We start from the raw sequence: 280,655 nt of genomic DNA, 5'->3' as shown, positions 1-280,655 counted from the left end.
CAACTAAGAAAATTTTTTTTGAGATTCAGAAATGTGAATGACTTGGTTGTGGTCACTAGTTTATTGGTGCACTGTTATGATCTTGAAATCACAAAGATATTGGGGGAGGGAAGAATAAAAAAATGTTCAAGAGACTTTGTCTGAATGAGAGCACTTAATGCCATTAATTTGTCATGTGACCTTGGACAAGTCCTTTCTCATCTCTGAGAAGATGTTATATTAGCTGACCTCAAGCTTACTTTCCAGAATAAAAATTCTATGGATTCTAGCCTAACACAGTGGCACACATCTTATAATCCCAGCGACTCAGGATAGCAATACCCTGTCTTGAAAAAAAAAAAAAAAGCTGTTAGTAATTTAGCCCAGGGGTTGGAGATTTAGCTTAGTGGCAGAGTGCACTTGAAGTCCTGAGTTCAGTCCTGGGGGGCAGGGGGTAATTTAGCCTAGTTTTTAATTTGTTTATTTTGGGGGAGTACCAGGAATTGAACTCAGGGGCACTCAACCACTAAGCCATACCTGCAGCCCTATTTTGTATTTTATTTAGAGACAGGGTCTCACTGACTTGCTTAACGCCTCATTTTTGCTGAGGTAGGCTTTTTGAACACACCATCCTCCTAACCCAACCTCCTGAGCCACTGGGATTACAAGCATGTACCACTATACCCACTTATTTGAGTTTTGCTTGATCCTTATGCTTATGATCATTTGTTTTTTAATGTGGTTTATAGTTTGTACTTATTTTTTGTTTTTATAGAGAGAAGGACTTTCTAAATTCAACAAGATCTATGAATTTGACTATCATCTCTATGGACAGGTAGGTGCTAAATATTTTTGTCATAAAGCTGAGGTATGTTTCAAGTCCATGTGCCATTTTGGTGTATATTCTTTGGGTTTTCAGCCATGGCTATACTATACATCCTCCCTAATTGCTTATGTTTTAATCAGTGAAGAAGAATTAGCCTGACCATATGTAAAATATGTCACCGTCTTAAGAATAATTTTTTTAGCTGAATGCAGTGGCACATACCTATAATCCTAGCTACTTGGGAGACTGAGGCGAGAGGATTACAAATATGAGGCTAGCCTTAGCAGTTTAGCAAGACCCTATTTCAAAATAAAAAATGAAAAAGGATAGGGATGTAGTTCAGTGGTAGAGTGCCCCTGGGTTCAATCCCTACTACTACATCATATGTGTGTGTGTGTTTCTTTTAAGGGTGTGGTAGTGCATACTTGTAATCCCAGCTACTCAGGAGGCTGAGATGGAAGGGCAGCCTGGGTAGTTCAGTGAAACCCTGTCTCAAAACAGAATGAAAAACAAAGGGCTGGAGATGTAGCTCAGTGTTCAGAGTCCTGGGTTCAATCCCCAGTACCACCAAAAAAAGAATTAAATTTTGTTACCTAAGGGTTCATGGTTAAAGGTGATATTTTATAACTTATAAGAAAGTTGCTTTAATAGCATATGGTCCCTTCTCATCTGTTTTATAAGAAGCTAATAAACGAGGAGTTTTTGTTTTTTTGTTTGTGTATATGTAGTAACTAAGGATTGAACCCAGGGCCTCATGCATGTTAGGCAAGCACCCTGCCACTAAGTAACAAAACTTTAAATGATACATAAGGTGTTGTGATACTACAATTAGAGTGGTGATTATCTTACTATAGTTTTTGATTTGAAGAGTTATTGTATATGTTTGTTTCTTCCCAGTCAACTGTTTTTTAGTTTGGGATTTGGGGGCTGTGTTTTGTTTTGTTTGCAGTGCTGGGGATTGAACCCAGGGCCTTGTACATGCTAGGCAAGCCCTCTACCACTGAGCTACACCCCCAGCCCTGCCAGTCAATGTGTTTTTTTTTTTTTTTTTTTTTTTGCTTTTGTTTTGTTTGTGTTTTCTTTAATAGAAGTTTTTTCTTTTGACTTGAACTGTATGGCAAAATGTAAGTAACAAAAAGATTAATTTGAATTTTGTTATCATTCAGAGTGTTACCATGGTGATGACTTCAGTTTCTGGGCATTTACTGGCTCATGATTTCCAGATGCAGTTTCGAAAATGGTCAGTATAATTTCTAGGGGAAGCACTTTCTGATTATTACAGTAAATTGTAAAAAAAAAAAAAAAAAAAACAGGAATTTTGAGGTATGTTGATGTTACTGTGTAATTTATCATACTAAAGTGACCTGGAATTATCTGATTCAGGGTAAATATCTTTAGAATAAATAACCACTCTTAGGTGTTCCCCCAAAACAGACCCTCTCATGCAGTCATTGGACTGCATTTATCCTGTTGCACATATGCATGAAAGGGTTCCAAAATATCTTATCAGCTCATCTTTGTGGAAGAGTGAACAGTGGTCTGTGCAGAGAAATAGCTTTGCATTTAACTCTAGGCCTCCCCCCCCCCCCCCCCAAGATGGAGTCTTGCTATGTTTCCCAAAATGGTCTCAAACTCTTGGGCTCAAGTGATTCTCTTACCTTAGCCTCCCAAGTAGCTAAATTATAGTACATACCACCATGCCATGCTTCTCTGAGCCATTTTGGGGATCCACCAGTGATCCCATTGGAGTGGTACATTCTTATGAGAGTAGAGGACTCTACCGTTAGTGCTAAGGTAAGACTCCTTGTGCTTTTGTTTGTTTTCCAGGCAGAGCTGCAACCCCCTAGTCCTCTTTGAAGCTGAAATTGAAAAGTACTGCCCAGAGAATTTTATAGACATCAAGGTAGGGACTTTTAGAAGACATGTGGCAAAAAAGTTGGAACTACCACAAGTGGATTGCACAGTCATTTCTGTTTTTTTTTTTTTTTTTTTTTTTTTAGTTGTTGATGGACCTTTATTTTATTTATTTATATGCAGTGTGAAAAATAGAACCCAGGGCCTCACACATGCTAGGCAAGCACTGTACCACTGAGCCACAACTCCAGCCCCCATTTCTGTATTAATGCATTTGAATTTGGATGTAAGGTTTTGCTCCAAACTCCATATCATGATTTAAAAAGTTATTTATTTCCACCCATTGTATAAATGAAGCCTTTTTAACTAAGCACCCAAAGGATGAAGTAAGCTTTTTATGAATAGTAGGTGTTTAGAGTAAGTTTTGTTGAATTGTTAATTCCAGTGTTAGTTCCAGCCCTAGAATAGACTAAAGAGGCTACAAAGTATAAGTCATTTGGCAGTGATTGTCAGTTCAGGGCTGTAGGTAGTTCACCACTAACTGAGAAACCTTAGATGAAAATCAAGTTAATTTTTCTTAACCAGCATATAATTAGAACCACTAGAGGTAGAAGTGTGCATTAGAGCTAAGTTGTAGGTGTTATTGTATTTAGTGAAGTTCAACTAAACCCTTGGTTTTCTAGAAACTCATTTATGAGTCTGGAGGATAGTACTGGTGAACATCATCAGTAGCTTTGGTATGAGCAGTTTTCTGTGACCACTCATAAAGGGTGGCACACTCCCAAGAACAGCACTGATCCTCAGTCAGTTCTCTTTAAGTATCAAGTAACTGCTCTAGATTCTGCTCTTACTGCTCTTTCCCCCTGTTAACTTTAGAAAACTCTAGAACGAGAAACGCGGCAGTGTCAGGCCTTAGTGATCTGGACTGACTGTGACAGAGAAGGTGAAAACATTGGGTTTGAGATTATCCATGTGTGCAAGGCTGGTAAGTCTGCTGCTATTGAGGTTCTCTGCTGGGGGGCTCCCAAATAGAGAATTCTTCTATATCTCCATACAAGTGGGCCATATTCTTTTACATATATTTTCTCCTCGCAAAGCAGTGGGAATTACACCAGCTGTGTTCCTTGAGCAAGTCACTGAATCTTCAGCTTCCTCATATTCAGTGTCAGGGCAATCTGACATGCTTCCTAGGACTGCTGTAAGAATGAGTCAGCAAATAGTGTATTGTATTCCTTTTGTGTGTGTGTGTGTGTGTGTGTGTACCGGGGATTGAACTCAGGGGTACTTGACCACTGAGCCACATCCCAGCCCTATTATATTTTATTTAGAGACAGGATCTCACTGAGTTGTTTAGGACCTCACTTTTGCTGAGGCTGGCTTTTTTAACTCACGAACCTCCTGCCTCAGCTTCTAAGGTTCTAGGATTACAGGCTGTATTTCTTAAAATTGTATATTGAATTTGTGCCAAAAAATGCATTTACCATAACTAAAGAATAAAGAAATCCTAAAAACATTCTGCTTTTTTAATCTCCCATATTCTTTGTACAATGCCTGAGTATTCATTGTTGGATTAGAATGTGGCTCAATGGTAGAGCACTTGTCTACTGTATGGTATTCCATTCCCTGCATATGAATGAATAAATGGATGAATGTTGGCATGAATTTGAATGGCTGTAACAGAGTTAATATTTCCACTTAGAGGAAGTGTTGAGCAACTCATTTTCATTCTGTGGCTCAGAGGTTGAGGTTGCTACTTTCCCTAAGAGATTTGTGTCAAAAGCTCTGATGGAGCAGGGCGCTGTGGCACATGCCTATATAATCCCAGTAACTTTGGAGGCTGAGGCAGGAAGATCACTAGTTCAAAGCCAGCCTCAGCAGATTAGTGAGGCATTTAGCAATTCAGCAAGACCCTATCTCTAAATAAAATATTAAAAAGGGCTGGGGATGTGGCTAAGTGGTTAAGGGCCCCTGGGTTCAATCCCTAATACCAAAAAAAAAAAAAAGCTCTGATGGCTTCTGAAAATTTAAATACATTAACTTTCAAGGGAAAAAGTATATTTCCTATGTTCTTTTCTGAAGGGACATGAAATTCCCCCCACAGGACCCTTTGATTGACAGTGTTTTTCTTTTCTCTACAGACCTAAAGAGCAAGTAAAAATAAAGTCTTAAAAGCCCCACCTAGAGGGCTGGGGATGTGGCTCAAGCGGTAGCGCGCTCGCCTGGCGTGCATGCGGCCCGGGTTCCATCCTCAGCACCACATACAAACAAAGATGTTGTGTCCGCCAAATACTAAAAAATAAATATTAAAAAAAAGAAAAAGAAAAAAAAAAGCCCCACCTAGAGAATTTTAGTTAAAATTGACCGTGCTCTTTTTTCTGGCAGTACTCCAGTTACAGGTTATAATGATGTTTCCCTTTTCTGTTCGGGAGGGGGCAGGGATTGAACCCAGGTGCATTTAACCACTGAACCACATCCCCAACCCTTTGGGACAGGGTCTCACTAAGTTGCTGAGGCTGACTTTGAACTCCCAATCCTCCTGCCTCAGCCTCCGAAGTCACTGGGGTGATAGGCCTGCCCAACCACACCTACCTAGCATGTTTCCCTCTTTGAATTTGAATTCCCTCTTACTAATTTAAACTAATATGTGAAGTGGACTACTTACAACTTCTTGAACAGGTTTGCCTTTCAAGAAGGTGGTTTAGGAAAAGTGAGCCCTTTGCAATGAGTGCAGTGTAATTTGATTTTGACCTTGGTGACCCTTGTGTTGTACAGTGAAGCCTGGTCTACAAGTGTTGAGAGCCCGTTTTTCTGAGATCACACCACGTGCTGTCAGGACAGCCTGTGAAAACCTGACTGAGCCTGATCAAAGAGTCAGTGATGCTGTGGATGTGAGGCAGGAGCTGGACCTAAGGATCGGTGAGGAGCCATGGACTCTTCCATGTTGAGGCACGCTAGTATTGGGTCATAGATCCAAAATTATCTCATCATCCATCACTTCCTCTTTCATCCCATCTGCTCTCACTGTCCAGGAGCTGCCTTCACTAGATTCCAGACCCTGCGGCTTCAGAAGATTTTTCCTGAGGTGCTGGCAGAGCAGCTCATTAGCTATGGCAGCTGCCAGTTCCCGACACTGGGGTTCGTGGTAGAAAGGTTCAAAGCCATTCAGGCTTTTGTGCCAGAAATCTTCCACAGGATTAAAGGTAAAGTTGGGGGGTTATTGTTTATATATGAAACCTACAAGCCCAGGAATAACAAGAAAGTGCTAATAACATTAATTAAGTGGGAGGGTTTGTTTTTTAAGCCTTGCTGCCCTTCACCTTGCCCCATTACAGTATTCAGAATCCACTGGTTTCCTTAGTTATCCATAACTCTTCCTTATTTATTTTATTTTATTTTTTAGTTAATTTTTTTATTAATATATGACAGCAGAATGCATTACAATTCTTATTACACATATAGAGCACAATTTTTTATATCTCTGGCTGTATACAATGAATATTCACATCAATTCATGTCTTCATACATGTACTTTGGATAACAATATCCATCACATTCCACCATCATTTCTAACCCCTTGGCCCCTCCCTTGCCCTCCCACCCCTCTGCCCTATCTAGAGTTCATCTATTCTTCCCATGCTCCCCCTCCAAACTCCACTATGAGTCAGCCTCCTTATATCAGAGAAACATTCAGCGTTTGGTTTTTTAGAGATCGGCTAACTTCAGTTAGCATTATCTTCTCTAACTCCATCCATTTACCTGCAAATGCCATTATTTTATTCTCTTTTATTGCCGAGTAATATTCCATTGTGTATAAATGCCACATTTTTTAATCCATTCATCTATTGAAGGGCATCTAGGGTGGTTCCACAGTTTAGCTATTGTGAATTGCAGAACTCTTCCCTATTTTATCTTCCTTTGATTTGTACTGTGATACACCTTTTTCTGTCTGTCATATCATGTGCTTTCTCTGAGACAGCCTTTCTATTTGTCTTCCAAATAGTAACTCATGATCACAAAGATGGTACCGTAGAATTCAACTGGAAAAGACATCGTCTGTTTAATCACACAGCTTGTCTTGTCCTCTATCAATTATGTATGGAGGTAAGGAGTCCCACGAGAGTTTAATGATCTAAGAAACATTCTGCACACTTCCTCAGCCATACCCTCCTGTTGGCAGCAGTGAACCTGTTCCATTCTTCCCCTGAATTGTATTGGCTTTAAGTTCGCATCTCCGGGCATCATCACTTTTTGGAAGCCAGCAAGACCAGAACCCCAGGAAATAGCACTAAAAATGTACAAGGGGAATATCTGCAGAACTTTTAGATAAAATTAGAAATTTTGAGGGCCGGGCACCGTAGTACATGCCTATAATCCCAGCTGCTCGGGAGGCTGAGACAAGAGGATTGCAGGTTTAAAGCCAACCTTAGCAAAAGCAAGGCGCTAAGCAACTCAGTGAGACCCTGTTTCTAAATAAAATACAAAAAAAATAGTGCTGGGGATGTGGCTCAGTGGTTGAGTGCCCCTGAGTTCAATTCCCAGTACCAAAAAAAAAAAAAATTAGCAATTTTGAGATGTATACAACTAAAATCCCTCCCTGACACATATGGTTGGCAGGGACTATTCTAGATGAAGTGATCTTGAAAGGCCTCTCTAAGAAGTGACATTTGAACAGGAAAAATGTGTCTCATAGGAAAAGGAACACTTGCAAAGTATCACAACCAACTCATGTCTCATGCCAGTCATGATAGAACTGAGACCCCAGTTTCACTTTCCTGCTCCTCAGAAGTATTGTCCACTATGCGATGTCACTTCCCATAGGTCAGCACCTCTTTGCACAGTTTAACCCACAGCCTGCACACAGTGATGCCTAAGTGAAATGCAGATATGTCTATGTTTAATAATTTGTGGTATGCTTCTGGCAGGTTTATTAATACTTTGATAAAAGGAATGATAACTATTAAGCACTTGAATGTACCACTTCATTAAATGTTATTTTGCTCAATCCTAATAATATTGTGAAAATAGTTATGTCATCCCAGTTTTACAGAGAAGGAAGCTAGAGAAATTGAAGTGAGTTGCTCATGGACACACTAGAGTTATTGAATGGCAGAGCACTAGCCATTAGATTGGATCCCAGTATGTCTGTTGCACCTTCATAAAATGTTCTGCAGAAATACTTGACATGTGGTATACTTTGAGCCCCTTAAAAAGAGCAGCTGTCCCCAGTCTATTGGGAGGAAGAAACTTGGTTTGTGATATATAAATATCTTCATTAGCAAATCACTTCAGCTGAGTTCCTTATATTCTTTTATATTCTGTTGGAAATGTGAATTTGGTTTTTCATTTTATTGCTTCTATTGTCTGGTTTTTCCTATTTCTAATTCTATATTATCCTGAATTTTTTAAAAAAGTAATATTATGCATAGGTAGGTATAAAACTGAACTTGGGAGATGAATAGACTGGTATTTTGTCATCTTTGAAGGCTTGTAAAATTGCTGTTCAGAATCTTGGTTTGAGTAGGAAGTGGATAATGGTGTCCACCACACTGTCAAATATGATTGACATTAAATGGGGGCGTCTCTTAAGCTGTGGCTGAGCCCTCTGCTGGCAGTCACTATGATCTGGAATGGTAGGAAGGGGCTGTCACAAACAGGCTGCAGGTGACACACCTCTAGGTTAATGTGGTCTTTGTTCTCCTGGCTTTCTAGGATCCCCTGGCAACTGTGGTGGAGATCAGGTCTAAGCCAAAGAGCAAGTGGAGGCCTCAAGCATTGGACACTGTGGTATGTTACAGACAGACTATTCTAGGCACTGGAGAACAGTCATTTTATATTGTTGGGACAGATTCTGCATGGGCAGTGGAAGGAAGATCACTTGGGGAAGGCATGGGCTTTCTTCACCTGGACTTTTTGTTTTTAAAGTTAATAAATACAGTATAACTCCATTATATGAGTTTGGAGAAACAGAAAGAAAATGACAAATGACCCATAATCTTGCCATCCTTATGTAGTCAGTGACATAATTTTGATGTCTTCTCTTGTTGTGGTGGTTTTTAACACTAGGGATTGAACCAGGGGTGATTAAACACTGAGCCACATACCCAGCCACTTTTTATTTTTTATTTTGAGATAGGGCCTCACTGAATTGCTGAGGCTGGCTTTGAACTTGTGATCCTCCTGCCTCAACCTCCAGAGCCACTGGGATTACAGGTGTGCCCCACCATACCCTGCTCTTCTTATTCTTTATGTGTATATTTTTATAGCGTTATAATGGAGTAGCTTGTTTTGGGGTTTTGTTTATTTTTCCACACAAGACAAGCATTTGCTAGGCAAGCACTCTACCACTGAGCTATACTCAGTGTGTGCGTGTGTTTTTTTTTTTTTTTTTAATTTTTTAATTGTTGGTTGTTCAAAACATTACAAATTTCTTGATATATCATATTTCACACTTTGATTCAAGTGGGTTATGAACTCCCATTTTTACCCCATATACAGATTGCAGAATCACATCAGTTACACATCCATTGATTTACATATTGCCATACTAGTGTCTGTTGTGTTCTGCTGCCTTTCCTATCCTCTACTATCCCCCCTCCCCTCCCCTCCCCTCTTCTCTCTCTACCCCCTCTACTGTCATTCATTTCTCCCCCTTGTATTATTTTTCCCTTTCCCCTCACTTCCTCTTGTATGTACTTTTGTATAACCCTGAGGGTCTCCTTCCATTTCCATGCAATTTCCCTTCTCTCTCCCTTTCCCTCCCACCTCTCATCCCTATTTAATGTTAATCTTCTTCTCCTGCTCTTCGTCCCTACTCTGTTCTTAGTTACTCTCCTTATATCAAAGAAGACATTTGGCATTTGTTTTTTAGGGATTGGCTAGCTTCACTTAGCATAATCTGCTCTAATGCCATCCATTTCCCTGCAAATTCTATGATTTTGTCATTTTTTAATGCAGAGTAATACTCCATTGTGTATAAATGCCACAATTTTTTTATCCATTCGTCTATTGAAGGGCATCTAGGTTGGTTCCACAGTCTTGCTATTGTGAATTGTGCTGCTATGAACATCGATGTCGCAGTGTCCCTGTAGCATGCTCTTTTTAGGTCTTTAGGGAATAGACCAAGAAGGGGAATAGCTGGGTCAAATGGTGGCTCCATTCCCAGCTTTCCAAGAAATCTCCATACTGCTTTCCAAATTGGCTGCACCAATTTGCAGTCCCACCAGCAATGTACAAGTGTACCCTTTTCCCCACATCCTCGCCAGCACTTATTGTTGTTTGACTTCCTAATGGCTGCCAATCTTACTGGAGTGAGATGGTATCTTAGGGTGGTTTTGATTTGCATTTCTCTGACTGCTAGAGATGGTGAGCATTTTTTCATGTACTCAGTGTGTGTTTTATTCCTGGCTGTTTATATGTGCTTTGACTTATCAGCAGCATTGTCAGGGTATCACATAGGGAAAAGAACAGCTGGTTATTCCCAAGGAGGCATTAAAGGATGCTTTTTATCCTCCAGGGCAATTTCCTGGGACTCAAATGGTAGTTTCTTTTTTTTTTAAAGAGAGAAAGTTGTTTTTTTGTTGTTGTTGTTGTTGTTTTGTTTTAAGAGAGAGAGAGAATTTTTTAATATTTATTTTTAAGTTTTCGGCTGACACAACATCTTTGTTTGTATGTGGTGCTGAGGATCGAACCTGGGCCGCACGCATGCCAGGCGAGCGCACTACCGCTTGAGCCACATCCCCAGCCCCTCAAATGGTAGTTTCCAAAGTATGATTCTCAGACTGCTATACATTAGCATCAGTTTGTTAGACTGTTGGTTAAAAATGCAGATTTCGGCCTCTATCACAGCCTACTTTTATCACATTTCCTGGTGGTTAGACCTTTGAATCTTCTACCTCCCCTGGAAAGTCTTATGATCACACATCAGAGAACTACTAGCTGGGATCTGCCTGGAAGTCTCAGAAATCTTCTTTGGGCACAGTCTTTCCCTCTCAGCATGATGGCAATAGCTGGAGTTGCAGGAGCCAGACCTGCCTAAAGATGAAACATGCAGTCTGGCAGGTCCTGACACACATTATACCTTAACGTGCCTATTGACCCTCTTAACAGGAGCTGGAGAAGCTGGCTTCTCGCAAGTTGAAAATAAATGCTAAGGAAACCATGAGGATTGCTGAAAAGCTCTACACTCAAGGGTAAATATTCTGTATTTGACAATAGAATTTGGTGCATCTTTATCAACATGGAATATTTTAGAAATATAGCTTATAACATACTGTTTAGATGTCACTCTGACAGAAAAAGCATTTTAATATAAGAACCAAAAAATAAATTGAAATCCCTTTTTGTTTTGGTCAGACTGACCAGCCCTAAGAGGTCAGTGAAGTCCCCCAGGCCATAAGGCTGTTGCAGAGTCCTGGGCCTTTATCCTGCCTTATGTTGTCCCTTTCGAGTCTCCTTTGGCTTCTCAAAATGATTCAGCAAGAAAGATTACTGCTTTTCCACCCTGAATGGGGATCCCACCTCTGACCTTTGTTCAGCATAGGTCACCTAAGTGCTCTCCAGTTGAACTGGCTATATTAGATCAGTGATTGCAGGTGTGTTCTGGGACTTGGAGTTGTTACAGACCATTGAAGAGTTTAGCAATTTCTTTTTCATTTGTTTACTTTTCTTTTAGGTACATCAGCTATCCCCGAACAGAAACAAATATTTTCCCCAAAGACCTAAACTTGATGGCACTGGTGGAACAGCAGACCCCAGATCCACACTGGGGGGCCTTTGCCCAGAGCATTCTCGAGCGGGGTGGCCCCACCCCACGCAACGGAAACAAGTCTGATCAAGCTCACCCTCCCATCCATCCCACCAAGTACACCAGCAACTTACAGGTTTGTTTCCCTGAGTGTGCAACCTACTGAAACTCAGAGACAGGTGCTGAGGATCAAAGTATGATTCAAATTTGTTCTCCAGGCTCTGACTTTGGAAAATAAGTGATGTTGAACTATCTATTTCATTTCAAAAAAGAGAAGGCAGTGTTAGACACAGTCTTGTTCCTGGCTTTCACAAAAGACCACCCCCCACCCCACTAGCCCCCCCATGGTAGGCTCCATTCTCCGTCAGCTCTGTTGCTTTTTCACTAGTCCCTCATATGGACGCATATATGGCAACCTACCTTCCCCCATGCCCTGGCATAGCCTCCATACCCCTACTAGTCTCCTGACCTTGCTGGTCCCTTATTACCTAGAAAAAGCCTTAACCATCTTCCAAGACTGGACCTGTTTTCACAGCCTTTCAGAACCTTTCCTACCACTGCTTACTGCAGTCTCTCCAACATTTCACACTCACCTCTCTCTGCTCAGCCATTCAGTGATTCAGTCATTTCCTCAGCTGGGGAGTAATCACTATGTAGGCAACAACTATGAAGGATTATTTGGCATCTGCCACTAAGTAAACTTTGTTTTTTTTCATTCTTTGTTTTGGCCGTACTGGGGGTTAAAACCAGGACCTCATGCCTACCAGGCAAATGCTCTGCTGCTGAGCTCCTTCCCCTCTCCTTTTATTTTACATTTTGAGACAGGGTCTTGCTAAGCTACCCAGTCTGGTCTTGAACTTATAATCCCCCTGCCTCAGCCTCCTGAGTTGCTAGTATATACATGTGCACCACCATACCTGGCTGGTCTTTTTTCTTTCTTTCTTTTTTTTTTAAATATGTTTTTAGTTGTTGATGGACTTTATTGTCTTTATTTTTATGTGGTGCTAAAGATCGAGCCCAGTGCCTCATGCATGCTAAGCAAGCACGCTACCACTGAGCCACAACCCCAGTCCCTCTTTCTTTTAATATTTATTTTTTGGTTGTAGTTGAACAGTACCTTTATTTTATTTATTTATTTATTTATTTATTTATTTATTTATTTATATGTGGTGCTGAGGATTGAGCCCAGGGACTCACACGTGCTGGACGAGCGCTCTACCACTGAGCCACAACCCCAACCCCTACCTGTTCTTTTTTTAATAATACATATTCTTTCCAATTTAAAAAGTACCTTTGCAAGGCCCTGAGTATAATCCCTAGCACCACAAAATAAAAGTACCACATGTTTATTTTAGACACTTTAGCAAACACAGAAGATAAGAAAGAAGAAAAGAATTATCTGTAATCCTGCCCTCTACTTAGAACCTGATTTTTCAGCACCTGATTATATTATAATATAATAATAAAAGTATAATCTCGTATAGCTTTATAAAAACTTCTTAGGGGCTGGGGTTGTAGCTCAGTTGGTAGAGTGCTTGCCTAGCACACATGAGGCACTGGATTTGATCCTCAGCACCACATAAAAATAATAAAATTAAAGGTATTGTGTCCATCTACTACAAAAATATTTTTAAAAAATTTCAGTACTATATTATGAGCATTCCTCATATGCAACAGTATTTAAAGTGTAACATATAAGCTGGTCATGGTGGCACACACCGTAATCTATCTACTGAGAAGACAGGCAGGAGGATTGAAAGTTTGAAGTCAACCTGGGCAATTTAGGGAGACCCTGACTCGAAATAAAATGAAAATGGCTGGGTCCAGGCACAATGGCACACACCTATAATCTCAGCTATTCAGGAGGCTGAGGCTGGAGGAACATATGTTGAGAGGCCAATCTCAGGAACTTAGCAAGGCCCTTAGCAACTTACGTGAGACCCTATCTCAAATAAAGGGCTGGGGATGTGGCTCTGTGGTTTCACACCTTGGGCTCAGTCCCCAGTACAAAAAAATAAAACACTGGAGATGTAGTAAGTGGTAGAGTACTTGCCTAGAATTTGCAAGGCTCTAGGTTCAATACCCAGAATAAGTATAGGTAGGTAGATAGATGTAGATAGATAGGTATTACACAAATGACCCATAATTTATTTTGCCAAATCTGTATGTAAGATTTAAGTTCCCAGGCTCACGGTTGTAGCTCAGTGGCAGAGCGCTTGCCTCGCACATGTGAAGCACTGGATTCAATCCTCAGCACAACTTAAAAATAAATAAATAAAATAAAGGTATTATGTTCATCTACGACTAAAAATATATATATTTTTTTTTTTTTAAAGATTTTAAGTTTTGGGGCTGGGGATGTGGCTCAAGCGGTAGCACGCTTGCCTGGCAAGCGTGGGGCCCGGGTTCGATCCTCAGCACCACATACAAACAAAGATGTTGTGTCCGCCGAAAACTAAAAATAAATAAATACATATTTAAAAAAAAAAAAAAAGATTTTAAGTTTTTAACTTTTTGATATTTATACATAAATATTTGTGTGGATCTCAATTATTTCCTTATGAATGAATGAATGAATTTTGGGGGGCAGGTACAAAATATTGAACCCAGGGGTGCTTTACCACTGATTTATATCTTCACAGCCCCCTATTTAAATTTTATTTTGAGACAGGGTCTCACTGAGTTACTGAGGCTGGCATGAATTTGAGATCTTCCTTCCTTAGCCCCCAAGTCACTATGTGTACCACCATGCCTGATTCCTCTGAATGAATTCTTAGAAGGTGAATTGTTACATATAAATACAAATATCTCATGAGTATTTGTATGTAACCTGAGATTTAGCCTCACTAAACCCTTGCTTACCTGACTGATGCAAATTCACCCCAACAAACCATTGCTTGAAAGGAAGCATGAAGCTGGCCTCGAGCAGTCAACTGTAGTGTTACTCTGTGATTCTTATCTTCAGGGAAACCCTTATTTCCTAGGCTTTTGTCTTATTTTTGTTTCTGTTGAATCTACATCAGAAATCCCCATCCTGGGCCTGGGGAAATAATGACTACCCTTGCTTGCCTTTTGCCTGACAGGGTTGTGAGGTTTATCAGCCAAAAACCATCAGCTCCCCAAGGACCTGCGTAGCCTCACATTGGTGTAGGGCCTGAAGAGCGTATGGCTGTCAGTGGCATAAACCAGGTTGAAATTATTGATGATGATGCTATCCTTGAGGTACTGGTTCTCGAGAGATTCTTCTTTTTCTTCAGGGAGATGAACGGCGACTATATGAGTTCATCGTCCGTCATTTTCTAGCCTGCTGTTCCCAAGATGCTCAGGGGCAAGAGACTACTGTGGAGATTGACATTGCTCAGGAACGCTTTGTGGCCCATGGTCTCATGATTCTGGCCCGAAACTACCTGGACGTGTATCCCTATGATCACTGGAGTGACAAGGTGATAAGGAGGTGGGCTCCAGGGAGAGGGAGGACAGTCAAACTACAGACCTATGCTGGTTGATAGAGCAGGACCAGACTGAGTATGTGTGATCTGATCTCTGTGCCTGCTGCTCTTCTAGCTCCTCCCTGTCTATGAGCAAGGCTCTCGCTTCCAGCCCAGCACTGTGGAAATGGTGGATGGGGAGACCAGCCCACCACAACTGCTCACTGAGGCTGACCTCATCGCCCTCATGGAGAAGCATGGCATTGGTCAGTAACTCACCTGGGGATCTTGTAGCTCTCAGGCACTTACTGTATATGCGGCTCCAAGTCTACTCTCAGCACAGGTGCTACCTCTATATCCCCATTTAATAGTTAAAGCTAGGCCTAGAGAGGTTAAGAATGTACTAAGGTCACCAAATTCCACAGCCAATGTGCTTTTAATGAATTTTAGTTTAGTTTGATTGTTTTGCAGTGCTAGAATTAGAACCCACAGCCTCTTGCATACTAGGCAAGGGCTCTACTAGAGACACATCCCTATCCTTCAGCCATTGCTTTTAAAAACCCTACACTGCACCACATGTGTAGTGATCTAGATGTTTCCCATGGCTCAAGGCTGATCAGGGAGCACCATTAGCCTACGTGGGGATTTGGAGTTTTTTTGGTTAAGAACAACAAATAAGTTATCAACAATTAAAATGATAAGTTCATCCTCAAAATCTGTATCTTCACTCTTTGAAATATCAGACCTGGCAGCCATCACCCTGAAACTAGTGTGAGTGGCAGGCACTAGAGACACAAAGAAAATTAAAACCTAATCTTTCCCTTTTAAGAATTCAGTGTGGGGCTGGGTTGTGGCTCAGTGGTAGAGCACTTGCCTGTCATGTGTAAGCACCACATATAAATAAAAAAAATAAAATTAAAATATCCATTGACAATTAAAAAATGTTAAAAAAAAAAAAAACAGTCTACCAGAAAATAAACCAAATCCAGCAAAATGTGACAGGTTCTACAGGAGCAGGCAGGGAAAGGGGGCTAGCATTTGAGCTGGATCAGAAAACCACATAGTGACACTTCCTCATTAATGAAGGCAAATCCAGCCTAGGCAAAGCCTGAGGAAGGACAGGAAAACACATGCCAGCTATGGCTGGGAGTGTGTAAGGTGAGAGGTTGGAGGAGATGAGAATGAAGAATGATTTGAGCCAATTTTGCTAGGCCCTGTGTGCCCAGCTGAGGGTCTTAGATTTTAGCACATGGTGAGCAGCTAAGATTTCTAAATAAGGGAACCACATAGACTCAAGTTCTTAGCAAATAATTTTAAGAGGTTTATTGAGACATAATTTATATATTATATAATTTGTCCATTTAAAATGTACAGTTCAGTGCTGGGGGTGTAGCTCAGTGATAGAATACTTACCTAGCATGTGTGAGGCCCTGGGTTTGATCCCCAGCACTGTAAATATAAAATGTGAAACTCGGTGTTTTAGTATATTCACAATGTAGTACAGCTATCACTACAGGTTAAAACATTTCATCTCCTCAAAAAAAACCCCATTTTCTTTAGCCGGTCGCTCCCTATTCTTCCTTCTAGCTCCCCTGATCCCTAGGCAATCCCTAATCTTTTTGACTCAATAAGTTTGCCCATTTTAGACCTTTCATGTAAGTGGAGTCATACAATGTGTGGCCTTTTGTAACAAACTTCTTTTATTTAGCATGATATCCTCAAGGTTCGTGTGTGTTGTAGCATGTCAGAACTTTTGTCTTTTTTATTACTCCATTGTATAGATAGACCGTATTTATCTGTCAATTGATAAGACACTTGGGTTCTTAAAACTGTTCTGCTGTTATGAACTATGTTACAGATAGTCACATTACAAGTTTTTGTGTAGACGTGTGTTTTCCATTTTCTTGGGTATACAACTAAGAGTGAGATTGCTGCACCACTTTTTGAGGAACCACCAAACTATTTTCTGAAATGGTTGCACCATTTTACATTCCCACCAGCAGTGCGTGAGGGTTCCAGTTTCTTCATATCCTTGCCAACACTTGCTATCTGTCTTTCTGATTATGCTGTAGTTAAGGAGTATGAAGTGGTATTTCACCGAGGTTTTATTATTTCCCTGTTAGCAGAGCTACTTTTTTGTTGGTTGATTGGTTGGTTCTGGGGATTGAACCCAGAGGCTTTACCACTGAGCTACATCACCAGCCCTTTTTGTTTCTGTTTTATTTTGAGACAGGGTATCACTATTGGGATCCTCTTGTCTCAGCCTCTTGAGTCACTGGGATTACAGGTGTTCGTGACCAGAGCTACATTTTAAAAGAGCCCTTTGGCCACAGCTTAGAATGGGTTGGGTAAAGGTTGGGGGAGAGACTAAAAATAGGGAGATGACACTGTTGCAGTATTATAGCCATGATCCTGACCCAGGAAGAGTAGAAATTAAAGGAGTAGTTGTAACAAGATGCAATAGCACATACCTGTAATCCCAATAGGAGACTCACAGGTTCAAAACAAACCTCAGCAACTTAGCAAGACCATTTAAAAATAAAACTTAAAAAGGGCTGGGGGTGTAACTCAGTGGTAGAGCACTTGACTAACATATGTGATGCCCTGGATCCAATCCTTAGTACCAAAATTAAAAAATTGTGAAGCTGGAGTTGGCAGCTTTGATGAATGATGGGGTGGAAGGGAGCAGGAGAGCAATGTTCCACTGTGATTTCTAGTGTAAGCCAGATATGAATGGAGCTATCTTACCTGCATAGGCCATCCATGTATATAATGGATCCCAGGGTGATTGAGGTTCCCACAGACACTATGCAATTGTCTCTAATGTCTCTGAGTAACTGAAATGGCTTCCAGGTACTGATGCAACTCACGCAGAGCACATCGAGACCATCAAAGCTCGGATGTATGTTGGGCTCACCTCAGACAAGCGGTTTCTCCCAGGGCACCTGGGCATGGGACTTGTGGAAGGTAAGAGAGAAGGGAGCTTGCAGTGAGTAGGAAGGGGGACCACATTGCCCAAATCCCTGCGGTTGCCTGTCTTACAGGACCTCACAGAGTACTGCTGTTTCCCACAGGTTACGATTCTATGGGCTATGAAATGTCCAAGCCAGACCTCCGGGCCGAGCTGGAAGCTGATCTGAAGCTGATCTGTGAGGGAAAGAAGGACAAATTTGTGGTTCTAAGGCAGCAGGTGCAGAAATACAAGCAGGTTTTCATTGAAGCAGTGGCTAAGGCAAAGAAGTGAGTACAGACCCTGCCTTCCAGCCCAAAAGGTCCTATAGCTCCCAAGCCATGGCCATACCATCTACCTCTGAGAAGTGGAAGTTCATAGAGACAGTTCAGCAGAAACAAGATGATATAGTTACTCCTAACCCTTGCTTTTTGGCATGCTAACCACGGTTCATCTTCACCAGTGGCCTTTTCACCTACGGAAGAGTGGAAGTGACCATATAGGTTCTACCCCTTTCGTTTTCCTCCTCTGGGTTTAGTTTATTCCTTTCTATAGAGTTTTGTCAGTATAGAAACAATTATTCTGGACTGTTGGTTTAGAAATGCCATTATCTTGATATTAAATTTTTTGAGGGGAGGGGAATACTGGGGATTGAACCCACGGGTACTTTACCACTGAGCCACATCCCCAGCCCCCCACCTTCTTCTTCTTCTTCTTCTTCTTCCTCTTCCTCTTCCTCTTCCTCTTCCTCTTCCTCTTCCTCTTCTTCTTCTTTTTTTTTTGATACAGGGTCTAATTAAGTTACTGAGACTGGCTTCAAACATGTGATCCTCCTGCCTCAGCCTCCTGAGTTGCTGGGATTATAGGCATGCATCACTGCACCCAGCTTGATGTTAAATCTTGAATTAGGTAGCACCATCTTTCAAATCAGAAAATCCAAGAGCTAGTATATGACCCATTTTTTTCCTGTGGAGCATTTGAAGGTAGCCACTCAGTAAACAGCATGTTTGTTTTGTTAGAAATAACATGTTTTCGAGCCAGGAACAGTGGCACACGCCTATAATCCCAGCCACATTAGAGGCTGAGATGGGAGGATCTTGAGTTCAAAGCCAGCCTTAGCAAAAGTGAGGTGCCAAGCAACTTAGTGAGACCCTATCTCTAAATAAAATACAAAATAGGGCTGGGGATGTGGCTCAGTGGACAAGTGCCCCTGAGTTCAATTCCTGGTACAAAAAAACAGAATTAAGGGGATGGGGATATAGCATAGTGGGCAGAGTGCTTGCCTCCCATGCACAAGGCCTTGGATTTAATCCCCAGCACCAAAAAAACAAAAACAACAACAAAAAAAGAATTAACATGTTTTCAAAACAAAAAAGAAATAACATGTTTCTACCTTTGATAATATAATTTATATAAAATATATATAATATGTAATTATATACAGTACATAACTATTAATATATAATTGTGTGTGTATGTATATATATATACTTAAAATTTTGTTTTTTAAAATCTCCAAAATGATGTGTCTTTGTTTGCTAATCAGATGAGTGATGGGAGGGTGTGTATTGATGAGCTACAAGATGGAGGCTGGTTGTCAGGGGAACCAAATGTTGGAGAATTGGAACTTTGAGCTCCACCCCACCATATATACATTTGCAGAAAAGAGAAAAGGGGTTGAGGGTTGAGTTGATCACCAGTGGCAAATGATTTATCAATCTTGCCTAAGTAAGGAAACCTCCATAAAAACATAGAAGCAGAGCTGGGGTCATAGTTCATTTATTGAGTGTTTGCCTACTATGCTTCAGGTCCTGGGTTTGAACCCCAATACCACAAAACATACATGCACACACATGGGCCTCCAAGAGCTTACAGTAGCTAAATGTGGGAGAGGATGGCGTACCTAGAGAAAGTATAGATGCTCTGCCCCCTTCCCACATGCCTTACCCTATGCATCTCTTCCAAATGGCTATTCATCTGAGTTCTGTAAGCTGACGTAAAAATTAAACTTGAGGAGTGGGTCATGGGAAGCCCAGTTTATAGCCAGTTGGTCAGAAGCATAGTTCACAACCTGGAATTTGCAGCTGGCATCTCAAGTTGGGACAGTCCTGGGGACTGAGCCATCAACCTTTAGAGTCTGACACTAACTCCGAGGAGATAGTGCCAGAATTGAATTCAATTAGAGGATGCCCAGTGGTGTCTGCTGGACAATGGTGTATGTGGGAAATACTACTACCACACGCCTTTTGCATGTATTGTAGGCAATGACAATTTTGGAATTTTTTTTAATCCTTCATATCACTCTCATACCAGTTTTGAAAAGAGATGCACAAATTAGCATTAATTGCAGACATATATTTCTGGTGTTTGTGTTTGGACTCAGTATAGTTTTTTTCATGTGTCTGCTGAGATCTCATGAGCCAGGCCAGTGGAGAGCTCAGTCCCCTCTCTGCCTGCTACTCAGGCCTGTGGTCCTGGCCAGCTGGTTCTAGGCTCATATATGTTCTTTAATTAATTTGTTTTTTTATAATTTTTATTTTTTAGTTGTAGATGGACACAATATCTTCATTTTATTTTATTTATTTATTTTGGTGGTGTTAAGGATTGAACCCAGTGCCTCACGTATGCGAGGCAAGCGCTCAACCACTAAGCTACAACCCCAGCCCCTCACATATATATGTTTTTGACATATAAGAGTGTTGTAAGTTTCTTTGCATTGATTGATGGCCACTGTATGTGTTTGCCTTTTCTTCAGATTGGATGAGGCCTTGTCCCAATACTTTGGGGAAGGGGCAGAAGTGGCCCAGCAAGAAGAGATCTACCCAGCCATGCCAGAGCCCATCCAGAAGTGCCCACAGTGCAACAGGGACATGGTCCTCAAGACCAAGAAGAGTGGCGGGTTAGTGCCAACTTTTGCTTTCACCTCTGCTTACACAGCACCTGCTGTGTTAGCCCCCTAGTACCGAAAGGCCCTGTCAGTTCATGTCCTTGTTATTATTTAAAGACAGACCTGTTATTGGCAGTCTCTGGGCAAGGTGTTATAGCTAGCAGGATAGCAGGGTGTGATGTGGGATGTGAAGTACTGTAGGAAGTCAGAGTAGTTGGTCCCTATAAATAAGACATTATTTACCCAAAGTCTGGCAAATGGTGGAACATGAGCTTCAGATCCAGATGGGTCTCAGTTCAAGTCTCACTTCTGTCACATATAATCTGTGTAACCCAAAACAAGTTATTTGACTGCCTTGATTCCTAATTTGTTTTTCCATAAAATAAGAACAATAATACCTGTTTAACAAAGCTGAGTTATTGTGAGGATTTGAAAAGAGTGAAGACATGTTATCCAATACATGGTAGATGCTGAACAAATAGTTTCTCTTGTGTAGTTGTTGTTTTGTTTTGTTTTAGTTTGTAGATGGACATCATACCTTATTTTTATTTATTTTTTTATGTGGTGCTGAGGCTTGAACCTAGTGCCTCACACATGCCCTACCACTGAGCCACAACCCCAGCTCTCTTCTTGCCTAATTTTAGTTCTGAATTGGGCCTAAAACCTCAGCTCCCTTTTTATTTCAATGTAGTTGATCAGAGTGGGTTCAGTTGCCCAGTCTGGCCCATTTTCCCAAGCCTGCAGCTGGCCATTGCAGGAAGTTCATGGTGAAAGAAGTGAAAAACAGGCAGTCATGCTTTGCCCTGCACCGTCCCTCTGCCTGATGTGATACAGGGTGCTTTGCAGACATCATCTCATTGAGTCTTCATAAAGGCCCACAAAACAGATGTTTTAAAGAGTACAAACTCTAGAACTTCAGCCAGCTGAGGGGCTGGTTCTAAGTAGGGTAGCTATAGTGAGTAGTAAAGGCAGAATTTGATCCTAGTTCCCCACTTCCTTTCTTCACTCTGCCCTGCTCACCTGGGTCTGTAGCACTGTGTGAATGAGGAAGGTGGTTTCCCCTGACCCTTCCCAGCCCAGCAGCCAGAGACCTGGCTAGCCTAATGACAAGAAGGGCACCCTGGCTCTCAGCAGCCAGATGCCTGTGGCCAGAGCCAGAAGTGGGTGGCAGGGCTTGTGTGTCCACAAACACAGAGGTCAGTGCCACTCAAGGTTTAACCAGCACCTGAGCATAGAGTTTAGTGCTTGATAAATCCTACTGGTAGTTTTTTCTTTGCCACCAGTAGGTAGTTGGATTCATAATCATTAAAATATAAAGGAAAAGAATTTTTACCAGGATTCTTTCTTTATTTTTATGTGCTGCTGAGGATCAAACCCAGTGCCTCACACATACCAGGCAAGTGCTCTACCACTGAGCCACAACACCAGCCACCCCCCCAGCATTCTTGGTGGAATGCTTGTCAGAATCACCAGGGAAGTCTGGAGATTATCTCAACATTTTATCCTATAATTCCCATTTCTGAGTTTGTGAATTTTTCATTTAAATAACTGGTTTTCTGCTGGTCACATCCAGACACACTCTAAGGAATTGAGTAAATCACATGCATGGTGCTGAGTCAGACCCTCAATTTCATGACTGGAAGGTATCAAGAAATGTCCAGGAAAAATAAGCTGTATAGTTTTGGAGAGAAAAGGCTCTTTCCTGAGACAGGTGGGTTACCAGGCCTAGCTCCCACTCACTCCATGTGTGTCCCTGGTCAGGTTTCCAGATCATCCCGAGTCTCCATTTACTCACAGGCAAACTGAGGTGCTCAGAACACCATTTTGGATTGTCATGAGGAAGAAACAAGAATGTGGGACTGCCCAGCACAGGGCATTTGGTATACAGTGTGACCTTGGTTAGTGGTAGATTTTTAAATAGAAAGCAGAGTCAATAATAGCTGCTTCATGTTTTAGGGACAAAGGCAGGCTTGATTTTCTAAACCATTTCATGTCAGTGACTCTGCATTCACTTAAATGTCCTTCAGAAAAATGAAGTGTTGCGAGCCAGCCATGGTCTGTGTATGTGAGCTGTGAGCATTTGAGCACATGAGGGGACTGGACTGACATTGCTACTCTGACTGGGCTGTGCGATATATGTGTCCTTTTTGCTCACTCTGCCTTTGATCCCACACAGCACCTGAGATGGGTGTGGCTTTCCAAGATGTCAGTCAAATCTGCTGACTGCAAGACATTACCAAGCAACCCCCTGAAACCCAATCCCTTGCCTTATTTGGGTTGAATCTTCTCGAATGTCTTTCCCCCCAATAAATGAGATGGTTTGAAGTGTGCTCTCTCTCTCTCTTGCCTGCCTCTTTTGCCTCCCTTGTGGGAGCTGGGGCAGAAGAGACGTCACTGAACCATAAGAAAAAGGTACTTTCAGTGTCGGTGTGATTATTTAGTGCCAGCCCGATTCACCTGGAGTGACCCTGACTGATTTAATTGTGTTGTGGCAGTGAAGGTCCTCTTAAATCAACTGAAGAAGAGTTTCCTTGTAGATGGTGACAGCTCACGTACACCTTCTGTATTCCTGTGGTTTGACCCTAGCCATCATTTCTCCACAGGTTCTACCTCAGCTGCACGGGTTTCCCAGAGTGTCGATCAGCTATATGGTTTCCTGACTCTGTGCTAGAGGCTAGCAGAGACGGGAGTGTATGTTCAGTTTGTCAGCCACCCCCTGTGTACAGGTAAGTCAGATGCCTCTCAAGGAGTGTGCACAGGACTACCTTTCCCTTCCTCCTGTGGGAACCCAAATGGAAGCATCCAGGGAATGCTTGCCCAGGCATTGCTGTGCTTCAGCTGTGCTCAGCAGCAGCCCAGGCAGTCAGACTATGAATGTGATAAAACCCTAGGTCTGCTGGGTTTGATGGAAGCCTGGTCTATGGACAAGCCTTTCCCTTATCCTTCAGCAACCACAGAGGCACCTTTCCAGACATCACTGTGGCATTGGGTCCAGGAAATTATTCACATGTTAAATGAGGTATCTAGGCTCCTTCACAAAGCCCAGAGCCCTAGTGCAGACAGTGTTTATCAAACCTGTTGGCCAATGGACCCCTCACACTCTAGGAGCTCATTAAGGAGCCCAGAAAGCTTTTGTTGTGGGTAATGTTTTCAACATATACCATATTTGAAATTAAAATGGAGAAATCTTTTGAAATACAGCAAATGCATTTCTTACTAACATAAATTTTAAAAGTGATTTTAGGATAAAATACCTCCTTTCCAAAGCAGAAATGGAATAATAATACTAATGAAGAGAATTCTTTGCATTTTTGCAAGACTAGATTCCCATCTCTGCCACAACAGCCACAGTTAAATTATTGCATGTGTTGTCACATCTGAAAAACCTTAGTGGGCACACATGGAAGAATGGGAGCAAATTATACACAACTTCTTAGCATTATTATTGTTTCACCTCACCTTGAAATGGTAAACCCTTAGGGGCCCTGGAACCATACTTTGAGAACCACTGGTGTAGAGAAATGGAACCTTTCAGAGGTGTCTTTACACTTGATGATTAACTGAGGGTCTTTGGTTTCATCTGCACTATTTCCCACTCTGCACTCCTGTGAAGACTGAAGGTGACTTGTGCCTTCCATGGGCTTCTGGGGGCATGAGAGGTGGTGATAGAAGGCCTGTGGCCAGAGTACCCTCTGTGGATCAAGGGGAAGATGCTAGCACCTGGGTATCAATGTTTTTTTCTCATCTCTGGCATCAATAGGTTGAAGTTAAAGTTCAAGCGTGGCAGTCTTCCCCCAACCATGCCCCTTGAGTTTGTTGGCTGTATTGGTGGATGTGATGAAACCCTAAAGGAGATCATGGGCCTGAGATTTTCACGGGGGCCCCCCAGAGCTAGCCAGCCTGCCAGCCAGCCCTCTGGCTACCTGCAGGCAAGCCAGTCCCTGAACAGGATGGACGCCAGCCAGCACAGCCAGCCGCAGCCTCCTGCCAGCAGACAGACTATAACCTCAAAGGCTCTAATCCAGACTCTCCCACCACCTGCAGCAACAGGTGAAAACAACTCCATTACCTGCAACTGCGGCCAAGAAGCTGTGCTGCTCACTGTCCGAAAGGAGGGCCCCAATCGAGGCCGGCAGTTCTATAAATGCAGCAGCAACAGCTGCAACTTCTTCCTGTGGGCTGACAGCAGCCATGTTGGAGAAGGAGAGGCTCCTACCTCTAGTTCAAGGCCCCCAGGCAGCTCACTGGGACGCCCACCAGGCTCACTGGGTGGGTTCAGCAGACCCGGCAGTGGCAGTGGCAGTGACACTGGCAGTGGCGGCAATGGCAACACATCCTGCCTATGCAACCAGCCTGCTGTCACACGGACTGTGCAAAAGGATGGACCCAACAAAGGACGCCAGTTCCATACATGTGCCAAGCCAAGAGAACAGCAATGTGGCTTCTTTCAGTGGACTGATGAGAATGTGGCCCCAGGGGAGGCAGGTAAGGCATGCAGGTTTCTGCTTGGGTTTCCACAGTGGTCTCCACTTCAGAGACAGAAGAATCAGGGCAGTGTAGTGGCGGGATCCATAGGGGGTGCCCAGCTACCTTGCCCCATCACTTGCAGCAAGGTGATGAACCACAGTCTGCATTCCAAATTAAAGGTAGCTCAAATTGGATAGCTCACTGTGCCCGGCACTGTGGTGAATATACTTTCTGCAGGAGGCCTCTTTCAGTTTCAGCAGCAAACATTATGATGTCAGTTTGACCAATGAGGAAAGTGAGGCCCAGACCAATAAAGTAGTTTTTTTCACTTCACACTGTAACAGCCCAAGATAGGAATGTAAGCCCATTCTCCTTATAGCAAGATCATTAGCATCAGCCTCATTTCTTCAGATGAGCATATTAACCCTGGTGATGTCTGGGAACCTACCCAGGATCATGCAGCTTATACCAGCATCCCAGAAAATGGGTATCATGAGATCTGACGCCCAGGTATTGGATCATAGTGGATGGTGTATGTGAGGGCATTTCGAATAGTAACTGCCACTCTTAATTATCTATCTGAGAATGACCCAAAGGCCAAATGGGAGCTTTGGAGTTGTACAGATCTGGTTTCCAAATCCACAATGACTAAGCCACTCCACCACAGGTTCCTTTATAAGATGGCCCAGGTCTACTTTCATAGAGTTCCTGGTTGATAAAGGAGTGGAATTGAATTCAGACTATCATGTCACCATATCAGGAAGAATCCAGGAGGCAGGGTAAAAAGCAGAGGACTTGGAGTCACTCACAACTGGCGTTTGAGGGGCTTGGAGACAGCCATCCTATTTCCAAACTCATATTGAAGTAACTACGAAGAGATGGCCTTGCACACATTTCAGACTTGGGCAGGGCCACAGAAAGTGACATCTGACCTGCAGGTAAGGTAGGGAGTAGGCTGCTGGTCATAGGCTCCTTTCCCATTGTTTGCCTGGGTTTCTGTCTCTGTAAAAAGGGCCTAACGAAAGTGACACTCGTGCCCTCTTATTAGAACAGTGAGCACTCCCCCCACTCCACCACAGTGCTAGGTTGGAACCCAGGGCTTTAGATAGGCAAGGCAAGTGTTTTACCAGGGAGCTATACCCCAGCTTCTGAATTTAGGGTTCTAGAGAGAGGTATCAGGAAATGTAAAGCAACATCATATCTTTTTTTTTTTTCTTAATATTTTTCAGTTGTAGATGGACACAGTACCTTTATGTATCTATCTTTATGTGGTGCTGAGGATCGAACCCAGGGGCTCACACATGCTAGGCAAACGCTGTACTACTGAGCTACAGCCCCAGCCCGATAATGTCATATCTTAACATTATGGAGCTGTTCTTCATAGAGCATGGGGAGTCTGACCCATGGAGTGTACCTATGTAAAAATTGGGATAACCCCAACCCAATGCTTGCTCTCTATTTCTTGCCACTTCAGAGTGTCTGTTCTAAATACAGCCTTCCATTAACTCTTCCCACAGGGACTTTTGCAGCACTACCCTGGCCAAGAGGCAGAGGAAGAACGCAGGGATCAGAAGCTAGGAGCAGAAGACCCCGAGCTGGCTCCTCAGACACAGGGTCCACGGCAAAGAGACCCCGGAAATGCAGTCTTTGCCATCAGCCAGGACACACCCGGCCTTTCTGTCCTCAGAACAGATGAGGGCAGGACAGGGTAAGAGAGCAACTTTCTCAGACTAGGGACCAGGTTAACTAGAATAGTTAACTGTTCACAGTCCTTGAAACAGGAGTGATGGGTTTTAGAATTGGGTTTTATGTGAAGAAGCAAAAGGTCAGACCACTCAAGAAGACTGGCTCTGCTAGACCATAGGCCTCTACCCAGAACTCAGGAATGCACACAGCCATTGTGAAGAAGTCAGGCAGCTGTCCCAGGACCCCCAAGAACTGTCACTGCTAGCAAAGGGTGGCGAAGCTGGCAGCAGAGGACATAACCGATGACATCTGTGTGTTCCCCACTATGGCTTACTGTGCTGCAGAGCTGCCTTTGCCTGAGTGAGGAGCTGCACTCCTGACTCGAGCCCTGGCCAATTGGACAGGGCTTCTGTCTGCAGCCATTCCAGAAAGGAGGTTGTAATGCCAGGAAGTGGCCCTCCTACTACCATTATTTCTCCAGAAGCTTCATTTCTGCTTCACCTAGAATTCAGGATACCATGGCTCATGTGCCTTAATAAAGAATTCAACCCCACTTACTCTGACTGCTGACAGTACAGCAGAGTATCTGGTAACAGTCCTAAGAGTGACAGCACAAGCACCATCCGGTGCCAGAAACAGCTCTCCACCTGCCACTGCCCCTGGTGGCCATCAACCAGCCCAGCCTTTCCTCCCTACCACTATGTGGTAAGAACTGACCCCAACTTCTGCCCCCCCCCCCCCCCCGAACTTTGTCCCTTGGAGCAGAGGTACCAACCCAAGATTCAGAGCACTAATTTTCCATTTTCCACACTTGCCAGGAATGGCCTTATTCCTTGTTGGCCACCACAAACACTCATGAATGATACATAGCCAAATTGGCTCTGACTTTGTCTTTTTGTACCAGGGATTGAACCCAGGGTTGCTTAACCACTGAGCCACATCTCCAGCCCTTTTTGTATTTTATTTAGAGACAGGGTCTCAGTTGCTTAAGGCCTCAGCCTCCCAAGCCACTGGGATTACAGGTGTGTGCCACCATGCCTGGCTTGGCTCTGGGTATAGTTTAGAAGAGAAGCAGAAATGGGGTGTGAGTTACCCAGTCAGTGAAGAAACTGATATTCTTCTCAGGACTTGGGACTTCTGGCTTTGCACCCTGGCTGGGCATTAGGGTCAAGGGTTTCTACAAATGCAGGTTTCTGACCTTGTTTTCTAGAGCATCTCAGCCTGTAGGTATGGGTTGTGGCCTGTGTTTGTGGTTATTTTTTCTACCCCAGACTCTGGCAACCACCCACCTTACTGATTATCTCTGTGGGTTTACCAATTCTAATGTTCCATATAAATAGAGTAATAAGTATGACCTGCATCTGACTTCTTTCACTTGGCATAATGTTTTGTGGTTTATCCATATTGTAACATGGATCAGTACCTTTTTTTTTATGGTTGACTATATTAGTCCTCATGGATAAGGGGACTGAAAGTTTGAGTAGTACCAAATCTTATATACATATACTATGTGGAATTTTTTGTTGTTGTTTTTTTGTGGTGCTGCGGATTAAACCCAGGGCCTTGTGCATGTGAGACACGCACTCTACCAACTGAGCTATAGCCCCAGCCCAGCTATTTGGGTTTCACTTTTGTGGTATTGGGGATGGAACCCATGGTCTTGTATATGTTAGGCAGGTGCTATACCTCTGAGTTACAAACCCAGCCCTATACTTTGTTTTTTCATATGAATACATAGCTACAATAAAGTTTGTAAGTTAGACACAGTAATATTCAAAAAAATTTATTGAGCTGGGCACAGTGGCACATACCTCTAATCCCAGTGGCTCTGGAGGTTGAGGCAGGAAGATCACAAGTTCAAAGCCACCCTCAGCAACTTAGTGAGACCCTGTCTCAAAATAAATAATAAGCTGGGGATGTGGCTCAGTAGTTAAGCACCTCTGAGTTCAATCCCTGGAACAAAAAATAATAACAACATTGAGATGGGGGTATGAAGTGGCATCTTATTGCACTTACGATTTGCATTTCGCCAGTGGAATTGACCATCCTTCCATGTGTTTACTGGCCATTGTATATATTCTTTGGAGAATTTTTGTTTTTGTATAGTACTGGAAGTAGAACCCAGAATTTTATACATGCTAGGCAAGCATTCTACCACCAAGCTACATCCCCATTTTTCCCCTTTGGAGAAATACTAGAAGGTCCTGTTTTGGAAAAACCCAGTGTATGAGAACCAGCCACCAAAAGCAGAAGGTGCTGAAAGACCACAGACAAAGGCTGACAAATCCAGGCTTGCACAAAGTATAATTTATTAGGAACTTAGGAAAAAAGCAGGATATATGGCAGCAGCAAAACCCCAAAGCAGAAAGAAGCAGGGGACATTATATACCTGGGTTTTTCAAAAACAACATATCCACCATCAATTAAGAAACAATCCCAGTATCAGTGGCCAGTATGCCACACTCAGTAACTGTGTCCCATAGGGTTTGAGATGAATGCCAAGGTCATTTGGTACGCAAAATGATGGTTATGACCAAGATCGTAACCGTGTAATCTTGTCAAGATAATTCCTTATAAGTCCTTTACCACATTGGGTGGCTGGGGCCTTTCACATGCCGGGCAAAAAATGTTCTGCTGAGCTATGCCTCCAGCCCTATTTGTCTACTCAGATCCTGGCTCCTCTCATCTGTGATGGGGTGTTCTTGTTCAACATGAGGTTCTTTGGTGGAGTATTACAGTTGGGCCCAATCACAGTGAAAACTTAACAATAAATCCTGTTAAGGAGTTTCCATGTCTCAGTGGCACGCTCAGAGTAGCAGTCTTCAGTGCAACCAGAAACTTGTCCTGTCCCCTTCCCCTCCAGGAGGATTGAAAGATTCTTTTTTCTGTTTGAAATATTCTTATACTTGTACTGAACATTATTTCCTATTTGCATTTTATATAACAAAGATCAAGGAGAAGAAAATGACCTCCTCACTGGGCCCCACCAAGAAAAGTGAGGCAGCAGAAATGTGGGAGGTTGAAATCACTGTGTGTGAAACCCTTCCTGATGGCAATAGCCAGGAAGGGTTTCACACACAGTGGTTTCAACCTCCCATTTTTCTACTGGGCAGCTTCTTCTGTCCCTTTATGGAGGGAAATCTTGGCTCCCACAGGTTAAGTCCCTTCCCCCTGCCAAGCAGCTGATATTGCCTTAAAACTTAGTCTCTGACCTCATGTCTCCATCTCAGAGCTCCAACAGCTTACATGATTGGTTTCCTGCCATCTCCTGGAGAAGAGGAAGCCTGACTCTATACACAGCCTTTGGTGACCCACCCCACAGACAGCTGAGAAAATAAGGGCAAACAAACCCCACAAGTGTAGTGATCAAAGCAATTACCTATCCCTGGTATGCACTGATCTTGGAGCAGCTGGAATTAAAAATAAGTGGTGCCCAGCAGGACTGGGGCCTGTAACTTTGCCAGGTAAAGACCATACTGTCCTCTGCAGTAAATTCACCTGCCATTCCTCTCATGTCTGTTGTAGCCAAATTCAAATGCTCAGGTTCTACTGTACTGTACTGTTTAGCAGCCAGGTTTCCTGGACTAGAATCTTGCTCACCACTTCCTGTTAGCCATTCATATCAGGGGCAGACTGCACCCACCCTTACCTCAGACGCCAGTGTCTATGCTAGGAGGTGGTGTTCCATCTCGCGTGCACTAGACCTGAAAAGTTCCTTCCAAAATCCGTGCAAGCCAGGGAGTCTGTGTTTCTGGCCTTCCTGCTAACTGGGCTCTTGTTCTCTCCAGATGAGCAGTGCAGAGAGGATCTACAGTAGGTCACCAAAGTCCTGAGTGTTGCCATTCAGTACATGCTGGGCCTTAGCTTCCTCAACAAATTAATTTTTTTGTCTGCATTTTTCAGATTACAAAGGAAAAGTATAGTCAAAAAAATGGAAATGGTACAAACATGTACCAGTCTGAAGGCTCCTGTGTTTGTTTTTTGTTGTTTTTTATTTGGCAGAGTGGGTACTGGGAATCAAACCTAGGGATTCATGCACACTAGGAAAGCGCTCTACAACTGAGCTGTATCCCCACCCTGAAGGTCTTGTTTTACAAATAAACAGGTAAAAAGTGTGGTGCAGCTCCCTCTTGACTCCCAGGCTGGCACCCCTTCCTGGAGAAGATGCACATCTGCCCTGGAGCTCCTTCAGGCTTGGGGGGCAACAAATCTCAGAGACAAGCTCAAGGCCAGCTAAGTCTCCAGGTGAAAGCTGGGTTGAAAGCAAGGCCTGTTTGGACACCTCTAAATCACCCCCCTTCTCACCCCATACCCCGACCCCAGCCAGCCTTTTTTATTTTAAGACAGGGTCTTGCTAAATTGCCAACGTTGGCCTTGAACTTGCGATCCTTCTGCCTTAGCCTTCTGGGTAGTTGGGATTACAGGTATGCATTTTATATAACAAAGATCAAGGAGAAGAAAATGGACACAGCTCAAAATTTTTAAAAGACTGGGGTGTGATTCAGTGGTAAAGTGCTTAGGTGGCATGCACAAGACTTTGGGTTCCATCCCTGGTACTGCAAAAAATAAAATCCCTGGTTTAGCCTTTGGTATGTTCCCCAAAGGTTCACGTGTTGAAGGCCTGGCCCCCAATGCAGTGATGTTGAGACATGGGGCATTTGGGAAGTGATGGGATCATGAGGGCTCTGTCCTTGTGGGATTGAGGCAGGAGGATCACGAGTTTGAGGTCAGCCTGGGCGGCTTAGTGAGATCCCTCTGAAAATGAAAAGGGCTGAAGTATAGCTCAGTGGTAGAGCACCTGGGTTCAATCCCCATTATTTATAAATAAATGAACCAAGTAAACAAATTAACTGAGCTCACTTCACAGACAGCTCCCTCTAGCCTTCTCCAGAGCCCAGGGTGATCTTATGACCCAGTGAACTCACCAGGCAGCTGGGAAGGCTCTCTGCTTCAGTTTAGTGACATTAGTGGAAAGAAGGAAACCCCGCAAGGCCCAACAAGCTCCCCTGCTGGGGCAGTTTACCTTGTGTCAGGTAGAAGATGAGCACTGCCCATCTCAGCTAGTCCTCACAGCTGCCCAGGAAGTAGATCATAGAGGAGAGGATGGGGGCATAGGCTCTGCCCTCAAGCTGCTTCCTTGCTAACCCTCCACCACCAGTGAAACTGCTCAAGACTAGAGTGCAGCTCCCAAACCAAGCAACTTGAATAAACCTCGGCTGAGGCAGTCTCCCACCACCCAGAGGCAGACACTACCATCCTATGTCCTACACCATCCCATGTCACAGCTGGAAGGGGAGGCTCTCCACAGGAAATAGAACTTCACAGGAAGGACATCAGGATGTGACTGGCATCTGAAGGAAAGTGTCCAGGCCTCATTTGTCATCTGGTAACAGAGGAACCAAGCCTCACGTTAGCTCCTGAGGGACACTGAGATGCCTGGCTTGACAGCTGCTTGACCCCACATTTTGGGGACTTCAGGAAAGGCAAGGGAGGTGGAGCAAACAGTTCTCTCAAGACTGATGGGCATGCAGCAGCCCCACTGATCCAGGAAAGCAGAGGAACACCAGAGGGCTCAGCAGCTCAGCCTTAGGGGAAGAAATGAGCCCTGACTAGTTGGTTCCTATTAAAAAGCAAGACTGAGCACCAAGGCACACTGAGTATTCTCCCTCCACAGGACCCATATGGGCTGAATATGTGGTGGCAACTTGTATCCTGAAATCCTCCCTGGGATGTGATGGCATTAGTGGGGCCTTTGGGAGGTGACTAGGTCATGAGGGAACAGCAATGTGATTGGACTTAATGTCCTTATAGAGACCTTAAAGCTATCTCATCTTTCTGCCATGTGAAGACACATCTAGAAGGTGATATCTGTGAACCAGGATATGGGCCCTCACTACACACAAAAATCTGTGGTGTTCTGATCTCAGGTTTTCCAGCCTCCAAAATGAGAAATAGATTTCTGTTATTCATAAACCATCTATACAGTCTACGATAGTTTGTTATTGCAACCAAAAAGGACTAAAACACTTTTTTTTTTTTTTTTTTGGTACTGGGGATTTAACCCAGGGGTGCTTAACCACTGAGCCACATCATCAGCCCTTTTTTATTTTTGATGAGATAGGGTATCACTGGGTTCTGAGGTTGGCCTTGAACTTGTGATCCTCCTGCCTTAGCCTCCCAATCACTACCCAGTAATCCTACAGTAAGGTGTACACCGCCATGCCCAGCAAGACACTACTTTTGAAAACAAATTCTTTCACCTCCAAGTTGATTTCAAGTCCTCTTGCCAAGCTGCCAGGATAAGCCACCAGACTTAAGAGATCTGAACAGCCACCCATGAAAGTGCTAGACCCCTTTCCCAGCAAGGATCGCACACATATGAGAATTTTTTCCTTTTATTCTTGCTCACTTTCTTCAAGGCAGAGGTTTGCTTCAGCCCAAAGGATACCAAAGACAGGAGGGGCGCCTGGGAGGGGAGGCAGTTTCCCTCTTCCAGCCCCTACTACCTTGGCCAGGCTACAAGGTCAGAATCCGCTGAGAGTTCATTTTGGCACACTGAAGAGGCCAAGTCAGCACATGGGCCTCTGGGAAGGGCGTGTCCTCTGCTTTCCAGTGGCGCCCAGGAGCAGCTATTGAGGCACAACCTTGGCCTTGGGCCTCTACTGCCTTAGGAGAAAACTCACCTAGCTGGAGGGTATCAAATGGGCAGCATCTCACTCTAGAGCTGGAGAATTCAACAACAACAACAAAAAAAAAAAACAGAAGACAGCAGGAAAACACCAACCTTCAAGAGCCAAAGGCTGGCCTCTACCCAGGTTCAGTAGTGCATGCCTGTCATCCCACAGCTGGGAAGGCTGAGGCAGGAGAACCCCAAGTTCAAAGCCAGCCTCAGTAACTTATCAGGGCCTTAAGCAACTTAGCAAGACCCTGTGTCAAAAAATAAAAAGGGCTGGGGATGTGGCTCAGTGGTTAAGCGCCTCTGGATTCAATTCCTGGTACCAAAAAATAAAAACAAAACGCTGGCCTCTGGAATACCAGGTACTCCAGCACCCAGGGAGGAAACAAACACATGATACTTAGATGCCTCCAGGATGCCTGGCACGGGCGCCTGAAAAAAGTACTAAATTTCTGTCTTGGCAGAAAAATGGAACTGGTTGGGATGGAGAAGACACATTCTCAGTGGATTTGCTGCTGGTGATATGGTCTGACCCCAAGGTCCTAGGTCACCCCAAAGGTCTGAGGGACACCTAAGTGAGTGGTTGCAGCCCAGTCACACTCAGGTGACAGTTACCTAAGCTCTCTGGGCTCAGTGATCCCAGGGACCATAGCCCAGGCATATGCCCATCCTGTGGGCCTAGGTAGTGTACTCTCCTGTGTTCTGGCTAAAAGCAAACAAACAAACAAAAAAAAAAACCAGCAATTTCCTGGGAGTGAGATGGGTACAGATCACCAATATCAGAAAACATGCTGGCTGCCCGGTCCCCACCCATCTAAAGCAGCCCCTCAGGTACCTGTAGACCACTGTAGAGTGCATAACCAATGCTATCAATCTCCTCCTCCCGCAAACTACCTAAGAGGTTCACGCTGGGGTTGAAGTGGCAGGGCAGGCTGGCCTGCTCCAGGCTGCTGATGAGCAACTCCAGGGCCTGCAGAAAGCGCTCCCCCAGGGCCTCCTCGGCCCAGTCCACTTCCTCTTCCCCCAGACGAAGAACCACCTGGGTCAGGTGGCTCCGGCCCAGTTGCCCCAGGGCTGGATGGCCACGGCACACACCACACAGTAGCAGCAGCAGCCTCCGGCGAGTGCCAGTATCCTGATCATCCAGGGCCTGCAACCTGGCAGCCTCTGCTGGATACAGGTCCTGAAGCCAAAGATTCCCAGCCAGGCCCTCCAGGGGCCAGGCCAGGAGGAGGTGGTTGTCAGAATGGGCCCCCGTGACTGCCACAAGCACAGCCACAGTGAGCTCCAGGCGCTCATGCTGCACCTCCAGCAGCAGCTCCTCCGAGGCCACACTGGGCCGGATCAGGCATCCGAGCAGGCTACCAATGGCTGGCCAGTTGACGGAGGCAACCAGGGCCTTGCGGAGCAACTCCAGCAGGACACGGGAGGAGAGGTAGCCACCTACCAGGAAGCGGTCCCAGGGGCTGCTCCCGCGGGGGTGAAACTCAAGCTGAGTCCTGCGCACTGCCCAGCAGCGAGGGTCCCTGGCCACAGTGTCCACGCCAGGTACCAGAAGCCACAGGCCCGGCTCCAGCAGCAGTGGTGTCAGCAGGCGCACATGTTCAGCAGCCCCTGCCTGCAGCCCATCATAGAGCGGACCACCAGGCACAAGTGGCCCAAAGGGCAGTTCCGGGAACTTGTTCCGCAAGTAGGCCTGTAGCTCCAGGGCAATGTCACCGGCCAGCTGTTTGGCCAAAGCCACATGAGCTGCTGGGATAACCACATGTTCCCGCTCAAATGCCAGCAACTTCTCCTGGAACGTCAGACACAGTGGTACTGGGGAGCCGAGTTGAGGTGGCTTCTGAAGCTCAGTATCTGTGGGACCTTCTGCAGAGTGAAGGGACCAGGGGAACATGTAAGAACCCCGCCACAATAAGTTAAAAGAATTCTACCTCATTATTGGCTGTGTGACAGCCCTGGGCCTTGTTCCTCACCTGTAATGGCCACCTGAGAAAGTACCAGGTCTAGGTCCTCAAGACTGTGAATACTCGATGACAAAGTTGCCCTGGCCCAGAATCCCAACACCCTGGCCCTACAGCTAAAAAAAACTCCATGCAGAGTGAGGAAGACAGGTCCTGCCCCTCTTGAGCCTCGGTTTCCTCATCTGAGGCTCCCCACATCACAGTAGCATGGTAGCATACTCAGGAAGGAATGAGGACAAAAAACTTGATGCCAAGCAGGAGGATCAAGAGTTCAAAGCCAGCCTCAGCAAAAGCGAGGTGCTGAGCAACTCAGTGAGACCCTGTCTCTAAATAGAATATAAAATAGGGGAGGGGATGTGGCTCAGTGGTCAAGTACCCCCCCCCCCCAAAAAAAATCTACAACGGTATGATCAGGGAGTCATTCAGTGGTGTGTATTTGCCTACCAAGTGCAAGGACCCAGGTTTGATCTCCAGCATCGCAAAACATAACACAAAACAACAACAACAAAAAAAAAAGACCCACAAAACTAAGATCCCCATTAAACATCAGAAGCCATAGCCTAGAAAGGAACAGGAATTTGCATAGGACTGCAAAGTCACTCAGGGGAACAGCCTGGGCTGCATCTCCCAAAGGTGACCACCAAAGGGAAATTCACCCACATCAGAAGGGAAGGGGTGCATGCAGCTCACCTGGGGCAGAGGGCAAGGGGGCTGGGAGCGACACAGGCTGGCTGAGGGAAGCAGGTGGAGGCCGGGGCTGTTGGTGCGGTGTGGCCTTGAGCAGGTTTAGTTCCTTCCAGCTGTCCCCCTTAGCATCATCTTCATCCCTAGGGCTAGTGGCCCTGTCAATGAGCTGTAGGCAGAGTGACACAAAGCAGAAGTCTAGGGAGTCATGGCAAAGCTTGGGGTTGCCCTGGATTCCAATGTCAGCCTTAGGGAGTGCCACTGCCCCTCCTGGGGCCTGAAGCACTGTGTGACCCCAGCCCTGTCATCCTCCTCTGGAAGTCTCAGGTAGTCCCACCCAGCCAGGCCTTACCCGCTTCACTGCCAGGGTAGCAATGCCCAGCACAGCAGCCCCGCCCACACCCAGCACCAGGCGGGCATTGGCCAGGAGGAAGTCCACAGCGCTGCCCAGGGCCTCGTCGCCACGATGCTTTCCCCGCTTCTGGGAGAACTCTGCCATGATCTGCCTGCAAGAGAGGCATGGGGCAGTTGAGGCTGGAGCCACCTGTGGATGGGTACGTGCAAGTCAGGTCTGAAGGATCCACCCTTAGGCAGTAAGAAAGAGACACAGATCCCAAATAGAGGGGCAAGTGCTTTGGGGTAACAGTGTCAAGCCCACAAGGGAGCCATAGTGCCCTGGGAGAGAGGATTCTCTGGGACTTGGGACAGTGTTGCAGGTGGAGGGACCAAGCAGTAGAGAAGGTGAGCCAGGGCCTGTTTGCTTACCAGTGAACTGGCACAGGCAGCGGTGAAGTGAGCAGCCGGAAGTGAGCAGCTCTGAAGTGTGTGATCAGGTAGGGCCAGGCACTTGAGAAGCAGAAGTAGAACTCTCTCAAGGACCAGTCCACCAAGTCATGAGGTCACAGCCTACTGGGGCACCAAGGACTTCTGACCTCCCTGATGGACTTTGGGTGCTTGTGGCCCAGCTGCCAGGTGACAAGATGCCTGGAATGGCTGAAGCCTGAAGCACTGTGTGACTCAGCCCTGGACACCTGCCCACTTACCCCACACTATAAATAAGACCCAGCTCTGGGGCCCGGTGAGGTCACAGGGTAACCAGGTGACCCACCACGACCCCACAGCCCGTTTCTATTTCCCCATTCAAGCCATGGGAATCAACACTGCCACCCACAGCAGGACCAGTAATTCACTCTGCAAACTGTAAAAGCATTTTAACTCCAACACTTATCTAAACTGGGACTCAGACTGCAGGGTCGCACAGGCCCCTGCCGGAAGCCTTCCAATTCGGGGAAGTAGGGGAGGGCGCGGGGAGTTAAAAATAACCCACTCTGTGCAGCCAGGCCCTGGATGCCGCCAGTCCTCCGGGTTGGCCAAACCCTCCAGTCCTGGGCCAGGGCTGAGCAGGTCACGTAGCTGCCCACAGTTGGGCCTGTTATGGCCCCATTCAAAAGTGAGGTCGCTGAGGTCCTGGAAACCAAGTGCTGCACCCAAAAACGGGAAGGGCAGAGCTCGAACTCAGACCTTGGGGCCCAAAGTCCTCCCTCCCTCCCTAGCCGTGACCGCGGGCCACGCCCCCGTTCAGTGTTTAGGACGCGCGCCACGCCCGAAGCTGGAGGACCCCAGGGACCGCCCCATTACGCTCGGGGGGGTACCTGCGTCTCGGAGTCAGCGCACCCACCGGAGGACACAGCGGGTTCGCAGGGCCCTGATGGCCAGACCTGCCTGAGAATGGAAGGTGGAGGACCCGGGAACCGAACGCAGAGGCCCCGAGGCGGCCGCTGACCCCGGAGGCACGCAGACGAGCAGGCCTTCCCTCCAATCGGAGCCCCGGACTGCAGCGCGCACGTTCCAAAATACTGCGCGGCTCAGCCAATGACTGGCCAGCCACGCTCCCTCAGGGACGGGACTCTCCAGCGAAGTCCGGATTTAAAGATGCAGAGCAGCATTCCGAGCCCACCACGGGGTGGTTGTGTGTGTGACGGTCCTCCCGGGCAGACAGACCGCACCTCGCCTAAAGACCCACATTCTCCCACCTCGTTATTACCTATTGGGCCGCGGGGCACACAGTGTGGCGAAAGCGCCAACCCCTGCCCACTGCTCCGTGAGAGCTTCTGTGGGCTTTTCTTCCCCCAGGTCTGTTTTCTCTCCTGTAAAACCGGGATGTGAGACGCCACCACCCCCCTCAACGCCCTGTGAAGGACAGCTGTGCGTAGAACAGCTGTGGCTCACATACTGGGCACTTACTGTGTGCGGATTCGAAAGCCATAAACAGCATGGACCAGGAGGGACGCTGCTTTTTACAGAACACGAAGCAAACCAGTAAATAAGCAGAGGAGAAAGTGTTGACACTAAGCGGCGACAACGATAACCTGCCACGAGCACTGAGTGCCTGCTGTATGCGGAGAGCTACACGTGCATTTGCTTCTGGCAACAACTTTAGGAAACAGTCAACTGATGAGGAAATTGCGGCCAGAAGCAGAAGCCCGAGAACTCCGATGCCCTAGTACCACCTCTCTGTGAGGCCGAGCCCAACTGGGACCTTCCCGGGTCCGGAACCTCTCCCAGAGTCAAGGTCAACGTCCGCCCAGAGCGCTGCGACCGCAACTTGGAGGTTGTGCAAGCCTCCAACCCGAACGCAAGGAGGCCTCGCCAAGACCCGAGGAGACTGGGAGACTGAGGCCTCGGGGGAGCTAAAGCCACCCCACCCCCGCGCGGAGCGGGGCGGCTTGGGCGCGCAGACTCCCGGCGCGGCAGGGTTAAGGGGGCGGGGCCGGCGCTAGCCCAGCCCGCGGCTCTCGGGGCCGCCCCTGCTCCCTCCCGGCGCCCAGCAGAGAGGCGCCGCCATGGAGGCCACCGGGGTGCTGCCGTTCGTGCGCGGCGTGGACCTCAGCGGCAACGACTTCAAGGTGAGCCCAGCCCAGCCTCGTCGGGCGGCGGCCGAGCCTCCCCACGGGCCTTTTCTCGCGCGCGGGCCCCGCCGCTCTCCGCTTCCTGTCTCGCCGCCCAGGCCCGCGGCGGGGCGGGTGGGGCTCCGGCGGTCGCCCCGGTAGCGCCTGGCCCCGAGGACCCGCCCGGCGCTCGCCCCGGCGGACCGAGGCGCGGGCTCGGCGTCACGCTGGGGGGGCCCCGCTGGAGCTGCGACCCCGCGCGCTGTTCTCCGCCCTGGCGGGAGCGTGGCCTGACAGTCGGCGATCCCGGCTCCCGCCCCTCTGAGGTGACACGCCCGAGCCAGGCCCGGACTCTGCCGGCCAGCCGAGCTGCCAGGGCTGCCCAGGGGCGGGTGTGGAGCCAGCTCTTCGCCACCCTCCCCGCCACCGTCATCCTGTGTGGTCTTGGGCAAGTCACTTCCCCTCTCAGTGCCTGGGTTTTCTCATCTGATCATGGGGCTTAAAAGTAGCCGTTTGGACCTCTGGACGGGGCTTGATCTATTGGTACCGAGAGCTTCAGGCAGCTGGGAGAGGTACTGGGCGATGTAGTCCGAACTGACAGGCCCCAGGCGCCCGCAAGCCAATTGGTGGGGAAGGGAGGCGGTTCTAGGCTGTCAAGAAAGAGGCGGAAGGTGTCAGGGCCAGAGGGGAGGCAGAGAAGAAGGTGACGGCAGAGCTGTTCAGAATGCTGGTGCTCCAGGAGTGATGGGCAGTTACCGCCTGGGACTGGGGAGGAGGCAGGCAGGCTCTTCCTGCCATTACCTGAATGTGCACACACCTTTGACCCCATGCATAGGTGGCCACATCACTTTTCTCTGACCCATCCCTACTGTCCTTACCTGGGGTCTCCACGTGTCTCCTGTGGACTGGGAGAATCTGAGTCACCAGCCAAGAATGTGGCTGCAGGGGGAAGGGACCCAGCAGCCAAAGGTACTAAAGGCATAAGCCACCCAGACTCTGTGCACAAAGGGCAGGAGCTGATGAGGTGGGCATTGGAATATGGCGAGTGACTGAACACATGAGGTGATCCTGTGCAGGGCGGGGAGATGGACCCTCAGCTGCAGTGTCGGTTTGGACCTTGCCAGGAATGGGTCCTGTGCTGATGGCAGGGTGGGAGCATAGTGGGGACTTCACAGAGGCTCAGGAAAACTCCCCCTCCAGGCAGTCAATGAGAGCCCGGAAAAGGAATGCGAGCAGAGCTGACTACAAAGTGGAATGCTGGACATCACCCCAGACAAGACAGTCTTGTCCAGCCTTCCTGGGGCTCAGAGTTCAGCAGGAGAGGCAGGCCGAAATTTTGTCTTTTCTTAGTTTAATTTTATGGGTGAAAAAATTGATGCAGAGTGAAAAATGACTTGTCCAGGGTTTCACAGCTGGTGGGCGGGCTCTGTTGCTCCCTGAAGACTTCCATGGGCAGTGGAAGCCACAAAATGTGGTGGAACATAGGCACGCACCCCTTTCCCAGGCCATCCTCACCGCGAAATCCATCCTCCCCACACACAGGGTGGCTACTTCCCTGAGAATGTCAAGGCCATGACCAGCCTGCGATGGCTGAAGTTGAACCGCACAGGCCTCTGCTACCTGCCAGAAGAGCTGGCTGCCCTACAGAAGCTGGTAAGGGGCCTTGGGCAGGCAGGGAGGTATTTTGGGGCTGGGGCTGGGCCAGGTGGGCTAAGCCTATGGAACTGACAAAGACATAGAGGAAGGACATGCAGAGCTGTGAGCAAAGCTGGCAGAGAGGGAGTGAGCCCTCCGTCCCAGAAGGTGAACAGGAAGAGGCCTTGTCTATAAGGGGAGGGAGGCTGCAGAAATGGATTGGCTCGTGGTGGCTTCTCCTGAATGGTGCAGAGCTGTGGAGACAGACAGGAACTCTACATCCCCTACCCACCCTGCTGAGCCTTTCCTCCCCTGTCCTGGCCTAGGAGCACTTGTCCGTGAGCCACAACAACCTGACTACTCTTCATGGGGAGCTGTCCAGCCTGCCTTCACTGCGGGTGAGTACTGGCCAGGAGGCCTTCAGGCTGGGGTTAGGGACCCAGAGTCTGGCCAGAAGCTGGTAGAGTGCCCCTGAGTTTAATCACCAGTGCTAGGAAGAAAAAGGGGCAGGGGGGATTGTTTGATCAGAAAATGTTTCCTTCTAGGCATGGTGGTGCATGCCTGTAATCTAGTGATTCAGGAGGCCGAGACAGGAGGATTACAAGTTCAAGACCAGCCTCAGCAACTTAGCAAGGCCCTAAGCAACTTAATGAGACCCTGTCTCAAAAAAACTAAAAAGGGCTGGGATGAAGTTCAGTGGTAAAGCGCCCCTGATTTAGATCCCCAGTACAAAAAGAAAAGAAAGGAAAGTTTTTCTGAAGGCCCCAGAGGATCGGACTTTTAGGTTTAAATAGGATTTCACCAGGAGGCTAGGAAAAGCCCATCAGTTGGAGGAACTGTGTGAACAAAGACCAGAGGTAGGAGAACACTCAGGCCTACCCTCTGGTGGGCTTCCCAAGAAGGCATCCGTCCTGACCGCTCTGCTCCTCCTGGGTATGGAAACCAGGAATCAGACTCTCACCATTTCTCCCTAGGCCATTGTAGCTCGAGCCAATAGCCTGAAGAATTCCGGAGTCCCTGATGACATCTTCAAGTTGGATGACCTCTCAGTCCTGGTCAGTAGTTACCCACCTGTCTGGCCCCTAGGCTGGCCCAACCCCCAACCATTTAGTCACCACTCATGACCACAGTCCTTGTGGGGCCATCATTATCTAATTTTACAGATAAGGAAACTGAGGCCTTGCCTGAGGTCACTGGTGGAGTCAGATCCCTAACCCTCACACCCTTCCTGCCAGGATCCTACTGTTTCTCTTTGTCCCTGAGCCACTTCCCCACCATCCACTCCCTGCTTAGTGTCCTGCCTGATCTCTGAGAATGGCAGAGGCTTGGCAGGGTGGGAACACCCCTGACCTGGGCATTGTCCCTTCTGCCCAGGACTTGAGCTACAATCAGCTGACGGAGTGCCCTCGGGAGCTAGAGAATGCCAAGAACATGCTGGTGCTCAACCTCAGCCATAACAGGTGCTGACGAGGTGTAGTCAGAGTGTCTGGGGGACTGGGGCTGCGCTCTGGAACTAACTCAGGCAGCCCTGCCTCTCTCCCGCCCACCGCAGTATCGACACCATCCCCAACCAGCTCTTCATCAACCTCACGGACCTGCTGTACCTGGACCTTAGTGAGAATCGTCTGGAGAGCCTGCCACCCCAGATGCGCCGCCTGGTGCACCTGCAGACACTGGTGCTCAATGGGAACCCATTGCTGCATGCACAGCTCCGGTGGGCACCTGCACCAGTCATACCCCCACTCCCAGGAGCCCCGGCCCTACACCCTGTGTAGGCTGGCACCCTCAAGCTGGGCCTGTCCTTCCCGAGCGTCCTGATCCACCTCTTGGTCTTGTCTTTCTGTCTGCCTCACCACACAGCTGCCATTGGCCTTGTGCCTGTCCCTCCAATCCCCCATCACCACCAAAACCCCCTGTGTGGGCCCTTCCCCTGTCCCTGACATTTCATGTTTCCCTGGCAGGCAGCTCCCAGCCATGACTGCCCTGCAGACCCTGCACTTGCGGAACACACAGCGCACCCAGAGCAACCTCCCCACCAGCCTGGAGGGCCTGAGCCATCTTGCAGGTTGGCACTTCCCTGGGCATCCCTCTCCACTCCCTTTCTTCCTGATGAATTATGTGGGTTCAGCCTGCTCCTCCAGCCATAGCCCACAGTTAGGGTTTGTGTGTGTGTGTGTGTGTGTGTGTGTATGTGTGTGTGTGTATGTGGTGCTGGGGTAGAACCCAGGGTCCCATGCACTCAAGGCAGTGCCCCACCGATGAGCTACCCTCCCCCAGCCGATACATTGTTTCTGTCTTTATCATGAGACTATTAATGGCATCAAATCATGAGCACTGAATTATGCCTAGACCTACCCCACGTGGAGTTTCTCCAAAAGAGCTGGCATTTATAATAGGGCTGGCAGTGCCCAGTGCCTGCTGTGGGGGCCCTGACTCGTGTTCCTCCTCACACTCTAGATGTGGACCTGTCATGCAATGACCTGACCCGGGTGCCCGAGTGCCTGTACACTCTCCCCAGCCTACGCCGCCTCAACCTCAGCAGCAACCAGATCACAGAGCTGTCCCTGTGCATTGACCAGTGGGTACACGTGGAGACCTTGAATCTGTCCCGCAACCAGCTCACGTCACTGCCCGTGAGTCCTGGACCTTGGCCGGTGGGGTGGAGGGAGGCTGCTGGGCTCAGCCCTGACCACCCACCTCTGCTCCGCTCCCCCACAGTCAGCCATCTGCAAGCTGACCAAGCTGAAGAAGTTGTATCTCAACTCCAACAAGCTGGACTTCGATGGGCTACCCTCGGGCATTGGCAAGCTGACTGGCCTGGAGGAGTTCATGGCTGCCAACAACAACCTAGAGCTGATTCCCGAAAGCCTCTGCAGGTGCTGGGGCAGGGCTGGGCAGGAGGGGCCCTCAGCACAGAGAGTCCTGGAATCATAGCCAGAACCAGCCCGGTTGTCTTTGTGAGTCACATGAAATGAAGATGGGTCAGTTTGCCTCTGTGGCTGAAGACCCTGTGGTCCCATGCTAGCCATTCCCAATTTGGGTTCCCCAGAGGACCCCTTGGGAAGATGCTCTTAGGGTGGAGGCCAGAAGGGTTCCAGTGCCAGGTGAATTTGGGACTCAGTGCTGCTTCCATCCCCTCCTGGAGGTCACAGTGCCCACTAGTGGGGTCTCCTGGCTCTGAGAAGTTCTTCAGGCAAAGGATGGAGGACAGCCCTCCAGTTCCTCTGGCCCTCCCTGCTGCCCCTCCCTCCTTGTCATTTCCCTGAGGTCCCCCACTGGCCCTGTCCTTACAGGTGCCCAAAGCTGAGAAAACTCATCCTGAACAAGAACCGCCTGGTGACGCTCCCAGAGGCCATCCACTTCCTGACGGAGATTGAGGTCGGGCCAGGCTGGGCCAGTGCTGGGGCTGGGGGGGTGGTCCTCAGAAGAGACGGCGCTAGTGGGTTTGCCCTGGGGGGGAGGCCTCCTGGTGGGGGAAGGTGAGCCCCCTCATTCCTAGGGCCCTCCACAGCCAGCCACAGAGGCAGCCAGGATGGACGCCCTGGTCCTGGCCCCTGCAGACAAGAAGCAGAAGCCCGGCTCTGTGTGGCTGGGAGGGGGACCTGGACCAGCGCCAGCTCTGCTCCTCCCGGCTGCAGGTCCTGGATGTGCGGGACAACCCCAGCCTGGTCATGCCACCTAAGCCTGCTGACCCCGCTGCTGAGTGGTACAACATCGATTTCTCGCTGCAAAATCAGCTGCGGCTGGCAGGTGCCTCCCCTGCCACAGTGGCTGCCGCGGCAGCTGGTAAGTAGGGAACATGGGGCTTGGGAGCCAGGATGCCTTTCTGGACATGGAGGATGGGGTTGGATGCCCAAGGGGCAGGTCCCCGTAGGGCTCAGCTGCACACCCTTTCCCCAAGCTGGGAGCGGGCCCAAGGACCCCCTGGCTCGCAAGATGCGGCTGCGGAGGCGAAAGGACTCGGCCCAGGACGACCAGGCCAAGCAGGTGCTGAAGGGCATGTCAGATGTGGCCCAGGAGAAGAACAAGAAACAGGAGGTGAGCGGAGACGGGACAGGCACACCACGCCTTGCTACCAAGGCAGGGGCATGGCTCCTGAGAGACCAAAACAGACACCTAGAGATGAGATGGGAGACATGAGGGTCACTGAAAAGTGCTTATGAGGAAGATCCAGTGGTGACGGGCTTGACAGGGGCTTCTCCAGAAAGTCCAGGGCAGCTGGCTGGACAGTGCGCTTCCATTTCCCACAGTGCCTCAGGTGCTTCACCTGAAAACAGCTTCTCCGTCCCCTGCTGCACTCTGTCCAGTGGCGGCTGGACGAGCACATCCCTCTCACAGTCCCCTGATCCACACCAGTTACTGCAGAGGAGGGGTTATAGGTCAGGGTACAAAGCAGCATCCGCTTACCTTGCTTGTCCTAGTGTATGACCAGCACACCAGGGAACTCGGCACGTGTGTGAGAAAGCAGCTCTCCGCAAATAACACTGACTTATCCTAGTTAGTTCCCAGCGTATGTGAGAAGAGTCATTGTCCTTCAAGATGACATTTATCTGGACTTTGCAGCCTAGACTCACTCTCATCGATGCCTTAACTTGGCTGGGTTCTCAAGAATAGAGGGGCACTTTAGGGACATGGTATTTAACTGTCCTCCTCTTCTCCAAGAATGACACAGGACCCTGGGCAGATGGAATGTCCCGCGCAAAGGCCCTGGGGTGGGTAACAAGTAGTGGCTTTGCAGAGTCAAGCCATGTACTCTGACTGTGCCCCCAGGAGAGTGTGGACGCTAGGGCCCCCGGAGGGAAGGTGCGGCGCTGGGACCAGGGCCTGGAGAAGCCACGCCTCGACTACTCAGAGTTCTTCACGGAGGATGTGGGCCAGCTGCCAGGCTTGACCATCTGGCAGATTGAGAACTTTGTGCCGGTGCTGGTGGAGGAAGCCTTCCATGGCAAGTTCTATGAGGCCGACTGCTACATTGTACTCAAGGTGAGGCTGACCCCCTGGGGTCCATGTGGCCTCCAGTCTCCTAATCACAGTCTCCACCTGCACCTAGGTCCTGTGAGAGCTGGAGGTGGGCAGGCCAGGTGCAGGCAGGGTGGTGGAGGGAAGCCAGGCTGGGCCCCAGGAAGCTCATGGCTAGTGCCTTGGCTCGCAGACCTTTCTGGACGACAGCGGCTCCCTGAACTGGGAGATCTACTACTGGATCGGCGGGGAGGCCACACTGGACAAGAAGGCCTGCTCTGCCATCCACGCCGTCAACCTGCGCAACTACCTGGGTGCTGAGTGCCGCACCGTGAGGGAGGAAATGGGCGACGAGAGCGAGGAGTTCCTGCAGGTACCAGCCAGGTGGGGGCGGGAATCTGGGGTGCCGAGGGAGCTGGCCCAGAGGCAGGCAGGGGGCACTGCTGGAGTGGGGCAGGGAGATGAAGCCAAAGACGCTGGGCTTGAGGGTCCCCAGGGAGCTGGAGGCAGAGGCAAGACGGAGGTCTGGGGAGACCAAAGGCCGCCAGAACCTGGGTTGGTGGAAGTGGGGTGGGGTCAGTGGTTGAGGGGAGGATGGCAGGCAGGGTGGAGGCTGTGAGGCCAATAGGCCGACACAGGGGTGGGAACCAGGTCCAAGGATTTGGGCCAAGAGAGGTGGGAGCTGTTGGGGGACAGGACCACAGGCTGGGTGCCAGGGAAGCGGGGCCAAGCCCAGCCTGGAATACAACACAGAGCCAGGTCAGCAAGGTACCCCACCAGGGTCACCAGCTGGTTGTCCGTAGACACTCCACATCTTGAGATCTTACCCAAGTTCACTGAGGTTTGCACTCCTCTGTGAACCACCTGTGCACACCCCTCGACATGTTGCCCCCACCTTTACAACACGGGTGGACACATTCATGTCATTGGGTCCCTATGCCCCAGTATGTGTGTGTTTATGAGCAAAGACTGTTTTTGCTCCTTAACATCATCAGGGATTGGTAGCACCTGAGTCACTGCACCCAGCCTGGCAGGGCGTCTGGTTGGGGGAGGGGACAACCTGGTGAAGAACCCATGGCCTCACACACACACAGGTGTTTGACAACGACATCTCCTACATTGAGGGTGGAACAGCCAGTGGCTTCTACACTGTGGAGGACACACACTATGTCACCAGGTGAGGGGGTGGGAGTGTGGCACTGGCCTGCACTCTGCCAGGAAGGGTTGTATGGGAATGTGTTAGGAGTAAATCGGCCCCTTGGTCCACACTGAGCCACTCTTGTCCTGGTCCTCAGGATGTACCGTGTGTATGGGAAAAAGAACATCAAGTTGGAGCCTGTCCCCCTCAAGGGAGCCTCCCTGGATCCAAGGTGAGACCCCATGATATGAGGTAGAGGTGTTTGACCATCAGCCTCCTCTCTGCCTACGGGGTGCAGGTTTGGACCTCCTGAAAGAGGGGGCCCTCTAGCAGCACCCTTTTAACGCCTGTCCCACAGAGCTTGGCAGAAGGGCCCGTGAGGCCCTCTGAGAAAGGGGAGCTTACAGCCCATAATGATGGATTGTTTCTGGTGGAATCTGGGGTGTGGGACAGTCATTGTCCCCATGCCCCATCATAGCTCCTCCTTTCAAGGTTTGTGTTCCTGCTGGACCGAGGGCTGGACATCTATGTGTGGCGGGGGGCCCAGGCCACACTGAGTAACACCACCAAGGCCAGGTATGAGGGTATGGTATTGTGATTTTGTGCAAAGGAAAAGTATCATCTAAGAAGGGGTGTGGTCTCACTGAGAGCTTTGCATCTTGTTCTCAGGCTCTTTGCAGAGAAAATTAACAAGAATGAGCGGAAAGGGAAGGCAGAGATCACTCTGCTGGTGCAGGGCGAGGAATCCCCAGAATTCTGGGAGGCTGTGGGTGGGGAGCCCTCTGAGATCAAGAAGCATGTGCCTGACAACTTCTGGCCACCCCAGCCCAAGCTGTACAAGGTAAACCATGGTGTTGGGGTATGGGGTTAACCTGATTTCACTAGCCAGCTGGGGTCTGGGGACAGGCTAGCAGCACTGTGGTGGCTGTGGAATTTGGCCAGAGGAGGGTGCCCCCTCTGGAGTCTGGCTCTAAGAACAACAGCAGGCATGTTACTAAAGGAACTTGGGCCTGGAGGGGGAGACATAGAGCCTGGTACCAGGCTACCAACTTTAATTTTGTATGTGACAGGAAACTGGGGATGTCTTGTGAGCAGGAAAGAGTCAAGAAAATTAGCAACAGTAAGGATCTGGAGAGGGCAGACAAGGAAAGCACCATTTTAAAAGCCTTGCCTTGCCGGAGTTGGGCACAGTGGCACACACCTGTGATCCCAGCAATTTGGGAGGCTGAAACAGGGGGATTGTAAGTTCAAAGCCAGCCTGGGGATTTAGTAAGACCCTGTTTCAAAATAAAAAATTAAAATTAGAGAAAGGTTTGGGGAGGTAGTTCAAAAATAATAATTGGGGCTGGGGCTCAGTAGAAGAGCACTTGCCTAACATGTCTGAGGCACTGAGTTCAGTTTTCAGCACCACATATAAATAAGTGAATAAAGTAAAGGCCCATCAACATCTAAAAAAATCTTTTTAAATTATAATAATAATAAATTTTTAAAAATAGAAATAAAAGCCCTTCCACTGGCTGGGGATATAGCTCAGTAGTGAAGTACCTGGCAAGACCTGGTTTCCATCCCCAGTACCAAAAATAAATAAATAAATAAAAGCCCTTCCATAGAGTACCCTTAAAAAGACTTTGGGGTAGAAAAGGAAAAAACAGATCTCAAGATGAACGGATGTGGCTTGAGCAAAGGAGGCTGGACTCCAAATCAGAAGGCTGTTGTGGGTGGGGCTGATGTCCCGGACCCAGTCTTTGCCGTGCCCATCTCTTCCTCCTGCCAGGTGGGCCTGGGCCTGGGCTACCTGGAGCTGCCGCAGATCAACTACAAGCTCTCCGTGGAACATAAGAAGCGGCCCAAAGTGGAGCTGATGCCTGGGATGCGGCTGGTGAGGTGCACAGAACCGGGTACGGGGCTGGGATCTCTTCCAGGTGGCAAGTATTTACCTCCAGCCTCTGATCTCCAGCTGCAGAGCCTGCTGGACACGCGCTGTGTGTACATCCTGGACTGTTGGTCCGACGTGTTCATCTGGCTTGGCCGCAAGTCCCCACGCCTAGTGCGTGCTGCTGCGCTCAAGCTGGGCCAGGAACTGTGTGGGATGCTGCACCGACCACGCCACGCCACGGTCAGCCGCAGCCTCGAGGGTACCGAGGCGCAGGTGTGCTCCGGGATCCAGAGGCCAGCTTCCCTCTATCTGCATACCCCAGGGTCCCCTGGCCCCTCTGTGGTTGGTTGCTCTGCTAACCTGCAGAACGGGTCCAAACCTTTCTGTGGAACCACCTCTTCTACAAACTGCCCCTCCTAGTTCTGTTTCTTAGACTCCACCTCCCCAGGCCCACCCCACGTTCTCCCCTGACCCCAGCCCTTGGGCCCCAACCTTCGAACCCTAAGATTAACTCTGCTGGACCTCTCCCCGCTGCTCTCCCTTAGGTGTTCAAGGCCAAGTTCAAGAACTGGGACGACGTGTTGACAGTGGACTACACGCGCAACGCGGAGGCTGTCCTCCAGGGCCCCGGGCTCTCTGGGAAGGTGAAGCGTGATGCGGAGAAGAAAGACCAGATGAAGGCGGACCTCACCGCGCTCTTCCTGCCAAGGCAGCCGCCAATGGCATTGGCCGAGGTGGGTGGGGTCTGGGTGCTGGGCGGGGCCGAGGTAGGGCCAGGGAGGGGCCAAGTGAGTTAGGCCCATGGGGGCACGTACTGCCACCTGCAGGCGGAACAGCTCATGGAGGAATGGAACGAGGACCTTGATGGCATGGAGGGCTTCGTGCTGGAGGGCAAGAAATTTGCACGGCTGCCTGAGGAGGAGTTCGGCCACTTCTACACGCAGGACTGCTACGTTTTCCTCTGCAGGTGCCACCAAAGCACGCCTCCCTCTCGTCTTCCTCTGGGATTGGGGGTTCCAGCTCCTGTTCACTAACCTCTAACCCCACAGGTACTGGGTACCCGTGGAGTACGAGGAGGAGGAGAAGGAAGGCAAGGAGGATGGAAAGGCCGGGGCAGAGGGCAAAGAAGGCGAGGACGCAGCGGTGGAGGCCGAGGAGAAGCAGCCCGAGGAGGACTTCCAGTGCATCGTGTACTTCTGGCAGGGTCGGGAAGCCTCCAACATGGGCTGGCTCACCTTCACCTTCAGTCTGCAGAAGAAGTTTGAGAGCCTCTTCCCTGGCAAGCTGGAGGTACACCCAGCTGTACTCGGGGCTGTGTTCCCATGACCTTGGAAGCAAGGGGAGTGGGACCCAGTCCAAGGGAGGCTTGGGATCCAGGGGCAGGTGGGATCTAGGGGGCTGCTCCTGATTCTTCCACATCCTCAGGTGGTACGAATGACGCAGCAGCAGGAGAACCCCAAGTTCCTGTCCCATTTCAAGAGAAAGTTTATCATCCACCGGGGCAAGAGAAAGGTGGCCCAGGGCACCCTGCAACCAAGCCTCTACCAGATCCGGACCAACGGCAGTGCCCTCTGCACCCGGTGCCTGATGGGGTGGGCAGTGGTTGGCAGGAGTCGGGGAGCAAACCCTGTCTCTTTACTGACACCCCTCCTCACCCAGGTGCATCCAGATCAACACTGACTCCAGCCTCCTCAACTCAGAGTTCTGCTTCATCCTCAAGGTGGGGTGTGGGTGTGAGCCAGGACCACAGAGCAAGATGGCAGATGGGGTGTTGGTCATGACCCAAAGCCCCTGTACACTCCACAGGTTCCCTTTGAGAGTGAGGACAACCAAGGCATTGTGTATGCTTGGGTGGGAAGGGCATCAGACCCCGATGAAGCCAAACTGGCAGAAGACATTCTGAACACCATGTTTGACACCTCCTACAGCAAACAGGTGAGGTGGGGGTAGGTGGGCAGGTGAGCCAGAGCATGTGAGCTTTGGGCTGAACTGACCCTCCCACAGGTCATCAACGAAGGCGAGGAACCTGAGAACTTCTTTTGGGTCGGAATAGGGGCACAGAAGCCCTATGACGATGACGCTGAGTACATGAAGCACACACGGCTCTTCCGGTAGGGCCCTGTCCACTCCCCCAGCTTCCTTCTTCGTCCTGACCCTGTTGCATGTGACCTTGGCCTCATTTTGACCCCTAGGTGCTCCAATGAGAAGGGCTACTTTGCAGTGACTGAGAAATGCTCTGACTTTTGTCAAGATGACCTGGCAGATGATGACATCATGTTGCTAGACAATGGCCAAGAGGTGAGACACCACCCCCATCTCACTGACCCTGCCTGTTAGAGGAGGAGCCCCTCCATTTGGAAATAGGAATTACAGAATCACAAGAGGCACATTCCCACTCACCTGTGTGACCACCTTGCCTGTTGTCCCTGCCAGGTCTACATGTGGGTAGGGACCCAGACAAGCCAAGTGGAGATTAAACTGAGTCTGAAGGCCTGCCAGGTGAGTGGGGACAGATGCACAAGGCAGGTCTTGGGGTCTGGGAAGACTTCCTGTAGCCACTGTTCTCCTTCCTTTCCAGGTGTACATCCAGCACATGAGCTCCAAAGAGCACGAGCGGCCCCGCCACCTGCGCCTGGTCCGCAAGGGCAACGAGCAGCATGCCTTTACCCGCTGTTTCCATGCCTGGAGCACCTTTCGCCAGCCCCTGGCCTAAGCAGTGGCTTTTAGGCCTCAGGCCCTTGACAAGAGGTGCCTCCATCCACCACCTGCTCACTGAAAGTGTGCACAGGTGACAGCCCTACTTTATTACTCACCAGTGTCCCAGCACCCAGCAGCACTCAGCCCCAGGCCACACCATTGGCAGAGTGGGGGATGTTCTAGGAACCAGCTGTCAGGCTCAGTGTGAAGCCTGCCCCATCCCCACCCCGGGCCAGGGATACGGCAGATGCTGTTGCCCTTTAAGAGATATTAAATGCTTTTATTTTCAATATTAAAAAATCAGTATTTTTAATATTAAAACAGCGCTAACTTTAAAAAAAATGATAAGGAAAAAAAAAAAAAAACCCCAAGGTACAATCTACAGGGAAGCCCATCCTAACTAGCCTCCAAACACACACACACCCTGACTGGGCCTCAGCTCTGAGTGCCAGTCTCTCTCTCTCTCTCTCTCTCACACACACACACACACACAGAGGCTGGGACAGGGTAGCCCAGGAGCAAGTACCAAAATAGTTTTAGAAAGGACTGTCCAGCCCAGCCCAGGCATTAGAAAAATACTCTTTGCAAAGGGGAAAGGATGGTGCAAGGAGGGGGAAGTGGTCCAGCCGCCCCACCCACCTGCTGTGTCCCTGTCCCCACGTCAGCAGCTCTAGGGCAGCCAACTGCTTTTAAGATGTTTCAGACATCCTGGGCCCAGAGATTCCAGGCTGCCCGGTGCCTTCACTTTGGGCTGTGGCAGCTCCAGGGCCCAGCATTGTCGGGGACAGGACAGCAAGTCCCACTGGGCCAACAGGTTAGCAAGTAGAGTCTATATTATGAGGCTTGGGATCCAGGACCCCAGCTTCAGAGCAGAGTAGGCAGTGGCTGGGACAGTGCTGGCCTTTCTGAATCTGAAGGCCTGCCAGGTGAGTGGGGACAGATGGACAGGGCAGGTCTTGGGGTCTGGGAAGACCTCCTGTGGCCACTGTTCTCCTTCCTTCCCAGGTGTACATCCTGTACAGGAGCAACAGAGGGGGCTCTGGGGGCAGACGGCCTGCCCAAGGCAGCCCAGCAGTTGGACCAGGTTACATAGGTGCCCCTACTCAGCCTCCTGACTAGGACAGCAGGAAGGGTCCTTTAATGACAGTCTGAGGTGGACTTGCTGAGGCGCTAGCTGGATATCCAAGTGCTGGCCACATGTGACCTGCTCAAGCCAGGATGGGGTACTGCTGACCCCAGGACCAAAGAGAGAATAGGCAGCGTCTGTGCCCAGTGCTGCAGGGTGGACAGGGGCACTAGGGACTAAGTAGGTCACACAGATCTAGGGGCCTGAGGTAAGCAGAGGCAAGCGAGACCTTTCGCTGGGCCCAGGGTTTTGGGCTGATCCAGCAAGACTCACCCTTGGACCCTGGTGACTTCCTGGGAGAAGGGCTGGCCAAACAGGCCCCAAATCCCTACCATTGCACCTCCTAGTGGTTAGTCCTGGTCCTGCTCCAGACACGCTCAGGACCTCTAAGGGCCAACAACTGGGCCTCTAACTATGAAGACAGTGCTGGTGTATGGCTCCTGAACTGGTGGGACATCCTGTGAGAGGCGACCAGGCTCCGGGAGCCCCGTCACTGCAGGGGCTGCCATGGAGCCCACTGCAAGCCCAGGACAGGGACCCCCAGAAGGTTGCACTGCTGACTGGTGAGAAACAGGTGGGCCTGGGCCCTGCCCTGCCGCGCCTCATTTGATCAGGATGGTGCAGGTGGGGGCCTCATCTTCTGTCAGGTTCCTCAGGTTCCTTTCTGATTCCTCAGAGCTGGGAAGGGTGATGATCAGAAGGGTCAGGGCTAGAGGAGCCTTTGTGGCCCTAAGAAAGGGGCTGGAGAGATAGGGAGCTGGCCTCACCCCAGAAAATCCTTCACATCCTCCACTGTGACATCCCCTGTTGTGTCCAGAGTGGTGTCGGCACTGGTGGCTGAGTCGATGGACATGGGTGAGAGAGTGGCCTCAGGTGGCTCTGGGGTGTCTGCGGGAGGAAGTAATCAGCCCCTGCCAGGACCTCTCTACACCCTCTCCACAGGGAACAGACTCTTAATGCAGCCTACAGGGGATGTCACCTCGACAGGCACACACCCACCCAGCCCTGCCCAGCTTCCAGCCCTGGGTCAGCTGTCCCCTCCCGCAGAAGCCTGCCTACAGACAGCACCACCCTTCTCTAGGAGTGATGGGTCCCCTTTCATGCCCCACTCACCAGCTCCCTTGTGGGCAGGATCAGGACTTCCATCACGACTCTGTGGAGCCAGGATGATGCTTGGGTTCCCATTAGCCTGGCTCAGCTTGGGTGACTCTTGGACCCTAGGGCACAGATGGGGTCGTGATATGGACCACGGCAATGCTGCATACCTGCCTTCCTGCCCGAGCCTGAGGCATTACACCAGCCAGGACAGTTCCCAGGGTTGGGTGAGACCTGGCCCTGTCTAGAGGCCCCCTGCCAGGGGCTGCCTCCCCACTTACCTAGCCTGGGTGGCATCACGGGGCCAGCTGATGTCCAGAGAGCAAAGTGGCTCTGTGATATTGCGGGCACTCAGGGAGAAGCGTTCAAATTCTGATGGTGAGATCAGGTAAAAGCCTGTGTGGCAGGAGAGAGGAGGGAGTGCGCTTAGGAGCCGTGATGAGTCCCAGCCTTCTACGGGTTCCCTGCTCCAGTCTGTGTTGGCAGGCCTTCATGCTGACCATTCCCAGGTAGCCCCCTGGCCCCACTCAGGTCCCTTTTCTTCCTGGCCACTCTGGCTCACCTTGGCCATGGCGCGTGAAGACACATGAGGCAATGCCGCTGATGTCCTCCTTCCGGATGCAGGAGTACTGCACCTGGGGCCGCAGGCCAGGCACCGAAAACACGTGCACATCACCCAGGTTTGTGAGGCAGGCCAGGCAGGTCTCGGCATAGTCCTCACAGGCCACACTGGCAAATGTGGCCAGAGCCACCTTGCGTACACGACAGCCCTCGTGGGCTGTCAGCTTGAACTTCGTCTTGGCACTCACCTTAGGCAGTGTGAACACCTGGTGGCAGATGGTCAGTGAGCAGGGCCTGGCCCAGTCCTCAGACCCCTTACTCACTCATGGTTGCAGACCACCAGCCCCCAGCTCACCCCAAAGGCCTCAGGTGGCCATACTGCCACCCTGCTTAGCCAGCCACCCTCTCCTCCTGCAGACTCAACCTGGGCTTCACTGTGTCCAGAAACCTCTGGCCTCCTTTACTGGCTACATCAACCACATCGACTCCTAAAGCTCTGTCTGGTATCCCTACCAAATCATAAACCCCTGGGACTGGACTCAAGGGGTCCCCACCATGCCTAGAGCCTTGTGGTGAGCAGGTCGTGGGGGGAGCTCAGCAGGTTTGGGCATCAAGATTCCACAGGGGCTGGCTGGGGGCACTGTGATGGGGCAGGATTTGGAAGGTCTCAGCAGGCAGAGGATGGAGGTAGGGATGGGGCTCTAGAGGAGAGTCTCCACAGCCCCAGCAGCTCACCTTGAACTGTTCCTCAGAGGCGATGAGCACAGCATGCCCACCCTGCATATCAGGCGCCTGTGCCAGGTCCCGAGAGGCCTCGTAGGGCTCAGGCAGTGGGCGACCACGCCCATCCAGCACAGCGATGGCCACCACAGGTGCCCGATGCATCAGCTGCACCTCCTTGCCCAGCACAGCCTCCACTGCCCGCTCAGGCCGCTTCTCACCACCTGCCACAGCTGCTGGCACCTCCAGCGCATAAGCAAACACGGAGCCCGAGTTCGTGCCTGCCCACATGGTGGGCCCATGGTGGGCTGCTGCAGGGCACAGACACAGTGAGGAAGGCACTCCCTGCAGGTCCTTCCCCACCTCTCCTGCACCGCCTGTCCCTTACCTCCCCAGGTAACCTCAACCTAACCTACTGCATGGCCTGAGAGGCCAGCTCTGCAGCTGGCTCAAGTCTCAGCCTGGGATGTAGCCCTTGTGCAGAGGCACAAGCTATTTAAGAGCACCCGCATGAGGATTTCAGTGGCCCCCAAACTATACCCTGATCTTGCCAACCCTTCCTGCTGTACCCTCCTTCCTGTCACTCATGCCCCAAGCCCCACAAGCCATCTCCCCCTACTACCCATCACTGATTCTGTCCACACACTAGTTATCAGGCTCACCCTGCAGTGCACACTGGCCCTCCTCATCCCTATGTAGCTTGTTCCCCACATGGTGACCAAAGGGTGCCTTTACCAAAGAACCCTGGGCCTGGGAAGAAATGAACCAGGGCTCTTACCCAGGACCCCATCCCCCCTGCCATGTGTGAACTGAGTGGAGAATCAGAGCCACACAAGGCCATATTCCCAGGGCAGGCATGGACATCTGCCACTCTGCATCCTTGAGAACCGAGGCACCAGAGCAACAGCCACTGGGAGCCCAGCCCCAGGTGAAAAGTCCCAGCAATGAAGCATGTCAGCTGCAAGACAGGAGCCCAGAGCAGGACGTGGAACAGTGAAACCCCAAGGCTGTATCAGCCACGTCCAATGGGAAACCTACTGGACAAAGATCCTCCAAAATTAAATGATATCAGAAAGAGGAGACCCAACCTGAACACGAACTGAGACTTGGGAATAGCCTGGGTTCCAAGGGACATGAATGGGCAGGAGGGTTGTGCCTGAGTTTCTGTTTAAAAACTTCAGCAAGATTCAACAGCAGTGTGGGGTAGCATAAAACAAGTACACACCTGCTGATGGTGGGTGAGGTGCATGGGATGACATTTTCGTGTCATCCCATTTTGGGGGGATGTACTTCCATTTTTGTGTTTGAAATTTACCATTATACATTGTAAAGATCAAAGAACAAACCAATATACCCAGGACCTTACAGGGGCTCCAAGCCACCCAGACAAAGCCATGTCCTCAGCACACTGGCATGGTGGCCAATACAGAGCAATCTTAGCCTCTCCCTTCTCTGCCCTCACTCAACTCACCCTAGCCCTGTGGCTCTGTGGCTCCTACCCACAGCCGTAGGCCCTTGGCACCAGCCTGTCCCTTACTGGATCTCAGACCTTGGGCTCCCTTTTCTTTTTTTTTCTTCCCAACACTGGGGACTGAACCAAGGGGCCCTCTACCACTGAGCTGCATCCCCAGTCCTTTTTAAATTTTGAGACAAGGTCTCACAAAGTTGCCCAGGCTGGCCTCCAACTTGCAATCCCGCTCCTCCTCCTCACTTGCTAGGATGAGAGGTGCTGGCTGCTTCTTTTTTTGGGCCAGGGAGGGGTGTACTGGGGATTGAACTCAGGGGCCTCAACCACTGAGCCATATTCCCAGTCCTTTTTTATATTTTATTTAGAGACAGGGTCTTGATGAGTTGCTTAGGTCCTCACTAAATTGCTGAGGCTGGCTTTGAATTCACAGTCCTCCTGCCTCAGCCTCCTAATCTGCTGGGATTACAGGTGTGCACCACCACTCCCAGCAGTTACCTTTCTTGCTCAAGTCTGCGGGGTCTGCCCAGATCACTAGCAATACCTCACCATCAGCCCCAGCTGGCAGGTGGGGCTGTATGGTAGCCAGGGTGTCCCCATCACCAGTGCAGCCCCACACAGTGGATGTTCAGTGATACTCTCCGATGTCCTGGAAGGCCTGGTCCCACTGCTTCCCCCCACCCGTTTCCTAGATAAACAACTGAAGCCAGCCTCTCCAATCCCCGACCCGGCACTGGCCTCACCATCTCGAAGGAATGTGTCAGCAAAGTAGAGGCAGCGCACGACACCAGAGAGGGAATCATCAGCAGAGCGGGGCTCGATGCGGCGCTGCACGGGTGTCATCTCAACATCATGGGGACAGGCCTGTTCAGCCAGCTGTGCATTGGCCTCCTGCAACTAGAAGGAGCAGGGGCTCCTGAACGTGGTCTCCCTGATTCCCAGCTGCTCTCATTCTGCTTGCCTGACATTGATCATCACCCATCCACCACATTTCTAGCCCACTCCATTCATGCAGGGGGCTGAGCAGGGAGCACAGTGAGTGCAGGAACCCTGGGGCTCTGGGCCAGAGGACAGCTCCCAGGCAGCCCACCCCACTCACCTTGCTGTTGGCATTAGCCACACGCTTCTTGCCTGAGACGCGGCTCTTGCGGATACGCCGGAAAGACTGGCGCAGTGACTTCTTAAGGGACTTCACCCGGGACAGTGGCCCCTCCATGGCCAGGGAGTCATTGGGATGAAGAGTACACCTGGGGACAGATAGGAGCCAGTCATGCAAGGAGCAGCCATTCCTGCTGGCCCCAAGGCCAGCACTGCAAACCCCAGCTCAGGAGGTCAAAGCCCCTCTGGCACTGCCTTGTGGTCCCAACAGCTGCTGGTGCTTAGGGTGTCCCTCAGAGCTGCCAGTGATTTCTCACAAGGCCACAGAGGTTCCCAGGACTTTTAAAACCAGCCTGCTTTGGCCATACCAAACTTCAGAAAGGAAGACTCAGACCCAGATCCCATCTCACTGGGACTCCAGCCGCCCGTCCACCTGACCTCCCCACACACCTGGCCAGCACTGGGCTCTTGCACTGGTAGTCAAAGAGGCCAAAGCCGTGGCTGGTGCCAAAGGCTACAAGGCTCCATTCGGCGTGGAGTGTGACGGCGGTGACAGCAGCAGGTGGCAGGCACTGTACTAGCACACGGGGCTGGAAGCCAGCAGGCCAAGGCAGTGGCCCTGTACGTGGGCTCAGCCGCTCGTGGCCCTTCCACGTGAAGCCTTCTCGATCCTGGAGGAGGTCTACACTGGCCACACTAACTGCCTGCTCTGTCGGCACATCGCTGAGCTCGAGCACCAGCACCTAAGCCCCAGCCAGGGCAGGGAGGAATCAGTACAGAGCAGGGTGCCCCTGGCCCCACCCCAGCCAAAGGTGCTAACCACCAAGCAACATCCCAGCCCTTTTTAAAAAAAAATTTTTTTTGACAGGGTCTCACTAGGTTGCTGAGGTTGACTTCGAACTTACAATGCTCCTGCCTCAGCCTCCTGAGTAGCTGGGATTACAGGTGTGCACCACCAAACCCAGCAGGATAAGTACTCTTTGAATGCTTCCTGTACACCAAAGCCCTCACTGAGCATCAAGGAACATAGTGGACACCAAAACTAACTGATGCCTTTTTTTTTTTTTTTTTTTAGAATTTTTAATATTTATTTTTTAGTTTTCAGCGGACACAACATCTTTGTTTGTTTGTGCTGAGGATCGAACCCGGGCTGCACGCATGCCAGGCGAGCACGCTACCGCTTGAGCCACATCCCCAGCCCCTGATACCTTACCTCACAGACAGATAATTCAATCTTACCTGAGCCTATCTTTCACTTAGCAATAAGCACACATTAAGCACCTTCTGTATACTGTGCAAATACTAAGGATATGGCACTGACCAAGTCCCACTGGTCTGTCTCTCTTAGAATGAAGTGCCCTCCCTTTTCCCCAAGTCTCTGTCTCATGGCAATAAGCTCATACTGAGTATCTTCTGTATACTGTGTAAGTGCCAGAGGCATAGATAGCATTGCCTGAGATCCACTAGTCCTCGCGCTCCCAGAGTTCATTTGACTCTCACATTCCTGCTCCCGGACCTAAACCTCCATGGTTTCCCTGCCAGAGCCTCACTCAAGGCACCCAGTGACAGACCCCACTTGGTACCTGTCCTCATTCCAGCCAGCCCCAGGTAGGCCCCATTCCCACCCACTACCAGACTCTTCATTTCAGGCCCACCTCTTCTAGGAAGCTCCCCTGTCATGCCCAACTTGGGGACATCAGCCTTACCTGGCCTGCAGTGCCAGCCACCACCATCTGAGCTGTGTACTTGCAGAGCGCAACCTTCTGCACACCAAGCCGGGGATCATCACTGTAGGGGTCAAAGCAGCCCACCTGAGGGGACAGGAGGGAATGAAGACACTGGGCAGAGCCAGGACAGGCTCCATGAGGGGAGGAGTCTCACCTTGCGGAAGGGTGGCCAGTCGTCCTCAGCAGCCTGGCCCAGGCTGTCGGTATGTTCACAGTCTGTCTGGAAGAGGCCAGCTGTGCTCAGCTTGTAGAGCGGCCGCAGCGCCACACCAGATGCATCCCAGAACCGCACAGTGCCATCCTCGTGGCTAAAGGGAGGGCAGATGTCAGGACCATCCCTGGGAGGCCTGCACACCCCTTCTTCCATGAGTCCATCAGCTATTCACTGAGCACCTACTGCATATACCAAATACAGGTTGAAAGCATGGGACACACATTAAGCTTCTATCAGATAAGGCAAACAGGTACTTGGTACATGTAGGCCAAGCTACTTCTATCACATGCACCTGGGGCTTTGAACAGGGTGGGAAGGTGTGGTAACGATGACCATGAAGACCAGGAGATGGCGGAGGGCAAAATGCAAGAATAGAAGACTAGGTCAATTCTTTCCCATTGGAGTTACCCAGCAATCAGAAAGGACACAGTGACCAGGAGCCAGGCAGTCACAGAACAGAGTACAGGGAAGCCCAGGAGAGACCAGCTGAGGCCCAAGGTAGCCATATAAGCAGAACAGCAGTAAGACTGGGGAGGCAAGAAGGAAGCAGGCAGGGGCTGGGGGAGGAGCAGACAAATCTAGGGCACCGCTTCAGGACACGCTGTAGAGCCCAAGTGAGGTCCCTGGGCAGTAGGGGAGCCCAGAGTCAGGGCATGACGTGTGTGTAGACAGGGCTGGAGCCCGAAAAACACAGTAAATTCTTAAGCTATGGAAGGCTTGCTGCTGTCGGAGGTTGGAGGGTTCCACCACAGGCAGGAAGAAAGGGCAGGACAGGAAGTAAGGCCTGAGTCACCAGGCACGTCAGTGCCCGCCAGGCCCAGGTCAGGCTCTGCAGCACCTGCCTTGGGCAACTTGGCGTGGGCCAGCCCAGATTTTCCGGTCCCAAGGCAGGCAGGCCAGGTGGGTGGAGCCTTGGGGTTTGCTGGAGCTGAGTTCCAGGCCAAAGGCAGAGCAGGGTGGAGCCCTGAGCCAGGATCTAGGGAGGCTTCATCCAATCCACCCCAGGCAAGGGGGGACAACCTGGGCCTGCTACAGCCAGCACTGAGTCACCTGGCATCTCAGTTCCTGCAGGATCTGGGATGGGCAAGGGGCATGCCAGGCCTGGTGGATACAGGATTTTGCTCAATGCACATCCCTAACACCTACCCAGTCAGCAGCAGCCCTCGCTGTGATGGCTCCTGGGCCAGGTTCCGGCCCCCAGTAATGGGCCAGCTCTAGGAAAGGACAGTAAAGATGTGAACACAAGGTCAAGACCAAAGACACCTCCCCCTCCCCCTGGGCATACAATTCAGTATTTCCCCACATCCCCACCTTCAGGCCTGAGCCCAGCATTCCAACAGGAACACACTCCCTCCATAACACCTCACCCACAGGACACCTGGGCACCCACCGAGGCACTGGAGATGAGCTGGGGGCTCTGCTGCTCGCCAGCACTCACGATGCGGGCCCACAGCTTGGCAGGGACATTAGCAACATGGGCAGAGCAGGTGATGGCCGATGAGTGCAACGGGGCCAGGTAAGGGGCAGGCACAGATGGCCAGCCAGGTGTCTGTAGGTCAAGCACCACCAGTTCCTCTTCCAGAAGCACAGCCAGAGCCTGTGGGTCGTCGAATTCTGTGGGATGGAGCAGGGTGAGCTCAGTCACAGGCAGTGTTTGGCGGGGTTGGGAAAGGTAGGGCACACACCATCCTCAGGCCGTGTGCTATGCACTGTGAAGAAGTCAATGATGCGGGAGGTGAAGTCCAACGTCACCAGCGTCTCAGCTCGCAGCACACTCACACAGTGGCGGTCACCATAGCTGGCGCGGGGCATACCACCACTGAAGATGATGAAGTGGCCCCTGCAAGGAAGGTCATGTGAACTAGAGGCCTTGGAACACACACTGCACAACCCAGCAAGGGCTTCACCTGTTGACCCAGAGCCCACCCTTCCCCCAAGCCAGGTGCAACCCCCCCACCCACATACTCCCTCACATACCCCGATTCACAGTTCCGCCACAGAATCTTGTTGATGGCCTTGCAGGGAAAGGGGCCTGGGGAGTTGGGACAGCGTCAGACCTCCCATTCCTGGTCTACCTTGAAGCTTCCTCCTGCCTCTCCCCAGGGGAAAGCAACATCACCCCAACCATCCCCCCAAGGGGTCTCCCTTTGCAGACCTGGCTGGTTATTGCCCCCCACCAAGGCCAAGTGGCCCTCTAGATGCCACCCTCTGCCTCAGGCCTCCCCAGCACTCACCATAGGGAATGGTGGCTACGGAGGGCTGCAGAGTTGGGGAGCCGCTAGTGTCCATGGGCCAGATGGCATAGCTGCCATCACTGTGCGAACTGATGATGGTACCACTGTTGCGCCCCCAACAAAGACTCTCCAACTGCTGTAATGGAGGCAGACAGGCATGAGCCTGTGGGTGTGTGCATGGGCCCAGACTAACAGAGGGCAAGCCTCACCCCTACCTGGTTCCCCAGGAAGACGTGGTCAACACACTGTGCAGCCTGGTTCCAGATGACCAGCAGGCCCCGGCTGTAGCCAATAAGAATCTTGGTGGGGTCCCGGAGGTGTCCCTGGAGTGACTCCACAGGGCCCAGAGCCTTTCCACAGCGGTAGTCGTCTGGCACACTACAGAAGGAGCCCCAGTGAATTGGGAGAAGTTTCCAGTCAGAGTGGGTGCTGGGCAGCCTGCCTATGGCTCACCTGCGCAGAACCTCATCTGGGCTGAGGGTCTGCCTCTCAAGCAGTGCCAGGGTAGTGACATCCAGGAAGTAGATGCTACCTCCCTCAGTGCCCAGAGCTGCCGTGTTGCCAGCAGCCATCAGCAGAACCACTGTGATACGGGTGAGGCTGGACGGGGTGCTGCAGAGGACATGGGTAAGAGAGTGAGCCCAACCATTTGCTGAAGAGGATGTGGAGAGGGATGGGACTTACTGCCAGTCCTACCCAGTCCCTATGCGCTCACCAGGGCCTTCTTACAGAGCAGGATGGCACCTCGGGAAGGCGACACTGCAGTGTAATTAGCCTGCTCAATTATTCATCAGGCAAGGAGAGGGATAAAAATAGGTTTCCCAAGTCTCTGAGAACTCCTGGCTCCTCCCACCACTAGGAAGCAAACTCAGGCACGGGGGCACCGCCCCAATGATGACCAGGAGCTCCAGCTCCAGGACTAACACAGCCATCCTGATCCCCACCCAGAAATCCTTTTACCAGCTCTCTGGATGCCTCCTGACTTTGGAGGAGCGCCAAATGGCCCTTACCTGCAGAGGCGAGGGCTGCCCAAAAACCAGCCCGTGGGTCAGGAATCCCCCACTCTAGCCACTATGGGCAGGGACGGGGAGGGAGAGGGCCAGGCCCATTGTGTTATATCTGGAGCATCCTGCCAACACCTACTATACCTGTGGGACCCTCCTGTCCCCAATCCTGTTTGTTCACCCATGCACACAATGGCTTACCCCCTACTCCCAACTCAAGGGGTCAGGGGACCTCTGCTTGTCTGAAACCCTGTTCCAAGCCCCAGAAACCCCCAATACCACAGGGAGTGCAGTGTCACACCACAGGCCCATGAAGTTTGGCATATAACACGTTATCTCCTAGGGCTCATGGCCACCAAAGATTCCCAGTCAGTAGCACAAACCCTGCCTGCTTGCCTCAAACCCCACCAGAACCTCCCATCTAATTTGAGAAGTCCAGAGCACAACTTAGCCAAGCAGGGTCCTCCCAGGGCCAGACTCAAACATACCCCCCCACCCCAAAGAACAGCCCTACTGGCATGCCCGTCTCTCCACACCTTGACACAGTTAGCCCTCAGGCCTCCCTAGGATATTCCCCTGCTCAGGGGTCCTCCAGTACCTGGCACCATCAAAGCCAGGCCGGCTGGGCAGCTGGAAACTGAGTGCCTCCTCCAGGTGGGCACAGCCATTATGATGGATGATTTCCCAGAGATGCAGACTGCTGTCATCTAGCAGGGTTAGGAGGCGGCCCTGCGGGGTGCAAGCAGAGACCAAAATTGGGTTGGCCTGGAGAAATGGGAGGGCATGGGAACCACAAGGAGCTGGCTGATAGGGAGCAGAAGCTCACCTGACCAGGCAGGAAGTGCATCTGAGTGACAGTGGCCGCATCCCGGTGCAGGCCCGTGAATTCCACACCGGGTGCACCATAGCTGAGGGTGACTGGTCAAGGACAGAATCATGCAGGCACAGGCCAGAAAACCTTATGCACAAGCAGCCTTCCCCAGGATAATTTTCATGGGTTTTGCCCAAGACCTACCTACCGGAGGTTCCAAGACCCAGTGAGGCCCCCTTCCTTGAAGAAGCTTCAATCCTGCATTCCCAAGGTTTTCCTAGGCTCAGAGTACAGGCTCCATGCAGTTGCTGCAAGTCAGTATTGCTTTGGGGTCTTAATTTCCTCATCTGTAAAAATGGGCTAATGGCACCTTTCAGGGCAGCTGCAAATCAAGTGAGAATAAAATCTCGCCAAGCATGCTTGGTCCAGACCTGGCACACAGGTGGGGTTCTGCTCTATTTCAACCTCAAATATTTGTATGTGCCTATGAAGGCCGAGAGCCTGGTGGGTTGGGATCTTGCAGGCCAGAGACACAAGGTCAGGCCCAAACAGGGAAGCCCAGAGCAGAGTCCAGGCTGCCTTTTACCACAGCTTCAGGCCCATCGCCAGTTCTGGGCAAAGAAATCCACTTCCCTCCAGGGCAAGTGGCCAACAACCCCCACTGCACAAGAGCAGAGACCCCAGACTGCCCATTTTACAGATGAGCACATGGACACACGTGAAATGCTTGAAATGCCCCATGTCAGTGCCTAGAGTCCCAATAACTCTAGGGTTGATGGTGGGTGGATGGCAAGGCCTGAGAGGGCTCAAGAGAGAGGGTTTAGGGAGGGGTCAGCAGTGTTGCCCCAGTGACAAGGCAGGAGCCGTTGCCTGGAGCTTGAGCTGGGATTCTCTGCAGGAGCCTGGCTGGGACAGAGAAGAGGACAAAAGAGGGAGCAAGAGCAGCTGGGCGGGAAGCAGGGTCGCCAAGGAGATGGAGACTGCCCTGCAGGGGGAGGGGCAGCTTCTAAGACCACAGTTGGCCCTCTCCAGCCTCAGTTTCCTAACCCCAGGAAACTCCAGGCTATGGTGATTTAGAAGGAGGGAAGCAAAGGAGAACCCCTGGGCCTGGCCTCCTCTGAAGCTCATGTCCTCATCTGTATTTCAGGTTCACTGTGACCATGAGGAGCCAACACACAAGAGATCAGCCACAGGAGAGAGAGCTCCAGAGCTAACAGCAAAGCCTATACAGGTGCTATGAGATATGGTGAAAGCCCTTGGGACACAGAAAAAGAGACTGCAGGGGCACACATGTGAGAGTTACACACCCACAAGAGGAGTGGGCAGTAGGCAAAGGCCCTTGAGAAAGCAGGGGGCATCTCAGCCCAGCCACACTCCATAGAGCCAGCAAATAGCTCATAAAGGCCCAGATACTTCCCTACTTGGCCAGTGTTCCCAGCCCTGGGGTGAGGAGACCCCCCCACACCCTCCCGCTTCTAGGCACCGGCTTATTTTCTGCTGACCAATGTCTACCATCAGGGTACTGAGACCCAGAGCACCACCTACAGGGGGGCAGTCACTGGCACCCTCACGAAGCAGCCGCTGGCCAGACTTATACTGCAGTTTCCTGAAGAGCAGTTGGGGTGGGATTCTGTAGGGCAGGCAAGGAGGCAGTCAGCTGCCTGCCACTACCCCCCCACCCTGGCCTGCAGGGAAAATGCCCGCTTTGTACAGCTCACATGGCCCATTGTGCACCCGCCAGGATCCAGGTGGGGGCCGTGCTATGCTCACCATGCCCAGCCTGGCACTGCCCCTGCCCTCTTGGCTGAACACACATCTTCGAATTCAAATACACGTGTGCACCCACTCAACAGACCCCCTCCCCAGCCCATCCACCACCTTCAATGCGATCATGGCCCAGACTCCTGCTCCGTTCTCCCCAGTCACAGTTGCTGGGATGATGGCAGGGTCGCCTAGGAAACTGGCTGGCTCAAAAGCAGCAAGGGACAGCTGTGGCCACTGCAAACCAACCCCTCCCATCGCCATACACTCAGTCTACCAGCAAAAGTACACCGCAGTCTCCAGGAAGAGTTGTCCCAGGCCTGTCAGGCATACAGACAGTACCAACCTGCTCCAAGATCCCAGAACCCACTGGGGCCTCCACAAAGTACCTGCCAAGGCTGGAACCCCAGTCACAGGGAAACGCATGCAGGTGGTCCTGAACAGGCCCTGAACACCACAGTTGCAAAGGATACATTTTGACAGCTCCAGACCTGGTGCCAATTGCCATAATGCGAAGTTCAGGGTCGAAGGCCAGGGCGCTGGGCTGGTTGGGGAAGCCATGCTCCACAGTCTGTAGGGAAGAAGAGGGCTGCTGGGGTGTACACACCCTGAAGCCCACCCCAAGGCAGCTTCCAGGCTCTGCTGCTGCTACACGGGGATCAAGAGCCTGTTCCTCCTACTTTCTGTACCTCCAGTACACAGGAAAGTGGCTGAGTCCCCAGGCTCTACCATGACCTTGCTGTATGCGTGGCACATGTAGGCCCCCCCTTTGCCAAGCCCCTGTTCCCCTCAATGCCCATGTTGACACACTGTGCACAAGATTCTAGCAACAGAGAACAAGGCTCAAAGAAGCACAGGAATTAAAAAGATCCCATCTGCCCCATGGGGATTCTGCACCCCTTCTTAGAGGCACAAACTGAAGCTGGTGAAGTGTTGTACTGCCAGGGGTCACATATGAAGTCCGTGGCACTCCCCAAAAAAACAGATCCTACATGGTGGTCAGAGGTCAAATTCAACACCCAGGACATCTAGGCAAAGGCTTCTCACTCCCTCCAAACTCAGGGAGACTGAGGCCCTGTCAGCTTTCTGTCCAAATCCTGAGGGTGTCACCCCACATTCCCACCTGGAAACAGCCAGGCAACATGAGTACCAGTCCCATCAATGCTGGGGAGGACTTTAAGGCAACTTGTATACTGTCCCAGTGTTAATGGTACTGCTAGCCACCCAGTGCTCAGCTCCCTGTAGGGCCAATCCCAACACAGTGCAGCCCCTTCCCCACCCACCAGGCTCCCATGCATGTTCTTTCCTTTGGCCAAGCTATGCTTCTCTCCATTTGCCTACCCCAACCGCAAGAGCCCTCACTCATCCCCCAAAGCCTAGCTGGGAGGGCCTCCCCAGGAAACCAGCACACCTGGGCCCTAGCCCCATTCTGAATACCACTCTGGGATGCCCAATGTGGGCCACCACCTCAGGAAGACACACATTCCTAAGACACCCCATTCCTAGCCTGCCTGTCACCCTAGCCTCAGCCCATCCAGGAGGGAACTGAGCCCTCTAGGCAGCTGGCTTGGCTACAGCCTGGCTATCAGCTGTCATAATACTCACCAAGCCCATTTCCCAATGGCACTGGAAACGGCGAGCCCACCCAAAGGCTAAGTTGCCCATTTGATTAGAGAGTCCTCTGGCATGCCCTTGCTGGACCTGATCTTTGTCTAGCCAGTCCCAGGTTACAGCCTAGCATTCAGCAGTCAGGTACATACGATATCTGCACCAAAAATTCCCACAGTCTTGAGTTTCCTCGTTTAAGAAGAGAGGAGACTAGGTCACTTGTCTATCATCTTCATCCTTCAAACCCCACGTGCAATCCATTCCTGAGCTCCGTTAGCTCAGCTTCAACACGCACACAGAGGTCACCCTTCCCACATTCTACAGCCCCTATCTGCCCCAGGCCTCAGACCACACCTGCCTGGACTAGCACTCACTGCAGTCTGTTCCCCACCCCCACAAAGAAGCCAGAAAATGCCTGTGAAAATCATCTCCTTGTCCCTCCTCTGCACAAGACCTTCCAGGGGTTCCCAGCTCACCCAAAGTCAAAGTCAAGTCCTCATCACCTCATTCCCCTCTGTAAGCTTCTCCCAGCTACCTGACTCCTGGTCCAATACCCTTTTGCTTTCCTCCAGTTCACTAGGTTCGTTCCTACCTGAGTCTTTGCATCTACTGTCCCTCAGCCCTGAACAGGCTTCATACAGCCCTCCCATGACAGGCTCCTTCCCATCACTCAGAGGCCTCCCTAAATGTCCATGGCTGCAGAAGCATCCTGGTCCACACTCCCCACAGTCTCCCCCTGCTTTATTTTACCACAGCACTGGTCATGGTATGAACTATTACCTACTTAACTTTTTTCTTTTGGTTTTTCTTTCCAGTGAGTGCATGAGCCCCAAGTGAAAAGACATTTGTCTCTTTTGGTCTCCACTGTGTTCCCAACAAAAAGGAGTAGGGACCCAGTATTAAACCGACATGAAACACCATTCCACAGTCAACTTGTGAGTTGGGCCGGGATCTGAACCCAAGACCCAGAGTCCAAAGTTCATGTTCATCCAAACTAACCAGCTCCCCCAAACTCACAAATCTGGGGCCTGTTCCCTTATGGATCACCTATCACCCCCTTTGGTAATCATACCCCTTCCCTAAGACCACTCCCTCCCACCACTGCTCCCCACTTAGAATAAGGGTTTCACCTCACCTCCTGAAACCCTAGGGCTAACTAGTGTGAGCTGAGTCTGAGTCTCACTCTATCAGTCTCAGGTTCTTATTGCACACCCCAATTTACCAACTGCGAGAGTGACATTTAGCTCAGTGCCTATCCCCCCTTTCCTGGAAGGTCTATTATCCTCCCACCCTCACAGTCACCCCAGCACAGGAGAGAAGGGGTGGGATCTGGGGGCCCCTAAGCACCAGTCTCTCTCCCCTCTTCGATCACTGATAGGTCTCAGTCACCAAGTCTGAGGATCCTGGGCAGCCCCATCACCACTACCTAGGATCTCAGCAAGCCCTAAGACATCCCAGAGCTTCCAGGGTGACAAATCTCCTGGTGGCAAGTCTCTTCCAGGCAACCCTGGGAACCTGGCCTGGCTCAGGATCATAGCAGCCCCTCCAAAACCCCTTCCCCTAAGGCTAAAGCCCAATCTTACTATGGAGGAAATCAAGGGAAACAAAGTGGCCCAGCTTGCTCTGTGACTTCAGACAAGTCCTCACTTCCCCACTGAATCCCAATTTTCACCCTCAGTGTGTGATGGAGACAACAAATCTAATTCCAAACAGCAGAGAGAAGGCTTTATGGTAAAACTGAGGTACAAACCACCCCCAACCACCCAGGAGGAATTAGCAAGAGGCAGGCTGGGGCCTCACCCTATTTACCTCCTATCAGTGTAGGGGTGTCAGGAGATTGAGGACTTTCCCAGGGCCCCTTCCATCCCACCCAGAGAAAGAAAGACCAGTCCTCCACTTTCCCTCCCAAGTTCTACCAAGTGACAGGATAGCCCATGTGGCATAGGGAGCCAGAACCCACTGCCAGTGAACCCATTTCATAGCTGATAAGACCAAGGCACCACAATTTTAAGTGCAGTTGGGTACACAGTCCAGCACGTCATCCGGACTCACTCAGCCCCGGGTAAGGCAGAGCAGAGCCTCAGGAGGTGGGGGAAGGGAGGGGAAGGCTCCGAAGGGATTTCCCAGCCCCACCCCCCACTTCGGCCTCCACCCCTCACCTCTCCTGCTGGCCCGGGTGCGAAAGCAAAACAAAACCCGGCCCTGGCTTGTCCAAGGGCCAAGCAGGGAACATCAAAAGAGAGAGAGAGAAAGAGAGAGAGATAGAGAGGATTAGAAGTACAGTGAGAGATTCAGAGACTTCCACAGAGACGGAGAGCGGCATTCAGGGAGAGACAGGCAAAGACTCAGAGACGCAGAGAGAGAAGGAAGGAAAGGAGACGACGAAAGATACAGGGAAAGAGAAGAGGGACAGAGGGTCAGAGGCAGAGACGCCTCCTCCCCCAACACACAGGCACAGACTGAGGGCGACGGTCACAGACGGAGATGGAGGGTCAGGGACCTACAGAGATGCGAAGAGTGGCACTGAGACAGAAAGACCCGGAGACCTGCACAGCCAGAGCCGTGCAGGGCCAGGGCCGGTGAGGCCCACGGAGAGCTGAAGAGACGGCACCAAAGTCGCCGAGACCCAGACCCACGCGAGTCCGAGCGCGAAGGCGAGGACGCGAGGAACAGGGCCCGCCGAGGGGCTCCGGGCCCGGCCCCGCCGCGCGCCAGTCGGCCGCCCCTTCCCCCCGGGCCCGACGTGGCTCCGGCCCCCGGCCCCCGGCCCGGGCCCCCGACCCGCCCCCTCCCGCTCCGGCCCGGCCGCCACAGCACCTTGTGGAAGGCGAAGAGTTCCTGCTTGAGCTTTTCGCGCTGCGGATCGGCGCCTTGCCGCCGGAACCGAAACTTCATCATCTTGCGCCCGGCTGCCGGCGCCGCGCCCGCCGCCGCCACCCGCAGGATGCGCCGCGCAGCCCCGCCGGTCCTGAGGTACGGGCGGGGCGCCAGGCGGCCGGGGCGCGGGCGCGCGGGGCGGGCCTGCACGGGGTTGGGGGGGGGGGTCGCCGGACAAGAAGGACGTCCAGCTCGACCAATGAACGCTCCAATCGTGCCATCCGCCCCGCCCCTGCCGGCCAGACAATGGGGGAGAACTGGGCCCCCGGGCTCGGCCAGGCTCGCGAAGGGACACTCGTCGCGCATGCGCCTTCGCGTAGGGCCTGCTGGGACTTGTAGTCCGGTAGCCGGGTCTCTAGCGTGGGCGACCCGGGATGCAGTTTGGAGGGGTCCGGTGCCTGTTCCTGGGCTTGGAGGAAGCTCTATCCAACGAACGAGCAACGTGCACCTTCACATAATGGGACAACCCTGCCCCGAGAGCCAGGTGAGCTCTGACTGGAACAGCTCTTTAGCCCCCGTGAGCCCGTACACATCAATGCCACTGGCCGGATGATTGCCAAGTTTACATTTTTTCAGTTTCGCGGAGCACTACTTTATTCCCCAGTGAATCAGAGCACCTCACAGTACCATGCTTTTGCCTTGGCTGTGTGATCAGTCCGGAATTCCTTCCTCAGCCTCTGGGGAACTCCTATCCATCCTTCAGGACCCAATGCAAAAGGCTCCCTTGGCACAAACACAAGGGATTCTTATGAGTGGCATCAGCTAAAGAAAGAGACAAGAACCCGGCAAGAGGTGGCGTTCAGGAGTGTCCTGAGATTGGATCTGGGTTTTTCTGAGATGGAGGGAGGTCCTTCCCTCCAAAGGGAATCGGGTTTGAATAAAACTGAAGACCTCCCCACTCTCAGACTATCCCCATCCACCTAGGCCTCCTTTTTTTTCCCATCTGGACAATGGCCTCCAGGCATAACCTTACAGGCTGAGAATGAGCTGCCCCGGGGCTGTGCTGAGATAGGTCCCAGAATTTTAGTAGGTGGGGCAGGTGGGCGAGGCCCCAACCTCCGAGCTGGGAGGAAGGGGAGGGGCTGACCTCTGACCCTGAGGCTGTTGCCAAGCAACAGGGACCTGGCTGCCCACCTCCACTCACACTTAGCATTGCTCAGCCCATTTTGGAAATTGGGACCGGGAGAGGGAGCTGGAAAGAAACAAAGTTGATACCAACAAAGCTTTCAGGTGCCTACTGTGTGGTAGGCCCTGCTCAGAATCCTTTCCTGGGGCCTGGGGATGTAGTTCAGTGGGACAGTGCTTGCCTAGCATGCTGGGGGCCCTGGGTTCCATCCTCAGCACCAGAGGTGGGGGGGACCCGTTTCCTGGTTTCCACTAATTTAATGTTCTTTAACAATTATATGAAATAAGAAAATGATACCATCCCAATTTCACAGATGAGGAAGCTGAGACAGATGGGCCAAGGCAAGGGGTCTCTAGTTGTGGACAGAGCTGGCTGGATTGAAGAAAATCAGACTGCTTCTGGCCAATGCCCACGACGCCTTGCCCAACTCAGAGGCCTGGATTCTGGCCCCTGCCCTGCTACTGGGCCTCCCCAGTGTACCAGAGCACCTCACACCACCATGCTTTTGCCTTGGCTGTATGGTGTGTCTGGAATTCCTTCCTCAGCCTCTGAGGAACTCGTATTCATCCTTCAGGACCCAATGCAAAAGGCTCCTCTGGCACAAACACAAATGACATCAGCCTTTAAAACACTCTTTCTTACGAGCGTTACAAAGTTAATTCATCACCATCATCTAGAAGGTATGCCATCTGGAGCAGGTTACAGTTAGGCACTTTTTGCCTCAGTTTCCCCCAAAATGCTGCTAATCCTAGTATTTACCTCGAGGTGTTGTTGTGAAGATTAAATGAATTAATACTTGTCAAATCCTTAGAACATGCGAGGCAAATAGGAGGAACCATGTATGTGGTAACTGTTTTCATGGTGACTGTTAATTGTTTGATCCCCTTTTTCTACTCTAGTCCAGTCTTGACCCTTCCTTTGGCTCCATTTTGAAGTGGAATTTGGGCTAGATATGGTGGTATATAACCTGTAATCCCAGCAACTCAGGAGGCAGAGGCTGGAGGATCATAAGGCCAGCCTGAGCAACTTAGTGAGACTCTGTCTCAAAATTAAAAGGGCTGGGAATGTAGCTCAGTGGTAGAATACCCCCAGGTTCAATCCCCAATACTGGGGAGTGGGGGACGAATCCCCCTTCTTGTCAACAGTGCAGATTCTAGGTCCCCCAAATGTGAATACCAGTGGAGTGGAGCCTTAGAATCTGGATTTTTAAACTGACCCCTTTTTTAGGTAACTCTGAAGCGATCTTGGCCCCAACCTGATCATATTAAGGGGCAAGGAGTTAAGTAGGTATACTGAGATAAAAACGGGTAAATTGAGCTAGACAGGTGGCCCAGCCTGCCTATACAGCTGGGCAGGGCTCAGGGATGGCATAGGGCAGGAAAAGGCTGGGGCATGAATATCTGTACCCTCACCCAGGGGAGCCCAGGCCCATTACTACAGAAGCCTAAGGGGATAGGGACAGGTATCTAGGACAAGTCAGCTCCTTGCTCAGGGGAGCCCAGGCAAGTACCTGAATACAGGGTCCTCCTCCATCTAACATGCTTCCATGCCTCTCTTGGGAATACAAGAGGTAGGAGGGTGCCCAGATCCATGAGAAGGGACAGTTGACCCCTGCTCCAGCTTCTTCAGCCAGGCAAGGGGCTACAGCCTTCTCCGCATTTCTTAAGTACGGTGACGGCCCTCCCATGCCATCCCAGGACTTCAGCCCAGCTCTGGGATGGGACCTAGGTCTCATTTCAATTCCCAAGACATCTCTTATAAGCTGGGTAACTTTAGCTGAGCCACTAATCCTCTCTGAGCCTCATTTTTTCTCATCTATAAAATGTAGTAAGGACTAAATGAGGTAATTGAAAACAAGATGTGAACACAGACCTGGGCAAGGTCTGTACCTTGTGAGCCAGCTGGTTTTAGAACTCTCAATCCGTGGATAGACTGACTTCACCCCTTCTTAAACATACCTGGTGGATTCTTGCCTCAGGATCTTTGCATTGGCCTTGAACATTCTATTCCCAGGCCTCCACTTAACCAAACTCCTCAAAACCTTCTTGGTTTTGATAAATGACACCTCTCTGATCTATCTTTGATTTAAAAAGGCAGATTTAGCCAGGCCCAGGAGCACGCACTTGTAGTCCCATTTACTTGGAAGGCTACGTCGGGAGGATCCCTGGAGTTCAGGAATTGAAGGTCAGCCTGGGCAACAAAATGAGACTACCATCTCAAAAATATTGAGCCAGGCCTGGTGGTATTGGCATGCATATGTAATCTCTGCAACTCAGGAGGATGAGGCCAGAGTATTGAAAGTTTGAGGCCAGCCTCGGTAACTTAGTAAGACCCTGTCTTAAAAAAATAAGGGGAGTTTAATGTTAATCTTTTCCTCCTGCTCTTCCTCCCTCTATGATATGTCAAGAGCTTTGTAATGTTTTGAACAACCAATAAAAAAAAAAAAAAATAAGGGGAGGGGCTGAGGTTGTAGCTCAGCGGTAGAGCGCTCACCTAGCACGGTGCAAGGCGCTGGGTTCGATCCTCAGCACCACATAAAAATAAAAACAAATAAAAATAAAGGTATTGTGTTCGAACTACAACTAAAAAAAAAATTTTTTTTTAAAATACAAGGGGATATAGCTCAGTTGGTAAAGTGCTGCCTTGCTTGCACAAGGTCCTGGGTTCAGTCCCCAGCACCACAGAAACAAAATAAATAAATAAAAAGGGCTGGATGTGTATGTAGCTCATACCACTGAGCACCCCTGGGTTCAATCCCAGTACTGGAAAGCAAACAAATAAATAGTAAATGTAAAAACAGAGCTAGGGGGCTGGGGTTGTAGCTCAGTGGTAGCGCGCTTGCCTTGCATGCACGAGACCCTGGGTTCGAGCCTCAGCACCACATAAAAAGAAATAAATAAAAATAAAGATATTGTGTCCATCTGCAACTAAAAAAAAGTATTAAAAAAAAAAACAAAACAGGGCTATGAATATAGCTCAGTGGTAAGCACACCTGGGTTCAATCCCCAGTACCACAAAATAAATAAATAAAAAGGGAAAACAGGGCTTAGTGGTAAAGCGCCCTTGGGTTCAATCCCAATACCCCAGTACTATAACCAAAAAAAAGAAAGCAATGGCAGGCCCACTCCTAAGGCCCTCCCCTGCTGGCTTCCCACTCACCATCTATTTGGCGTCTTTGTGTGTTTGTCTCCCCTTGCCTGAGAATGAGCTCCCTGAAGATTGGGTTTGATTTGGTTGGGTTTGACAGTGCTGGGATCTTACCAGGGCCCTCAGGTGCATGCTAGGCAAGCCCTCAAATACTGGGGTGTGGGTGGGGTTTTGTTTTGGTTTTATAAGGGGCGGGGGGGGGGCGGGGGATTACATTTAGGAGCACTTTACACCTGAGCTGCATCTCCAGCCCATCCCCCACCCCGCCGCCTTTTTGTTTTTTTAGTTGTAGATGGAGACAATACCTTTATGTGTTATTTATTTATTTTTATGTGGTGCTGAGGATCGAACCCAGTGCCTCATGTGTGCGAGGCAAGTGCCCTACCACTGAACGACAGCCCCAGCCCCTCAGCCCTTTTTATTTTTATTTTGAGACAGGGATTTCATAATTGCTGATGCTGCCCTTAAACTCGCGATGCTCCTGCCTTCGCCTCCCAAGTATCTGGAATCCCCAAAAACAGATTTTTTTTTTTTAAGATCTGAAATAGATGCTGTGGCATGTGCCTTTGTCCCAGCTGCTTGGGAGGCCAAGGCAGGAGGATTACTTGAGCCCAGGAGTTCCAGGACAACCTGGTGTGACCACTCAAAAACAAAATAACCTGAAGCAAATATGACAGCACGTTAACGTGAACTTCTCTATTATTTTAATTCTTTTTCGGTGTATTTGAAATACGTCACTACAAAATGCAGAACAGGCTGGAGTTGTAGCTCAGTGGTGGAGCATGTGCCTGGCGTGTGTGATGGTTCCATTCCAGCAGCGCGCGCGCACGCGCACACACACACACACACACACACAGTAATACACAAACAACAATCACAGTTTAGGAATCAAATCCAGAGGAAGTGGTGGTTAATAGGATGTGGGTGGGCAGGTAGATATCTAGGGGTGTCTGTGACCCAGGCTGGCATGCACTGAGTGTGTCCTCAGAGGCAGGGGCCCCAGAAAATGCTGTGTGCCTCATCTCCTTCAATCCTTGTAGGTACAAGGACAACCCCACTTTATAGACAGCAGTTGGAAGCTGAGGGTAGAGAAGTAGTTTGGACTAAGGTCGTTTGGTTACTTCCCTGCAGAGGAAAGGGGAAGAGAAGGGGTGATTCCAGGGAGTATCAAGGGGGGGAATCCCAAGCGGCAGCAGAGCAGGGGCTGGGAGGGAGTGGAAGACTTCTCTGGCTGGAGGAGGCAGGCCTGCCTTTCAGGAGCTGGCTCAGGTCCCAGCCCAGGCCAGTGACCCTGCTGAGCCGCCCAAACCACACACACAGCTTCTTCCTGGTGGCTGGGGGTGGGGGGGTGGGACACTGTAGGCCCAAGGATTCCTGGAGTGGAGTCACAGGCTGGAGAGTGGGGCAGGGCCTGAAGAGGCAGGAGAGAGATGAGAGAGAAGGGGAGTCAAAGGGCTGACCTGCTGGCTGGCCAGCCCAAGCCAGGGGCAGGAGTGAGTAGCTTGTTTTGTGGGGTATGCAGAAGGAAGCTGGCCTCAGGCCCAGATGAGAGGGAGCAGTAGATTCTAGTATTTCTCAATCCAGAGGGTGAACAGTGTTCTGTACCCCAGTGAGAGAAAGACCAGATGGTAGGTGGGGTATGGAGACAGCCCCAGTCTGAAACAGGCTCTGGGATGGGTCCTGACCAAAGTTGCAGATAGACAACACATGGCTACAAAGCCCCTTCTCCTCAGGCGGGGCTGGTGACCTGACACTGGCCCTTAGCCGGAATCCTGGGCTACAGGCTTTGGGGACTTGGGGACACCTGCCTCAGAAGCTCCAGGGGCTTGGCCACAGGCCTATTGGAAGGAAGGAAGGCTCTGTTTTTTTCCTTTCTGTGACCCTCCTCTTTTTTTTTTTTTTTTTCTTCCTTTTTTTGTACTGGGGATGTAACCTAGGGCTTCCTGCATGTTAGGACATGGCTCTGAACCACATCCATAGCCCTGTTTATTTAAAATTTTTATTTTGAGGGGCTGGGGATGTGGCTCAAGTGGTAGAGCACTCGCCTAGTATGCGTGAGGCACTGGGTTCGATCTTCAGTACCACATAAAAATAAAATAAAGATATTGTGACCACCTAAAACTAAAAAAAATAATAATAAAATTTTTATTTTGAAACAGGGTTTTACTAAGTTGTCTGGGAGGGCCTTGAACTTGCCATTCTCCTGCCACAGCCTCTCAAATAGCTGGGGTTACAGGTGTGCTCCACTTCAACCAACCGTGGCCCCAAGTTCTAATGTTGTCTCCCTCTGCCACTTCACTTTTCTGGGCCTCAGTTTTCTCATCTGTAAAAAGGGGGATAATATTGAATGCTACCATTTATTAACCCTAAATACTTGGTCCGTGCCAGACACTGTCGTCGTTTCTTCAGTCCTGTCCCCATTTTATTCAGGAAGAAACTGAAGGTTAAGTCCTTTGCCCGAGTCACACAGCTAGTAGACTCCAAATTTGATTCGTCCTAAGTGAGGTCTTAGAGGTTGTGGTAAGAATTCAATGAGACAATAAGTAAAAGGGCCTCATGCCCAGTGAGGAAAGGGAAAGGGTGGAAGTGAGGTCCCAGTCTCCAAGCCTGACGTGGAAACGTTGGGACCACACAGTGCCCTCTCGCTGTTGAAGGAAGCCAGTGGTCTAGGGAAGGCCAGGAATATCTGTGAGGAGGGCCAGCAAAGGTAGCTTCCAGCAGAGCTTCCTGACGCAGAGGCCACTGACTGGCATGTGAAAGGTGCATAAGGGTTCCCCAAGGAGCTGGGGCCAAGAGAGATGTGTGAGACCCAGGCTGGGAGCTCAGCTGCCCACAGCTCTGCCCCGGGTCTGGGGGTTACCTGATGTTTGGGCCTCTGCTTGCCCCTCAGGTTTCAGTGCCCCACACACACACACCTAGCCTGAGGACCCTGGATGAGCAGGGCAGAAGCAGCAGGGAACCCGAGTTCTTGCCTCTGGATAACGTGTAGCAGGTTCGGGGGACTTAGGTTCCCCATCTAGACCAAAAGATAGTCAGTCATCCCTTGGCCTTCACAGTGAGGCCCCCATGGCTCAGGCTTTGCTGCCACGCTGTGGGCACAAGGGGAACTGCAGCAATGAGCACCTGATACCTAGCAGGGGAAACCCCAACTCTGACATAGTCCAAAGACTTCAACACACCTCCACCACACAGACCTGAGGACCCAACTCCCATATTCCACACCTTAGTCCCTTACCAATGCAGTGGCTTTTGTATTGATTGTGACTGTCCTCAACACAGCAGCCTGAGAGATCCTAAGTCTGCATATCATCCCTTCTCTGTTCAGAAGCCCAGTGGTATGCTGGCGCTATTTGCAAGACTCAATTGGCAAATTTTTGTTGAGCCAGGTGCTATGGCACACACCTGTAATCCCAACTACTTGGGAGCCTGAGGCAGGAAGATCCCAAGTTTGAAGCCAGCCTGGGCAACTCAACAAGCTCAATCTCACAATAATGTGGTTCAGTGGTACAGCAACCCTGAGTTCAATCCCCAATTTAAAAAAAAAAAAAAAAAATGTGTGAGTCAGCTGTTAAATGGTCATTATTGAAAACTAGGGGCTGGGGACATAGCTCAGCAGCAGTGAAATTGCTGGGCATGTGCCAGGCTCCAAGTTCAATCCTCAGCAGGAGCAGGGAGGGAAAAATTAGATGATATAAAATTGAAATTATATTAAAAATTAAGGAGCCAGATATAGTGGCACAGGCCTATAATCCTAGCTTCTCAAAAGGCTGAGGCAAGTTTGCCTCACAAGTTTGAGGCAATCTCAGAATGAAAAATTTAAAGGCTCATAGTATAATACCCCCAGGTCAATCCTTAGTTCTGTAAAATAAAACAAAAACTTACAGAATTAATATTTCAAATCAAATATTTCCTACTGATTTTATATTTACTATTATCTATGCTGTATTTATTATTTTTTGCAGTGCTTGGGATTGAACCAAGGGCCTCATGCACACCTGGAAAGCACTCTCCCACTGACTACCCACCCACCCCCACTAGCCCTAAGTCTTATTTATTTATATACTTATTTTTCATAATGGGGAGAGAACCCAAGGAGCTATATCCCTGGTCCTTTTTTTTTTTTTTTTTTGGTAAATTTGAGACAGAGTCTTGCTAAATTGCTCAGACTGGCCTTGAACTTGCAATTCTTCTGGTCCAAGAGTCACTAGGATTACAGGTGTGTGCCACTATGTCCAACTCTATCAGCTTTTTAATTTTTGCAGTCTGGTAATTGAACCCAGCAGCATTTTACCACTGAGCTACATCCCAGCTATTTATTTATTTATTTAGGTACCAGGGATTGAACCCAGGGGCACTTAAACACTGAGCCACATCCCCAGCCCCCTTTTTATATTTTATGTAGAGACAGGGTCTCACTGAGTTGCTTAGGGCCTTGCTAAGTTGCTGAGGCTGGCCTTGAACTCAAGATCCTCCTGCCTCAGCCTCTGAAACTGCTGAGATTACAAATGTGTGCCATCATGCCCTGCCCAGTCCTTTATTTTTAACTTTGAATTAGGGTCTCACTAAGTTGCCCAGGATGGACTCTAAGTTGTGATTCTTCTGCCTTAGCCTTTCAAGTTGCTAAGATTATAGGTTGTGCCACTCCACCCAATTCTACTTCTTTAGTGTTTTCGTTTTTTTATTTGCAATAAGCAGAGATAGAAAAATACCTATGCTGCCAGGCATGGTGGTGCACACCTATAATCCCAGTTTCTTGGGAAGTTGAGGCAGGAGGACTGCAAGTTTGAGGCCAGCCTCAGCACCTTTAGTGAGACCCTGTCTCAAAATAAAAAATAAAGGGCTGGGTTGTGGCTCAGCGGTAGAGCCCTTGCCTAGCACATGCGCAGCGCTGTGTGTAGTCCTCAGCACCACATAAAAATAAATAAAATAAAGGTATTGTGTCCAATCACAACTAAAACAAAATTTTTTAAAATAAATAAATAATAAAAAGGGACTGAGGGTGTAGCTCAGTAGTTACATACTCCTGGGTTCAATCCCCAGTACCAAAACAAAAGAAAAATGTCTATGCTTTTTAATTATATCCATTTTGTCTGTGTGCTGCAAACGATGTGTAACAGTGTGCTACTGCACAGCTCTTCACAATTCTGTGTTCAGGGACCTTATGTTGAAACCAGCCAAGATGAGGATATTTACACCATGGAAACGAAAACACCACAAATTAGGTTTGATTCATTGTTGATTTTCTAGACCAGTGCCATCAAATAGAAATGTAATGCAAGCCACATATAATTAAAATTTCCAGGGGTTGGTGGTGTATGTAGCTCAGTGGTAGAGTGCAAGCATGCATGAGGCCCATGAGGCCCTAGGCTCCATTTGCAGCACCACCAAAAAAAGAAAAAGAAATCAAAACAGAAACAAAAACAGGTGAAATTAATTTAAATAGTATATTTTATTTAACCCAGTATGTTCAAAATAGTATCATTTCAACATGTAACCAATATAAAGTTATCAGTGATATATTTTACATTGTTTTTCATCCTAACTTCAAATTCTGGTGTTTATTTTACACTTAAAGCACATCTCAATTCAAACTAGCCACATTTCAAGTGCTTGATAAAGAGTCCAGTGGCTACCATATTGGACAGCACAAATCTAGTTTTGAGAAAGCCATGGAAAAAATATTGATGATTTAGATTAAATTTGAAAGTAGTGCTGAGATTGAGATTCCAATCCAACTAGCATAATTTCTTGAGGAACTAGTAGGTCATATATCAGCTTTTATGATAATCAATTCATGAGGAAAAGAGCAACGTGGTAAGCACAGTGGCCACCAAAGCTATCAGGTTATCATCCCTGGAACCTGTAAATGTTACCTCATGAAGAAAAAGGGTGAGTGGGGAGGCTGAGACAGGAGAATCCCAAGTTTGAGGCCAGCCTCAGCAACTTAGGGAGACCCTGTCTAAAAAAAACAAAACCAAAAGGGTTCGGGGTTCAATACCCAGTACCACCAAAAAGAAAAGAAAAAGAAAGGGTGAGGGGCTGAGGGTATAGAATTCAGTATAGCTCAGTATAGAACACTTATGTGCACAAGGACCTGGATTCCATCCCCAACACCATAAAAAGAAAAAGTCTTTGAGGATGTGATTAAAAAGATTATTTTGGTACCCTTCTATCCAATCAAAAACATCCCTAGTAAAAGGGGCAGAGAGATGTGGCACACAGTAGATGCCATGTGACCAGAGAGGCAGAGCAACAAGTTGCAACTACAAATGAAGGAATGCTTACAGCCACCAGCAGTTTAAGGGACAGGTTTCCCACTAGAGCCTCTTAAGTCAAGGTGTGGACAGGGCTCAAGGACAAGTGATTCTGGATTTCTGACCTCCAAAAGTGAGAATAAATTTGTTCTTGTAAGCCACCAAATTTGCGATAGTTTTGGCAGCCATAAAAAAAAACAAACACAAGCAGATAAGCTGCATCTTCCTCATATTGTGGTTGAATTATAAGCATAGGCAGATGATTAACACCGGAATTCAGCAAAAGAGCCTAAAAACTTTTGTGAAACAACTGGCTATATGGAATTTACAACAAAATACTGTGTATTTACAATTTATGTGCTACACTTCTGTTTATGCTACCCTTACATATGTATGTGACATTATGTCCCAGGTCTGTCATGTGTCCAACACTGTGCTCAGCACAGTTGAGTCAATATTTCTGAATAACATGACCTTGGGTCAGTCCTTGACCGCCTTGAATCTGTTTCCCTCTCCTTACAAAAGGGTTAGAGGAATGGGATGGGTCCTACGTGGATAGGGCTGATGTCCCTGCTGTTGGAAAAATTATGTGAGACCAGGCTGGGGGTGGGGACTGAGGGAGGCTAAGCACCCTGCCTGGTGCCCCAGGAGGTGGAGAGAACTGGATTCAGGGTCAGCTGTCAGGCTCAGGGTAACTGCTCAGGACGATCACCTCACAGATGGAGCCCACAGGGCTACCATGCAGGTAGTGACTAAAGCCAGAGAGGCAGTAGGAACTCTGGTGGTCAGAACCCCTTACGTTCCTCAGTCTTGCAGGGGGAAGGGCTTCTTTTCCTAGGGGTGAGGAAAGCTCTGACTGAGGCCCCCATCCCCTGTTAGGGGCTTAAGCATGGATAGGGAAAAACGACTCTTGTCACATGCAGTCTGGATGGCTGGTAGGTCACTTCTCTCTGGGTTCCCATATATCCTCTCCAGGGCACCCAGGATCCTAAGTCCAGCTCAGTGCTGCCCCTGTAGGTCCATCTGGCCAGGACCACACAGAGGCCCTGGTCCCAATTTTCAAACCAAACCCTGGCCAGCCACTTGCACCGTCTATAGACTCTCTTCTAAATGGGCAGTTAAGTGGCTTGTCCAGGTTCCCACAGCAGGAATTTGGCCAAGCAGACTGGCTCTGAGCACTTAACTGTGTGATATAGACTCCAGACTGAAGCTCTTGGCCAGGCCCTGGGAGTTAGGTCAGGGATTCAGATGGACTAAAGCCTCTGGGCCCCAGCCTTACCCCACCAAAAAAATACCTCCTTCATGCCTGTATCCTATGTACTCCCATACTCTTGAGAGCAACTGAAAGCAGAGACCAGGAGAGTTTTGCTCACGGTTGGGGTTCTAGTGAGGACTTGTCTGGTGTAGTGGGAACTCAGTCTTTACTGAGCAAGACCACTTTCATATCCTCTACAAAAGCCAGCTTCTCCCTGCCTTGGTTCAGGCTGTTTCCCCCTCACTGGCATGTAGTCCTTCCACTACCACATGCAGAGAGAAGGTGCGGCCCCTGCATACCTACACCCCATAGTTATGAAGGCCATCCTCCTTGGAGTAGGCAGAGGACAGACAAGGCCACCTACAGCCTTCAGGAGGCCTGGTGTCAACAACTGGCTGACTTCTCTGGGGCTCTGATAGGCCATGAGCTCCACTTCCCCAACCTCTGTTTAAAGTTAAGAAAATAAAGGGATTAAGGAGGCACCAAAGGCAAGCTTTCTCTTACGACATCATCAGACAATTGTTTCAAAATATATTAGATTTGGTTTTTATTGTAGAGCACACATATCAGGGCAAAGTGCTGCACACACAACTACAAATCATTTTTTTGGGAAAAAAGCTGTAAAAAAAATAAAACTGCAACTGCTTTAGTTACGCAGTCCTGACTTGAGGAATCCACGCTGGCAAAGGAGTTCTGGCCCCTGAGAGGGGCTTCTTGATGGTGGCTGCCCACATTTCTGAGGCCCCAGGCCTGGACCTCTATACATAAAGCCCCCTGGAGTTGTGGTGGCCCAGTTGCCGGGAGGGCCTCTGCTTTTGGCAGGCCCAAGTCCTGGCCTGGCTGGCAAGAAGACATTCCTAATGAATTTAGATCAGCAAAACCTTGCAGCCTTCCAGAATCTGAGTGGGTAGAAAGCGCCAAAGACTTCACTTTTTTTTTCTTCCTTTTATTGTTTTTTTTTGTTTTTTGTTTTTTAAGAAGCCCCTTCCCCAGCTCCCATGCCCCTGAAGCAGAGAAGGCACCAACCCAGTCTGCAGGCCTGAGCTCTGGCCTTGGATGCACACTGTAGGTGAATCGAGGGAGTGGGCACCTTCCTAGAGGGATGACATGGAGAGGAGGCCCAGGGTGGCCAATGGAGGAGAAAGGAAAGCCAAGAGACCAAAGGAAAAATAAAAACTCAAAAAAGAAAACAAAAACCCTACCACACACCACAATGATTTCCCATACCCCAAATGCTAGACTTGGAAGGACACCAGTCCCTCTAGCTAGAAACAATTCCTAAAACTGACCCAACATGGCAAGTCTAACTTTCCATATAATCCCACGCAAATGCTTGAAAGGAGCAACCCAACAAAGAGGCAGGCATACTCTTGGCAAGAGACCTCAGGACCACTGTACTAGCCTCTGAGAAAAGTGTGGAGGAAACCTGGAGGGCTCGGCAATAGCCTTAGGGTGACAGGGGCTGGCAATGTTTGAGCTCCGCCCCCAGCCAACCTGAACCACTCTGCTGAGGGAGGAAGAAAGGGTGTTTATAGGAGCTTCCAGAGCCTGGACAGCAAGTGAGGGTGGAGCAGCAGCCCCCCCACAGAGCTGGCAAGGCTCTAAGAGACCTCAACCAAGTGTGGACATCAGTGGAGGAAAAGGGTGGGCAAGAGACTGAACTTTGTTCAGAGCACTGCAAAGATTTATATTTAAAGCAAAAATGAGAATTTCTTAACCATAACATTTTGTTGCTTTTAAATAAACCCAGCCTAACTCAGCCCCACTTGAAGATAACTGCCCCCCCCCCCACACCTCTACTGGCTACTCCAGCGTGAGTCTCTGTCTCCTACAGACACCAACAACCTTTTCATCCAGGAGGAAAGCCAAGAACATGAAAACCCAAGTCTTGGCCAATTCTGTTTTTCAGCCTTAACGGGCAACAAACCAAGGGAAAAAAATATATATATATATATAAGATCAAAAACAAAAAATGAAACCCTCAAAACAAAAGGAGGGGCAGCTACATGAGGATCAGCCAGAGTTCCCAGGAGGGCGGTGGACAGGCTTCAGTGCCTCCGCATCTTCACCTTTCGGGCGGGGCTGCCTGTCGCCTCTGAGCAGTCCTCTGAGGACTCATAGGACTTGCGCCAGTAGTTCTCAGAGCTGAAGCTGCCCCTCCGCCGGTGGGTGGGCATCAGCACTGAGCGCCGGTTCTCTTCCTTGTCCATCTCCAGGATCCGTGGCCTGCAAAGAAAAGAGGGAGGGCTATTATCTGAGAGGCTAGCAGGACGGGGGTCTGGCCTCATCACCTCTGTGCCTGGTTCTCTGTCCTTAGGTTGGGGCCCTCCAATTCAGTGGTTCTCAGTGAAGGGTATTTCTGGCAGAATCACTGGTACTGGTGGTTCCTGGTCATTAAGTGTCAGTGGTCACACCTCATCTTTGGGCTATCTCCCAGTCACCCTGTGGGATCTGCTGGGCAGGAGGAAGCCTTCCCTGTCCACTCTACTTCCCAACTCTTCCTGCTGCCTGTCCCTACAACACCACCTTCTCTGTTCACTAGTTCCTTAACCCACCAAATTCTTTTCTGCCTCACAACATTAGCTCACACGGTTGTTCTTGCCTAGAATGCCCTTCCTACATAGCTCCCCCATTCTGGTCTTATCTTAAACAGTATCCCATCAGAAACCCTAACTCTTCTCAAATAGATCCTTGGTTCACTTCTACATGCCAAAATTCCCTAACACCTAAATATAAACCCACAAGGGTGTGTGTCCAGGTGGGACTGAACAATGAGGTCATGGGAAGAACATAACATACTTGCATTTGTCAGAGTCTCTGCCCAATCCCTTCCCTCTGAGGGTATAGGCAGCTGGCCAGGAGTTAGGCAGAAATACTACCCATGCTACTCTCCCAGAGAAACCAGACATATGGCTTTGAAAGGTCGGGCAATCTCAGGCTCCTAACCAGCCTACCCACCCTAGGCTTCTCCACCATCATAGCCTAGAGCTAGTCATGGGGTTGCTTTACTGGCCTTTGTTGAGGATCCTAGGCTGAGTACCTGTGGGCAGCGTCAGGGTCTGCCTTGCGGTGAGACCGCTTGGGTTTCAGAGGGGGGTCCCTGTTGTTTCCTGAAAGGCGATCTGAAGCATAGCTGGGTGGTAATGCAGAGCTGCTCAGGGACTTTGTTTCCAATCGGGGTGCATCTAATCTTGTCCTGCAAAGGAAACACACATGTCACAACTGGGTCTCTGATGAGGGCACATGCCTAGTCAGTCCAGTTCTTTCTCTTGCCAGGCCAAGTGGAGACCAGCTAGGCCTGTCTATAAGCCAGCAGTCTCTGCTCTGTGATTTAGTATCTTCATGGTCCAACTAAGGACTGGTGTAGCTGTCCTCCAACTGACTAACCTCAAGTTCAGGCCTAGGAGAAAAGAATGGGAACACTCCTGTTTGGAGACTTCCAATGACAGGGAACTGTTGTCCCAGAGGTTAAACCCTAGAGCTCTTTCTCAACTGCACAAAGCAACTCTACCTCCTCCTTCCATTTGGACCCAGAAGTGTTCAAGATGCATCCATTCTACCTGCTAAAAGACTGAGGTCCACTAGTGGGCACCACACACTCCAACAGGTGCCTTCATCCCTGCCTGAAATACTACTACAGAAAGGATCCCTGCTCCAGGCCTGTGAAGGGACTGGAGGGAAATGGAACCAGACTTAACTTTCTCACTGTAGCGACAGGGACACAGGCTGAGTGGCAAAGCTAAGGTGAGGGGGAGCCCAGGCCCATTTTATGATCATGAGTTTGGTTTTAGTGCTACCACAGCCACCTGGCAGCTTCTGCTCATCCCAGGATGCTAACCAAATAGAAAATAGAAGGCAATGTTCCCAACCAGCACTGAGTGCAAGTCTCAAGGAACATACTACCTAGTAAAGGCAAAATATGCAAGTACAGATGAAAAAGAGTAGGCATGGAAGAGCTGGGCAGAGATATGCTCAGGGCAGTGATCTGAGTCCTTTTATAAAGCCAGACCAGAAGGTAGCTGGCCTAGGAAATCTCCAAGAAGCCCGAAGGCTTCTTATGCCGTACAGAGAAGGCTGGAAAGTTAAGAAGACTGGAACAAGGGGTAGAAAAGGGGCCCCAGGTAGCCGAGGTGAGACTTAAGCCTAACAGGAGCCATTCTGAACCTGGGAAGGGATCACTCTCCTGAGGTTGGCAGAGGTGGCTCCTACCTCCCAGCTGGGAACCAACATTCTGATGCTCTCAGGCCCAAACTGATGGGCAGGTAGAAAGGCAGGCAGGGCAGCTACCTTTGTCCTTGGCTTTCACTTCACAGAACGAGAGGACAGAGGGGTCCAGCTCAATGACTGGCATACCAGTCTTAGCCTCCACTCTGGGAGGCTCCAGGTTCAGGGAACCAGGACCTAGTCCAAGAAAAAAGAAGACCCCATTCTGGTACTGCCCCTCAGAGTCCAGGTTAGTTATTATCCTTTGAGCCTTAGTTTCTCCACCTGAGCACAGGAAGGAGAAACAGGACTGCCTTTAAGTCTCTGTTCAGTTCTGAGGGCCTAGGAATTAGACAAGTAGCCTGGCTTCCTTCAAGGCTAGGTTCTTTGGGGAGTAGTGGTAGAATCACCTGAGCCCCAAGGCCCTTGCAGACCCCATACCCCTAAGCTGAGCGGTCCAGACTGTAGAGATCAGATGCGACACGAGCCACAAAGTTTGTGTTGGAGGGCTCCAAGAATCTACAGCCTTAGAAGAAAGTGCCTCCTCTGACGGTACAAGTGATAGAGAGCCTGTGTTCAGGGTGAGAAGGCCCCAGGTAGCTCCTAAAGCCTCCACAACACTCTAACGGAGCAGTCTAAAGTTACTTCCTCAGGGGAGTGTGTATGGCAAGAGCGGCCACCAAGATGAGAGCCTGTGCTCAGCTTGACCCAGGATATTCTGTGAAGTATCCTGCCACAAACTGAGGCCTGGCATGGGCCCCAGGCCTCCTGAGCTTCCTTCTTGGGGCAGCTTGTCTGGGCAGGCAAGGTGAGGGTGATGAACTCTTCCCATGGGTCTAGGACTGCTAGAGAGGCTGGGGAAAAAGGTAAGAGTCTGGACAGAGAAACCAGGAGCACCAGCTACTCCCTCTGCTTTCCTGGCTGCCTAAAAGAGGAGAATGCATTGTCCCCCAATTCCCCACAATGGGACAGCCTTACTGCCATTATGAGGCAGCTCCAAAGAAGGGATAATCAGAGCCAACCTTACCAGAAACCCATCCTTCTTTTTTTTTTTTTTTTGGATACCAGGGATTGAACCCAGAGGCACTCGGCCACTGATCCACATCCCCAGCCCTATTTTGTATTTTATTTAAAGACAGGGTCTGAGTTGCCTAATGCCTCACAGTTACTGAGGCTGGCTTTGAACTCCCACTCCTCCTATCTCAGCCTTCCCAGCTTCTGGGATTATAAGCAAGCGCCACCATGCCCAGCAGAAACACAGCTTTCTATATTCACTTCACTGTAGGGATAGTTGAGCTGAGACCAAAAGGGCTCTGGCACATATACTAGGAATGTTACAAGGTATCTCCTAACCGCTGCAGAAGCTCCTGTCCTTCCCCCACTTATGAAATGCCATCAAGCTGTAAGAAACCAGACCAGAGCTAGATCCCGAGCCCATTATAAAAAGTTTGAAGCAGTTTAACTTCAGAACATGCCCCTCATAAAAGGCAACCAACTCCTTTGAAGCAGGCAAGTCCCTTGGGATTTAACAGAGCGCCACGAAATTTGGAATCACAAGGTACTGCAAATTTTGAGCAATAAGTTTGAGTATAAAGACTGGACTTGGACCTCCTCAATAGGAATAAAGACCTGCTTTACAGAACTGATCCAGGTATGTGAGGTGAGGGTCAGCTTGCTGACCACTACATCCAAAGGGATCACTGCAGCATCAAGAGTGCATCAGCATGTGAGCTGAGGGGAAGAGAAAGATAAATTCTGTCCCAGGTGCTCCCCTCTTCCTTTAGCACTCATGTAAACCCCCATAGAAGCTACTGGGAGTGAGAAACAATGCTAAATCAGAGCAGATCACTGTCCTAAGTCACATAGCTACTACCTCACAATAACCTCCAAAGCACAGGTGGGCTCTTCCACTGCAGCAGAGCCGTGTGGGGGCATTGCCATCATTTCTGGGAGATGGGTATCATCATGCACCCAGACCACAATGACCCTGGTGGAAGGGTGGCTCCGTGGCTCAATAATGACTATTTTTCCCAACTTCTGGCTATACTTTTTACTAGGAAACCTGGCTTTCCAATGAGACGAGGAAGTGCAAAAGGTCTGTTTAGAAACCTGACCCCTACATAGGACCAAGTTCCAGCACCTTTAAGCATTAGACTCCCAAAGTCCAGCACCTTCATGTCTCCTGCAGTAGTCCCCACCCATTTTCTACTAACTTCCCTCCAAGATAATGCTTCTGATTACTATCCATTTATCAGTTGTGCTCTCTCCATAGAGCACTACTGATATATGCAGTGGTTTGCCATGGTCAGAAGAGCCTAAAAACATATGAGGGGTTATCACCTAAAAAGGGGACTCCAAACATATGGTCCAGGGCTCACAGTAAACATCTCCTATATAAAGGCCTACAACAGGAGACTCTCCAAATCATTCAGTCTGGTTATCACAATAGCATACCACACATACACACCCCCCTCAAGACCCCAGAAGCCAGGAGGGCTCCATGGGTGCCAGCCACACAATAGGACCAGCATCAAAGGTACCTAGAAATCCCCCCAGCTCAAGTCTGGTAAGGTATCTGTTTTCCTCCAAGACCCCAGGAGTCCAGAAACCAAGTCTGCTTTTCCCACCCGTGCCACGCAACTCCATATCTCTGGGTTCCCTCCACTCCATGTGCCTCTGCTCAAACTATATACCTTCACTCAGCACATCCTTTCTCATGCCTTACCGTCATGATCAGAAGGGAGGTTTAGTGGGGAAGGAGGTAGAAGTCCATCTAGCATTTGTAAATTTAGCACTGAGAATGTAGGGCTTAGGTAAGAACACATCTGGAGAGAAAGTAGCTAAGCCAGGCGTCTAAGCTCATCACCTCTCTGATGGTCTGCCTCTATATTCCCCTGCATGTTACAGACATGGGCAGGATGCCAAATGGGCAAGGTATATATATCTAGATACACACTGGTCCAGGAAACAAATGTGAGCTAAACTTTGCCACAGAATATAAGAGTCATGGAGAGGAGCAATATCATTCCCTGAAGGTGGCAGGGGTCTCTGTGGGGAAATGCCTCAGACCTGGCCAGGTTCAGGGAAACCAACAGCTGTCCACTCCTCCACATTCTGCTGAGGGACGAGCTTAGAGTATACCCTCCATACCCACTCTCTGCTCACCTACACCCCAGCCTCACATGCTGGCTGCTCTGCTTTGGTTATGTTGGGATGTCTTCTGAACCCTTGAATTCTTTGGCTCCAGTGGTCAAATAAGCCATTGAGTTCAGCCTCCTACAGTATATTACATGAATTGCTCTCCCCACAGCTCATGTGCTTTAATGGCCTCCCAGTGCCCTTCATATTTCTCTACGTGCATGCAGTCTTTTCTTACATCGTATGAAGCCCTCCACCCCAACCACCACTCTGCTCCAGAGTAATGGAGTGTCCCAGAGTTACTGGACTACAAGTCTTTGAGAAGCAACTCTTTTTTTTTTTTCTTTTTCTGGAACCCCCAACCTCATGCATGCTAGGCAAGTGCTCTACCACTGAGCCACATCTCCTATTCAAAGAACATCTTTTCTGACTGAACTACCTTTGCCCTTGAACACCTGTTCTTGGCCCTTCAACCACCTACAGGTATGCTCCTCTGGAAAGCCTTGACTAGTCTCTGGTGAGCAGTTCAATGTCTGCCTTCTCCCCAAGACAAACAGATAAAAGCCCATACTAATCATACTCCTAGCACTAGTGATCTGAAGCTGTCCAGCTTCAGATCACTTTGAGCTGAATCCTACTTGACCAAAAGCAAAGAAGAAAACTATTTACATTGTCTTGAGCCACTTCACTTGGTTAATGGGAAAGTGCCAACCTTGTAAAAATAAAGTTTTTTGTTTTTATTTTTGTGGCACTGGGAACCAAACCTAAGAATATTCTACCTCTAACCTTCATTCCCAACCGTTTTAAAAATCTTTTTTTTTTTTTTTTAAGCAGTACCAGGGACAGAACCCAGGGGCACTCTTAACACAGATCTGTACCCCTAGTCCTTTATTATAGGCAAATGCAACATAGTGTTGGGGCCTCCTAAAGATCACATAGAAGATCCTGAGAGCCCACAAGTCATCTCCTGAGAATCAGTGATCAAAAGCCTTCCATCTTCACTCCTGCATCTGAACTACTCCCCTTTATTCCCTACTTCCCTGCCTTCTAGCCTCTGAGCTTGTTTCTGCCTAGCCAGAAGTTTCTAGCTTAGGAGACAGATCTTACCAAGCCTGCCTTGACCCTCCCTTGACTGATGTGCTGTAACTTTTTGCCCATTTTGTTTATGGTGGGTTCCATAAGGAATACATTGTTTTCTACCAGTGCTCTGTTTTGTGTTATAATAGCAATGTAATCATAAGAACAACCAAGAGCACATTAAGTTTCCAAGGAAGCAATAAAGTTTCCTGTGGTGCCTAATTCAGGCAACTTGTGTACAATAGATACCTGATATTTCCAAGTCCAAAATCCTTGTTCAAAGATCATTTCAAGGAGCTCATTTCCTGTCTGATCCCTTTATAAATACAGTTCACACCTCTTACTCTCAGGATTAATGTATGGATCTTGGCAGCTAGCAAAATCCTCCAGGAGGAACACCCAAGTCATGCCAGGGAATCATGGAAACATTGGGACACCCTCTGGTCCCCCCCAAACTGCTTCACCCCAGAAGTTGATAAGCCTCTTGGCCACCTAGCCCATGCTTTAAAACTTTAACCACAGTAACAAAAAGGCCAGGTCCAGTTTACCTACTGATGGTACTAATGATTACACCAAGGAAAGATGCATGTTAGGCAGCTTGTCCTAGGTGAACTCGGAGACAGGAACATTCAGGGATGTTGACGGATACTAAAGACCTCAAAGAGCTGAATACCTGTAGTTGCTACCTTACCCTGCTCTCTGTAGATTCCCCTAGATACTTAAAACACTCTCAGTCAGCTATTCACTGAGAAGAGGCAAGAAAATGCTTCAACATTTGAGCTCCAGTTTATTAAATTCAAAGCATCTACTTTGATGAGACACTGGGAAAGAAGGGCAGGACCTGTGATGCTCCAATGTGCAAAACACCAAGGGAATACAAGACCTACCACCAGAAGATCCAGGTTACAGATCTCAACTCAGTGATTTACTGAATGTGAAACATCATAACACTAAACTGCAGGCTACAGATGTCACTCCTGGGGAAGCTCTCAAAAGGTCACTTTCAGCCTCCCAGGGAGATGACCCAACACCATCCATGTCAAAGGAGCAACGTTTTGTTTAACCAGAAAGCACTCAGTACCCACCCATATGACTCCTTCTATGAGGCCCTTAGAAAGACCTTGCCAGCTATGACCTGAGCTGGTGTCAGGGTCCCCAGACCCTCCCTCAGCAGTCTTTATTTTTTGCAGGGGCAGGGAGGCCATGGGGGACAGAGCTGCAGGTGATGGAACCCAGGGCCTCGCACATGCTAAGCATGCACTCTACCACTCTACCGAGCTATATGCCCATCACAACCTGTGCAATTTTTACCTGAACTCAGGAGAAGGCAGGACTAGCTCTCCACTCTCTGCCTGTCAGAAGCCAGGCTCAATGCACACTCTAGCCACAGGAACATGACCTCCCCAGAAGATGTCAAATCAGCCAGGTACCTCCAGACTACCTTGTGATGATTTCTGGGCAGTGCCTGGATGCCCAAGTGAAAATATTCTCCTTTTCAACTTGTCACAGCTGTCCTTTTCCAAGACAAGCCCCTGGAGCTACTCTGGAGCTGCTTCTCTCCACTTGAATCATTCTTCTCATACTGAAGGATTCCTCCTCTGGGCTGGGCCACATGCTAGGAACCAGATGAACAGGGATCTCCCTGCTCCCACAGAAAATGAATTTGGAAATTCACCATGCCAAATGTATGAGCTGACAGTCTAAACAGTTTATGCTGAGAGGGCTACAGTTGTATGTATGATGTTTCCTGCATGTCAACAACTGACCCTTGAAGGATGGTTAGGTTAATCAACTTTCATTGTCTCCATGTTGGTCATTTGGGGAGGTGGGAATGGATCATAAGATGAATATATTAGATCAGAAGGCACTGCCAACAGAAGCCACAATGCCACAGAACCCAGGAATAAGTCTATGGACTGTCCTGGGAGTTGCAAGTATCAATCCCCAGAAACTAGGCTACATGCTTGGATTTTATTCTACAAGCAGCAGAGACACCTGTACCTCTCCTTAGGCCTCTTGGTTGGTTCTCTACAGTTGGGCATTTCCACAGCTCAACTGCCTGGGAAAGCTGGGGATATCCTCCCACTTGTCTCCACCCTCTTCTCACCAAAGCCCAGTCCCTGGATAGCTCTTTGGCCTACTCAAGTCAAAAGGTCAAAGAACCTCAGTCACTCACAACAGCCATTCCCAATGTCAGACCACTTTGCCCAGCTGGCAAAGAGTTTCCAGGGGAGCTGATTAATAGTGCAGACCCTTAGCTGTGCTGAGAAGCATTTGACTCAGCTGTCCTAGCCAGCCAGATATGGAAGCCACCATTCAAGAAGAAGGAAGTATCTGGAAGACTGACAAGATTCTCCACAAAGATTTACCAAGGAGTCAGGTGCGGTGGTATATGCCTGTAATCCCAGCAACTCGGGAGGCTGAGGCAGGAGGATTGCAAGTTCAAAGACAGCCTCAGCAACTTAGCAAGGCCCTAAGCAACTCAGCAGGAAAAAAAAAAAATTCCCAGGAAAAGCTATTATGAGAGGTTGGGAGGGAACACCTGGGAGTTACTGCTCTGATTCTACATAACCCCAGGAGTTCCCTTCCAGGTTCATGGCCTGGGCAGGCCACCCATCCCTGCTGCAGGTAAAGCCCGAGAATGACAGAGAAGCTAAAAAGAAGGTGCTCTCTGGATTCTGGTTTGTGCTGGGAACCACAGGAAAACAAAATAGAAAGGTAATTTAAAAAACACTTTATTTGGGCTGTGGTTGTGGCTCAGTAGCAGAGTGCTTACCTCACACATGTGAGGTACTGGATTCAATCCTCAGCACCACATAAAAATAAACAAAATAAAGATATTAGGGGCTGGGGATGTGGCTCAAGTGGTAGCGTGCTCGCCTGGCATGCATGCGGCCTGGGTTCGATCCTCAGCACCACATACAATAAAGATGTTGTGTCTGCCAAAAACTAAAAAAAAAAAAGATAAAAACAAAAACAAAAAAAACCTCTGATCAATTTTGGGATTATTCTTAAGCTAGAGAAGAGAGGTTGCCAACCACCAAATCAACCCAAGTGTCTGAAGTTTCCAAATGTGCCTGGTGCTCTGCCTACACCACAGAACTATCCCACCTAGGTCTGGGTCATATCCACACTACTGACAATAATACAGAAGTCAAAGTTTCAGCTTGACAAAGTGACAGAGCCATGCTGATGACTCCTTTATCACCTTATTCTGGAGTTCTACAACCAAAAGACAGAATACCAAAGTTACTGACTGAAGTTAAAAAGATGGCAAACTCTTGGGCTAGGGTCATGGCTTAGTGGTAGAACATTTGCCTAGCACGTGTGAGGCACTGGGTTCCATCCTCAACACCATATAAAAATAAAAACAAAGGTGTTGTGTCCCTCTACAACTTAGAAAAAGATGGCAAACTCTTATAATCCCAGCAACTTGGGGCTGAGCACAAGCTTAAATCTGCCTCAGCAACTTAGGGAGACCCTAGATGTAGCACCCCTGGGCTCAGAAAGACAAACCAACAGTTTCCAGCAGCTGAAGCTGGAACAATTGAACATAAATACCCCGACTCTATGCTGATATAAACAAATGGATTTTTTTTTTTTTTTAAAGTGTGTGTGGGGGGGTGTTGGAATATAGTCAGATCTCCTATGCAGAAGAAATACAAATAACTCATGTGGCTACTTCTCTCCTGCCTCAAGAAGGTAAGGCTAAATCCTCACTTTTGGGGTTTTTGTTTTGTTTTTTGGTTCTGAGAATGAACCCACAGTCTAGCACATGCTAGGCAAGTGTTCTACCACTGAGCCACACCTTTAGCCCTTTTGTTTGTTGGTACTGGGAACTGAATCCAGGGACACTTTATCACTAAGCTACATTCCCAGCCCTTTTTGAGAAAGGGTCTCACTAAGTTGCTTAGAACCTTGCTAAATAGCTAAGGCTGGCCTCAAACTTGAGATCCTCCTGTTTCAGTCTCCCAAGCTGCTAAGATTATATGTATGCACCATCACACCCAGCATCTTGTTTTTAAGAGATCAATCTAGCCATGCTGCCCAGGTTGGCCTTGAATTCCTGAATTCAAGTGATGGGTCCTCCTGGGCTGGAATACTTGTGCACATCACAGTGCCTGGCCTCACTACTTCATGTAGACTGTACATGGACGGAGGAGAAGCAGTAATTTTTATAGTTGAAAAACTTACAAACATTGCAGATGACCAGATGTTCAAGATCAGCAGTGCCAAGTTATTTTAACAGAATATACCCTTAGCATATGGTAAAACTAGCACTTTATTTCTGTGGTCTTCCTCCCAGAAAACATAACCCTAGGCCAACCTTAAAAATCTGGGGGGAAAAAAAAAAAAAGACAAATACCAATTGAGGGATATTCTATAAAATGTTTTGGTTTAATCAATCAGTGTCATCAAAAATAAGGCCTAAATCAGGCCGGGCGCGTTGGCGCATGCCTGTAATCCCAGTGGCTTGGAAGGCTGAGACTAGGGGAATCATGAGTTCAAAGCCAGTCTCAGCAATGGCAAGGCACCAAGAAACTCAGTGAGACCCTGTCTCTAAATAAAATACAAAATAGGGCTGGGAATGTGGCCGAGTGCCCCCGAGTTCAGCCCCCAGTACCCCACCCTCCGCCAAAAAAAAAAAAAAAAAAATATCAGACACAATGGCACAAGCCTATAATCCCAGCTACTAGGGAAGCTGAGGATTCCAAGTTCAAGGCCAGCCTCAGCAACTTGGTGAGACCCTAAATAAAAAATAAAAAGGGCTGGGGATGCAGTTGAGTGGTAGAGTGCCTCTGGGCTCAATACCCAGTACCAAAAAAAGAATAAGACAAGTCTGAGAAAAGATCACAACCAAGAAGAGCTTAAGGTGATATGATAAATGTAATGTGGAAAATATCTTAGAACAGGGGGAAAAAAATAAGAAAAATCACTTGTTTATTTTCTTTTTCATAGTGCTGATCCAGGCCCTTGCACATGCTTAAGCAAACGATCTACTACTAAGCTACATCCCAACCACTAACAGTTTCTTGTTAATAACAAACATACCAAACAAATGTACTAAGGAGCTTGGTTTGTGGCTCAGGTGCTTGCCTAGCATATGTGAGGCACTAGGTTCAATCCTCAGCACAACATAAAATAAAGGTATTGTGTCCAACTAAAACAAATACAAACACACACACACACACACACACACACATTTTTGGTGGTGCTGGGGATTGAACCCAGGGCCTTGTGCATGCAAGGCAAGCACTCTACCAACTGAGCTAAGTCCCCAGCACCAAAACAAAAATATTTTTTAAAAATAGAAGAAATGGGATACAGGGTACTAAAAAACTGTGTAAAACCACAATTTTCTATAAATTTAAAACTGTTCTACAAAAATAAAGTTTATTTAAATTTTGAAGAAAAAAGTTAGCAGGCTTTCCACCTCCTGAACAAACCCAAGTCTACATAGTGGTCTTGCTCTGCTCACCGACTTTTATGGGAGTCTGGGCAATCCCTGATCTTCTCTGGAACTCCATTCAAAAGAAGGCTTTTCTTTCTCTGATCCAATGTTTGTGTGGCTGTGGCTGCTGACAAATCTGTCTGCTCACCACAAGGACCAAAAAAAAAAAAAAAAAAAGCTATAGCCAGACTTGGTTTTGCACACCTGGTCTTACACTCGGTAGGGAGGCTAAGGCAGGAGGATCTCAAGTTTGACGCCATCCTCAACAGCTTAGTAAGAGAGACCCTCAGAACTTAGGAAGATTCTGCCTAAAAATAAAAAAAGGGCTGGGGAACATAGCCCAGTGGTCAAGTGCCCCTGGGTTCATTACCCAGTATGAAAAGTGACAACAACAACCAAAAAAACCCTGGAGAGGCCAGGTTTACTAACTTTAATCAGTACATCCATCCCTGAATCCTCTTACCAGAGTGGAGACAGCTACAGCTATGAGCCAGTTGAATACTGCATTCGAACCTTACACTGTCTCCTTACTCCCTGCTCCTCCCAGAGTGAAAACCCAGACATTTTTTAAAGCAGGCTTCTAAAGTACAGTCCTAAAAATAATCACAGAGCACACATGTGACAAATCAGAACCAAAGAGGTGAGAGGAGGAGGTTGGGAGTGGGGTGGGGTTTGGAAAAGTGTTCCCCAAATCTTGTCTCAAGACTGTGCCCATAAATACTGGGCAGCATGTGATTTTTGTTCAGTCCTAAAGTCCAAACAAAGAACTTCATTTTCTGATGAAAAAGCAAAACAGCTTTTTCCTCACAGAATGCAAATAAAAAGTAAGAGATCAAAACAGATTTCTGCCCTCCCAGATTTCTGTTCCATGCCACTGGTGTAAGGATTTCTCAGGAAATCCAGACCTATATCTCCAGACAGGCCTACAGGTGGCACAGAAGACACCAAACATAGGGTACTTACTTCCTGAGGATGATGACCGCTCGGCGCTCCTTGATGTCCTGAGGCCTTATGCAGTGAGTGATTTCGTCAGCAGCATATCCACTGGAAAGAAACATAGAATAAGGAACCATGAAGAGTGGAAAACCAAAACACCTGGGAGACCAGAATACAGCTCATGTATTATGGCTGCCCCCTGCCTGTTATTTGCAAGGTTCAAAGATCTACATATGTGGAAGGGAAATACCACATTCCAGGAAGCTTTTGCTGAAAAACGACTCAAGGAAAAACCTGACTTGAGGCAAAGGACACCCATTGGCCTCTTAAGAGAGGCCAGGCAGGACTCTCCCTGCACAGGCCAGGAAATTTTTTTTTTTTTTTTTAAAGAGCCCATAAGGCTGGAGATGTAGCTCAGTGGTAGAACGTTTGCTTGGCCATGTATGAAGTCCTGGTTTCATTCCCAGCTCTGCAAAACTAAAATAAGTAAAGAACCTTCAAGAGAATGCACCTTTAGAGGCTCTAAAGAACTGGAGTGACTCAGGGAAGACCTCGATGAGGACACAAAGAGCTATCCCCTCCTTATTCTTCCTCCCTTTCCCTCACCCCACAGCACAATGAAGGAAGCCAACGCAGCTGCTGACACACTGAGTCACCAGGGAGAACTAGGACTGCCACATTCCAAAAGAGAATTTGTCTACTTGGAAAAAAGCTTTCAAAAGCCTCCTTTGGGGGGATCCACAATTTTGAAGACAGCTGTGTTTGGGATATTTTAAGAATTTCCATCACACTCAAATTTCTATTTATTTTCAACAAGTTATAAGATTTTAAAAACTGCTTACAGACCAATGAATGTGGGTAGATGACTGTCTTCTTTTCAGTTAGCATCTTTTCCCCTTTGAAATTCTAGCAACTCCAATTCCTAATCCTCTCATATGCTCTCACCAGGAGCATAGCAGCCAAGAGACACCCCAAACCCAAGTCTTCCAATGAGCTGTGGCAGATCTACCTAGACAAATACTCGCCCAACCATAGGCCTGGTGAGAAGTTTTGCAGTCTCAGGTTCTCCACCTGCTCAGGGAATTTCTGGCTGCCCTGGACCACAAACCTTCCTCAGGGTTGATCAGCTCCTTCTCAAGGGCAGCAATACAGACACAAGCTTAACTGTCAGAAATGTCACAGGCTTGGGAAGGATTCCTTGAAGTGACCAGGCTGGCCCAACTATGGATAAGAATTGGATGCAAGAACCAGTAAAAATAAAGTCAGGTTGATTCAGGCTCCGCCCCTACAAAGTATACCTCTTATCTGTACATCTGATTTGAGACAGTGCTGGTGGCAGAAGAAAATTTACTTGGAAAAAAAATTTTTAAATGTTTTTTTTATACCTTCATTTTTTAAAAAAATGTGATGCTGAGGATTGAACCCAGTGCCTCACGCATGCTAGAACCACAGCCACTAGAAAATATTATTTTCAAAAAACCTATGTTAAAGGGATAATTCTGAATTACTTCAGAAAAAGAACCTGCAGACTTTAACTAGAGCACTGATCAAAGAACCCTTTCTCAATAACTATTACTATGTCAGCCCACTGTTAAGAAGTGCACATCCAAAATTGTGGAACCCCCCAAAGGGGTTAGGGAGTTGAAGGGACATGGGTTCAAATCAGAACTTGTCATCTACTACCTACTTGACTTAGTTAAGTTACATACTGAATCTAAATCTCAGTTTCTTAATCTGTAGTAAGGAGAACAGTAGGTTCTTGGGCATTCATTGTTAAGCTTTATAATTTCATTGTCATTACAAAAAACTACAAAATTGTACTTACTTTCAGCACTGGGGATTGAACCCAGAGGCATTTTACCACTGAGCTACATTTTATATATTTTGAAATGGGAGTCTAACTAAATTGCCTAGGCTGGCCTCAAATGAGTAGCTGGGATTACTAGCATGCACTACCACCTGGTAAGACTAAAAAATTTTTAAGAGGCAGCCATCACCTTTTCCCTTCCAGGCAGAAGCACAGGGTTCTAGGTATCTAGGCTGATACCTCTGGGAGGGGGTGGTGAGAGGCCACACATTCAGGGTTTTGAGAATTAAGTTCCTAGGGCCCTACCATTTGCTAATCATTGCCCAAGGGTCCCTGGGGTGGGGGGCAGAGCCTTGGGGTCAGCATCTGCCAAGAAGATATGAGCTGGGATCACCTTGCAGAGATCTCTCTATAGGGAGAGACCTCCTAGGCCCTATTCCAAGGATAGGAGTTAAAGGTCTCATCCCACATTTTTATCACTCTCACAGTGGTGAAATCTGAGTTGTAAAATAGTTCCATATAATCTACACACAGCATTTCTCAGGAGTCCATAGGTACATTTCTAAGGCTTGAACCTGCAGTGCTAGCTACAAGCAATGTTCCCTGTTGTTAACAAGTTCTATTAATCTGTTTAACTTGGACTACAGACATGACCTAGGGCTCTAGCTTCTAATCTCTAACAAGGAACCACTACTCTTAATGTAATTCTGGAGCAAATCCAGATGTTTGTCAAAGCTTGATTGCCTCCATGCTTCCAGGCCCATCCTCTAAAGGCCTCTAGAACAAACAATAAGCTATGCCAGGCTCTTGCCCTGAGCCCAGGCCTCAGAACTAATGTGCTGATACAGGTCCCCTTGGCATGGACCCCACCTGGAGGGCTCATTAGCACTGGTCTTCTAGAACTTCCTGGCAACTGTTGACAATCCACTGACTATTCTTCAAAGTATTGGGCTCGAGTGGGAACTCAAAGTTCTGACCAAAAGAAGCTCTCCTGGCCAAACTTCAGCAGCAAGTGCCCAGCAGAGACCACAAGAGTATAATTTACTGCTAGGAACCTACTCGCTACAAGAGAAAATGTTTGAAAGTCCCAGTCTGCCAGCTTGAAACTTAATATGCCATGGATCCAGCCCTAACCTTGGCATGAAGAAAAGTTCCAGTGCCTCCTGCTCCTTTGTTTTTACAGGGAAATGAGAGAAGGAAATACCTTGTGCAGTCCAGCTTGCTTACTCCCTCCCCTAACTGGGCCCCGACCCCAGCAGCAATTAGTATGCAAGAAGTATCAAGAGTAATAAGGCCTAGCTAGGTGTGGTGGCACACCCCCATACACCCCCAGCAATTTGAGGCAGAGGCAAGAGGATCCAAGTTCAAGGTCATCCTCTGCAACTCAGTGAGACTTTCAGCAAAACTCTGTCTTAAAAAAAAAAAAAAAAAAAGCTATGGATATAGCTCAATGGAAAGCACCCCTTGATTCAATCCTTAGTATCCAAAACACAAAAGGGTAACAGGATCTATCTCTGTCACCTACTAGACCTTAGAGTGATTCTTAAGGAAGGTGACACATCTACCTTCTCTGGGAAGGTTTCCCTGAGCTCCCGCAAGCAGGGTTACTCCCAAAACCTCAACCACACCCTCCTAGGACTTTTTACTACATTTGGCCAATGGAGATTGTATCTTCCCTACAAGACAGAGCCTTCTAAGGCCTTATTCAACTCTGTACACAATGGACCAAAAATGAAATGCATACTAAGCCAAACTTTTCCTACCACTTTTGGAGTCTCAGTTCCTATATCTGTAAAATAGAGATGAGATGCAAGAATGAGGAATCTAAAAATCTATAACTATGCAGACCTCTGGTGACAGCTTTGGAGATCAAGTTGTTAAGGCACATTTCCAAGATGCCCACCATACCCTGTCTACTACATGCCCTCTCAGCCTACACCAGAACAGATTAGAGATGGAGGGACTGGTCAAGATCAGAGTCTAGAGACAGCCTCCCTCTGGCTGGGGCTACCTATCTTAGACAGCCCCACCACTGATAAGCTTCTCAGTCTTGTGAGCCTAGGTTTCTGGAGGAGAGCAGGTAGGAAACCTGGACACAGAAGCATAACTGTGAGCTCAGACTCAAGTTATTTACCAGATCTGAGTGTCCAGGAAGACACATGGCTTAACTTTCAGATAAGTCTGGGGACTTTTTGAATCCAGAGGGAAAAAGGTCAACCTGCTGTTTCCCAATTTGATAGGAACTGAACACAGAAGGCAGCTCATCTCCTGAGACACCTTTAGTTAAACTTCAAGTAATCAGTAGTGGGGACAGAAAAGTCAATCTTCTTTGGTGACTCTGGCATCACTGGCTCCACTTTGCAAAAGAAAACAGGCTCACAAAAGTTAAGTCATTTACCCGAAGTCAAACAGCTAAAGTGATAGTTTTGGAATTGCCACCAAGTTTGCCAAAAAACTTTTTGCTTTTGTTTTTGTTTGGGGTGTGTGGGGGGGGAGAGTTTAGGTAGCAAGCATAGAAAGAAAAAGGCCCATCTGTGTTTCCTGCTAACAAAGTCTAGTCTGTCCTGGGGTCCTTGCTGGCATCACCAAAGAACACATGCCCTGGAGAAGTCTGCAAAGATAAGCCTGTGCCCCCCAGAGAGCTAGCACAGTATCTCACTAAAGGCTATATGCCAAGTGCCAGTCCAAAATTGCCAGCCAGCCCTAAAAAAAATTTTTTTCCCAGCCCTAAAATTTTTATGGCTTATTTATTCTCTGCTTGGTCTAGGCTTCAACATTAGCTTCCTCTCCTTTGCTGCCCTCTGCCTGTGTGTGTGTATGTGTATATACACAACTGGGGATGGGACCCAGGGTGTTGCACATGCTAGGCAAAAGAGATCTACCACTGAAATGCATCCCCAGACCTTTTTTTTTTTTGAGACAGGTTTTACAACATTGCCCAGGCTGGCCTCAAAACTGCAATTGCAATTGCCTATCTCAGCCTGGGATGATATGTGTAAGTCACCATACATACCAATACTACCTGCCTTCTCATCAGGACCAGCAGCTGCAAGGATAGCCAATCCCAATGGCCAGGAGTCCATCTTGAGAACATACAGCCCTGACCTCATCTTACAGTTTCTCCCACTCCCATGGCAACAGAAGATTCCACATGAGATGTGGCCCAGGACCTATCTGCCCTACTTTCCCAACTATTTTAAGCCAGAAAGCTAAATTTTGCTTTCAACCAGCAGAACAAGATTAGCTCTTAGCCCAAAATGGACAGGGGTGCTCACTCTACCCAATACCAACTGTTAAGTGCAGGAGGCAAAGGCTAAGCTCAACAGTCCACCCCTGGCTGAGCAAAACAAGTCACTTCCAGACCCGTGGCCACAGCCTGGGTCTCTGGGCATGAAGCCACCACACAGAGATCATGCTGCTGTGAATAAAGGTAGAAGCATGTAAGCAATTAGTCTTGAGGTTATTATTCTAATTAATCCAAATGGACCTGTTTTAATCTGCCCCATTCACCTTACAGGAATAGGCAACAGAATACAGGATGAGTTATTTATTTAGATAAGAGAATAAAAAGTATGGCCACCCAGACCCCCCCCCCCCAATGAGGACACAAAAACAAAACAAAAAAAAACAATGGCCAGTTGGGTTTAGAAAGGAGTATAATAAAACACTTCCAAGAAGGGTCTGAGGTCTTCCTTTAAGTGCCCAGGTTTAAACACTGCTGAGTCAATGTCTGCCACACCAACATCCACATTGAACACTATTAAATATAAAAACTGCATTCCTGCCACGTTGTCTTGGACAATTACAAACACCATTGCAAATGACAACCGAAGTCTCAGGTGACAAATGCTTCAATCCCTCTGCATATGCAGAACACCTGTTTTGTCAGACCCTTCCTTCTGATCTGCAGCTTTACTGCATATCACTGCCTGGATTGAGACTCCTACCAGGAAGCGAGAGAAAGCACCATCTCTCTTACTAGCTTACATGCAAGATTTGATGAGGGCACTATAAACAGGCAGGTGTTCATCCATCTGCACACCAAGTAAGCTGAGTTTTAAATGAGTGGGTGGTAGATGATTCAAATAAGTGGGAGCATCCAAAATTTTAGGGCAGTGGCTTTCAACTGGAGATGAGTCTACTCCCCAACTCTCACCCTCAGGGAATCTAGTGGTATCTGAAGACATTTTTGGTAGTCATAAAAAGTGCTCTGGCGGGGCTGGAGTTATAGCTCAGCAGTACAGCACTCGCACCAGGTTCGATCCTCAGCACCACATACATAAAGACTTAATATTTACACACTTACACACACACACACACACACACAAAGTGCTACTGGCATCTAGCACAAGGAGGCCAGGTACACTGTATAACTTCTACAATACGTTGACAGCCCTCACAACAACGAATCAGCAAAGCTGGGCATAGTGGTGCTTGCCTATAATCCCAGGAACTGAGGAGGCTGAGGTAGGAGGATCTCTTGCTGGAGACAAGACTGGGCAAGTATGTGATATCTTGTCTCAGGAAAAAAGGGGGGCAGGTGAGGGTCCTGGGGGATGTAGAGCACCCCTGAATTCAATCCCCAGGGCCACTACCAAAAATAAAGAATTAACAAGCCCTGAATAGCAACAGTAGCACTGTTAAGAGGTTCACCAAGAGGCTGAGCTTCACCAAGGCATCAGCTACCAGTCTCTAATGAATTACATCTGCCTCACAGCAGCACCTACCCCTCCCCTTACCTATGGTCACACCCTGCTACTGCTGCCAAACCTTCTGCTGTTGTATGCTTCCCCAACCCTGTTTTGCGTGGCTAATTTGTAGTCCCCAAACTTCCCAAGTCTCAAAAACTTCCAAGTTGCAGCTTACTTACCCCCAAAACTTCCAACACTATGGAGCTTATAATAAGATGACCCACACTCCTGCAATTACCTGCCTGGGCTGTGACTATCACCTAGTCTGAGGTGTTCACCGAGTTTGGACTATTTGAAAGTTATGAGTCATGTTTCAGGATCCACCAAATTCCTAGCCCCTTCCTCACCAAGAAAGCAGAAGCTCATTAAATTGTTGTATATGAAAGTAAGCATCCATTCAAGTGTCCAAACTGTGCCAAAATCTGTACTTAACACCAAATCACCACATTTAATTCTAAAAGGCTTCAGAAGTTGGCATCATCCCCACTTTGTGGATAAGAAAGCCAGGTCTGAGACCGCCCACAAGATCCCAAAGCAAATGAGGAGAGTTGGATCCAAAGCCTGGGGCAGTACTTTTCAGGACGCGGCTGGCCCTCCCACACTAACTCTACAGCTAAGTCTGAATCCAGGAAGGGTTGGAAGAGATTGGAAAAGCTTTAAAACTTTACTAAAGAAAAGATGGAATTTTCCTGATGATGCAATCCGGTTGTGGATCACTAACAGACCTGCATATTAAGAATTTAAAACTTCCAAAAAAAAAAAGAAAAGAAAAAACCCTAAAATGTCTACTCTTCAATCCAGGAGTGTGCATTTGTTTGGGGGTTAAGTATCTCAAAGTCACAAAATGCCTTGGATCTCCTCATTAAGCAGTCAATTACTGATGGGCCTCCTGAAAACAACCCTAATGGTCTATGACTATGTAGAAAATTAATATCTCATTAAGAGACCAAGTAGTCTTTGTATGAGCTCTTTTAGCACTGAGAGCTCTTCCCAGAAATCAGAGCCCCAACCTGCCTTCTATAACAAGCCCCCAGGGAGGACCTAACCCTGGAAATCCCATCTTAAAAGGCATCCATCTGGAAACACCACCCAGGCCTGAGATGCTCAAAAGTCCAAAAGACAAGGAAACATCTGACAGCTAAGTGGTTCTCTAGGATCCAAAGTACTGCTTATGTTACCAATGCCTTCCCAGATTTTCCCATCAGGAGGTGCTTGGCATCTCAAGACTCTGCTGCCATCCTCAATAATCAAAGGAGGCTCAGCTGTTCAACTGAAATGACAGATGACCTGCTCTTTTGATATTAAGAGGGCTCCTGGGACCCTGCTTCTCCCCACAACTGTGGCCTATGGTGTCAACTGCACTTCAGAGGTTAAGCTGCTCACAACAAAATCCTAGTTTGTCCTGATCCTCTACCTGGTGGTAGTCAAGCTATAGACTAGAACTCCTAAGAGGTTTTGAAGATTACTGAAGTGCATTACTAGATTTACCTTTTCCAGGATTGGAAGGAGGTAGCTTCCAAATAATTCTCACTTCACATAGACAATAAAAGTGTTCTGGTAGACAATTTTCCCTGGGGCCAGGAAACCAAGTCAATTTTCAGTTTGTGAAATCTACTGCTCACAAACTATAAGGCTAAATACCTGGTCAAGAGCCCAGGTGTACTTTATAAGGTCCCAGTAACTGGCAGCACGTTCTTAACAAAGGACCAATGGGCTTATCCATAACTTAAGAGGAAAGAATTAAGAGTGTGGTGTATTTTATTTCTGGCCCAACCACTGAATTATTCGACTCCAGGGAAGTCATTCCCCCTCTAGGGAATGGAGAAACTCTGTCAATTAAATACTCTCAGGGGCCCTCTGCCTGTATTTTTCTGTTAAGGAATCCACTAATTTTTTTTTCCTTTAAGAAAACCAAGAACAACAGAGCAGGAATGACTTCGATAGTAACTTTTTTTTTTTTTTAAACACTGCTTTGGAAATGGAGATATGCTTAAAATCTCATAAGAAAAACAGAGTCCTAATATCTTAACCTTCTGGAAAGACATTGGACTAATTCTCAGTTAAGCCCGTGGTCACGTGAAAGCTAGCTACAGGTGCAGAATTCGACATTGGTTCCTGAGCCCTGTTTGCTCGCTACACAAACCCCTTCCCCTACTCCCTACAACCTACAAAATGAAGGATGGGTGAGAACCGTTTAAAGGACGGGCTCCTATTGGCCGCTGCATTCTGAACCCGGGTGGGTAGTTAAGGCAGCGGGTGCAAGGCCGCCCCCTCCTCCCAGGTGGGTTACCTGAGCACAGTCACGCTCCCCCTGCGCACTGGCAGGGAAAGCACAGGTTCTGACACCCGGATAGGCTTGAACTGGAACTTGCAGCCGAAGCACAGCGCGGAGTCGCTAAAGAAGGACACGGATACGATGGGGCGCTCAAAGATGTGGATAGGGTCCACGTGAGACACGATGCAGCCGCCGGGCTGGTAGTCGTTGATGACGGCGCTGTTAACGAAGCCTTCGGGGATGACGCGGTGCTCCACCAGCTTCTGTATCACCAGCTGGTGCACCCACTCGGGGATCTCGTCCACGTCGCCCGGCGGATAGAGGCGCTCCTGACCCGGCCCACGCTTCTGCAGCTGGGCGCCGTACGTGTATCCCTCGCCGAAGAAGTACTTGTTGCGCAGCGGGGCCCGGTCCACCGTGTGCTCGTTGTACAGGCCCTTCTCGGCGCGGGACACCACCTCATCGATGCGGGCCTCAATCTTGGCGCACTCATCCTGGCTGAAAAGGCGCATCTGGCGGATGCCGCTCTTCACCTTGCGCGCCTCCTCCTCCTTCTGCAGCTGCTGCTCCTCGTAGTCGCTGCGCTCCGGGTCAGAATCCTCTTGATATTTGCGCTTGGTCCCGGACATTGGGTAAGGCTCTGCGGCGGCGGCCGCGGCGGCCGCGGCGGCTACAGCAGCGGCGGCGGCGGCCGCGGCTTCCCGGCTGCCCGCCTTATAGTTGTCCCGGGACGTCATGGACTTGAGCTTCTCACGCAGGTCTGTGTAGCCGCTGGCGGCCGCCATGGCCCCCGCGACGCTACTCTAGGGTCCTCCGGGGCGGGCGGGGCGGCCAGGCATGGCTCTTGGGGGACGCGCCCCGGTGCCCCCGGAAGGAACGGGGTCCTCAGTGCCGGACCCCCATGCGTTGCCTCAGGATCCAGCGGGGGGCGTCTAGGGGCCAGGAGCGGGGTCGGAACTCAGTAGCGGCAGGTCATGCAGCGGTGGCGACAACGGGGCTTCCTCCTCCTCCACCTTCTCCACGTCCCGGGGGGCAAGGGCGCCAGAAGCGCCTCATGCCGCGGAGGGCTGCCGCGTAGGCTCGGCCCGACTCCCAGCCAGACCCTCAGACGCCCGGCCCGGCCCGCACTTTAAAGCTCTCCTCACGACGTCACGGGCCGCCGGCCCGACGTCCGCAAGCGCCGCTCCTTAGCGGGCTTCTCGGCGCGCACGCGCAGTATTGCCGGCCACCGCGGCTCCTCGCGCTAGGGGCATGCGCGTGCGTGCGGGCCCGGTCGGCGGAGGTGCTGGCGCAAGCGCACACAGGGGCCGCTCGTCGTCCGCCGCCCCTCCCCCACTCTGAAGGGCTTCGAGAGAGCACTCTCAAACAGCGACCTTCCTCCAGCCGCGCCGCCTCCCAGACCCACGGGCTCCCTCAGCTGGGGTGCGCTCACGCTGTCAACACTGTTGTTATGCCGCGTCATGGCATTGTCCGAACGTCCGTAGAGGCCTCAATCCCCAGCGCGCAATCAACGGAGAACCGCCACAACCTACACCGCCCCGTTACCGCCCCCTTTGGCGCTTCCACTTTTTTAATTGGGCCGCCGGCCACGCGCCGGGCGGGCCCAGACTGGAGTTTTCACTAGTCGGTTGGTAATCATGCCTGTCAATCAGAGAGTCTCCTTGGCTACTGCGTCCATCTCTTAATTAGCTGCGAGGAGGGCGGCGAGGACCCCTTAAAGGGCGATGGATGGCTAAATAAGTGCCTGAATTGAGACCTCACCGGAGCAAAGCTCTCAGGACCCCTAAGGAACTTCTGAAACAGGCGGCCGCTTCCCAAACTGCAGGACCGAGAACCTTGGGCTCCAGCTCTGAACCCAGACGGCCACGGCCGTAGAAGCTAGACGCGCATTGTCGAGGGCACCTCCCCCACCGCGGCCGCCGCTGCCCGGAGTGGACGTTCCCCGAGTCACGTCCCGGTGGTGGCGAGTGCATGCGCGGCGGGGACGCGCCCGGGTGGCGTCGCTCCTCTTTGGCACTGGCGATGCTGGGGGAGGGGAAACCCTCTTCCGCTGGGGGGCGGGAAACATCCAAGTGGACCTGTAGGCGAACTGAGGCTGAACTGTGGACGTTTACTAGACACAATTCGAAAGTTTGGAAGCCGAGGGCACGGGCTGTCCAGGCGAAGGCGTGGCCCTGCGATGATGGGCTGGGCGGCTCCAACAAATTGGGATTTCTGCTCGAAAACCTGCTGTGGCTCCCCAGGATAAGGTTCAGCCTCTTTGCTAGGCGCTTTCGGCCTGGCCTCCGCTGCCCTCTTTCCACACACTGGGCCACAGCCCTGCCCTTTCCCGGCCAGGTCTACAAACATACCCCGTCCCTCCTCCTGGCCTTTGCCCAGTCTGTTTAGGCCACCTGGAATGTCAGTTCCCTCCACCCGTGTCCTTCGTTTTGATTAAGGGAAACTCGATTCACCTCTGTCTGCCAGCCTTCTCTGATTCTGGTCTGCCAAATGAAGGTAGTGTTAGTACTTACCTCGCGAGTGTGAAATGAATCCACGTAATGAATCCAAGAAGCAGAGGGGAATTGCTGATCTTGAGGCAAGGCCTCAAAAGTTTTCCCAACTATAAACTGAGGGACCCATCAGCCTTGTTGGAAAATGGGGATGCTTGTGTAGTTACTTGGCAAGGCCAGGCCAGCAGGGCCTGTAGAAGGGGAAGCTGGGACCCTAGCCACCCTCCCTTCCAAGTAGCAGCAGCAGCCCAGGTGAAAGGGGAAATGGGGGGGGGGGGGGGGGCTGGGCTGGGGCTGAGGCTCAAGTGCTAGCAAGCGGGAGGCACTGGATTCGATCCTCAGCGCCACATTTAAAAAAATAAAATGAAGGTATTGTGTCCACCAAAAACTAAAATAAATATTTTTAAAAAAAAAGAAAGAAAGAAAGAAAAGAAAAAGAAAGGGGAAATGGGGCAGACAGGAATCCTAGGGTAAATCTGGCTCCTGCAGCCTAGTGGATGCAGGTAGTGATGGTATTGGTAGGAAGACAGCTGTAGGTCTTGAGAAAGTGGCCAAGGGCAAGGCCAGGTGGCTTGGACTCAGGACCCCCTCCTGCCTGAACCATTCGATGTGAACACCTGGGCAAAGCCCTCACCTATATGATGGGCAGTTGGTCTGGGAGGGTTGAGGTCCTTCAGAAGCCCACTGCCCTTGAATTTCTAAACTGCCTTTCATACCTGCTTGATGGGGAGCTTACCACCAGCCATTCCCAGAAAGCCTTCCTAGAGATTTCCCTCAGGGATCCCAGCCCTACTAAATGAGAATCGCCTCTTCTCTAGATTAAGACATTTCCTCCCATCCCAGAAGTCGCATCCAAAGTTGCCATTTGTTTCTTCTTGACTGTGCTCTTGAGCCAGGCCCCTCCTTTCTCTGAGCCTCTGTCAGGAACAGCATGGATTCTGGAGCTAGGATGGCTGGGTTTGAACCTTCCCTGAGCCACTTACGGCTTTGTGACTTTTCACCCCTCCTTATGAGTTTCCTCATGTACATCAGTGGTAATGATAATATCTGTCACACTGGAGTATTTTCAGGGTGAAATATGTTAGTATACATACAGGACCTGGCACATAGTTTTAAAAGCTACTTTTATTAAGTTTTTACTATGTCCACCCCTAGAGGGGCAGTTGCTGAATTTGCTACTATCATGGGATATTCATGAGAAAAGCTTGCTTACAAGGACATAAGAGGACTTAGGAAAATAAACTTTACATGAATAATTAAAAAAAAAAAAAAAAAAGGAAAGGAAACTATGTCCACTCCAGACATCCATTTGCATCCTGTTCTGGGCACTTAGAGCTGGGCATGATGGCACATGCCTGTAATTCCAGCGGCTCAGCAGGCTGAGGCGGGAGGATCATTGAGTTCAAAGCTAGCCTCAGCAACTCAGAGAGGCCCTAAGCAACTTGGTGAAACCCTGTCTCAAAATATAAGAAAGGGCTAAGGATGTGGCTCAGTGATTGAGGCCCCTGGGTTCAATCCAGTACCAAAAAATAATGATGACTACTTAGGAAGTACTTACCCTCAAGCTATTTGCTGGCACTTCCAGTTTATAAAGAAGGAAGCAGAGTCTTGGGCCAGGAATCCTGGGTTCTGGTCTCCTGTGCTGTGGATTTCCTCACATCAATCTGGAATTCCTATCTCTGTGTGTCTTGGCCCAGATAGCGAACCTAGTGGATGGGAGCACTTGGGGTTTGACTCTCCTATCACCAGGGCTCTTCTGGTACTCTGCCTTATGGGGATTGTGACCTTCTTGTGGGAGGGCGCGACTTTGCTGACGCCACCACAGATTCAGTAGAACAGCTATTACCACATGGAGCTTGTGCCTCAATGCACAGGGTCCTAAAATCCAAAACCCTGAGTCTAATTATCCAGTGCTGTGTAACAAACACCCCCGAATTTGCACCTCAATCATTTATTTAGCTCACAAAATTAAAGTCTGGACTTAGAAACTTAGCTCAAAAAAATAAAAAGGGCTGGGGATGCAGCTCAGTGGGAGAGCTCCAATTCTCAGATTAGCAAAACAAAAAGGTATACTCTGACCAGAGTTTAGCCAGGAGGATTTCCTCTCGGTTTCCACTCTCCTACTTCTGAGTAGCCTCTGTTGCACAGTGGCCCACTTATGTTCATAAACATAAAAGTTTGCTTCTGTTTTTGTTTTTTGCCACTTCATTCCTCCCAGAGCCTCATATTTTAGCTTGACTGGAGAAAGGTTTGAGGGCAAAAGTTATTAGTGATCCTACAACACTTTGAGAAATGGGGGAACAGAGAAGAAGTCTTGGGGCTGCTTCGCACTGGATCCCAGTACGTTCTGTTGTGGGGTCACCATACTGAGCAAACCCTAGGGCTGAGCGTAAAACCCAGAGGACAACCAGGTAAACCATTTGAAGGCCTAAGCCCTGCAACAGGGGTTAACTTGATTAATAGCATATTTTCTGGCTTCTTTCCTGTTTCCTTCATCTCAGCATCTGCTGCTGTGGAACACCAACCCCAGGCAGTGGTGCAAAGTGGAACAGTCCTGGGCATCTGTGTCAAGGGCTATTCTCTGATCCTCTGCATGCTGAGATGGTCCAGTTGGTCCCTCAGCCCTGCCAGCTGGACCTCCTCTGTTGCTCCCAAGTTATCACCTTCTTCGCACCCCTGCCACCTCCACCAGGATCCACGCCACAGAGCTTCCCAGACTCCCTTGCACCTGTAGCAGCCTCCTTCTCTGGTCTCCCTGCCTCCTCCAGTCATTCCCTGCCTAGAAGGTTTTTTTTGTTGTTGTTTTGTTTTTTTACTTTTACTTTACTGGAAATTGAATCCTGGGGTGTTCCACCACAGAGCTACACTCCCAGTCCTTATTTTTAAAATTTGAGATGGGATCTCACTAAGTTGCCCAGGCTGATCTCGAATTTGCAATCCTCCTTCCTGAGCCTCCAGAGTCAGAATTACATGTGTGCACCACCACACCTGGCTGGAAAATCTTTTTCAAAATACAATCTGGGCACCCCATTCTCCACTGGAAAACATTCCAGGGCTCCTCATGGGTCTTGGGATGAAATCCTAAATTCATAATACAGCCTGAAAGACTGTACCCAATCTACCCTGCCAGCTTCTTCAGTCTCAGGGTTTGGCACTAATAATGTCCATCATAGTGCCCCTGCATGAGCCAGTCCCTTCCCTCATCACCTGGCTAGCACCTACTCATAGGTCTTGTCCTGATTGTAGTTATTTTTACTAGGAGACATTTCTAATGCCTGGCATATGCCTGGTACACAGTAGGTACTTAATAATTAGTGAATGGCTGAATGAGCAAATTTATCCTTTTTCTAATGCCATCCATGACTCCTAGAACTATGTATGACCTTACCTAACTATCCTCCTCCCATTCCCAAGCCTACTTCTCCCCTTTCTGAGGTTCCCAAAGCACCAGTACTTTCCGTCCACATTCATTCATTTTTTTCAGGGGTGTGGTAAGGGCAGATATCTCTACTAGAAGTGCTGCTCACAGGCAATAAGCCAGAGGTAACTCATAGCTCAAGTGATCCTCCTGCCTCAGCCTTCTGGGCAGCTAGGACTATAGGCATGTACCGCCATCCAGCTACAAGTAATTTTTAAGTGCCTATTCTGTATTATAGGTTCCAGGGGATGGATATAGCAGGGAACAAATACAGTTTTCTCTGTTTGGAATATTTGTCCCTCTTCCTTCCAGCTATTCTTTTTTTTTTTTTTTTTTTTTTTTTTTTGGTACTGGGGATTGAACCCAGGGGTGCTTAACCACTGAGCAACATCCCCAGCCCTTTTTTTATATCTTATTTGGAGACAGGTTCTCACTAAGTTGCTTAGGAACTTGCTGAGACTGATTTTGAACTCTTGATCCTCCTGCCTCAGTCTCCCTAGCTGCTGGGATTGCAGGCATGTGCCACCATGCCCAGCACCTCTTCTTAACAAACTCCTACTCTTCCGTCAAAACCCAACCCTAACACATCATTCCCTGGAAAGTGCTTTTCCAAATTCTCCCTCTCCGCTACATCACTTGTGAACCTTGTGTGGCTCATCTAGTGACAGGGTCCTAGGCTTGGGGCTACCCAAGAGGTGCAGAATGGGGAGATAGGGTCTGTGAAGAGAGATAAGTGCAGATATCTCTGCAAGAAATGCTGCTCACAGGCATGTAAGCCAGAGGCAAAGCTATGCTTTCAACTCTAGCCTCCTCCCTCAAGCTTGTTTTCTAATCCCTTAGCAACTCTGTGGAGGAAATAGCTACCAGGCACGCCTTTTATTTGCACAGAAACGACCAAGGTCACAAATCCAGGCTGAGGCAGTGCAAGGTGGGGGCATCTGAGGAGGACGTGTAGAGGGCTGGGATGTAGAGCTGGAACAGATTCAAATATCCAACCAAAGGCAACCACATCTAGGCCACTGGAGAGGGCCTTCCTTGCCATAGGTGGGAACCAGGAGCAGGGTCTGTAGCAGGCACATGGCAGGAGGTTGCATGGTTTTGCCTTCTACTTCACTGCGGCCAGCCTTCGAAAGTTCCTCCTGCTAGCTGATCCAAGTCTGTATGCTGTACTTCTGTCCCAACTCTGGATCAGTCTTCATGGGTTCTTGGGGACTTAAGTCTCACCTCCTGTCTCCCTTGATCTCCCCTAAGGTTCTGGGGAGATCACTGGTCCAGAGAGGTCCAGAGAGGTCCAATGGCTCTTTTGAGGCCACGTGGCAAGTCTTCTGATGGAAGGCAGCTGGAGAGCTGGGGGCCGAGTTAGAGGAGGGTGATTTCACTGGGGGGCAGCGTGAGTCGCTTCTCCCGGGCACTGAGCAGGTTCTCTACGTGCACAGCTACCACTCGACACAGCTCGAGACCCTGCAGGGGACACAGCGAGAGTCCTGCATCCACTAACCCTTTCCCAGCTTGGTGTGGGACATGCATAACAGATGTGGTTTGGAAAGAGGTGGGGACCACCATCTGCATAGGGACCCTCATCCCCACCTCCCTGGGTGCTGGGAAGTGGCTGGAAGATGGAGTGAAGGGCTGCGGGTCATAAGAGACAAGCAAGTAGGGGACAAGATACATCTGGTGATGCTGCTGTGTGTGATCTGCATGACCCAGGGATGCTTGTTTTACCTCTCTGAGCCTCTCACAGCCTCACCTATAATAAGGTCTCTGTTCTTTTTTTTTTTTTTTTTGGCAGTACTTAGAATTAAACCCAGGGGGACTTTACCACTGAATTATATCCCCAAACCCCTTTCTATTTCTTTTCTTTTTTTTTTTTTTGTTGTTACTGGGGATTGAATCCAGGGGCACTTAACCACTGAGCCACATCCCCAGCCCTTTTTAATATTCTATTTAGAGACAGGGTCTTGCTGAGATGCTCAGGGCTGCGCTAAATTGCTGAGGCTGTCTTTGAATTTTCAATCCTCCTGCCTTAGCCTCCTGTGTTGTTGGGATTACAGACGTGCACCACCACACCTGGTGAAGGTCTCATATACCAGGGCCTTCCTCACAAGCAGTGGTTAGGGAATCAAATCAGTGAAATTTGATTTCACATGAATCCTTTACATTTAAAAAATATTGGTCCAAGGGGCTGAGGGGTAGCTCAGTGTTACAGCGCTTGCCTAGCATGTACCAGATCTCAGGTTCCATTCCTAGTACCACACCCTTCTGGTCAATAAATGGGAACAGTTTCTAATGATGGGTTGCCATGGTTACCCCTGGCACCCCAGCCTAGAACAAACCGTGACCTAGACTCAGGTCTCCCAAGTGGAGCAGGGCAGGAGAGGGCACGAGGGAATTGTGGAAAATTGACCTGGGAGTGTTGTGCACAGACCAAAGCCAGTATCAAAAGCCCACCCCACCCTGCCCTGGGATTCCTAGAGTGATAGGAGCTGAGAGTGATAAAATAATAGCAGCACTTACTAAGTGTGGACTGTGCCAGGCCTTGTCTAGAGAGCTTTCTATTTAATCCCTGAAGTATCCACCTCCCTGCTTTTTTTTTTTTTTTTTTTTTTTGCATTAGAGGGTCTTCTGCATCCTAGTCAGGCAAGCACTCTACAACTGAGCTATATCCCCGGCCCTTTCTATTTTTTACTTTGAGACAGGATCTTGCTAAATTGCAGAGGCTTGCCTCAACCTTGCAACCTTCCTGCCTCAGCCCCCTGCCACCATACAGGGCTCCTGCAGTGTCCCTAAGGGGCAGTATTTAGAATTAAACCCAGGGACACTTTACCAGGGAGCTACATACCCAACCCCCTTTTTATTTATTTCTTTGGTTTTTTTTTTGTTTTTTGTTTTTTTTGATTACTGGGGATTGAACTCAGGGGTGCTTAACCACTGAGCCACATCCCCAGCCCTTTTAAATACTTTATTTAGAAACAGGGTCTCGCTGAGATGCTCAGGGCCATTTGTACAAGTGCAAAAACTGAGGCCTCAAGCCATGGAATTGCTGATTCCCAGACCTCTTAGTGATAGGATTTAAACCTGGGTGGTAGGGGCCTGTAGTCACCCTGAAGTGCTCTCTGTGAAGGTTATCTGCCACCCTGGAGGCCACCTCAGCTAATGAAATGAGTGTGTGCAAGATGGGAGTCCTCCCTGTGGTCAGTCTTTTGCCTGCCCACATGCTGCTGTGTTCTAGGTTTTGCTGGAACTGTAGCCCAGCTGGACAGGTATGGAAACTGGGGTTCAAAGATAAACAGGACTGTCTTGAGATGCCCTCATGCTGCTTGTCAGAGGTAGGTGGGAAGGGGACCAGGTCTGTTGGCTGCACTCAGAAATCACCTACTCCTTGGAGCCTTTACCTCTTGTGTAGTTTGGGTCCCCTGCACATGCTCCTAGTACTGCTTATGACCTACGGAGAGATTCCTTCATATCTGAGACTCCAGGGTCTGTGAGGGTTACTACAGGGGTCTCAGTCACATCAGTATTTTCAGGGCTCATATAGAAACTGCTATACAGAGATGCTCAATGATTATGTGTTGAATGAATGAACCCCCCCACATGTACAGGAGGGAGGTAGAGGTAGCAGCTTCCTTCCAGAGAGGGCTACAAGGAAATGGAGAAGCCAAAAAGGTCTTCAGCCAGCCAGCCAGCCAGCCAGCCAACAAACATGCATTGAGCATCTACTATATGTTAGACACTGTGCTGTGGACACAGTGTGAAGGAGACAGCCATAGCTCTGTCCTTGTATCTTGGAGGGCAAGACAGACAGTAAGTAAACAAATACCTAACTGATCTGTAAGCCATCATGAGAGCCAATGAAGTAGAGGTGGTGATTCATCACAGAGGGTCAGGGAAGTCTTCTAAGAAGAGGGGCTCTTTGTGCTGAAACCTGAGCAAAGGGAAGGAAGGAGCCCTAGGACAAATAAGGGAATAGCATTCTTGGTAGAGGGAACAGTGAGTGCAAAGGGCCTGGGGCAGAGAGTGGGAAGGCAAATATACAGGTGGTCTGGGGAGGAGATGGTAGAAAAGGAGCCAAAGAAAAGGTGCTGGGGCAGGTGCGAGGAGACAGAAGGACACAACAGCTTAGAGGGCAGGTTCTGGGAAGCAATGCAGGCCCAGAGGCCAAGGCTGTCAGAGGGAGGCTCAGAGTGACCCTGGGAGCAGACAGAGCATGGGAGAGGGACAGGGAGCCTGGTCCTGAGTCACAGATTTCCAAGGGGGTTTTGTTCTGGTCCTGTTCCTCAGAGGCAGGGCTGGTGCAGTGGAAGCCCCTCTCTCTTTCCTGGGAAATCAGCCCCTCCAAGATAGGCCTGTCGTAGAGGTTGACGTTGGACCCAGATCTCCATGGGGGATGTGGCAGGCTTGACACAGCAGACGTGCGGGCCCCATCTCCAGCTCTGCCCCTTCTCTGAGCCTCCATCCTGTCTCTCTGGTATAGTGGAAACTCTGGTCCTGCCCTGAGGGCTGTGGAACTTGGACAGGATCCTAGAAGTCACCCATGCCTTTTTAAGAAGCAGCCACAGTTGAGAAGGCTCAGGGCAGACAGGCCTCCGTTTCCCCTATCACAGGGGAGCCCCCTTTCTCCAACCACCATCCTGGGTCCCATGATTTAGCTTCCATGCCTCAGCCTGGGTCAGCTTCCTCAAACCTCCCATGACCCTGACCATTCACCAAACTCCTATGGCTCCCTCGTACCCTTAGAAACAAGCCCCCAATTTTTCGCTTAATATTTGAAGAACTCCAGGACTTCCCTTTCCCTGGATCTATCTCCCCAGTGCCCCACCAAACTCTTCACCTTTCTGCAGAAGCCTGAGTCCTATTCCATGGTCCCACTACTGAGCTGCTTCCCTGGAAGACCACCAAAATGACCTGCAGTTCTGTTCCCTGAGCTGGGCTGGATGCTACTTTGGCCATGGCCAGGATCTAACCTGTCCTGGAGAGAAGAACCTGGTGAGTGGAACACGAGAGTGAGAGCCTGTGCGACAGAGCCAGGACCCACCTGCTCCAGCTGCAGCTGCATGGTACGCTGGGCCGCCACATCCCCCAGCGCAATCTCCACATAGGGGTAGCTGGAGTTGGCTGTGGGCCGCTGGGTCCGTGTAGACTGGATCTCCTTCAGGGGGAATTTCACAATCAGCTCCTGGGAGTGCAGGAGGAAGACAGGGACAGTCTCAATCACTGTTATCACCTCCCCCTGAAAATCAGATCAGTGGAACACAGGAGGCCCCAGTCCAAGTGTTGAATCTCTAGTGATTTCCTGTGCAACCTCAAGCATGTCACTATTCTTCTCTGGACCTCGGTTTCCTCATCTGTGAAACTAATTCAGCAAATACAAATGATGCATCTGCTGGCACTGTTCAAAATGCTGGAGATATGGGATGTCATGGATGCTGTTGGTGTCCTGACCTTCACATCAAAGCTGCTTTCATGAACATCTGTATCCCTTTGTCTGGGGCTTGATTTCCGGCCCAAGAAACAAAGGGACCACATTCAGGGAAAGGAACAGTGATGGAGACTTAATGCAGCAGGAGGAAGCCCTGGACTAATGATTGACAGGGAGTGGTAAGTAACAAGGGCTCCCCCCAGCTGGACCGACTTCCAGTTACCCACATTGGCAATTCGTGTGGTAACGGGGCCTTTATTGTCTCCACCCCTTCCCTGCCCTAATTCCACCCTCCAGTGTTCCTAGAATCTCCTCCAAATAAGCCACCTGCCTTGGAATCCTCATCTCACACTCTATTTCTAGGAGCAAGCCTAAGAAAGGAGCTCTCAGGTTCTATTTGTGATGGGCTGCACTGTGACCTCTGCAAATACCCAGTGAAGCCCAAAGTCCCAATACCTTGAATGTGACTCTATTTAGGGACAGGGACTTTAAAATGGTGATTAAGGGTCTGGAGAGGTACTTCAGTGGCAGAGTGTTTGCCTAGGATGTGCAAAACCCTGAATCCCATCCCCAGTACTACCAAAAAAAATGAAGTTGTTGTTATGGTTGGATCTGGAATTTCCCCCAAAGGCTCTTGTATCAAAGGTTTGGTTCCCAATGCAGCAAAGTTCAAAGGTGGCGCTTTTGGTAAATTGGATCAAGAAGGCTCTGACCTCATCAGTGGATTAATCCATTGACAGCTGAATGGACTACCAGGAGGTGGTGGAAACTGCAGGAGGTGGGAATGCGTGGAAAGGAATGGATCCCTAAGGATGTGGCCTTGGGGACTACATCTCATCCCCAGTCCTTGCTCTCATTCTGGTTCCTGACTGCCACACTTTCCTCTGCCATGCTCTTCCATTATGATGTCCTGCCTCATCTCAGCACCAAAGTAATGGAGCCAACTGACCATGGACTGAGAACTCTGAAACTATAAGCCAAAATAAATATTCCTTTTTTTAAGTTTCTTTTTTTTCCAGGTATTTTGTTACAGCAATGAAAAACTGACTAACCAGAGGTGAAAAAGTTAAAATGAGGCTATTAGGGTGAGTTCTAATCCATTGTTTTTTCTTTTCTTTTTTCTTTCTTTCTTTCTTTTTTTTTTTGATACCAGGGATTGAACTCGGGGGCACTCAACCACCAAGCCACATCCCCAACCGTAGTTTGTATTTTATTTAAAGACAGGGTCTCACTGAATTGCTTAGCACCTCATCATTGCTGAGGCTGGCTTTGCACTCATGATCTTCCTGCCTCAGCCTCCTGAGCCACTTGGATTACAGGTGCACGACACCATGAATGGTCTCCTTATAAGAAGAGGAAATCTGAGGGCTGGGGATGTGGCTCAGTGGTAGAGCAAGGTATGCACAAGGCCCTGGGTCTGATCCCTAGCACCACAAAACAACAACAAAAGAATAAATCTGATCCCAGTTACTCTGGAGGCTGAGGCAGAAGGATCACAAGTTCAAGGCCTGCCTTCACAATTTAGTGAGACCTGGTCTCAAAACAAAACAGAAAGGATTACTCAGTAGTAAAGTGTAAAAAAAAAAAAAAAAAAAAAAAAGTGGGAAGAGAGAAACTCTAGATACAGAGACACTGGGAATGTGCACACACTGAGGAAAGGCCATGTGGGGACACAGCCATCTGCAGGACAAGGAAGAGACCAGAGTAGCAGACACCTTGATCTTAGACTTTCAGCCTCTGCACATGGCAGAGCAACCCCCTCAGCCTGTGGTGTGTTGTTAAGGCAGCCTGAGCAAGCCTTAGAGTGTGTCACCTCACCCCCCTTCACCTCCACTCTCTGGAGTGGGTTCTGCCATTACTCCCATTTTCCAGATGGGAAGCAAGGCTCTGAGAGGAGAAGAGGATGGCTGGAGGTTATGCAGACAGGAAATGGTGGAGCTGGGCTCCCACAGCTGGCAATCTTGGCTCCCGGGGTGGGTGGGGGACCCGAGGACAGAGGGGATGGGGGAAGATGGGCAGAGCCAGGCAGAGGCCACTTACATGGGTCTCGATGCTGAGGAAGTTCAGGCCATTATGGTTGACAGCAAGGATGCAGGGGGCTGGCACGGAAACGTTGCTGCAGCTCTGGATGAAGAAGAAGGAGGAGCCAAACATAGGAAAGGCACTGAGCAGGCCTGCAGTGGGGGGAGAGCGGGTGTTACCGTGTTAGGCCGGGCCCAATCCATGACAGCCCTGCCCCTGAAATGCATGGCTGGCCTGAAGAACATCCTTACCTTCCTTCTCTCACCTCTCTTGCCTCTTCCTCTATCCCTTCTTCCTCACTTCCCACTCTCAGTTTGCCCAAGGTCACCCACAGTCCCACCCCAATGATGTCTTTGAGAAAAAAAAAGTCTCCTTTTGCCAGGCGTGGTGGCACATGCCTGTAATCCCAGCAGCTTGGGAGGCTGAAGCATGAGGATCACAACTTTGAGGCCAGCCTCAGCAACTTAGCAAGGCCCTAAGCAAGTGAGACCCTGTCTCAAAATAAAAAATAAAAAGGACTGGGAATGTGGTTCAGTGCCCCTGGGTTCAATCCCTAGTACCATTAAAAAAAAAAAAAAAAAGGCTCTCCCAGCAGCGTGGGAGGCTGAGGCAGGGGGATCGTGAGTTCACAACTAGGCTCAGCAAAAGTGAGGTGCTAAGCAACTCAATGAGACCCTGTCTTTAAATTAAAAAAAAAAAAGTCTCCTCTCCCAATAGGTAGGCAGCTCACCTGCCACTGAAAAGCCTTTGTGCAAAAGGAAAAACTATGTCTCCCCCTCCTCCCGGATCCCCCCTTAGTAAAGCCCCTCATGACAATACCCCCCAGTCCTGCATCCCCAGCTCTTACCCAAGAACTGGGCACGGGCCTGGTGGGGGCTGAGTGCCTGTGTCTGTGGCCGGTGCTGGCTGACCAGGTTGAGCCAGGCTGAGCCGGCTGTTGTGTGGTAGAGCTGAGTCGGGATGTACTCCTGGACCTCCCGCCTGCGTGTGGAGGGGACAGCAGCCCTGAGCACCTGCCACTTAATCCCCACTGTGCAGCAGGTATAATACAAAGCGGACATGAGTGTTATGTGTCCCAGGGAGACTAAACGCTGGGGAAAGTAGAAGGGGAAGATAGGAGTGCAAGGACTCCCATGGTGCCTTGGTACACGGCAGGTAGGTGGCCCCGCCAGGGCTGGTACCCCCAAGATCCCTGCTTGCAGAAGAGGAAACTGAGGCTCTTAGAAGTCCACAGAGCAGTCCAAGGCCACACAGCAACCGTGAACTAGTATGTGTGGTGGGGAGACTTGAACCCACGGCAGGTTCATCCTTTGTAGCTGCCGTCCCCAAAGAGGAGCCCAAGCCAGAGAGGTTTGGAGAGACACAGGGGTGGGGGAGACACAAGAGAGGGCAAAGCAACCACCAAGGGGCTGGTCAGAGCAGGAGGCAGAGGAACGCTGGGAGGCTGAAGAATGAGGATCACAACTTTGCCTCAAGGCAGGCTCTTTGCCTCTTGGCACATGTGAAAATATCAACATCAGTCCCAGTCCATCCCAGCTGCCCTGGGCTGCTGACAGGGCAAGATTGGAAGAAAGTCAGGGGAGTCCTCTCTCCCTGGGAGTTCCCACCCCTGGGAGCTCCCACTCCTTGGTAACATCTGGCCTTCTTTGCATCGCTGTGGTAAGAACCTCGCATCTGGACCTAGCATCCCCAGATTTAACCATTCCTGGTTCCTTCACCTACTAGCTGGCTAAACCTCAGTAAGCCACATAATCTCTCCAGGCCTCAGCTTTCTCATCTGTGATCACAGCAATTCAGGAGACTAAGGCAGGAGGATCACAAGTTTGACGCCAACCTTGGTGACTTAGCGAGATCCTCAGACTCTCTCAATATAAAAAGGGCTAGGAATGTAGCTCAGTGGTAGAGTACCCCTGGGTTCAATCCCCCCCTCAAAAAAAAAAAAAAAAGAAAAAGGAAAGAATAGTTGGAAAAGAAGTTAAGACAAAACATATGCAGAAAATATTTTTTTTATCACTAAATTGACTCTGAGTTATTAATGCCAACTGTCCCAGCATCTATGGTGAGCCAGAGGACTTTGGCCCCAGGGCCAGGACAGCCCCTTCTCAGACAGCCTTACTGTACAAGAGAGGATCCTGGGCGCCCGGGATGGGCAACTCTGAGGAAGGTGGGGTGCGCTGAGGGTGCCAGGGTGCCTGTCTGCTCTGGCTGATAGGCAGGTGCTTACACACTAGGCAGGTAGAAGTGGTCCTTGGCACGGTGTTGCAGTGAAGCTAGTTTGGACACCTGCTGCAGCTGTTGCTCACTGGGCCGGCTGGCTGGCACGCTGCTGAAGAGGCCCTTCAGGTAGTCAGGCAGGACCTGTGGGGAACAGATGCATGAGGGGCTGCCAGGCAGGTGCACACCCAGGTGTTCACCTACAGGGAGTGTGGAGACCGGCAGTTATTATTCTAGCTTATCCTCCACTGGTTTTGGGGGAATGACGACAGAGGCATTTGAGGGGGAGCTGTGAAAATGGTGTCCTTGGAGTTTATGAGGGAGTCCCCACAGTGAGGTAAGAAGAGTGTGGGCTAGTAAAGGCGGAGTATCCACAATGTGATGCACATACGTGTCCATCAGATCCATGCTTCTCAAAACTGAGCATGCTCCAGAGTCTCTGGGAGGCTTGCAAAAACACAAGGCAGGGCTGAACCCCTGAGATTCTGATGCGATAGATCTGGGGTGGGACTTGAGGATCTGTATCAGGTTTTCCCATTCCACTAGTCAAGATGGGAAGCTTGAGTACCAGATTGTGCAGGGCAGGGCTTCAACAGCGACACTGTGTGGCCACAAACGCTAAGTGTTTGTATTTTGTACACGGGATTGCATTAGCATTGGCACCAGTTCTGCAAAAACAGGCTGCGGCCTCTAACCTCACAGACTCTCTGAAGCCCACGAGGTCCCAGAGCCATAGAGGGGCCCATGTGTGCTGACCTGGTTGTAGTGCATGGTCACATACAGCTCATTCTCAAACTTGAGTGGCTGATCCCAGAGCACACGCCGGAACCAGAGCATGTAGCCGCCATCTACCTGTTCCATCTCTGAGGCCACATCCAGGATATAGGCACGGCGGCTGAGAGGGCACACATGCTGGCCTGAAGAGAGCAGGGAGGCAGGGCTGGGTGGGGGCACACTTGTACACGCATGTAACTGTATGGAGCAAGGGCACAGACTCTAACCTATCATTCAGGTGAGATGTCCCCTCCATTAAGCCACCTCCCCTCGCTGGGACACACTTTCTTCATTAAAGGGGAGTATATTTATACAATAGGGTGCCCCGTGTTTCACTGAAACACTGATGACTAAAGAGGGGAATAACTCCAATTCGAAGGTACAAACTATATTCCATTTCTCCCAAGGAAAGGGCCTGAAGGTCACCTTAAAGAGTGGCCTGCCTGGGTCTGGGAAAACACCCTGGGTTATGCTTAAAGAAATCCCAGGCACTTTCCAGAGGAGGTTGGGGACAAGGACATGCACAACAGGACGCAGCCCATGAACACCAGTGGGTATCTTTCTGAAGACCGTCCTCAGGAAAGACCCTTGCTGGCACGTGGTATAAGTGGGAGATAGGATGGCCTGGGGTCTAAGCCTGGAAAAGAGATGTGAGTTTTTCTCCCTGAATGGACTTTTATTTTACCAAAGATGAGGGGTCTGACATGATAAGAGTCCAGAATCCTCAGGTCAAACTGACTGGGTTCAAATCCCCACTGTGTGCCCTTGGATAAATCACTGAACTTCTATGATTGGCTGATAATGGTCCCTCCAAAAATGTCCACATCCTAATCCCTGGAACTTGGAATATGACATCTTCATGGCAAAGGGACTTTGCAGACATGATTAAGTTTAAGGGTCTCAAGAAGGGGGAGATTGGGCTGGGGATGTGGCTCAAGCGGTTGCGCGCTCGCCTGGCATGCGTGCGGCCCGGGTTCGATCCTCAGCACCACATACAAAACAAAGATGTTGTGTCCGCCGATAACTAAAAAAATAAATATTAAAAATTCTCACTCTCTCTTAAAAAAAAAAAAAGAAGGGGGAGATTATCTGGCTTGTCCAATGTAAGCACAAGGTCCTTCCTAGAGGAGGGTCAGAGTCATAGAAGGAGATGTGAGGATGGAATCAGAGGTTGGTGGCCAGGACAGAGAACAATGTGAAGACTCTACACTGCTGGCTTTGGAGTTAGAAGAAGGGGCCATGAGTTAAGGAATGTGGTTTCCTCTACAAGGTAGAAAATGAATGGTCCCCTAGAGTTTCCAGAAGGAACACAGCCCTGACTGCACTCTTTTTTTGTTTGTTTGTTTGTTTGTTTTTTCTTTTTTTGTTTTTTTTTTCTTTTTTTTAATTGTTAGTTGTTCAAAACATTACAAAGCTCTTGACATATCATATTTCATACATTTGATTCACGAGGATTATGAACTCCCATTTTTGCCCTGTATACAGATTGCAGCATCACATCAGTTACACATCCACGTTTTTACATACTGTCATACTAGTGTCTGTTGTATTCTGCTGCCTTTCCTATCCTCTGCTATCCCCCCTCCCCTCCCCCCCCCTTTTTTTGAAAAAGAGAGAGAGAGAATTTTTTAATATTTATTTTTCAGTTTTTCAGTGGACACAACATCTTTATTTTATTTTTATGTGGTGCTGAGGATCGAACCCAGCACCCCGCATATGCCAGGTAAGCACGTTACCGCTTGAGCCACATCTCCAGCCCCAAACAATACATTCTTTTTTTTTTTTTTTGGTGCTGAGGATCAAACCCAGGGCCTTGTGCATGCAAGGCAAGCACTCTACCAACTGAGCTATATCCCCAGCCCCCTGACTACCCTCTCAATTCAGGACTTTTCAGAACTGTAAGATAACAATCTGTGTTGTTATGAGCCACTGAGTTTTGCTCACTTGTTACAACAGTCACAGGAAACTAATACAGCCTCCCTCAGCCTCCCTCAGCCTCATTTCCCCCTTTGCAAATGGCTTGTTGGGGGGTGGATTAAAAGAATTTATAGCTGGGTGCCGGGGAGCATGCCTGTAATCCTAGCTACTCAGGAGGCTGAAGTAGGAGGATCATGAGTTTGAGATCAGCCTGGGCAACTTAGCAAGACATTCTCAAAATAAAAAAAATAAAATAAAAAAGGAGGGCATATTGCTCAGTGGTAGAGTGCCCTGATTCAATCTCTAGAACTTGTTGGGGAGGAGGGGAGAGGAGTTTATAGCATTAGGAGGTTTGGGGTATGTCTTACTGGTAGAGAGCTTGCCTAGCATGCATTAGGCCCTGGGTTTTATCCCCAGTACTGAAAAAATAAAAAAGAAAAGAAAAGGATTTTATGGCCTTAAATGCTTTGAACTGTGCATGGGACATAGTATCTGTCATCCCCTCTTCCTATAGGCAGGGGTAGGGAACATGGTTCAGGGCCAAACATGCAGCACATGGAAGGGGCTTTGGGTTGCATGAAAGACCCCTAAGGGTCCTAGGCCTGGGAGGAGCCTCCTATGGCAAGAAGCAAGAATAAGTTCTTGCACCTTTAGGCTCCTTCCCACAATAAAAGCTCCCTGAGGGTTGGATCTTCCTATTGAAAAGGTCCCAAGGGGCAATGAGAAGACTCAAGAGAGGTCCCTGCACTCCATGAACCCCCAATCTTATAGCAGGGGGAGACAAACTTAGGCAAAACAAAGCACAGTGGGACAGATGAAGGGCTGGGGGTGTTCAGAACACACACAGGTCCTTCCAAACTTAGGGGAGAAAGTGGCCCCAGACCCTGGGCTTTCAAGGCTGGGTGGAGGTAAAGGCCTAGCAATGGGAAAGAGTCTAGCATGCTCAGTTCTCTTGGCCACTCACCTCGATTGGTGACAACAAAGATCACATACTCATTGAAGGCTTCCGGGCGTGTCAGGGCCATCTCAGAACAGATCTCCTCCACCACGTCCAGGGCCACCTGGGGCAGGGCAGGAACACTGAGACTGTGCTATCTGGGCCCCACCTCTGTCCTCCCAGCTCCACCCAGGCCCCAGAAGCTGAGCAGATTTCCTTAGTCTCTCTGCATGGAGATGCAGGATCCTTTCAGGTCTCTGAGGAACATCATCATGCAGGGAGTGAATTCAGTTTTTGGAGTCTGAGACTTAGGTTCAATTTTTGCCTTTGTCCCTTATTTACAGTATGACCCTGAGCTGGAAGCTCAGTTTGTTCTGACAAATAGAGTCATCACTTAATGTCCATAGGGAATGGGCTCCAGGACCCCAACAGACACTACAATCCAAGGATGCTCAAGTTTCTTCTATAAAAGGGCACGGTATTTGCATCTACCCTATTCATATCCTCTTGAATATTTTAAATCAATTCTAGATTACTTATAATACCCCAAAAGATGCAAATGCATATAAATAGTTGTCATACTGTCTAGGGAATAATGACAAGAAAAAAGTCTGGATCTGTGAGGGACTCAGTACCCTTGGGGGCTCACTCCATACACACTCTCACACACACACACACACACACACACACACACACAGGGACTTGGCTGTCCCTGACCTTCTAGCACCTGTTTACCAGAGACAATCCCTCACTTACAGTGCACGTTTTGATTTTGAGATGCCGTTCAAGCCCTCCGGGAAGAAGAAAGAGCTGTCTCTTGGAACTGCGGCCTGCCTGGTGGTGGGAGTGGTAAGCAAGAGAAGGATAAGAGGCTAGGCCCTGGGATCTGGGATAGTGCTTGTTCCCTGCCATGGGAGTCCACAGGCCAGGAGATCTGGCGCATGAATGTATAGGAAGCCTTATGCACCTGGACTTAACAGGGCCCATCTGTGCACCCTGGCACATTAGCACCCAACAGAAGAGACTCTGGGCTGGGTTCCTGTCTCCTATTCATCATGACTGCCTCCCCCATCATCGGCCCCTGCCCAGGCTCACCAACATAGCCCGAAGCTCCATGCTGCTGGGGAGCTCCAGACGGCCCCCAAAATGCAAGGTTTTCTTCAGATTCTGCTCACAGGCTTTGGCAATCCCTGCAGAGGCAGGGAGACAGGGTTTGCCCAAGGTCAACAGTAGGAGAAAGGGTCTCCTCTGGTCATCAGCTTTGAACTGGCTGTATTTTATTTTATTTTTTTATTATTATCATTTTTTTAGGTGGACACAATATCTTTATTGTATTTTTATGTGGTGCTGAGGATCGAACCCAGTGCTTCATGCATGCTAGGCAAGCACTCTACCACTGAGCTACAACTCCAGCCCTGAACTGGCTGTATTTTATTTTTTATGTACTGGCGGTTGAACCCAAGAGCATATTACCACAGAGCTATATCCTCAATGCTCTTTTTTTTTTTTTTTTTTGAGACAGGGTCTTGTTAAGTTGCCCGGGCTGGCCTCAAACTTGTGACCCTCCCATCTCAATTTCCAGAGTTCCTGGGATTACAGGTGTGTGCCACTGTGATGGACTTACTGTGTTCTTTCCACAACCTGTGTGGCAAGCATTTATACCTCCATTTGACAGCTGAGAAAACTGAGCCCTGCAAGGAACAGTGACTTGCCCTTGGTCAAGAGCTAGAGGTTAGGAACTGTATTCGAACTCTATTCGAGCTAGAGTTTAGGAACTGTATTCAAACTCACAGCCCAAGGCCTTCTGTCTTGCCCTTGACTATCTATGAGTCTAGAAACAGCTGTGACCCTGAGCTGTTTCTTGGGGAGCTCACCCCCTAATAGGCTCTGTGGCTAGGAAACAGTGGTGTTCTGATTCTGCCAGCAGGAACCACCATGTCAATCATCCTGTCTCATCCAGGCATCCCAGTGTAGAAGACCCCAGCATCACTGCTCCATGTCTCTAGATTAATCAATGTCCACACCTTGCCCTCGGGTGTGGGCAAGAAGAGTTGGGCATCGAGAGTTCTCGGACATTCTGCTGTCTTCTCCTATTTGGGAGCCCTTCCCTGGGAAGCTAGGTCTATTTATCTCTGGGTCAGGGAATATTTGTTAATTGAAGCAAACAGAAAGCTTCAGAGGCAGAGAGGGTGAGGAGCCCTGTCTCCAGCATGGCTGCCTCTTTCTTAGGGCCCCTGGGGTTGCTATGGAAGCACAGTGAGGAGGAGGCTACTTCTCCTTACTGCAAGGGGCTAAGGCCAAGACCTCGCCACCAACTTTGGGCCCAGCAGCTGGAGAAGCAGGACCTTACCTGAGTACTCTGGCTTCTTGCCTGCCTCCTCCTCTCCATCTCCCATGTGCCACCCATTCCCATCTTTGCTCCTGCTAACTCAGTCCACCAGAAAATTCCTTCCACCTGCTCATTTCCCAGGGTAATACCTCCTGGAAACTTTCCCTGACATTCTCATCCTGAGGTCATATTTTGGGACCTCTCAAAATGTTTGGGGGAGTAAATTAACATTAGTTAACATTTCCTGGGTACATGAAAAAAAGGGTCAGGTCCTCTAGGTTTCCCCTCCCACAGGCTGCCTGCCCTGTCCCCCATGTGAGAGGTGCAACCCTAGGTCCCCCATGCACTGGCTCCTTACCCTGGAAAGGCAGGCCTGGGGTCCTGCTCACGTGTTGGAGGAAGTGATGGAGGTGTGGGTAGAGGACATCTGAGCAGCTGTGGTAGGCAGCCATGATGTAGAGCAACCTCCAGCCTCGCTGGCAGCTGTCCCTGCAAGGACACACATGTGGGGCCGCATCACAGGTGGCCACTGTACTAATGTGTGTGCCAGGAGTCTCCTGGATGGAGCCAAAGACTTCCAGATCTCAGGAAAGATTCGTACTCTGAGGATATGTACCCTGTTGCTCAGTGAGAGCAGGGCAGAGGGGCTCCCAAAGCTGTCCAGAAAGTATATTCTTTCTGGGAAGTCAAGGTGGGAGTAGGAGAGGAAGGGGATGAGGGTCTGGGATGGCTTCTCCTGGTAGGGGATGTCTGGGGAGGATTCTGGGCACAGGGAACCTCCTGGGGCTGTGCAGAACCCCAGCAGGGTTCACAGTAGGAAGGCCTAGGGACAGGCAGGTGTGTCCAAGGGTCATAAGGGCAGCACATATACTGTGCACCTAATGTGCACTGTCCCTGCATGAGTGAAATGTAGACATTTCATCCTGTCCTGGTGTGGTGGTTTCAATTGTGGAGATCTCTGATGCCTGGGGACAGCACTTAGGCTTCCTTTGGGAAACCACCCACTCCTCTCTAGATACCTGAGGTTTGGAGATGGGCTTGAGAGTCAGGTCTGGCAGTTAGAGAGCACTGCAGCCTCCCACCCTTGCCACCGTGCTTAGCTTAGGATGGGCATTTGATCCAGGACCAGCCAATGAGAGTTCAGACTCCCTCTGGCTTTGGTGATTGGTTTTGGGACAAGCATGGGACCCAGGCATAGGTAATCTGCACTCTGTATTCTCCAGCCATTGTGGTTGGTTGAGGGATGAGCTTGTTATGTACCTGGGCCAATAAATCTGTTTGGGAATTTTTGCAACAAATATTGAGTTACTGTTGCTTTCCTTGGGATTGCTGAGCTGGGAAAATGTTTCCCTAGAGCTACTATGTTGCAGATCTGAGAGGCTGCTTGGAAATGACATAGGAAGGCCGAAAGCCTTCTTTCTAAAGACACCTGGATCTATTCCTGAAGCCATATACTCACTGACTTTTCAGCTGTCTTAACCAGTAAGTTCCCTCTTTTGATTGAACCAATTTTAGTTGGGTCTCTGGACTTGTACATTACAGATGAGGAAACTGAGCAGAAACAGGAAATCCCAGACAAACTAATCCCCAAAACAATGTGAGTGAGGAAGAAGGTGAGGGAAGAGAATCTAGGGTGGGGTAGGGGGGGTAGGCCCAGGGAGACAGGAGGCTGAGCTGTACATCCAGGAACAGGGACACAGTGTAGGGATCAGGGGGTAAAGACTCAAGTGACTCACTGCTTAGAGCTGGTGTTATCTGTGATCTGCTTCACAATTTGGCAGTAACACTCATCCCGCATGACCTCATGGTCTTCACAAAGCTGAAAGAGAGCAAACTAGGTCACAGGTCAAAGATACTATATACCAGGTACAGAAGAATAGGGTGGGCACTTGGAAGGAGTCCTGGTGTCCCTTTCCCAACTCCCTCCCCACATGCAGGTTGCATTTGGCTTTGGGCTAAGGGGGAAGCTTCCCAATCCAATGTCCTCCAACTCAGGGTGATAGATAGGGAAACTGTGTCACAGAGCAGAAAGGGAGCATGGGGCAGAGTTGTCTGTACTGACCTTCAGGAGGGTGCAGAGCATGTCCAGTTCATTCTGGCCCTTCAGTGGGGCATCCCCCATGAACCTCATCACAGCTGTGGGGGAAGACCTACCCTGCTCAGGCCTAGCAAGATCCCTAGCTGCCCATCCCCAAGGGGCCTTAAGAATTGAGTCCCTCCCCGGGTGACTGTGTCCACAGACCTCTGGGGGCTTCCATTTTCTTCAAAGTGTCCCATGTCTGAGTTGGGGGGTGGGGAGAGGAGTTGGGACAGGCAGGAATCACACAGTGCTACCTCCCACCAAGTGGTGGCTGCCGTCCCACCCCCACACCTAGGAACATGCCGGTGGCCATCTTGTTGAGGCTGGTGTCACTGAGTTCAATAAGGGATTCCTGGAGCGGGGTCTGTGAGAGGAGGGAAGGACCAGGTCACCATGAAGGGATATGTCAGAACAGAAGAGGACCATATTATACTTCCAGATCATACGATGACAATGTAGAGGGCTGACATTACAAAAGGGGAGCCAGGCCTGACACTGGGGACAGATGCTGCCGCTGCGGGGGGGGGGGGGGTCCTGGAGGGTTTTAGAGCTGTAGGGTCTTACTCTGGACAATCTGTTTGTCCTGGGGATGGGGAGGGGGCCCCCCTGCACCAACATTTTACAGATGGAGAAAATGGACACCTTGGTGAAGCAGAGCATGTCCTCCAAGGTTCTGGACTCCCGGCTCTCCTTGGATTTCAGCCTGAGGCCATCCCTGTAACAGGAGGTGGGCACTGCTGACCAGCTCTGCCTCCCAGTCTTTGGCTACATCCTTTTCCCACTTAGGAATGTTCTTGATCCAGAGGCTGAGACATAAGGTGGGCCTCGAACCTTGGTGGCAGCCTGTCAACCAGAAGGGGGACAGCCAACATCCACTGCAAGAAGCCCTCCTTTGTGTTAGGAATAGGGCTGGGGCCACCACTCACTGAGGTTGCCTCCGAGGGTCCCGGAAATACTTCTGGGCAAATTCAAGCATTGTATATGGTGGGAGCGCCAGGGTGTCTTCTCCACGGTCAGAGCGGGCCCTGACTGAGGGACCCTTTAAGAGAAGGGAGAGAGAGAAAGAAAGAGGAGGGGAGGGGAGGGGGGAGGGAGTAAGCAGATATGAGCTAGAGCTAGCAAGGCCTGTCCAGCCACTCCCCACTTGTCCTCCTGTCACAGCCCATTCAAGGCAACGCCTGGATGATAGAACCCAGACAACCCAGACGGCCTCCTCTGCGCATGCATCTGAACCCACCTGAACCCAGTGGACTTCTCTCCAGTTTGCCACACCCACCTCCTGCCGGGCTGACCCCGCCTTTGACACACTAGGCCACGCCCCCACGAACTAGGCTAGTTCTTGCATAGCATTGGCTGATCCTGCCCCTCACTCCTAAGTTTGACCTGACTCTCCCTAATTCCATTCGGTAGCTAGACCCCCGTCCCACGAGCCTGGCCCCATCCCACTCCAGGTTGACTTTACCTACCGGCCAGCCCAAGGCTGGTCCCCTACCTTTGGTTCAGGTCGCATTCAACTGACCCCCACCCTTCCCTACTCCATTTGGTCACAATTCCAACCATCTCTGGTCATATTCCTGGCTCACCCATGGGTCACTTATCTCGCTCGCCCTACTCCAGGGCTGGCCACGCCTCAAGGGACTGACCACGCCCCTAGCTAACCTTGCTAGCCTTCACCACCGGCTGCAGTCTGACTCATCCTGGCCCCTGCTGTCTCTGCCCCCCGCCGGGCTCACCTCTCTCCTGCGGCCCACCTCCTGAGCTGCAGCTGTAGAGGCGACAGCTGCGGCCACCGCGGCAGCCCGGCTCCTGCCAGGCTCTGCTGGTAGCTGCAGGAAATCTGGGGCTGCGGCGGGCTGCACCAGCTCCGAAGGGAAGCGACCCACGCGCCCGTGGATCGTCCCAAACCGCCAGCCTAGGGGTCATGGAAAGGGTCAGAGACAAACTGGAAGATCTTGTCTTGGGATGAAGGAGCCCCTTTAGGGATATTTGGGTACTTCGTTGACCTCTCCCTAGAGCTCTGTAGGGGAGGCCAAGCCATCGAACCCCCACCCGGTTTTTTCTTTTGTTTTTGTGATGCTGGGGATGGAACCCAGGACAAGTTAGGCAAGTGCTCTACCACTGAGCCACACCCCCGTTTTACATGGGAAGAAACAGGAAGGGATTCCCTTAGGGCCACTGGACTATAGTGAGAGGTGCAGCAAAAGATTGTGGAATCGCAGGGCATGTGAAGACACAAAGAGTCTGGCTACAAACCCCGTGGTCATCTATTTAGGCAGAGGGCTGGGCTATATGGCTGCCAGCAGGTCCTGCCAGGCCATGGCAGAGACCTTTGAAAACACTGCCAGGCCAGACAGCTTGGGGGCACCAATAAACCCTCATCCAGCTGGGTGTGGTGGTGTTCTCTTGTCATCCCAGTGACTCAGGAGGCTGAGGCAGAAGGATCACAAGTTCAAGGCCAGCCTCAGCAACTTAGTGAGACCCTGTCTCAACATAAAAAATAAAAAGGCTAGGGGACATAGCTCAGTGTTAGAGCACCCCGGGGTTCAATCCCCAGTACTAATAAAAGAAAGAGAGAAGGAGAAAAGAAACCCTCACAGTACATCTATATTGTGAATGTATGGAGCTAGCATGAACCCTCTTTAGAGTTTCCACATGTTGGGGCACCCCTGGGGTACCCACCAAAGTCAGGGCCTCTATGGCGCAGTTCCTCCAGGTATACTACCTTCTTGCGCACCACACAGCCAGCGCTGTAGCCTGTGGGCCAGGTTTGTGTCAGCACTCACCAGGGAGGCCTCCCTTCTACCTACCCCACCCCCATGACACTGACACTGACCTGTTCTAGGTGGCTCCAGGGGCTGCAGGTGGATAATGTCACCCTTGTGGAAGGCCAGCAGTGCTGGATCCTCAGGCAGGAAGTTTCTCACAGCAACAACATAGTCAGAGTCCTGGGGTGGCCAGGGGCAGGGTAAGGGGCTACAGTCCCCCCACCCCACCCTCCCCAGAGAGGCCTAAGGGCTCCTATCTCCCCAGCACACCAGGGAAGGGAGCCTTCTCTAGGTGAGAAGGGAGAAAGTCATGCCAGGTGAAAGGAGGAGCCTTGCTTGAATCTGATGAACACCCATCACCAACCCACTCAATCCCTCACCAGAGCTTCCCATCGAAGCCTTCCCCAGCAGGTACTGGGCCTGGGGGCTGCCCAGTCACAGGTGGGGAGACGGGCAGGGGCCGGGCATTGGGGAGAGCCTTGTTCTTGGGCCCTCAGCCCTGGGCAGTATTATCTGTGGGAGGATCCTGACCTCCTTAATAAATAAATATATATATATATATAGTTGTAGTTGGACACAATGCCTTTATTTTATTTATTTTCATGTGGTGCTGAGGATCAAACCCAGGGCCTCGCATGTGCTAGGCGAGTGCTCTACCGCTGAGCCACAACCCCAGCCCTGATCCTGACCTCCTTCAACTCCAGAATGAAGTCATCCACCATGGTCTTGACCTGGTGAGCACGGGCTGAAAAGAGGATGACCTTCTCACGAGCCAGGTTGAACTCCAGCATGTTCTGTGACGGCATGGTCACAAAGAGGATATCTGCAAAGCTGGAGGATGGGAAGGTGGCATGAGGGCAGGATGATCCCAAGGCCACAAGGATGCTCTCCCCAGACCCTTATAGTCCTTCTGTTCCTGTAGCCCCATCACATTCCTGTAGCCTCACCCGACACTAGACTCCTGGGACCCAAGGACTCCTGCCTCTGACTCCCAACAGTAGATTCTGCTCATCTCCTACTACCTTTTAAACCAGTGCTCTGGCACCCTCCCTTGGTCCCTCAGTCCAACCTCCCAGATTTTGAACACACTGATCTTTTTCATGCACCGACCAAATTCTTCCCATCCTTCAAAGCAGGGAGCTTTTACCCAACTAGTGATTAAGACTCTTTCCTGATCTCATGTTGAAAGGGATAAGTGAGACAGGGAAAGAGTTGGAGCCCTCAGGTAGGTCTCAGGGCTGGACTACCATTTCTCTTTTCAGCTGCCTCAAGACTTGGTGGCTTGCAGCACCATTTGCCCCACTGCAGGGAGTCTTGGAGTGGAGGCGGGGCTGCTGTGTGGCCCCAGAGGCAGAACGAAATGGGCTCCTAGCTCAACCATTTCCTGCCCACCTGAACTGAGGCAGGTAACTTCTATCTCCAAGACCCAGTTTCTCCATCTCTTATATGGGCATGGTATAGAGCCTGGCACATCATAGGTATTTAGAAAGCAGAAGATGCCAGTCCGGAGACTGGCCCCACATCTGCCTGTCAGTCACCTGTATGTACGTAGGACCTGCAGCTGCCCACTGGCCTCCTGGCTGCCCTTGACCATCCGCAGGAGTTTGATGCCTGTGTGGGACACCGCTAGGATCTGCACACCAGTGCCCACACTGCCCTGGATTAAGGATGAGGGGCATGTGAGGGTCTTTTACCCTCTGTCCTGAACGGTCTGGGCAGGTAGGGAGCAGGCAGACAGGGGTTCGCACCGTGGCGGGGAAGAGACGGGAGAAGTAGACCTCCCAGCTGTCTCGGGCAGTGCTGATCACCGCCCGCTTCACACTCTCCGTTACCAGAGGCCGCTGTGTATCCAGCTGGTTCTGGGCTAAAGGAGGCCAAATCTGATCAAGACCCCCCTTTTCACCCTTCCCTTGCCAGCCCACATCTGGGAGATCAGGAAGGAAGACGGACATCTGGCAAGAAGATAACTCGCCAGGGGACTGGGGATGTGGCTCAAGCGGTAGCGCTCGCCTGGCATGCGTGCGGCCCGGGTTCGATCCTCAGCACCACATACAAACAAAGATGTTGTGTCCGCCAAATACTAAAAAATAAATATTAAAATTCTCTCTCCCTCTCTCTCCTTCTCTCTCCCTCTCTCTTAAAAAAAAAAAAAAAGATAACTGGCCAGTATGGAGAATGAGAAACTGAAACCCAGAGATGGACACGATGTGTCGGATATTGCCAACCCTGAACTTGCAGCCTAGCCATGTAAGAGGCCATAGCAGAGCAAGGAGGGGCGTGTCTGGAGGCAAATTGGGGCTGGGCTTGTTAGCCTTGGCCTCCCTCTGGGAAAGGGCTGGCCAGTGGCTCTGGCTGGCAGCCCATCAACAATTTCCCCCCTCCCCCTACAATACCAAACAGGGCCTTCATTCTGAGCCGCTCGTCCTCAGTGATGCGCAGGCAGGCCTCAGAGAACGTGTCATGCAGGATCTATGGGAAGAAGCCATGATGCAGGTGATACCAGGGACTTCCCCAGCCCGCTGTTCTGTTCTAGGTGCATGGGAATGGAGAAGTCCAATTTTGTAGTCGTGGGGTCATCGGTAAGCTGGATCGTCTTCATAAATCAGAGCTCACTTACAGGAACCCTCTCTCCTCAACTTTGCCATCTATTGGGGGGGCTGGGTCTTCCTAGACCTCAGTCTCCTTATCTATCTTGTGTGTGTGTGTGTGTGGAGGGGATGACTTAGATTTGACCTCTGAGTCCTTCCTACCTTAGACCCACTGACCTTATCCATGGGAGAGGGAGATTGTGTAGAACAGCTTCCCAACCTCTAGGACCCCAAATCCCAGAGTGCAGGCTGCTAGTCTATGGGCCCATTACCTTGCTGAGTATACTGGGACAGAGGGGAAGAGGGGACATCACCTGGCGGAACAGGAGATCTAGCTGCACAGGATGGTTGTAGCTGTCCTTGGGGTAAAACACCTGTGGGGGTAGGGCTTCAGTGAGTAACGACAGACTGTTCCCTCCCTTGCTTTGCACACGGCGCCCCCCAACCCTAGCCACAGCCGGACTCTCCCCCAGCCTCACCCCTGGTTCTAACTCTGACTCCTAGCTTCAACTCTGCCCATCAGATTCTCTCTCCTGGGCCAACTCCCCGACTCCCTCCACTCTCCCATTCAGCCCTTTCCCTGGCTCAGGTCTCCTGAGCCTGGCCAGGTACCTCTTTGCGCAGGAAGATCCGCCAGGGGGCATCCTGGTAGCCGTAGAAATTGGGGTTGATTAGGCAATGCAGCCGCGTTTGCACAGGTTCCTCGGGGGGCTCCAGGGATCTTGAAGGCTGCACTGGAGAGTGCAGGGGAGCAGGGGAGACACCTCTCAGGACCAAGTGGGAGAGTCAGGGTGGAGTAGGGGACATGGTGGCAACCTCATGCCAAGAAAGGGGCCAGGGCAGATTCAGTAGGCACAACTGCTCACATGGGCACACTTTACAACCCAATCCTTTATTCCACAGATATAGAGAGCACCCAGCAGCCTGCACTAGGGGCCTTGGATGCCCTAGTGAACAAGACAGGCAGGCACCTGCCCTTGACTTCAGTCTCATGGCAGGTTTGGGTGGAACAGAAAGAACAAAGCTCTTACTGCTAGGAGCTGGGGTGGAAGTGGAGCAGCGTGATTTAGGAAAGTCTGGGGAGCTGAATTTTGAGGGTCTTTCAGTCCAAGTCCTCTCTGAGGACATTTGAGCTGAGCCCTGAATGACAAGAGGGGGCCAGATATGCAAAGATCGCAGGGAAGAGCATTCTAGGCAGAGGGGAGAGCAAGTGTAAAGGCACTGAGGTAGGAGGGGCCTTGGTGTTTTCAGGAACAGAATGTACAAGGCTCTGGTGGGAGGAGATGAGGCTACGGAGGTGGGCAGATAGATCATTCAGGAGAACCCCAAAGAGCACAGTGAAGAGCTTGGAGTTCATTGCAGGATCCATTTGGAAGTCTTTGTTTGTGGGTTTTTTGCTTTGTTTTGCAGTACTAGGGATTGAACCCAGTCCTGTGCATGCAGGGCAAGTGCTCTATCACTGAGACACATCCCCAAACCCATTGGAGCGGTTTCTTAAAGTCAGGGACACAGTGTGAGTTGATCTGTAGATTTTTTCAGGTCACTGTGGCTGCTATGAGACGGGGCTAGTAAAGATCAGGGTTCCCGGTTGTGGTGGCAGGAGGCCTGCATTGATAGCCCTGTTCTGACACTTTTTTGAGCTGTGTGACCTTGGCAAACAATTGAAATTCTTTTTGCCTCCATTTCCCCATCTATACCATGTAGGAACAAATGGTACTGCCTTGATGGGTTTTAGTAGGATTAAATGAGACCAGGATGGGCCTGAACTAAAGTTAGGGTGATTTAAATGCTAACACATACAACGCTCAGGGACACAGACACACATGCCTCCAACATACAGAGACTCACCTGTGCTCACAGAACCACTCACACACTTGGACACCCCGCCTGCTTGCCCCTCCCTCCATCCTGGCCCTCCCCTCTCACCTGGAGTGGGTCCCATGGATGGCCTCGGTGCACTGGTCACTGGCTTCACTAGGGCCACCGTCTCTCTGGACACCTGTTCTACCCCAAAGAGAGTGCTCAGGGGGCAACCAGCAAACCCCACGGAGCGGGTAGAGGCAGGGCCATGGCTTGTAGGAGTAGCTGGTTTCTGAAGTTCCCCTGGAGGCTCCTCTTTGTCTCTCTCCCTGCTGGGTGCGGGCAGCCCCCCACCCTGCCTCTCACCTGGGTGCCAGGTGCTGTCCCTAGGTGAGTCATCTGGCCCTTCAGGAGCATCAGGGCCTCCTCATGGGGGTCTGGCCGCTTCACAAACACCCTTCCATCCTTCCTGCTAGGAAGAGACGAACCAAGCAGGGGTGGACATTCAATCTCCCCTCTCCTCACCACATTTTTACAATTTGGTGGAGAGGACTTCCTCTTCCACCAACCTCATAATTATGAATAACAACCCAGAGAGGATCAGAGACTGGCCTAAGGTCGCATAACCTCGCTGAGAACAGCAGTCTGGGCTTCCCTTGGCTCCCGGGGCTCATCTGGACCCATTGGCATGAAGAAACTCCCTCTGTGGAGGGAGCTGGGGGGGGGCACTGTGGAGGCTGCAGGCAGGTGCACGGGAGAGTAGACATTCAGGCACAGTGGGTGACCAGGTCCCCTGGGTTTGAGGGCAGCGCTGACCTTAGGGCCTCGGGACGGCCTCCTCTGTGCGGCTGCTGGCACTGCCTGATGATGCTTCTGATCTGCTGGGTGGGCTGCGGGAAGTGCTCTGAGTTGAGAGTGGAGTAACGGACCAAGTCCCGGGAGGGTGAGGCTGTGGATTGAGGGGGAGGGTGGGGGAGAGGATGAGCCTACAGCAGACAGTCACAATCCCACCCCTTTCCCGGAAAGGCCCCCAAACTGAGGTGGACACTCACGGATTTGTGGAGAAGCCAGGCCCTGAGCTAGAATGGGGACAGCCACGGGCTTGGTGGGGAGCCTTGGGGCCTTGGCTGAAGGGGCTGGGGCCGGGGACTTTGGAGTGGAGCGCAGGAGTACAGGTTTGGCAGGGGGACCAGTGCCCACAGACTTCGGCTGTGCCTCTGGTGCTAAGGGTTTCTGCAGAGAACAGGGCATGAGACGGACCAGACCGCTCTCAGGGACCCTGTCTCTGCCCCACACGGGCCATGGGGCTTCTGGGCTCAGAGAGGTACAATGATGTCCTGGAGCAGCACAGCACTCCTCTCTCCAGCTGGTGACTCTAAGCAGCCCCCTTACCCTGCATGGGCCAGGCTCACCTCTGGGGTTAAGTGTCTCAGGGCAGGACTAAGAGGCTGCTGCTGGAGTGCCATGGCCTGCAGGGTCATTTCCCGGGCCTGGGAAAGAGCCGTGGTGGTGACTAGGCAGGTCCCTAGTCTGCCACCCACCCCGGGAAGTCTGTCCCTCACTCACCAGCAACACGGCCTGCTTGTGGATGAAGGCCTGCTGCAGAGCCAGCGTGGAGGCACCCAGGCCTGGCACTGGAGGAGCCGAGAGGGGGCACGGGCAGACATGGGCAATGCACCCTGTCCTCCCACTCCCACCTGTGGCTCCTAGCACATAAAGGTGCTTGTAGGCCAGTGAGTGGCCCCAGCCCTGCCCCACCCTGGAACCACCCTAGTGAGAGGCACTGACTTGGCTTTGGCTTTGGCTCTGGGGGTCTCCTGAGGGTGTCTTCAGGACCACTACCGCTGCCTCCGCCAGGCCAGCCTCCCCCTTTCATGCGGTAAGCAATGGCTGTTGGCTTCTCCAGGTCCTGGGGACAGCGGGTGGCTCGAGTGACTGGCTCTGTGCTGGACTCCTGAGGCTCCATGGCAACCGGCACCTGACACCAGTCATTTCCTCCCCCCAGGGGGACCTCCCACTGGCCAAGTGTCTGTATGACTCCTGGGTCTCTGCCAGTGCAGTCCCCAACCCGTCCTCCCCACAACCATCTCTCTAAACTGAGGCTCAAAGAGGAGCTAGGCCCTGCTCAGGGCTGTGTATCATCCAGGGACTGCTGTGGTGCTCCGGAAGTCCCCAGGGTGAGGGGACCTGGGGGACCCAGGGATCAAGGTCATTCACTCCCACCGGGAGCTGGCTTCCACCGGAGGTGGTGGCATCTCCAGCTGTGAGGACACCCTCATATTTTCCTCCCATGGCCAACACAGACCCAGAGAGGACACAGCACCCCATGACCCCGGCTGTGAGAAGCTCCCGTGTCATTCTGGGCACAGATGTGACTCAGGGGTACACGCTGAGCCTGCTGTCTATCTGCAAATGCTCCCTCTGTCCCTACCGCATCCCCGTAGGACAGCACAGGGTTGAAGAGGCTGTCCAGGTAGCAGTCAAGCCCCTTATGGGGCACAGTGGGCTCTCCAAGGCTGTCCGAGTCTGGATGGGGGGATATACAAAAAGGGCAAGTTCATTCTTCCTGTTGGTCTCCACCTCCCCACGGTCTCCCGGGTTCCCTCCCCACCAGTGATGGTGGCCATTGCTGATTGACCTTGGTGGGTGGCTGTCTCTCTCTGGGCCTCAGTTTCCCCACTTGTACCATCCTCATTGTGGCTGCTGTACCCATCAGAGTCAGGTACTTCAGGCATGGGATGCTGAGGCTGAGGTCTGGGGGGTGTATCCTCATCTGAGTCCCAGCTATTCCCAAAAACCCTGTTAAGGGGGAGAGGGGAACACACAGCAGCTAAGAGAACCACAGCTCTACCAGAAGCCCCCCGACATTTTCTGTTCCCAGAATTGGGTGACTTTCTTCATTTAAAAAGCAGAACAGCAGCCAGGTAAACCCAGCGACTCAAGAGGCTGAGGCAAGAGAATCACAAGTTCAAGACCAGCTTGGGTGACTCAGTGAGACCATCGGAAAATAAAAATAAAAACGGCTGGGTTCAGTGGTAGTGTTTGCCTAGAATGTGCAAGGCCTTGGGTTCCATCCCCAGCACTTACAGAAAAAAGAAAGAGAGAGACAGACAGACAGACAGACACAGAGAAAGAGAACACCACTGGGCACTGCGGCATGCACCCATAGTCCCAGTTACTCAGAGGCTGAGGCAGGAGGATCACTTGAGCCCAGGAGCTCGAGGCCAGCCAGGGAGGAGAACACGGTGAGACTCCATCTCAAAATCAAATACAAACCACCACAAACCCCTCTAAACTCAGTCTCTCCCAAGAGTTAGGCAAGCAGAACCTGCTGCCCAGGAGAGGCCATCTGTGTGAAGGTGGCCCACGTAGCTACCCACATTCTTGGGCATCCCCTGCCAGCCATGGGCCCTTCCGTGCCCACAATGAAGTAGGACTTCTGCCGAGGGAAGTCCCTGAGCAGCTCCAGGTCTGACACTAGGTCCAGCACGTAGTCATGGCCAGCCAGCTCTGCCCACTGGACACCATTCTTCATGGCCACTGTCCATCCTCTCCAGCCTTCAGCCAGGCCCCTGGTGACAGTATGTGGAGAGATGGAAACGGGGCACCTACCTAGGGGAGACCCTTGGATATGAATCAAACCCCAAGCATGACCATGGTGACCCTTAGGACCCTGGGGGACCTGGCCTCTTACCCCTCCCTCCCTCCCTTCTTCCCAGGTACAGAGATGTGCTGGGTGGGGTATTCCAGGATCCCACCTGTGCCTGAGAATGTCTCCTGCCACCTCTTCCCCAGTACTCCAGGAGTGCACTGGACAGGAGAACTGGTCACCTGGGGTGGTAGCAAGCGCTGGACTCAGCCTGGGACATCTGCAATTAAGTCTCGCAGGGCTGCCCTGCTTTGCCTTCTCCTCCCAAGCCTCCCAGCTCTTTCCCTGAGTCCCTGTATCCGGGCTCTCCCTCCCTGCCCATACGGGTTCAGTTCCTGTACCCCGTATATCTTTCCTGCAGAGGCATCTCTGAGCAGGCTCCTTGCCAGCTCCAGAGCCTCTCAGGACAACTGTTGACCCCAGAATGGGTGACTAGGCCCAGCGGACTCCAGCTGCCCCTCCATGAGGGACCGAGGGCGGATGGGCAGAATGAGGGGTAGGGACAAAGCAGCTTACCATTGAAGCAGCTCACATCCAGTGCCATGTTGGCCTTCTCATGGGTGGTGATCCACTCAAGCTGGGTCGGTGGGAAGGTGCGGGCAGCCCCTGAGCCCTGCTGTTGGGCCCGGCCCATGGCCTGCATGAGACGGTGCTGACACACTGCCTGGAAGCCATTCTGCCCATAATCAGACACAAACCTGATGGATGGGAGGGAGTCAGAGCCTAAGGGAGGTCCAGGCTGGCCCAGAGCCCTAAGGTGAGGTTGAAAGGGTCCTAGGTTTTAGTCCAAGGTCTGCCCTAGTCCTTTCTCTTGCAAATCATGCTTTGCACCCAGCATGACAACATCCAGAACCCTTGTCATGGTTGCGTCCACACAGCACTCACCACCTGCCTGCCTCTGTTCTAAGAACTTCATCCTCACAACAGCCTATGAAGTATGCACTACTGTTATCCCTCTTTAACAGGTGAGCCAATGGAGGCCCAGAGAGGTGAAATAACTTGGCCTAGGTCACAAAGCTCACCCATGACTGAGCTGGGATTTGAACTCAGGCCTCTCAAGTCTACTTTTCATGCTTCTAAAGCGCCCCCATTCTTCCCCATGACCCGAGAGGTCCATGCTCTTTTCCAAATTCGCCATGCCCTGGTCTTGCCTACTTCTGGGTCCTGGAAGTCCCTTATCCAGTCTGACCTGACTCTTACCCTCTGCAGTGAAATCTGTCCTTCCTCTTGCACTGGGCCCAGTGGAGACTGAACCCAGCCCAGTGGAGACTGGACCACATCAGTGCCCGTGCCTCCCCGCACAAAGATGCTGCTCCTGGTCTGCCCTTTACCACAGTCCCATCCACCCTGGCCCACTCACTTGAGGAGGAACTTGTCGAGGCGTGAGGAAGGTGCGAAGCCACTGAGACAGGCAGCCAGGAGCAGCCAGCCCCGCTCCGCATTGTGGGCATTGTGATTGTGCCACACCTGATTGGCCAGCTGGGCCAGGATCTCATCCCGTAGTTCAGGCATCGTCAGCCCCTTCTGCACAATGTAGTTCCCCAGGACATCCTCCTGGGCACCGTGCAGGTGGGGGTCTCCCATGAAACGCAGGATCTGGCCACAGAAAGACTCTCCTGGGCCTCTCAGAAGGTTATTCCTGCCACACCCCCATCCCTCCACGTGCACCTCTCCCTTGGGTCCTCTGACCATAGGAAAGTACCTCATAGTACAACGTTAACTGCCATATTCTGTGCCGAATGACAGGGCAGTTCACCCCGACTACGGGAAAGGTTAAGATTCAAAGCACACCCGGGCGCAGCCTGTAATGCTAGTGGCTCAGGAGGCTGAGGCAGGAGGATTTCGAATTCAAAGCCAGCTTCAGCAATTTAGCGAGGCCCTAAGCAACTGAGCGAGACCCTGTCTCTACATAAAATATAAAAAGGGCTGGGGATGTGACTTGGTGGTTAAGCGCCTCTGGGTTTAATCCCCAGTACAAAAAAAAAAAAAAAAAGATCCAAAATACATATTGACTTCCTATTCTGCTCAGGAACCTTCTAGGCGCCCCACACAGCCCCAGTAACCCACCTGTTCTCCTGGCTTCCGGCTGGCTCCATACCTCCTGCTAGGCCTCAAAGGGTTCTTTATTTTTTTAAATTTTAATTAATTCATTCACGGATTTATTTATTTTTATTGATGTTGGGGGGGGGGGTTAAACCCAGGGGCACTTAACCACTGGGCCATATCCCTAACCTTTTTAAATATTTTATTTAGAGACAGGGTCTCACTGAGTTAGTGAGAGCTTCGCTAAGTTGCTGAGGCTGGCTTTGAACTTGTGATCCTCCTGCCTCAGCCTCCAGAGCCTCTGGGATTACAGGCATGTGCCACTGCCCCAACCTCAAAGGGTTCTTTATAATACTTGGATCTGACCATATTGGGTTCTTTCTACCACTCAGATTGACCACATCACTCCCAGGGAGCATCTTCCTGGACTCCTGTGGTCCTTGGGATGAAATGCAAGCTCTTGGCTCAGCCTCTTAACTCTCTGTTCTGACCACAATAATTTCCTCCTCTCTTTGTGCCTGTTGCACTCTCCCTGCAAACTCCCTCCAGCTCCAATGCCATCTCCGGCAGGAGGCCTTCTCTGACCTTGCCTGGGGCTAAATTAGAGCCGTGCATTCCTCTATTCCTGATGTTGGTCACTGGCAAGGCTCAGGATCTGCCTCCCCGCTCAGACTAGGAAACCCTTGAGGAGAAGAGTCATTGGTAACCCTGGGAGGCCCCAGTCTAAGGCAGCCTTTCTTCCAGGAAGCCCAGGCCCCATACCAGCTTGAAGATGCTCACGGCTTCTGCATGGTACTCGGCTGGCAGCTGCGTGAGGGGCATCCTCAAGGGCACTGTCAGCATCCCAAAGGCAGGTTCCTGGGGGGCATGGGGAAGGAACAGAAGGAGGCAGAGCTGGGGCTGACAGGCACAACTGGACCCACTGCCCCCATGCCAGGTGGGGGCACAGGAGCCCCTGAGGCAGGGCACCTGTCTCCAACATCCGGATGGGGAAATGGGGAGCTGTCAGGGTGCCGATGGTGGCTCTTGGTGAGCTGGATGAGGTCTTATCTGGTTCCTTCCCAGGAACTTAGAGCAGCACTGATATGTAGTAGTTACTCAGTTTCTAGAATATTCCAAGACTGGTTGGTCAATATCTCTGCCTTGAGCTCTAGAGGACCCTCACTATCCCAGCCTGTCCCAGGGTGAGGACAATGTCAGATCTGATTGGTCAGCGTCCACTTGACCTATGCCAGCCCTTACCTTGAAGTGGCACCGGACAAACTTGGCCATGGGGTAATTGTTGATATCCAGGGGCAATTTGACTCGGGGCTCGGCCTGGAGCCGGGGAGTCCTCACAGGGGCCACACAGGGCACTCTGGCCAGCCTGAGGCCTATGGAAAGTGGAGAGTGTGAAGTGGCTGTTCCCTTGTCCCCATACCTTCTGCCCCCTGCCCAGTGTAAACACACCTGCCACAGCTTGCATGAGCCCAGCCAGCTCTGCTGGCACCTCCAGGTGCCCCACAGCCACCACCTCCCGCTTGCTCAGCTCCTAGAGGGACAGACAGCAAGTGGTGAGAGCATCGCCTGCCACACCCCCGCCTGCCAGCCTCCCTCCCTGTCCCCTGCGGCCACCCAGACCCCACACCCACCTCCTGCTCCCGCAGCCGTGCCTCCTCCACCCGGCGCCTCCGCTCTGCCCTCAGCTGCAGGACAGCAGATGGTCAAGGCAGGGAACGGCAGGCAGAGGCGACGGTGGGCCCCAAGGCCCGGGCCAGGTCAGGCCAGCACGCACAAGGCAGCGTCTGGCCTGAGAAGCAGGGGGCAGCTTCCCATAGTCTGGAGGCTACTGCTCCCCTTTCACAGAGGGTCAAGAGAAGACAGACAGAGGTGTGGCCAGAGAAACAGAGGAGACAGGAGGACAGCCAGAGACCATCAACAGTGAAGGGCAAGGGGAGAAAACCTTCGGGGAGACCCGCGAAGGAGGATTTCTGGAAAGTGGCCAAGCAGTGTGCAGTGGCATCTCTCCTCTGCTTGGCCACAAGACCTTCAGTAAAGGCCACGCGGTTTTCCCATGCTTCGGGAATGAATGACATTGATCTTTCCGGTTGGTGTATATGACAATGAACCGAGACTAGAATCAAAGTTTAAGAGCCAGACCATATTTGGGGATGTTCAGGTCACCAAATTCTAACCGCAATCCATTATTTGAAGACCCCGTTGTGAACCCAGCACCAGGCCAAATCCTTCACATACAATATCTCATTTAAACTTCTGCACAACCCCAAGAGGTAGATGGGAAATTGAGGCTGCAGAGGGGCTGAGGTCATACAGCTCAGGAGCGGCAGAGCAGGGATTTGAGCCCAAGACTGAGGCTAACGGTCTCCTATTCTCTGACCCCAGAGAGGGCTGGCACCTGTACCTTGAGGTAGCGGCGGCGGTTCATGTAGGCGTGAACCAAGGACCGGAACTTCATCAGACTCCTCCTCATCTGCTGATAGCGCTGCCTGGCAGAGAGGGTCATAGATTGGGGTGACAGGGTGACCAAGAAGTAGAAATGCCCCTATCAGTCTTGCCTCACGGACAGTGCCTCCATTACACTTTGAGGTCCTTTGGCACAAAGGGAAACTGGAGCTCAGACAGGGGCAGTGATTTAACCAAGGTCACACAGGAAAAATAAAAGTGTTTTTTTTTTTTTTAATTTAGTTGTAGTTGGACACAATATCTTTATTTTGTTTATTTTTATGTGGTGCTGAGGATCGAACCCAGGGCCCTGCACGTGCCAGGCGAGTGCTCTACCACTGAGCCACAACCCCAGCCCCAAAATAAAAGTTCTTTTTTGTACTTGGGATTGAACCCCGGGACACTTTACCACTGAACTATATCCCTGTCCATTTTTATTTCTTCTTTTGAGATAGGGTTTCACGTACCCAGTGTGGTGGCACACACCTGTAATCCCAGCAACTTGAGATAGGGTTTCACTAAGTTACCTAGGCTGGCTTCAAACTTATGATCCTGAGGCCTCAGCCTTCCAAATCGCTGGGATTACCGGTGGGGGCCACCAAGTCTATCCCACAGCAAATTAAGTGGCAGGGCCTGGATTTAACCTTCTCATTATGTTATAGTCCCAGAGTCCCTGAGATGCAGGGTGGGGCCCCTCTCTGCTGGATGGGTTCTCCCACTTGCCAATCAAGAGGGCCTGGGCATGGGTGGGAAGGGTCTCCCCCAAACAGGGACACAGAGACTCTGATCATCCTTCCTTCGGAGGCCTGGCTTGCACAACTCCACAGCTTACTACTACGTGGGTTCAGGCACAGCCTCTCCCAGCCCTGAGTACAGTCCTGCAGGTAGTCCTCCCTCCCCGGGGACATACCTGGCAAGGTAGCCTCGTGCCCGGCTTTGCAGGAGGATGATCTTACGGCGCAAGGAGCGGAAACGCCTCTGGACAAGGAAGCCCCGGAAGCAGCGCTGCAGCGTGAGGGCTGCCAGGTGCAGAACGTGCTCCCGCATGCTCTCCAGCAGCTGGTGCAGATGCTCCTTAAGGAACAGCTAAGAAGAAGACACAGAGGAAGGTGAGAGCCAGGAAGCCGGAACCCCACCCCCACCCTGCAAGTCCAAGGACACAGAGGGACAGGGCAGACGCCAGAAGCAGGGCCAAGTTCAGGGAGGTGAAAGAGAGATCAGTGGTGAATCAGGCAGCAAGAACTGCCCGAGCACAGGTCCAGCAGCGGGACCAGCATTCTGTACGTCCAGCCCATCTGGACTGACTCTGGGACAGGACTCTTTAGCTTGGACATGAAACTTGATGTCACTAAGGGCTGAGCGTGGGCAGGACTCACCTTGCTGACCCCGACGCGATACATGTTGGGCATGACTGTGCACAGACGGCTTAGCACTGACACGCACATGTCCCCGTTAGCTGGCAGGTCAGGCTTGAGGGCCACCAAGCAGCGGTACCTGCAAGACCCTCACTCAGACTGAGGTTGAGACCTACCCCAGATGCCTGATTGACCCAGGCTTACGACCCTCAACCCCTGGGTCCAGAAGCCCCAGTCCCAGCGGTAGCTCTACTCAGGTCATCTGATCATCGGCGAGTGGTACTCTGGCCTCAAGGCTACTTCTAGACATCAGAAAATCGGGATAGAGATCTCAGTAGAACAAGACGTTCTACTGCCATCTGCTGGAAGCTTGTCAAAATAACTTAAAATCACACCTCTGTGGAATCAACACAGAGACAACTGTGAAAAAAGGCAAAACTAAAAATACATTTACCATATAACAGCTAGCAAAAGTCTTGTGTAGTGTACAACGTGAGCGACTGTGAATGTCAAAGTCTTATGCTCTCCGGGCTGTGGATTTCCAGGGCCACAGGGGTTTGGGTAAGGGTCTGTGGAGCTTAGGAACTATTCTGATGGAGGTACCTGTCAACGAACATCTGGAAGGGAAGCCGCACAGGAAAGCCTTCTTTGCGGATCCGCACAGTCTCCAGGACCCCTGAATAACGTAACTGCGCCATTACCACGTCTGGCTCAAAGAGACCTGGTTCCTGTAGAGACGCCCAGAGAGGGACTCTGCTCACTCGTGTGCAAAGGCACTGTCCATGATGAACTGAGCAGGTAGACTGAGCAGGTGGTGGAAGAGGCCAAGCCATTTGCTCAGGGTCCTCTAGCACAGGTAGGAAGATTTGGTTCTCCCAGGTGCTCAGTGCTCACTTACCTTCTTGTGGTTGGGCTTCAGGCAACGCACGAACAAGGGGTTGCACCTGGACAGAAGCCAGAAGGAAGGTGCTCAGTCACTGAGGGTCATGGGGTGGGTTAAAGGTGAGGCTGGGTCCTCTGCCCACCTGTCCCTACCCACCTCTCCATCTTTTCCACCAGATCCAAGAGCGACTGCTGGAACTTGGCAGCCACAGTGTGCGCCTTGTAGAGTCGGGTGACAGAGCTGCTCTTGCCCAGGCGTTGAGGGGCATGGCTGGAGAAGAGGTGTGCTACCACCTAGATTGGGGGGTGGCCAGTCAAGGCAGGGGTCAAGGCGTTGAAAGACAAGGTGACAGGCAGGGAAAACAGAGACAGAAAGGTAGGGGCCAAAAGAGAGAAATGAAGAAAAAGATAGGGGGAAAAAAAAAAGTTAATTCCCCAAACTGAAGGAATCCAGAAAACAAGTAGACTCCTACCCTCTCCACCATCCTGGCTTATAAACAGCTCAAAACAGGACCTTCATCAGTTTCTTGGAGACCCCTCCCATAATTAGGCTGGCTTTCCCCTTTCACTCTGGGAAACATACAGTCCTGGACTGTGTGTATGGCCTCCACCTGTGACATGCATGATCATGAACTCTGGTTGATGTTCAGCCGGGGCTGAACCCAGACCTAAAGAAGAAGGTGCCAATCTGACAGAGAAGGAAGTGGAGGGCCACAGGGGAGGTGATGGGATCATAGTGGGGCTGGGGCTGGGGACCTCTCTAAGCCTTCAAGGAACCCAAATCGAGCCACCAGACTCTGACAGGGCCTCATGGGTCTGGGGCCCAGGGAACTATCTGGTGCAGGCAAGAATGGGCACATGGGGCTAGGGTTGTAGCTCAGCAGAAGAGCTCATGGGATCATAGTGGGGCTGGGGCTGGGGACCTCTCTAAGCCTTCAAGGAACCCAAATCGAGCCACCAGACTCTGACAGGGCCTCATGGGTCTGGGGCCCAGGGAACTATCTGGTGCAGGCAAGAATGGGCACATGGGGCTAGGGTTGTAGCTCAGCAGAAGAGCTCATGCCTAGCATGTGTGAGGTCCTGGGTTCGAGTCTCAGCACCTCAGGTAAATAAGAAATTTTGGAGGGAGAGGGGGAGGAGGAGGGGAAGGGGGAGGGGGAAAGTGAAGGATTGGGGCGGGGCCGGCAGACAGGGTAGGCGGGGCAAAAAGCAGAGCCAGGGGCCTGGGGACCATTCAGGAGGCGGGGCCAGTGTGGTGGAAAATACAGGGCAAGGTCCAGGTGGGGTTAGGGCTGATATCCAGCGGCCAGGCTGGCGGTGGGCGGGGCTGGCTTGTGGGCGGGGCCATGCTAGGGGCGGGACAAGGGCAGCGGCCAGGCTGGAGGCCAGGCTTGCTCACCCGCGTCCGGCTCCGCACAAAGAGGTCCAGCACGTCCTGGCGCACCTGGTCATGATTCTTGTCCAGGAACTTGTGCACCTAAAAGAGGGAGCCAGGAGTGCAGCAGGGGCCAAACCCAGTTCATCCCCATCCCGATCCGGGGAAATCCGGGGCAAGGTAGACGGATAGCCCGCCCAGCAGGCATTCAGAGGCTTATTTCCTCCCTCTGGGCTGGTTCACATCCCCTGGATGGCCGTGGCCTTGCCCTCCCCGGCCTCTGTCTTGCTGTCCACCCTAGGAGGGATTGGCTCTTTCTGTCTGCTAGGGCCTCCCTCCCATCCAGCCCCCACCACCCGCCTCACTTCTGGGGAGGAGACATTAAGCCTGGCTTTGCACACCACCAGTCTGCGGTTCACCCCGCTCTCACTGCCCATTCTACAGATGAGGAAAATAAGACCCAGATGAAGACAGAGGTTTGCAAACCTAGCCTGTGACACCTCTTGTGTCACAGAAAATAGGACGGTGACTACAGTGAAATCACTACTGATAGTTATTATTTATTTGGTAAAATCCAGGGGCATTTTACCACTGAGGTATATCCCCAGTCCTTTTTTGAAATAGGGTTTCTTTAAGTTGCCGAGGCTGGCCTTGAACTTGCAAGCCTTCTGCCTCAGCCTCCCCAGTCCCTGAGATTGCAGGCATGGTGTCACTGTGCCCAGCTAATAATAGCTATTCTTTACCATATCCCATTCTAGGCTTCTCATATCCTCATCCGGACATGGGCACTGTGATCCCATTTCCAGATGAGGAAACTAAGGCTCAAAAGGGGTAAGAAATTTGCCCAAGGTCACACATCTGGGGAGCTGAAGGACCAGGACTAGAACCAGGGGAGTGTGGCTGGTCCCACATTGTGCTCCTGTGTCTAACACACAGGGCAGCCACAGCACCATGCTGGCTGTCACAGGTCTTACCTGGTAGGTGACCTTGCCGGCATAGTGCTTGATGGTGAACTCAGGCAGCGGCATCTTGGGTTTGGAATAGAGTGGGTTGGCGCCATGATGGTAGTGGCACTTCTGCAGAAATGTGTGGTCTGTGGCCTGGTGACAGATGGGATAGTGGGTGGGCAGAGGTCCTGGGACCCTGTTGGCAAATTCTCCAGCCCTGACTGATCCCCAAAGGACACTGCAGGGAACAACTCACAACTTTTCATGGCTGCCTGGGGCTCTGGGGGTGGGGACAGTGCATCAGCCAGATACTGGGGGCCTAAGTGGACCCCTGCAGATAGATGTGGCTGAATCAATTCCCAGCTTGCCTCTCTCCCAGCCCTGTTGCCTGTGCACCCTGCCTGCACAATCAGGATCTGAGGCTCAACTCCAAGGTTAGCTCCTCCAGGAAGCCCTCTGGGACTTCCCAGGCTGATGCAGCCCCCTCCTCTGGACACTCACGTCCCCCTCTCCATCCTAAATCACCCCAGGTTGTGAATGGTAGGTTGGGTTTCCTGATGCTCCACTCCCACCCCCAGTCAGAGCAGAGAGCAATGAAAGACTCAGGGTAGGATGCGGATGTGGGACTCAGAGATCTCAGCGCCCTGGCTAGGCTCACACAACCCCCGTGGTCACCTGGGGAAAGCAGCACTGGTCATCGAGGATGCGTAGGATGCCATAGGGCTTCAGCGAGATGAGGTTGATGCAGGGCTGATTGTCAGCAAAGGTGATCTCCCGCCAGTCGATCTGCTCTCGGATGTATTCCTCCTGGGGGCAGCAGATGACAGAGGCTCAACCCCCTAGCCCTTCCCAGGGCACATTCACTCTACTCTCTGGGCTACGTTTGTCTGAAGGAGGATGGCTGGGACACCTCTGCTTGCATACCTCCTGAAACAGGGAGCTCACCCCCTAATAGTGCAACATGAAGCATCTCAGGGCCCTGCTGTTCCCTCTGCTTGGAATAGCCCAGCAGGGGATAGGAAGCCCCCCTGCTGAGAGGACTCCTCTCTGCGCTCAGCACCCCAGCATTTCCCACCCCCAGCACACAGGTCTTCACCTGTGCTAATCCCAGCTTAGAATGCCTTTCCCTCCACTGTCTCCTGACAACCTTGGAATTGCCCTTCAAGAAAAAGAACCAATCTCCAAGGAGGCCCATTGGCCAGCGAGGATGGAAGGAAACAGGAGAGTTGATGCACCCCACCCCACACCCACCTGCTCTTCCTGAAAGACGATCTTGTTGAAGAGATACTGAAGGTTCTCATTAGCATAATTAATACACAGTTGCTCAAAGCTGTTGAAACTCAGGTCCTGCCGGGGAAATGGGGAGGCTGGGTTGGCCCCTCCTTGGCCAGCAACCCAGCCATCCCCACCTCCACAGCCCAGGCCCAGGGTTCTCTCTGCCTGTCATGGCTGAAGCTTCAAATAGCTCACTGCACAGAACCCTGTATGGCTCCGCCACCCTTGGGATAGCGCCTGAAGCTGTAGGTCCTATAGCCTAGGTAGAGGCTAAAAGCCCCGGCCACAGAGCCTTCTGCCTGGGTTTGAATCCTGGTGCTGCCACTTTCGAATTGTGTAACTTGGAGCATTCACCTCATGCCTTAGTTTCCCCGTCTGCAAAATGGGGAATACCTGCCTCACTGGGGTATTGTAACGGGGAAGTGAATGAGTGAAGTGCCTGGTACCTTATGGGTCTGATCACATGAGCCTGTCAAAGTCTGTCCCTCACTGAGCACCACTGGGAAGCTTCCCCAGGGCAAAGTTCTGGTCTGGGCCTTTTTGGGGTCCCTATCCAGCCCGATAGGCAGGGGCCTCTGTGTTCAGGGGACCAACCAGGAATGCCTGAGGGAGATGAGGCCTTGCCTGTGTCCCCTGCTCCTCACCCATTCACACCATCTTACCTCGAAGCCATAGATATCCAGGATGGCGATGGACAGGGTGTCCTGCTGCGGGGACACCAGCGCATTGACCCTGGCGATGAGCCAACCAAACAGCAGAGCATACAAAACCTTGGCAATGGCATCCCTGGGGCAGAGGAGGCACTGGGTCGGTGGGCAGAGGGACGGGGTGTTGGGGGTCTCTGGGCCCAGGCAGGGAGGGACGCGGCCTCACCTGGCATCCACAGCGCTCTCTACAGTCAGAGGGGTGAAGATCTTCTCTCGCATTGTCTCCTGGGGAGGGACAGGACCTTTGAGTGACAGTAGGCTGGTTACCACCTCCGGGATGCCCCTACTCCCACCCAGGGATTAAAGGGCTGGGGAAGGGAGGCTAGAGAGATGGTGGGATTGGCCTCAGGCATGAAGCTGACCAGAGGGCAGGGTGCCCGCTCCCTCTGCCTGGCAATGCTGTGGTCGGGGAGGCTGCTGTTCTAGTAAGGGAGACAGGCACTGGGGGGGAGGCTGTTGTTGTAATGGGGGAGACAGGCGCTGGGGGGAGGCTTTGTTAGAGTCTCCAGTGCCCACAGACTCACGGTCACTTTGAAGGTGATGGCCTTCTGTAGGCCCTCTGGGGAGATCTGCAGCAGCTCAGCCACAGCCTGGATCTCCCGGGCGCTTACCACTGAGGCCACCTCCTGTGCATCCGTCTATGCAAAACACCAAGGGCAGCATGTTGTGGACTAGACAAACCGAGTTTAACATTTATATGAAAGACAGAAACTGCAGGCGTGAGGGTGCGCCTTCATCCCAGTGACTTGGGAGGCTGAGGCAGGAGGATCACAAGTTCAAGGCTGGCCTCAGCAACTCAGCAAGACCCTCAGCAATTTCTCAAGGCCCTGTCTCAAAATGAAAAATAAAAAGGGCGAGGGGTGTGACTCAGTGGTAAAGTGCCCCTGGTTTCAATCCCTGGTACCAAATACATAAATAAAAGATTAAAAATAATAAAAGAATAAAAAGGACTGTGGGTTTAGTTTGAACGTAGCACACCCCCGGTTTCAATCCCTAGTACTGCAAACAAACAAAACAAAAAAATGGAAACAAGCTAGAATTTCCAGGAAGATTCTGAAAAAAGGAAAGAGCGAAAGAGGCTATACAACATAGTGAAGACATTATAGTTGCAGTAATTAAAACAGTGCGTCAGGCTAGGGATGTAACTGGGTGGCAGAGCACTCGCCTAGCATGCTGGGTTCGTCCCCAGCACCACAGGGGAAAAACACTGAGCGTGGTCATAGGCAAATGGTACATAAATAGATTAATGAAGTCCATTAGAAAGTCTGGGATTAGATATAAGTGTGCATGGTAATTCAGGATATGATAAATATCTATTTTTCAAATGAGGGGAAAATTGAGTAATTTCCTGGAAGACAAGTTAATTGGATTCCTACCTCAAACCTTACTAGGATAAATTTTTGAATCAAATATCTAAATGTTTTTTTAAAAATTTCAAAAATCCATGAAACCATGAAAGTTCTTTTAAAAAATTATGGGAGATGGGTGTGGTGGGAGGCTGAGGAAGGAGGATCACAAGTTCGAGACCAGCCTCAGCAACTTACCCTAAGTAACTTAGAAAGGCCTTTTCTCAAAATAAAAAATAAAAGGGGCTGGGAATGTAGCTCAGTGGTAATAAAACACCCATGAGTTCTCAATCCCTGGCATCGAAAAAAAAAAATTATGGGAGAAAGTTGTTATAGTTTTAGAGAGGTTTCTTCTAAAATGATAAAAAGTCCCACATTTATGCAAGAAAAAAAATTCATAGATGAACTGCCTAAAATATTTTAAAAATAATTTGGGGGCTGGGATTATGGCTTAGTGGTTGAGGGCTTGCCTTGTATGCATGAGGCACTGGGTTCGATCCTCAGCACCACATAAAAATAAAATAAAGATATTGTGTCTACCTATAACTAAAAAATAAATATTAAAAAATAATTTGGTTTGCAGATTCCTGCAAAACAAAACAAAAAAATGATCTACAAGACATAGAAAACAACACAAAAATACTCAAACACTTGTGAATAAAATAAAAATACGAATTGAAACTGGAAAATCTATTTGTAATTCATAACAGAAACAAAGGACTGACTTCCTTAACATATGTAAAAAGCCCTTATAGATCAATAAAAATAAAAAAGAACAACCCCAAAGCAGAGAATAAAAAAAAAAAAAGAACACAAATATGTACACAGTATAACCTGGAAGGGAAATATAGCTCTCAAGTCTCTGAATAGATGGCCACGATGTCCCCTTACCTCATACTTCTCAAAGTAGACGTTGCCCAGGTGCAGGATGGAGGCCAGGATGCGGAAGATGCTGTCCTGGTCTTCACCGCTGAAGCCCAACACCTCCATGGCAGCTAGGAGCCGGCGGAAGTCATCTGCATCACTCTTGCCAGTGATCTCACAGTTCCCTCCCTGAGCCAGGGCACAGGCTGGAGGTCAAGGGCCCTGGGTGGGCACCGGGAGCCCTCAAAGTCCCCACCCTGCCCTGACGGGGAAGTGTAGCCTGAGCTGGTCCCTCAAGCGGTCATTCTACTCTCAAGGTCCAGGAAGCTCTGAGATGGCTCAGGGTGGGCTTCATAGACTTTAAGTGTGGTGCATAGTGAGGATGGGTCTCCTGTTAACCTTTGCTGCAGCCACTGATAATGACAATTAAAACAGTGGCCCACGTCTATGGAGCATGGGCCACAGGCCAATGCTAAATTCAGCACATGCATGAATTTCCGTAACTAAAATCTCATTCTATTTCCCCATGTCCCAGGTGAAGAAACTGAGGCACAGAGAGGGCCATATAGTCGCCCCAGGCTGGTTAGTTGTTCTAGGCTCCAGAGAAATGAAGAGGAAGGAAGGTTTTCTCTTCCTCTGCTTTGACCCTGAAGATTCCCATCCTCCTCGACGTGATGAGCTCCCTTGAATCCAAACCCATGCTCCCCAAACCTCCGTTACTTTCATCGGCCATTAGGACACCACAGCCGCTCCATTGGCCCACCCTGGAGTGACAGGATGGGAGGATTAGGCCTGGGGGCTCCGGGGAGCCTGCTGGTGCTCACCTGGTTCAGGTAGTAGTAGGTCTCCGCCTCCTGTAGGCTGAAGGCCTGCCGCAGCTGGGCAGGCAGTCCAGCCAGCAGCTCATAGAAAATGTGGTAATTCCTCTCATTTTTGGCCTGCAGAGTGGGGCGAATGGATGCAGAGGAGGGAGACTGCCATTTCGGTGACCCCCACCCAGACAGGCCCAGGCATGCCCACTAACACACACACACAAGGTCCTGGGTGGAGCACCTCTGATGAGCGAGACCCCAGCCTGGCACCAGCTGGGGGTTGGGGGTAGATGCAGGGAAGCCTTGGTAAGAGTGGCTATGGGATTTTCTTTTGTTGGGAGAAATAAAAAGACAGCCCATCTTCCTTGTGTGCACTGGCCACCCGTGCCTGCACGTGTGTTTATAACCCAGACGTGCAGTCGTGATGCATTCTGATGGTCGACTCAGCCAATCTGGCTGGGCGCTTCCTGTGACCCAGGCCCTGTACTAGGCCCTTGGCACACAGCGGAGAACAAAGCAACAGAATCCCCTGACCTCACGGAGCCCAGCTGCTAGCGGGGGAGACAGATACTCAGCAAATCACTGGTTAAAATATAAAACATGGGCTGGGGCTGGGGCTCAGCGGTACAGCACTCGCCTAGCGTGTGTGAGGCCCTGGGTTCGATCCTCAGCACCATATATAAATAAATAAAATAAAGGTATTGTGTCCACCTACAACTAAAAAATTAATAAGAATTTAAAAATATATATAAAACATGTCCGATGGTGAAAAGCACTATGGAGAGAAATAAAGCATTACAGGGAGTGAGAGTTTTGATGAGGTGGAGAAGGACTGAAGTTTTATTCCTTTTTATTTTTGCAGTACCAGAGGGTGGGCCAGGTCCCCATGAATGCTAGGCAAGCTCTCTACCCCTGAACTACATTCCCAGCCCAGGGCTGTGGTTTTAAATGGGTAACTTCACTGAGAAGGGAGAACTGCAGGAAGACTTGGAGTTGGTGAGGGGTTTGGCCTAGCAGGCATTTTGGGTTTGGGTACTCTTGGGAGGGAAACAGTAGGTGCAAAGGCCCTGAGGCAAGAGAATGCTTTGTGCTCTGGGACAGCGAGGAGCCCATGACTAGAGGGCTGGGTCACAAAGGTGAAATGGTCACTGTCTCACAGTACACCCGTACAACCCATATGCCATTTGTGTTCATTAACCCGGTATCTACTCAGCACTTCCGAGGACCCACAGGTGTGGGAAGGGCTGGCTCACCTGAAACACAATCCTGGATTTCTCGAGCAGGTACTGAGAGGTTATGGCACCAGAGATCACGCCCCTGGGGTGGGGAGTACAGTCAGCTCCCAGGGAAGGAGCAAGGAGGGAGGGGAACAGTGGTGGGTATGTCGGGGGTGGGGGGGGGCTGGTGTGGGACACGGAGGGTACTGCTAGCCCCACAATGGTCCCACTCACCCTTCTAGAAAGATCTCCACGAACTTCCCGAAGCGGCTCGAGTTATCGTTCCTGACGGTTTTGGCATTGCCGAAGGACTCCAGGAGGGGTGTTGCCTCCAGGATCTGAGCCCAGGGAGAAGAGGTGGGAGCAGGGGGGTGGGCCACTGTCTTGGGGGTCTGGGTGAGGGGCATGACTGGGGACAACCAGGCACCGGCCTCCCCAGGCACCCTGCTCTGTAAGGCGCGACCAGAGGTGGAGTTCCTACAGGATCCCAGGGTCTCCCCAGTGCCACCAGCTCCACGCAGTCGACTCCCACAGGCAAGCCCTGGGCTACCCTCCTCCATTCCCGGGGCCCTCGCACCGCAGCCCCTGACCAGTCCCCCAGCCCAGCTCAGGATAGGCCTTTGAATGCTTCTTCCTGCCCGTTCTGCCTATTGTCCATGAGGAGCGTACACACACACACACACACACACACTCCAAGTACCTTGATCTTCAGGAGTGCCGGTGACGGAGGGAACAAGGGACAAAAACAGAAGCTGGTCACTAACAGAACTGGCCACCTCTGCCCCCAGCCCTCATGTCATTTTGCCTGTTTTCCTGGGTATCATCTATCTCCAGACAGGAATCTACTTGTGTACTATTTTTTTTTTTGCAGGGGGAGGGATACAGGGGTTGAACTCAGGGACATTCAACCACTGAGCCACATCCCCAGCCCTTTTTTGTATTCTGTTTAGAGACAGGGTCTCACTGAGTTGCTTAATGCCTCGCTGTTGCTGAGGCTGGCTTTGAACTCGCGATCCTCCTGCCTCAGACTCCTGAGCTGCTGGGATTACAGGCGTGCACCACCTCACTTGGCTTATTTGTGCACTTGAGTCCCTGTGTTTGTTTGTTTATTTTTCTTGGTGGTGTTGGGGATTGAACCCAGGGCCTTGTGCATGCGAGGCAAGCACTCTACCACTGAGCTATATCCCCGGCCCAGGAGGAGTCCCAGTGTTTGCGTAAGACTGATGCATGTCCTTTGCAGATACTGGGACTTCAAAAAAAATCTGCTGAGCTGGAGGTGGTGGCACATGCCTATAACCCCAGCAGCTCTGGAGGCTGAGGCAGGAGGATCGCGAGTTCAAACACAGCCTCAGCAACTTAGGGAGGCCCCAAGAAACTTAGTGAGACACAAGATCCTGTCTCAAGATAAAAAAAATAGAAAGGGCTGGGGATGTTGCTCAGTGGTTAAACACCCCTGCGTTCAATCACCAGTACCACCTTCCCCCCACTCCCGGAAAAAAAAAAAAAAAAAAAACGGTACTAATATCACTGCTATTTTGCAGATTAGGGAACTGAATATTATATGATGTGTCTAGGAACTCCAGAGTCCCTGAGAGTCCCCAACAGCACTATGACAAACCCATATTGAGGGCATTCATATGGCATTTTCTTTGGCTAAGTTGCTTCCTCAGGAAGAATTCTTAGAGAAGAAGCAGAGAAAGCTGAGTCACCACAGAAAATAACACCTGTAGTCTTGGTGGTGGGGGTTTGCCAGATCCCCAGCACTGTTTAGTCCAGGACCTGCTGTGCCCGTTGTATGGAAGAGCAGTCTGAGTTCCAGAGAGGGTCAGGGACGCCCTCAGTGAGTCAAAGTCCAGCTGAGCATTGCTTTACATTATCTCTAAGTCTAGGAGTCCCTTGGAAATATCAGAAGATTCTCCAATTCTCTGTGTGCCCAGCCCAGCCTAGGGAGTGGGCTCAGCTAGAGGGAGTGAATATTGGAGGGATGAAGACTGTGTGGTCCAAACCCTGGCCGATCTGGGCACAGCACTGCCCAGGCTACATGATTGGGTCCAGTGAGGACACATGACCAAAACCGTTCCGATGAGAAGGAGCCCCGAGACTTCTGAAATCTTTGGAGGTGTGAATGTAGTATTATGGCATCCTCTTGCTGACCAATGGGAGAGAGATTGGGGATGATGCCCATCATCATTTGGGGTGGAGCCAAAATAAGGACATTGCTTAAGACTCAGAATATAGCCATGCATAAAACTGACCTAGATCTGGGTGACGTGAGCAGGGCAGAGCCACGGCTGGGAAAAGAGCCCTGTAGTCACACAGCAGGCAGGCATGTTGTGGGTGCCCAGTATAGAAACTCCCAGACCCAGTCAGGTCCCATCCCCCCATTTATTTTCCCTGTAGTTCTCTGCCAAGGACAGCAAATCCCAGCTCCTTTACCACCTTGCTTTGGGACACTGGTAAGTCCATTCCCCTCCCAGGTCTCTGTTTTCTCTTGTGCAAATGGACACAGTTGTACCTATTTCCCAGGGCTGCGAGAGGCTGTGGCATGATCACACACCTGGCACGGTGCCTGGCCCACCTAGCCTGCTCTCCTAGAAGTCTGACCCAAAGAGGCTTTGAAAACCCTGCCTGAAACAAAGAGATGATCCGATTGTCCACCAGGAGGCCCAGGGCCGGGTGGGAGGCCAAGGCATGCATCTGAATGGGTGGAGCCAGGCTGGACTGCACAGCTTGGGTCCACCCACTCCCCACCGAGGACTGAGGAGCTCCAATCTGCTGCCCCAAGATCACCCTGCTGAGATCATGCTGCCATGGGCTGGGACACTGTGGTCACCTGCAAACCTGGGTGGGCTCCAGAGTCGGGGGAAGTCTGAGAGACTGTGGTGCTGGAGTCCGAGCTGCTGGGCCAGACATCTTCTCCGGAGCCCCAAATTCCCACCTTCTCTCTGAGGATGCCCCAGTGAGCCCTTGTTCTTGGCAAACCTGCTCCAGTGCAGACCGACTACCTTGGTGCTGCCTGGGCCCAGGCCAGACACCTGGGGCCACTCTCACACTATCTCCCTCTCTCAGGTCCTTCTCTGCGTGGCTGACTGGCTTTTACCTGCACCTGGACCCAGCCTTCCACACCACCCCATTGCCACCTGCTGGGCTCAAGCCCCTTTCCTCCCTCACCTGTACTCCATGATGGTGATTTGCTGTCCCTTGAGCACGGACCTCTGGGCTCTTGTACATGCTCCTCCTGTGACCTCTTCACTCTTCCCCCAGACACGTTCAGGGCTACTCTGTGACCACCATGCTCACAATGACAACCCCTAGCACTCCTCACCCTCTTCCTTACCGTTTTTCTCCCCAACACGCTGCCTTTACACATGTACATAATTTACATATATACATACATATATGTATATATATATATGTTCTATTTTTTTCTTTCCCTCTACTAGAATGGAATTCACATGAGCATGTGAACATTTGTCTGAGTTGCTTCTGCCTCCTCCCCAGCACCCAGCACACAGTAGGTCCTCTATAAACCTTTATGGAGGGAATGGATGAGCTTCTTAGATTCTCAGGTTCAGAGCACAGCATTTTCCTGGTAAGTAGACTCTAACATGGGGTTGGAGTTTTGGCTCAGTGGTAGAGCACTCGCCTAGCATGCATGAGGCACTGGGTTCGATCCTCAGCACCACATAAATGTAGAATAAAAATATTGTGTCCACCTAAAACTAAAAAATAAATATTAAAAAAAAAAAAGACTCTAACATGACACAGGCCCATGCCCAGAGTCTGACACCCACTCCCTGGTATCTACTGCCTCCCTGACCCCATGCCCATCCCTACACTTGAACCTGTCCTGTTTCTTCACCATTGGGGTCTGAACAGCCTCTGGATGGGAGAAAATGGTGGCCATGGAACCTCACAGGAAGGTGAGGCCAGGCCACCGTGCAGCCTCTACTCTGACCCAGGCTGCCCCAACCTCCAGTTGCCATGGAAACACAGAAGTGTGGGGTGGGAGGAAACTTTCCCTTCCCGAGCCTCCCCTGAAGAGCAGCCCTCGAAATGGCCCCAATGCCTCTGGAACTCAGCCTCCCCATGGCCCAAGTAGGGTGAGGAGCCTTGCCTCTTGGGGAGCACTCGGGCATGCTCAGCAAGGAGTGCTCAGCTGAGGAGGCCAGGAAGACAGACCACCAAGAGATGGACAGACAGACTCACCTGCTGCATGACATCCCGTTTCTGGTTCATGGCGGCCAGGTAGCGCAGAATCAGCTTGGTCGCCTCAGTTTTGCCAGAGCCGCTCTCTCCACTGACCGGGCAAAGGAGCAGAGCAGTTGGAACAGTTTGCTGTCTCCTCTGGGTCCTTCCCCATCCCACCGTGAAGAAGGGGATATGGACAGAAGCCAGCTCAGAGGTGCCTACTGATCTTCCCAGGTCCTACAGCAGGTCGGGCTGGATGCAGACCTGTTGCTCAGAGTCCCCCCATCGGTCCCCTGTGTGATTACAGCCCAGCTCACCTGATGATTATGCACTGGTTCTGTTTGGCATCAAGCATTTTGGCGAAGGCGAGATTTGCGATCGCAAAGAGGTGCCTGGGGAGACAGACCACTAGGTGTCCCTGGGGCCAGCCCATGCCTCCCACATTCCCAAATTTCCCAGGGGTTGGGTGCGTGGGGGCATCTCTGTCCAGGCAAGCCGTCAATTCTGTCCATCCTTCACCCACTGGGGGAAATGCACCCACCCCCATCCTGAGCCTCAGTGGCTTCCAAAGAGGACCGTGGTCAGGCCTGGGGAGAAACTGTGCGCTGAGCAGGTGGCCTTCCAATCCTGTGAGCCACCACCCAGGGCTGAGGGGAGGCCAGTGACTTGCAACCCCAGGACAGCCCCTCTCCCCAGGTCCTGCAGACACTCACGGAGGATTCTCTCCCAGGGCCCGCCCGTGGTACTGCTGCACCTGGTCTGGACCGTAGATCCCGAACATTCGGTATGGGTTCACTGAAACCAGGATGCTGCCGATGTACGTCTGCTGACAGATGCTGGCCTCAGGGCATGGCTCTTTGTGGCCCTCTATGGCCGTCCCTCCCCGGCTCTGGGAGCCTGGGACCCCTTTCCAGTTGAGCAGATGTCTGGTTGCCTGGCTTTAGTATTGCCATCTAGAACCCTCTAAAGGTCTGTTTTAATACTGGAAGCTCAAGCACACCACACAGGCTTAGGCTGAGGAGCATGGAACAAGCCAAGCCCTGTAGCCACCATCCCACTAGGGTGGCCGTGTTGACCACCGCCCACTTCACGGTCCCACCAGGCTTCAGGAGGTTCTGCTTCATACTGGGGAATGGGGAAGGATCTGAGGTGGCCAAAGCCCTCTGGGTGTCCCTGCCTTTCTGCACTGTGGTTTAAGTTCTCTGGTCAACTTCTGGGATCCAGGTTTAGAGATTCTAGAACTTTGGAGGCTTGATCCATCGGGTCCCTGGATCCACTGGGGTAGGGGTCACCAGTTTCTGGATTCCCTATCTCCAGGCCTCTGCTCCCGGGGTTCACTCTTTTAATACCATTTTAGGACTTTCGATTTTAGAATTCCGGCTTCTAGCATTCTCTTCTAGCTGAAACCAGAGGTCACAAGTCCAACAGGAGACACCTGTCCTTCCCACCTGGTCCCCAGAAGACATCTGCCTTCCCAACTGGGGACCTGGGGCAGCCTCAGCCCCAGGACTTACGTAGATGAGGTTCCGTTCAAATCTGGTCTTGAGATTGGACAGCACCGTGGTTTCCTGGAGGTCTCTAGAAGGAGACATGGAGGAAAGCTGTCAATGTTCCTGGGACCCGAACTAGCAAGGGCCCCCTCTCCACTCAGTCCTGGTCAGGCAGGCCTGAGTTCAAGTCCTGTCTCTGACATTAACCAGCTTTGAGACCCAGGGAAAGTCACTTCACTTTGCTGTGCCTCAATTCAATGGGTATTGCTAATCGTCTGCATCACGGGGGTTTGAGAGACACTCTAAGGCAGCAGCCAGGAGGACTGAATTCCTGTGATTAAATAATAACATTATGATTTAATCCATGCATCAGGCACCCCCAACATACCACCGCTCTCACGACTGCCATCCCACCCCGCTCCTGTGGATGAGAAACTGAGTGACTTGCCCAAGGGCCGCCCCCAGCTGGTAAGTGATGGGGCTGGGATTTGAACTGAGGCCTGTCTGACTTCACAGAGCTCCGACGTGCACCCATTGGCCTTTGCGGACACTTCATTGCAGATGGGGAAACAGAGGCTCTGAAAATGTTCTGGGAGATGGATATCAGGCACTCTGGTTGAGAGTGTGGGGATCCCACAGTGACCCCTAGCTGGCCCTGCCCACTCACTCTAGCTGGGTCATGTCCTCCACTCCGTCCTCCCTGCGCTGCTCGTTGGACCGCATGGAAGGCAGGTTTCGGATGGAGTGCATCTGTGAGAAAGAGAGGGGATGGGGTCGGCAGGTTATAGGGCGTCCCGTGGGTGCCCTGGCTTGGACAGACCTTGCACCTGCTCGCACTGTCAGAGAGGTAATCTCAGGGCCAGGCCAGGGGCTCCTGAAAGCCTCCTTGCCACCAAATGCAGTGGCTCAGGGAACCTGTGTGCAACACAGGGATATGTGCTTGACCTCAGTGCCCACGTATTTCTCCCACTAGTGCTCCTGTGAGCTCCAAGTGTCCTGCCCCACGGAGTGAGCACATACACGTCCATGCACACAAACACACCCACACTCTCCTATTCCCCTCCCAAACTCAGCCCTCTCAGTGCCAGCACCCTTCTTGCTGGAAGACCCTGTGTGTTGACTTGTGTGACAACTTCATGGTCATGTATCCTGATGCAGTGTCCTGAGGCAGGGAGCCTCTGGGACAGCCAAGATGGGGACTGTCTCAGGATCATGCCCCGGCACCCATCCTGTGTAATTCAAACACAGTGGTCTTTGCATCTGTCATGTCTCCCATGAGCACCTGTGGTCTTGTGGGATGCGGAGGAGTTCAGCTGGGGGCACCCACCATACATGCAGGGACCGGTTCTCAACATCCACTTGTCATGAACATGTAGGTGGATCACTGGGACAGTTCCCAACCTTGGGTCTTTTATTTTTTTTTATTAAATATTTTTTTAGTTGTTGATAGGCTTTTATTTTATTTATTTCTATGCGGTGCTGAGAATTGAACCCAGTGCCTCACACATGCCAGGCAAGGGTGCTACCACTAAGCCCCAGCCCCAGCCCCCCAACCTTGGGTTTTTGGGTTTTTTTTTTGTTGTTTTCATTTTTGGCACTGGGGATCGAATCCAGGGGCACTTAACCACTGAGCCACATTCCCAATGTCTCACTGAGTTGCTTAGGGCCTTGCTAAGTTGCCAAGTCTGGCTTTGAACTCTCGATCCTCCTGCCACCCAGCCAGCTTCCCACCAACCTTGGGGTCTTGAGAATGAAAGTCCCAGTACCACATTTGGGCTGCAGGATCTCTGTTTATGTGTAGGTGCACACATGCCGAAAGTAAGCAAATAACCCAGCCCCCATGGATACCACATCTGCTCAGACCTCCACATACACTTGCTTTCCTCCATTGGCCGCACAGATGCCCACACGTCACAGGACTGCAAGGCTCTGCAGAACTGTGAGCGAACACGTGCGCATACTCTGCAATTCTGATCCCAGTTGTACCCGTCCCTGGGCAGGTGAGGAAAGAGGACACCGGGACGGGCTCTGTGTGCTGCGTGACCACTGCTGGGCTGCTAAGTAGGGCACAGTATCACCCTTTCAGCCCTGGCCTCCAGCCCACCCATCTGCCCATGTGCTCGCCAGCAGTCACAGACCCTGAATAATTCAGTCACTCACGTATTCCAGGGTGAGGAGGGCCCAGGCATCCTTGCCCCTCACCCCCAGGCGCCCTGTGCCTTGCTCCCGCAACGCTGCAGCCCACACGGTACGGGGAACCCGTCGCCGGGGCCAGGGCCCCCCCAGCAGCCAGGCTGCCCCCGTTGCCATTGCCTGACCCAGCTGGCTGCCCGCTCCACTAGGCACCGTCTGCAGAGGCCGAGAAGCACCTGCTGTCCCTGCTTGCCCCGCCTATCCTGTCCCGGGGGAGGCTCCAGTGACCACCCACCCCCCTGAGGGCCACCCAGCTTCAGGCTCGTGTTCTGCCATGAGTGTGGGAGCCAAACTCAGGCCGGGTACTCTTCAGAGAGGCTGCCTGCTTGGCACCCCACCCCAGGCCCAGACAGTCTCCTGGCTCATCTCCCTATCCACCGTGTGGCCTCTGTAATAAGAAGGCTAGAAGTTTGTGTCCTGAGTCCCCACCTTCTCTTAGTCCAGAATCCTGCAGCCCAGGGGACCATCAAAGGACAACAGGAGCCCCAAGGAGAAAGAGGACTCCAATCTGGGGGCCAGGAGGGTCAGTGGGAGGTGGGAAGACATGTGCGTGGCCCAAACCTCTGAGGAGTGGCTGGGAGCCAGACGTGCCATTCACATTGAGCCAAGACAGGGACACCCAGGTCCCAGGCAGAAACTGACAGAAAAGCTCCCGTCCCAAAATCCACCGAGGAACAGTGTCCTGCATCTCTACGCTGTGCGCGTGCCTGTGCTGGGCCTCCCCTTGTTTCACTCTGCAGCGTGGGAGGCCCAGGCTCCTCTCCCCAACTGCAGATGGAGATGACCGAGAGGCCCAAGCAAGCAGCAGCTTGCCAAGGTCGTACTGGACTCTGGCTGCCTCCCTAGGTCACTTCCTATCCCACTTCCCAGGCCAGAACTACCATGCCCTCCCTTTGACTTGTACTCCATACCTTGTTCTGACAGTTTTGAGGGCCATTTTCTTTCCAGGGGCCCCTGAGAGACAGGCAAGCAGCTCCAAGGCCCAGGCGGTGACACTGGGGTTGGGCCTGTACTCGTGGCCAGGGCCGGTGGGCATCTGCTGGCAGCCAGAGGCAGGACCAGCGCAGACCACAGGCTCGGAGCTCTGGGCCATGCTGGGGGTCCTGGGCCAGTTGTTCAGGTGGCTGCAGGGCAGCAGGCCTACCTTGCTGGAAGGAGCTCAGTTTCCGCACCTGAGGTAAGACGACGGCAAAACGCCCAGATCGAGGCTGGGGTCGCTCACCCTCCTTGGGCAGGGGTTCTGGGGCCCCAGTAGGGGCCAAGGGAGCCAGGGGTCTGGGCAGTGTCCTCGAGCGGTGCCATAGTGACCCTGTAGCCCTTGTCTGGTCACACATAGCCAGTGGATATGAGAGGCTGAGCCGTAATGCCTTGTGCTCTGCGGGGGCATCCTTTGGAGGTGTTAGGGTTAGGGTCTTGGACTCTGCTGATGGCTGGGGTTCTCCTGGGGTGGCCGCTTCTTCAGGATTCTCGGGGCAAGGGCCGGCGGATTTGGTGAGATGTCCAGGTCCTGGGTCATGGTGTCTGCCCAGGAAGATGCTGGTTGCGTTAGAGGCTGGGCCTTCAGGCTGGGCAGCAGTGGATGATACCAGGCCCACATACTGCAGGAAGGGATTTTCAGGCACAGGAGGTGGCCTGGAAAAGCCGCGAAGGCTGCCCACACTTCCTGGCCAGGGCGAAGGTGGGCGCTGGGTGGGAGGCATATCTATGTCCCAGCTGGGGTCCAGCGGGGGCACTATCCAGGGCGTCTCGGAGTCCTCAGGTTCATGCTGACTCTCCTGGTGCTCCTGGGACCCTGCAGCAGCTCTCCAAGACTTGGCCCTTGGTGGCAGGTGGAACGGCCGGCGCACCTGTGGCTTTACAGCCCGGGTGGGCGGCTCGCTGAGGCGCCGCCATGAGTGAGAGAGGCGTGAAGGCAGGTTGAGGGACCGGTGCCGGGGGCCATGGCCCAGCAGAGGGGGCAGTGGGGGTAGTCGGGGTGAACCCAGCACTGGTGAATGGGGTGGGCCCAGGCGCCCGGAGGCTTGTCGTTGTCGTGGCTTTGGGGGCTCTCGCAGAGATCCAGGCCGGTGAGGTGGAGGTGGGAAGGGCGGCTGGAAGGGGCCCCTACGGAGAGACAGCTGAGGGGACAAGGGCCCCAAGGGTGAGCGGTAGCCTGGACCTGGCAGGTTCCTCAGGGAGGGCTGAGGTGAAGGCAGGGGACTCCAGGCCCGCCTTCTCGGTGCCACTGGGGAGGTCCCAGGAAAGCCAAAGGCTGACCCTCTGTGGCGGGAACCCCTGAATGAGGGTCGGGGCACAGGGAAGGCTAGCAGGTCAGGGGGCACCTCTCGGCTTACAGGAGGGGGCTCCACAAAGGCCCACCAGTTTGCCTGGGGTGCTAGGGGCACGTGAGCTGGGGCGGCCCAGGGTGGTGGGTGTTGCCGGAGGGAGCCATAGGGGGAGGCTGGCCGGGGCAGGCCTGAGAGTGTTGGGGAGAAGGGTGGGGCAGGCGGTGGGCCAGGGCTGGGGGGCCTCCGGGAAGTTGGAGGGGAGACGAGCTTGCTCCAGTGGGAAAGTATCCGGGGCGTGGGTGCCGGCGAGGGTGGGCGGTGGGAATTGTTGTTGTTTTGGGCCCGTGGCTGGGTCCTCCTCAGCACGATGGGCGTATTGGGCCGGTCAGGGTCCATGCCGGCCAGCTTGTAGCCAAAGCGTTTGTAGGCCGCCTCCCGGACTGCAGGGCTGGCCCCTCGTGCCTTCTGGCTACCCCTGAGCCGCGGAATGGGCTTTTTCTCTGATAGCGTCTTTTTGAGAAAACGTGCCAGTGAGGTGGCGGGGCGGGGTGGCGGGCGACCCAAATCAGGGCTGATGCTCAGGCCACGGTGGGCACCAAAGGCCGACAGGGCCCGTTGGAGGTTGCGCTGACGAGGTGTAAGGAAGCCCCAGTAAGGGTGGGCATAGGGCACGGTGGGCACTGGGGGTATCTCCTCCTCCTCCTCCTCTTCATCTGCATCTCCCAGTGGAATGTCCAGGGATGGGGGCAGGGGCACCTCCAGCTTCTCCTTTCCAAACAGCTTCACCTGCGGCCGTGGGAAGAGGCGGAACTTGCGGATGAAGGACAGCTTGGACCTGGCCGGCTTGTCCATTCCTTGCTGCTCAAAGAAGGCTGCACTGGGTAGGCGGAAGGAGGTGCTCTGCCGCTCCCCGCCTGCTTCCTCTGGCTCCTCCAGCTCCACGATGTCATCCATGGGGTGGGCATATGGATTGTGGGGTGACAGTATAGGTGGCGGTACCCAGGGGTAGGCAAAGGACGGCTCCTCTGGATAAAGATAGGGCACTTCGGGGGCATAAATGGCTTCATCTCCACCTCCATAGATGTCTTCAGCATAGGGGACGGTGTAGGGGACCCCATACGGATCAAAGTAGGGTGCAGGATATGGGGTATCGTATGGAAGGTCATAGGGTGGGTATGGCATGTCATAAGGTGCATAGGGATCTAGGTAGTGGCTATATGGGTAGGCCTCATCCTCAAACCCATCATGGTAGCTATAAGGAGATGAATACCCAGATGGGGGTGCGTAGGGGGGTTCATAGTCGTCATAGCCATAGCCATACCCTGGGTAGAAGGAGCCACCATAGTAGTCAGGGTGGTAGTAGTCATAGGGGTCCTCAGGCGGGTACCCATAGAAATGCTCGCCATAGGGCTGCCAGGTTGGGCTGTAGGGCCTGTAGCCGGCCAGGTAGGGCTCCTGTTCCTCATATTGGTACAGCGATTGCTGGTCATAGTAGTCGTCGCCCTCGCGGTGGTAGTCATAATACTCGCCCAGGTCCTGGAAGCCCTCGAGCCCATACAGCGACTTGCGGGAGCCCGAGCCCCGGAACGGAGCCTCGTCCTCGAAGGGCAGGAAGCCCACGGGCTCCCCAGATGAGTAGATGCTGTGGCTGCGGGGGAATCTGCGGAGCCGGCCCCCGGGCCGCAGGATCTCGGCGCCCGATGGGAAGGGCAGCTTGCGGGAGCCCACGCGGGAGCCCGAGCGCTGCAGCCAGGCGTCCAGCGTGGCTTGCTCACTGCCCGACTCCTCAGCCTTCTTGAGGAGGAACTTCTTGGTGAGCCAGTTAATGGCCGTGGATGCCTTGCTGAGTGACCGGGCCCGGGGCCGGAGACGGCCGTACCCACGACGTCCGGGGAAGCGGATCACCATGAAAGAGGGCTTCTTCCCCTTCATCGCCCGCTTCTTTTTGCCCATGCGCATCTGCGTCATGAGCTTGGACGTGGACTTGAGCACCGTGCGGGCCTTCTTCTTGCGTTTGGTCTTCTGGGGGCCAGTGTGGAGGCCCCAGAAGAAAGCTGATGCGCTCCGGAACTGGCCCTTCTTGGAGATCTTGGGCGTTCGATCTCGGAAGCCCATGAATAGACGGGAGGTCCCCTTAAGGCTCCGTTTGGGCTTCTCCGGCTCCGGGGCCTTCTTACCCTTCTTTCCTTTCTTGGCTTTCTTCTCCTCATCTTCCTCCTTTGCCATGGTCGCTTCCTGCTCCTACCACGCCTGGGGCTGGGTATCACAGGTTCAGGGGTTTGGAGACACAAGGATCTGCTAGGTTTCCTGCTGGCAGCTGGACACCCGGCCTCCTCTGTCTCTGGGCAGCTGGGACTGGCGGATGGTTTGGGGAGGGATGGGCCAGCATTCGGGGAGGGTGGATCCATAATTCATCTCCTCTAGAGACGCCTTGGGTTTCACCCTCCAGTGGCAGTGGAAAGTGCGTGGGTGTAGTTTACTGGACAGGGGAAACCTGGGGAGGCCTGTGCTGGGGGGAGGCGGTCATCCTGGCTTTGGAATTGCCATGGCAACAACCGTGCTGACCCAGGTCAGGCCTCCCTGTGCCTCAGCTGACTAAACCCCCAAAGCAGAGTGCTTTGGTCTCTGAGCCCTAAGAGAGGATGCTACCTGCCTTGGACCACCCAGCCCACCTGCATTGAGCCAGAGTGAAACCAGATCTCCTTAGCCCATGATGGGGGTGGTCAAAGCCCACCAAGCCACCCTGGAAGGGAACCTTGGATCTTTCAGGTCTTATGCAAGAAAGGAGGGGAGTGGGCAAGGCAGCTGCCCCAGGGCAGCGGTCAAGGTAATGGGAGCTAGCTGGCTCTCAGCAGTTGAATAATGCATTGGGGAGAGCTGGGCTGCTGCCTCACAGAGAAGGGAAAGGTGGAGTGTCTCAACAGTCCATGGAGAAGGGAGTGGGGCAGAGGAGTAGAAATAGAAGATGACTAGGCCTGTTTCCCAGCCCTGTCACTGATGGGCTGTGTGACCTCAGGAGAGCCCTTTGCCCTCTTTGGGCCATGGTTTCCTCATCTGTAGATTGGGAATGATAAACTGTATCAGGAAGAAGCAAGATTCAGTGGAACTGCTCGGTAGCTCAAGAGGTGGAAGGGGCTTTGTGGCCCTTGCTGATGTCCCTAACTAGTTCTATCCATTCTTCTCTGTTCCTTCTCTAGCTGAGTAGCTGTAGTCATGGGACCCCTGCCCTCTCTGACAGTTGGGGCATCTGACCCAAGGCCATGTGCCAACCGTCTTGGGTGGTGACCAGTTAGGCTTGATTTTGAAAATTTGCCCTAAAAGGGGCAGAAGCTGGGCAGGGGTGTGGCTTAGTAGTAAAACCCATGTTTAGCATGTGCAAGGCTCTGGACTCCAACCCTGGCACCAAAAAAGGGAGGTAGGAGTTGTGGATTGTTAGAAGAAGAAGATGGGAAAGAACTTGGGATGTTGTGGATAGCAGTTCTGGAGTCCAAAGCCTCAGAACTGTTTCTTCACAACTGGGTATGGTGGTACATGCCTGTAATCCCACCCACTCAGGGGCCTAAGGCAGGAGGATCACAAATTCAAAGCCAGCCTCAGCAACTTATGGAGGCCCTAAACAACATAGCAAGACCTGTCTCAAAATAGGAAAAAAAAAAAAAAAGGACTGGGGATGTGGTTAAGTGGTTAAATGCCCATGGGTTCAATCCCTGGTACCTCTTCCTCCCGATCCTCATCTTCTCTTCCTCCCGTTCCTCATCTCTTTTCCTTCTCTCACTCCTCCTTCTGCCCACGGATCAGGACATCCAGGATCCAGAATGATTGATGACAGACTCTAGTCAATTCCAGGCTGCCTATTTACTGAACTTGGTTTTAGCTGTTAGGCCCCAATGCTAATGCTTTGGTTGCTTAAAAGGCAGCATGGGAGACAGCTAAGCAGTGAGGTCGTGGCCCTCATTCTGCCCCTTGTCACCTTCATGCCTCCAGGGAGTGGCTTCAGAGCCTTAGCCTGCTCAACTGTGACTTCAAGGTTGACAAGAGGTCTTCCTGGATGCAGGCAAGGAGCAGGGAGACCTTCCTCTGTCCTTGTCTGCCTCTCCTCCTCTGCTCACTGTCTCCATCTCTTCACCTTCCTCCTCTGGTTCCTGCTGTTCTTCCTGGAGACTCTCAAGAGCCCATTAGGGTACCAGCCATTGAGAGAGGTGGTGCCAGAGGCTGATGGCTCCTGCTTCAGGTAACCATCCAGAGGGGACAGGACAGTGGATGGAAACCGGAGCGACTGAGCAGCTTCCTGGGCAAGGGCATGCAGGGAGTCAGCTTTCTGCAGTATGGATTTTGAGGGGATAGAGGGACAGCCATTCTCTGTCACCTCCTTCCAAGCTGCTTGCTTTCCCACCACTCTCTGGGCTGTGGCCACTGCTCACTTGAAGGAGAACAAGGACAGAGAAGTTGGTTTTTCTGAGCCCGAATATGACACTCCCCAATGCCCCCTGCCCACCCCCCAGCCCTCCTGGCCCTAAAGCCCTGGCCAGGTATATTAGCACAGTGATCTCATGGGACTCACTGAACAGGCCTTGAGACAGGAACTATTATCATCTCCATTGTCAAGATGAGGAAACTCAAGCCTGGCATGGTGGTACAGGCCTGTAATCCCAGTGATTTGGGAGGCTAAGGCAGAAGGATCATAAGTTCAAAGCCAGCCTCAGCAACTTACGGAGGCCATAGACAAAATAAATAAATAAAAAGGGCTGGGGATGTGGTTTGATAGTTAAGCACCCCTAGGTTCAATCCCTGGTACCAATAAGATAAAATAAAAAAGAAAGGATAAAAAAAAAAAAAAAAGATTAGGAAACCCAGACTCAAAGAGGTAAAGTGAGTGATTTGTTCAAGGCCATGTGACTAGGGAGGGGGGATCCCAGACTTGAAGGATCCAGAGCTGCTCTCCTGGCTGGGCCCACCTGCCTGCTGAGCTCTTGGTACTTGGGTCCTCACATAGGAGGGGAGAATCTCTGGGTGCTGGCTGCAGGCAGGGGCTTGGCAGGGCTGACTCCACAGCCTACTCCAGCCGGGAGTTCTGGAGGCAGAGGGCCCTTACTGAGCCACTGGACAAGCCTGAGACACAGCTGGTCTCCTACAGGTGCAAAGACAACCTGTGCTGTCTCTGATATGCCAGTGAAAGTTGCCTAGGCCATGTCTCTGAGCCTCTCCCCCAAGAGCAGATGAAGAGGGATGTATAGAATGTAAAGTAGTCAGGATGGCAGGCAGGGGCTGGCCCTATGAGGCTGCGACAAGGCTTTGGTCCCTAATATCTTTAGTAGTGGGAAGCCATGGAAGCATTTGCATTTTAGAAGTAATAAGAAAATTACTAACACTACGAAGTGTTTGCTTTGTGTCAGGTTCAGTGCTGAAGGCTTTCCTGGAATATCTCACTAGATTCTCACATATGTGAGAATGGAATTCTTCCTATTTTATCAATGAAGGGCTTGATATGAGAGATGTTCGAGACTCAGCTGAGAGAGCCACAGAGAAGAAGCTATGGGGTCCATGTCGCTGCCTGCGGGGCCTGGGTTCAGAAGTGCAGGCCACACACAGCCCATCCAGCACTCACTCATTACAAATTCCTGAGGTGGGAATGATTCTTCTCATTTTATAGTTGAGGAAGCAGGTAGAGAGAGGTTTAGCAAGTTGCCTGAGGCCACACATTTGGCAACTGGGACTTCCCTTTGCTTCTCATCAAACGGTCTTGAAAAATGTTCTAGGGTCTCTGTGGGAAGGTTGGGAGGGGATGCACAGTGCAGGCAAGGCGTGGGACCAGTGGCTTGGCTGGGACAGAGAAGTGACAAAATGTGGCAGACACATTTGGGACCTGGTAAAACAGGTTGGCCTGGAGGGGCTGGAAGGGGTTGGGGTAAGGGTACAAGCCAGGCAGGATTGGTGTTGACTTGGGCAGAACTGTTCTCTGAAGCAGAGGGGACAACTATGTGGAAGCACAAGTCTGTTCTGGGAGGCAGCGGTTCAGAGCAAGGGCAGCACCATGCAGGAGTGAGTCAGGAGATGGTTTGTTCTCAGGACTGGAACTTGCAGGGACGGACATTCAGCAGATTAGGTGAGATGCAGGCAGGGGTGAGGGCTGCCAAGGAGAGGGACAGAGTGAGGAGAGGACCCTGGGCGAGGGGGACAAGGAGGCAGGGAGGAGGCCACAGTCAGCTGGGTTGAGCCTGCTGAGGGTAAGAAGAGATGGATTAAAAATGGTTTCTGCTCAGCAATGCCTGGCCTCAGGAGCCATTTGGGTGGTATGTTAGAGTGTGCCCAGGGGTGAGGTGAAGAGATTGGCACTGGGGTTAGCCTGGGGAAGCTAAATTACAACAGAGAGGTGTAGTGGAAAGACACTTGGGGCTCTGGTGGGAGGTCCTCAGGTGTGACTCAGCAGCTCCTGGTGCCCTTAGGGTGGGGAGCCCCCTAAGAACCCTCCTCAGGATGCACTGATAAGGAGCCACTGGAAGCCAAGGTGACAGGCCTCAGGAGACACCTGCCCTGCCCGCTCCTTACCTGAGCCGTGTAGCCTCAGAACTGTGAGAAATGACTTTCTGTTGTTAAAACCATCTGGCCTGTGGTTTTCTGTCATAGAAGCCCTGACCTGGACAGATAAGCTGGCAAATCAAGTGGACAGAAGGTGAGAGGGAGAGAGAAAAAAAGATAACGAGACACGATATAGAGAGACTTGAGGGTGAGGGAGAAGGAGAATGAACCCTCCATAGAGCGCGAGATCCCAGGGAGGCAGCCTCCTCCTTCATGGCGGGAGAAGGGGGTACAGATGAGCACGGGGTGTTTCAGGGAAGGCAGGAGTTTTCTAGCTAGGACTCCACAGCAAGTGGAGGAGTGGGAACAGAGGGGTTTGGAGGAGCTACTGTGCAGCATCTGGGCAGTTGGCACCTGGGGGGCTGGGAGGGGGTGCCCAGTTCTTGAGCAGGACAGAGGAGTTTGGGGTTCCTTGCCAAAGGAGGGTTCTGAAATGAGAAATTGTGGAATCTAAGTTGGGGAGGAAGGGCCATGGAGAATGAATGAACACACAGACGTTGGACAGACAGAGGGACATTTGCTCCCTTGGCTCTTTTGCACTTTGAATGCTACAGCCAGAACAGGATGCCACATGAGGCAGAGGGTAGTCCTGCAGCCTGAGTACAGACCTGAATGAGGTCTTCTCCTGTGTTTGCAAGGGGACGTTAAGTGAGGAGAATAGGGCAGCTAAGAGGAACAGGGCTCAAACCTTGAGCTCATCCTGGTAGCATGGGTTGGGGACCTTGGGGTGCTCCCCTATTGGGGGCTTCTGCAGCCCTAAGGGCATTATGGGCGGCTGAGTCACACCAACCTGGCCATCGTGCACAGCACCCCTATCTCACTCAGGCTTAGATAGTACAATCATGTTGATCATAGATCCAGAAGGCCCAGGACACAAAACATGAGACTGCACTGATCCACAGGGAGAGCCCAGGAAACAGCCTGGCCACCAGGAGGAACCAACTGTCTGAGGACCCCAAGCCTTTGACTACATCTCCCACCCTCTCCCAGACAGCTTGGGGGATAAAATGGGCCTGTATCCATCCAAGGCCTGGACTGGGCTGGACACCCTGTGAGCTCAGAGCCTTATCAACCTCTCCCTGATTTCAGAGGACCCACCCATAGGGCAAGGACTAGGAATGACTGTCACCCAGGCAGAATCCCTCCCTTGGGTCCTCATGACCAGACCAAGGGGAAAGGGGCTGAGGTGAGCCAAGCATTTACCCATCTTGGCATTCTACCATTATGAAAGGGGTCTGTGAGGGGAGTGTGCTGATCTTATAGAGGAAGACAGGGAGTTAGGTCCAAGGCCCAATTCTGAGGCTGCCCCCTTCCCAAATCTCCCCTGTGACCCGAGGGTCAGTGGCAGACTTCAAGGACCCAGGGCCAGGATCCTCTTACCTGGGTCCCGTGGCCTGCTCCCCGCCTGCATGCCGCCTAATGGGGGTCTTGTGTCTGGCCCCAAGAGCACGGCAGACCCATCTGAGCAGCTCTCTGTTGTGAGAGGGGAGGCCCAGCCCACCCCGCCAGCCGCCTGGGGCTCCATGTATATTTAATGATGTCTATTATTCCTGTTTTGTCTCTGGAAAGGAGCAAGCAGCTGACAGGAAAGCCGGGAACAGCCAGGAGAGCTGGGCAGTGCTCCCTGACACTCCAGCCTGCTTGAGGCCGCGGAGGAACTCTCTACCCGTCTCCTAGCAGGACAGGACTGTCAGCTTGTAAAAGGCACACCTCCCCTGGGAAGCCCTCCCTGCCACCGTGCACTCAGCGTTTTTGTTTCTTCCACAAGGACAGGCACAACCCCCGGGAGGCGGAGGCCTCAGCCACCCTCCATCCCTGGCTTGAGATCATAGGAAAGCAACCAGCTCTAACTACCTTGTACTACCAAAGGGGCCTTCCCGGGCTCTGCAGCCCTTGGTTGATCCTCCTGGGCCTGGGAAGACCCACTCTCATCACCACAAGCTTGGGCCTGCTCCCACAGGGCTCAGGCTATACCCACTCTGATTGCCAGGTTCACTGCTGCCCCCTAGCCCCCTGCCCAACCTGGCAACAGACTCCAATAAGTTTATGAAGTTTCCTTTAGTCTGAATAGAAATAACTTTTATTCCTTTATTTTAGAAAGGAAAGCAAGGGGCTTAGAGAGAAAACAAGAGTCCAAACTCATCAGTCCCAGGTGTGCAGGGCAGGGTCCTGGGGTTTGTGCTGGGCAGGGGCTGCCCTGGGAAGGGAGGCACTTTAGGACCACTCAGGTTGTGATCTGGTTTCCACCATGGGACAGCCCCATGTGGGGGGATAGCCCCATGTGGGGGGTACTTATGGGGCTTTTGTCCTAGGAAAGCCCTTTCCTGGAGTACCAGAGAAGCTGGCAGGAGCTGAGGGAACAAGGTACCCTGACAGTAGCTACAGCCTCAGGGACCCATCTCCCCAACCAGCATGGAGCCTGCCACCAGTTTTAGGCCCTGGTTGGGGAGTAAGTAGGTAACTTGCTCCCTCAGTGCCCAACAGGGATCAGGGGTAGGGATATAGGCTACGAGTTCCCAACATGGAAACCCACCAGGGGGATCAGGCTCATGGGAAATGTCCCCAACAAAGCCCAAGTCCCTCAACCTCACCCCTCTGTCCCAACATTCTTCATCATCTGCCTACTGAAGAAGCTTCTGGAAACAGCAGAAATTCGAGGGAACCCTTTCCTGGGGCATATGTATTTGTGTTTTTCCTGTTTGGGCTTTTGTGTGTCCCAGGGGGGACACCTTCTCAGGCGACGAGGCTGGCAGGCGCTGCTACTTCTTCACAATCTGGATGACATCCTCGTGTTCCATGGTGTGGGTGAGGCCCACTCGCTGTGGGCTATACTTGGTGCTGGTGCCCTGGGTAGGGATGGGGTAGAGGGGCCATGTCAGCCTCCAGATTGGCCAAGGCTGGAGTTGTACTGGGAATGAATGCCCAGAGTAAAGTGGGGGCCTTGGCATCAGCAGCCCCACATGCCCAGATAGCAAGATGCCCAGTGGTCTGACTTTCCCGGGATCTCAGAGGTGGGGATGGCCCATGTCTAAGCTGGGTGGGTCTACACACTCCACAAAGCAGAAGAGTCATAGCGGCCCCCACATGAAAGGATGGGGATGCTGTGTGGAGGAGGGCAAACGTCCTGCTCTGAGCCTAACCCAGGGGCAACACTGGACCTAAATCCCCACCCGCCTCCGCCTGGACTCACCCACACCAGGGCATACTTGAACTGGCTGGCGAGTGACCGGTGGATGCGGTGGCACTAGAGACAGGAGAGAATCAGAGAGGTGAGTTCCTGCACTCAACGTTTTTGTTGCTTCCAGAGGATTAGGCACAACCCCTGGGAGGTAGGCCTCAGCCATTCCTCCACCCCTGGCTTGAGGTCATAGGAAAGCAACCAGCTAGCCACCTTGTACTACCGAAGGGGCCACCTGAGCTCAGCCGTCTACCCACAATCCTGGGCATGTGCTGGGCAGCAGCTATTCTCACAGTAGGTGCTCCAGCAACTGAGATCTTGAGTCAAGGGATGTCACATGGCTTCCTAGTCATGCTGCAAGTGGATCTGACATTCCCACTCCTGGATCTGCCCAAAGAGCTGCAGTGTTTGGTAGGAAGGCTTTTGAGTTTTGCAGCCCCTCTGCCAGCCCCTCCTGAATACAGTCTGACAGATGCTACTTCAGAATGGGCCAGGGTGGCTTTTCAGGACATCAGCCTCAGTTTGGAACCACAACTGCTTGGTCACTGTCTCTCATATTTGCTGGCTCTAGCTGTGGCCTGCAGCACACCCCACATATCACATCCCTGCTCCCCTATCCCCCACTGCAGCCTACATTCCTCAACACTCCTGGGTACAGATGGAAGGTCACAGAAATCCTAGCAGCGAGGAAGTTGGAAAGAGACCTTGGAGAGGCAGCCAGCAACTGCCCCAGAGTGTGGACCACCAGGTGCCATTGTGATGGCAGCACAGTGGTGGTGGCAGGGAACAGACTGCAACATGCTTCTCCTCCCAAGTGCCTACAAGTTTTACAGGCCCAGGCCTGCAATAACATTTCCTGAGCTAATACAGGAAGCTAGCTGATTCTGGTGACCAAGTGTTAATGCTTCAAATATGAGGTTCTCCCCAAAAACTCATGTGCAAGACAAGGTAAGAATTTTCAGAGGTGAAAAAATTAGGAGAGTGGATCAGATTATTAATCAGTGGATTAATTCACCAACAGGGGTCCAGGCCAGGTAGATTACAAGGGCTCTGTGGGTCTGTAATCCCTGGATGAGAAAAATGAGGCAGGAGCTGGGGTAAGATCGTAGGTCTAACTATGGTCAGCATATAAGCAGAGGCCTGGGCAGGGCAGGAGATTTACTTATATTCTGTGGTAACTGGGACAGGTGTCACCTGTGGGGAGCATGAGCTAAAATGGAGGTGGCCAGTGAAGGGAAGGCCCCCCAAAGCCCATCCCCAGCCTGCTGACTTGTTCTCACTCCTGGGTCTGTTGTCTGCTACCTTGGCCCCTGCTCTCGGCTTCTGCTCCTGCTCTGGGGCCTCTGAACCTACTTTTACTGTTGCCTGGCACACCCTCCTCTTCCTGGTGTCCCATTTTTCCTCCCAGGCATGGCTAAAGCCCACATCCTCTCTTGCAATCAGCTGGGCCTGATGAGGTAGGAAAAACTCCCCAGCAATGCAGGAAGAATCCAGAAAGGGCCAGCATCTATTTGCTACAGCCTGCTGGGCTTCTGGCAGGGGACACAGCAGCTAGAGGTTCAGGAACAAGCCTGTGGGACGGAGCCTCCATCATGGAGCTCCTTTTGTGGGTACTCTTAGTCTCCATGGTTCCTGCTTGGCTTGCTGACCCTCACAACCAGGCCCTGAGGATTTTTACCTGACCCCACTTGTCTCATCACCTGGAGGCCAGCACCGGGACCTTGGGCTGAATTCACAGATGCAGGAGACCAGACTGCAGGACCACCCACCACTGTCTTTCTAATACAGGGACAACTGGGTCTCACAGGGTCCCCTGCCTCCATAATACGATCCAGAGAAGATATTCTCTATACACACCCCAGTCTTCACTGTGAAGTCTAGCTTGCTCTACAGGGCTGCTCAGGTTGCCGCCTCCAAAATGCCTTCCTGACCTCTGTACGGACCTGGTGCCACCTCCACTACCCATAAGTAGTAGTTCTAGGACTGGGTGCTTGCCACCTACTGGCCCCAAAGGACCCTCGTTTTGGCAAGACTGGGCTACTGTGTTCAGTTTTGATGCTCAGTAAACACATGCTGAGAGAAGGAAGCAGTCAAAGCCACCCAGGCTGAGGAGTCGGATAGGGCAGGCCAGGCTTGGGACTAAATGGCCAGTCTGCCACCAGGTAAGAGGACAGAAGTAGGTCCGAGGCCTCTCCCAGGCTCACACTAGAGAAACCTTCTAACAATCTAGGAATACCAGGGGCAGTAGCTGTCTTGGACTGAACACCAGAATGGACAACAGCCATGGCCCCAAGGAGCCTGAAGCACCAGAAGTAGGGAGACAGCACCACTGTTCACTGCCATCTACCCTGTGCCAGGTGGAATTCTGAGAGCCTTACACATTTCCCCCCCATTTGCTGTGACCCTCCTAACTGCTCGGGAGGCCACAGCATCATCCCACCATATAGAAAGGCAGAGCTCCGACATGCAGGTGGGGAGGGGTAGCATGGACTCAACTCTGGCCCGTCTAACTCCAGACCCTGCCTTCGTATCCAAGAGCAGGCGAGGCGAGCACCCCAGGCAGAATGGAACCCCAGGACCCACTCTTGTTTAAGGAGATTTCAACTCACCACATGCTCCACAGAGGCCCCTTTCCGGAGAATGATGGCATCTGTGAAGTCTGGCCTCTCTGCAGGGGGAGATAGGGGGAGAATATCAACCAGTCGTGGCCCATGCTGTGGAGGCACTTCTGGACTCCCAGGTCTTATCTAACCTTGCCCCCAATAGCCAGTACACTCTCAGGATACACCCTTGTGCTATCTTCTACAACTCTGACCATGACAGAAAATCAAAAGTCCAGGATTCATATGTTTGCCACCCCATCAGCCAGGATGGCACTTATGAAGATGAGCCACTTGGAGCATCTGGACTGAATGGACAGGAAGCGAGTGGCTGTTGAAGCCTAGTCAGGGAAGCTGTAGCTCTCCATTCATCAACAAGGTCAGGATGGAAAAATGCCCAGACGCAGGCCTGTCAATGTGTGTGACACAAGGAAGACAATCAAAGCTCCTGATGTGGGTCCTGCCACTGCAGAGGGAGGTCAGGAGGTCAGGGACTGCTGTGGTCAGTGGGGATCTAGGGCAGGCTCTACTAGAAGCCCCAGCACTCAGCTTTCTCTGCCACTCAGGCTCACAGAGAGGCCTCCACCAGCTGGGATGGAGAGCAGTGGCCTGCTCTGAGAGACAATCTGAGCCAGGGTTGGAACTGGGATCTCTGGGTACCATGTACAGGTTAGCAGCCCTGTGTGAAGGGTGAAGCTCAGTCATTTCTTAAGCTGAGTCCCACCAGACTCACGTCCTCTCTTCTTGGTATAGATGCAGGTCAGGGCCAAGTACTCCCAAAGCATCTCCAGCAGGTAGTCCAGGTTCAGTTTCATGCCACAGCTACAGGGAAAGGAAATGGTCTAGTCAGGTAGCAGCCTAGGGGACTCAGAGGCTTCTCACTGGAATGACCTCTGCTGGCCAGGCACCAAGGCCAGTATGGCCCTGCAAGCTCCCATGAGGAAACTAGCCTGTCTCCCTGAAGTACTCCTGGCTACCAATGACAATCATGCTCAGAGTTCAGTGTCTCCCTTAAGGCCAGTATGGCTATGCTCTACGAAGAGCCCACAGCCTCTGTGCCTGGCTTAGGCCTGTTATGAGAGACTAACTGGAACTGGGTTGAGATGGGATGATGGGCAGAGACTGAGAACGCAGAGTTCACATCACCCTGAGAAGAAAGAGTGGCTGCCAAGGACCAGAGCAGCCCACAGGGGCTGAAAGCAGCTGGACCTGTGGGGAACCCTGACTTGACTGAGTGACCTCAAATGCATCCTAACCTCTGGAGAACTGTTGTGAGCATGAGCAGGTAAAGGTGTGCTCTGTTCTTGTGCCCTGAGGACAAGCATGTCCTTTCATGCCCTGAGGACAAGCATGTCCTTCCGTGGCCTGAGGGACCTGGGATATAGTAAGAGGGGGGAGAGGAGCTGAGACCGCCTTATGGATGGGACATTGCTCTTTGCAGGGGCTGAAATGTCCCAGGAAATGGTCCTCATCCATCATTTGCGGCAGCCACCCCGACTTGGTACCTAAGCATCTTGCTCCCACGTGCTGGGCTTCACTGTGAAGTTGCAGAACGACAGGTCTGAGCCAGAAAAAAGCAAAGTCAAGTACTTAATCCATCCCAAAGAGGAACCCTGCAGGGCAGGGTTGGGGAGTAAAAAGCACAGTGCAGCCAGTTTGGGGAGCACCCTGGGACCCATCCTGTAGAGAAGGGCAGGAAGCAGGTGGCCAGGGATGGACTTTGCCCACCTGAGAGCTTAGTTCCCTTTTCCCCTTGAGCTGTGGTCAGATATAAGCCATGACTTCCAGAGCACAGGAGAGGAGGTTGTACCAGGGCTCTGGGGGACACTGGCTCATTAGTAGGCTAAGAAGCCCCTTAGCCATTTAACCTCAATGCTGAAATCCTTGCTTACCCAGAGCCCCCCAGTTGCCAAGAACAACCAGTGGTAGTTGAGGCACTTGCATTGTTTCCTGGGCCTCATGAACAGCTGGACTTCATGAGGTCAAATGAAGCCAGAGGTGCCTGACTTTTCCTCCAGGCCTGTCAGTTGGGACAGGAACACAGAGCAAAGACAGCACAGTGTCAGGAGGTCAGCACCTTACCTGATGACTACACTGTTGGGTTTCCGGGCCAGACGGTCCACTTCTTCCATGGAGATCTGGTCAATTTTGTTATACACCTGAGATTGAAAAGGTAGAGATGGGTAGTGGGGAAGAAAAGGAGTAGAGCAGGGCAGGAAAGGATCTCACATCTACCTGCCTGCAGGTTCATCCTCGCTCACCTGAGCGCCCCCTCTCCCACTGCTGCCTCAAGGATGGGTAAGGGTACAGGGGCTTGGGAGTAGCTAGTCTCCCCCAAAAAAGGAATGGCTGGGCTATAGCCCTGGCTTCAAGCTCTCCATGTCTGTAAGAATGAAGCAGCAATTGAGGCAGAGGGCAGGGGAGGAATATGCACAGCCCCAGCCCTCTGCAACTCTCGAGGAGCCTGCCCAGGGCAAGAGCAGTGGCAGCCAGGCAAGGTCATAGGAGCTCAAGAAAGGCAACCAGGGGAAAGGCCACATGGCCCAGGGCCAGGGCACTCCACCCACATGAGCACCCCTGAGCACTGGTACCACTTACATACAGGCAGGGCATGTACACCCGGTTGCCCACGATCACATCGATGAACTCATCTGGGGAGCAATCTTCTCGGAAAAGCACCTCTGCATTGAAGATCTCTGAGGGACTCAGATTAAGGGCAATTTGTACACCAACAGCCCCTCATACCCCAAGAGCGCCAAAGGTGTCCAAAGAGCTAAGCAAAAAACATGCTGGCTGGAAGGGGCCTTGGCCATGATCTGCTTGAAGGTTCTACAGATTTTATTTTTTAAAATATTTTTTAGGTGTTGATAGATCTTTATTTATTTATCTATATGCGGTGCTGAGAATCGAACCCAGTGCTCACACATGCTGGGAAAGTGCTCTACCACTGAGCCACAACCCCAGCCCTCTAAAAGATTTTAAAGCTTGAGGAGCCCTCTCATTTTTCACCCCAAACCATAATATGCAAAAATTTCAATCAATAAGCCATTTAAATCTTTGTGGTCAAGAAGCAGGGAAATGTACTTCTAGGATCCCGATGCATCTCTAGGTTTCCTTGCAGGAGCATCGTGTGAAAGCTGGGCTGACGCAGTCTGCTCCACATGCACTTTCCCTCTGGGGGTTTTCTGCCCCTACTTGCACATCTTTGGTGACCAGGGGCTTACAACTCGCTTGGTCATCACATCTGACACTACGGGTTCTCCCTCTGCTGAGCTCAACACTGCCCCTGAGGCCCTGACTTGTCCTCAAGGCTTCTGATAACAGGTATGCAGCACATAGCCTCTGATCCTTCCTGAGGCTTCTCCAGGCCAGGAACCCCAGATGTCCCATGACATCTCATCTTTCTCCCAGATGTCACTGGCCACCAGGGTGTCTAGAACTCAATGAGGAGCCAGGAAGCCTTCCTTTGGTGCTTGGGGAAGCCCTGGCAGGCTCATGAAGTCTGGGTGGAACTTTTCCAGAGGCTGCTCAGATGGCTCAGGAGTTGTTAACGGTGATCCACTATCCCAGGTGGCCTTCTGTCTAGGATGCCCCAACTGCTCTTTGGGAAGGATACTGTACTCATGCAGGATGAGCTGCACAAGCTTCTCCGAACACTGGGTCAGCGTGACTGTTGAGTTGAAGGAGATGCCACCACCTTTCTTGGGCTGGAGCAGGAGAGAGGAACAGGGAGAGCTGCTGATGAAGAGGTAATAGCAACGATCTCTTGGCCTCCACCAAGGTTCAGGCAGTCCAGAGCTGTCATTGCCCTGGTCACAAAGAAGCCTACCTTGAAGTAGATGTTGGGCTTGTGCTTGTTGAGGCGGATGCCCACTGACTCCAGCTCCTTCTCCAGCAGACCCCTAGACAGAGCGCTTCATGAGCCCCTCACTGGCTGCCCACGAGCAGGCTCTGCAGCCTGCACATTAGCCAGGAAGCCCCTTGGACCCACATGGAAACCAGCTCCCTCCTTGACCCCAGCAATACAATGCCCCAAAGCTGCAGTGAAACCCTTCTGCCATGGTCAGAGGGGAGGCTGGCTCAGTGTGCAGTCACCATGCACGGGCAAGAGCGTGACGCCCTGGGAAGTAACCAAGTGAGGTGCTGCTTTGGCCCTTAGGACCCCCATGGGTCTGCTGCGGCAGATGTAGGCCAGTGTGCCCTTGGACAAGAGGCTGTGGGGAGGGTCAACACTTCTGCTGCTTGGGTTGGACTTGTGGCAGATTCTGGACAGTGACCAGGGCACCTAGACCTCTGTGGAAAGAAGCCAGAGCCAGGCCATGCTCCTTATTTCCCAGCCCCAAGATGATCCTGTGCCATCTAGACATAGCCCGGAGGATAGCACATCCCGGCTGGGTGCTGCTGGGTTAGAGATGAAGTCACTAGTACTCCCATATGAGAGCCAAGGACCCACAGAGCACCCACCGTGAGCCCAGGAACGCAGGGGACCCTCCCTAGACAAGTAAGCCTGCCCCCCTGCCCCACCGCGCAGACCTCTGCACCTCTCCCTTGGTGGCATCCAGCATCATGATGACAACATCAGCCGTACGCGCCACAGCAATCACTTGACGGCCACGACCTTTCCCTGGATGGGTGGAAGGGAGGTGGTTACCCATTGGCAAGTGTAGCCACATACGTAGGACCTCCACCCAGCCCATCATATCACAAGCTCCTGTCCTTACAGAGCCACCATGGTCTTTGCCACATGCCACTTTAATATTCCTGGTATTCTTCCTCAGTCCAAAGCTGTTTTACTCATGGAGACTTGTTTTAAAGTCACCACTTTAGTGGAGTGGCAGGATAATGACAGACTTGTTTTCCCCACCCCTACCTTGTAGCAAGCCCAGGCTAGAAGCTTCGTGAACATTTCTTCACTTAATCCTTAGAACTACGCTGCGAATGCCTGCTCATTTTATAGAGGCAATCACTTGCCTGAGATCACAGAGATAGTATGCACCAGTACTTAAACCTGAGCCTGTCCTTTCTAGAAAACAGGGTAATATAACCAGAGATCCAGGTTGATCTCCATGACAGTCCTCCAGAAACCAACAATCAGTGTCAGAGCTCCACTGTCTCCCTCCCACCCACCTGTCCCTCCTCATACCTTGTGCTGCGCCTTCAATGATTCCAGGAAGGTCCAAGAGCTGGATGTTGGCACCTTTGTACTAGAGAGCAGAAGAGAACAATGTAAGGTAAGGATGGCTGACTGATGCAAAGAGCCTGCTTGACCCTGAGACACCTATGACAGCTCTATACCTCAGGGCTTATGGGAAACAAAGATGCCAACTATGGCCACCTGTGAGCCTCATTTTCACCTCAGCTTGGCACAGCCCAGAGCCTAGGAGATTAAGAACTGCCTCAGAGGGCTCTTGAGATCTAGTTCCATAAAACTCATAGCTAATGACAACAACCCTTCACAAAGAGACTCCTTCACCTTGGAGACTTAAAGTCAAAGCACTTGCTGCCCAAGGCAAGCACCCCACAAGGCTTTGAAGCTTTACAAGAGACAGAAGGATGGAGCCAGCCAGTAGTTAATGACCAGAGCTGAGGCAGTGTGGAGAGCAGAGCACTAAAGGGAACCAGGCAGCGCTGCCATATGCTGGCCAGCCTCACGGAATGAGTCAGGGTTCCAGGCCCAGCTGGGCATCTCTGGGGTCCCCTGAAGTGCCACTATTTCAGAGCAAAGCAGTTCAGCTCTGAGCTTGCCCCCCTGCAGGAGCGTCCACCCTCTTACTTATACACACATGAAAAGTATCTGCAAAAGTGCAAACAAACACACATTCTCTCCCCTCCTGGGGCCCGGCACACCCCACTTACCTCAATGACCCCAGGGATACACGTCAAAGTGGTGAACTCATAGGATGCAGCTTCACTGGCCGTGGAGGTCATCAGACTCAGGAAGGTGGACTAGGAGAAAAAGAAGATCAATGCACTGAGAAGTCCTGTTCCTGTCTCCTAGGAGAGTCCCCACAGGGAGAAAGGCCTGCTGGGTGGGTGTGGGCAGCAGGAAGAGCCTTCCTCGCTCCCGGCTATAGGTTTGGGTAGGTGTTTCAAAAATAATTGCTCAGCTGAGAGACTCGCCTCTGGCTCTGAATGATGGATTAGGCACCAGGGGGGCCCCTGTGTTCCTTGGCCTCAGGTCTGAGATAAAGGTGGGTACCTGATTTCTAAAGGGTCCCCCACATGCGTCAGAAAGCCTTCCTGGCCCCATAGCACTTGTGAATCCAGGATCCAGAGTTTGCTCTTGCCCCAGGAAGGCTGTGAGCAGTCCTGCATATGAAAGATATAATGGTCCTGGGAGCGATCACTGCCAAGACACTGAGCAATGCTTCTGGAGGCAACCTTTGGGATAGTGTATAATCCTGTCTGATCTTTGTGGTAAGAAGCCTGGGCCCTCCCATGATGGGAGAGTCCATGTTTCCAATAGTGCAGGTGGAATCTGCCATAGGGCCCAGATCCCAGGGCACAGCCCTCAGTAACTACAGAGGCTTTTACCAATTTCTCTCTCTGTCTGATGCACATACCAATTTAACAGGCAAGAAAACAAATATAACAAAACACTATCCAGCCAGTATACCCCCCACATGCAACAAGCATTCAAGAAATGGCTGCTGTGGCCCACTTCCCATCCCTGGCCCAGAGGAAGGAGCTCTACACACTGTTTACAGTGAACTGACTCAGGAGTCGCGCTGGCACCTGATACAAGCCCTGATCATTGCTCATGTGGCCTGCATTCGAGCAGCATCCTACTGGCCTTGTGTCTACCCTTTCTTTACCTTCCCTTGCCTATCATCCATATAGCAGCCAATGATTCTGTTAAAAAGTTAGTCAGGGGGCTGGGATTGTGGCTCAGCGGTAGAGCACTTGCCTCGCACATGCAAGGCCCTGGGTTCGATGCTCAGCACCATATAAAAACAATAAATAAATAAAATAAAATTATTAAAAAAAAAAAAAGTTTGTCAGTAGCCAGGTGTGGTGGCACGTGTAATCCCAGCTACTTGGGAGGCCAAGGCAGGAGAACTGCAAATTCGAGGCCAGTTTCAGCAACTGAGTAAGGTCCTAAGCAATTTAGCGAGCCCCTGGGGATGTTGCTCAGTGGTAAAGTGCCTCTGGGTTCAATCCCCATAAAAGTTAAGCCAGTACCCTGAATCTGGTTTTTAATACACAATTCTCCAATAAAAGGAACCATGGCTCTGTGGAGAACTAGCAGATTCTACAGTAGGACAGAGAATATGTAAGGTGAGCCTTGAGCATTCTGAGGTGTTAGTGAGGAAGTGCTGGGAAACACAATGACAGGAATACGTCCAAAAGCCAGGGTCCTGGGGCTGGGCTGTAGTTCAGTGGAAGAGCACTTGTCTAGCGTGGGTGAGGCACTGGGTTCAATCCTCAGCACCACATGAAGAGGAAAAAAAAAAAAAAAAACAACCACGAAGGCAGGCTCAGTGGTAGAGTGCTTGCCTGGCATGGCTTGGGGCTCCATCTCCAGTACCACACACACACACACACACAAAGCCAAGTGAAATAGCTCCAAAGCTAGAACAATCTGAACAACAAAACAGTAAGGGAAGGATTAGACGGCATAGAAGTAAATACAAGCCCATGCGGATATCAAGATTGAGTAAAACAAATGTCTAGAGAATGAAACTAATGAAATTATGTTATGTGCATATACAAATATGCCACAATGAACCTCACTATTATGTATAATCATAATACACCAATAAAAAAGGTGCTAAAATCAATAAATGGGGCTCTGAGGGTGGAGCTCAGTGGTAGAGCACCTGCTTAGCATGTGTCAGGCTCCAGGTTCCATCCCCAGCAACAAAACAAATTTAAGAAATAACAAATAAACAGGAGAAAAGAGAGAAATCTCCTATAGACAACAATTCCAAAAATTTATGTAACTCTCCCCCCTCCAGAAGGTGAAGTCCTGCCCATTTAAGTGTTACTGTACTAGAAGAGGAAGGAAACAGAGTGATTCTGCAGTGCAGAAACCTGAACACACCACCTGGGCCAGGTGGTCAAAGTCAACATCAACACTGGTCAGTCATGTTGACAGCATGAACCCTTTACACAACGTGAAGGAAAACAGCACTTAACCTCTGTGGGCTTCCTCCCTACACCAGAACCCCAGATAAAGGCACAAGAAAAACACCCGACAAACCCCAACTTTTTGCAAAGGTCAAGGTCATCAAGTCAAATAAATCTAAGAAACTGCCTAGAAGAGTCTAGGGAGACATGACAGTTAAATATTATTTGGGGCCAGGTGTGGTAGCACACACCTGTAATCCCAGAGGCTCAGAAGTCTGAGACAGGAGGACTGCAAGTTCAAAGCCAACCTCAGCAACTTAGCAAGACCCTGTTTCTAAATAAAATGTTTTAAAAAGGGGTGGGGAATGTGTCTCAGTGGTTAAGCACCCCTGGGTTCAATCCCCACTATCATTAAAAAAAAAAAAAAAAAGTGATGTGGATCCACACAGTAGGGAAAGTTAAGTAAGGAAACCTGTATAAGGACCTGAATTGAAAATGAACACGTCGACAATGATTCATGAGTCGTGACAAGTGTGTAATCCTTGTGCAAGATGTTAACAATAGGGAAACTGGGTGTGGAGTACAACAGGAACTCCCTGACCTATCTTTGCCATTTTTTCTGTAAATTTAAGACTATTCTAAAATAAGAAATGTAAAAAATTTTTGGATCATGTTTCTTTTCTGCTTGAAACCATGAAACGACACTTACCTCACCCTCCACATACAATGTAAAACAATATGGATTTTAGCACTAAACCGAGCAACTTTTTAGAAGAAACCTTCTTTCTTAGAAAACTCTGCAGTGGTGCCCACATCACTCTTCTCTCTAAGTCAAAATCCTTCTGACAGCTCCAAAGCCCCCATCCTCTCTGATTAATCTCCTCTGCTCTCCCTGATGATCATTCAAACCCAGCCACTCTCCCATCCCAGCATACCAAACAGACTTGCTCTCCTCCCTCTGCCTGGAAGGTTCTCACCTAGGGCTCTCCAAGCTCCCTCACTTCCTTTAGGCCTCTGTTCAGATAACCACTCATCAGAGAAGTCTTCCCACACCCTGACATAACTCAGGACTTCACTGCCCGCTGCAGCTCACCACTTGCTTTGGTTCCATCCTCTGGGAGAAGGGAGTTCTGAGTGGGCAGGGACAGAATTCACTTGTTCCCTGACCTGTCTCCAGGACCTGGCATAGTGCCAGCATAAGGTACACACTCAATAAACATCTGCACTGATGGATAAGGGGGGAGACCGATGATTGCTAATGAGAGGGACGAGTGCAGGGGGAGGTAGGGTCTTCTCTGGCCCAGGGGCTAACCCGGAGAGGCAGTGATGGGGAGGCTTGAATGGTCATCTGTTTGAAGATGGTCTCTTGCCTTCTTCCCTATTATGGTTTAGATCTGGAACATCCCTCAATGGCTTCTATATTGAAAGTTAGGTTCCCACTGCAGTAATGATCAGAGTTGGGGCTTTTGGGAAGCAACTGGATCCCACGAGGGCTCTGAACTCACCACTGGATTAATCCATTGAGGGATTCACAGCTAAATGGCCTACTGGGAAACTGCAGAGGTGGGACCTAGTTGGAGAATTGGTCCTTGGCTACTGCGTCCCTGGGGGACTATATCTGGTCCCTGGCCCTTTCTGCTCATTTTCTCTGCTTCCCAATTGCCAGGAAGCAAACAGCTTTTCCCTACCACTATAATGTTTCTACTATAATGTTTCTGCCTCACCCAAGCCCTAAAAGCAATGGAGTCAGGTGATCATAGACTGAAACCTCTGAAATCAGGAGCCAAAAATATTTCCTTTTAAATAGTTTTTACTCAGGTATTTTGTCACAAAGACAAAAAGCTGACTAATACACTCCCCAAGGCCCACACTGACCATCACTGACCTTACCCACAGAGGGAAATCCAATCAGTGCCACTCGGGCATCACCTGACTTCATGACATCGAAGCCTTCTCCTTTGGTTGAGGCTGATTTGGATGGTTCCAAGAGCTGGGCTCGATACTTGGCAAGTTTTGCTTTCAGCAGGCCAAGGTGATACTCGGTGGCTAAAAGAAGCAAAGCAAGATAGAAGGTAGGTATCCAGAATTTCCAAATCTGATGATGGGTCAACTGAAGCCCCACACATGGCCAGGGAACATCAGAACCAGACAACAATCACCACTAAGGAAATCAGGAAAGAAAAAGCCACCACTCTGTTTAAAATATCTCTTGGCTTCTCACCTCATTTAGAATAAGATCTAGTCTTCTTGTTGAGTCCACCCCCATGTCAGTGGTTCTCAATGGAGGCAGCACTGCTCCCTGGGGAGCATCCTGGAAATCCTAGAGATATATTCTGTTCACTCTGATTGACTTGTCATATCCCTAAGATATCCACAAAGGGAAACCTGGGTTAGGATCCCCAGGGCCTAGAACCTAACTTTGCTGCCACATAAAAACAGGACATTTTTCTTTGGCAGTGTTAATATATATTGGAATTCCCAGAAATATAACTGTTGTGCACAGTAAGGAAAGGCTGCATCATGCTTTATTTTTGTTCTTGTTTTGACACCGGGCATTGAACCCAGGGGTGCTTAACCACTGAGCCATATCCCCAGCCCTTTTTTATTTTTTATTTTGAGACAGGGTCTCACTAAGTTACCTAGGGCCTCACTAAATTGCTGAGGCTTGCTTCACACTTGCAATCCCCCTGCCTCAGTCTCCTGAGTTGCTGGGATTACAGGCATATATCACCATACCTGGCAATCACACTTTATTTGGAAATTTATTATTCTGGGATTTCATGTTATCATGGCAACACCTCTTGTGGGACAATGAGTGCCCAGCACAATCCATCCGCGCTCGTCTGCACCGTGGGTGCCACATCCCTGGTGATTCTACCCAGAGGTGCCTCAGTTTGTTTCATCATAACTTCCTGGTACCTTAGCAGCACTCCAGCATTCATACGGTGAAATAACACTTATTTTCATCATAAATTATTTTCCTTTTTTCTCCTCTTTATATTACTATTAGGACATTATATTGATTTTTTTTTCAAATTTTATGGGTACATAACTTATATTATTAATGGGGAACTTTATTTCACATGTCAAAAAATCTAATAGAGGGAACTCTAGTTGAGACTGAGAACCAGGACCCCATGTGACCCAGCCCCTGGCTCCTTCTCCAACTATCTTTTCTGAACAAGCTGACCTCATTCCTGCCGCATGACCTTTGAATGCATTGTTCCCTGTACTTCAACCAGATCTTCCCAGAGCTGGCTCCTTTTTACCATTCCAGGAGCAACTCAAAGGGCCCTCTCCTGCCTGGCCTCAGTGGGTAATGTCAAATGGTGATTGAGAGCCTGTGCTTCAGAATTCCACCCAACTATTACTGGCTGTTTTACTTGGGAAAAGTTACTTAATCTTCTTGTACATCAGTCTCTTAACCTGCAAAAACAAGGATGTTAGCAATAACAACCATGCTGGATTTCTGTAAGGCTTAGAGAAAGCACTAGAACACCACTTAGCACATAGTGAGTACTCAATAAAAATTGGTCATTATCCACAGTAAACCCCACCCCTCCTCAGGCTTGTCTTAGCCTCATGATCCTGTTTATTGTCTTTACTGCTCTTAGACTACTTGAAACTATCTCATTTCTTACTTCCCTGACTGATATGGCCAGAACTGTGGTAGTTTCACCCCAAGCTTCCTCAGCCTGGAACTCAGGCAGAGTTTAGCAAATGAATGAGTGAACTGATGGCAGTATGAAAGGGTTAAGATATGGATTTAGCAACAGTCAGGTTCCTATGGTCCTTCCTGTCATCCTATATCACAAAATTCCCAGCACCTCTAAAGAGAAGGAGTAGGTCTCAGTCACCTTTGCATATCCCTGTCTACCACGGCCAGAGCAGCAGCATCTCTAGCCTCCCCTAGGCCTTCCTGATACTTTCTTCAGGCCTTACGGGGTGATACTCCACACAGCAACCAGAGGGAACTTTTAAAACAGAAATCAAACTAGCTTTCCCCTGCTTAACATTCTCAGCCACCTCCCATTACCCAGAGTCTTTTCCACGACCCATGAAGCCCTAAATCAATGGATTCCTCCTTTCCCATCATGGTACTCCAGTCTCAGACCTTTTGAGTTATGTTCAAAGTTCATTCCTGTCTTAGGGACTCTGAACTAGTTGTTCCTTTTATCATGAACAGTCTTCCTCCAGATCCTGCATGGCTGGTTCCTTCTTTTCTTTGGGGCCTTAGCTCAAATACCCACTTCATTGTGGTCTTCTCTATCATTCCACCTAAGCAGGCCCAATCCCCAGTCCCCACCATACCTTCACCACTCCACTATATTACCCTGATTAGTCTTCATATTTACTGTGACTGAAATTATCTTGTGTATTTGATTCCTAGGTTACAGGCGATGACAGAAGGGACAGATCTGTGAGGGCAGAGATGTGCCTGGTGTGTTCATCACTTTAAAGGCTCAGGAAACAATTTACAGAATGAATGAATCATAGAAGCTCCACAACTCTTCAGCCTTCAGACTAAATGGAGCCAAGGGAGGGCAGTCAATGAGACTTGGGTTTCTTGCCTCCTGCTCCTGCAAACCTGAACCCCACAGCACTGGCCCAGGGAATTGCATCTCCCATTACCTGGCATCCTCCTTATCTAGACTGTTCTTGCTGTCCTGCCATGTGTTCCTCAATTCCTGTCCCTTTGCCTCAGCAGTGTCCCCTCACCTGTAACACCCTTCCAGCTCAAGTCTCACTTGCGCCCAGTGTCACATTCTTCTCTCCTCCCCTCTCCTATTCAATCTCCAGATTTCTTGCTTCCTCATGTGGTATCTATGTTGGAAATTTATTTTAAACATTGGGTGCTCACCCTGTGCTCAGTACTTTGTAAATGTTATCCAATTTAACTTAATCTGGGAGCTGAGATGGAGCAGGGAGTTATTACTATCACCATTTGTAAATGGGGACCTTGAGGCTCCAAGGTATGACTTGGAAATGACTTTCCAGGGTGTCAGAGCTAGTAGGCGGTGGAACTGGGGTTCAAACCCAGGTCTTCCAGATTCCAAGTCCTGACTACCTGCAATACCTCACTGGCTCGGGGCTGCAGGGTGAGGCTGCTCTTGGGAGAGGTCTTCCCTTGCACTTCCCAGCACAAGAGGGGAGACTACGAACTCTCCAGGGAATTCTCCACTCGGCCACCTAGTCTAGCACTGATCAGATCTAATGGGGGACTCTCTAGTCAGGAGCACTGGGACCACGATCCCACCTGGCCCTGCCTCGGGCGCGCTGGGCGGCCGCAGTACTTCTCTGAGGCCTCCCCCATTTTACAGACAGAAAAACTGAGGTAGGCAAAAAGGGAGGCCACTCCGGGCCGACCCTCACCCTTGTTCTTCTGCGTCCGAGCAATTTCTTTCTCGATCTCCGAGATCTTCTCCAAGATCCCCATGGCTGCGGCAGAGATGTGCGCACGGACGCCGACAGCCGCAGCACCGGGAATTCCGGTGTGAGCGCGGCGACAGCGTGCGCCCGGAAGCCTACTGCGAACAGGGTCCTCCTGGGCGCCTTGTGCTCCAGGATTAAGAGCCCGGGCAGGCGATGTGGAGTGGAGTATACTTTCCGTTCCGCCCGCTTAGTGGGCCCGGCCACCAGACAGCTAGGATGGGCCGGGACAAAGCTAGAAGGGGGCGGGGCAGAGAGGGGGCGGGGCAAAGACCGGCAGGAATGGGAAGGGAGAGGGAACTTCCGGTGGTGAGCCCTCTACTGGGGGTGGCAGCTGGTTTTTGGGCTTGTTTGTTTTGGGGGTTTTTTTTTTTGGTGGTGCTGGGGATTGAACCCAGGGCCTTGTGCACGCGAGGCAAGCACTCTACCAACTGAGCTATGTCCCCAGCTCGTCGCAGCTGGTTTTGACAGTATTTTAAAGGGAAGGGGCGGAGCTGAGAACGTTGATGGCTCGCCTCATTTTGTAAAGAGGTTCCAAGCGGGTCGCGTTTATCACCTTAAATTAACCAGGTTCTCCAACCTAGCACTCTCCTGCTGGGACGCAGTATGGAGCAACTCCTACAAGGAATTCTTAACAAACAAACAAACAAAAAAACTGTACCTGAGCTGCAACATGAGGAAACACCAAACTATGTGTAAAAAGTGAGACATTTTATAAAGCAAGTGGCCTGGGCTCTTCAGGTCCCTTCAGATTGTGGGTGACTGGGGGAGAGGGAGAAAGTATGGGGGGGGGGGATTGTTCTAGATACAATATGAAGACCTTGACTCTTGGCTGGATCCTGGTTAAAAAAAAAAAAAAAAAATAAAGCAACTATGAAAATAGAATTCTGAAGACAATTTTGGGAAATTTTAAATATGTGTTGGATGTTGAATATGCTGCTTTTTGGGGGGTGTGATCATGTCTTTATTCTTAGCAGATGTAGGGCAGTATTTAGAGGTTGTATTAGTCTGCTCTGGCTGTGGTGGAATACCATGGATGTGGTGGCTTAAACAACAGAAATTTATTTTCTCGCAGTTCTGGATACTGGAAGTTCAAGATCAGGGTGCCAGCATGCACTGGTCCTGGTAAGGGCTCTCTTCCTGGTTTTCCCTGGATGTGGGTGAGGTGGGTGTGTGAGCTGCTTTCTTGTTTCATCCTCACATGGCCTTTTCCTTGGTGCATGCTCTTAGTGCAAGCTCAATAGTGGTATCTTTTCTTATCATTGCACTAATCCCATCATGAATTCATTTAAGTCATTGTGCTCCCCCCCCCCCCCCGGCCCCCTTCTCCAATAGGATTCTGTGGAGTAGTCAAGGTTTCAACGTATGGAGGGGCACGTTTAGTACATAATGGGTGAAAAGTTATCACACCTTAAACATATAGTTCAAGATACGTATATGTTTAGAGAAAGCATGCTAATGTAAATGTGGCCATATGTGCAATTGTTGAACCTGGAAGAAGGGTATATGGGTATTTATTGAATTATGCTTTTAACTTTGTGTGTGTGTGTTACTGGAGATTAAATTCATGGGCACTCTACCTCCCAATAACATCTCCAGCCCTCCCCCCTTTTTCAGTTGTTGATGGTCTTTTTTTTTTATTCATTTATTTATATGCGGTGCTGAGGATAGACCCCAATGCCTCACACCTGTGAGGCAAGTGCTATATCACTGAGTCTCAACCCCAGCCCCATCTCCATCCCTTTTTATTTTTTATTTTGAGACAGGGTCTTGCTAAGTTGCTGAGTCCAGCCTCAAATTTGCAATCCTCTAGAGCTGCTGGGAATTCAGGTGTGTGCCACCATGCCTACCCTCTGTAGGTTTTTAATAAAAAGATGGAGGGGGGCATCAGGCCTTTGGAAATCATCTGTGTGTTCAGTCTCACATGAGATTGATTAAATTTCTTAACCTCTCAAAAACTGTTTCTATATAACAAAAATGAAATAAGATAATGACTGTAGAGCACTTGGTGTAAAATTTGCTTGCTGAGAGGTTCTCCTTGAATGCCAGAGCCAGTGGAAGTCAATTCTCCTCTGTGGGACTCAGATACCTCCTTAGAGTCAGCCCATATTTATTGAGCACCTGCTGTGTGCCAGGCTTTGGACAAAATAGGGACTTTGGGGAGCGTTGAGCTTGCCATTCAGTTTGCATTTTACAAGTTGAGGTTGTGAGCCATGCGAAGTTCCTAGCCTGGTACTCAAGTTGTTGAACAGCAGGACTGAGTTTTATACCCAAAGCTATCAATTTCAAGTCCAGTAACATCCCCACTGCACCAAGTTACATGGTATACCGTAGGCAGAATATATACGTATGATTTTTTTTTTTCACGGTTTCAAGACATGACAGAGGTGAGAACATGTAAGGAACTGGGAAGGTCCATGTAAATGTCGAGGCCTGACGAGCCTGGGCCCAGGGTTGGGTCTCCAAGTCCTCTGTGCCTCCAACTTCTTTGTGATGTGGCTCCTAGGGCCTCCTTTATCACCAACCTCATGCCCACAGAGGCCCACTTCCAGTTTACAGTTGGGGAAATGGAAGAGCTTTGGAAAATTACTCACCTTTTAAGATCCCAGCATCTTTGCTGCTCTGTCTGCTTCAGTGACAATCCATGAAGGCTTCTGTTTCTTCACTGATAGCCTGGGAATTGGGACTACCTCAACGGCCCTGGGGAGAAGACCGTATATCAAGCCTTCTCTAGGCAACCAGCCTTTTCAGGAAGGTTGGGGTCTTATAACCTGGGAAGCCAGCTGTGAATCTTGCTCTTTATGCTGCCCAAGGAATTGTCCTTGAGATTAAATTTAGACATATCTGTAGATGCTGCTAGTGGGCTATTAAACATTTGTTTTGTGCATTAAAAGACTCTGTCACTGGGCATGGTGGTGCACGCCTATAATCCCAGCAGCTCAGGAGGCTGAGGCAGTAGAATCACAAGTTCAAAGTCAGCCTCAGCAATTTAGCGAAGTCCTAAGCAGCTCATCAAGACCCTGTCTCTCAATAAAATATAAAAAAGGGCTAGGGATGTGGCTCAGTGGTTGAGTACCCCGGGTTTAATCCCCAGTACCAAAAAAAAAAAAAAAAAAAAAAAGGACACTATCAACAAAATGAAAATGCACCCCTCAGAGTGGGAGAAAATATTTGCAAATTATATATCTGATAAAGGATTAATATCCTTTATCAGATATATCCCCAGCCCCCACAAAAGAGACCTACAACTCAACAACAGAACTACCCCCATTAAAAAACAGCTAAGCCTAAGCCAGGTGCAGTGGTACATGCCTGTAATTGCAGCAACTTTGGAGTCTAAGGCAGGAAGATCACAAGTTCAAAGCCAGCCTCAGCCACTTAGTTGAGACCCTGTCTAAAAATTTTTAAAAGGGCTGGAGAGGTAGCTCAGTGGCAAAGCAGCAAGTTCAATCCCCACTACTGCCAAACAAACCATCAAAAAATCATATCCACCCACACATACACATAGAAAACAGAAAAATAAAACAAAAACTGGTCAAAGGATTTAAATAGATATTGTTCCAAAGGAGAAATATAAATGGCCAATAAGTACATGAAAATATTTCCAACATCACTTATCACTAGAGAAATGCAAATCTGTGCTATAATTAGCTAGCACTTCACCTCACTGAGGTGGGTGGTTATTGGAGTGATTATTATAAAAAGCAAAACAAAATAGAAAACAACAAATGCTGGTGAGGATGTAGAGAAGTTGGAATCCTTGTGCATGATTGTTGGGAGTATAAAATGCTATAATTGCTGTGGAATTCTTCTATGGTAGTTCCTATAAAAAAAAAAAAAAACAGCTATAGAATTACCCTATGATCCAGCAATTCCACTTCTGGATGTATACCCCAAAAGCTTGAAAACAGGACCTTGAAAAGAGATTTATATTCCCAGGTTTATAGCAGCGTTATTCACAATAGCCAAAAGGCAGAAGCAACATAAGTGTCTATTTTTTTTGTGTGAGTGTGTGTGTGTGTGTGTGTGGTACTGGGGATTGAACCCAGGGCCTTGTGCATGCAAGGCAAGCACTCAATTGACTGAGCTATATCCCCAGCCCCCACAAGTGTCTATTGATGGATGAATGGATAAACAAAATGTGGCATACACATATAATGAAATATTAGTCTTAAAATGGAAAGAAATTCTGATTCACGCTACAAAACAGATTAACCTTGAAGACATTAGGCTAAGTGAAATAAATTAAATAAGCCATTTACAAAAAGACAAATACTGTGATTCCATTTCTGGAAAATTCATATGGGAGGTGTTTGGGACTAGGGGAAACAGAAATGGACATGTGTTTATAAGCACAGAACTTCTATTTGGGGTGATGAAAAAGTTCTGGAAATATATGGTAGTGATAGTAATAGCATTGTGAATGTACTCAATGCCACTGCACTATATAGACTTAAAAATGGTTAATCAATTTTGTATCATGTATATTTTACCACAATAAAAAGCCTCATTACAGGGCTGGGTTGTGGCTCAGCAGTAGAGCACTCTAGCGCGTGCGAGGCCCTGGGTACGATCCCCAGCACCACATAAAAATAAATAAGAGATTTATGTTCCCAGGTTTATAGCAGCATTGTGTCCAAGTACAGCTAAAAAACAAATATTTTTTAAAAAACCTCATTACATATCATTTGCAGAAAACAACTTCCCTAACTTAAAAAAGAAAAAATGAAAAAAAACCCAGCAACCTATCCAACCATGGTGGCACATGCCTGTAATCCCTGAGGCAGGAGGACTACAAGTTCAAAGCCAGCCTCAGCAATTTAGCAAGGCCCTATGCAACTCAGAGAGACCCTGTCTCTAAATAAAATTTTTTATTTTATTTTTTTAAGTATTTATTTTTTAGTTGTAGTTGGACACAATATTTTATTTTTATGTGGTGCTGAGGATCGAACCCAGGGCCTCACATGTGCTAGGTGAGCACTCTACAGCTGAGCCACAATCCCAGCCCCTAAATAAAATTTTTAAAAAGGGGCTGGGAGACATGGCTCAGTGGTTAAACGCCCCTGGGTTCAATCTCTGATGCAAAAAAAAAAAGAGCAAAAAACAGAATGCAACAACCCACTTCTAGACCAATATCCCTGACAGCTCTTCCCCCACTTATTTGCTCTCCTTATGCACCCAAACTCTGCAAGTTGCCTATCTTCATGGTTTCTGCTTTCCCTCCTTTCTTGCTTGCTGTTGCTCCTAAATATATCCCTTACATTTTGCTCCTACTGTCCCATGGAAGTTTCTCTTATCAAAAGGTCAGAAATGACCTTCAGCCAGGTGTGGTGGCTCATGCCTGTAATCCTAGCAACTAAGAAGGCTGAGGCTGGAGGATTGCAAGTTTGAGGCCAGCCTCAGCAACTTAGGCCCTAAGCAACTTAGCAAGACCCTGTCTTACTAAAATTTAAAAAATAAAAAAAAATTTTAAAAAAAACCTCTTCACACCATGAAGGTAAGCATCAATTGACATAGATGACCCCTCTTTGTTCTGTAAGTTGTGCCTTATGTGGCTTACAGGGTGCTGGCTGGTTCCTCGCCTCATTGACTGTGCCTTGTGCTCATCTGCAGGCTTTTCTTGTCCATGAGCTTTTGCCTATTAACTTTTTAAAATGTTTTATTAGTTATTGATGGACCTTTATTTATTTATTTGTTTACATGTGGTGCTGAGGATCGAACCCAGTGCCTCACACATGCTAGGCAAGCGCTCTACCACTGAGCCACAAACCCAGCCCCTTCCATGAGCTTTTAATGTTGGAGAACCCCAGGGTTAGATTCCTGTCCCCCTTGTAATAACACTCAACCCTCAGTGATCTCATACTTCTTCTGTCAATACCCCCTAGGTACTGACAGATCCCAGATTTCTTTTTTCTTTTTCTTTTTTTGGTAATAGGGATTGAACCCAGAAGCATTTTTACCCATGAGCTACATCCCTAGCCCTTTTTATTTTTTTATTTCAATAAAGGGTCTCACTGAGTTGCCAGAGCTAGCCTTGAGCTTGTGATCCTCCTGCCTCAGCCTCCCAAGTCGCTGGGATCACAGACATGTGCCACTGCGCCCAGCCAGATTCCTTTTATCTCTGGTCCATACATTCCTGGTGAATTTCTCCTGAGTGCCTACATCTGCCACCCCTTGGAAGTTCAGTGCACGTTGGTCTCAGCTTCACACATCCTAGCATTCATAGCCGGACTGTTGTTTTCTTCTGTTCTAGCCATGATCTTTGCACCTCAGAGACTGTCCTGCTGTTCATCAAATCTGTTTTCCTTTCCTTGGGGACACCCAGCTAGGTCTGATTTCCCAGAGCTCTTTGGCAGTACAAATGGCCAGTAGCAATGTCACCTTTTCCATACTAGCCTGCAGGAGCTAGCATGCTTGATCCTGCACATGCTCAAGGCAATCATAGAAAGTTAAAGATGGTAGAGCTGTGTCCACCAAGTTGCCCGCAGTCTGATGGAACAGAGCTCTGTGCCGCCTTGTGCCAACGGGACTTGATGTGAATGAGAAATCAGTTTTGGTTAGGTCAAGCCATTGAGAGTCAAGGATTGACCTCCTTAGAAGTAGGTGTATGTAACTGTTCGGTTAAATGATTAGACTCTCTCTGGTCATTGGCCTGTCCATATTGTAGCTCAGTCACCTCCACAAGCGAACACAATGTTAACTAACAACAATAGCAATCCCATCCTTCCAGTCTCCAGGCCCAAAACCTTGGACTTTCCAGGAACAGTGGTTCATGTTTGTAATCCTAGCTACTTGGGAGGCTGAGGCAGGAGGATTGTTAGTTCAAGGCCAGCCTAGGCAATTTAGGTAGGCTCTGTCTCAAAATTTAAAATAAATAAATAAAAGGGTTGGGGTTGTAACTCAGTGGGAAAGTGCCCCAGGGTTCAATTCCCAGTATTTGGAGTAAAAAACAAAACAAATAACCTTGGACTCACACCCTTGACTGCTCTTGTGCCACTATACTGCATACCTAGTTGGTTGCCAAATCCTTTTGGCTCTATCTTCAAAACACACATGGGTGGAGATGGGGGAGCTGGGGTTGTGGCTCAGTGGTAGAGTGCTTGCCTAGCACGTGAGAGGTTCTGAGATCTATCCTCAGCACCACATAAAAATAAAAAAAAAATAAAGGTACTATGTCTATCTATGACTAAAAATTTATTAAAATAATAAAAAAAAAACATACACACAGATTTGTGCGTGTTTCTGCTCGACTCTGCTGTTGTCACCAATGCCCTCCCCCTGGGCTCTGCAGCAGCTTCACAGGGGTCTCCCTACTTGTCTTCTGGCCTCATTATAGTCTGTCTGCTACCAGCAGTCTGCAGGATCCTTTAACCTAAATCAGGTCTCGATGCTTTTCTGCTCAAATCCTCCAATGGGCTCTCATCTCTCTCTGGGTAAAAGCCAGTGAGTCCACATCAGTGCAACAATCAACAGGGTCCCGTGGGATCTGACTCTCTTGTTCCAAAATGCACATCTCATACTGCTGTCACTTCTGACCTCACCTCCTACTACTTACCTCCCCACTGTTCCTCTAATACAGTTGGCTCACTCCTGTCTCAGGACCTCTGCACTAGCTGTTCCCTCTGCCTGAAATGCTTGTCCCTGCACATATTCTTAGTTTACTCCCTTGTCTCCAGGTCTCTGCTTAACATCACCTGCTCAATGAGGTACACAGCCTGACCACCTTTTTAAAAGGTGCAGCTCTTACCCTGCCTCAGGCTGGCACTCTGAACCCTCTTTGCCTTGCTTGCCTTCTGCTTTCCAATACTTCTTATCATTTAACATGACAGTTAATGGAATGTAACTTCTTTACTAGGTCTATCATTCTGTATCTGATCCACAAGAATAGAAGCCATTTGTGTGTGCATACCTGTGTGTACATGCCTGCTGGGGATTAAACCCAGGGGCATTCACTGAGCTACATATATCCCCAGCCCTTTTTATTTTTTGAGATTGAGTCTAAATTGCTGAGGCTGGCCTTGAACTTGTGATCTGCCCATCTCAGCCTCCAGAGTCACTGGAATTATAGATCGGTGCTACTGTGCCGTGCCTTGACATGAAAAGTTTAAGTCAACTCCAAGATGACAGGTGCAGCTACATTTGAGTTCCAAGTCACGCCAGCTAGAGAAGGTATGGAGATGTAGGGGCTGTCGGGAAATTGTGCATTGAAAAATGAAGCTCACTGAGAAATCAGAAGGGGAAAAATGGCAAAAATAGACTCAATTTCAGCATATGCTTCTCTACAATAAAAAGCCTTACATGTTTTTCCTGTTATGTACAAATAGGAAGCTTCAAACTGGAGATGTTTTAGAAGGAAAAATCTGCTCAACAGCAATCCAATTTTCAGGCACTTTTTTTTTTTTTTTAAATCAAAGCCAGCTGCCTTATGTTATTACTGAACAATTTCAATGCTTTTCTTCTCAGGTGCAGTTCAGGTCAGCAGAGACAGCACTCATGTTTATAACTTTCCTTTTGTCCTGTCTTTCAGTTGGTTCCCACTTAACAAAATCTACACATTTTCTGTTGTTTCTAATGTTCCTATGAATGGTCTAAAACCAAAGTAAAGGTTAAAAATTGGGCATTAAGCTGGGTACAGTGGCACATACTTGCCATCCCAGCTACTTGTAAGCCTTAGGCAGGGGAATTGCAAGTTAAAGGCCAGACTCAGCAACTTAGAGAGCCTGTTTCAAAATGAAAAAATATGAAGGGCTGGGGGGAGGTGTAACTCAGAGGTAAACTCCCCACCCTGGGTTCAATTCCTAGTGTATACACACACACACACACACACACACACAAATTGGGCATTAAAAGAATTGAGAGTCTTAGCTGGATGTGTGGCTGGGCCCTGTAGTCCCAGCTGATTGGAATAATTAGGAGGATTGCTTGAGTCCAGGAGTTTGAGGTCAGCCTCAGCAACATAGGGAGGTTCCATTTCCAAAAACAAGAAAAAAAAGTTTCATATACCAAAGAGGATTTTAATAACTGTTCTAATGTCTATCTAGCACAGTGCATTGTATCAAGCCTTAGTAAATATTTTGTAGCATTCTTTTTTGGGGGGTGGCTGTACTGAGGATCAAACCCAGGGGCACTTTACCACTGAACTACATCCCCAGTCCTTATTTATCTTGAGATAGGGTCTCTTTAAGTTACCCATGCTGGTCTTGAACTTGAGATCCTCCTGATTCAGCCTCCTGAGTTGCTGGTATTAAAGGTGTGTCACCGTGCCCAACTATTTTCTTGTTTTGGGGAGGATTGAGTCTTGCTGTTGTTACCCAGGCTGGTCAATCCTCCTGCATCAGCCTCCCAAGTATCTGGGACTACAGGCACACACCACCACACCTGGCTTTTTGTTATTAAGAACATTTTATATGTGTTTCATTTTAAAAAAATATTTTTTAGTTGTAGTTGTCAATAACTTTATTTTTTTATGTGGTGCTGAGAATAGAACCCAGGGCCTCACATGTGCTAGGTGAGTACTCTACCGCTGAGCCACAACCCCAGTTCATGTGTTGCATTTTTTACAAAATTTTTTAGCTGTAGTTGGACACAATACCTTTATGTTTATTTTTATGTGGTGCTGAGGATCAAATCCAGGGCCTCGCACGTGCTAGGCAAGTGCTCTACGGCTGAGCCACAACCCGAGCCCATGTGTGTTGCATTTTTACAATTGCACCTTCCACAGGAGAGAAATTGAGCTCAGAGATACTAGCTGATGCATACGGGGGCACATTAGTCCTACAGGTGGATGGGGAGAACTCAGGCTGCCCATGCCTTTTCTACTCAACAAAATCTGGTGTCTTTAATCATGAGTTCAGCACTGTGTTGAGTCTGTTCCTTTCTTAAAATCCTATTTTATGGGAGAAAAAAAAACTTTACACACACAAGTGAACTTTGCTCAGTCATGGATGAAAATTCCCTTATCATTTCAACTTGCTGAAAATTTAAACCTCTTCCACTTGAAATATTTTCTTAAAAACGGTTGTTTCCAGTTGTGTTTCTTGGCAATGCCTAGGAAGGTGATATCAAGTGTGACTCCTGAGTTAAGGACCAGGATGCAGCACAATCAAGGGCCAAAGCTTGCTGCCATCTGGCTTCAGGACACAGCCATGCATTTTTTTTTTTTTTTGGTACTGGGGATTGAATCTGGGGATAATTAACCACTGAGCCACATCCCCAGCCCTTTTAAATTGATATTTTTAGATGGTCTTGCTAAGTTGCTGAGGCTGGTTTTGAACTTGTGATATCCTCCTGCCTCGGCCTCCGAGCCACTGTGATTACAGGCATGTGCCACCATACCATGCCTTTTAGGAACTTAAGTACCTATGATTTGGAGTTCTAGCATTCCCTCAGAGGACCATGGTCACAGTAGCAAGAATGGCCTACAGACCCTGGCAAATGAATCACCTGTTGCAACACCAGACTGCAAAGCTGAGAATGGACAGCCCATCTGCATATTTTCTTTTTTTCTGATTGAACCCAGGATGTCTACCAGTGAGTTGTATATCCCCAGCACTGTGCTCCCCCACTTTTAGTGACAGGGTCTCACTAAATTGCCCAGGCTGACCTCAAACTTGTGATCCTCCTGTCCTCAGGCGCCAGGAGTAAGCCATTGTGCCTTTCTCGGTTAAAAAAAAAAAAAAAAAAAAGCTTCTGAAGAAATACAGAATTAACAAAATGGAGTTCTAATAGAAGTGTGCAGTGGCTGGCTGAAAACTTCCAGAATGGAAGGCCGGCGCAATCTGACCACTGTAATAGTTCCCCTGAAAGGGCCTCAGCCCATTCCCGGCTACACAGGTCTCTGGCCAGCCCTGGAGAGCTCTGCAGCCAAAGGGCCAGAAAAGGAGTGGCTTCTGCTAATGGGACTCTCTTGATTTAGAAAATACGACACACACACTGCTTAAATACCTTTATTATTTTTTAAAAATTATTTGGACATTGATAGCTCTGCAAAATACTTCTCCCATCCCAAACCCTTAAACCCTTTCCACATGTCCTCCATAAAGAAACAAAATATTCATACTTTGCGCCCATTCAAATCTAATTTTTAAAAACATTTAAGATCAAAAATCAAATATTTTTCTTTCTCAGAACTCGTTAGTAATTTTAAACCACAATGCAACATACTTAATGGCATTTCTTTTTAAAAATTAGCTTATCAGACTATTTTATGAGGAAAAAAAAATCAATTCAAGGCCTTAGAATATAAATTCCCTGTTTCTGAAAGCAAAAGACATTGAAAAACCCCTTTGCTCCCCTGGAGTTTATGATTTCAACATTGCCAACAGAACCAGCACACAGATTGACTTTCTACTTAACATTAGGCATTGTCTAGTTGCTTTTGGACTGCAGCTGAAACACTATCAACCTTGGAAGGATGGGTGGGTGGAAGGGTAAGTCAGGACATAACAGGGCTGAGGCTGGGGACGGCAGAGTAGAAGCTTTCTGAGCAGTGGGGTAAGAACGGCCAAATCCCTAGGACCCCACCTCATGGCAGGTTCATTTGGGGTAGGGGAAGACCTTGGTAGGAAATCTGCACTAATCTTTTAATGATGGATTACAAGTGTCAACCAAAAATATTGCACATAGTATCAGAGGCATGTAAACCACTGAGAAGGTTGAGGAAAGAATAACTACAGGTGGAGATGATTCCCCACAGGTCCTTCAAGGACAGAGAGAAAGGAGTTGATGTTGAACATTTGGGAGTTACTAAGAGGAGGTGGAAAAATGCTTAGTCCTGTCCCTGTGATCAGTGGGCAGACTTTTAGTGGACAAATCTTCCTTAAAGACATGCCTGAAGAGTCTGGTAAAGGTATCACATCTTTATTTCCCCCAGTACAACTGGAGTTCTTCATTACCTAGCTAAGAAAAAAAAAAAAGGAAGAATCCCTACGACAGAACCTGGCCTGACTGGTCTACAAAAGGACACCAGCAGTTCCTGTAAATGAGCCACATACACAAGCCCCAGCTCTGGGGATGACCCCCTCCTACCAGGTTGAGTGGGGTCTGTATCCCTCGAGGATGCTGGGAGAGGAGGGTTGAGGCAAAGAGGAATGGTGTGTCACATGAGGAAAGCCAGTGCAGCCCCTTGTCCTCCTTTACTCTGTGATGTCCCTCAGCTTAACTGAAATGACAGTAAGCATTTCACAAGTGTGACCAGAGCCAGTCTTGGTAGGTTTTTTTTTTTTTTTTTAATTTATTTTTTTGAGATGGGGTCTCACTATGTTGCCCAGGCTGGTCTCAAACTCCTGGGCTCAAGTGATCTTCCTAACTCAGCCTCCCAAGCAGCTGGGACTACAGGTGCACACCACTGCACCTAGCTTGAGTTTTAAGGTCCAAAAATATTTTGGACTCATTTATGGAAATAGATGTGAATGATTTTTCCATCAAAGTTACCAGAGTAACTTTTTAGGATTGCCAGGTCCTGATCTTATTGAATGGTCTTAGGACTACAAATTTACATGTCACAAGTGCCCACTGGCTACTTTCCCAAAATCTGCTCCTTTAAGGCTTCCCCTAACATTCAGTCTCAGTAACATACAGTACATAAGTCATTAAAAGGAAAGTCACTTCTTAAGAATAAAAAACGTTCCCTACCACTCATCCTACTGAAGGGCTTTGTGCGTTCTTTTATGCTGCCTATGGACATGCAACCTGTAGGATGCTCTGCTCCTGTGGGTTATAATGCTTTTTTTCTTCCTTGGGGTACTGGGGATGGAACCCAGGGCCTCGCACATGCTAGGCGGTGCTCTACCATTGAGCCACATCCTCAGCTCCAATGCTATCTTGTTTTTAAAGCTTTTCCTCTTGTGTTCAGACTGTCTTATAAATCACCAGAAAAATGCCAATTCCTCAAAGCCCTGCCCATGTTTGTGGGCTACAATTGATGCCAACACACTAAGCTTCTTAAACATTTAGAAAAATTAAAACAAGACAAAACACACACACATACCACACACACACACACATACACACACACGTGCGTGCGCACACACACACTTTGGCACATGAGCCTCGAGTTATTTGAGCATGTTCATGTTTCCCACCCCTCCCTCATCCCACCATTTCAGTCACTGTTTCTGGAGAACGAAGACCCCTTTGGCCTCGTGGAAAGGTCAACACGAAGCACTGTTGTTTTGAGTAGCAAAAGGAGGAGGTACAAAGGCTAAACTGGCCCCAAAACAGCTCTTGTGTTTAGCACTATAATTTATGCGATACTGCAAAACTTTTGTACCAGGATGACTCGTTTCAAAACTGCTGGTTGATTAAATATACATATACATATAGATATAGATATAAAAATTACTAAGTCAACATTTGCTGTTTTCAATGTGAAAACGATAAAATGTAATTCTGAATAATTGTGCATTTGCCATTGGGTCCTCATTAAAGGGACCATAAAAATAATTTTGTAATAAAAAAACTCTTATTTTTAAGTTTAGTATTGCCCTCAAGTTCAAAAGTTTGGAGCAAACGTACTGAGTAAGCAGGTTTGGGATCTGTTCCTGCCAGGGATCTGGAAGCCTTAAATTTAGTGATCCCCACAGCAGGCCCAGGGAACCTGACAGCCACGCGCTAGCTTTGCATTGTTAACAGTACAGGGCTCAGGAATGCCCGTTGACCCCCGAAGCACTGGGACCGAAGACTGATGAGGTCTCATTTCATTGGCAGCAAATGCTGCCACAGCTGGCCAACTCCTTGTACAGAGTTCTGGGGGCACAGAAGTGCGCTGGGGCTCTGCCTTTCCTTGGGCTACCGGACAAGCAACTGGGGGAGGGACAGGGGCCTGGGCAGGGACCACTGAGCACCAAGGCTGAGGGTGACCCGGGAGCTGACCTTCTACTCGGCTGGAGGCAAGGGCCGAGGAAGGGATGGGCATTTCAGTGATGTAGAAGTTAGCTGTGCAGGAAGGAAAAGTGCGTTTAAGGTAGCTTAGAGACAGATGACGACCAAATTGCCACAGAGAGGGAGGAGGAAGGGAGGTGGCTTCCTCCACCTGCCCCGCCGGTCAGCCACACTCCTTGGATTCTGTGAGTTAACATTCATGCTTTCTGATGCAAGTCTGCTTGTGAAGAAACAGGAACACACCTCTCCTGATTCTGGCAGGTACACAATTTTCTTGGCAAAGCTCTTTGTTGCCAAGTTCAGTTTTATTTGGTTGCCACTCTGAACCGCTGTCACCGGAATTCATAGATGGGCGCGCTGTGTTCAGGGACATGGGTCAGATTGAGGGACTGATACCTGTAACAGAGAAAGAGACAAGATGAGAAGTAGTTACTTCATGCCCACTGAGCAAAGGATATTAGAAAACCTCTAAACCAGAGTGCCTGACAAATCAAATTCTGCCTAACAAGCCAATTCATTTTGTTTCTGTTTTGAGATGGGCTCTTGCTGTGTTGTTCTGCCTGGCCTTGAACTCCTAGGCTCAAGTGATCTTCCTGCCTTAGCCTCTCAAGTAGTGGTACTACAGATGGGTACTACAACATCTGGCTTTGCTAATTCATTTACAGTTCATAAGCTGAACCTATTTGATCTCTGTGTGTGTATGTATTAATTCTCCTGAACTATGTGTAAGGTGAACAGATTTTAGACATTCTGCTCTAATTATGAAGCATGTCTTATTAAAAAAAGCACCCTAAACCTGGTGTGGTGCAGCATGCCTGTAATCCCAGTGGCTCGGGAGACTGAGGCAGGAGGATCGAGAGTTCAAAGCCAGCCTCAGCAATGGTGAGGCACTAAGAAATTCAGTGAGACCCTGTCTCTAAATAAAATACAAAATAGGGCTGGGGATGTGGTTTAAGTGCCCCTGAGTTCATTCCCTGGTACCCCTCCCCAAATAAAATAAAATGGCTAGCAATAGCTCAGTGGTAAACTGTTCTGGTTTCAATACCCAGTACCACAAGCCCCAAAACAAACAAACAACAACAAAACCTCAATTAAAAAAATGAAATAATAATAATAAAAGAGCTTTTGCCTAGCATGTATAAGGCCCTGGGTTTGATCCCTAGCACTGCCAAAAAAAAAAAAAAAAAAAAAAGAATATGCATTAGCCATCAGGAATATGCAAATCAAAACTACAATGAGATACTGCTTCACGGCTTTCTGGATAGCTATAATTATAAAGACATGATAACAAGTATTAGGGAGGGTGTGAAGAAACCAAAACCCTCATGCATTGCTTGTGGAGAAGTTTGGCGGCTCCTCAGAAAGTTAAATATAGAACTACTGTATGACCCAGCAATTTCACTGCTAGGTATATAATCAAAGGAACTGAAAGCAGGAACCAAAAAAACTTGTACACTCATACTCCTATAGCAGCATTATTCAGAATAGCCAAAAGATGGCTATGACTCAAGTGTCCATTAACTGAGGAGTGGATAAATAGAATGTTGTATGTTCATGCAATGGGAAATTATTTGGTAATAAAAATGAAGTTCTGATACATGTTACAATATGTATGAACCCTTAAAACATTATTCTTAGCAAAAAATGCCAGAGACCAAACAAAAGAATACATGTTGTGGGACTCCATTTATACAAAATATCCAGAACAGGCAAATCTATACCCAGAGAAAGATTAGTGGTTGACTAAAGCTGGGAGGGGAAAAAGAGTGGGGGTGATGGCTAAGGGGGATGGGTTTCCCCTTATGGTGATGAAAATGTTCTAGGCTGGGTGGGTGAACATAAGGGTCAATGGCAGAGCACTTGCCTAGCACGTGCAAGACCCTGGGTTTAATCCCCAGAAGGAAGGAAGGACATTGGATGTCCCTCCTATCCCCCTAGTACTGGGGATTGAAACTAGAGTGCTTAACCACTAAACCACATTCCCAGCCCTTTTTGAGATAAGGTCTCATTGAGTTGCTGAGGCTGGCTTTCAACTTGTGATCCTCCTCCCAAGTGGTAAACTCCACCTCCCATGCTGCTGGGATTACAGGCATGTGCCACTGTGCCCCACTAGAATGAATGTGTTCTAAAGTTAATGGTTGCACAACTGTTAGTATTCCAAAATCACTGACTTGTATACTTTAAAGAGTGAATTGTATGAAATGCAAATAATCTTAATAAAGCTGTTATTTAATAAAAAGGATTATGAAAAGTTTTATAAACTCATATGAAAACAATAATTACTGGGCAGGGGCTAGGGCTCAGCGGTAGCACACTTGCCTGACATGTGTGAAGCACTGGGTTTGATTCTCAGCACCTCACAGAAATAAAATAAACCTCTATCAACAACTAAAAATCAATCAATCAATCAATCAATCTGATTTTAAAAAGCAACGATTACTAAAAACCCAGTGATCATGACTACAAGATTGGCCACTGAACTAAGAATTTCAGTCTATCTAGGCTAGGGTCACTCTCGAGTCACCAAAGAATGAAAAATTTCGAAGAAAATAAAATGCTTCCACCCTCTGAGAGGAAATCAGGTGTTTCATGACAGGGCTCACCAGCCAGGTATAGCAAGGTACTTAAAGAAGCAGCAAAGAGGCAGGAGGGTCCCCCAAAAGGTAGCGAAAGCAAGCAACTGAGGTGCTCTTCCGGCTTCACCTTGGAGGAACACAGAGCAGGACTGTCAAGTCACATGGTCTCTAGTGCATGTAGGATGAATACTGGCTGCCAAAAACTCACAAAGGAGTAACTTACATTTTAGTTACTGATTAAATTTGGGAGGAATAAATGTAAAGTCAGAAAGATGAGATGAATATTGCCAAAATTAAAGTATTAAAAGTATTTAGGAAGTATAGCTCAAAAGTAGAGTGCTTGCCTAGTATGCATGAGGCACTGGGTTCCAATCCCAGCACTGCCAAAAAAAAGGAAGGCATTTTAGAAATGAACTTTTTCATATAATATTTCAGTCTTATTTCATTTAGTCTGCTCTGTGGTTGGGAATAAGGCCCTATTCTGAGCAACTGAAGTCAATTAAATAGGGCCTCAGCACCCAAATAGAGCATGAAATCCATACAGAGGCAGGGTGAGAGATTTCCTTTTGGGTGCGATGAGCCAGGGGAGAGCCAGGGCAGGCAGGCAGCATCTGCCATGGCCCCTGGCCACTGGGGGCCTTACCATTCTGAACTCCGATGGTAGTAGTAACCCTCTATGGAGGCTGCTGACTTCTGAAAGCAGATGTAATAGAAGCCGGCAAAGGAAGCACCACTGATGTCTTTGATGGTGTGGTCTGGGACCAGGAACTGCTCCTGCACACAGATGAGGGATCCATCAGTAACAGTGTTCTCAGACCACCCCTGAGGCCTCCCTGTTAAGCATCAAGGGGTTCTAAGGACCACATGAGAAAAAAGTATGACCTTTATATTTTGAGCCAGAATTGTTGGGTGAGAGCAAGCCTTTGGGTCCTGGCTTGACTTCTGGATAGTGCCCACATGAGGCTGGAGCATTTTATGTACTTACATGGCAAACTGTCTTGAGCTCACCAGGATTAGTGACTTAAAGAAAGTACCACAGCCCCAAGCACCTAATAGATAAATCAATGACAGTCAACCTGCTCAACTATATTTCAGAGACCACAGACAGAAATGACCTGGAAGGAGTATGTTTCTGCTCCAGTTCCCATGAACTGTCACTGGGCTCTCGATCAGCTTTAGAATAGTGAGTCACTTCTGGTCTGTGATAGTTCTGGGGGTGGATTGATTGCCAGGAGACCCTGTGACATCTCCAAAGCTCTACACCTCATCCAAACAACCAGAACAGCACTGATCTTGACCAGGTGCATTACGAAGAGAGGCAAGTTTGCCAATGTATTGGCACCAAGAGTTGAAAGGCCATGTCCTTGCTACTATTCTCCTGGAAAGCCTAGGTCAGAAGCCCCAGGACCTCAGGATATCAACCAAAGGCTCACTGGTGAGTCACCCTGAGAAATTCTTCAGAGACAACTCCATTGCTTTCAATTTTTTTTTTTTTTTGGTGGTGCTGGGATGGAACCCAGGATCTTGTACATGCTAGGCAAATTCTACCACTAAGCTATGCTCCCAAATCCGCCCCCACCCCCAAATTTAAAGACACTCTTATTCAGCCTCTGAAGTTATACATAATTTAGGGATGGGGATATAGCTCAGTAGCAGACCACTTGCCTATTATGCACAAGACCCTGAGTTTGATCCCTAGCCCTGCCAATTTTTTTTTTTTAAATTTCAAATTAGGACAAAAGATGCTTTTTTTAAAAGGTTTAGTTGGCCTGCGTCCTGTTAGATGGCAAGCTGGGAGGGCAGGGCTCAGCATTTGTTCACCAAACCTTGTACCTGTCTGGTAAAGGAGTCATGATCCCCATCCCGCAAACGATTGACTTCACAAAATAAAAATGGGGAACCACTATTCTAGATGCTTTGTCTTTAGGAAAGTCAACAAGATTTCATGCTAAAATAGCTTTCTTCCTACAATAAAGCACTAGGGGATGAGAGTGGTGCATGTCCCCAAAGTAAATTAATAGATCTACTCCAGGATTTTGCTATCCTGTGTCTATACCTATATTGCTATCAGAGCAGGGAGCAAAAGGACTCCTCGGGCAAGGGACAAACCATTGAATCAACCAGGGCAGTGAGGGGAAAATCTACATTCCATTCTTGGTCCCTCATTTCCTGAGCTGCAGGAAGCAGAGGGCCCTGGGGAAGGGATGTGGTAAGGAGACCAGTCACTCTGATGGCATTTAAGCCTGTGGTAGAACAGGGTGCAATGGATGACTAAGTTCAAAGAAAGTTGCCCTGAACCCACACAACACTTGGATGATTCAACCTGGAAGTTCAAAGGGATTCCTGGGTGGGAGAAGGGAAAGGAAGAAGATGCAAACAACAGTGTCAGAGGGTACCCACCTGGGCACAGCCCACTTGCTGTCAGTGTGACCGGAAAAGCCAGCTGGGGACTCAGCAGTGTGTGCTCTGGAATTGTGGCTGCTTTTTACAAGTGTATAAAGACCCTGCCATGAAGACACTGTTACAAGCACAGGGCACAGAGGCCCCTGACTGGGAGGCCTGCCTTCTGTAGAGAGGTATATGGAGCACACATGGAAGTTTTGGAAGAGGCCTGGATAGGACCTTACCTTCCACCTCATGAAGACATAATCCCCATTCTTCAGTTCCTCATAGTCAAAGTCATCTGAATTAAATGATTTTGCATACTGATAAAAAGCCAGAAACTTGCCCTGAAAGCAAAAAAAACAGAGTACGATATTGATCAACAGAGGGAGGGGCTGGTATTAGAACTAATGGCTTGAAGGACAACTAATTCCAGGTAGTAGAGAAGGAGCCTGTGTTCATCCTCAGTGAACAGAGACCTGAACTAGAGGCAGACACCAGGTCTCCAGCTGAGGCACAGTTGAACTACACCTGCCCAGTTAACATAATCTGAGGAAATGGCTGAAGGATGGGAAATGACTGCAACTTCAAGGGCCTCTTAGAACACCCTATCACAAACACAGGAAAGCTACCAGTAACTAATGAGAAGATCTCTGAAAGTAAATCCACAGGAGCAAAACGAACTGTGCAGAATCACTAGACAGCATAGCCACAAAGGAGAGAGGATATAGTAAAATTGGTCCATTGACATAATATAGGAATTTGGGACAGCAATTTAGGTAGAAATTGCAAACAGATATAATGTGGTTAAATTTTAAAAGGAGACTGTACAGCTATGTGAGGAGGCATATGTTTTTAGTCTTAGCTACTCAGGAGGTTGAAGCAAGAGTATTACTTGAACCCAGGAGTTTGAGGCCAGCCTAGGCAACATAGTGAGACCCTTTCTCCTACCAGCCCCCAAGAAAAAACAGACTAAAAATAGGTTACAAAACTGAATCTTATGATGCCATTTTTAAAAAGACAAAAGAAGGTATAGTCATCCCTTGGTATCTGCAGAGTATGGGTTCCAGGACCCTCTGCAGATATCAAAATTTGTGGATGCTCAAGTCCCTTATTTAAAATGGGATAGCATTTACATACAACTTGCACATATACTTCCATATATTTTAAGTCATCTTTGGATTACCTTTTTTTTTTTTGGTACTGGGGATTGAATTCTGGGAAGCTTTATCAGAGATACATCCCAGTCCTTTTTTTGGGGGGTGGGGGGCAGGGTCTCACTAGGTTGCCAAGGCTGATCAAACTGTGATCTTTCTGCCTTAGCCTCTCAAGTCACTGGGATAATAGGCATGCACCAGCCAGGTTACTTCTAATACCTAATATAATGCTATACAAATAGTTGTTTTACTGTATTAACTAGGTCATTATTAACAACCAGAAAAAAAGTGTGCACGTATTTAATACAGATGTAATTTTTTCCCCAAATCTATCTGCAGTTGGCTAAATCCATGAATTCAGAACTCACATATAGAGAGACTGACTGTATATACCCAAAAGAGATTCAGGAAGAGACTAACAGCTGTTTTAGCTTTAGGTATTGTCATTATACACAATTTTTTTCCCTGTAGTTTTTTGTCTTAAATAAACATGTATTATTTTGTTTTTTAAAAACACTTTAAATAAAAAACCAGTGATAAAAGTTTAAGGTGAGGGCTATGCTAATTATCCTGAATTAATCATTACCTAATGCGTACATGAATCAAAATAACACATTGATGCTGGGGATGTAGCTCAGTGGGGTACAGCACTTGCCTCTTGTGTATGAAGTTCTGGGTTCCATCCTCAGGCCGGGGTGACCCGTGGCCTTCTTCGTTTCTCTCTCACCCTGAATATTTCAATCCAGTCTAGCAAAGTCTGGTCCAATGTTCTACTGGAAATTAATGGGGCAACTAACAGATGCTTCCAGGTATTTGATTTGTGCCGAGGACTGAATCGTCACCGGCCTCAAAGACTATGCTTTTTGCAGGACCAATTTTAAATAGCAAACAAAGTTGCATGAGAGAGAGAGAGAGTATGGTTTATTACAAGGATAAACTTTGTACACTGGTGTTTTCCAGGTGAGGAAGGAGCCATCTGGTGAGGTGGTAAGCCAAGTAAGACAAGCCCAGCCCTGGGCAAGGGTGGGTTCAGGAGCCTACCAACTCTGAGGGACACCATCACACACTACTTGGGCTCCCCCCAACCTTTTGGATATCTGAATCTTGCTCTTCTCTTCATATTTTAAAAACACATAAGTGACTATCTAGCTTTTGGTGTTCACTTGCTGTACTCAAAACATATAACTTTCAGAAAAATGTTTTAAAAGGCTCAAGTTTAAAGTTAAATTGAACTGAAACCCAAAATTTTGAAAAGCATCAATAAGCAAAGTGGTGATGCACAGTGAGGCTGACACAGACAAGAGTCTGCAGCAGTCCCTGCCATAGGCTGTGGTCCCAGAATCAGGGAGAGTTTAGTTGCTGGGGTTGTGTGGCAGCAGGAGGAATGAGTTCTAGAATCCTCTTTACTGACCCAGTCATCTCTGGTGGGTTTACAATGGATAAGAACATTGGACTTTCTCCATATTAAACAAAAACGTATCATCACCATGTCAACTAAGCCAAAGGCTTCAATGATAAGTTGAGAAACAGTTTCTGAACACACAAGACTTGACAACCAGAGAAAAGATGCCAGGACAGTAGTCCTATGTTGTTTTTAAGTGTTCACTATTGGGGAATAAGAACATGGTATGCTTGGCAGATAAAAAGTGGGGAGCCTGGATTTTTCCATGGTGTCTGGCTGGTCCTTAGGTTAAACTTGCTCTGTATCTGTCCTGACAGGATGAAAATAAACAATGTTCTAGCTGGGTGCCATGGCACACACCTGTATGTAATCTCAGCAACTCAAGAGGCTGAGGCAGGAGGATTGCAAGTTTGAGGCCAGCCTTAGCAACTTAACCAGACCCTGTTTCAAGATAAAAAAAAAACGGCTGGAGATGTAGCTCAATGGTAAAAGGCCCCTGAATTAAATCCCTAGTACTGCAAATACAGAACAAAACAATACAAGGTTAAGTTCCCACTAAATTTCCATCACTGGTATTTTTATCTCAGGTCAACCACAATATCAGACAGGACTGCTGTCTGTTTCACAGGGGTGTTCCAAGCAGAGGTAATTAGAGGATGGACACAGGTAGTAAAGAACAGGGATACTGCTGAGATTCTGACAGCTATCCACAGCTGTATATGGAACTCAGGGGTTGCCATCATTAGCTGTGTGCTATTTAAGAGGAGTTTGGTCAGTAGCTAAACTTTTCAGAAGGAAGATGGAGGGCTGGGGAGATAGCTCAGTGGTAAAGTACTTGCCTAGCATGCACAAGGCCCCGGATTCAGCACAAGTACTTGCCTAGCATGCACAAGGCCCCCAGCATCGCCACCATTAAAAAAAAAAAAAAGTGTGGGGGGGCAGAGAAAAAGGAAGATGAAACAACTGGAGTTTGTGTGTGGGAATCAGTTACCCTCTGGCTGCAAAGCCCCAAATGCCTCTTGGTAAGGGACAAGGTCTCTGGCTCCTAGAGTCCCTCAGCTCTCCAGCCGTCTCTGGACGGCTGAGAGCAGAGTCCTACTTACCCAGTGTTTCCGATCAACATCTTCATCGGCGTCCCACTTGCGAGTTAAGAAAGGATGCTTTTTACTGATTATTTCTCCTTCAAAGAAGGTCGTAAGGGTTGGATACTCCTATGGCAAAAGGAAAATATCAAAATAAGATATTGTGATTTTATTTTAAAAAATACTTTTGTGCTGAGGATTGAATCCAGGGCCTAGCACACTGAAGCAGTTGCTCTACCACCGACCTACATCCTCAGACCCAAAATGAGCATTTTGACCTTTTTTTTGTGTGTGCACTATAGATTAGGGGTAGGAGTACTGTAGTGCTTTCTTTGTATGCATGAGGGCCTGTGTTCCATTTCCAGCACTAAAAAAGGAAAAAAAAAAAAAACCTTATGATTTAAACTACTAGTTTTCCTAAGGAATGATTCTGCACTGACAGAATATTAAAATACTTTAGGCAGTGTGTCAGCGTAACTACAAGATACCCGCAAACTGTGGTAAATTAAACAAATACTTAGTGAATGAGATTCAATATGTACAGAAGCTACAAAAAAAAGATTGAGTATTTCTCAGGATCAGCACAGGAAACTCAAGCATTTGACTATGTAGCCTAATGGGGGATAATTTACAGAGGCAAAGAAAAACACATGCCAGCAGGAAGAATATTAGGGGGAAAAAAAATCAAAGAGGGAGACAGGTAGCCAGCAACAGCCCCTAACCCCAGGCAGGCAATGGGTTTCAGTCATGGAAGTCATCAACCAACAGCTCTCACTGATTCAAGGCTCACCTAAAACTGTCAGATCATGTGTGCATTGGCTTTTCTGCAGACTTGTCTTTTGAGGGATTAACATTCATTTGGCCAGTATGTCAATGAGCACTTCTGGAATAGGTAAGCACCTCATTCCAAAAGTAAATGGGCACTTTTGTTTGTATAACAGTGTCTTGTGAGTTTGGTTAGTGTGTGATCCATCTCTCTGCTTCCAAAAAGTCGAGCATAACCTTGACTGAAGCTTCCAAACTCATCTAAGGAGTTAGTAAAGGGGCCGACCATGGACCCTGCCAGTTGCTGGGCTCCTGGGAAAGGTATAATGGTGGCTGGCTCAGGCATGCATGATGTTATTTAACACACATTCTTTATGATACTGGGATTTCATTTCTAAAAGGCACACGAATAAACCATAAAGCTGTGCTTTTGTAAATGTGAGGCACATTATCTTCAATTTAATTTTTAATATTGCACATTGTGACTATTAAGACTAAGACCCATACCATTTACATGGTCTAACTCAAATAAAGGACAAATCTGATATTCTAACAATTATAAATGATAAAACAAACAAAAAATATAGGTAAAAAATTCATTCGTATTAATTACATTTTTTCTGCATTTTACTAATAATCTACAGCAACCATACATCAGATATGTAATTTTTACAAGTTATCAAGTAGCTGTACAACTCTGTGAATATACCAAGTCAATGAATTGTACATTTGTTAGTGGAGCACAGAACGTAAAAATTTAACTTCATAAGGAATCCAGCAAAATGTATAGCCCATTGGAATGTTAACTCCAAAGCCAGTCATTTGGGTCATAGGAAGCTGCACAGAAATGATAAGTAACATTAGAAATCTAGAATTCTAATTTAAATGGGTGAATTATATGGTATGTGAACTATAGCTCAATAAAGCTACTAGTAAAGTTATTTAAAAAAATAATTCTGATTATGTACAATTATAATGCACCAATATAAAAAATGCGGGGGGAAAAATCTCCCCACCCCCCAAAAATTCTACCAGGTACAGTAGTAAACATTCATAATCCCAGTGATTTAGGAGGCTGAGACAGGAGGATGGCAGTTCAAGAACACACTCAGCAAATTAATGAGACTCTGTCTCAAAATAAACAGTATAAAGGGGCTGGGGATGTGGCTCAGTGGTAGAGCAATTCTGGGTTCAATTCTCAGTACAAAAAAAAAATAATAATAATAATAATTGTAAGCATCTGAGGCCTGAGCAGGACTTGCAAACCCTAGGAAAAAGATGGACCTTTCTTTAACTGGAAGCATCGGTCCATCGCTTGACCTTGATAGGGGTAGACTTGTGACCTTCAGAGGTCATTCTATCTGAAGAGCAGTTTTGCCAAGAGGAATGAGTCCCTACAGTTCTATTAAGAGCCTAAGGTTACCAGGGGGAGGAAGGAAGAGAGGGAAAGAGGAGATACTGGGGAAAAATACTGTAAAATTGTGTGCATGTATGAATATGTAACAACGAATCCCACAAAAGTATGGGGGGGGGAAAAAGAGCCTAGAGTTCCCAGTGGGCTGGCTGCCCCAGTGAAGGGCCATGCTAGTGCCTGCTCCTAAAGGAGCACTGCTGTTCTTGACTCATAGGGGTTTCCCTCAGTAAGTCCCTTACTCAGGCAACTTGCTTCCAATGGAGAGATCACAGTTGTTAGCATTTCTGTCTACTGTGTCTAGATTTCTAATGTTACTTATCATTTCTGTGCAGCTTCCTATGACCCAAATGACTGGCTTTGGAGTTAACATTCCAATGTGCTATACATTTTGCTGGATTCTTTATGAAGTTAAATATTTATATTCTGTGCTCCACTAACAAACATACCTACTGCCTTACAAATTGAGCATTTTCTGTTTTAGGCTAAAATCCTTTACTGTCACTTTCTACCCCTACTTGATGGATGATACCTTTTGTCAAGACAACAAATTTCACAGGAAATCCTCAATTCATCTCCTAATATAGAAGAGTAGGTAGAGGTTGGGGGTATAGCTCAGTGGTAGTGCATGGCCAAAAAAAAAAAGAAAGTAAAGCAGGAGAACCAGAGGGAATCATCCTCTATTCACATATTCTTGCCTGCCACTTACTCTAACATGGCTTCCTCCTGTTAGAAAGTTCACTAAAAACATAGAGCAGATTTTTGATCCTTACTTTTCAAATGAGGAAACTGAAATTAAGGGAGAAAGGGACACAGCCCAATACTGCTGGGTCATCAAAACTATAAGAAGTGATAACAGGCCACAGGACATTGCAGAAAGGTCACATCCAGGCACTCACAGCAGAGCTCAGTGGCCAGTCAGTCCTTCCTTCCTCTTCCTGTTTACCCACTAATGGAAAAGAAGGGATGCTCTTTCTTACCTTCTAAATACCAGGAATTCTGAAGTTTGAAAACTTAGATCTAAGGAAGGAAAACACTCTACTTTTACCTATCAGGCTGAAGATGGGACAGCCACTTTTCAATGTTCCAATAAAGTTCAGTTTTTGAATGATTGATGCTTACCTCAGAGACTACTAAACTTATGGTACTTATAGTACCTATATTCTCACCATGTATATATTTATGTGTATGTATATACTTAAACACACATATATATACACACATTTTTACTTAAAAAATATAACAAAATGAATAGTTTTGATCAAACTGTGACATATTTACAAACTTTTCTTTAAATGATTTATAAGGGGCAGAACTACGGTAGAGCATGTGTGCTTAGCACACCTCAGGTCCTAGTTTCTATCCTTACCACCAAAGGGGGAAACATTTGTGGATGTGTGTACTTCTCTGCAGGACACATCAGAACTGCACTGTATGTTCCCTATATGATAACAATGCTTAGAAATGGAGTTGGGATTGCCCGCCCTCAACCCTGCAGGACTGCTGAGCGTGCCACCCACTTCCCAGTTCTAGCTCAAGTGAGCAAGTGCTTACCTCAGTAAGGCCTTTAATCTTCAGGTATCCACAAAGATAAGAGTTCCCTGTGTCCACGTGCTGAAAAGAAAAGGACACACAGACCATTATATACACAGATGAATACACCTTGAAATGCTGGGAGAGTACTTTGGAAACCCTGTGAGGCTAGGATAGAGAGGTAGACCTGGTGGTCAGTGCAAGGACAGTGTAGCCAAAGGTTCTACCAGCCTTTGGGACTGCACCACTATACATGTGCCTGTTCTGACAATGCAAACTGATCTCAGGGCCCTCTCAACTTCCTTAAGCTGGAATCTTGGGACTGAAGTGCCTTTTGGGAACAGTGAGCCCACTTCTCAAATCTCATTTTCTGCAGTCTCCAACACAAGTTCATCTACACTGTGCGTTATTGAGCACCAGGTCTATTTACCTGTACACATGGGTATCATCCCTAAACCTGGGTCTGACTTTCTAATGTCTAACTAGTTTCCCTTTATTTCCTTGCTACTCAATCACTAGTCTAAAAAATGTACTCCTGCCCTGTTATTTATCCAAAGTACCATGCTGCACTATTTCTTTATGAAATGAGAATAATATTCAGGAACAGAACCTTATGAAGACTTACATGGTATAATTTTAGTTTTGAACCAAAATACCAATCAAAATTCCGATTATACTGTAAATTTCTGCCCTGTCTATTCACATACAGATGCTTGAGTTTCTTAATGAGAAGAGTCATGAGCCGAAAATAAATAGGAATAACAGACATAGTAAATTTTGAGGTTTAGTAGCCACCACTTATTTTGGTTGCTGAGACTCTGCCGAGTGCCTACAACCAATTTCCTCTTTTTTCAGGCAGGCAGGGTTTAGATTTTGTTCTGGCAGCTACCCTATCCTGAAAGACCTGGTCAACTGCCGGGTGCAGTAGTGCACCACCTATAATCCCAGCAGTTTAGGAGGCTGAGACAGGAGGATCAAAGTCAGCCTCAGCATAAAGTGAGGTGCTAAAAAAACTTAGTGAGACCCTGTCTCTAAATAAAATACAAAAAATAGGACCAGGGATGTGGCTCAGTGGTCGAGTGCCCCTGAGGTCAATCCTCCATACCCTACCCCCACAAAAAAAAGATCTGGTCAACCCTGATGGATCTAGGATAAGCACAAGCCCCCATTCTCCTTACAAGTCATTGGTTTAGGGGTGAGTGACCCAGTTGTGGCCAATCAGATGGGTGTGAAAAATCTCCTGGGTGCACCCACAAAAGAGCACTGGCTTTCAAAGAGGCACATGAGGAAGAAATGGCCTTTTTCATTCCCCTGGTGGTGGTAGTATCTGTATGCAGAGTCCAATCTTAGAACAGCCATTAAGAAGAGATCAGGAGGAGAAACAGGCCACACAACGCTAGGGATGACAGCCCAGTAAGATGGAAGAATTTTGGCCCCTTAATTAACTATCCTGGGACCACGTCGCCTCCAAACGCCTTACAATGTGAGATAATAGGTTCATTTGTTCTGTAAACTATTTTGAAATGCAAAATATGGTTACTCATGGCTGAAAGCATACTAACTAGTACATTTATCCAAATCTATACAGACTCACCCTAAACAGGCAGAGTGTGAGTTTGTGACTTAAAATGAATCCAATTGTCACGAACTCTGGAACTCTGCCTAATAACCTTTGAATCAAAGCAAAACAAGGTTTAGTGGTACCTGTAGCACAATAAGACTTTCATTTTAAATTAAGGCTCATTTCAAGAAACTTGCAAAGTTTTGTGGCATTTATCAGATATTGGTCGATTATACCATAAATGAAATACTAAGGCAGTCCTTAAAAACTGTAATGATCTTGGTCAGCCAGATGATGTCAGCACCGAAGCAATTGAGCTTCAATAAAGCTAAAGTGCCTTCACAGTTTGGTGCTGGTGACAAAGGTATTCCATGTGAAAACTGCCAAAGCATTTTATGTGTCCTCATCTGCTGACCTTGGCATTGGACATTATGGAAAACAGCTGATTCACACTAATATGGTTCAGCAAAGAACTTTTATTAAAAGTTCTAACCTGAGGCCTTAAATTTCATGTATGCAATTCTCATTGAATTCAGTATAGTTTGGGGTTTCACAGCTGCTGGAAAGGGTATCAGGTGGCAGGGATACTTGCTAATAAGATTAAAAATTGAACTGTAAATTGGCTTGTATTTGCATGGATTATCACATGCTCAAGAATCAGAATTTCTGTTTGGCCTCCGTTCAACCATGTGTCTCTCCTATTCTGTCCAAATTGATCTTGATGATGGTTGATGAACTCAAAATAACCCCACAACACATACAGTTTTCACCAAATGAGGGGGCAGAATCTCAATGAGAAAGATAACAAGGCAAATGTTCAGCAAGGAAGTCTCACAGCACAGCTGTGTCCAACAGCTGCTCTTTTTAATATTCCTTTTAAAGGGACCCAGGCTTCACTCTACTGGTGGCTTCTAGAATGGTAGGAGAGGGAAAAAGTAGTCGCAGTAAGGGTAAAAAAGATCCAGTCAGAACCCCATAAAGGTTTGAGGAACACTATACTGGAATATCCCAATAGAAAATGCTCCAAAAAGCACACAAAAGATACTCATCACCACCAGCCACTAGAGAAATTCAAACACAGACCACACTGAGCTACTATTTCACACTCATCAGGATGATGACAGTCAAAAAGATGAACAATAGCAAGTGTTGGAGAGGATGTGCAAATTTAGAATCCTCATATGTCACTGGTGGAAATGTAAAATGACAGCCACTTTAGAAATGACTGGTAGTTCATCAAAATGTTACATATAGAGTTACTATATGACCCAGCAGTTTCACTCTTAGGTCTGTCTACCCACCCAAAAGAAGTAAAAGCATGTCCACATAAAAATCTGTACATGAGCTGAGCACAGTGCTAAGTCTACATTCTAGCTCTTAGGAGGCTGAGGCAGGAGGATCACTTAAGTACCCGAGTTCAAAGTTATCCTGGACAATACAGTGAAACCCCATCTCAAAAACAACCATAAATGAACAAATTTGTACACAGATGTTCATAGCAGCATTATTTGTTATAGCCAAAAAGTATGAACAACCCAAATGTTTACCAACTGATGTACATCAATGTCTATTAACGGATAAACAAAAGGTTGTTACATCCATACAATGAACACTGGAACAATAAAAAGGAATGAATGTTGACATGTTCTAAAATATGGATGAATTTCATGAATCTTGAAAATATCATGCAAAGTTAAATAAGCCAGTTACAAGAAGATAAATATTGTTTCTAGTTATATGAAATAGCCAGAACAGGCAAATATATTAAAAAAAGTTAGCAGTTGCCTATGGTAGCGAAAGGTATGAAGGTTTCTTTGGGGGATGATAAAAATGTTCTAAAATTTGGTAGTGGTGATGGCTGCACAACTTTGAATATATTAAAAATTACTGAAATGTATACTTTAATAGGTGAATTATATAGTATGTGAATTATATGTGAATAAAGGTGCTTGAAAAGAAAAAGAAAGAGGCTTATGAAAGACAGGAGAAATATTCTGAGAAGGCTAAGTCTAAGAAACTTGTCCTGGCTGAAAAACCAGATGGTGGGGCAATTCACATGCCACTAACAAGTCGCAATGATGTGAATAAGCAGCTCACCAATCCAGATGTAGGGTGGCATTCCTTGGCATGGCCACTGCCCCCACCATCAGACATCCTACTTAAGTGTCTTCCAACCATCAGTCAGATGGTCTGGGAGGCCTGAGACCTACCAATCACTCAATCACGGCTTTTATTGGTTCACAAGGAGACTGGCACCTGACGAGAGTTCAGAAATAACACAATAATCACAGAAAGGAATAGTCACTGAAGTAACCAAAGCAGACTCCTTTAGACACCTAGCTACCCTGTCGGTAGACTACCACACTGGAAAACATCAAATGGGCACAAACTTGGGACTGTCCAAACATGACCCAGGGATCTCATTTCAGAATTTTATGATTAGCTGAATTTAAAACAAAACAAACAACATCAGGAAAAAACAAAAACAGTGTGACCTTCATAAAGTCTCACATTTTAAGCAAAAAAAAGGGAATCACATTAGGCATAGAGTTATGAGACTAAAATATCCCAGCTACAGTAGCTTTTTAATTACAATAAATATCACAGCTCATGATAGAACTTTTAAATTTACAGATCAAAGACACAATTAACAAGAGGATGCAGCTTTCTCAGCCAAAGCCAGAAGAAAAACTATTTACTCTCACAAAGCAGTAAGAAAAAAAGGAACTAAGGAATGCTCTACAGTTAGCAGAAAGAAGAGGCACCCTTACTGTCTTTTGAGTAGAAAGTCTACTTGTTCAGAAGAGAGACTAAGAGGGCAAAGAGTGAGCATGAGGAACAGGTACTGTCCACCCTCACAAAGGAGGGCAGTGAGGCAGCATATAGGGCCTCTAAGCTTCTGGGAGGGTTTTCAAAGGACAGGTGTTTGGAGGGGCTTTTGGTATCAGAAAGAATGGGTAAAGGAATGGGGAAAGTGGGTCCTCAAGTAGGCAGGGGTGAAAACTGAGGAAGAATAGTTTGTGCGGAAGGGAGATAAAAGGGAGTATCTATCACCACCAAGCTCCTTTGGCTAGGAAAAACTGTCAAGTGTGCCAACATCTGGGTGAGAGAGGTAAGGCATAGGAAAGGCCCTGGGCAGGTGAAGCTGTAATTCCAAAGCTGATCTGGGACTGGCAGCAGGTACTCAGAAATCCAGGTCAAACAGGGGGAGGTGAGTGGACACAAAATAAAAACTGGGTGAGTTAGATTTCCCAGTATACTGGTATCAGAGACTCGGAGGAAGCCCTATGCCTGTGTAGATAAAGTTAAGAACACTTTGAAAGAAGGTCCCTTGGACCAAGTAATGAGCTAGATGAAAGTCTGGGTAGAGGCCAGTGAAGACTTGGAGCTGATGGGAAGTGGCCACAGAACTGGGTAGGAAGTTATGAGAAGCCTGGGGGAAGAGGGCAGCTGGGTGCCTGGACCATTAAGAAACTGAAGTAGGAGGTGGTATCAGGGACCCCAAGGGGTAAGATCCTAACAGACTGGTGAAGAGCTCCACTCTGGCACCCAGGGTGTGAATACCTGGTTTATTTGGAGACAGGGACGAGGGAGGGATCAGTGTGGATTCGGGGCTCTCAGCCAAAGGAGGGAGGATGCTCCCCCGTCTCAGGAGGCTGATCAACCTCTCCTACAGAGGAAACCACCAGGGTCTGAGAATAGGGGATCGTGTCTCAGGTCTGGCAGAATCTGGCCTGGGCCCCAAGTCTGGGGAAACCAATGGAGAGTTCTTCAGGGTCTGAGAGGGACTGGTGTAGGGAGACAGGTCTGGGGAGGAAGGACCCAGGCCAGAGGAAGGCCAGACAAGGCAGGGCTTCCGGATCCCCGGGATTCAAGTCTGGACAGTGTTCAGGGTCTGCCAGGAGCCGGTCACCACAGGCTCTGGGTCCGAGGGGCAGCACAGGTCTGGGGCTCGGAGTGTGTGAGACACCGGCGGAGCAGGTCCCGGGTGGGAGGCGCCGGGTGCAGGAGGCCCCGGCGGTGAGGGCGGTGAGGGCCTGGTCCGCGGCTGCGGGCTCGAGGAGCCGAGGGCGGGCACGGCCCGTGAGCGCCGCGAGGAGGCCCTCGGGCCCCGGCCGGCCCGGCCCGGCGCTCACCTGCAGCACCACCTCTACGTCGTACGAGTTCCCCTTGCTCTTCTGGTGGCCGCGGAACTTGGAGCCGCTGTAGAGCAAGCTGGTGGCCACGCCGGGCTGCTGGGTGTTGATGGGCGGCGGCGGGATGAGCGAGGCCGCGGAGGCGGCCGAGGCACCGGCCGGCGGGGGACACTCGGTGCGGACCGGCATCGCGGGGTCCCCCGGAGCCAGGGCTGGGGGGAGGGGGAGAGGAACCGCCGCCGCCGCGCGGGAGCTGAGGAGGGTGACGGGGAGGGAGGGGCTGGGGCGCGCACGCGCGAGGTGGGGGCAGGAGGGGGCACCACCCGCCCGCTGCCTGCGGACCAAGCTCTCGGGCCGGCACCCGGACCCCGGGACCTGCGAGCAGGGCCTCCCTGTCCTGAGCTGGGTCCCCCTCCCCACTTGCCCTCGCACACACACACACTACCCCTTCCGATTGGCTCGAGATCGGCAGAGGGGGCGGGAGCAGGCTCACGCGGCGCTTCCGCCCATTGGCGGGCGGAGAAAACACGTGGCGAGGTGCGCGAGCTACCTTCTGGGACTTGTAGTCTTCTTCCGGAGGCGCGCGAGAAGGGGGCGGGGCGAGGTGCGTTTGTGATGCTGATTGACTGGGGGTGTGCGCCAGGGGCGCGCGGCCGCGACGGCGCGCCGTAGGTGTCATATGGAAGATGGCGGCGTCCAGGGGAGGCTGAGGGCTCTGGGAGCGTGGTGAAAGGTTTCCGTACAGCCCCAGCGGCTTGCGGCTTAGGGATTTTTTCGCTGTTTCCTGCTTTCTGGTTTCGCTGCGCGTGTCCTCCCAGGTCCCGCGGCGCGATGTGGAGGAGTTGCCTTCGGCTGCGAGGCCGTGGGCACTACCTCCTGAACCGGCCCCCTAGTGACCCTATCATCTCGGCGAGTCCGGGGCCAAGTCCCCAGCCCCCGGTCCGGACCTACGCTCCCCCGACAGGTGAGGCCAGGACGTTACCTTTTGGCCAGTGGCCAAGCCGGGCTACACTGGGCTGAGGTCTTTGGCCGGGCAGTGTCGGGTGACTGAGGCAGGGCTTAGGCCCTCGAGGTCATTCAGGCTAATCTAATCCTGTTGTAGATGGGAAAGGAGACGGCCCGAAGATTTGCAGCGCAGTCGGGGCAGAGGTTGCGATTGACATTTGGCCTGTGCGGCTTTTCTCGGAGCTTATGGCTTTCCTCTCTTTAATGAGGGAAGTAGGTGTCTTTCTTGTTTTCCCTCAGGAAATTTGGTCTCTGGGTCAGAACTCCCAAGGTCACGGAGCAGACTCTGAATTTTGTGTAGGGCAAAGGCTGGCCTGTACTTTGGGTCCTTAGCGCAGATGGACCCCATCCAATGCACTTTTCTCTGCAGTTTCCAGGTCCTCTGTACTAGTGCCCTGCCACAACCCCTGCTTTCTTTGGAGCCTTCTCTCTTAAGTGGGAGTTGACACCATGCCTCCTTTGTCCACCTGTGACTGTGATAAGGCCTAGAAGAAAGTAGTGGCTCTTTCATTGCCGCTGGAGAAGAAACTTGAGGGTAAGAAAGGAAGTGACTGATTTTAGTGAATGAAAAATAGTAATACTCTCCTTCCATTTGATTAGTTTTTCTGTGTTGGGGGCAGGTGGCACCATGATCTTCAAGACAGATGTGATATCTACCTGAATGATGTTCACTGTCAAATGCAGAAGGCTACATTATCCTGACTACCCAATGACTTATAATATACTTGATAAGGGAAGTACAAAGAAGCTGTGAGAACACAAAGAAGAACCTCTTCCTGTCTTGGGGATGTTCAGAGTCTAGAAAGAGCCTGGGGTGAAAGGGCATTTAAGCTGGGCATTGCTCTATGAGAAACAGTTCAGTGATGAGAAGGAGGAAGAGTGTTGGGTGTCTATAGCATATCCAGAGTGACAGCAGGTTGTATGAGACCTTGCCCTAACACTACCTGCTTTAGGAAATTCAGAACTTCACAGGCAGTTTGGCATTGTGACAGGAATACAAATTGGGGGTCTGGTGCTTGTTTAACTTATGAAGTACTGTGATCTTGGGCATGTAACTACTTCCTCCTTTTTTTCAGTGAGTTGAAGCTGTAGTGGCCTGTGAGGATCCTTCTGTCTGTTAGTTCCATAACTTCATACAAATGGGGAAGGAGTTTGGATGTAGCAGGAAGCTGAGGTTTCATCTATCCTTAATCGAAGGACCTAGAATGGGCAATGCACAGCTAGTAAAGAGGAAGAAGGGTGTGGTGGCATGCATCTTTAGTCCCAACTACTTCAAAGGCTGAGGTAGGAAGATCACTTGAGTCCAGGAGTTCAAGGCCAGCCTACACAACCAACTTAGTGAATGTCAAAAAAAAAAAAAGGAAGGGCATCCCAGGAAGGCACTCATGAGGCCCAGGGAGAGGGGTACATAAACCAGGCCTCATGCTCTGCAAAGGCTTTACCAGTTGTGAGATTTTTGCGTGTCTTTGGATTGGTGGAAGGTTAAACCTAAGTGGGTCCTTTTTGATGAAAACTGAAGTTGACAAGGTGTTTGAATGTGGTACCTTAGAAATGTTTGTACCATTGAAAGTCATCAAAAAGAGAAAGGGTTTAGGAATAGTGCTGTAACTCAGTAGTAGAGCGCCTGCCTCGCATGTGTTAGGCACTGGGTTCGATCCTCAAAACCACATAAAAATAAATAAATAAAGATATTGTGTCCATCTACAACTAAAAAGAAAAATAAAAAAAAAAAAAAGAGAGGGAGGGCTTAGACAAGGATCCCTGAGGCTTTGGAGGAAGAGACCTCTGTGAGGCTCTCGTGGCCCATCAGATCTGTACCAGTTTGTCAGAGATCTGGTGACTATCTGGAGGGAGAGATATTCTGGAGAAGCAGCATTTCTAGCTCATGCAAACACCCAGTGATGTCAAGGCTGGAAGTCTTGCTTCTACCATTTATAAGTTGTTTATCATTGGACAAGACAGCCTCTGAGTCTCTACCACTTTATAGGCATTCCTGCCCTGTCATTTGCAGAGGGTGGTGATGTGGATTAAGGGAGATTTGTAGTCTAGGTCAGAGGTCCAGGTTGCCACCTTTGTCAATAAAGTTTTACTGGAATACAGCCACATTGTTTCCTTCACATCTTGTTTATGGCAGCTTTCACTATTGTGGCAGAGCTAAGTTGCAATAGAGACTATATGGTCTGCACAGCCTAGAATATTGTTTGGCTCTTTGCAGAAAAAGTTTGACAACCTCTGCTATATTGAGAGCAATTTGGAAAATGGTACTTTTATTTATTTTTTTTCTCTTTTTTAATTTTTTAAAATAATTTTTATTGTTGGTTGTTCAAAACATTACATAGTTCTTGATATATCATATTTCACATTTTGATTCAAGTGGGTTATGAACTCCCATTTTTACCCCGTATACAGATTGCAGAATCACATCGGTTACACATCCACTGATTTACATATTGTCATACTAGTGTCTGTTGTATTCTGCTGCCTTTCCTATCCTCTACTATCCCCCCTCCCCTCCCCTCCCCTCTTCTCTCTCTACCCCATCTACTGTAATTCATTTCTCCCCCTTGTTTTTTTTTTTCCCCTTTCCCCTCACTTCCTCTTGTATGCAATTTTGTATAACCCTGAGGGTCTCCTTCCATTTCCATGCAATTTCCCTTCTCTCTCCCTTTCCCTCCCACCTCTCATCCCTGTTTAATGTTAATCTTCTTCTCATGCTCTTCCTCCCTACTCTGTTCTTAGTTACTCTCCTTATATCAAAGAAGACATTTGGCATTTGTTTTTTAGGGATTGGCTAGCTTCACTTAGCATAATCTGCTCTAATGCCATCCATTTCCCTGCAAATTCTATGATTTTGTCTTTTTTTAATGGAGAGTAATACTCCATTGTGTATAAATGCCACATTTTTTTTTATCCATTCATCTATTGAAGGGCATCTAGGTTGGTTCCACAGTCTTGCTATTGTGAATTGTGCTGCTATGAACATCGATGTAGCAGTGTCCCTGTAGCATGCTCTTTTTAGGTCTTTAGGGAAAAGACCGAGAAGGGGAATAGCTGGGTCAAATGGTGGTTCCATTCCCAGCTTTCCAAGAAATCTCCATACTGCTTTCCAAATTGGCCGCACCAATTTGCAGTCCCACCAGCAATGTACAAGTGTGGAAAATGGTACTTTTATACATTTGGTCAGAAGAATATTTTAACAGCTATATGGAGATATAATTCACTCACCATATAGTACAATCATTTAGTATAAATTCAGTAGTTTTTAGTGTATTCATGGAGTGTCAACCATTACCACAATTTTAGAACATTTTTATCACATCCAAAAGAAATCTGCCTTTACCCCTTTCATTCCCCTAGTCCTGGGCAACCACTATTTTTGTTCCCTCCTTTGTAGATTTCCCTGTTTGGGACATTTCATATAAATAGAATGTAGTCTTTTTTAACTGGCTTTTTTCACTTAGCATGCTTTCAAAAAAGGCTTATCTGAGTCATATCACATATTAATATTCCATTCTTTTTTATTGACAAGTAACATTCTGTTGTTCAAGTATACCACATTTTTTTCATCCATTCATCCATTTATTGACATGTAGGTTATTTCTGTCCTTTATTTGTTATGGATAATGCTGTTGTAAACATTTGTGTAAAAATTTTGTGTGAGTTTTTATTTCTCATAGGTATATACCTAAAGTATATTACGAGGTAAAATGGTAACCCTTTAACTTTTTAAGGACCTGCTAGACTGTTTTGTAAAGTGGCTGTATCAGGGGCTGGGGATATGGCTCAAGCGGTAGCGTGCTCGCCTGGCATGCGTGCAGCCCAGGTTTGATCCTCAGCACCACATACAAACAAAGATGTTGTGTCCGCCGAAAACTAAAAAATAAATATAAAATTCTCTCTCCCCCTCTCCCTCCCTCCTTCCCTCCCTCCCTCTCCCCCCCCCCACTCTCTCTCTTTAAAAAAATAAAAAATAAAAAAAAATAAAGTGGCTGTACCATTTTACATCTCCAATATTAGGGTTCCAATTTCTCTTCATCCTTGACAATGCTTGTTATTGCATATCTTTTTAAAAAAAAAAACATTTATTTTTTAAGTGTAGATGGACACAGCACAATGCCTTTATTTTGATGTGGTGCTGAGGATCAAACCCGGGGTCCCGCCCGTGCTAGGCGAGCGCTCTACCGCTGAGCCACAATCCAAGCCCCTGCATAATTTTTTATTATAGCCATCTTAAAAGTGTGAAGTGGTTTTGATATGTATTTCCCTGATGACTAATGAGAGCAAGCATTTTTTCATGTACTTGTCCATTTGTGTATTTTCTTTGAAGAAATATCCATTCAAATCATTTGGCCATTTTTAATTGGGTTATTTACGTTTTTGTTATTGTGTTGAAGGATTTCTTTATATAATTTTAACTGAAGAATTTTGATACCTGAAAACAGCTGGTTGGAACTGTCCCAGGGTTACAGATGGAGGGATGTCTAGATTTAAAATTTCAGCTTTGAGGCTTAAGGCCCACCAGATGGCACTGTTTTAAAAGATAAAAGATGTTGCCACAGTTCTGAGACCAGCACTTCCTCTTCTTGGGGCATTGTGGGAGTTGTAGTTCCTGAGGCTTTGAATATTTCTGAAGAAAAGGCCATCCTGGAAATTGTGACTGGCAGAAAGATCACTCACTGGTCCATAAAGACTAAGATAAGAGGTTTGTATGGGGAAGTGACACAGAAGACTGCTTGTCTCTCTGTGGATTGCAGCAACTTCACAGGAAAGAGGAACCCAAAAGGACATTAATCTCCCATTCATCCCTCTTCATAGGGGCAGTTTTAACAGTTATTCTCTGCTTAACTAACCTATTTTCTTGTGGCCATCTTTTTAAATTCAGCATTGTTTCACATACCAATTTCTTTGCATCTACATAGTACACAAAACTGTCTCTGAAAAAGCAGTGTGTATGTTTTTGCCACAGATGTCTGTAAAGGGACCTTTCATACTCAATGTATATCCTGATTCTGTAGGATCCTACAAAGCTTTGCTGTTTCTTTTGTCTTTAAAGGTAGCATTCCTGTTGATGGCAGCTAATCATGTATTCAATGAGCATTTGGAAGCTTCCTAGGCTCCCAGCTTGTCTTATGTGACCCATGGCCTTTGAGAGCCTAGGTGAATAGTCTCTGTCTTTTTGACGTTGTTGGGTCTCATGAATCCCACCAGATGAATTGTCCAGATTCCATTCATCTTTGCCTGTATGAACTCCTTACTTGGCTGTCTTTGTTCTCCTTACTGTGACTTACAAGTCCCCTTGTCTCTGCAAGTCTGGCCTCCACCACCCTCTCTGGACATTTCTAACCATTCTCTGCTGGACAGCTCCAGTCTTCTTCTGATCATCTTTTTAGTTCTCCTAACCTCGGTGCTATCCTGAAGGTCTGCACCTTCATGCAAGTTATTTCTAGTTTTGGAAACTGTTTCCACACACGTCCTCCCTAAACAAATCAGTCAAGAGCTTTGGTAACTCCTGCTTCTTCTTTGGGTCACAGATGAAATCTGACTGCTTGGAGATCTTCCTGCAGCCCAGGATAAGATCAGCCTTCCTCAGTCTGTGTGTCTGTCATCCCATGTGCTCTCATCATTGTGCCTGGTTTAGTGTCTCCACTAGACAGTAAGAGCCTCAAGGGCACATCCCATCCCCAGGACTGTCTCATATCCTGGACAGTGATCACTACTCACTGAAGTATACTTCAAGACTGGAGTGTGCCTCTCTGAATGTCAGTTCTTTTTTTCAGAAGAACCCCATCTGAAACATGACCACACATGTACCTGTCTTCAAATCTGAGGACTAGGAGCCTTTGGGCTCCTTTTGCCCTTCTTCCATCTCTTTACTGTGTGGTTTTCTCCCATGTTGAGCAGTTTTGGTCTTTCCTTCCCTGCCCTTAATTCATCCTACTCCATTCCAGTTTTTTCTCATTCAGATACAGCAAAGCTGGACAGCAGAACAGAATAAAAAAAACTTCTCTTGGGCTGGGATTGTGGCTCAGCAGTAGAGTGCTCATCTAGCACATTCGAGGCCTTGGGTTTGATCCTAAGCACCACATAAAAATAAATAAATAAAGGTATTGTGTCCAACTACAATTAAAAAATAGATATTTTTTAAAAAATTTTTTAAAAACAAAACAAAACTTCTCTTATGTGAAACTCAGATGCCCTAGCAGTTTTTGGAGGTTCGGCCCTGTTCAGTCAACTTCTGCCCCAGTTTACTCCTCTAGTGCCAGTCTCAGGCCCATTTCCCAGACCTGCACTGGGCAGTGTGTTTGTGTGCTCACTGGCATGTGGCACTGTCAGCTGGCACTTCCTGCTTACTTAGGGAAAATCCTTCCCAGTGTTGAGTCAGAGCACTGCCCAGCCAGGGCATCAGAAAACACAAGGGACATAGCCTAGATACCTTGATACAGACCAAAGACAGGAAAGAAGGCCTCAGACCCATGTCTAACCTGCAATTTGAATTAAGACCAGACACCAGATAAGATAGGGAAACTAAAAAACTCTGCGGTGGTAGAATCCTATTTTGGTGTCAAATGTGTGATAGGATCAGTGTTATGATTTCAGATGAGTGGTAAATTGTGCCAGATCACCTGGGCAGCCAGATCTGATCAACTTAAAAAAAAAAAAAAAGACAAAGATTTTTATCTGTTAGTCATTATTATATCCTGAGTGCCTAGAATAGCATCTGACACATAGTGGGCATAGTTTTGTGGGAAAAACTTTGGCCCTTAAGTTTACTATAAGTCACAATGGAAATGCAGTTTTGGTTTTTCCATATTTAAGGATTAACAATGACAAATGAGATGTAATTAAATAACCAATATGATGTGGAAAACCTAAAAATAATATGTTTGGAGTAAAACCACATGCCTTCTCTCCATTACCCTTTCCCCCTAGTATGCATACATACCAGGTTTTTCAGAATTTTCATAAAGAAAACATAGAACACAGACTTTCCCCATTCTTGAAGGAAATGTTTAAAGTTCCTGTTGAATACACAAGCAAGCTGGTTAATTAGGTTAATTAATTGGAGAGGGAAGATGGGAAATGCTCCTGGGAGCTTTACTTTCTGCCTGCGTACCACACACACACACATGTGCACACACTCTGGCTTCTCAGTTATTCCTTCTTACAGACATCAGAGTCTTGTCTGAAAGACTCTGGCTTTAGACACCAACTTTAGATTTGGTTGTGTTATGCTGGTCCCAGAAGGGCGGGAGGTGGTGGTGAGCGTACTTGTTATCTAAAGCAGAAGGTGTTGGAAATCTGTCAGGTCACACAGTCTGCAGCTCCAAGAAGCCCCTGATCAGACTTGCCCTTGGGCTGGGAGACTGGCAGAGGCATGACCAGCATGTCCCATTCCTTCCTCATCTCTAGAGAGCAGATGCTTCCCTCCCCCCAGCTTTAATCAGAAGTCGTTGATTACACTGCAGAGTAGGGCAGACCTTGAATGGTGATATGAAAATCAAGGCAATCAATCAGCATTAGCAGTAATGGTGCAAGCTGGTCTTATAGCCCTGTGAGCCCACTTGACGTTATTTTAAATGCCTTTCTAAAAAATCTTTCTTACAGAAAGGAAGAGGTTTTATCAGAATGTCAGCATCACACAGGGTGAAGGTGAGTGTCTAAAATTTTGACGGCCTCCTTTTTTTTTTTTGAATGGTTGGAAACATTTTTCATCTCCAGCTGGTTCAGTGGCGAGATTATCCTTCGCACTTTTGTCAGATACGTTTCCATAAGGGACTCAGAGTTGTCTTTGCATCAATTCAAGTGGCTAAAATTAGGAATGGTCACCCGATTCCACTTCACAATCCCTGAGAGTGTTTTATTTGATCTTTCAAGGTGGCTTTGAGATAAATCTGGACCACAGGAAGCTGAAAACTCCCCAAGCCAAGCTCTTTACGGTCCCCAATGAGGCCTTGGCTATCGCAGTGGCCACCGAATGGGACTCCCAGCAGGATACCATCAAGTTCTACACCATGCACCTGGTAACAAGTTCACAGCACCAGCTTACACCTTGACACCTGTGAGGGGCTTCCAGACTACCTGACAAGATTCAGACCCCTTTTCAAATTGTGACATGTCCCTGGGGATAGGCCTCTGTGGGCCTGGGCTGCAGCCACACTCACCTTCTCTCAGTCATCAAATAGGCCAACCTCTTTCTCTATCTGGCCTGGACAACTGCGGTTCCCTCTGCTTGGAACACCATGCTAGGTGGCCTGTTCCTCCTCTGTTCAGGACAGATGTCACCTTTGCTGACTGTCCAGCTCTCTTATTTTTGATTCTAGCAGCTGGCCATTTATTACAGCAGCTGGCCATTTGTTTCCTCAGCACTTAGTGTGTAATGATCTGCTTTATGTTTGCATGTTTATTGTCTCTCTCTTCTGCTGCACATCTGCAGGGGCCATGTCTCTTTTATTCACGAGCTCCAACAGGAAGTTTAGATGGTACCAAAAAATATTGGTTGGGTGCAGGAACCAGAAAGGCAGGTAGGTAAGACGAGGAAGACTCTGTGTAGAGATAGCCCCCAATCCACACACAGGTGGATCACTGAGGCACAAGGGTGGCAGAGGAGGGAACAGAGTCTGCCAGACTCATTAGGTTCAGCCTCTGTAGCCCCCACATTGTGACCTTGGGCACCATGTCCCCCATCTGTAAAAGATGAGTAGTAAAAGAACCCACCCCAGAGTTGTGGGCTGGATTGTGATGAGATAACACATAGAAAACACTTAGCATGGTCCCTGAAGTAGGGCAGGCACTCAGTCAATATGAGTTAGTTGTTCTCATCGTGGTCATTGTTTGCTTGACATACAAACCCAGGGGGCTTCCCCGAAACATCACAGCCCTCTGAGTTAGCACCTGCTCTCTGGCTGTCTGATGAAATGAGGGTGTTAGGGCTACAAACAAATAGTTTGAGTAACTTAAGAAACCTATTGTTGGTAAGGCAAACCTGGCATAATAATCTTGATCCCCGTTTGAATCATTTTTTTTTCTTTCTAAGGTGTTATGGGAGCCATCTGGTAAATGCTTTGAGTTTTCTGATTGCTTACATGTCTTATTTATTGTATCTGAGGATGTATTTCACCTCTCTTTGCCTCAGTTTTCACATTTTTAAAATGGGTATAATAGTACCTGCTCCAAATTGTTGTTGTGGGATTAAGTTAAACATAGCAGAGCCTGGCAATAAAGAGCAGGAGACCTTGGGGACATTCCCTAATCCAGGGCTATGAGAGTCCCATGAGTCCCTTTGAGCACACACATAGCTTTAAGCATGGGTCCTGGCTCTTGGATGCTCTCTGTGAATATGCTGCTGCCAGGCCTCTGAAAACACTTGGGGTTGAGAACACTTTGGTTCTCACTCTGCTGCATCATATGGAGTGTCCTCAGGAGAGCAGAGCTTTTGTCTGGGACTGGCAGGTGGTGATGGGGCACTTTCTGCTTTTGATTCAGACCACATTGTGCAACACATCCTTGGACAACCCAACCCAACGCAACAAGGATCAGCTGATCCAGGCAGCTGTGAAGTTTCTGGACACTGACACCCTCTGGTAATTGACATTTAGATGAGCAGTCCCCTTGGGCCATGCAAGTCCCCTGGGCTATTTTGACTCATTTGCCCAGAGAGTTCTTGGTAGAAGAGGCAGGCCCTTTCCTGTATCCTCACAAGGTGGACAGGTTCCTGTTCCAGCTTATTTGACTGGCCCCAGCTGCTCTGCAGATCCTTAGGAGGAAGACTTCTCAGGCTACTAGAACAAGGAGTGTTCCTTGGGTTGGGGTCGGCAGGGAGGAGGTGCATGTAGCTCTTACAGGTTCCAGCACCATAGCTCGCTTGCCAGTCCCCACCAGGGTCTCTGACCCTGACTTGTGCTCACTAGCACATTCTTGGGTTGGCTTCCCTGCCATTACAGATGGTGATAGTCGGGATCTAAACTCCTCTAGTTCTCAATTCTCCATTTGTGTCTATGTTCTTTGACTAATTGGCCAGTGATATTTGGCTAATTGTGCAGGAAGCAGAACAAAAACATTCAACTTAGCTCAGGGAAAAAAAGCATTCTTGCCAGGTGTGGTGGCACACACCTGTAATCCCAATGACTTGGGAGGCTGAGGCAGGCGGATCACTTAATTTGAGGCCAGCCTCAGCAACTTAGCGAGACCCTGTCTCAAAAATAAAAAGGGATAAATATGGCTGGCATGGTGGTGCATGCCTGTAATCCTAGAGGCTTGAGAGGCTGAGGCAGGAGAATTACGAGTTTAAAGCCAGCCTCAGCAACTTAGTGAGGCCCTAAGTAACTCATGAGACCTTGTCTCTAAACAAAACACAAAAAGGGCTGGGGATGTGGCTCAGTGGTCAAGTGCCTCTGGATTCACTCTGCAGTACCAAAAAAAAAAAAGTGTGTGTGGGGTGCTAGGGATATAATCTTCAGACCCCCCAAAAGGGAGGTTCTTGAAAACTGTACAGGAGTCCTGACAGAAATGAAAGAATATCAAACCACCAGGGAAACAGCTTGAGGATCCTAGAAGCCAGAGCTCCTACCATCTCCTCCCTGCTGGTTGTGGGTTGGGTAGAGGCAGGAAAGTCCCTCCACTCATCTGCACCTCCTAGCAAGAAGCCCAGCTCCTCCACACACTCATGACCTCTTTGCTTCCCTCTGCTTACATGAGAATGTGACTTTCCATAGTGCCCCCTGGGGTTCCTGTCCCATGAGGCTTTGCAGCTCAGCTCCCCTCAACTGACTCATCTCTGCATCCCTTGGTTTAAACAAGTGGCACAGCCTGGCTTCTAGGTTGGTTTTCTCTGGTCAAGCCTCCATGCCAAGAGGTGGGTGGGCTCCTGTGGTCCTGTGGCCAAGAGCACGGTGTCTTGGAAGGGGGAAGGCAGGGATGCTATTATTGAGTTGCTGGCATAGTGTTCATATCCAGTGGCTCTGGATCCCAGGTTGCAATTATTAGGTTGCATCTGTTTTCCATTAACACTAATGTGGTACTGCAAACTTGGACCTGTCAAAATATTGGGGAGTATTCAGGACGGTGGTTCACAAACTCAAACTTAAATTAGGATGCCCTAGAAGGTTTTTTAAAATGTTGGGCCCCACCCCAAAGGTCTGATTTCAGTAGATATGGGAAGTGGCCTGAGAATGTACTTTGCTTACAAGTACCCAGGGAAGGCCGATGCTGCTGGCCCTAGGGCCACACTTGGAGAACCACGGCTTTAGGGGACAAGACTTGGGGCACTGGATTGGTGGTGGAAATGGTTTTGCTGTTGCCCTGTGTTCTACCTTTTCTATCACTGAATGTCGGAATTGTACTTTTTTATTAAGTGATTTTTTACAATGAATTAGCTACAGAGTGGAAGAGCCAGAGACATTAGTGGAACTTCAAAAGAATGAATGGGATCCAATCATAGAATGGGCCGAGAAAAGGTAAGATGCACAGCCCCACAGAGAACATTGAGTGGGCCTGGTTTGGGCAGCATGCTGGCAGGTGTCCCAGGTACCCAATGCCCTTAGCTAGCCAGCTTTCTGAGTTCAGAGTGCCTTAGAAGTCAGCTCCCATTAGATGTCTGGGGATAGGGTCCCCTTGGAAAAATATGTTCCTCAAATTCATGTCAGTCACCATTCACTGAGCACCTATTACAGAGCATATTGTATCTCATAGGGGCAACTCTGGGTCCTTAGGAAGTACCAGAGACCCCAGGCCCCCTTCCTACACATGTCAGACCAGCAGTGTTGGTTTGAGTCCCAGCTCTGCCACTATTAGCCATTTGACTTTGGACTAGTAAGTTGATCTCTCTGATCTTCAATTTCCTTGTTTGTAAATGGGGTTAGTCTTTCCTACCTCAAGGTGTCAGGAAGAGTCAGTGATAAAGGTAGTGCTTAGCGTCCTGCAGGGCACACAGTAAATGCAATTACTATACATTTATGTGTATATACTATACTAAACAGTTTGTTTGTAAGATTATGTATACACATGGAGAAAAATCAGGGTAGTTTTCTACAAAATTATAGGTAACATCCTGTGGATTTGGAATTGATGATACCCAATATTTTTTCTTGACAGGAAGACTCTTGAGTGCAAAATTGAATAGATATTGATGTGGTGGCAAAATAAATTCCATTTCATTTCAAGAGAAATGTGGAAGGGCTGATGTCCATGGCACGGCCTTATCCATAGTATCTTGTATTTTTTTGATGAGGTTCAGCAGTCTGTCCCATTCCACCAGTCTGTCACATTCATCTGCTACATGTTTCCTGTGTGCTCACAGTAGGTTTTAAAGGGAAAGGCAGAACTGGAATTCTCTAGGAGCAGATAAAATGTAGCAGTTATGTTAAAAGAAATGTGACAATATAGTGCCATTTTAGAATAACACTAATTGAGGTGCCTGGAGATCTTTGCAGTAGTACAGAATCATCAAGTGTTTGTGGCAGTTGAGATATCCAATCTTTAATAGTTCCCAGAAAAATCTAGCCTTTTCCTACATTCAGTCTGTATTATTAGAAATTTTGTAGGGATATTTTTTAAACAATAGAAAAAATCCAGTGATATATGAAAGAATTACAAAAATTATTTTTACTCCATTATGTATGTTTTTCCTATGTTCTATATATTTATGATGTGTGTGTGTGTGTGTGTGTGTGTGTGTGTTTGCTGGACCCCAGAGCCTCATGCATGCTAGGTGCTGCCTCTACTATTGAACCACACCCCAGCCTGTTGTTGATTATTCCTGAACATGCCTCTTCTCTTGAAGTCAGTTCATGACTCCGAAATCACAGATGAAAACCAAAGCCTTGAATACTGTAGAGTCTTAATATATGGAAAAAATAATTGAGCGATACAGGACATATACAAACATTATTTTAAGGAAAATGCTATTTAAAAGAAATCTTTTATGGCCTCAAATGTGCAAAAGTTTTTTTTTAAAGATTTAAAGAACAGGTTACCTACACGTTTGATGAAGATTCCAGGCAATTGAGTTAGTGTTTCAGGTCCCTGCACCTAACTGAGCTCCTGTTCACAGGAATCAGCAATGCAACTTCATTTAGGGTAGTTTCTTGCTTGCTTTTCTTTGCTTTTGAGGGTTAGAAAATTAGGCCAGGAGGCCACATAGGGGACGTTACTTCCAGAGTCCTTAAGACTAGCCCCTTGACCACATGCCCTGAAGGGGTATATACATACTCAGTAGTTTGCTTGCAGTGAAAAACTGGGCTGCTTTTGGGACACAGCATGCCAGGGACATGTTGCAGCCTTTTCCTTTCAGATATGGTGTGAAGATTGGCTCCTCCACCAGCATAATGGGACCTAGCATCCCTGCACAGACGCAGGAGGTGCTCACCAGCCACCTGGCATCTTACAACATGTGGGCCTTACAAGGTATGCACTGAGGTTCCATGGGCCTGAGGGCAGGTGTGATACAAGTGATACCACCCCGTTAGCTCAGCTCCAGGCTCACACCCTTCCAGCAGAAAGTAGGGTTTCTATTTTCCAACAGAAGCCTCAAGTTCTCATCTCCTTGGCCCGACCATCTGTGAAACAAGTCATTGGGTAGGAGTTTGGGGGAGATATACTGATTAGCAAGGATCAGGTCATGTTCTCACCCAGGGACGAGCAGAGGTGGGTCACCTCGAGGAAGGCCAGAAGAGTGGGCTAAACCCCAGGTGGGCCCTGGGTCGATCTCCCACTCCTGGCACCTTTGCCCCATTTACTCCTATTCTTATAAAAGGTGCAAGGACTCACAAGGAATTAGGCTGTAGCAACTGCCCTGTTTTGTATCCTGATGTGGTTTGTGTCCCTGCAGGGATTGAGTTTGTAGTGGCCCAACTCAAGTCCATGGTGCTGACCTTGGGTCTGATTGACCTACACCTGACTGTGGAGCAGGCTGTGCTGCTGTCACGCCTAGAGGAGGAATACCAGGTAAGGTGCCACATCTTGGGTCCCCATCTCACCCCTTCCTAATACACACCAACCTATGTGGGGTGTGGCCAACCTATCTGAATTTTTTTTTTTCTGCAGTAGAGGGGATTGAATCCACGGGTGCTTTCCTACTGAGCTACATCCCCAACCTGCTTCTTCCTCTTTTTTTTTTTTTTTTTTTTTGAGATAAGGTCTTGCTAAATTTCCCAGACTGGCCTTAAACTGCGATCCTCTTGCCTCAGCCTCCTGAGTAGCTGGGATTACAGGCATCTGAAATATTTTTATGTAAACCTGGGCTTTATTATTTTTATGTACATACAGAAATCAAAACTAAGGACCAATAAAAGCATTATTGGGGCTAGGTTTATGGCTCAGTGGTAGAGCACTTGCTTACCATGCTCAAGGCCCTGGATTCCATCCCCTACACCACAAGGAAAAAATGTGAAAAATGCTCAGCATTCCCCTCACATCCCCTTCTCATTAGTCTGATTAGGTGAAGGCTGTGCTTGGCTGTGCTTCTCTCATTCTACATATGGGGAAACTGAGGCACTAGGTCATACCTCTGGCAAATGTTCTAGTTGGGATTTGAACCCAGGACTGAGTGACTATAGGACCAAGGCCTCAGCTCTCACTCTGTGCCTGAGAGTTCATAGGCCTCATATGCCCTGTAGAGCAGGCCCTGTTGAAATGACTGAGGACCTGCTTGTGCTCTTAAGTCAGTGAAGCAATTACATCTTGACATTTCATCTGACCAACAAAGGAGCATGGGGGTAGCCACTGTTTGTACACAAGTTTTCATTTAATGGGCTCAGAATTAAGGTTTTGCTGTACTGTTGTATGCATTTTTTAACTGAAAATTATGTGGTCCTTGTAGTCGTTTTGTTCCTGATGATGTTATTCCTCAAACCTCAGGTTAATTGCTATTATGAATTGGTTCCTAGTGTGATAAAAACCTTTTTGGAATGTTTAGTTTTCTGCTCGGATAAATGCCAGAGACAAAGCCATTTCTGTATAGCAGAAAAGCCTACTCATTCTCTAGCTGTCAGAACCAATTTCATGGGAAAGGGGTGACCTGTAAGGGTTGTGGGGTTGCTGGGGAGCCAAAAACCTGGGTTCCTGTCTGGGCTCTGCTTTTGACCATGGGACCCATGCCAGCCTATCGTCCTGAATTTTGCAATCCTGCATAACCAGGATTATGGATTTGATGGTATAAATTGAAGGTAAAAATGCCCTTCAGCTACTATATTATAGTTGTGCAAATTGCGATTGGATAAGCCAGAAATGCAGATAGCTTGCGTTGAGTGGCAGATTCTGCCGGGAAGGAGCCAGCAGGCTCAGATTGGAGTCACATTGATGTCTGGACAGCCCCAGTGTGCCCAGAGTTTCCTCCCTCTTTTCAGAGTCCTGGAGAACATGTACAGAGCAGAGACCTCTGCAGTATAGTAGCTCTCCAGGAGTCAGAACTGAGGCTACATGTGGCCTTGCTTGATTTATTTATGCCACCCACATGGAGGATACTTGCAGCCCTGCATGGCAACACAGCTCATAGAAGATGACAGTTTGAGTGCATGAGGCCTTGGGCCTGGGTTTAATCTCCAGCATCACAGACCAAAAGAAGTAGGTGGCGGGGGGGGGAGTTGCAGGATGACAGTTGGCAGGCCACCTCACATAAACCTCCTAGTAGGAAGTGTGGGATAAGGGATAGTACACAGGTCAGGCTGCCTCTGCGGGACCTGTGTGGTCTGGTTTAGCCACTGGCCCTAGGACTGGATATACTACTCCCAGACCACCCACACCCCAGAGAGAACAGGGCCTGCCCTGGCCACCTGGGTGTTCTTTTGTCTCGGTACTGGGGACTAAACTGAGGAGCACTCTGCCACTGAGCTGTCTCCCCACCCCTTTATTCATTTTATTTTGCAATAGAGTCTCACTCTAAGTCGCCCACAATAGCCTTGATCTTGTGATCTTCCTGCCTAAGCCTCCAGAGTAGTTGGGATTACAGGTGTGCACCACCACACCTGGCTTACTGGGTGTTACTCCATGCATCCACTTGTTTTGGTAAGATTAGAGCCTGCTGCCTTCAGCCCAGAGATGGGATTGAAATGTGGCTTGGGTCAGCAGGCTACAGGTCTAGCCATTTACCCAGCCTTGTCTTGTCCTCCTCTCAGATCCAGAAATGGGGCAACATTGAGTGGGCCCATGATTACGAGCTGCAGGAACTGAGGGCCCGTACTGCTGCTGGCATCCTCTTCGTCCACCTCTGCTCCGAGAGCTCCACGGTCAAGCACAAGCTCCTGCAGGAGTGAGGCCTGGACTACTGGATGGAGCCTGCCGTGTTCACATTTCCCCAGCCTGGGACATCTCGGACCACACCTACAGGGCTCCCCTCACCTTTGGGGCTTAACCTTGCTCAGCATCACCCTGAGATGTCCCCGAGACACACAGTGATTGTCTGAAGGTCAGCCTGATTACAACCTGGGGGGCCCCTGACCTAGCCAGCTGTGAGTGAGGGGGATGAATTGTACAAATGACTTTCTCTTGATCCTGAGTTTATTAAAGATTTCTTCACCCATTTTCATCTGCGTCTCTACATTTCTGCATTCTTGTTTTGTCACCAAGGTTGAACAGCTTATCTTCCATGGCACATTTTAATATCTGCTGCCCATGGTCAGGAGCTTCATGCTGGGGAAACAATCATGTCACCAACAGACAACTCTATTTGTGTCTTCAGTCCTCAGCCTAAAGGCTTTTTTCCCCCTCATTTTCATCAAACAGTCTTTTGAAAGTGAGTTCTTCTTGGTCTAAACTGGTTGTTTCCATTTTTTCCTACTGTTCTAGGGGGAAAAAAAAGATTTACTCTTGAAAATAGAAAGTATAGTGGTTTCTGGGTTAAAAGTCAGATGGTTCTGGCAAGGCCACCTGATATACACTGCTTTTAGTCTGGTTCTAGAATGTCCCCCAAAGGCCCGTGCTTTCCAGACTTGTTCCCCAGAGTGGCATTGTTGGGAGGTGGAACCTTAAGAGATGGGAACTAGAGAGAGGTGTTTAGGTCATTGTGGATGTGCCTTTGAGAGGGGTGTGGGACTCCAGCCCCTTCCTCTTCCTCTCTTGCTTTCTGGCCAGAGGTGAGCAGTTTTGTTCTACCTTGCACTCCTGTCACGATGTGCTGCCTCACCACAGGCTCCAAATCAATAAGGCCAACCAACCATGGACTGGACCCTCTGAAACTGTGAGCCAAAATAAACCTTTTCTATTTATAAATTGTTTATCTCAGCTATTTGTTATAGTTACAGAGAGCTGACTATGCACATTTCTGCTCATCTTCCACATGGTAGTCCTGAGTGTCCCCCAACACCGCCACCTCCATGGTCCTAGCAGGCCATGGAGTGGTAGCAGGTACCATTTCCTGGTACCAGGTTCAGTGGAAGAGCAGTAGGGAGAGTGTAGGCCTCATAGCAGACTCTGAGCTCCATGTCTTCACATGTTTATATAATAAAATGTCATTACCCCTGGTCACAGGGCATTGACCCCATGCTCCTCTATTTCACACACACACACTCTGAACCCCTCAACGATACTCCAAGGAGGTACTGTCACAGATGAAGGTCAGGCAGCAAAGGTGACGTCATAGGGCTAGGATGGCCAGCCTGCACCCTTAACTCCTGGAGGGTCATTGGGTCCCTATAGCCAAGCACTGAGCCATAGGGAGCCATGTCCTTTGCCTTGGAGGGCTGGCCCAGCCCCCAGCATTGTGGTGGGAACCTTGGCCTCCCTTGCCTCCCTGGTCCTCAGCACCCAAAGAGGGGAGGGCTATGTGCACATCTGCAGCCTGTTCTGGGTACCAATAAGGGAACAGCACTCAACAGACATCTGCTATTCTGTCACAATCATACCTCCAGCTAACCACTGGCCATCTTGGGACCTACTCTTATTGACTGGCCAGAGACTGCTATTCCCCCTCATCTTTTTTCTTGTTCACATATAGATGTGGATATTCTCTCTCTCTCTCTCTCTCTCTCTCTCTCTCTCTCTCTCTCTAAGAATAGGAGAAAGGTGACATAAATCCTTTATTTTTCTCTGTATTCGGAACTTTTTCCACGGGTGGGGGAGGAGTAATGTCAAGAGGAGACTTGGGTTAGGAATTCCCAGTAACTCTCCCCAGACGGTTGGTAAATTGAGCCCGCTCCTCAGGTAGGGCTGTCGCGTATTTTGAAGAGGACCCCTGGCATCTAATCTACGATATCGACACATTCCAGGTTGTCCAGCTCGTTCTGCATGTGGTCAATGTATTGATTGATTTCTTTCACTCGCTTGCGGTTCCTCATGATCTCATCCTTGTGAATCTGGGGATAGAAATCAAAGCCCAGGGCCTTCAATCAGATAATTGGTTAATATCTTTTACTGAAGCGAGTTTGAGGGAAAGAAAAATTGTTCTTTGAAATCTCCATAGTTTCCATGCCTCATTTACTTCAGAGCCTCCTTGTGTTCAGCTGATCTCTCTATATTCGATGTAGGAGTTAGAGAAATGATGAAGCACGTGGGTTTGAAAGTCTCTGACCGAGCAACCCTAAGTTTTCACTGTGGAAATCTGTAATCCTTAACTATTTCTTTGTCCGTTTTGTTCCTCATAGAAAACAGTAAGATCCCCATTCGCTCTGGCTGGTAGCTAGAAAAGTTGGCCCAGCTTGCTAGGATGGGTTGGCATTTACTCACTTTGTCTACTAAGTGTGTACACCAAGAGTTGACCCTGGTCACCAGCTCATCTTCTCGATTGTCAATCTTCAGGAGGTGGATGTCATGCGATGCCCCAACAGCATTAACAACCGTGTCTTTGTCGATAAAAAGCTGGTGAGTGAGAAGGCCCAAATGAAACTGTGCATGTCATTATGTCCTAAATACAAAATGAGGGGGTTGAATAGAAAAGGGACCCCTGGGAATCTCCTGGCTGTGCAGGCCGCACCTGGTAGAGAACCTTACCTTTGTATCGGTGTGCTTTGTGCCTGCTCATTTCAGGTGGCAGCCACTTCCCTGACCAGGACAGTGGCAGGTGTTACTCTGCAATCCTCACTGGGAGCATGTTTTCTCCAGGGAGAAGGCAGATGGCTGCCCAGGGCAACCCCACTCAGGACATCTGTTCTCACAAAGCATCTCTCTCAGGGGTTTTCAAGTCTGACTTGCCCCAAACCCCTGGGAAGTATGAGGCTGGCCAGAGATCCTGAGGCTGCTCCAAGGACAGCAGGCCCTGCAAACCTGGGGCGTTCACCCCTTATTTGTCATTTCACTGCCTCTCGCGTCAATAAAAGCAAATCTTGGACACTATTTGGGGTCTCCTTCTGCCTTCTCTTGTTCCTGACCTTGTTCACTGCCTTGTAAAAAGTTGTTACAACCAACCATCCTCTAGAAGGCCTGGCTGGTCTTCGGTGTCAACAACTGTAGCTGTCTGTGCCTGGAGTGGTTGAAAATGGAGCGCAGAGCAGGGAGAAGGTTGCTGAAGCACTTAGTAAGCAGCTGCTTCCATTTTGAATCAGAGGTACTTTGTGATGCCAAGAATAGCAAAGGACCTCAATTTTTGTTATAGGGAGGGCTTCAGATGGAATGCATACAGGCAGAGTATCTCTTGTCTGAAATGTTTTACATTCTGTAGTTATGGAGATTTGGGGAATATTTGCATAGAATTTTGAGATTCCCACTTGGAAAATCTGAAATCCGAAATGCTCCAAAACCCATTGTGGATTTTTGAATCAGGGATGCTCAACCTGTACTGGGTTTTTTGTTTCCTCTCACCACCACCACCACCACCATAGTAGCATTTAACATAATGGTCTCCAAACTATGTTTTGTGGAATTTTTTTTTTTTTTTTTTTTGTACCAGAGATTGAACCCAGCACCAATTAACTACTGAGCCACATTCAGAGGCCCCCCCCCCTTTTTTTTAAATTTTGAGACAGGGTCTCACTACGTTGCTAAAGCTGACTTTGAATTTATGATTCTCCTGCCTCAGCCTCCCGGGCCACTGGGATTATAGGCATGTGCCGTCACTTCTGACTGTTCTGTGGAATCTTGAGCTATTAATATTTCTGCTCTTTGCAGGTATTTTTTGGTCAAACACAAATGAGAAAGCCAATACCTCTAGGCCCCAAATGAAGATTTTACAGGAGACAAAGTATCCTGAAGGCTCTGCAAAGGCCTGCAGAAAATAAACCATTTTAACTTTGTTTTTCTTGGTTTTCCTATTTATTTGACCACCAACCCCATTTCAGAATAATGTCTATGGGATGCAAGTTTTCTACAGAATTCCATGTGGGAAAAGCCAGGTTAGCTAATGTGGGGAAAGAGGTGACTGTGGGACCAGTTGGCATAGTCCCATGGGAGAAATGACTAGCGGTTATTAAGTTCTTACCCTGTTTGTACAAGGTCCTAGGCCAGACTCTGGGAAGGGCTCAGAGATGTGTAAAACTTGCCTACAATAAGCCTCCTCCGTCAGTGTGCTCAAGAGTTAGAGGCCAGGTATTTTAGAAATAGCAATAGCCATATCAACTCCTCATTAAAATTTTCTCACTCTAACATTCTAAAAAGTGAGTTGTAGTCGGGCTGGAGTTGGTAGCTCAGTGGTGGAGAGCTTGCCTTGCACATGTGAGGCACTGGGTTAGATCCTCAGCACCACATAAAAATAAATAAACAAAATAAAAATATTGTGTCTAGGGGCTAGGGATGTGGCTCAAGCGGTAGCGAGCTCGCCTGGCATGCGTGCGGCCCGGGTTCGATCCAAAGCACCACATACAAACAAAGATGTTGGGTCCGCTGAAAACTAAAAATATTAAAAAATTCTCTCTCTCTCCCTCTCTCACACACTCTCTCTTAAAAAAATATCGTGTCTATCTATAACAATAAAAAAATAAAAGTGAGTTATAATGGTTCTCTCTCTTTTTTTTTTTTTTGGTGCTAAGGATTGGGATTGAACCCAGGGCCTCATATGTGCTAGGCAAGTGCTCTACCACTGAGCTACATCCCCAGTCTGAATTGTAGCTATTTTCTTCGGCCACACAGGAAAATAATCCTCCTGAGTTTGAACATATAGAAAATGGCTTTGGAGGCTCTGAGAAGCAAGAGAAATTGAAGTCTGCTTAGAAACATGAGTTAGAATTGGTGATCAAAAACTGGTGTGCCATTTGCAAAATGCAAACAGAAAGAATCTGGCTTAAAGAAATTCTTATGGCTTTTTCTTTTTGTTTTTGTTCTTGAGAAGGGGTCTATGTTGCCAAGGCTGACTTCAAACTCCTGGGCTCAAGCAATTCTTCTGCTTTGTCCTCCCAAGCAGTTGAAACTATAGATATGTACCAACGTGCTTAGCTGAGAGATTCTGTAGAAATTCAAATGGCAAGTTCTTTCTGGATTCGGGGTGGTCTAGGATGGTGGTCATTTCAGTTTTCTCTCTTGAAATAATTCTTATGGGCAGAATCTTTTATATTCCATTGGGTGTGGTGGCGCACACCTATAATCCCAGTGGCTTGGGAAGCTGAGACAGGAGGATCGCAAGTTCAAAGCCAGCCTCAGCAACTTAGTGAGTCCCTGAGCAACTCAGTGAGACTCTGTCTCAAAATAAAATATAAAAAATGGTTGGGGAGGGGCTGGGGCTATAGCTCAGTGACAGAGCACTTAGCTAGCACAGGTGAGGCACTGGGTTCAAGCCTCAGGACCACATAAGAATAAATAAAAAGGCATACTGTCCATCTACAACTACAAAAAAATTGAAAAAAAAAAAAAAAGGCTGGGGATGTGGCTCAGTGGTTGAGTGCCCCTGGGTTCTATCCCTGGTACAAAATAGAAAGAAAGAAGGAGAGAAAGAAAGAAAGAAAAAAGAAAAGAATATTCTGTATTCCCCTCCAGTTTCTGCAGGAGTAGAGGCAGGGGCTGTGCAAACCCCATGAGGAACAACAGCTCTCTGAGCTGTCCCCCCCCAAAACCATTCTGTGTACCTTGCTGGACTTCACAGAGGTGGCCCCAGGAGCTATAAAGACACGTTTCTTTCAAAGTGATTTCTTTTCTTTTTTTAAACACCTTTATTTTTATTTATTTTTATGTGGTGCTGAGGACTGAACCCAGGTCCTCACACGTTCTAAGAAAGCGCCCTACCGCTGAGCCACAACCCCAGCCCCTCGAAGTGATTTCTTGAAGAGGACTTTAAAAAAGGCACAGGTGGTGCCCCTCCCCAGGATCACTGTGGTGCTGGTAGCTTAAGGATTTGCTGCCCCAGCTGTGTGGGATCAGATCATCCTGTCATACTGGTGACACAGACAAGGAGCAGCCCTTGGCTGGAATCTCATCACAGCCACCCTACCTACAGACTGCAGGCCTGGGTCAGGCCCACTGTCTCTAGAGCAGATGCTGGGGACTTGAAAGTTCTCCCCATGGCCATGGTCTGAGCACTTGTCCTGCCAGGTAGTGCATCTGACATTCTTCTACCCTTCAAATAGGCATCTGTGTCTGCCAGAACCACTCTGAGGCCATTGCTTACTGCCAGCCCTAGGCTCTCTCAGCACTTATGTTCTGCTTTTCCTGTCCAAGCTGGAAAGGACTTAAACATACAGGCGTGTGACATGTTGGGGCCCACGTATGGCCGGAGCTGATAATAATCACCAAACTGAATGAGAAGAGTTTTAGAGATAACTCCATCAGTGTGACTTTATCATGATCCACTCATTGATCATCAAGTAACAGCAGTCAGATTTTTTTACCCAAGACCCTATTCCTTCCTTTGAACACTTCCCTCAGGCTCAGTAGATATTTTGTCAAAGTCTTTGAGTCAAACTGCCTGAGTTTAATATCATAGTTCTACTGCTTGGACAGTTTGCTTTAATTTCTGAGCCTCAATTTCCTTATCTGTTTTTTTTTTTTTAATATTTATTTTTTAGGTGTAGATGGACACAACACAATGCCTTTATTTTTATGTGGTGCTGAGGATCGAACCCAGGTCCCGCCCGTGCTAGGCGAGCACTCTACCGTTGAGCCACAATCCCAGCCCCACTCATCTGTTTGTTTTTTTATATTTATTTTTTACTTATAGGTAGACACATATCTTTATTTTATTTTATTTTTTTATGTGGTGCTGAGGATGGAACCCCGGGCCTCACGCATGCTAGGTGAGCACTCTACCTCTGAGCCACAATCCCAGCCCCCAATTTCCTCATCTATAAAACGAGAACCATAATGGTATCTATTTTACCATGGTAATGAGATTAAAAGAGCAGTTGGTGCCCAGTGATTCTCAAAGGGAGGCCCACTGTAAATGTCAGCTACTGGTTGTGATTATCACTTACAGTCTAGGGCACACTGTTGCCCCAAGAACAAGCAGCCACATTTTGTTGCCTACCTGGAAGGAATCTTAGGCAATAGCCCTGTTGTAACTGCAGACATTCCCAAGAGGACAGTCTCACACTGGTTGTCCCTTATGAGGCCTTGAGGAGAGTTCTCCACAACGGCCCTGCCAGTGAGCCCAAGCAACCCCTTAGCTCAGAGGCAGAACCCTGTGGCCAAGTGCCTGGAGCCGTGGAAGTCTCAGAATGTCTGCCATCTTGTATCTACAGTGAGGGGCACAGCATTGGCTCTATAGTAATGGTCTGGGCTCTGCATCTGTCAGACCAGAGTCTGAATCCAGTCTCCAGTCCTCATAGGCTGTACCACTTGGACAGATCTTACCCAGTTTTGTCCTTTGTATCCTGGGAATGATTATGGCCCCTCCTTTGTGGAGTCTTTGGTGAAGTAAAGGAGATTTGTGACCATCAAGCCTAGACAGTGGCAAGCCCCCAGTGAGGGAACTCTTGTGTCACTAGTCACTACAGTTAGCTGGGGCTTAGTCAGCAGGTTCTCGGTTTGGGTAGCAATAGGGAATAGGTGTCAGGTGGCATTAGGCAGGGCCAGCTGGGTAGCAGGGAAGGTTGACCACTAGCATTAGTACAGCCTGCTTCTCTGCTATTGACCTCCAGGGTCCTTCTTTCACCATGTGTCCCAGGCACGGGAGAGTGAGCACACTGCAGTCCTATATCCACTGAGTATCCCAGACCTGAGACTGGGACGCCACCATGAGGATCTGTCTGGGGTGTTTGAGGATGGGCTCCCTCAGGGGAGATTACTTTCTGGCTTGGGGAAGATGGCACTTTTCTGTGACTGGTCCACAATTAGCCACATTTGTGGCATAGAGAGGAAAGGCTGATGTCAAGTGGTCCTGCTGTGGTAGGTGTTTGTTTTGGCCCCGGAACAGAGGCTGTGGATGTCAGGACTGCCAGTCGTCACCCAGCACCTGATGGAGCAGAGGCTAGGTGAACACAGGCTTTCACCCACTCATCCCTCTGGCAATTCCTGGTATCTACAATGGACAGTTTACATTGTTGCTGGCACTGGAATGCACATGGTGGTGAAAAGGCCATCCCTGTCCCCACTCCCAGGAGCTTATATAAATGTGAATAGTCACATAAGAAAATCAACACAAACCAGAGAGTTTGGAACTGTGATAAGTCTCTGCCCTGATAAGACAATGAGGTGCCTGATAGACAACAGGTTCTTAAGAAGGTGATAAGGGAAGGCCTCTCAAAGGAGCTGACATTTGAGCTGAGATCTGAATAACAAGGACTAGCCAGGTATATGGAGACCTAAGGAAAGAACACATCTGCCAGATGGAGTATCATCTGAAAGGAGCAAGCCTGGGAGACTGGGGAACAGCTCAGAGGCTGGGGCACCCGGCATCAGGAGTTTCAGGGTGGTGTGGGGGGATACTGCTGAAGTAGGCAGGCCTAGTCCTGAGGCATGGGTGACTATGGGGAGGAACTAATCCTAAGAGTTATGGGGAGCCATAGGGGAGGGGGCTTGTGCAAAAGAGCAAAATGATGTGGTTTGGATTTTCAAAGTCTCCCTTTGTGTATGGAGAGCAGCCCATAAGAGAACAGCGAGGCCATGTGCACAGTAATGCTGGGGTATAATCCTAGCTACTTGGGAGGCTGAGGCCAGCCTTAGGGAGGCGCAGCCTCAATTTTTTTTAAAAAAAGGAAAAAGTGCTGGCGGTATAGATCAACTATGGAGGGCTTGCCCAGCATGCACAAGGCCCTGGTGTGCGCGCGCAGGCACACACACACACACACACACACACACACACACACACACACAGGAAACAAGCAAGCCGAGCAAGGAGGCTATTGGGCCAGGTAACGGATAGCAGTGGTTTGGCTTATGGTAACATGGTGATGAAAAGAAAACAAGGGAATGGCAGTGGAATGAACAAGCATTAGAAAAAACAAGCCCTTGATAAGAAAGTGTTTGGATCTGGGCCCTATCCACCCCGCTTCCCGGAGGTCCACCCATCGTGGACATGCTGGTGGGAACTGGGGCTGCATCACCCTTTGGGGGGTGATTCCCACATCCCAGTAGTTTTCATAAACAGATACGTTCGGCTGGAAATCTCAGTTCTTAACTTCTATTTGTAACTGCCTCTCTGAGAAAGCGCCAGAAGCCCCTACAGAATTGAACTTTCAGAAACCAAACTGTTGGAAAGTTGAAACCACCTAATCGTCAGGAACTCCTCTTTAATGGGCCCTACTGAGTGCTTTATTTGGTAAACCTATTTCATCCACCAACAACCCTGCAAAGTGGATTACTGCCTCCCTTTATAGATAGGGAAACTGATGCTCCGGGAGGTTGTCGAGTTTACCCGAGGCACCAAGCGGAGTTGGAAGGCTGTCTGGTTTCCACGCCCATTGCTCCCAGCCCCGCCCAGAGCGCTCTGCCCCGCCCACCGCGCTCACCCCCTCCATGCCCAGCCCCACCCAGAGCGCCCAGCCCCGCCCAGAGCGCCCAGCCCCGCTCTCCGTGCTCACTGCGCGCACATCCTCAGGGAGGTCGTCGTCTATCTCACCCTTAGCAGTCTTCTCTAGGGTGTTGATGGCGATTTCCAGGAGTTTCTCATGGTGGTGATTTTCAAGGTCCCGGCACTGAGCCATAGTGCAACCGTGAGTTAAGCAAAGCCAGGTTTGGGGCAGGACGGGCACTTTCCTGACCTGTGGCTGAACTTCTGTCAAGCAAAAGTCCATCTCATCTCAACTAGAGGAGAGCAGACTTTAAGGCTCAAGGCAAACTCTTGAGATGTCAGGAAGCATTATCATCTTCACAGATGTCACCCACGCGTACCAAACCCCAGGCCACTCCCCAATTCCCCCACTCTTTTTTTTCTTTTCCTCTTTTTTTTATTTTCTTTTTTGCACCAGGGATTGAACCTAGGAGTGTTTAACCCCTGAACATCCTCAGCCTCCTGAGCCACTGGGATTACAGGCATGCACTGCCACTCCTAGCTAATCTCTCATTCTTGCCCCTTCTTCTCATAGCAGCCATAGTGAGCTTAAGGACAAGGGTAGCCAGGACCCATCTGTCCCCTGCTTAAAGTGCCTGGGAACTTCCAGTTTTCTGACATGGCCTGAAGAACCAAGCTCCTCTGGCCCACCCTCAGGACCTTCGTGCATGCTACCTTCTCTACCTGTATACTCTCCCCTACCCTTTCTCCTGGTCCCTTTGGCCACTTAGTAAGAGCCTTAGTGGACCCTCTCTCATGGAGGCACTTGGTCCTGGCCTCCAAGTTGGCTGCTACTCACCTGTGCATTGGGTACCACTTGTTACTGCCATAACTTCTGTCCACTTGCTGGATCTGAGCCCCAAGAGGACAGAACCAGGGCTTGCATACAGTTTGCCATCCGCGCCCCCCCTAGTGTAACAGGGCCCTTAGTTCAGGTAGCTGAAGGGTTGACATGCTCCATATGTCAATTTCTGACCCTAACATTCAACCTGAGAAACACAATGTAAGTAATTGGTGTCTTCAATGTAGATGTTACTTAAGCCCCAGAGTGTGTTAGGCTGCAACACAGGAGCAGATGGTGATTTTGGGGTGTCATCTTCCCATGAACATCACCCACCTTGAGAAAAAACAGGCAAGGACTCTATTGTACGGCAGTCACTCTGGGCATCTGAATGTCACTCTAACAAGACTACTGTTGTCCTAAAGGTTGGGAAACCACCTTGGACCCTAAAGAACATTCTTTTGAACATTTTATGTGGTTCTAAGCCTTCATCCTTTGAAGCTTTTTTGTTGGTGGAAAACTGAATGTTTTACATTCCTCTAATTTCAAAGGTGGAGATCCCCATTAAATAGAATCCTATAGTGAATTTAAATATCCTCTTGGTGGAGGTGTAGATCTTTCTCCAAATCAAATGGCAAATAGGTATTTCCAGTAAAAAGTGAAATATGATGTGGAGTGCTAACTTCTTACTACCTCTGCCAACCTGTTTAGGGCACAGGGGGCAGTGGGAGGGGCAGTGGTGATCTGCAGATGGCCATCTGGAAGAGAAACCCACTTATTTGCATCTTGCTTAAGATTCTGAAGAAGGCTTACCCTGACTTACTTTTTTTTTTAATATTTATTTTCTAGTTTTAGGCAGACACAACATCTTTGTTTGTATGTGGTGCTGAGAATTGAACCTGGGCCGCACGCATGCCAGGCGAGCGTGCTACCACTTGAGCCACATCCCCAGCCCCTTCCTTACCTTTTGTTAGAACTGCAGACACCTTTTCCCTATCTCCCCAAGAAGCCAGGACATCCCTAGGAACTATGTAGTATCTTCCTGTGGAGGTGTCATCACAAAAAGGATATAAGCCTTGGACATTTTCGATAAAGAGTCCCACCAAGTCAATGATGTTCCTTTCAAACATGTTTATGGTCTCCTGGAAAGGATAAAGTTAACTTGTATATTTAGATACTTTGCATCAGAGCAAAAGGTGGTGCTCAGAACTTAGCAGGTGCTTCCTTTAATCACATATCTTTAGGGGTGGACACTATCCACCTTGACCTCCCTGGGAAGATGGTTGAGAAATGACCTTTCCTCTCTCCAGAGCTTTGTTACTCTCCACTATCAACAAACTCCCCACTTTAAAGGTTAAATGCTCTCTTGGGCTTTGTCTGTTGGTCCCTCTGCCAGAAACACCTGTCCTGGTCTTATTCCTCTTACCCCCACTATCTCCACAGACTAACACCCTTATTTAGGGTTTCTCAATGTCATCTATCAACTTCCAAAGAAACAGTGAGGGAGCTATAAAGAGTCAGCCTGCCTGTATCAGCATCCCAGCCCCACCCTTGTGTATTACTCTGGGAAAGTCACCTAATCTTCTGGGCCTCTCCTTCCTCATCTGTGAAATGGGTTTCCTGGCTGGTGCCTGTCTCCTGGAATTGGGGTGGGGTTAAATGAGCTGCTTTGCACAAAATACTTTGCAAGGTGCCTGACAGAGAGGAGACCCTCAGGGAGTGTTAGCTGTTACTGTTAGTTGCTATTTCCTGGTGCTTAGCAAAGCACCTGTGGCCTAAATGGAAGTTAGTGTTATGAAGGGAATAATGGAAGATGCAATTGTGAGGCCTGTTGCTCTGGGAGCCCCCTGCCCTGATCTGCCACACTCCGAGGGCTGCAAGGTAGGCTAGGGGTACAGGGTATCTACAGGAAGCCAAGGACTGCCTGCAGGCCCAGCAAATGAGACATTTTCCAAATGTGTGTATGAGTGCTGCTGTGGTGAATAAAAATAGGGTCATTGAAAAGCATGAGTGTCCTCCCCGCCTTTTGGTCACTGGTAATACACGTAGGACAGTGCACGGTTCTGGGAAACGTTTGGATGTTGAAAAGCGATCTCCCTGCTTGAAAAGGTCGTGGGCTGCTGGCGGGCCCTCCCCTGGCGCTGCGTGTTCCTTCTGCAGTGCTTGAGCATTTCCCAGCGGGGAGCGAGTGGCTGCTGCGGGATGTGATGGCGAAATCTATCTCATGTCTGAGGTGTCACTTGACGTGTGAGGAATTGATTAGGCGCTATCTCTTGGCCCAGCCACGGCAGCATCAGATGAGGTTCAATTCATCACACCACTTCCGATTCCCGGCCTCTGCTGCCAGCGAACACACAAGTCACCCTGGCTGCTAATGAATTTTAGACAGCAGCGCTTTTCATTTCCACATCTTGCTACTGAGTTGCAGGCTCCTCGCATCGCCAGGGAGACAGCAACCACAGGCTGCGATGCGGAGGCGCCTTTGTTTGGTCCTGGAGTGGGGGTTTACTTTGTCTTGCAAGCCCTGGGACTGCTTTTGGGTCTAATAAAAAAACCTCTCTCTGCTGAGGCTTTGGGCTCTTTCAGAAGGAGAGGAACATTCCAGAGGAATGAGCTCACCTCTCATTCTCCACAAGAGCCACTTACCATCTAAATTATTAAAAATATATAAAAGCAGGGGCTGGGGGTGCGACTTAGTGGCAAAGTGCTTGCATGAAGCCCTGGGTTCCATCCCCGGTGAGGGGGTGGGGAGGCCAGGGGGAACACAGGAATGATGAGCAAGAAGGCTTCAGTGTGACACTCTAGATCACACTGGACCTTTCCAACACGTATGGAGGCTGCAGCTCATGGAGCGGTTTCTCAGCTGAGCCACCAGTTTCTTGCATCTGCACCCAGGCCCAACCTCACCTCCAGCTGCTCTACCAGCTGCATCTCCAGTGTCATGAGCACGTTGAATAGCTCAGTGATATCCTCACTGCACTCCATTATCTTCTTCTCAATGTTGAGCAGATCAGATTCTTCTCGGATGCTATTTAAATTCTGGAAACAAAAGCCTGTGCTTTAGGAATCAACAGTTAAGCATAATTAGTTGATGGCAAGTGGCAATTTGGTTTTGCCTAAAGTTCAAGTCTCACTTCTGTCATTTGCCAGTTCTGGGAGCTTGTGACGTTAGCATATTATTTTGAGTGAAAGGTGCTTTAGAAACCTGGCATGGTGGCACACACCTATAATCCCAGCTACTTGGAAGTCTGAGGCAGGAAAATTGCAAGTTCAAGGCCAGCATGGGCAACTGAGTGAGATCCTGTCCCAAAGTAAAAAATTTAAAAAGGGCCGGGGTATAACTCAGTAGTAGAGCACCGCTGAATCCTGGATCCAACCCAGTGCTGGGGGTAGGTGCTTGAAAAATAGTAGATGCAAGAAGGGAATGCTGACCCTTCTTCCCTAAAAGCAGGAGATTAAAATCCCACAAGAATGGTGCCCTTCCTGTACCAGAAGAAGGGAAGACATTCTTATCACTAAAGATGGGGAGTAAAGGCCAAGGGAAATCCATGCCATTGAACCTTGTTAAACTATCCCTTGTCTGCTTAGTTGCTTCTCTACCATAGCCTAGCCTAACCCTTTTATCTTGTCATGTATATATACACACACACACATTTTTTTTTGGTACTGGGGATCGAACCCAGGGCCTTGCGCATGCAAGGCAAGCACTCTACCAACTGAGCTATATCCCCAGCCCAATCTTGTCATATTTTCACAATTTTTTCCCATTTAGTATAGTCATATGCTATATAATGACATTTTGGTCAATGATGTGTCACATACATGACAGTGGTCCCATAGATTATGAGGGAGCTGAAAAATTCCTATCACTCAGTGACGTCATAGCAGTCTTAATTTCACAATAATGAAATCACCAAGTGACTTTTCTCAGAATGGACCCCACTATTAAGTGATATGTGACTATGTATTAACCCTATAGCCCTAAATGCTGCTTTGGAGCTTTTCTTGGAGTGCTTCCATGTACCAGTGAATAACTAAATAAAATTTGTAGGCTGAGAACTTAGCTCAAGAGTAGACCACTTGCCTAGCATGCATAAGGTTCTGGGTTCCAGCACTGCAAAAAAAAGTATGCTTTTCCTCCTTAATCTGTTGTAAGTCAATTTCATTCTTGGTTCTAGTTGAACACACTAACAGGCTAAGTGTGAAATTGTACCTGCCCTTTAGGGTCAGGTGAGCCTGAATTTGAGTCCTGGATCACTTATTAGCAAGAGAGAGCTACTTTTGTTCTCTAAGCTTTAGTTTCCTCCCTGTTAGTGGAGAGAAGAATCTGAACTTCACAAAGTCCCAGGAAACAGAGGCTTTATACATGAGGCACCTGAAAACAAGTGGGGGTTTGATTTACAGAGGCTCTGATAAAATGACTATAATAGATGAGAGTCAGGAAAGACACTGGGAAAAAAGTGTCTTAGTCCATTTTGTATATCTGTAGCAAAATACCTGATGCTGGATAAGGTATAAAGAAAAGAGGTTTAGGGTTGGGAATTAGCTCAGTGGTGAGTGCTTGCCTATCATCCATGAAGCCCTGGGTTGAGTCCCAACATTGCCAAAAAAAAAAAAAAAAAAAAAAATGTCTTTTAGTTCACAGTTTTAGAGGCTGAAAGTGCAAGATTGGGTGACCCTATCTATTCGACCTCTCATGAGGCCTTTTGGCTGCATGACATCATGGTGGATAGCATTACATAGCATGAGTGCATGCAAGACTGGCAAGTGACAAAAGTGCAGAAGAGGTCACAAGGAAAAGCAGGTGCAAGAGAGTGAGCTGGGAAGCAGAGCTTGCTTTATAATGACCTGCCTCTCAAGGTACCTACTCCATCCCATGTGAGTGAGAAAAGCATTAATCCCTCCTATTGAACTAATCAGTTCTTAAAGACACCACCTCCCAACACCATGCCTCAATATGAACTGCAGCACCGACAGACTACATTCAAACCAGAGCAGAAAGACAGTTCCAGTCTTTGAGGGAATCAGTGGGATCCACATAGAATCCCAGGGAGCAAACAGAAGCCAGTGGTAAAATGCTGAACCATTTGGAATGAGACTGTGCTTAGGAGCTGGAGAGCAGCCCTGGGGCCAGCACAGCCCCTGAACACCAGCTGCGCACCACCAAAGGATCTGGGGACACGAACAATGTCAGTTTGTTTTTGTCAATACTTGGTATTAGTCATGATGAAGGATGAAGTAAATGGGGTAAAGGGGTGTGAGTCAGTGGGATGCAGGACACTGATGATAGCTTCCCATCTGGAGAGAAGCCAGGCTCCATCCCTGCCTCATTTGCATTAAGACAAATTCCCAATGGAGTGAAGATGGAAATGTGAAAAGTAAAACCAAAAAAAGCACTAGAAGAAAACATGGGAGATTTTTAATAAAAAATCTCAGAGTGGAGAAGTTCTCTCCAGGTACAACCTGAAAAAAAGATTGATAAATTCTACTACATTAAAAAAAAAATTCACGGGCGAGGGTACAGCTCAGTAGGTGCTGCTCATACCCACTTAAGAGAAATAAGCAGGGTGCACCAGGTTGACAAAGCTTGTGGTATTGGCTGTCAGCCTTGGAAGGAACAGGCTCTGTGGTGCATTTGGGCAGAAACCACTAAAAGACCCAATGCATAGTTGCATTTTTAGGATTTCATTCTAAAGGTCAGATTTGCACCAATTTATTCATAGCAACACTGTTTCAAAGAGCAAAATGTTGGGGAAAACTTAATTGTCCATTATCAATTATCAAGCTGGCTAATTCCAGCTCATTTAGGCGTTGAGATATCTTATACCCATTTAGAAAATGAGGCAAATTATTCAGTCCTAGTAGACTCTCTGAAATGGATAGTCTAGCAAAGTGCATAATAGTGCATGCTATGTTTTCATGTCACACCACACACACACACACACACACACACACACACACAGGAGACTGGACCCTCTGGTGGATAATTTCCATTTTCTGCCATGTGCACGTATCACCTTTTCAAAAGTGAATCTGATGACACAAGGACCTGCCTGGTCATTATTTCATGCTGACTTTGCTTACACGAGGGCTTTCTCTCTGTCTTGATGGATTCTCATTGCAGTTCTTGTTATTTTATTCTATTTTATTTGTGGTACTGGGAATTGAAACCAGGAGTGTTCAATACTAATCTACATCCCCAGCCCTTTTTATTTATTTTAAATTTTGAGACAGGGTCTTGCTAAATTGCTGAGGCTGGCCATAAACTTGTAATCCTCCTGCCTCAGCCTCCTGAGTAGCTGGAATTATAGGTGTGCACCATTGTGCCCAGCTCCCCCTACATTTCTGTGAGGGATTATCTCCATTTCACAATTAAGATATGTATGCTAGTAGCTGGTCAATGATATTTCTCTGGGTCACCAGTGAGGGGTCTATATGAGCCCCAAGCCTTAACTGATTGCACTGTGACCTCAAAATGTACTCTGCTGGGTGCTATGTATGATCAGGAAGCTGGAGAAGAGCAGGACAAAGCTATAGGAGGGGACCTATGAGGGGAGGGGAAGCTGAGGCCCTCAGGGACCATGGGATCTTGGGAACTTCCAAGTCAGTGACCTCAATTTGGGTTGAGCATTGGAAGCATGTGGGGAGTTCTGGAAAAGCCCAGTGCTGGGCCAAATACCTAACTGCGTGCACCTGGGCCCAGCTATCAGCTTGTTTCCAGGCCCTGTGAGCTCTGATGTGCAGACTGGATGAGAATCACTGCTCTTGACTCTAAGAAGAGCACTCAGGGGGCTAGGGTTGTGGCTCAGCGGTAGAGTGCTCTCCTAGCACGTGCGAGGCCCTGGATTCGATTCTCAGCACCACATATAAATAAATAAATAAACAAATAAAATATAGGCATTGTAATCCAACTAAATTTTTAAAAAAATTTTATATATATATATATATATATATATATATATATATATATTTTTTTTTTTTTTTTTTCAGCTTAGTTGGCCTTTGAGGAGCCAGACAGTGAGGGGCATATTCTGAGTCAGGCTCGGCTGGGCCCATGGGCCCATGTCTTGCTTCTCCAAAGAGACTAATTGTTAAGAGGGTCAGGAACCCCTGGTTTTAGGAAGAGCTACTAGTTGATGTCCCAAACCTAGTGGCTATAGGGACCGGGTAGGAAATGTTAGTGGTACACACCTATAATATCAACCACTTTGGAGGCTGAGGCTGAGGCAGGAGGATCATAAATTCAAGGTTTGGGATTATAGCTCAGTGGTAGAGTGCCCCTGGGTTCAATTCCCAGTATCACGGGAGGGAGGGAGGAGGGAGGGAGGGAGGAGGTAGAGAGGGAGGGAGGAAGGAGGTAGGGAGGGAGGAGGGAGGGAGAGAAAGAGAGAGAAATGTCAGAAGCGGCTGAATGACTAGGGGAACTGAAGCATGACCTGGCCAGTCCAAAGAGGACAACCCTGATGGTAACTGCCTCCAAAGAAGCTGGCAGCTATGATTTTCCTGGCAAGTCTTCACATTTCCAATGTCAGGATGCTTAAAATGGTTTGCAACCTCTTCAGGCCAAATAAAACACATATGTGAGCCAAATGTGTCCCCCTGCTGGCAGTTTTGAATTTCTGGTTGAATGCAGTGACACCCCCCTCCTTAGAACATAAAAAGAAGGGTCTTGAGAATTCACTCAGAACACGAGGCCCCATATGAGAGGCTTATGAGGTAAGAAGCGGGTTGGGGTAGCCGAGGGTTGGGAAGCATATGGGAGTCAGTTGCCACCTCCATTGTATCTGAACTGGCATTATTGGGGGACTTTGTTCTACTTTAAACTAAGTTCTCAGCCAGGAGTGACTTTATGGGCTCCTTGAAACCTCTGAAGTTGTAGGTAAACCTGCAGTTTTTCAAGGAGAGAGGTCCATAGCATTCCTTAGAGTCGCATGGAGATCTGTGACTTAGAAGAAGTTAATAATACTGTCTTTAAAAATGATGCTGTCTGGGACTGGGGTTGTGGCTCAGCAGTACAGTGCTTGCCCAGCATGTGCAAGGCCCTGGGTTTGATCCTCAGTACCACATAAAAATAAATAAAGGTATTGTGTCCAACTACAACAAAAAAAATAAATATTTTTAAAAAATGATGCTGTCTGTGCTGGGCACTCTGTGTGCTTGTAGTTCCAGCTGCTCAAGAGGCAGGAAAAGGATGGTTTGATCCCAGGCGTTCAAGGGCAGCACAGCAACACACCATCTCAAATAATGACAATAACAATAATTTGAAAAATCGATTGCCATCAAGTACAAATCATGGTCTCTGCTTGGCTCTGCTTGGGCAAGGTCCTAAACACCAGGGCTGCTTCTTTGCTGATCCTCTGGGTGGGACAATTTTTCTCTACCATGCCTGGCCAACTCTTTCTTTGTCCCATTAAACCCCAGCCTTCCCTAGGTTCTTCAGCCTGAGTTAAGGGGCATCCAGGGACTCCCCAAGGCTCCCTGCCTGCCCTCTGGGAGAACACTGACCACTTGGTTCACTCAGGGGAGAGGGCCTGGGACCTAGTCTGCACATATTAGCAGGTAACAGCTCACCAAGGACAGGAACCACATACATCATGGCTGAGCATCACAGGACCAGGCACAGGTGGGGCTTAGCACAGTTCTGCTAAATGAATGAATGACCCGAAGACTGTCATAGTCATCATAGTAGTGGTACAAATAATCATTATAAAACTAATGATGAGATGGTGGGAGTGGGGATGACCTACTGCTCTGTTGTCAAGCAGCAGGGAGCTAAGGCTGGTGGTAAGGGGGTGAGGCTGGACCTTGACTCTGCCACTTAGCTGCAATATGATCCCCAGCACATGTAAGAGTGAACATGACCTTAGAGGCTGTCAGAGTGCACAGGAGTTGCAGACTGTCTACAGCAGGAGGGGCTTGAGGCACTCAGAGCAGGAGGTTGGGGAGGACCTACCATGAAGTGCTTCTCCTCGAACTTGGCAATCTTGAGTCTGCCCTCCTCCTGGTTTTCTTGGATGGCCTCCTGGATGCACTCATTGAAGGTGTCCAGCTCTATTTTCCGCTTCTCCTGCTGTTTCAGACCATACTCAAAAATGTTCACGCAGATGATGACAAATTTGTCTTTATATGTGAGTGGCTGTTAAGGAAGCTCGAGATAGTCTTGGAAGCAGGCATGACAAAGGTGTTGGCCCCTCTCAGCACAGAGCATAGACTGCGCTGAACACTGTGCTCAGGACTCAAACCCAAGGCTGCATGTGACCCCTTTGACAGATGAAGAAAATGAGGGCCCAGGGAGCCAGGATTGGAGGTCTGGAGCATAAGATGGTAGTTGGGACATCTCTACTATCAACTGGAGGAATTCAACAAAGGGGCTAAAAGGTCCCAGAAGAGATTCCTGAGGGCCAGGTGGGGCCAGGTGGGGCCAGCCCTAACTGGGAAATAGGCAGTGTGTGCCTTTGTTTCTGGTGTGTTATCCAGAAGAGCACTTTTGGTGAGGACCTAAATGCTCCTGAGGGAGGATCATGTGGTCAAAGCATCCCATCCAGGTTCAGGGACCACACTGGTATGTCAATTCACCCTTCTCGGTCTCACAGTCCTCATCTACAGCTAAGGGCACAATAGGACCTGCCACATGGAGTCCTTGGGAGGAATCCTTGAGGTCAGGCAGTTGAAGCCCACAGGATCTTGGGTGATCTGTGGGGATGGAAACTGATGTTTGGGAGATATTTGCCCAGTCACATAGCCACACAGAGCTACAACCAAGAGGTAAACCCAGGTCACCTGGGGTGGAGTGGGGTAAGGGTAGCAGGGGCCCCCTCTGTCTGGCTCTTCCCTGACCCACGTCATTCTTTTCAGAATATCTGGATTTGAATGAATTCATATCCAATACGAAAATTGTCAAAATTCAAAATAGAGCCACATGTGTCAAACTCTGGCCAAACCACAAAGCGAGGGCTCTCGTGCACAATTTCCCTTGTAACAGGAACTATCACAAGAACAAGTTCGCTGCAAAAGGACATCTAGTCATTTAACAAGGACAGGTAACTTCCAGGCACAGTGGTGCTTGCTTGTAATCCCAGCAACTGGGGAGGCTGAGGAAGGAGGATTGCAAGTTTGAGGCCAGCCTCAGCAACTTAGCAAAGCCCTTGGCAATTTAGCAAGACAAGACTGTGTCTCAAAATAAAACTAAAAAATTAAAAAAGGTCACAGGTGTGACTCGGTGGCTAAGTGCCCCTGGGTTCAATTCACAGTACCAAAAAAAAAAAAAAAAAAAAAAAAAAACAATCCAAAGCAAAACAGACTGCTATGACTTTCAGACAAGTTTTAGCCAGTAACTGCTGGCACCAATGAATGTTCACAACTTAATAGCTTTTCTCTTTTCCAGTAAAACTTTAGCCTTTCCTTTGTTCTCCAGATGTACCCCTGACCACTCTGGTCTGCACATGTTCCAAACCACAGTTTGGAAACTGTTATTTCCAAATAACTGTAATTTTATTGGAGATTCATCTCTATATTTTCCTGGATGTTCATATCAGTGATGACGGCTCCATAGACTTATCTGGGACTTTTCATCTCAATGCCTGTCAGATCTAAGAATGCTTCAAGTCTACCCTAAGTCCCCCAGTTTAGGGAATAAACCCGTGGTTTGATCTTCATGGTCACCTACTGACCACACCCTCTGGACTCCAGTTGACTGGGGGAAGAAGGCAGGTTCTCAGGCCCCACAGACAACAGTTCAAATCATGGCTTCTAATGGAGTGACCTTGGACAAGCCACTTCCCTCTCCAAGTGTAGCTTCCCTGACTGTAAAATGGGGTTAGCAATGGCAACCATGTAGTGGAATGCATGAAGACATTTAAAATACCAGGTCCAGATGCACAGCAGGACAACCAGGCTGCATCTCCCTCAGGCAGCTCAGCTGACCTGGCCCCTTGGGTACACTGTGTTAAGGGGCAATTTTACCTCTCAAGGTCTCATAGGGAAACTGAGGCCCCAAATAGAAGATACTTGCCCCAACCAGGCTGGTGGCATATGGACTGGGCTCACATCAGAGGAAGCAGCTGGGAACTGGGAAGGATATGCCGCTAGGAGATCTCCCACACCAGGCAGGTAGGACAGCTTGTTGCCCTCCACATCCTCTGCATACATGCTGTCGAAAAGGTAGGAGTCATCCAGGCGCTCAATGAATGCCATCTGTGGGCAGAAACACCTGGGCGTGGTAACAGGGAGTGAGCCCCCCCCCCAGCTCCTTTCAAAGGCACAGCAAGGGCCCCCTGGGTAGGGGCTTATGCTAGGCACTGGGACTGGAAGACACATCATGGAGGTAGGGATGCTGCCCTTGGGCTGCATCTTCCTCCTCAGAAGGCTGAGGGAAGGACATGTGGAGAGGCAGAGGATACATCCAGGGGGTGGGCAGACCAAGTTGCAGAGGGGACATCAGGTCCTGTAGATGAAGCAAGATTTACATGATTTCGAGTTCAAAACTGGGGATCCCTGGGGATCTTGGTTCAGTGTGATTGGTGGGCTCTCAAGGCATCTCTGAGCTAGGCCAAGGTTGAGCCGCCCTCTCCAGTGGTACCTTGTGTTCCTCCAGCTTCATCCGCCGGGCTTGCTCTTCCTCCTGCTTGATCTGCATCTGGTTTTCCCGGTGCTTCATCTCATCAATGCTGTACTGGTGCTTCATCTCCGCCATCTTTTTCTGATCAGGGAATGAGAAGTAGCATTGTTACCCAGAAGAGACTTTCATCTGAGCCACAATGACCTCTGCCATCCTGAGGCCTCCCAAGCATAGGAACCCTTGGGTGGGTTGCTTTCGTGAAGGTGGGAAAGCTTTGAGGTCTTGTGGATGAGAATGATTTGTCATTTCCTTATGACCCTTCCCAGATCCTGAGTCTAAGGGGAATCAGGGAACTGGGAATTCACAGAGCTGGGAGGCACTGTAAGGGCCATGTGCTCATCCCTTGTCAGCCTGAACTGCTCCTGGCATGCTCTAGAGAGCACCAGAGGCTGTCCTCCTGCCGAGTCCTACAGTGCCAAGAGTCTAGAGCTTGGGGTGAGCTGTAGCTGGCCCCAGATCTGACAGAATCATGAACAGGAGATTCAGATGCCCCTGGTTTGTGGAACTCTGCTTTCATGATCTTTTGCTTACTATTTATCTGGATGGTTCTAGACAGGTCTCTGAACTGTGGAAGGAGCCTTGGTTTGTTCAAGGTGCAATGGGGACAAGCAGGGAATTTCTGATGACTCAGGAGAAGATACCTGGGAAGGATCTTTGACCTTACAGTGTTAGTCTGTCCTGTATTTGTTTGTTTGTTTAAATATTTTTTTAGTTGTTGATAGACCTTTATTTTTATGCGGTGCTAAGAATCAAACTCGGTGCCTCACATGTGCCAGGCAAGTGCATTACCGCTGAGCCCCAGCCCCAGTCCCTGTCCTGTGTTTTTATAATAGGCAAAACATACCCAAGTGGGTCTTGGGCCTATTCCAAGCTTTTGAACCCATGCTGCATTTCACATTATTGTCTAAATGAGAAAAATAAGACTTAAGAGTCTTAGAATTCAAAATCCTAAATCTTGTACTGTTATAGGACAAAAGAAAACAAGCCCATTGGTTGGCTACATATCACAGTGGTAGAGTGCTTGCCTAACTGTTCCATGCCCAGTAAAACACACACACTCACATACACACACACACACACACACACTCACACATTCACACACTCACAAAGGAGAGAGAGCCAACCCGTGGTCTGTGGAGGAACATCTTTCTGATCCCATGTCATCTCCGCGAGCATCCAAAGAAAGTTCTGGTAAGTGGAGAACATTGCTCTTAGAAGACAGCTTATCCCCTGGGGACTGGACTTTGCCTAATGACCAGATTGCAGAGGGTCAGGGTTGAGAAAGGTCCAGCCCTCCTCCCTACTTTGGATGGCCTTTTCTGGGTGTCCCCGGAATCACCTCAGTATCCCCAAACACAGGTTCCTTTCTTCCAGAAAATGCATCAGTTTTTGGTGAGAAGGAGAAGGCAGGTCAACAACCTTTGATCTCCCAGGCACCCAACATGGAGGGACTTCCTGGTTCTGCCACTCAACAAAATACCCGTAAACAGACCACACTTCACAGAGTATAAGGAGACCCACTCATGGCAGTGAGGTGGATAGGGGCTGTAGTGGACAGAGGAGAGACCCTCCCTAGTAGGGCTAGTCCAGCATAGGGACTTCAGGCCAGGCTGTGCTGCCTGATCAACAGGGGCCAACTCCCAGCTTGACCACCGCTGGCCATGAGACCCCGGGCAGGTCACCCCACGTGTGTGTCAGCAGCTGATGGAAGCTGGGGAGCAGAGCAGGCCCCCCCTCACAGTTTTTATGAAAACAACAAGAAAAAATGCCAAGTGCTTGGCATGCAAAGGCTGGACAACAGTCGGCGATTAGCACTGCTCTGGGAGTCCACACAGACCTGAGGTGACCCTGGCAGATGTAATCGCCAAGCCAGGCATGGTGATACACGCCTGAATTCCAGCAGCTCTGGAGGCTGAGACAGGATGATGTTGAGTTCAAAGCCAGCCTCAGCAATGGTGAGGCACTAAGCAACTCAGTGAGACCTTGTCTCTAAATAAAATAAAAAAATAGGGCTGGGGTTGTGGCTCAGCGGTAGAGTGCTCGCCTCGCACGTGCAAGACCCTGGGTTCGATCCTTAGCACCACATAAAAAAAAAAAAAAAGTGAAATAAAGGTATTGTGTCCAACTACAACTGATAAATAAATATATATAAAAAAAATAGGACTGGGGACGTGGCTCAGTGGTTGAGTGCCCCGAGTTCAATCCCTGGTACCCCCCAAATATATATATATATATATATATATATATATATATATATATATATATATATATATATATATATATATATGTATATATATATATATATATAAAATTGCCAACCCTCCCCTGAAAAACGGACAAGGGCTGTCAGGTGGCCTTGGGGCAATGTATGGAGAAAGCCCAGTTGCCAGGACACATGGGAAACAGCACCCAGGAGTGTTTTGCTGGAATTGCTCTGACAGAGATAGGTAAGGAGGCTTAGCAAGAGGGCACTGCCTCTTCTCTTCCTAGGTGTGGACAGGGGAAGACACCCTTCACTGCCCTGTGAAATTTGGGCTCCTGAAGACTTGTCTCACAGAGCTGGGAGACAGAAAGGGAGAGACTTGCCGCATGGTCATCAATGCGCCGGAAGTCCAGGTACACAAGATCAGGAAGGTAGGCATAGATGAACATTTTGTAATCCTCTGCCTCAGCAATAGGGTTCCCAGACAGGTTGAGTGTCCGCAGGCACTTGAACTTCCGCAGGTAAATGAGCTGGGGAAAAAAGACACCCATCCCCCTTTGAGCCGCCAGAGAGCTGAAAGCGTATCTGGTAGCACCTCTCCTTGGTGCTCTTTTAGGGTGTGCAGCCTAGCATAGCACCTCTCTGCATGGACAGGCAAGGAGGGGCTGGGGCTTCTAGGTTAAACGTTCGGTGAGGCTTTCCAAAGTATCAGTCAACTGGGGCTCCAATCCTAGCTCTGGGACTTAGAACTAAGGCACCTAACACCTGTGAGCCTCAATTTCCTCAACTACAAAAATGGGCATAAAGATATTATATTTTATAGGTCTTGTAAAGAACTAACAAAATAAGCTGTGAAAAGCATTCTTAAGAGTGCCTGACACCTACTCAATAAAGGGCAGTTATAGTTGGGTGTGGTGGGCATGCCTGTAATCCTATCAGCTTTCGAGGCTGAGGTAGGAGGACTGCAAGTTCAAAGCCGGCCTCAGCAATTTAGCGAGACCCTGTCTCAAAATAAAATATTTTTTTAAAAGGGCTGGAGACGTGGCTCAGTGGTTAAGCATCCCTGGGTTGAATCCCTGGTACCCCCCCCCCCCAAAAAAAAGAGGCAGTTATAGTTAATACTATTAGTGATCACTCAGAATAGTGTGACTTTTTTGACTGCTAAGTCTTGTGAAAGGTCCAAATCTGTTAAATTAAATGTAATGGTTAGCCTCACAAGCACTGGATAACAAACAATGAGTGGAACATCTCCATTTCCTATACCCTAGTTTGAGTAAAATGGGGGAAAAGTCAGATGATACTTTATGAGATAGCATCATCTGAACATCTAGATGCTGGGCTATGCAAAACATAGAAAAGAAAGCAGTCAACTGTGTTTCTCTGAATTTCCTTCAGTCATTTATTTGTTCTTTTATTTAATAAACAAGATTAAGCACTTAGCAAGCCTCTGGCAGGTACCATAGTAGCTCTGCAGAACAGGAATAAGGCCCATGGGTCCTTGGCCCCAATAGCAATTACAATTTATGTGTGGGTGAAAATATTTTTTAAAAAATACAATCATTAAGGTTTGGGGCAAATGCTATAAGGACTATAAAGATGGCACAATGAGAGAAAATAACAGTGAGAGGCCTTTTTCAGTCAGGGAGCTCAGAGGTCTCTCTGGGGAGATGACATTTAAGCTGAGACCAAGGAAAGCACCTTCCCAGAAGCCAAAACAGTATAAGCAAAGGCCCTGAGGCAGCAGAGAACTTGGCAGTACCAGGAACTAAGCAGAGGCCAGGGTGGCTACAGAATGTTGGGAAGGGGCTAGAGGAAAGGATGTGAGATAAGACTGGCAATAAGATCAGAGCCTGGTTCATGTAAGACCACAGGCTGTGAGCAATGAGATTTTGTTGAGGATAATGAAGTCATTGATGTTTTAAATGCGTATATGGGAAGATAGGATCTGATTTAATGTTTTTTGTTTGTTTTTCAGTACTAGGGATGAAACCCAGGGCTTTGCACATGGTAGGCAAGTGCTCTACCACTGAGCTGCATCTCCAGCCCCCTTTATATTTCATTCTGAGACAGGGTCTCACTAAGCTGCCCAGCCTGGCTTTGAACTTGGAATCCTCCCACCTCTGCTTCCTGAGTAGCTAGGATTAGAGGTATACACACTTGGCCCTGGCTCTGGAATTTTTAAGAGATCTCCCAAATGAGATTCCATTTTTCATGTTTTAGATTAGCATAGAGAAAAGTGTGATAATAAAATGTGTTGTAGATGGTGAGAGGGAACAGGTCGCACCGTCATTGCTGGTGGGTCTGTAAATGATTCCACTTCTGTGGAGGGCAATTTGGCAAAGATTCATCCAAATTTAAAATGCATGGTCCCTCTGACCCAGCAATTCCCCTCTAGGAGTTTATCTTACAGATGAACTGATCCAGGTGTAAAGCAACTCTGCTCAAGGACATTCCCTACCTAAGGGCTTTCAGTACAGTACACATGTATTGGCACCAGGTTGAAAACAACCTTGACATTCACATTTAGGGGACTGGAAAAATACATCACATCATGTCTGAGCAATGTAATGATACGGCAGAGAGAGGGAAACGATGACTCAGGAGAAGAGGGGCCAATTGAAGCCAGGTATGTGAAGGGCAGTTGGACGGACATGACAATCATGCACAACGCTTAAGCACAAGATGCCTGGAGAGACTGGTGCAATTCAGAAGTAGGTGTGGCCCCAGAAGGAGAAGCAAGGACCAAAGCCAGGAGTGAGAGGCTCTTCCCTGAGTTCTGCTTAAATGTCTGTGTTTTTAATGCAATAAGCAGGTACTAAAAATAAGTACCTGCAAATACATAAATAAATGACAAAGGAGCAGATAGAACCGATAAGGGCTAAAGAGAAAGATGCTCAGGGTTAGAAGCTAATAATACCTGAGAGTTGTCAGTCAGGACTTTCTGGATCAAGTCAAAAACACCTTATTAGGTACAGAGGATCCAGGGTCCCTAAGGACCCAGGATGCAGCCAGGCCCTAGGAACTTCTGGTCTAGATACCTCAGCAGTCCCTGGCAGCTCCTCCCCATGGACCTTCTGTTTTCCTTTTTCTCTCCTGGGGACCAGCTATACCTGCCTCTTGAATATTCACAAAGGGATCTAGTACCTGGCACCCACTGGGAAAGGGTGATGGGATTTCTTCCTGACCAGGGCCTGCTGGGGCAGGATAGAATACCCTGGTCAAGGAAGGGAGTGAGGCATCCACAGAAGGGCTGGGACCTCTGCACCCTTTAACAGTGTGCCTGATTCTATGGAGGGACAGGGTCTCAGGCTCTCTTATGGTTTAGATGTGAAGTGTCCCCAAAAAGCTCATATGTGAGACAATGCAAGACAGCTTAGAGGTGAAATGATTAGGTTATGAGAGTCTTAACCCAATCAGTGTGTTCGGGCACCGATAGGGATTAACTGGCTGGTAACTGTAGGCAGGCAGGGTGTGGGTATAAGAGGTGGGTCCCTGGGGGCTTGCCTTAGGGTATATATTTTGTCCTTGTTGAGCAGAGCTTCCCTGTTCCCAGCTGTTTCCCTCTGCTACATACTTGGGCTGTGAAGTTCTGTTTCACTTCCCACCCTAAGGAATGGAGCTGCCATTTGTGGTTGGGACCTCTGAAACCCTGAATCCCAAATAAACGTTTCCTCCCTAAAATTGTTCTTGTCAGGTCTTTTTGGTCATAGCAGCAAAAAAAGCTGACTAAAGCAGACATTGTAAGTCTACAATGTCCAAGGGCTAACGAGTTGGAAGGGATTCATTCATACGGAGCCCTGGGCTGTAGGACATACCAAGATAGAAATAGCTGCTAAATGCTCAGAGTTTCAAGCAGCAGGGTTTGGGACAGGGGATGCAACTCAGCAGTACAGCACTTGCACAGCCTGTGTGAATCTTTGGGTTTGATCCCAAGCACGTGGGTAGGGGGAAGGCCTGGGGCTGTTTGGGGGGTTAATCAGCAACCTGAAAATTCCTGAATAATGATCATTTTCTATACTTAATATGTGCCAGATCCTGCATATAATACTCTCTAATTGATTCCATCTTCACACCAGCCACAGGGGATTGGCAGCACTGAGATTTGAACACAGACTCTCAGTCCCTGCTCTATTAACCTGCACCCTCCATGCCTCACCCTGCCATTCCATTGGCCAGCATTTGGGTTTCCTGCACTTACAGAACAGAGGGCAGGCTGGACAGTCAGGACCCAAACCTTGAAAAGGGCACTGGTTGGTTTTAGATCCTCCTGTCTGGTGTGCGGGGCAAACTTTTGAGACTGTACCACCTCTAGAGTTTGGCTTTGCTGGGCAGACTTAAACATCCATCTCAGGCCATTCACCTTGGTCACCCAATCTGGCCATGTCCCAGCTGATACTGGTGTGAGGGTAGGTGTAGGGCCTAAGATGTCCCAATTAGACTGAAAGGACACCAGCTTGAGATTTTTCAAGCTCTCTGTCTAAACAAGGAAGCCTATGACCTTGATTGCAGCAATGAGAAACAGCCTTGGGGAGACGCTGAGAATAGCAGAGCCCAGAGGTGGAAGGAACCTGCATCCTTGAAACCCTGTTGACAAACTCCCCGCTTTGCAGTGCAAATGATTATGTCACCAAATGCCCTTGTTTGTGATGGCTGACCTATGACTTTGGCTGCGGCTGTGACACTCTTGTTGACAGCATCCATCTCATCATTTGCTTTCTGTGTCAGAGAGGTCTCTGAAGTCACAAGCCAGCTCAGGAGCCAGGCAGGGAGGAAGCTAATCCCTGGGGCAACCCTCACTGTTGAGGGGTAGCACTGCAGATCAGTGCCTAAGGCTTCAGCTCTTAAGTGCTCACTTCTGGGAAGCACTCTGGCTCTTTCTAAGACCCAGCAGAATTGAACCCCCATCACCTGCTACAGCAACCTCAGTGACACTCCCCACATTCACTCCAGATTCCTGCAGTCACCTCATTCACTCCAGATCCCCAAGTCACTTCACAAACAAACTATCTGTACCTGAATCTCTGCCTTGGTTTCACTTTTAGCCTGTCTGAGACAAAACTTGGTTACCTGCAAGCCAAATGTGCTTTCTGGTGGCACCATCTTGCACTAACCCATTCACATGATCTCCTTCAAGTCCACTTCAAGATGGCAGGTTCCCTTCCCAAACGTAAACCTGATCTGAACATATCACAGCAAAAAGTCCTTCACTGCTCCCGATGCTTATCTTGATATTCCTGTCTGCAGTGAGGCCCCAGCTCCCAGGCTCAGCCCCCACCTGCACACACCCTTGACTTCTAGGGACCCTGGGCTCCTCAGGTAGGTAGCCTTTCCTGTGCATCCTGCAGGCAAGCAGGCTTTCCTGACACACCTCCAGGCATTTGCTCATGCTATCCCCTTTTTTTGAGATGCTCTTCCCTTTGCTGGATGGAAAATTCTCATCATTCTCTTTCAGTGAATCTGCATCCAGTTACCTCTCATCCCTTGATGCTTTCCCAGGAAGGATGTCAGCCATGACAGTCCATTCATTAAAAACCTGCTCTAGCCTAAACCTGAATCAAGTGCTTTATGTTTATTCTTATTTGTTTCTCATGAGAGCCTGGGCAGGTGGGCTATGATTACTCTCCACTTGACAGGCAAGGAAACAGGCATGGAAAGATTGTGCCTCACTGGGTTTAGATCTTCCTGTCTAGCATGCACTAGGAACTGCCAAGACTACATCACCTCCTGGGTTTGGTCTTGCTGAATGCACTTAAATATGGGAAACAACTTGGGCACTTGACCTACCCCAGGCCATGCATCTAAGCTACCCAAATGTGCCATCAGACTGACCTAAGAAGAAAAAGAAGACTTGGAAGGATTCTGGACAGCTGCCAGGTTTGGTGGCCAGGCTGGAGAAGCAGATCAGGGACTGTCTTGTAAGGTTACTACTGGTCACCTCTGACATAGGACCCTTGTGGCTACTTCTAGGGTCTCATCCCCAGCCCACTGCTGTAAGCCTATTGTGCGGTATGCTCAGGGAAGCCCACCTTTCTCCTCAGATGACCAATGTCCAGGATTACACAGGCACATTCCTGGCACTGTGGCTTATCCTCCCACTTCCCAGAGGTCTTGTTTTATTGCCCCTAGCTTCTTGTCACCTATGTCTTAATTATGTGGGTGTGTGGGCTAGTTGTCCTGAAGGGACCAAGTCTTGTACGTCTCTGTACCCACGGAGCACAGGACAGTTGGCCCATATCGAGTAGGTGCTTTGCAAATGTTTAAGGTAATATAAGACTCAGAAAGTGACTTCACTGAAGCAGAGATTGCAAACTAGTACCCAGAGATGCGTTTTGTTGGGTTAAACGTGGTACTCAAACATTATGGCATCCCTTGTGGAATAACCTGGATGTCTGGTCTTTCCAGGCAAAGGGAGAAATCTGGAACACTCAGCCTGTACTCCCCCTACCATTCCCAGCCTGAGTCCTTCAGGTGCCAGTGAGCATGAGTCCCTATTTCTGGCCACTCACGTTCATCATGTTGCCAATCTGGTTGTTGCCCAGAGACAGCACCTGCAGCTTGACCAGAGCATCCAGGGAGTCAATCTTGGAGATCCGGTTGTTGAACAAGCTTAGGTCCTCCAGATTCACCAGTGTGTCCAGCCCCTCAATGGCCTCGATGTTGTTGAAGGACAGATCTGGGAAGGGAAGAGGATTCTGAGGGTGTGTTGCCTGAGCTAGGGAGGAACTGTCCTCAAATAAAACCACAGGGGCTACTGAGTGCCAGGAGCTGACTCACCGTCTAACATCATATGGTTCTAGAAGTCTGGTATGGATTCTTCCCTGCAGCTGCATATGTTTACCACCCTCCCCAGTTCTGCTGATCATCCTCTCGGGGATACATCTCTGCTCTGACATAGTCCTGGGATGAACTCTGCTAATTATCAGGTCTAAAGAAGGATACCTTGGGGTCACGGGTGCACAGTTGTGGGTGGCCCTTCCTGACACCCGTGGGCATTTTAGCAAGTCTACCTCCTATCTGCTTAGTGGTGACCTGTTTACCAAGTGTCCATCCTCTGACAACAGGCCTGAAAGGCAGCTTGGGATTTCTGGGCCAAGAGACCTGGACCTGAGAGTCAGAAGACCTGGCTGTGATCTGCTTCCACTGCCTGTGGAAGCAGATCAAGCCAGCCTCTCTGAGCTTCAGTGGCTGCATCTGTGAAATGGCACCATAATCATTGCCTATGCAATTGCTGTAGCTCCAATGGTCAGCACAAATAGAGCTGAGAGTAGTTTACAAATTGGGATATGCACTGATGCCCCAGGTTGCCCTTGTTAGGGAATGTGGATTTGGGGGCCAGACAGTAGTGGGCAAGTTCCTGCTCTTCCACTTCTTGGTTGTGTAGCTCAGGGCAAGTGCCTTGACCTCCTGAGCTTTGGCTCCTCTTCTGCAGATAATAATAGACACCCATCTCCTAGGATTGTTGTTGGGTATCCACCTGCATCATACCAGATATAAGGGGGCTCCTAAGAAGCCAACAGTTGGACACAGTTCATCAAAACCCCCTGCGGCGTTGGCAGCGAGGGCCAGAGCTCTAGGATCAGATAGAACTGGGCTGGGAGCCTGATGTCCCCACTTGTTCACTGTGACCTCAGTTTGCTCATCTCTGTGATGGGAACACCGTGTGGAGTGAAAGGCCTTAGGGAAAAATGCACAAGCCCACACTTAGCACGCAGTTGAGAACTCAATGCATGCCCACTTCTGCCACTATCACTTGGTCATTTGGCCCCTCTAGGCAAGTTATCTGCCTACCTATATTTAGATTAAGTGGGAGTCCACAGCTGTCCCCTGTGCTCCACCCAGACTGAGGTTAGGCAGGTGGGTGCAGAACGTTCTGTCCTGATGTGGCCAAGAACATCTTTGTCCATACTTTGCCCAGCATAAGCCCCAGGCTTTTAAAAAATAGCTGCTTTCTGCTGTGCCCAAGCTGATGAAAGGTCAGCAGCTGAGTGTCACCCTGATTGTCTCCTGGGGAGGTGATAACCTTGGCAAGGTGTCACCTTTGTCTAACCAGGGCCTTACCAGGCAAGGGCCTTACCCAGCCAGACAAGGTGTACGAGGTTCTCCAGGCCCTCGATCCTCTCGATGATGTTGTTGTCCAGTTGCAGCTTTCTCAAGTTTTCAAACTGCCAGAGATTGTCGATGCGGAGGATGTCTGAAACGGTGGAGGACGGTGCAGCCTCGGGTTAGGGTTTGGTGCCAGCACACTAGGGGACTGAGACAAATCCCTTGCCCTACTCTGGAGTCTGCAGGTATCCTGGAGGTGTGGGCTGAGCATCAAGGACCACTGTCTCCCTATCAGTGCTTAGTGTTGGTGAGGAACAGGACTGTCACTCAGGGTCACAAGAGGACATAGGTCCACTGGGGATGGGACTAAGCAGGGGTCAGTTGGACCTGTCCAGCGCAGGAGACTCACTCACACTGCCTCTGGGTCAGGCTGGGGGCTCCCCCAGGAGGCTGGTCCACCTTGGAACTCAGGCCAAATCAGGAGCACAAGTGGGTTTTCCACAGTGTGACCAATAGAACCAAAGCCTGGGTCTCTATTGGTGGGAGGATTAATCAATCAGTTCTGAAATTGGCAGGGAGGGTCATTTGGCTACAAATATTGAAATATTTAATGTCTATGCCCTTTGCCCTTCAATTTTCCTGGAATCTGTCTCCCAAGACATACCAGAGAAATGCCCATGGGCACGCAAGAAGCAGAAAAATAGAGGAGAACCCCCAATTGTCCATGTATAGTAAATGGGATAAATTGCCCCTAAAACAGAGGCATACTCCATTATTACAGAAGTGCTGGGACCCCACAGTCCCTGAAGACCACCCACCCCAGCTCCGCAGCCCACTTATTCCTTTTGCTATGTCAGCCAGAGTTTGGTTTCTGTCCCTGACAGCCAGAAGAGGTCTGAGAAGCACATACATATAAACAAGTTGATATTCTATATGTGAAATTCTAGAGACTAATCTTGTTCTCCTCCTGCTTTCCCCAGAAGCTACATATAACTCTGTTTATACATCTCTTTTTTCTATATTTGCTTTTGCAGTGCTTTCCAATTATAAGATTACAATATGCTCATTTAAAGAAGTAAAATAATGTAGACATAAGGGTATTTTTTTTAAGTATCCAGGGATACTCTAACAGGGCTGGGAATAATACATTCTGGGAATGCCCAGCATAGTAAGACCCTGGGTTCACTCCTCAATATCACAAAAAATAAATTTTTTTTTTTATTTTATATACCCCTGCTGAGGTAATGTCTCAAAAAAATACCAATAATCGCACATTTGGGTGGCAGTTTCAATATTTGTTAGTAGAGGCAGGGCCTACTGGTACCAGGTCTTGGAGGGGTGGCCAGGATCCTCGGACCCAGGGCTGCGAGGGCCCACCAGTCCCCTGGAGCTGCATGCTCCCTTCAGCCCCTCTCTTAGGTCCCAGGGCTGGACAACACTGGAACTGTCCATCAGCTGCCTGTTTGTGGCCAGATTTCCCAGACGGCTATCAATCTCCATCCCCACCTGTACTTCCGGGTGGGACCCAGTTCTGCTCCAGGCTCCCAGCTGCCTCCCATCCTCAGTCAGGATTTTCCAGGCACCTGCTCTAGCCCTGATTTTTGGACTCACAGCTGCCCACCCCCATTTTGCCCTTGGCCATGGTGGTTTCCTGCATAGCCACTTCTTCCGGGTGGCTCCTGCAAATCTGGGTGCCCTGCCACAAGCACCTGTGCAGACATTTGCCTGGGTATCGGTAGTTCATGTGGAAAAGCCAAAATGACACAGTGAACCAGGCTGTGTTCGGCCATTGGCTCCAAATGAGTTACTGGCATGCTGGGGTTGCCGCCGAAGCCAGTTTAATCTTTAACACAGACAGCGGATCCATCGTCATCATTCCCTGGGCCACAGCAGTGGCCATCTCACTAGATTCCTGCTTTTGGCCCTGCAGCCAGCGGGGTCCTGTTCTGTCTTGTGAGAACACAAGTACCATCCTGTCCTGCTTCAGATCGGGACTCTCCCAGGTTCCCACCTCACTCACTGTAAAAGCGAAATACTTTCCACTGGCCCCAAGGCCAACACCAGCTGCCCCCAGACCTCTCTGACCTGTCTCCACAGGGTTTCCTCAGCGGGCCTGCTCAGGCTTGCTCTGTCTGCTCGCCCTGTCTCACATACTTTTGCTAGTGGATCTCCCTCACCTCCTTCAAGTCTGTGCTCAATTGTCACCTTGGCAAGGCCTCTGATCACCCAGAAAGTACTGCACCCCATCCTGTTTCTTTTTTACCATAGCACACATTACCTTTAACATATATTTTCCTTGTTATATTTATTTGTTTCCCCCACTTGAATGTCAGCTCCATGAAGATAAGGCTCTTTGTCCTTTGGGCTCCCAGCTGAAACCTGGTGCCTAGAACAGTACCTGGCACATAACAGGCACTTGCTCAATATCGGCTGAATGAAACTTTAGATGGGGAAGCAGGAAGCAAAAGCAAGGCAGTCAGGTGCTAAGGCCCAATCCTGCCGCAGCCCTTCTACATCTTTTCCTCCTCTCAGAGCTTAGGGGCTACAGTTCACGGCCTTCCCAGCTCTGGGGAGTCATCCCTGGAGGTCACACCCTGGGAGGCCTGTGGGATTTGTGAACCTGGCCCTGGCAGGACCTGTCTTGCCCACTGCTGTGTCCCCAGGGTTTGGTGCAGAGCCCTGCTGAGGTAATGTCTCAATAACTTCTTGTTGACTGGTTGCCTGGCCAGCCCCATGGCAGAGAAAGAATGTGAATCCTGCAAGGTCACTCTACTGTGGCCTCACCTGCACAAAACACAGGGGTCTAGAGATCCTGGCCCACCTCTCCCCTTCCTCTTGCATCTCCTCTGTGCTGACTCCCTGGGCCACGGCTTCCTGGGACATGACTTGCTGGCCTTCCAGCATAGTCTGGGCAGTGTGCATGTCTTGCCTCACTTGTTCCCAGCCAGCACTTGGGAGAGGGAGGACAGGCACCCCATTTCACAGATGAGGTCTCTGAGGCAGTGAGGCTTTGTCTGTTCACCAGCCGTATCTTCTCCCTGGAATATCCTGTCACTACTGAAATGTTTCTCTGCTTCCAGGCCCTATGTCCCTCCTGTTTCCAGTCCCTCTCTGGTTAACCTAGTGCTGGCTCCTCCTCCTCCTCATGCTTCCCACTTTAGCTCCTGGCTATATGGGACCTCCTAAGTTCTGCCTGCCAGGGAGCCCCTACTCTGAGGACACCAGTGCAGAGTTGTGTGACAGAAACAGCGTGGTCTTTGGGGTTTGCTTTGATTTGGAATGGGACAATTTTATCTTTTTTTCTGTTTTTATTCAGAATCAGGGGTGTCATGGATGCTCAAATGATGATAACACTTGGTATGAAACTTTAAATATGTCCATGCTGGGCTGGGGGTGTAGCTTAATTGTAGACTGCTTGCCTAGCATGCTTGAGGTCATGGGTTATATCCCCAGCACTGCAAAAAAAAATTTTTAATGTCCATGCAGCGGGTATAGTTCAATGGTAGCCCACTTGCCTAGCATGCTTGAGGCCATAGGTTTAATCCCTGATACTGCAAATAAATAAATAGACCCATGCTGCTCACATGCCTTGGAATTCAATGAGCCTTAATGCTGGTGTGGGTCTTTTTTTTTGTACGGGGGATTGAACTCAGGAGCACTGAACCACTGAGCCATATCCCCTGCCCTTTTTTGTATTTTATTTAAAGAGAGGGTCTCACTGAGTTGCTTAGTGCCTTGCTAAGTTACTGAGGCTGGCTTTGAAGTAGTGATCCTCCTGCCTCAGCCTCCCCAGCCACTGGGATTACAGGCATGCACCACTGTGCCCGGCTTAATATGGGTCTTTGGATCATGGACTCTACGTGGAATTCTGGGGCTTTAAGGTAGGGCAGAGAAGGCCACTTGTGTGTCCCCAACCCACCCTGTATCAACCCTAGGCACCCAGGATACGTACTTTGAAAGTCCAGCTGCAGGGACATAACATCTTTGAAGAGGATGCCCTCCTGCTTGGCCAGCTGCCCAGCTTCCTCCCGTGGACCCTGCTCCCCCACAGCCACCTTGAGCATGTCGTTGTCTATCACTCTCGGCTCCATCGAGTCGTACATCCGGTTCATCTTTCCTAAAACACCACATTTCTCTTTCACAGCCTGCCTTTTACTTGTTTGAGGACAGAATCTGGCTGAGGTCTCCTCTTTAGGGGTCAAAGGTCATCAGGGAAGCCATGGACACTTTGAGGGCTGCCAGTCACATCCCTCAGCTTGCTTGTACCTCAGAGATAACACATTTGCAGGAAGGTCACTCCAGGTTTCCCAGCAGCCATCTGAGCCTTTCTGCAGAATTCATTTCTTGACCCCACAACCACAGCTGGGGCCATACCTGGACTGATGTCTACACTGGTCTCCTCAGTCCGTGGTTCTCACCTTCCCTCAAGGCCATAGCCCCATATCAGGCTTCTGACTTTCCGTTCCCATCCTCATTCAGGTCTCTTAGTGCAAACCACTGACTATGCTCCCTTGGCAGCCCCAGCCAGGTGAGCCAGCCTGCAACGCCCCTCCTCTGAGGAACTCATTCCACACAGGCAGTTGTGTGGGTGTTTCCCAGCCCCTACAAACTGTCCGCCAAGGGAGGTGCTGACCCAAGCTGGCCAGTCATGCTTTCCCCCTGAGAAGTGGGTGCTTTCCCCCTGAGAAGCAGGCAACTCCCTCAGGTTGGAAGTGCTTATTGGATCTGGCTGCTTGATTAGGGAGGAACTAGGGAGCCATGGGCTGGTCAGACACATGGTTAAGTCAAAAGAGTAAGCGGGGATGTGGTGGATGTACAGAGAGAAGCAGAGATGGGAAATTGCGTAATCCACACGAAAAAGACAAAGGACAGATGGAATCTGCCTTCTTCTTGCTAGCTTTTCAGTCCCTAATGTCCCTAAGTCTCAACCCCATGCAAGTTTCTGTGTCCTTTTTGGAGAGCATTTCCTGCATTAAATCCTCTTTAACGTAAGCCAACTCTGGTAGGTTTCTTTTTTAAAAATTTTATACACACACACACACACATTTAGTTGTTGATGGACCTTTATTTTATTCATTTATTTACATGTGGTGCTGAGAATCGAACCCACTGCCTCACACATGCTAGAAAAGCATTCTACCACTGAGCCCCAACCCCAGCCCTCTGGTAGTTTTCTGTTGCTAATGGTCCAAGGGTTTCTATGAGACACTGCAGGCAGAGGTGGGGGATCCGAGGATTTGGTTAGTCACATTATAAAACTGACCTGGATTGCTATTCCTGGCTGGACAGAGCTACAGTCCTGGGAATCTGGGGTGCCCTGACCTCATTATCATCATTACCAGCCTCTTAGTGAGAACCACTAATAGGACAGGGCCCTGCAGGAAGCTATGCCCTCTTTCAGTCTACTGAGATTCTGCCTCTGAGCCCTCTGGAGGTCCAGTTCTCTCCTCCTCTCTGCTCCCACCTGCTTCTCACCTCCCTGGTGAAATCACCTTCTACCTGTGCCCACGTGCCTCCCCAACATCCAAGGTATCCCTGAAACTCCTGCTCTCCCACCCTGATGCTAGGCAGCCCCTCTGCTCTGCTCCTGATATTAGACTGATGATGTCCACCATAAACCCTGATTAGTTGGACAGATCTGCCACCTGGCCTTAGACGTTGCCTGCAAAGTCTCCCTTCCCTCTTTCTTCTTCTACCAGCTACTTGGACGCAGCTTGGGTAAATGGAGTATCCTCCACTCCTGTAATGTCCCTGGTCAAATATCCTAATGCCTTCAACTCACGCACAGCCTTTCCTTCTTCCCTAGGGGTGGAGGTAGGGGAGGTGGGGGAGACACAGACTCTATAGCCCCCACCCACACTCTGGTGTCTTCTCCATCTGACCTTCCAACCATCAACACACTGGCTTTTACTCTAACTCTCTCCACACTGGTTCTACCTCCTCAGGGTGAATGATTCAACCTCCAGTGATGTTTCTAGCCCTTGTCTCTCCTCTCTCTCTTTCTAGCTTTTCACTCTTCTGAAATGGTTTTCAAATTACTTGCTAACAATTTATTTTAGGAAATTTAAATGTACTGTGTTTGTAAATGTTACTTGCAAAGTATTTTAGGCTTTTTTTTTTTTTTTTAAAAAAAGGGCTGCTTTACTTCAGGAAATAAACCATAATTCTGATGTCAAAACTTTGTGACTTCTCAGGCTGGGATGGTAGCTCAGTGGTAGAGTGCTTGCCTAGCACATGTGAGGCACTGGGTCTGATCCTTAGCACCACATAAAAATAAATAAATAAAATAAAGGTATTGTGTCCATCTACAACTAAAAAAAATAAACAAACAAATAAACAAAAAAAAACCCTCTTTGACTTCTCATCCGTCTTACTTCATCAAGAGCTGGTTCTTGGGACAAATCAAGCATGCTTTCAATCAAGCCCAGAAACTGCTATGCAATGAGGGATTAAACTAACTAGAACACCAAGGGCAGGATTTGGATTCTGACTGTGTCTCCTTTGGCAACTCCTTTCACTGGCAGAAACCTCTGCTTTTCAATCTGTCAAAGATGTATAATTCCTCTCTCCTATGTTTTTGTTAAGACTATGTGTTGAGTCCACCCATGTCTCCTGAATAACTACTACCTACCATGAATAACAGATCATCTTACCGCTGTTTTAGACATGAAACAAGTAATCATACAAATATTTAGTTATAAATCATGAAAAGTTTGTAGGTGTAGAGAACTACAAAAGCATACATTAAGGGAAACCTGGCCTAACCAAGAAAGGGCTGAGATCTGAAGGACCAATAGGAAAGAAGGGAGAGGGAACTGCATGGGGAGGGCTCTGAGATGGGAGAGAACAGGCATGCTCCACTTTGTCTGATATGATACAAGCTTGGAGAGGCCTGTAGGAGTTGTATTATTATCCTAAGGCCCTGAGAAAGCTCATAGGGCTTAATAAGGGCAGTGACATAATCAGATTTTAATTTTAAGGATTTCATCCCTAGCGGCAGTACTGAGAATTGCAAAAGTGGTGAGGTTAGAGATGACCAGGGATAGCGCTAAGATGTGGATTTGAGACATTTCTAGTTAATTTATATGTACGATTGATAATCCCCAGTTTCCAGAAAAGAAAACAAGCTAGTTAAGCTGGGTGTAGTGATGAATGCCTATAATCTCAACAACTCAGGAGGCTGAGGCAGGAGGATCACAAGTTTAAGGCCCGTCTGGGGAACTTAGCGAGACACTGTCTTAAAATAAAAAGTGCTAAAAATGTAGTTCAGTGGTAGAGCATCCCTGGGTCAATCCCTAGTACTTCCCCACAAACACAAAGAAAGAAAAGAAAGCAGGGAAAAATAAAAACAGAAGCTAGTTAGAAAAGCCAATTAGTATGCCAAAGTTTATACATCTAGAATATGGCAGAACCTATTTTCCAAATCATGGCTCCACTGTACCCAGGTTACTAGGGATTATTATTGCCATAATTCACTACGTTTCTCCCAACTGCTCTGGGTCAGAGACAAAGCCCAAACAGTCCTCCCCTATAGGGATTTTATCAGTAATTTACCACCCAAACTGGGTCCCCGTTGAATTACCTAATGACAGTGTTGTTGGTGACCAACACAGGTAGCAGGTGGGGACGCAGCAGTTTTTACAAACCTGTCAATGAAGTGATCTCCTCACAGAGAAATGGATCCGGATTTTCCTGGGAAACAATAAACTGGATGAATTAAATCTGAGGAGTAGAGACCTTATCAGCCATGAATTAATAAGAAGAAAACCAACCTCCTACTGAGTACTTAATGTGCATTCTGTGCACACAAATTATTTAATTACATGTCAGTTTCAGAAGTTATTAAAGAAGGGAGTCCTATAGTGCTCTTATTTCCCAGATAGGGAATCTGAAGCCCTGAGAGTGGGAGGAACTTGTCCAAACTCATACAACAAATTACTGACAGACATAGAATTTGAGTATCCATATTCCTAGTCCAAGCACTTTATACTGCACCAAATAAACTAACTTAATGAGATTTATGAGGTAGGATCCGATAGCTAAATTCTGGAATAAGTTATCAGTGGATCTGGGTGAAACAGTTAATCTGTTTCTAATGAAACAGATTGGGCAGGAGGCTGGGGAATGGAATCCCTTAAAATCCTTTCCGACCCTTACTCCTTCAAGAAGCACTCCCTTAGCAATTTCTCCTCTGAAGACCTGAAAAGTCCACGATTAAAGTATCTTAGCTGTCTGGTAGAGAACATGTGTTCCTATTTTACAAATGAAAAGGGCCAAGCCGGAATCCTTAGAGAGAGGGGTCACAGTCGGCCGCTCTCGCCCCTGAGGGTCCTCATGGAGCCTCAATTCCCGGGTCTCACCTTCTCAAGCACCAGCTATCGGGCTAGTACCCTGCAGCAGAGGCGTCTCTCGGTTGCTGGGGAAACAAGCGCCGCCACTCGGTTGCTAAGAGGAAGCAGGAGGTAGACATCCTGGGTGAAAGTTGACGGGTCACGTGATCACGTGTCTGGGTGGGAAATACTCCAAACACCAACCAGCCGTAGAGAAAACAAATGTTTCTCCAATCAGCACTACGGTGGGCGGGCAACTCCCTAGGTCCACCTCTTCCCCATGTCTGTTTTGAGTGATTGACTCATATTTTGTCCAATAACAGTAGGATTTACCTAGATTGACCAATTTACAGATG

The 280,655-nt window shown here is 49.1% G+C and overlaps 10 protein-coding genes, 1 long non-coding RNA gene and 1 other non-coding gene across 24 annotated transcripts in view; 4 read left to right on the top strand and 8 right to left on the bottom strand.

The window, feature by feature from the left end:
- Top3a (DNA topoisomerase III alpha) overlaps positions 1 to 32,798 on the top strand; it is a 34,508-nt gene extending 1,710 nt beyond the window's left edge. Inside the window, exons 2-20 of one of the 2 annotated variants that reach the window (XM_027921453.2) lie at positions 755 to 814; positions 1,972 to 2,045; positions 2,633 to 2,708; positions 3,536 to 3,644; positions 5,432 to 5,575; positions 5,689 to 5,859; positions 6,660 to 6,760; positions 8,369 to 8,443; positions 10,766 to 10,848; positions 11,331 to 11,538; positions 14,660 to 14,845; positions 14,967 to 15,096; positions 17,684 to 17,797; positions 17,905 to 18,070; positions 20,536 to 20,679; positions 23,271 to 23,393; positions 24,428 to 25,152; positions 26,652 to 26,842; positions 30,051 to 32,798. In XM_027921453.2, coding sequence (XP_027777254.1) covers positions 755 to 814; positions 1,972 to 2,045; positions 2,633 to 2,708; positions 3,536 to 3,644; positions 5,432 to 5,575; positions 5,689 to 5,859; positions 6,660 to 6,760; positions 8,369 to 8,443; positions 10,766 to 10,848; positions 11,331 to 11,538; positions 14,660 to 14,845; positions 14,967 to 15,096; positions 17,684 to 17,797; positions 17,905 to 18,070; positions 20,536 to 20,679; positions 23,271 to 23,393; positions 24,428 to 25,152; positions 26,652 to 26,830 — 2,868 coding nt within the window. In that variant the 3' untranslated portion in view covers positions 26,831 to 26,842; positions 30,051 to 32,798. Of the gene's footprint in view, positions 1 to 754; positions 815 to 1,971; positions 2,046 to 2,632; positions 2,709 to 3,535; positions 3,645 to 5,431; positions 5,576 to 5,688; positions 5,860 to 6,659; positions 6,761 to 8,368; positions 8,444 to 10,765; positions 10,849 to 11,330; positions 11,539 to 14,659; positions 14,846 to 14,966; positions 15,097 to 17,683; positions 17,798 to 17,904; positions 18,071 to 20,535; positions 20,680 to 23,270; positions 23,394 to 24,427; positions 25,153 to 26,651 lie in introns of both variants that reach the window. The other variant, XM_027921452.2, reaches the window with a different exon arrangement.
- Positions 32,799 to 33,199: 401 nt separating this feature from the next.
- Mief2 (mitochondrial elongation factor 2) lies at positions 33,200 to 38,817 on the bottom strand. 10 transcript variants are annotated; one of them, XM_027921488.3, is made up of 5 exons: positions 37,797 to 38,817; positions 36,910 to 37,625; positions 36,497 to 36,650; positions 36,151 to 36,313; positions 33,200 to 35,365 (listed from the first exon to the last, which is right to left on the bottom strand). In XM_027921488.3, exons 3-5 carry the CDS (start codon positions 36,641 to 36,643, stop codon positions 34,311 to 34,313), a joined length of 1,365 nt encoding a protein of 454 aa, XP_027777289.2. In that variant the 5' UTR covers positions 36,644 to 36,650; positions 36,910 to 37,625; positions 37,797 to 38,817; the 3' UTR covers positions 33,200 to 34,310. The 10 variants fall into 10 exon arrangements, with proteins under 10 accessions (XP_027777289.2, XP_027777290.2, XP_027777292.2 ...); XM_027921489.3 differs by having other exon boundaries at positions 36,910 to 37,053; XM_027921491.3 differs by having other exon boundaries at positions 36,910 to 36,990.
- A 121-nt stretch (positions 38,818 to 38,938) lies between these two features.
- On the top strand, positions 38,939 to 51,637 carry Flii (FLII actin remodeling protein). The gene is made up of 30 exons (XM_027921467.2): positions 38,939 to 39,050; positions 40,575 to 40,685; positions 40,994 to 41,065; positions 41,642 to 41,722; positions 42,042 to 42,127; positions 42,220 to 42,381; positions 42,629 to 42,732; positions 43,125 to 43,300; positions 43,386 to 43,543; positions 43,961 to 44,045; positions 44,306 to 44,453; positions 44,569 to 44,705; positions 45,438 to 45,650; positions 45,820 to 45,999; positions 46,721 to 46,803; positions 46,922 to 46,996; positions 47,257 to 47,340; positions 47,434 to 47,605; positions 48,539 to 48,643; positions 48,722 to 48,913; positions 49,186 to 49,374; positions 49,468 to 49,607; positions 49,690 to 49,930; positions 50,066 to 50,220; positions 50,300 to 50,360; positions 50,447 to 50,575; positions 50,645 to 50,751; positions 50,833 to 50,938; positions 51,074 to 51,139; positions 51,219 to 51,637. The coding sequence occupies exons 1-30, from the start codon at positions 38,988 to 38,990 to the stop codon at positions 51,351 to 51,353; spliced, it is 3,816 nt and encodes a 1,271-aa protein (XP_027777268.1). The 5' UTR covers positions 38,939 to 38,987; the 3' UTR covers positions 51,354 to 51,637.
- Llgl1 (LLGL scribble cell polarity complex component 1) lies at positions 51,597 to 69,713 on the bottom strand. 2 transcript variants are annotated; one of them, XM_027921469.3, is made up of 22 exons: positions 69,579 to 69,713; positions 65,627 to 65,724; positions 63,408 to 63,489; positions 63,180 to 63,310; positions 62,031 to 62,189; positions 61,793 to 61,955; positions 61,578 to 61,713; positions 61,321 to 61,375; positions 61,029 to 61,183; positions 60,734 to 60,957; positions 60,490 to 60,557; positions 59,284 to 59,437; positions 59,109 to 59,213; positions 57,853 to 58,145; positions 57,404 to 57,551; positions 57,048 to 57,201; positions 54,855 to 55,147; positions 54,121 to 54,385; positions 53,840 to 53,954; positions 53,577 to 53,680; positions 53,231 to 53,351; positions 51,597 to 53,141 (listed from the first exon to the last, which is right to left on the bottom strand). In XM_027921469.3, exons 1-22 carry the CDS (start codon positions 69,657 to 69,659, stop codon positions 53,066 to 53,068), a joined length of 3,180 nt encoding a protein of 1,059 aa, XP_027777270.2. In that variant the 5' UTR covers positions 69,660 to 69,713; the 3' UTR covers positions 51,597 to 53,065. The 2 variants fall into 2 exon arrangements, with proteins under 2 accessions (XP_027777270.2, XP_027777269.2); XM_027921468.3 differs by having other exon boundaries at positions 54,855 to 55,150; positions 69,579 to 69,712.
- A 12,237-nt stretch (positions 69,714 to 81,950) lies between these two features.
- Positions 81,951 to 106,904, bottom strand: Alkbh5 (alkB homolog 5, RNA demethylase). Its single transcript, XM_027921436.2, has 4 exons — positions 105,015 to 106,904; positions 96,254 to 96,334; positions 84,461 to 84,616; positions 81,951 to 83,646 (listed from the first exon to the last, which is right to left on the bottom strand). Exons 1-4 carry the CDS (start codon positions 105,782 to 105,784, stop codon positions 83,469 to 83,471), a joined length of 1,185 nt encoding a protein of 394 aa, XP_027777237.1. The 5' UTR covers positions 105,785 to 106,904; the 3' UTR covers positions 81,951 to 83,468.
- Trnaa-ugc (transfer RNA alanine (anticodon UGC)) lies at positions 95,046 to 95,124 on the bottom strand. The gene has a single exon. It is a non-coding gene; the product is annotated as a tRNA-Ala (tRNA).
- A 5,131-nt stretch (positions 106,905 to 112,035) lies between the features above and the next one.
- Positions 112,036 to 167,032, bottom strand: Myo15a (myosin XVA). Its single transcript, XM_027921466.2, has 65 exons — positions 163,451 to 167,032; positions 161,014 to 161,096; positions 160,371 to 160,434; positions 159,570 to 159,679; positions 159,174 to 159,248; positions 158,875 to 158,965; positions 155,366 to 155,371; positions 154,900 to 155,003; positions 154,702 to 154,765; positions 153,461 to 153,574; positions 152,664 to 152,825; positions 150,951 to 151,064; positions 150,593 to 150,651; positions 150,382 to 150,505; positions 149,696 to 149,791; positions 149,120 to 149,251; positions 148,472 to 148,597; positions 147,522 to 147,599; positions 146,280 to 146,416; positions 146,139 to 146,184; positions 145,844 to 145,968; positions 145,262 to 145,379; positions 144,796 to 144,971; positions 143,845 to 143,929; positions 143,075 to 143,128; positions 142,893 to 142,974; positions 142,686 to 142,816; positions 142,206 to 142,301; positions 140,761 to 140,996; positions 139,917 to 140,098; positions 139,510 to 139,582; positions 139,132 to 139,323; positions 138,390 to 138,550; positions 138,183 to 138,277; positions 137,540 to 137,660; positions 137,318 to 137,379; positions 137,164 to 137,241; positions 136,804 to 136,984; positions 136,568 to 136,700; positions 136,118 to 136,220; positions 135,878 to 135,950; positions 134,564 to 134,685; positions 134,266 to 134,325; positions 133,757 to 133,832; positions 133,112 to 133,227; positions 132,902 to 133,020; positions 132,053 to 132,194; positions 131,432 to 131,543; positions 131,278 to 131,352; positions 130,332 to 130,510; positions 129,525 to 129,637; positions 129,241 to 129,313; positions 128,890 to 128,962; positions 128,581 to 128,654; positions 128,255 to 128,337; positions 126,877 to 127,007; positions 125,285 to 125,379; positions 124,946 to 125,023; positions 124,217 to 124,313; positions 121,318 to 121,478; positions 120,572 to 120,705; positions 119,195 to 119,328; positions 118,366 to 118,499; positions 115,942 to 116,082; positions 112,036 to 112,370 (listed from the first exon to the last, which is right to left on the bottom strand). The coding sequence occupies exons 1-65, from the start codon at positions 167,030 to 167,032 to the stop codon at positions 112,269 to 112,271; spliced, it is 10,548 nt and encodes a 3,515-aa protein (XP_027777267.2). The 3' UTR covers positions 112,036 to 112,268.
- Positions 167,033 to 173,456: 6,424 nt separating this feature from the next.
- On the bottom strand, positions 173,457 to 190,758 carry Drg2 (developmentally regulated GTP binding protein 2). Its single transcript, XM_027921454.2, has 13 exons — positions 190,604 to 190,758; positions 187,116 to 187,276; positions 183,017 to 183,106; positions 182,304 to 182,364; positions 181,694 to 181,784; positions 180,990 to 181,062; positions 180,777 to 180,867; positions 179,759 to 179,856; positions 179,243 to 179,319; positions 177,894 to 177,982; positions 177,170 to 177,228; positions 174,573 to 174,626; positions 173,457 to 174,228 (listed from the first exon to the last, which is right to left on the bottom strand). The coding sequence occupies exons 1-13, from the start codon at positions 190,665 to 190,667 to the stop codon at positions 174,142 to 174,144; spliced, it is 1,095 nt and encodes a 364-aa protein (XP_027777255.1). The 5' UTR covers positions 190,668 to 190,758; the 3' UTR covers positions 173,457 to 174,141.
- A 10,832-nt stretch (positions 190,759 to 201,590) lies between these two features.
- Gid4 (GID complex subunit 4 homolog) lies at positions 201,591 to 222,811 on the bottom strand. The gene is made up of 6 exons (XM_027921475.2): positions 222,547 to 222,811; positions 216,871 to 216,930; positions 213,162 to 213,269; positions 209,745 to 209,846; positions 207,761 to 207,891; positions 201,591 to 204,937 (listed from the first exon to the last, which is right to left on the bottom strand). Exons 1-6 carry the CDS (start codon positions 222,733 to 222,735, stop codon positions 204,874 to 204,876), a joined length of 654 nt encoding a protein of 217 aa, XP_027777276.2. The 5' UTR covers positions 222,736 to 222,811; the 3' UTR covers positions 201,591 to 204,873.
- Positions 222,812 to 223,212: 401 nt separating this feature from the next.
- Positions 223,213 to 240,070, top strand: Atpaf2 (ATP synthase mitochondrial F1 complex assembly factor 2). 2 transcript variants are annotated; one of them, XM_027921450.2, is made up of 8 exons: positions 223,213 to 223,510; positions 231,157 to 231,201; positions 231,427 to 231,572; positions 233,035 to 233,132; positions 234,924 to 235,004; positions 236,840 to 236,952; positions 237,377 to 237,492; positions 239,661 to 240,070. In XM_027921450.2, exons 1-8 carry the CDS (start codon positions 223,378 to 223,380, stop codon positions 239,796 to 239,798), a joined length of 870 nt encoding a protein of 289 aa, XP_027777251.1. In that variant the 5' UTR covers positions 223,213 to 223,377; the 3' UTR covers positions 239,799 to 240,070. The 2 variants fall into 2 exon arrangements, with proteins under 2 accessions (XP_027777251.1, XP_027777249.1); XM_027921448.2 differs by lacking the exon at positions 223,213 to 223,510 and adding an exon at positions 224,066 to 224,086.
- A 1,428-nt stretch (positions 240,071 to 241,498) lies between these two features.
- Positions 241,499 to 280,396, bottom strand: Drc3 (dynein regulatory complex subunit 3). The gene is made up of 14 exons (XM_027921484.3): positions 280,330 to 280,396; positions 279,616 to 279,661; positions 275,922 to 276,086; positions 272,001 to 272,117; positions 270,433 to 270,599; positions 264,310 to 264,456; positions 261,685 to 261,804; positions 261,187 to 261,299; positions 259,060 to 259,234; positions 253,014 to 253,145; positions 251,178 to 251,248; positions 249,357 to 249,480; positions 242,206 to 242,337; positions 241,499 to 241,835 (listed from the first exon to the last, which is right to left on the bottom strand). The coding sequence occupies exons 3-14, from the start codon at positions 276,079 to 276,081 to the stop codon at positions 241,722 to 241,724; spliced, it is 1,572 nt and encodes a 523-aa protein (XP_027777285.2). The 5' UTR covers positions 276,082 to 276,086; positions 279,616 to 279,661; positions 280,330 to 280,396; the 3' UTR covers positions 241,499 to 241,721.
- On the top strand, positions 242,257 to 242,811 carry LOC139702448 (uncharacterized). The gene is made up of 2 exons (XR_011705068.1): positions 242,257 to 242,340; positions 242,506 to 242,811. It is a non-coding gene; the product is annotated as an uncharacterized lncRNA (long non-coding RNA).
- Positions 280,397 to 280,655: the final 259 nt, after the last annotated feature.

Source organism: Marmota flaviventris, chromosome 17, assembly GCF_047511675.1.
Source record: "Marmota flaviventris isolate mMarFla1 chromosome 17, mMarFla1.hap1, whole genome shotgun sequence".
NCBI lineage: Eukaryota > Metazoa > Chordata > Mammalia > Rodentia > Sciuridae > Marmota > Marmota flaviventris.
The sequence above is the reverse complement of the archived record's forward strand: the minus strand, read 5'-3'. Positions and strand labels throughout refer to the sequence as shown.

Bases quoted from the DNA above. Each gene is read 5' to 3' on its own strand.
- Mief2 (XM_027921488.3), bottom strand. From the start codon at position 36,643: ATGGCAGAGTTCTCCCAGAAGCGGGGAAAGCATCGTGGCGACGAGGCC. The intron at 36,314-36,496 runs GTAAGGCCTGGC...CTCTGCCTACAG, and splicing joins CTACCCTGGCAGTGAAGCGG to CTCATTGACAGGGCCACTAG. The intron at 35,366-36,150 runs GTGAGCTGCATG...TTCACTCTGCAG, and splicing joins CCCCTTGCCCTCTGCCCCAG to AAGGTCCCACAGATACTGAG.
- Flii (XM_027921467.2), top strand. From the start codon at position 38,988: ATGGAGGCCACCGGGGTGCTGCCGTTCGTGCGCGGCGTGGACCTCAGC. The intron at 42,382-42,628 runs GTGGGCACCTGC...TTTCCCTGGCAG, and splicing joins TTGCTGCATGCACAGCTCCG to GCAGCTCCCAGCCATGACTG. The intron at 48,644-48,721 runs GTGAGGTGCACA...TCTGATCTCCAG, and splicing joins TGATGCCTGGGATGCGGCTG to CTGCAGAGCCTGCTGGACAC.
- Llgl1 (XM_027921468.3), bottom strand. From the start codon at position 69,659: ATGATGAAGTTTCGGTTCCGGCGGCAAGGCGCCGATCCGCAGCGCGAA. The intron at 62,190-63,179 runs GTACTGGAGGAC...TGTCCTCTGCAG, and splicing joins CCTGGCTTTGATGGTGCCAG to CACCCCGTCCAGCCTCACCC. The intron at 57,202-57,403 runs GTGAGTGGGGTG...TGCTCCTTCTAG, and splicing joins TGGCTAATGCCAACAGCAAG to TTGCAGGAGGCCAATGCACA.
- Alkbh5 (XM_027921436.2), bottom strand. From the start codon at position 105,784: ATGGCGGCCGCCAGCGGCTACACAGACCTGCGTGAGAAGCTCAAGTCC. The intron at 96,335-105,014 runs GTAACCCACCTG...GTTTCTTTCCAG, and splicing joins GGGAGCGTGACTGTGCTCAG to TGGATATGCTGCTGACGAAA. The intron at 84,617-96,253 runs GTAAGTACCCTA...TTTCCTTTGCAG, and splicing joins GCGGTCATCATCCTCAGGAA to GACAAGATTAGATGCACCCC.
- Myo15a (XM_027921466.2), bottom strand. From the start codon at position 167,032: ATGGCAAAGGAGGAAGATGAGGAGAAGAAAGCCAAGAAAGGAAAGAAG. The intron at 145,380-145,843 runs GTACCTCCATCA...AGGGTCTTGCAG, and splicing joins TTCCAGATGTTCGTTGACAG to GTACCGCTGCTTGGTGGCCC. The intron at 136,985-137,163 runs GTGAGCCTGGCC...TGTTCTCTGCAG, and splicing joins TGAGACACTTAACCCCAGAG to AAACCCTTAGCACCAGAGGC.
- Drg2 (XM_027921454.2), bottom strand. From the start codon at position 190,667: ATGGGGATCTTGGAGAAGATCTCGGAGATCGAGAAAGAAATTGCTCGG. The intron at 183,107-187,115 runs GTCAGTGATGGT...TTTTTCTCCTAG, and splicing joins GATTTCCCTCTGTGGGTAAG to TCCACCTTCCTGAGTCTGAT. The intron at 180,868-180,989 runs GTAGGCTTCTTT...CTCCTGCTCCAG, and splicing joins AGCCCAACATCTACTTCAAG to CCCAAGAAAGGTGGTGGCAT.
- Gid4 (XM_027921475.2), bottom strand. From the start codon at position 222,735: ATGCCGGTCCGCACCGAGTGTCCCCCGCCGGCCGGTGCCTCGGCCGCC. The intron at 216,931-222,546 runs GTGAGCGCCGGG...TTTTCTTTTCAG, and splicing joins ACGTAGAGGTGGTGCTGCAG to CACGTGGACACAGGGAACTC. The intron at 209,847-213,161 runs GTAAGTAGGACT...TTTTGCTTTCAG, and splicing joins ATGTTGATCGGAAACACTGG to GGCAAGTTTCTGGCTTTTTA.
- Atpaf2 (XM_027921450.2), top strand. From the start codon at position 223,378: ATGTGGAGGAGTTGCCTTCGGCTGCGAGGCCGTGGGCACTACCTCCTG. The intron at 233,133-234,923 runs GTAATTGACATT...ACAATGAATTAG, and splicing joins CTGGACACTGACACCCTCTG to CTACAGAGTGGAAGAGCCAG. The intron at 237,493-239,660 runs GTAAGGTGCCAC...TCCTCCTCTCAG, and splicing joins GCCTAGAGGAGGAATACCAG to ATCCAGAAATGGGGCAACAT.
- Drc3 (XM_027921484.3), bottom strand. From the start codon at position 276,081: ATGAACCGGATGTACGACTCGATGGAGCCGAGAGTGATAGACAACGAC. The intron at 261,300-261,684 runs GTACCACTGGAG...TTCTGCCCACAG, and splicing joins TGAAGCTGGAGGAACACAAG to ATGGCATTCATTGAGCGCCT. The intron at 249,481-251,177 runs ATATCCTTTTTG...TCACGGTTGCAC, and splicing joins ATCGAAAATGTCCAAGGCTT to TATGGCTCAGTGCCGGGACC.